The 232,318-nt window shown below is 34.2% G+C and overlaps 8 protein-coding genes, 4 long non-coding RNA genes and 3 pseudogenes across 15 annotated transcripts; 9 read left to right on the top strand and 6 right to left on the bottom strand.

The window, feature by feature from the left end:
• Positions 1 to 29,250: 29,250 nt before the first annotated feature.
• On the top strand, positions 29,251 to 31,008 carry LOC145965769 (uncharacterized). The gene is made up of 2 exons (XR_014436793.1): positions 29,251 to 29,759; positions 30,415 to 31,008. It is a non-coding gene; the product is annotated as an uncharacterized LOC145965769 (long non-coding RNA).
• A 1,978-nt stretch (positions 31,009 to 32,986) lies between these two features.
• Positions 32,987 to 36,133, top strand: LOC145965759 (uncharacterized). The gene is made up of 7 exons (XM_083089447.1): positions 32,987 to 33,249; positions 33,331 to 33,987; positions 34,078 to 34,247; positions 34,383 to 34,533; positions 34,887 to 35,120; positions 35,303 to 35,517; positions 36,021 to 36,133. Exons 4-7 carry the CDS (start codon positions 34,464 to 34,466, stop codon positions 36,042 to 36,044), a joined length of 543 nt encoding a protein of 180 aa, XP_082945573.1. The 5' UTR covers positions 32,987 to 33,249; positions 33,331 to 33,987; positions 34,078 to 34,247; positions 34,383 to 34,463; the 3' UTR covers positions 36,045 to 36,133.
• A 668-nt stretch (positions 36,134 to 36,801) lies between these two features.
• Positions 36,802 to 38,135, top strand: LOC145965768 (uncharacterized). Its single transcript, XR_014436792.1, has 2 exons — positions 36,802 to 37,278; positions 37,541 to 38,135. It is a non-coding gene; the product is annotated as an uncharacterized LOC145965768 (long non-coding RNA).
• Positions 38,136 to 39,600: 1,465 nt separating this feature from the next.
• On the top strand, positions 39,601 to 45,697 carry LOC145965042 (sterol O-acyltransferase 1-like). The gene is made up of 4 exons (XM_083088306.1): positions 39,601 to 39,753; positions 44,327 to 44,490; positions 44,830 to 45,103; positions 45,193 to 45,697. Exons 2-4 carry the CDS (start codon positions 44,339 to 44,341, stop codon positions 45,619 to 45,621), a joined length of 855 nt encoding a protein of 284 aa, XP_082944432.1. The 5' UTR covers positions 39,601 to 39,753; positions 44,327 to 44,338; the 3' UTR covers positions 45,622 to 45,697.
• A 17,472-nt stretch (positions 45,698 to 63,169) lies between these two features.
• LOC145965737 (proto-oncogene tyrosine-protein kinase ROS-like) lies at positions 63,170 to 174,335 on the top strand (annotated as a pseudogene).
• On the top strand, positions 66,910 to 70,487 carry LOC145965580 (uncharacterized). The gene is made up of 3 exons (XM_083089251.1): positions 66,910 to 69,266; positions 69,416 to 69,522; positions 69,737 to 70,487. Exons 1-3 carry the CDS (start codon positions 67,517 to 67,519, stop codon positions 70,460 to 70,462), a joined length of 2,583 nt encoding a protein of 860 aa, XP_082945377.1. The 5' UTR covers positions 66,910 to 67,516; the 3' UTR covers positions 70,463 to 70,487.
• Positions 75,367 to 80,988, bottom strand: LOC145965462 (insulin-like growth factor 1 receptor). Of its 2 annotated transcripts, none has more exons than XM_083089021.1 (5): positions 80,031 to 80,988; positions 78,021 to 78,098; positions 77,626 to 77,837; positions 76,892 to 77,365; positions 75,367 to 75,771 (listed from the first exon to the last, which is right to left on the bottom strand). In XM_083089021.1, the coding sequence occupies exons 1-5, from the start codon at positions 80,566 to 80,568 to the stop codon at positions 75,424 to 75,426; spliced, it is 1,650 nt and encodes a 549-aa protein (XP_082945147.1). In that variant the 5' UTR covers positions 80,569 to 80,988; the 3' UTR covers positions 75,367 to 75,423. The 2 variants fall into 2 exon arrangements, with proteins under 2 accessions (XP_082945147.1, XP_082945148.1); XM_083089022.1 differs by having other exon boundaries at positions 78,021 to 78,053.
• On the bottom strand, positions 82,307 to 86,008 carry LOC145965754 (uncharacterized; annotated as a pseudogene). The gene is made up of 4 exons (XR_014436790.1): positions 85,801 to 86,008; positions 83,360 to 83,501; positions 82,687 to 82,780; positions 82,307 to 82,543 (listed from the first exon to the last, which is right to left on the bottom strand). The product of XR_014436790.1 is annotated as an uncharacterized LOC145965754 (transcript).
• On the top strand, positions 84,736 to 91,172 carry LOC145965770 (uncharacterized). The gene is made up of 4 exons (XR_014436794.1): positions 84,736 to 84,953; positions 89,784 to 89,929; positions 90,110 to 90,293; positions 90,439 to 91,172. It is a non-coding gene; the product is annotated as an uncharacterized LOC145965770 (long non-coding RNA).
• LOC145965748 (proto-oncogene tyrosine-protein kinase ROS-like) lies at positions 92,151 to 120,601 on the bottom strand. The gene is made up of 7 exons (XM_083089422.1): positions 120,243 to 120,601; positions 96,555 to 96,713; positions 95,331 to 96,013; positions 93,961 to 94,069; positions 93,563 to 93,797; positions 92,824 to 93,297; positions 92,151 to 92,595 (listed from the first exon to the last, which is right to left on the bottom strand). The coding sequence occupies exons 1-7, from the start codon at positions 120,584 to 120,586 to the stop codon at positions 92,248 to 92,250; spliced, it is 2,352 nt and encodes a 783-aa protein (XP_082945548.1). The 5' UTR covers positions 120,587 to 120,601; the 3' UTR covers positions 92,151 to 92,247.
• On the bottom strand, positions 100,485 to 102,268 carry LOC145965761 (uncharacterized; annotated as a pseudogene).
• LOC145965775 (uncharacterized) lies at positions 102,272 to 103,489 on the bottom strand. The gene is made up of 3 exons (XR_014436798.1): positions 103,256 to 103,489; positions 102,972 to 103,165; positions 102,272 to 102,403 (listed from the first exon to the last, which is right to left on the bottom strand). It is a non-coding gene; the product is annotated as an uncharacterized LOC145965775 (long non-coding RNA).
• Positions 104,464 to 116,379, top strand: LOC145965753 (uncharacterized). Its single transcript, XM_083089429.1, has 6 exons — positions 104,464 to 104,575; positions 113,368 to 113,606; positions 113,697 to 113,890; positions 114,459 to 114,618; positions 115,653 to 115,798; positions 116,004 to 116,379. Exons 1-4 carry the CDS (start codon positions 104,541 to 104,543, stop codon positions 114,603 to 114,605), a joined length of 615 nt encoding a protein of 204 aa, XP_082945555.1. The 5' UTR covers positions 104,464 to 104,540; the 3' UTR covers positions 114,606 to 114,618; positions 115,653 to 115,798; positions 116,004 to 116,379.
• Positions 130,614 to 140,536, bottom strand: LOC145965482 (uncharacterized). Of its 2 annotated transcripts, none has more exons than XM_083089085.1 (3): positions 140,479 to 140,536; positions 140,116 to 140,215; positions 130,614 to 130,930 (listed from the first exon to the last, which is right to left on the bottom strand). In XM_083089085.1, the coding sequence occupies exons 1-3, from the start codon at positions 140,534 to 140,536 to the stop codon at positions 130,816 to 130,818; spliced, it is 273 nt and encodes a 90-aa protein (XP_082945211.1). In that variant the 3' UTR covers positions 130,614 to 130,815. The 2 variants fall into 2 exon arrangements, with proteins under 2 accessions (XP_082945211.1, XP_082945210.1); XM_083089084.1 differs by lacking the exons at positions 140,116 to 140,215; positions 140,479 to 140,536 and adding exons at positions 131,693 to 131,792; positions 131,965 to 132,058.
• Positions 174,336 to 206,429: 32,094 nt separating the features above from the next.
• On the top strand, positions 206,430 to 220,747 carry LOC145965733 (proto-oncogene tyrosine-protein kinase ROS-like). Its single transcript, XM_083089407.1, has 10 exons — positions 206,430 to 206,703; positions 214,034 to 214,175; positions 214,734 to 214,827; positions 214,968 to 215,294; positions 215,511 to 215,813; positions 216,037 to 217,484; positions 218,709 to 218,810; positions 219,016 to 219,233; positions 219,500 to 219,973; positions 220,201 to 220,747. Exons 1-10 carry the CDS (start codon positions 206,560 to 206,562, stop codon positions 220,546 to 220,548), a joined length of 3,600 nt encoding a protein of 1,199 aa, XP_082945533.1. The 5' UTR covers positions 206,430 to 206,559; the 3' UTR covers positions 220,549 to 220,747.
• Positions 220,748 to 232,318: the final 11,571 nt, after the last annotated feature.

Below are 232,318 nucleotides of genomic sequence, written 5' to 3'. Positions count from 1 at the left end.
ATTTTCCACAGTATTAAAATGACTTTTTCAGGAAGATTTCTATCATTTTTCTCACACCATCCTCTGTCACATAAAAAAGGAGTTATCATTGGATTGACTGATAGAATTTTTAAACTGTCACATCCACGGTTTCATAATGAGAATTTTTCTTTTATTATTTCGACTTTATTAGGCAATGGTTATCCTATTAAATTTATTTTTCACACTATTTCTCAAAGATTAAAGTTTTTAATCTCCGACGTGAACAATAACGAGACTGCTCTCACTCAATCCTCCTCCTCTCTTATTCCTTTCTTCACCATTCCTTTTTCCTCAAGTTTTCCAAGAGGTTTTGTTTCCAACATCAAGAGTTATGCGAACAGAAGATTGGCATATACAGTCAATAACAAATTAAAATCCCTTATTAGACTGTATAAGGATCCGGTATCTAAATTCCACCACGTGAATGTCATTTATAAAATTAGTTGTTTAGACTGTGATGCTTCATATGTGGGGCAAACTAAAAGGAAGTTACTGACCAGAATTAAAGAACATCGTTCTGATATTAATAAATCTTCTGGTTCTCTCTCAGTTGTGTCTCTTCATAGATTGAACGGACATGAGTTTGATTGGGAGAATGTTTCCATTTTGGAGGAGGAACCTAGATATAAAAAGAGGCTAATTGCTGAGATGTTACATATCTCTGGTCAGAACCATGGCCTTAACATTCAGAGCGATACCGAATTCTTGGATAAGATGTATTTGCCCATTATAAAAAAATGTTCGCAGTGATTATTTGAAATTTTTCCTTCTGTGACGTTTTGTTCCTCTCCTTCCTTTCCCTTCTCTCTCTCTTTTCCCCCCCCCCTTTTTTGATGTTTCGCGTTCTGTGCTATATGTGATCCCCATGTGCCTCAGTTCGGCTCTGTTGATTGGAACGTTAAGTTGTGCTTAACTTGCTCTCCCTTTGTGTTCGATTTTTTGATTTGAGATCACTTTCAAATTTAGAGACCGGTATGTAATTTTATTATATTAACTTTACTCTTGCTTTATATGAAGGATTCTCTTAAGTAGTTTCCGGATTGTTTGTTAAATTATTGCTCTGTCTTGTTTTTCTTTTTTAGAGTGTCAGTTTTTTAAGCTTTTACTCGCACATATTTGGACCATCAAGTTTCCAACTGGTCATCGATTTATGCATCGTTGACTGTTTTTTCTTTTGGAAATGGTCATGGACCTGTATGTGGGTTTTCCTTCCGGTTTTTTTGGAGAGGATCATCTCGTTTTTAACGGTATACTGGTGGTATGCGGTACGAGCTTTCGGGTTTTCTGTGGCGATACGTTAATGCGATGCGTTCTTTCCTTTTTTGTGATTGACGGTTTAAATTTTCCGTTATTGTACATATATTTGCTTCCGATTTTTTGACTTTGCGTTGTTCCGAAACTTATTTACATTTCTCCTATGACCGTTAATTTTAATCTTATCTTAATGTTTATTATTCACTTTGTTAGTCGACATTGAAAAGGATCCGAATTGGATTGAAACGCGGCGTTTGTCATGTTCAAATTAAATAAACATTTTCATATGGTTATTTTATTGTAATAACCGTTTTATTATTTTTTGCATATTTCCACCATTGCGTTGGTCCTTGTAGCCTTTTAACTAATTTTTATTGATTTTATCTAACGGACCTTTATTTCATTATAATAATTTTTATTATAATCTTTTATTAAGCAAGATAACTTTTATTATAAATTTGTATTATATTATATTAAAATAAAAAATAAAATAAATATTTATTTTTATCATCTTTGAAAAACTTAAAAGAAATAATCTTCGTTAAGCAAAATAATTATAAGTAATATCATAAAATAATTATACTTAATATCACACCAGTTTTGTACTTTTTTAAGTCTAAATAATAGTTTAATTCTAAATAATAATATAAAAATTGTATGATAACTACTTATACAAAAGAGATTGGTATCTATTCCGAAACACAATTATGGCATACGTAATAAGAATCGCCTTTGGTACAGTTATTATGGGACCAGCCCTTATACTTTAAGCATTGAAACGTGTTACTTTCGTCTACAGAGTGTCGTGTTACTTTTGTCCTCAAACACATTTTTTAGAATAAAAGCATTATAATCTAAATATGATGCAAGACTTAGCCAAATCAACTATAAAAACTTATGAATACATTTTAGAAGAATACACCGGCAAATAATTACGTCAATATATAAACTTTAATTAGGCATAGATACAGAAAAACTAAAACAAGAAATACTTAGGTGAAAAATGCAAATACACTAATTTCACTCCTGCATGTGCAATCGGCGTGATCGTTCTACAATAATTAGCTGAAAAGGGAGAGAATCGGGGCGTACGCGTTTGGCTATATAGTACAAATTATTCAACATATTGTGTAGTTTATTACGAAGCTTGTTACTTTCATGATATTGTTACTTTTGTTCCCGGTCTCCCCTATTTAGAAAGTTATATTCCAAATTAAAAAAGGTACTATTAAAAAAATTCTACTACTAAAAAAATAAGAAGATAGAAATTTATCCATAGAAAATTTCATTAAAAAGAAAAGAAAGAAGAAATTTTTTTTCATGAACTTTTGTTCTTTGTATTTGTGTAATAAAATCATTAAAAATGGCGTGCGTTTCATTAAAGATATTTGCATATTAATAAGCGATAGAGAAAAAATCGAAGTAGCTAGGGAAAAATGAGAATCTCCGAAGACGGATAATCTGGATTAAATTGGATGAATGAAGATGTGGGCAGAATCAGAAAGAAATTTCTCTACGTTTGCCCTCACCGTATCTCTTCTTTGATTCACGCTTTGATCGATTTGCTAGAATTCTCGAAAGAAAAAAAAGATCATCCGATATATTCTTGTAATTAGAACTTGACAAATTATACAAAAATAGATTTACATCGGACAAATCATCGAACGATCCGATTACGATTACATAACTAAGAATTTTTCTGCATTGATATAACGAAATTCGATTCGTTTTCCCTCTCACATGGACTATTATTTTCTAAACACGTGATATGTACAAATTAATTTAAAATTTAGCGAACTACAATGGTCATCGTGCTACTGTTTTACTTTGTTCCATTTAACGAGGATTTATTGAAGGAAAATTATAATTGCCAGAGGAAAAGTACAATCAGTCCCGCAAGAGAATTATATGTATTATGTAATAAATCTAACATAAGCTTTTTCTCAAAACATGGTCTGTGAAATTTCTATTCCTCAACTGTTATCTGTCAACTTCGAGAGAATGGAAGGCAAGTAGGAAAAATGTAAATAATGTAAAAGTCGATGTACTCTCCTACTGATTTGAATTAAAAAGACGAGAATTTATCTATATAAATAAATATGAATATCTCTTTTATCCGAGATTTTTAGAATTTTAATTTATTTTTTAAAAAATTTTTTATTTTATTTTTAAAAAGCGCTGTAGCTTCTCATTAATTTCGCGAAATTTTACGAGCGAACGAGAATTCGGACAATGGTTTATTTGCATTAAAGCTAATGTTTTTTATTTATATTTGCGGAATTTACAAGTAAATAAAGAGAGGAAGGTCTTTTTGCATTACTCGTCGCGCGAAGGAATTGTAAAGAATCGTCAACTGACGAAATACGATGATGATGCAAACTAAAAATAGTATAAATGACGAGAGGTACTAGCATGAAAGTAGATAAATTCAGTTTTAACAGTATTGTGCATGCGCAACTCATCGCATCGATTTTTCTTCAATTTCGATAAATAACAGCCAAGCAAGGAAAGAGGCGATCTTTTTATGTTCAGACGAAAGCTATATTTTTATTTTGCGAAAATATTTGATATAAAAAAGGTCTTAAATATATTATATTATATTATATTATATTATATTATATTATATTATATTATATTATATTATATTATATTATATTATATTATATTATATTATATTATATTATATTATATTATATTAATATTAATATTATATTATATTATATTATATTATATTATATTATATTAATATTAATATTATATTATATATAGGAATTCCATTAGGATTCCGCACAAATCGGTCCGGGCAACACTCTGGGTAAGGCTTGCTGAGATCCACTTCGCGATAACCCATTTGCTTCCCTTCCGGACATATGTCTAAAGGACATCTGGAAAGAAACATAACAATAATTGAATTGTCGAAATTCAACGGAATCAGAAAATAAATAAAGTAAAATTCAAAAAGGATAAATAATTTTGTAGAGAAAATTTTATTTATTATTAAATAAACAGAAATATCAGCGTTATCAGAAATAATAGCGTTATTATATCTATTGCCACATGGAAGAGAATGATATGAAATTTGTAAATGTTAAGTAATACACAAGATATCTCTCTTTTCATAGAGTATCGTCTTGTTGCAATATAACTAAAATAAACCGTATAAATTCTTTGATTTATTGGCAAGTAAATCATGTTTTATAAATCATACTTTCTCTGCATCGCAATCTCAAGTAGACTCCTCTCGATTGTTCCTTTTTTTTAATTTTTTTGAATTAGATGATCAATCGTATCAATTATCATTGTCGCACATTTCGTGAAAATCGATTTGCAATCAATTGCAAAGTCCAAGGTCGGGATAACTGGTTATTCAAACGCTCGTTAATAACTGATTTCTTGAATAGAGAATTAATAAACGATCGAAAGCGTCAATTAAAAGCGACGCGATATTTTTCTTTCAGGATATCACAAAGTCTCTACATCAGGAATAATGAAGACATTTTAAAAAGGGTTAATTTGAGAAATAAAACGAACTTACGACTCCATTCTCATTTTATTATCACCAAAACAATTGATCCACGAGCATTGACGAATGTGTACACCAACACTTAAAGTCTCATTTTCAAACACACAGTCACCTATGTAAATAAAATTCTAGAATAAATAAAATCATATCATCAGATATCAATCGGCATCAATCGGCATCATTCACTCATACGCTGGAAGCGTCATTAGCCCTATAACATTCGTTTTCGGAAGATTTATTTAAAGGACAGAATCTCCCTTCTTCAAATCGTTCGCGAAATCTTAAGCAGCTCCACCACGATATATTTTTAATTTCGCGGCATCCGGATTTGCATCTCTTCTTCAATATATTTGGTAAATGTTTACTTTAGGTTACACAGCTCGAAAAATTTGTATTTTCACATATGTTGTAGAGGATACATTCCTAAGTAATACACCGTTTGAATTTTGCGGCGGTCTCTTTTCGTTTCTGAAATATGCACTTTTGAAGTTTCACTTCTTTCAGTACTTTTATGTCATCTTTTCGTTATATCCTATTTATATATTTACATTTTTTGTTTACATTTGTTCATCACGGTTTCATATTATGTTTTACTTGTTTATATTTTTTTGTTTACGTTTGCTATCTCTAATTAATATTCTAATATAAATATTCTAATAAAAAAAAGGTAAACAATTTAAATTTATATAGAATTTAACACAATTTAATATAATTAAAAAATATTACAAATGTATGTGTACACACACACACGCGCGCGCGCGCGGGGGGTGCAAGGGGGGCCTTAGGCAAGGTGGACCTCGCTTTACAACTTACAGCATATATCCATTGTGATTGAACTCTTCGCAATGCGTCCCCTACCGGTGGGGTGTTTGCGGGAGGGGGGGCCGAAGGCCCCCCTTGCATCCCCCCGCGCGCGCGCGCGTGCGCGTGTGTGTGTACACATACATTTGATATTTTTTAATTGTATTAAATTGTATTAAATTCTATATAAATTTAAATTGTTGGGACCATTTTATACATAATTACCTATATTCTCTCTTCTTAAACATACATGATGTGGTAAAATTATATTCTATTCATGAAACTTATTTTGTTAATAACTATTTAATAAATAACAAACGGCTAAAACCTTTTGAAAGCTATTCAGAAAGATGACCTCGGTAAATGTAAACAGAAAAATATAAACATATTTAGAATGTAACGAAAAGATGATACAAGTAAGTATAAAATTTTAAAATCGCATATCTCAGGAACGAAGAGAGACCGCCGCAAAATTCAAACGGTGTATTACTTAGGAATGTATCCTCTACAATATATGTGAAAATAAAAATTTTTCGAGCTGTGTAACCCAAAGTAAACATTTACCATATATTTTTTTAATCACCAAGTTATCGTAAACTTAGCTAGTGTAGCGTGAATGAACGCGCATACTAGCAACAAGATCACCAAATGGATCTTCATCGTCTTTTCTCTTGCTTCGAAAAATATCAGGAAGCGAAGGCGACAATCAGACAAATTGTAAATTATCTCTTCAGCTCTTATATATCGTTCCTTCCCTCTAGTACCGTAGAAATAAGATGCAATATATACAGTGGGTGTAAAAAGTATTCGTACACTAGGAATTTTCACAAAAAATGGTTTATTTCTATGTAACAATAAATAATAAACAAATAATTATTTGTTTATATTATAAATTCTTCTTTTCTTAATAACATTTCAAAAAAAACTCATAAATTATAACATTTTATATTTCAAAACAATAAAATAACAAAATATAGCGATTTTCGAAAGTACAAAAAGTATTCGTACACTCTAATTGTTGAATAATAGAAACAAAATTAATACTTTGTCGGGTATTCCTTAGAGTCGATCAGCTGCAGTCTTGGCATCGAATCAACAAGATTTTTTGTAACGGCAGGTGAAATTTCATCCCATTCTTGTTATAAAATTTAATAAACTCTGCACGATTCGATGCTTGTCTTTTTCTCATTGCATTTTCAAGAATACTCCACAAATGTTCAATGGGATTCAAGTCCGGTGATTGTGGGGGAGTATGTAATTGTTGGGGTACATTATATAACAGCCAATTTTTGGTATTATAGGCTGTATGCTTCGGGTCGTTGTCCTGTTAAAAGATGAATTTATTTTCGAGTCCAAGTTTTTCCGCACTGACGGCTAGATTATTTTTCAAAATGTCAATATACATTTTGTGATTCATTGTACCTTCAATAAAATGTAATTTTCCAATCCCTTCAGTACTCATACAGCCCCACACCATCACTGAACCATCGCCGTGTTTCACAGTGAGTAACAAATTATTCGAATTTAATTCACAATTTTTTTTTCGCCACACTGTGCGTCTTCCATTTAAATCAAAAATATTAAATTTACTCTCATCTGAGAATATGACTTTATTCCAAAAATCACTATCCTTATTGACGTATTTTTTCGAATTGAAGTCGTTTTTTCCGATTAGTCTCATTGACCCAAAATTTCTTTCTTATTACTCGACCGTGATAACCGTTCTTGCGCAACATATTATGAACAGTACTGATTGAAACATATATACCTCGTTTTTCCATTGTAGTCACAATCGTCGGAGCCGAAATTTTGGAATCATTTTTGATAAGACGCACGATAAATCTTTCATCGGTCTTTGAAAGAATGTGTGGTCGACCACTTCTGGGCGCATTTTTTACGGTTTTCTGTGTACAAAATCGATCAATAATAAATTGAATCGTTGAGCGGGCTCGACCAACAGTCCTCGAAATTTGCGCGAGACTTTTACATTGATTGTGCAGCCTAATAATAATTTTTCATTCTTCCTCGCTTCCTTTTCGACCCATTTTTATAAAACAGAGAACAACGACTGAATGAAACTATAAAATTTTACGTCAATACATAAGGGGGAGGTCAATGAAAAATATGTAAACAAACATACAAACTATGTTTCCTACCTAAGATCAGTTGTTGTCATTGATATCATAATTGTCACGTTCTGGTAACTTCGATTAGTTGGTTCCGTGAGACAGGATCTTCCAACAGTTTTACGAGTTCGGCAGAATGTCTTAGTTGTAGGTTCTTCTTGCGGTTAAGGGGGTAAAACCCCAGGATAATTAATTGCTTTAAGTTGGGTTTTCTGCACTGATGATGATTAAAGAAGTATACTCTTGTTTAAAATTTGAATTCTTTATTCTGAATTGACTTGATCTAGCGTTTTACAGTGCGAGTAAGAATCTGAGTGAGTCTAAGTCTAGAGTGAATCTATGAGAATGCCCCGCTCTTCCGTTGTTGGAAGTATTTTTATACATTTTTGAAATTGAGTGGTAGGGCTAATTTATGACAGAGTTTTAAGAACAAATTTCTTCGCTTATTCTATGAAAGAGATTTTTGCGAACTTCTTGGGTGGTCTTTAAGAGAAAGTTTTCTAGGAATACGTATTAACTGATTCTCTGAATGCATTGCTTGCAAGGTTGTGTCCTACATACATTATAGTAGTTATAATAAATTACGATAAATGACCTTTTTCAAAGATTTACAATAATTGATTATTTAAAATATTGGTCATTTATCATGATTTTTACATAAATAAATTCTCCTTAATCTTTTAGACATATTTTACATTATTTTTATATATTTTGTATAATAAAAGGAGTTCATATTTAAAAGGATTTCCTTATATCGGTCCTTGTCTTTCCCAAGTATTACATATAAGTCTATCTCGCTCGTATAGATGATTCATATATGTCTCTCTCTCTCAAATTCGCATTTTATTATAGGTGACATATAAGTGTGTCTCTCTTAGTTTCATGTTAGTTTGTGCTTGTAGCTTATTGGATGGAAGATAGTGAGAAAAGAAAAAATTCCTGCTAAATCTAGGGGTCGCCAGACGTGACATCTCCCCCGTTGGAGAAATTCGGTCCCCGAATTTAAAATACGACTTCTTATAAGAAATGCTTTTAAATAATGAATAATTCATTAGTTGAAGAAATGCTAGTAATTTTATTAATATAAGATATGTATGTTAGATAAGGAGACCAGAAAAGGGATTGATAATGAGAACAATAATAATAATTGTTAGTTAATATGAATAATGGATGTATTTGAGTTTTGTATATATATATGGTGCTTCCTGTTAAATATAGGAAACAGAGGCATGTTAAATTTTAGATGCTTAATATTATTTTTATTACTTTTTTTTTCTTTTCTTTTTGACCATTCTATATAGTAAATGTAATATATCTTATATATTAAAAATTTTCTTTTCCCCTTTTCTTTTATTTTTAAAGGAATGAGAGAGAGATATAATAATTGTATATTTATTACTACATAATTTTTCCTAAAACAAAAGTTGAAACGAAAACTCGTTATTCCTAAATTACGATTATTTAGTTCGTTCAAATGCTTGAATTACGATACAATTTGCCAATATAAAACGCAAATACATTAGTGTAGTCGGTATTGAAATATATATTTTTACGCATATGTGAAGGATGTTGAATTTTATAATATTCAGCGCAATATTATTTATTAAAAATTCTATAAGTATTGCTTCCTCTTATATATATATATATATATATATATATATATATATATATATTTTGTATTACGCTTATGAGCTATATCGTCTGTCGCAGGTACGGGACAAGGAGTTGGCCTTGGACGATCGTAGATAGGCTCCCTTTACATAGGTGGTTGCTCGGATCTATTATAAACTTCAGGATCCGTCGGCTCGGTAGTGACTGAGTCTGAATTTATGAGGAAGATCTTAATTATAAGATATATTAAAGATATTGCATACCTCATAAATACTTTCTGCCATGTCCATTGAGGCTTGTATGAGTCGTATAAGTCTTTGCCGGGATTGATATTCACCCAAAAAACAAAATGCTTTTAATTCTTACTGTTGTCTGCCAGAACTACTTTCATAGACACTGGTCGCATTTGACTGAACGTGGGGCGATTCTTCGCTAATATTTATAGAGTGCATATCTCTCTGTCCTAGATTCCTCATGGGTGAGCTATTCTCTTGTCTTTTGCTTAACTGTTCTATGATGCGCGTCCACCAAGGACTTAGCAGGAAAAAATAAGCGATAGTGAAGAGAGTACTCCGGTGAAGAGAGAAGTCCGGTAACATAAAATAAAGTATAATGAACAGTAGTTCTCCATTGTTGCATCTTTCTATTTTTTATTTGTTCAGCTTTCTTAATGATGTCATCGAATGTAGCTTCTATTTGGCTATGATTCAATTGCCATAATTCATGTGCAGCTTCTTTCAATTCGACATTATATTTTTCATATGTAGGTTGATATAAATTTAATATACTGAGATTGCTGATAGGCGTATAATATTGCAAGACTTTTGTTTCTTGTACAGATGGATGAGTTATAGCAGTGGTCCTCGTATTAATTTTACAGCCACGTTGTATTGTAATGATTCCAGAATTACTGATCATAACTTGCTTCACATTATTCGGACATTCTATTGATATAGTTTCTTCCGTCGGGGTCGAATAAATCCAAGTTCCGGTGGTTGTAAGAGTTTTCCAATAAATACTTTTTAATTCTTTCATTATTATTTTACAATAATTTGGCTTTATTCGGTGGTTTAAAAGAAGTTCGACGTTGCAATTAGGCGTTTCTCGCAATTTATTTAAAGGGAAGGTCGTTGGGCAGATAAAAGTTGCATCATGTGCAATACATTCTTCTAGCTCTTTTCCTTGAAATAGATAAAAATTATCAGCGTTTTCATTCAGCCCGATATATTTTACGTTAGGTTCAATGATGGCGAATTTTGTTGCATCGAATTCTTGCTTTACTGGTAATGGTATCGGTCTGTATAAAGTATATTTTCCTGATGTAAGCAATGGTATGTGTAAAATATAAATTAAACGATTGTGAGCATAGGCGACTTGTAAATGTGATATTTTTATTAATTTATCTATTTCTCCTTCGTTAATTGAAATAAGAAATTCTGCGTATGGTATTTGTTCTCTTATGAGTTTGAGATTTTGAATTAAATGTTGTGGGGATATCATTCTTGGATGTATCAGTCCTTGCTTTCCAAAAAGGATGCCATCTATTAAAATATTTAAATCTATTTCGTGTTCTATTAAAGCATGGTCAATACTTTCGATTATTTCCTCGAATTGCCAGTGAATATTGTTTCGAATGAGTTGTTCTTTTATTTTGCTGATATTGTCCCTTACATGTTGATTAAGATTAGATAATCTCATTTGTATCTTCGAACTAGCTTCGTATAATTCTCCGAAATGAATTCGTGTTACAGACGTATGATTAATCAACAACGAGGCAAGGTCATTGGTTTTATTTTCTACATGCTGTATGGCAGAGTTGATATGATAAGCGTCTTCGGTTATCATTGTCCCGAATAATACTTTACTGATTTGTCCAATAAATTCAAAAGGTGCTCTTTTTATTCGATGGTCTCCGATAAGCTCGCGAATGTGTTTTTGATATTGGACGATTTTATGTAATTTTGCAAGTAATAGGACGAGTTATTTTTGTGCTATGCATATTTCTGAAATATTATCGCATTGTTGTATGGTTAATTCTATTTTCTTCTGAATTTTTCCTAGGATGTTAAAAATATCGGTTATATCTATATAGGTAATCATTTTCCAATAGATTTTAGTCGTGCGTAATTTACCGATGGTTTCGTAGAATATCTCAGGGTTATCTCTTAACGGCGTTATAGTGTATTCGTTCTTGGTCATCCCGGGTCTGTAATTTGAGCAGGTTTTATACGATTTATGTGTTATTTTCGTCTTATTTTGCGCAATTAAAATTTTTATATTATTATTGTCTAATAATTCTATGATTTCGTATGGTCCGGTATACTCGTCGTCAAACTTGTGTTTCTTAGTCATTTTTAATAAATAAACAAAGTCGCCGATTTTGTAATCTTGTATTTTTAATTTCTTATCGTAATAGTATTTATACCGATCTTTCGCGTTTATAAGATTTCAAACGGCTAGTTTTCTTAATTCTGTTAGTTTGTCAACGAGTTCGGTTACATAATCGTTGTATGTTTCTAAAGAATCGTTTGATTCTAATTGCGAAGGTAACCGAGCTATTCTACCATATACTAGTTCGAAAGAAGTAAATTTTCTTCCTTCGTATACGCTAGTATTATATGAAAACATGGCATGCTCGAGCCAATTGTCCCAGTCGCATTCATTTGTAACATAATGTTTTAAATATTCGGTTAATACATGATGACTTCTTTCTAAAGAACCATTGGATTGAGGATGGAAAGCCGTTGTACGATATTGTTTTATTTTAAAATATTTTGCAAATCTTTTCATTACAATACTAGTGAAGTTTGTCCCTTGATCTGTTAAGATTGCTTTAGGACTTCCAAATTGACATATGAATCGTCGGGTAAATGCCTTTGCGGTCTCTTCTGAATTTGCTTGGATTAGCGGTACTGCAACTGAATATTTTGTTAACTAGTCTTGTATTGTTAGTATATATTTGTTATCAGAATTTGTCACAGGTAATGGTCCAAAAATATCCATAGAAACTTTGTCAAATGCATCAAGTAGTGTATCGGTGATAACCATAGGCTGTTTTGTTTTTATTCGAACTAATTTTTTCTTTTGGCAATTACTGCATGTATGAATAAAATTTTCGATTTGTGTTTTCATATTATTCCAATAATATTTATGACGTACACGTGTCATGGTTTTAGTTATACCTTTATGTCCTCCTATACTTGATTCATGATGTTCGCGAATAATTCGTAGTCTATCTTCGTGCTTAGGTATGCATACTCGGTCTTGACGTATAGTTATCTGTAGATTAGTTCTCAGAAATGCAAGGCATATCATATTGCGGATTTTAAACCAGGATATATTTATATTACTTTTGTTTTCAGATATGTTAGCATGTAGTATATTGAATCGTCTCATTTTATTTTTCAATTCTTTGAATCCTCATATTATGATTTCTTCAGATATTTCTTGTTTTAATTCTTCTTTAATAATTATGCCGAAAGTTCTTTTATTAGGTTTGCCTGCGGTAAATACATGTCCTAGAGTACCCTTAAAATTTTCAGGTATTTGACAGATATTTCTACACATCAATTCTTTTCCAATTTCGTCTACTGGATTGCCTTTTGTGTCTATAAAATATATTATATGATCTTTCTTCATCCAAATATGATCGCGTGTATATAAAATATTAGTGGGAATTTTTCTTTCTTTTTCAATTCTCGGCACTTGCAAAAATGAACTACTCCTTTTCATTAGTTTTTTAGTTTGTTTTTTAGGAGATTTAGGTTTTATGTTTGTTTGTTTTTCCGTTTTCTATTAGTAAGGGGAGTTTTTATTTTTGTTTTACTTTTAGTCATTTCTATTAATTTGGGATTTATTCCATGAAAGGGTGAAGAAGCAGTTTCGGTGCTGCTTCCAATTGAGGTACTTTCAGGTTTTTTCTGTTCACGATATTTTAAAGGACTGTAATTTATTTCATAATCCATTTTTTCTTCTTGATTTATTTTCATAGCTTCCATCTCTTCCTTTTTTAATAGAATATCCTTTTCTATGATTTGAATTGTATCTACGTTATCAGGGATTTTTTGTGATGTTTGTATATTTTCTAGGTTTTGCGGTGTTCTCACAGAACCATAAGGTACGTGAATTTGTGCTTCCACATTAATATTAGTTTCAGCTTTAAAACTATCGTCAGATAAATCTATTTCCATCGGCTTTTGTTCCATATTATGTAATTCTATATGCTGATAATTTTGTTCGCTTTCGAAATCTTCATTTCCTATTTTCTTATGTGGATGTTCAACAGGGGATGCTATTTCTATAGGCGATGTTCCAGGTGTAGTATCGAGATTAACGCATTCTTCGGTTGATGAATTTGATTTTTCGACGTTTTTATGCATTTTCCTTCGATTTTTTCGTTTTACGCGTCGCCCTTGACCAGATGAGCTGCTTTCGTGTTTTCTTTTTTGTTTTTTGGAATTTATCTCAGAATTATCGTCGCTATCAATATCGGTGTCATAATAATAAAATACGGTACTGCTATCACTGTCTAACAATGCTTCATGCAACTCGACTTGCTCTTCCTTGTTCGAATCGTTGTAAGTTGGTACATCATCAGTTCTTATCTTTTTATATGGTGCCGGGTTACCAGATCCGTAGCTATCCGTCGTTAACTGTCTTTTGGAAATAGGATGTGACGTTTTGATCTTCTTATGATCTTTTTCTGCTGACGTATCACTAGATGTGGAGAATGCGCGTTTAGCATGTAGTGGATATATATTTTTTATATCCTCGATAGGATTTCGAGATAAAGCATCCGCATTTTTATTTTTCTTTCCAGGTTTATATTTTATTTCATACTCATATTCCGCGAGTTTTAATCGCCATCTCATTAATCGCGATGTAGGATGTGATACTGAGTTTAACCATTCTAAAGGTTTATGATCCATAATAAGTGTAAATTTACGACCATAAATGTAAGGACGAAAATGTTTGACTGCATACACAAGAGCCAATAATTCTCTTTCGGTAGGTGAATATCTAGTTTCGGCGTTATTTAATACTCGAGATGCGTAAGCTATAGGGAGATCAAATCCTATTTTTCCTTGACTCAAAATTGCTCCGATTGCATATCCGAATGCATTTGTCGTTATAATAAACGGCATTAAAATTTAGATATTGTAATATGAGTTCTGAACACAAAACTTCTCGCAGTTTATCAAAAGCCTCTTGTTGTTCTTCCTTCCATTCAAACGTATTTGATTGTTTGGTTAAATTTGATAATGGCTTGGCTATTTTAGAAAAGTTTTCTTTAAATCTACGGTAGTATCCGGCAAGTCCAAGAAATTGCTTAATATTTTTCCTGGTTTTTGGTGTTGGAAAATTTTTTACGGCCATTATTTTTTTTGGATCTGGTCGTACTCCATTTTCGGTTATTATATGTCCAAGATATGCTACTTCTCTTTTCAAAAATTCACATTTATCTGGTTGTAGGAATAGATTTGCTTCTGATAGACGTTTCATTAATCGTTGAAATTTTATTTCATGCTCCTCAAGCGATCGTGCGTATATAACAATGTCGTCTACATAAACAAATAATTCGATTCCCTGCAATCCCGTTAGTACTTGATCTATTAATCTTTGAAACGTAGCAGGGGCATTCTTTAATCCGAATGGCATGCGATTATATTCAAAATGTCCGTAAGGCGTCGAAAAAGCTGTTTTATGTTTGTCATTTTTATCCATTAAAATTTGATGAAATCCAGATGCTAAATCAAATATTGAAAAATATTTTGCACTTCCCAATTGATCGAGTATATCTACAATATTTGGTAATGGATATGCATCACCGACTGCTTTTTCATTTAAGGCACGAAAATCTATGACTAAACGCCATTTTTTATTGCCTAACGAATCATCTTTCTTTGGAACAATCCACAAAGGAGAATTATAAGGTGAACTTGATGGTTCTATAACACTTTTTTCTAACATTTCCCCAATCTGTCGTTGTATCTCTTCCTTATGCACTTGAGGATATCGATACTGTTTGACATTAATTGGACAGTCGTCGTTAGTAAATATACGGTGTTTTAACACGTTAGTCGCTCCTAAAGCTTCTCCTGGTAAACGGAATCTTTCCGCATTTTTCGTTACCAAGTTAATGACATTTATCCTTTCTTCTTTGTTTAAATGATCGAGACATAGTAACTGCAATATCTTATTGACTCGTGATTCTAAATTCCTTGACTCAGATTCGTTGATTTTATTTATTTCATTGTTATTCTTTGTTTCTTCAAACGGATATAATTTTACTGTAGGGATCGCTAACTTTATATCCTCATCTGATGAATTTATAGCATATAGATATGCAATTCCGTGATGATTGGATACGACGGCGTTACCTAAGTACACCTGCGGCCCTGCATTTAATTTCGGAACATATCCGCTTTTTATTTCGGGATTAACTACTCGTATGAAAATTTGTTTTCGTGTTCACGCTGGGATTATGATAGTTTCATCATTATGAAAATAATATGGGATTCCGTTTACAACTAGACTAGCCCTCGGGTAGTCGATAGTTGCTCGTTGATTTTTGAAGAATTCTGTGCCCAGAATTCCGTTCTGTTGAATCGGAAAGCCGTCTGGAACTACATGAAATAACGTGTCGGTGCCAAAAATGCATATTTTAACTACGCCTAACGTGCGAATTCGACCTTTTGTTATTCCGCTTAATTCAAATACGACATTATTATCAATAAGCACTTTCTCATGAAGAGAATTCTTCTTTATCAAATTTATATCGGAACCAGTATCTATCATAAAATTAGCACGTTCCTCTATCAAATCTTTGCTGGGTAGAATGACGGAAGGTGGTTTACCGATTTTGTTACACGCGAGGTTTATTCTTGCGCTTCTTCGTGAGTTTGTTCGGGAGTCACTAGGCGCACTCGCGGGTGTTCGTTCAGCGCTGCGCCATTTCGCTGCACCCGCTCCCTGTTTCCCTGACTTTCTCTGATTCGAGTTTCTTGATTGTTAGATCGGGTTAGTTGATTTCGTGGATCGTTATTATATTGTCTTTTCCTGCATTGTTCAATGCTATGTCCTGGTATTTTACAATAACGACATACTAAATTAAAATTTCTGGAAGCTGTATGATTTTGTCGATTTACTTGATTATAATTCATATTTCGATTCATATTGTTTATCGAGGTGTTTCGATAATTTAGGCCTCTTAATTGAAGGGTTCTGCATTCTGCACGTGTATGTCCCGGATTTTTACATAATGTACAAACTTTAGGTTGCCACTGGACATGAGTTACTTGAGCCAGTGGATTAATGGTGCTACATGAATAAGCATTGTGTCCATATCCCAGACAATTATTACAGCGTATTGATTGCATAAGTCCCTCAGTAATTTTCATTCGTTGTGCATGTTCATTATATTCAGCTTCGACTTTTATAGCAGATTCAATAGCGTGATTTAAACTGACAGGATCACGCGGATAAAGTCTAGTATATATGTCAGTTTTTAATCCCGTTAAGAAATTTTTGATGGCATTAGCTTCTGCAGAATTAGTAAATTGGATCGCTTGATTTGGATTTTCGGTCTGATAACAGGATTTCAATTGTTGCAATATCATTGATACGCGGCTACCATAATCCACCACAGATTCATCTGGATGCTGTGTCACTTTAGAAAGCTCTCCGTGTAGTTGTGATGAAGAATAAACGGGTGCAAATCTAGTTTTTATGACAGCTAATAAAGATTCTATATCGTTATATTCTCCGCTCAAAGCCACTCTTAAAGCAGGTCCGACTAATTTGTTTTTAATCATTTGTACCAAACCATATTCTGCTACGGGAGAGACCATATTTTTTGCATGTAAACAACTATCAGCGAATTGTGATACTGGCATACTTTTTCCATCGAATGAGAGAATTGTCTCGGCTGCGTCACGCAAGCTTACATATGGTACAGTGTTACTAGTTCTACGATTGGCGCTTGTATCGTCGGCTACACTCATGTTTCCTATTTGTCTAGTCAACGCATCTACTTCTCCAGTATGAGACATATTTGTAGAATATTCTTAATAAATATCGCACCAAAGAAATTGAAATATGATGCTCGTAGCACTTACATATAGCACGCAGTGAAGAAAAGTATGAGAATACGCAAATCCATGAAGACTTGATTCCTTGTTTGCAGTCTTATCCTCGCTGTCGCGTTCCTTCTGGACAAGGTATTCCTCTTCTCTTCGAGTGTAGACAGGATCCAGGCCTCAGTCCGGATGATTTGAAGGAATCAGCGTATCCCACCGCTGCCACCAAATTTTTGTTGTCACGTTCTGGTAACTTCGATTAGTTGGTTCCGTGAGACAGGATCTTCCAACAATTTTACGAGTTCGGCAGAACGTCTTAGTTGTGGGTTCTTCTTGCGGTTAAGGGGGTAAAACCCCAAAATAATTAAATGCTTTGAGTTGGGTTTTCTGCACTGATGATGATTAAAGAAGTATACTCTTGTTTAAAATTTGAATTCTTTATTCTGAATTGACTTGATCTAGCGTTTTACAGTGCGAGTAAGAATCTGAGTGAGTCTAAGTCTAGAGTGAATCTATGAGAATGCCCCGCTCTTCCGTTGTTGGAAGTATTTTTATACATTTTTGAAATTGAGTGGTAGGGCTAATTTATGACAGAGTTTTAAGAACAAATTTCTTCGCTTATTCTATGAAAGAGATTTTTGCGAACTTCTTGGGTGGTCTTTAAGAGAAAGTTTTCTAGGAATACGTATTAACTGATTCTCTGAATGCATTGCTTGCAAGGTTGTGTCCTACATACATTATAGTAGTTATAATAAATTACGATAAATGACCTTTTTCAAAGATTTACAATAATTGATTATTTAAAATATTGGTCATTTATCATGATTTTTACATAAATAAATTCTCCTTAATCTTTTACAGACATATTTTACATTATTTTTATATATTTTGTATAATAAAAGGAGTTCATATTTAAAAGGATTTCCTTATATCGGTCCTTGTCTTTCCCAAGTATTACATATAAGTCTATCTCGCTCGTATAGATGATTCATATATGTCTCTCTCTCTCTCAGATTCGCATTTTATTATAGGTGACATATAAATGTGTCTCTCTTAGTTTCATGTTAGTTTGTGCTTGTAGCTTATTGGATGGAAGATAGTGAGAAAAGAAAAAATTCCTGCTAGATCTAGGGGTCGCCGGACGTGACATAATGTACGAATACTTTTTATATTTTCGAAAATCGTTATATTTTGTTATTTTATTGTTTTGAAATATAAAATGTTATAATTAAGGAGTTTTTTTTTTAAATATTATTAAGAAAAGAAGAATTTATAATATAAACAAATAATTATTTGTTTATTATTTATTGTTACACAGAAATAATCCATTTTTTGTGAAAATTCCTAGTGTACGAATACTTTTTACACCCACTGTATATTGTTATCTTATTTCTACGGTAAAAAAAAACAATCACCAACATTGCAAGGTCTGGGTCAATATAAAGGTTTTACGAAAGTAAAACATATACAAATACAAATATATATATATATACAAAAAATTAAAAAGTACTAAGATCCGCAAGAAACTTACTTTAAAATATAGAATTAAATTGTATAAACCATTCATTATATGCAAGCTCTTTATCAAATATTTGCAACGTGGGTATCGAGCTTATTATTCTTAATATCAAATAGTATTTACATATATAGGTCATAAGTCATCGAAGAATTGAAGACGAATATGACGATGATCGCGCCGAGTTCGGCCATGAATAAGCCATGAATAAATAAGTCACTAGGAAACTGAAAAAAAAATCATCGAGGATCACTAAATCTCCTTCAAGATGACTAAATCTATTTATTCTACATAAATAACCGTCAGATTTTTTATAAGCTCATCCACAAAATATGTATACATATCTAAAAACTAAAAAGAATTAATAAAGTACGCGGATTATAATATAAATCAATGTAAAAAGCTTGCAAGTCTCTCGTTTTGATTGGCCTTTATGAATCTTAGAACGCTTTGTTATAATCTTATTATAATCAACTATATTTTAGAAATAAACTTTAAGTGTATTTCTTCAAAGCAATTATCTTACATAATTACTTGTCACGTATTTGATTGAACACTTTATATATTTATATGATATTAATTCATTTAATACACATTAAAATTTTTCAGTACTCAGTATGACATAATATTCTAAGATTATATTGAGAAAAACTCTTGAAATTAGATAAGCATATGTGTAAGATAACGGCAAATACTTTATATATTCAAATTATTTTATTCGCTTTAATGGGTGAAACGCACATGCATAATGTTTTAATATACTAAATAAACTTCTGTGGCTTTTAGTATGCACGTAGATATATATTTTTATTTATTTTGTCATATCAAAGTTATTCTATATAACACGAAAAACATATTGGTAAGATAAGTAGTGTGCATAAGTTGATGAGAAATGAAAATTACTTTTCGCTCTCGACTATATTTATTATTTTCCTAGTTAGATCTGAATTATTCTTTTTTTATGTGCCACACTGTAGATCATCTTATCTTATTCGAAGATGAAAATTTCAATAAAATGTGTAAGTATTTCAATCCTTAACGTTTATTCGATACAACAAACATCAATTTACACTCCTTATAAAGTGAGAGTCTGTCCTTATTCGTGAAATAGATATATATCTTTCTTACCATCGTGCCCGTATATCATATCGATAAGTCATACGTTGATACAAAAAAATATTAAATAATAAAATTTATTCGATAATCTTTTGTATAATTCAATGATGGATAATCTAGTCCTTCGTGATCCTTCTTATCCTAGATAATACTGATCCTAAATATTGTATATAACTCAAAAACGTCCATAATATAAATTTTAAGAACAATTGAATAAAATAAATAATATAATTTTTATCTATTAAAATAAATAAGAGAAATAAATTTTTTACATAAAAGTTATACTGTGGAACTCAAGGTATATAATAGGTATAATAATTAATTGGAAAAGTAATAAATCACTGTATGCATTATGTGCGAAACAGAATATTTATATAGCATATTCGATTTATTAGGTGTCGATAAATACATTATATATATATAAAACATACGAGAGTCGTTTGATAAGTTTGGTAAAAAAAGCAAGTAAAACACATTTTTTTGGAAAAAATCTACGTTATTTCTCAACATAGTCTCCATTGAAGTCTATACACTTGGTCCAACGAGTTTCCAATTTTTTAATACCGTCGGAAAAATAGGCTGTCTCAAAGCCTGCAAAATACTCGTTGACGGCGACAACCTCCTCGTTCAATGAGAATTTCTTTCCACCGAGCTAGATTTTTAAATTTGGAAACAGAAAGAATTCGCGCGGAACCAAATCCGGAGAATAGGATGGATGAGGAATTAATTCGAAACCCAATTCGTGTAATTTTGCCAATTCTCTTTTTCTTTTTTTTCTTTTTTTCATTTTTGTAACAACAGCCAAACCACTCACTTCAAATGACTATCGAACGTAAACAATGCGTTACTTTTGCCTGACATTTTTTTTGGAGGGGTACGAAAAAGGGAACTTTACAAGCAATAAGTCACTAAATGGATTGTGGCGCAATTTCACGGAAATTTACCAAACTTATCAAACGACCCACGTATTTCGTTGCGAGATTAAGATGTAAACGTATATTATGTTTGCTAACGCCATTATACGTTTATTACTTGTAAAAATCAGTTCTCTGAAAATTAATTATTAGTATATATTATTCTATAAATTACCGGATATTAATAATAATGTTTTCTCTGCTGGAATCGCGATCTAGAAGCTACATTAATACTCCGACTCGGTCCGAAGTGACTTTATCGACAACAATTTTTGCAAGTTTTTTCGGAAAATATCGGTCTACGAAATTTCTATTCCTCGACTGTTATCTGTCAACTTCGAGAGAATGGAAGGCAAGTAGAGGAAATGTAAATAATGTAAAAGTCGATGTACTCTCCAATTGATTTGAATTAAAAAGACGAGAATTTATCTATAAATAAATTTAAATATCTCTTTCATCCGAGATTTTTAGAATTTTAATTTATTTTTTTTTAATTTTTTATTTTATTTTTGAAAAACGCTGTAACTTCTCATTAATTTCGCGAAATTTCACGAGCAAACGAGAATTCAGACAATGATTTATTTGCATTAAAGCTAATGTTTTTTATTTATATTTGCGGAATTTACGATTAAATAAAGAGAGGAAGGTCCTTTTACGTTACTCATCGTCGCGCGAAGGCATCGCAAAGAATCGTATAAATAGTATAATAGTATAAGCGGAAATAGTATAAGCGACGAGAGGCGCCAGGATGCAAATAGATAAATTCGATTTTAGCGTTATTGTGCGAGTTATCGCGATATTTCTTGATTTCGATAAATAACAGGCAAGCAAGGAAAAAGGCGATCTTTTTAAGTGCAGACGAAAACGATATTTTTATTTTGCAAAAATATTTGATATAAAAGAGGCTCTTATATATTATATTATATATAGGAGTTCCATTAGGACTTTTACTCCGCACAAATCGGACCTGCGCAGCACTCTGGGTAAGGCTTGCTGAGATCTACTTCGCGATAACCGATTTCCTTCCCTACCGGACATTGGTATAAAGGACACCTGGAAAGAAACAATAATAATAATAATAATAATAATATAAATATTAGAATAATAGTAGTAATAATAATAATAATAATAATAATAATAATTTTAATAATAATAATAATAATAATAATAATAATAATAATAATAATAATAATAGAAATAATAATAATTGAAATTGTCGAAATTCAATGAGATTAGAAAATAGATAAAGTATTGGAAATAGATAAATAATTTTGTAAAGAAAACTTTATTTATTATTAAATATAGAGATATCATTAGTGTTATTATATTTGTTAGAAGAGAAAGATGTAAAATTTGCAAATGTTAAGTAATATATAAGATATCTCTCTTATTTCACAGAGTATCATCTTGTTACAGTATAACTAAAATAAACCATAGTCTCTTTAATTTATTGACAAATAAATCGTGCTCTAAAAATCATATACTTTCTCTGCGTCGCAATCTCAAGTAGACTCTTCTCGATTATTTTTTTTAATTTTTTTAAATTGGATGATCAATCGTGTATCAATTATCGTTGTCGCGCATTTCATGGAAATCTATTGCAATCAATTGCAAAGTGGAAGGTCGGGATAACCGGTTATCAAAAGTTCGTTATATAAGAACCGGTTTTCTTGAATAGAGAAATAAACGCTCGAAAACATCAATTAAAAGCAACGCGATTTTTTCTTTCAGGATATCACAAAGTCTTGATGTAACGAGGAGAGATATTTTAAGAAGAATTAATTTGACAGATAAAGCTAGGACTTACGCGAGTATTAATATTATGCCCTGCGCGGTGCATGTGATTCGTAAGCATCGACGAATGTGTTTACCCACACTTAGAGTCTCGTTCTCAATCAGACAGTTACCTATGTAAATAAAATCTTATCGTAGAAAGTTATCGTCCACTCGTGCAACATATTAATTAGAAATTAGAAATTAGAATTATAAATTAACTTATAAATTAGAATTTCGCCGCATCCGGAGATCAGTATCTCTTCTTCATTATATCTTTCTATCACCAAATTATCGCAAACTTATCCAGCACGGTATAAGCGAACACGCATACGAGCAACAAGATTGCGAAACGGTTCTTCATCATCTTTTTTTTCTTACTTAGAAAAACATCAGGAAGCGGAGGCGACAGTCAGACTAATTGTAAAAAATATCTCTTCAGCTCTTATATATTGTCCCTCCCCTCCATATATACAGGGTGTTTCATAATAAGTGTGAAAAGTTTTAGGAGATGATTCTTTGTCGAAAATTAAGGGGGATTTTTCATATAAACATATACTCCTACATCCCTCCCTGTCGAGTTACACTCCTCCAAAAATGGGGGTAAAAATTAAGTTTTTATTTTTTAGGTTTTTAGGTTTTTATTATAATTTTGTTTTTGTTCCAATTTTCCCAACATTTATTCTAATTTTATTTTTATTTTAAAATTTAACCTCGTAATTCGAAACCTATGTTATTTAGCATCGTGCTGTGCACGATAAAGTACTTTATTTTTTTTCTTGAAAACTATTCATTTTATGAAAAAAATAAAAGAAATAGAAAAGTTTCTAAACAAATCAAACTTTTTAATGCATATTTTTAGATGATCGTATTCTGGTCCATTAAAAAGTTCTAATAAAAAATTGAATAGGAGTTTCTAGTTTCATCACCTTATAACAATACGGGAGGCTGAAAAAATATTAATAAATAATCTTTTTATTAATAGAAAATATCCACCTAATTTCATTTCTTTAATTTGTTCCAAATTTGAGAAGAAAATAAAAATCTAATTTTCACCCCCATTTTTGGAGGAGTATAACTCCACAGCAAGGAATGTAGGAGTATATGCGCAGGCATTGCACGGTTTGGGTAAGGAATACATACGGAAATTATGCTTAATTGAAAAACAGCTATAATTATCTATATTTATGAGATGACTTCTCTAGCAAAAATTTATTAAGATTGAGAAGCCATTAATATTTACATAAGCGTATTTTTATCTCTTTAATTTTGTCGAACAAGAAATGGAAATGTACATGTACAAAACATCAAGAAAATATGAAGATCCGCAAAGAATTTTGCTTTATAAATGTGGAATTTAATTATCCCAATAGAATCACTATATCATTATATGCTTTTTATCAACTATTTGCAACGTGTGCATACTTTATATATATATATATATATATATATATATATATATATATATACAGGGTGACCCATTTTAACTTAGGCAGCCAAATAACTCGAAAAATAAGCACACTACGAAAAAATGTTTAGAATCAAAATTTTGTCATTTCGAGGGGGACGTACAATGACGTTAAAATGAGCCCCCCCACCCCTCCCCCTGGGCGGTGAGGGGGGGCAAGTTTGAAATCTTAAATGGGAACCCCTATTTTTTATTGCATATTCGGAATCTTTGGCTAAAAACACATACAATTTGTCTGAAACATTTTTCTCGATTCATGATAGATGGCGCTGTAATCGACGAAATTCAATTTCTTCGATTTCTCTTACTGAGAACCCATGCTTACGATTCTGCAATAAATTAACAATAAAAATACCACGTTTTCATTGTTAATACTCGAAATTAGTCTTAAAACAAACTTCTCATTATTTTTTATTACTCATTAATTACTTCTCAAGAAACTGCTTTTAGCGTAACCTGCCCTTTAGGCAACTTGAATGGTCCAAAGTACCGAGACATTTTGGACTTTCCATCTGATGGAGTTCCTCTAAGTATCCCTCCAAAATTTTGTCCATTTAGTGCCAAAGTCACAAGTGTTTATGTATTTTTTTAACATTTGTACTCTGATAAAATTCTGGTAAAATGGCAAATTATACGCCTACAGAAGTAGTCGATATTCTTATAACCTTTGGCGAATGTGGTAGAAATTACAGACTTACTGCCCGTACTTATGCGGAGCGATTCCCAAATCGCCGCCATCCTACTGATCAACAAATTATAAACATTGAAAGGAGATCTCGTAATAATCCACTTCATCGCGAAAGGCGAAGGAATAGACTTCATAATAATAATGACCCTAGATTGCTCGCAGTTTTGGCTATGGTTCATCAAAATCCCCATATTAGTACCCGTCAAATAGAACGAGAACTGGGAATCCCTCAAACTACGGCACATAGATTGTTACGATCAGTCAATTACCATCCGTATCATATTACTCTGGTACAGGAATTAAGTGAGGCCGATTACGTACTCAGAGTACAATTTTGTAGATGGGCTCTTGAGATGTTAGATCAGAATCCAGATTTTTTTAGTAATGTTTGTTTCAGTGATGAAACAACATTCATCAGCAATGGTAGTCTCAATAGGCATAATTGCCACTATTGGTCACCAGAAAATCCACATTGGTATCGTGAGGTGCTTAATCAACATCGTTGGAGTTTATATGTATGGGTAGGCATTTGCAATGGCCAAGTCATTGGACCTCATTTTTTTGAACGTCCAATTAATAGTCCAATGTATTTAGAATTCCTCGAAAATGATTTGCCAGCATACCTAGAGAATGTTCCCCTTGCAGTTAGACTAAATTTATGGTATCAACAAGATGGTGCTCCTGCTCATTATGCTCGTATTGTACGGATGTTTTTGAATCAAAGGTTCCCAAATCGGTGGATAGGGCGGGGTGGACCAGTTCTGTGGCCTCCGAGATCACCGGATTTGAACCCCCTTGATTTCTTTTTATGGGGATACGTTAAAGATGCAGTGTATAGTAAAGCTCCAACGACAAGATTGAATATGATGGAAAGAATAAGAAGAGCTTGTGAAGCTATAACTCCTTTAATGCTAGAAAATGTACAACGTAACTTTCGCTGTCGATTACTGTTATCCTTAGAAAATAATGGTGCACACTTTGAGCATCTCCTCCATGCGGAGAGAGCTGATAACAATGCAATCTTGCCTTAACTGGTTGGGTCACCACACGACCTTGCCTTCACTGGCTGGGTCACTACTTGACCTTGCCTTAACTGGTTGGGTCACCACACGACCTTGCCTTCACTGGCTGGATCACCACACGACCTTGCCTTCACTGGCTGGGTCACTACTTGACCTTGCCTTAACTGGTTGGGTCACCACACGACCTTGCCTTCACTGGCTGGATCACCACACGACCTTGCCTTCACTGGCTGGGTCACTACTTGACCTTGCCTTAACTGGTTGGGTCACCACACGAGCTTGCCTTCACTGGCTGGATCACCACACGACCTTGCCTTCACTGGCTGGGTCACTACTTGACCTTGCCTTAACTGGTTGGGTCACCACACGACCTTGCCTTCACTGGCTGGATCACCACACGACCTTGCCTTCACTGGCTGGGTTACCACACGTTCAAGCACCCCGAATTGTGAGAGGCGAGGGGACTCACGTTAATCAAGCACCCCGAAGGGAACAGAAAACTGCTACGTCCACGACGTTGTTCCTGGGTTACGCTAAAAGCAGTTTCTTGAGAAGTAATTAATGAGTAATAAAAAATAATGAGAAGTTTGTTTTAAGACTAATTTCGAGTATTAACAATGAAAACGTGGTATTTTTATTGTTAATTTATTGCAGAATCGTAAGCATGGGTTCTCAGTAAGAGAAATCGAAGAAATTGAATTTCGTCGATTACAGCGCCATCTATCATGAATCGAGAAAAATGTTTCAGACAAATTGTATGTGTTTTTAGCCAAAGATTCCGAATATGCAATAAAAAATAGGGGTTCCCATTTAAGATTTCAAACTTGCCCCCCCTCATCGCCCAGGGGGAGGGGTGGGGGGGCTCATTTTAACGTCATTGTACGTCCTCCTCGAAATGACAAAATTTTGATTCTAAACATTTTTTCGTAATGTGCTTATTTTTCGAGTTATTTGGCTGCCTAAGTTAAAATGGGTCACCCTGTATATACAGGGTGACCCATTTTAACTTAGGCAGCCAAATAACTCGAAAAATAAGCAAGATAGAGAAAAATGTTTTAGACAAAAGTTGTATGGTTTCGAGGGGGCCATAAGATGGTATCATTGGTTTGACCTTGAAGAGTCATTTGAAGGTCACGTGAAGGTCACTTCAATTTTTTTAAATGGAATACCCTATATATTTTTGTACATTCTTGTAGCTTATTTCGAGAGCTTTCCAAAACACTATAATTAAGTACCTTTCCGTTAAGTACTTTTTGAGTTATGATGCTTGAAATAATTTCTTAATTTTACATAAACCGTAAAATATCTTGTAAAATATTCATTTTTCGATTATCTTACCTTAATACTTTTATGTACAAAATAATGAGAGGAATCAATTGGTGTAAAGAAAACACATAGTTGTTTTTAAGAAAAAATATGGAATTGTTAATTGCAAATTACATATTTTTTCTTCGAAACAACTATGTGTTTTCTTTACACCAATTGATTCCTCTCATTATTTTGTACATAAAACTATTAAGGTAAGGTAATCGAAAAATGAATATTTTACAAGATATTTTACGGTTTATGTAAAATTAAGAAATTATTTCAAGCCTCATAACTCAAAAAGTACTTAACGAAAATGTACTTAATTATAGTGTTTTGGAAAGCTCTCGAGATGAGCTACAAGAATGTACAAAAATATATAGGATGTTCCATTTAAAAAAATTGAAGTGACCTTCACGTGACCTTCAAATGACTCTTCAAGGTCAAACCAATGATACCATCTTATGGCCCCCTCGAAACCATACAACTTTTGTCTAAAACATTTTTCTCTATCTTGCTTATTATTCGAGTTATTTGGCTGCCTAAGTTAAAATGGGTCACCCTGTATATATATATATACAGGGCGATCCTGAAAAACGTTATGTCTTTAAAATGACGTATTCCTGACACCATTCTAAGACAATTTTTCCTTTACCAAAATTTGATTTGAAGCGTAGTTTTTGAATTATGAGCAAAAATAGTTAGTAAATCACGCGTCGGGTACAGAAGGCAGGCAGGAGCGGCGCGGCGTGCCGCGAGCGCGGGCGCAGCTGACCGCCCGACGGGTGATTATCACCGCATGAGTCGCTAACTATTTTATCTTATAACATAAAATTATGCTTTAAATAAAATTTTGGTAAAGAAGAAAATGTCTTAGAATTACGTCAGAAATACATGTTCCTTAAAATAACGTTATTTTAATAATGAAAAGTTGTTTCGGATCGCCGGCCGTCCGACGTTGCAATCAGCTGATTGCTACACGCGATGTGTGTATGGCGGAGTGTGTGCGTAAGAGAGAGAGAGAAAGAGAGAGAGAGAGGGAGGGTAGGAGGGACAGACATTCATACACACGCACGCACTTTTTTCTCGCTCTCTTTCTCTCTTTTACGCAACACTCATACACTCTCTCATTCGGTCTCTCACTCACACTCTCTCGGTCACTCACTCACTCACTCACCTGCTTACTCACTTGCTCACTCACCTTGTAGCAGCGTAGCGAATCTTCATGCTATGTATTGTTGTTATCTGCTGCACGGTTATGATTGCTAGAGATGCGCGACACATCGAAATTTTTTCGATTATTAGTCTCACACTCGATTGACACAATACAGATTACACGATAACGAGTTTACTGTTTATTCACTCACTATTGATTTATCGATACCAAAAATTACTTTCAAAGAAACGCGAATGCAAACAACACATGACTCGACGCGAAGCGACGGACCGCGGAGACTGCGCGACCACAAGAGTTATGTTGCCAGAAACGCGACACGCGACATCTAACAAACGACTTGCGCGTGGCGCGTGATTGACGCGAGATAAGACGAACGATCGGCTAAAACCTTCGCATTGCGAATTGCATTGGGAATTTAAATAATTTAAATAATAATTATTTATTATAATTAGAAATAGTTATTATTTATAATAAATAATTAATTTTTTAAGTATGTCATTATACGTTTCATGTTTTCTACCGCATTCGCAATGCGAAGGTTTTAGCTGATCGTTCGTCTTATCTCGCGTCAATCACGCGCCACGCGCAAGTCGTTTGTTAGATGTCGCGTGTCGCGTTTCTGGCAACATAACTCTTGTGGTCGCGCAGTCTCCGCGGTCCGTCGCTTCGCGTCGAGTCATGTGTTGTTTGCATTCGCGTTTCTTTGAAAGTAATTTTTGGTATCGATAAATCAATAATGAGTGAATAAACAGTAAACTCGTTATCGTGTAATCTGTATTGTGTCAATCGAGTGTGAGACTAATAATCGAAAAAATTTCGATGTGTCGCGCATCTCTAGCAATCATAACCGTCCCACACAACATGCATGTCTTGAAGACGTCTTAAACATGTCTTTCTTATGACGCCTTTAAGACTTGTCCAATTGACGTCTTTCTGATGTTTTTAAGACATTCAATTTAAGACGTATTTTTTTAAACGTCTTAAAGATGCCTTTCTTATGACGCCTTTAAGACTTGACCAATTGACGTCTTTCTGATGTTTTTAAGACATTCAATTTAAGACGTATTTTTTTAAACGTCTTAAACATGCCTTTCTTATGACGCCTTTAAGACCTGACCAATAGACGTCTTTCTAACGTCTGTAAGACATTCAATTTAAGACGTATTTTTTTAAACGTCTTAAACATGCCTTTCTTATGACGTCTTTAAGACCTGACCAATAGACGTCTTTCTGATGTTTTTAAGAACATTTACTTTAAGACGCCATTTTTAAGATGGCCGCGGTGCCAGGCCAGCCAGGCATTAGACGGGGTCGAGTTGGAAAATAAATTATTCCATTTACCAAAGTTGAGCAGTGCTTTGCACAGGTAAGAATTAATGATATTTAAAGCCGGGTCTGCAATGGCCATAGCATAAGGTTGTAAGATGTAAGCGAAATAACCAAATCCATTTCCTATGGATTTCGTGCGTTCTACGGTGGTCTCGCATACGCAGTCACGGAAGAATTCTGCGTTCTTAATTCTTATTGCGCGTCCGCCGTAGAACATACATAGAGCCCATTCTACAATGGCAGTAACAAGACTGTAGGAGTAGAGATTAAATCGTTTTTAGTGAAGTAAAGAAGAAGAAGTAATGAAATAGACAATTCTCATTTTGTACTACTATTACCTTAGAGTACTAATGAGAATTTCTATTTCGTTACTTCTTGTCTTTACTTCATTAGAAACAGTTTATTCTTTACTCCTACAGCCTTGTTATTGCCATTGTAGAATGGGCTTAGGGCGTGTTCCAAAATTCACTGCCAGCGCTGAAAATCTTTAGTTCACGTTACGTATATTATATATTTTCAGCGCTGGCAGTGAATTTTGGAACATGGCCATAGTAGGAAATGGATTTGGTTCATTTCGCTTACAACTTTATGCTACGTTATATATATATATGTATATGTATGTATGTGTAAAAAAATTAAACTCTATATTGTAAAAAAATATATTAATTATCTTTTGTATATTTTTTTTGCAGCATTATGACAACATATGAAGATTTTATTCAACAAAATTTTATTCAACAAGATTGTGACGGTGTGCGTTCCATAAATGGAATGCTTGGCCATCATCCCGTATTGATACTACTAGACTAGTTGTACTATTGAAAACTTTGTATCAACCAATTAAGGAACAAGTAGATCTTCCGCCAATTCAATATGATCCAGTTTTATGTACAAGATCTACATGCAGAGCTATTTTAAATCCATTATATCAAATAGACTATCGTGGTAAGTAATAAGGTATTATAAATGAATAGAACAAAAATCATTTTTTATTTATCACAAGAAACATTTTGAAAAATATTAAAGTAGTTTATTTCTATTAGAAATTAAAGTATATTTTAATGTGTTTCTTTATTACGATGTATTTACATTCATATTCTTTATTATTCTTTATACTTCATTTAAATTCGTATTTTATTTAATGCATAATTCTCTTGTAATTTTCTGTCTATATCATATAAGATAATTTAAAAAATCAAATTATTTATTAGGAGCATATAGTATTCATAAAAATATTGTAAAGATATTTTTATATTTCAATAAATTCTAAATTTGTGTTATCATTATATATTATTTTTTTTAAGTTACATTATAATACACATATTGTGAGTTATATTAATAATTATGAGAAAAAAACTTTGCAAAAAGAATTTATGAGGAAATTCTTCGAAATAAGAAACAAAAAGGAAATATATTTAAATGATCAAAATGTATGCATTTATTTGAATAATAGTGTTATATATGTGTTATACAGGGCGATCCTGAAAAACGTTATGTCTTTAAAATGACGTATTCCTGACACCATTCTAAGACTATTTTTCCTTTACCAAAATTTGATTTGAAGCATAGTTTTTGAATTATGAGCAAAAATAGTTAGTAAATCACGCGTCGGGTACAGAAGGCAGGCAGGAGCGGCGCGGCGTGCCGCGAGCGCGGGCGCAGCTGACCGCCCGACGGGTGATTATCACCGCATGAGTCGCTAACTATTTTATCTTATAACATAAAATTATGCTTTAAATAAAATTTTGGTAAAGAAGAAAATGTCTTAGAATTACGTCAGAAATACGTGTTCCTTAAAATAACGTTATTTTAATAATGAAAAGTTGTTCCGGATCGCCGGCCGTCCGACGTTGCAATCAGCTGATTGCTACACGCGATGTGTGTATGGCGGAGTGTGTGCGTAAGAGAGAGAGAGAAAGAGAGAGAGAGAGGGAGGGTAGGAGGGACAGACATTCATACACACGCACGCACTTTTTTCTCGCTCTCTTTCTCTCTTTTACGCAACACTCATACACTCTCTCATTCGGTCTCTCACTCACACTCTCTCGGTCACTCACTCACTCACTCACCTGCTTACTTGCTCACTAACCTTGTAGCAGCGTAGCGAATCTTCATGCTATGTATTGTTGTTATCTGCTGCACGGTTATGATTGCTAGAGATGCGCGACACATCGAAATTTTTTCGATTATTAATCTCACACTCGATTGACACAATATAGATTACACGATAACGAGTTTACTGTTTATTCACTCACTATTGATTTATCGATACCAAAAATTACTTTCAAAGAAACGCGAATGCAAACAACACATGACTCGACGCGAAGCGACGGACCGCGGAGACTGCGCGACCACAAGAGTTATGTTGCCAGAAACGCGACACGCGACATCTAACAAACGACTTGCGCGTGGCGCGTGATTGACGCGAGATAAGACGAACGATCGGCTAAAACCTTCGCATTGCGAATGCGGTAGAAAACATGAAACGTATAATGACATACTTAAAAAATTAATTATTTATTATAAATAATAACTATTTCTAATTATAATAAATAATAATTATTTATCCGACGCGTGATTTACTAACTATTTTTGCTCATAATTCAAAAACTACGCTTCAAATCAAATTTTGGTAAAGGAAAAATTGTCTTAGAATGGTGTCAGGAATACGTCATTTTAAAGACATAACGTTTTTCAGGATCGCCCTGTATATGTTGAATAGTTATATTATGAAACAAATATTTTTGATTTTACTTTTTTTAAGATTTAATTCTTTTCGAACATTTTTTTTATTATCATTTATTGACATTACATGATTTATTATAGTTTTTATTATATATAAATTTATGATATATATATATATATATATTTATATATATATATATATATATATGTTACTTATATATTACTTTAAATATTATTGTATCTCAGTCCAATTGTATGTATTTATATGTATTATTTAGCGTGCCCAATGTTTGCCATCAATATTTTTACTTTTTGCGGATACATATGTCTGGATGATGAAGAATTAGAGGCACTTAAAGATTCATTACAAATGTCATTGTCTCTGCTTTCACTCAATGCTCTTATTGGTCTTATCACATTTGGCAAAATGATTCAAGTTCATGAATTAGAAGCACAAAGGATCTTCAACCAAAACAAGTTCAAGATATGTTAGGTACGAATAGAATAAGTCTCAAGTTATATTTACTATATTAGTCATTGTTCTTCATGATTACTTTATTGCATTTTATTCACATTACATTTTGATAGGTATAGATAGACTAATTCCTGGACAAAATCCAAATCAACCAAGAGGACCTGGTGCGTAACTATTGCCAGCTGCTAATCGCTTTTTGTAACCAGTACATAAGTGTGATATGAGACAGTTCGACAGATCTTTTAGGAGAACTGCAACGTGATCCATGGTCTGTTGGGCCAGAGAAACGTTCATTGCGATCTACAAGTGTGGCATTAGCAGTCGCCACGGGTCTCTTAGAAGCTAGTTATGCAAATACTGATGCTAGGTATTTATATGTTGTAATATGATGTATATATGTTATGTTTTTCATTGTAATCCTACATATAATGCTATCAATGTATTTAAGGATTATGCTATTTGTTGGCGGACCATGTTCTCAAGGACCTGGCCAAGTTGTAACTGATGATTTATGACAACCAATCAGATCACATCATAATATTCAAAAAGATAATGCTAAGTATAAAAAGGCAATTAAGCATTATGATACACTTGCATCACGTGCTGCAACTAATGGCCATAATAGATATTTATAATAGATATTTATTTTTGTGCTCTTGACACCAAACTGGTTTATTAGAAAGGCGACAATATTGCAACTCTACTGGTGGTCATATGATGATGGGGGATTCATTTAATTCTTCATTATTCAAACAAACTTTTCAACGAATATTTGCTACAGATGCCAAGGGTGATTTGAAAATAGCATTCAATGCAATCTTAGAAGTAAAAACATCTCAGAAAATTAAAGTTCCTGGAGCAATTGGATCTTTTGTATGTCAGTGGGAGAAAGGATCAAGTGTTGGAGTACTACAAGAAGTAGGCTTACTTGTCAGTGGAAATTTTGTTCATTGACACCATCTACAACAACAGCATTATTCTTTGAAGTTGCAAATTAACATACAGCCCCAATTCCGCAAAGTGGAAGAGGCTGTATTCAATTCATTATCCAATATTAACATAGTAATGGACAAAGGCGAATTAGAGTTACTACTATTGCAAGAAAGTAAATATATTTTTTATTATACATTATATGTATATCATAAATATTTATATCATAAATAATAATATATCATAAATATTTATGATGTTATAGGGATATCTTTAATTATTAGTTGGGCAGATGAATCATCATCTTTGCATCATGTAAGCATAGAATTTGAGGAAGCAACAGCTGTTTTTATGTCACGTTTAACTGTATTTCGAGCAGAAAGTGATGATGGTCCAAATGTTTGAAGATGGGTTGATCATATTCTGATTAGACTTGTTAGTAGTTTCTATCATTAAAATTGTGCCCAATTACACTTAATATAAAGCTTAAACTTAATATATTTATACATATAGATTTACACATAAATATATATTTTATCTATTTTGAGGTGTAAAATCTTATTATTGCAGTATCAAAAATTCGGAGAATATGCAAAAGATGATCCAACTAGCTTTAGATTGGCAGAAAATTTTTCCTTGTATCCACAATTTATGTATCATTTACGCAGATCACAATTCTTCAAGTATTCAATAATTCCCCAAATAAAACTAGTTTTTATAGGTAAGTTGTTATTTGTATAAAACACATGATATATTTAAAACTTATTGATACTTTTAGGTCTCATATTTCATATATCAATATATATTTTTTGACATTCTTTTTAACTGAAAGAAGAAAGGAGCATCTCAGATAAAGTTTTCATTTATCTTATGATAGCAGTCATTTGTCATAAGTTGCTAGTGTATTCGCAATATGAGATGCTCCTTTCTTCCCATCTTTCATCGAGTGCGATTGTGATTGTGGTTGTGCGTTAAGTGAAAATTATATAAAATAGTTTACAATGAATGAAATTTAATAACACTGTGATGAACAGTATAACTAACAAAATGAACTCACAGACTTTATATTTACAGATGTTGACATTACTGATGAGGAATGGTTGAACGAAAGTTTAGTAGGTGATTACGTGTCTTGCGGTAATGCTAATGTGCGTGATGATGGTAATAGGCTTAATAATGACAATATGCCTGATGATAATAATGATGATGATGATATTGGTGACAATATGATTAGCCCCGATAATGTGCTTGACGGTGATGACATGACAACTTTCAATGCCAACGGCAATCAGTTGGAAAAATGCTATGGTATGTATTAAACTTTATTCTTTATTCTTCCTTCTTAATTATATCGTTATATTGTACTTATAATAGCAATATGTTATATGTACTTAATTTCGTATGTATGTACTTGTGTAAAATAACTAAACAGATAATTTTAATGATACTTATAAAGAGAAATAAATATTTTTCTTTTTTATCTTATACAGATGCGTGTCGTATCGAACAAAAAATTATTAAAAATCTCATACAAAAGAATACGAGACAGTTGGAGATAATAATAAATTTAATAAATAACGCAGGACCAGCTAATACAATATATAATAATGACGAAGTCCAATTATTGCCGGAATTTCCGCTATGTGACGAATTTTTCAAATTTGACACGGATCTCCAAAAGGACAGAGAGATTCGGAAACAATTAGTGAGTACTTTTCTGTTTTTGCGTCCATTTCTTTTTTCTTCTCTCTATTTTTAAATGTGAAATAAATGTATATTTCTATAATTCAATCAACAACAAAAATTCTTTTGTAGAGATAAAAGTAGAAGACAAAATCTAGATATTGAATATACTGGGTGTCACACTAATTAATTCCTCTCATTATTTTGTACATAAAAGTATTAAGATAAGATAATTGGTATAAAAAAAACACATAGTTGTTTCGAAAAAAAAATATGTAATTTGCAATTAACAATTACAATTTTTTCTTAAAAATAACTATGTTTTCTTTACACCAATTGATTCCTCTCATTATTTTGTACATAAAAGTATTAAGGTGAGGTAATCGAAAAATGAATATTTTACGATTACCTCACCTTAATACTTTTATGTACAAAATAAGATATTTTACGGTTTATATAAAATTAAGAAACGATTTCAAGCCTCATAACTCTGCAAGTACTTAATGAAAACTAACTTAATTATAGTGTTTTGGAAAGCTCTCGAGATAAGCTACAAGAATAATAACGCAATGAAAAATAAATGGTTCCATTTAAGAAATTGAAGGTGACCTTCACATGATCTTGACAACGCTATTCAAGGTCGTACTAATATTACTGTGCATTATTTGAAACCCTATAACTTTTATAGGAAACATTTTTGTCTGCCGTTCTCGGTTTTCGAAATATTCGGCTGATACGGGTGGTCTGACACACCCTGTATGTATATATATATATATATATATATATATATATATTTATTTATTTATTTATTCATATAATAAAAACAATTTTGAAAAATAAAATAATGAAAATAATAGGCTCAACATAATAATAAATTACTAAGGGGTAAAAAGGCAAATAAAAATCAAAAGACACGCGGTTATTAGTGCGCAAATTTAGATATATAGTATAAAATATTTACTTAAATTTACTTAAAGCGTAATATATAACATTCTTTTAAATTTTATCACAATTTTTGCTGCCTTTTGTCGCTTAGTAATTTTGAAAGAAGCTCTTAAAATATATTAAATTCATGTTTCCTTTTTCTTCAAGCGGCTTAAATTGAAAATATTATTAAACATTTTTGTAACATTCTGTTATAGAAAAGGAAAATTGCAAAAATTGGAGGAAACACTTTCGTTCACAAGACAAGGAATATTATAAAATACACATTATCGGATGAATTGTGCCGCAAATTATCATGGACAGGCCAAAAAGGATCAACGGCAATTAAGGACACAAGTTTTGTCATAGTTATTATGGGTAATTATTATTTCTTTAAGATATATTTTTATTTCTCCTTTTTATGTAATATTGTTTAAAAATAGTTGCACCTTTAATGTATTCGAACATCAGTATTCGAGATAGTATCTAACATATGCTTAGATGTAACGTGCACTTTTAACTTTAAATTTTTCTTCAGAATTATTAATAAGATCTTACTTCAAATTTCGTTCAAATATTCTTCTACACTTTATACTCTTTCCAATTTTTTACGGATCAAAATTTTTATATTCTTTCCAAAAGTTGCAAACGTTTATAGCTATACTTTACTTCATGACTACCCTATTCTAACTATTGGAATTAAAGCACAAAATATTTTAATAATTATGTAACAAATCGTTTTTCAGCATACGTTTCGGACGACGAAAAAAGTAATATGCACGATATTAAAAAGACCATCCAAGAATGGTTACGACATGCGGGAGATCGCCTCAACTATTTAAGAAACAAGGAGAAAAAGGTTGGTAAATTATTGAAAATTCCATACGATATTATTTAAAAAACAATAGGGCTGTATAATGTTGCTGCATAACATTTTTAGTGTTGAAAATGAGAAAACATTGAAATTAATATATGTTTTTTAATATATGTAAATGTATATCTTAAATCATATTTCATTTATATATTTAATTGTGTGTGTGTGTGTGTGTGTGTGTGTAAAAAATTCAATTCTATATTGTAAAAAAAAATATATTAATTATCTTTTGTATATTTTTTTACAGCACTATGACATATGAAGATTTTATTCAACAAAATGAAGATTGTGACGATGTGCGCAATGGAATGCTTGGTCATCATCGCGTATTGATGCTACTAGACTAGTTGTACCATTGAAAACTTTGTATCAACCAATTAAGGAACGAGTAGATCTTCCGCCAATTCAATATGATCCAGTTTTATGTACAAGATTTACATGCAGAGCTATTTTAAATCCATTATATCAAGTAGACTATCGTGCAAAATTATGGATCTGCAATTTTTGCTCTCAGAGAAATTCTGTAAGAAAAAATTCTATCCATTTTCTTTTAAGCTAAATCATTTTAGCTAGACTAGAGTTTAACTTAATTAGATTTAAGCTAGCAATTGTTCAATTTTGGAAGTAAATTCAGCAGAATAGTAAGCTATAGGTCCTTGATAAAAATGACTAAAATAATATGATTTAGATTGTACAGATCATAAGATTTCAATCTTGTATTATAGTATGTATGTATATACACAGCATATATATGCTATAAATGAATAGAGTAAAAATCATTTTTTATTTATCACAAACATTTTGAAAAATATTAAAGTAGTTTATTTCTATTAGAAATTAAAGTATATTTTTATGTATTTCTTTATTATGATATATTTACATTCATATTCTATTCTTTATTACTTCATTTAAATTCGTATTTTATTTAATACATAATTCTCTTGTAATATTCTCCTCTCTATATCATATAAGATATAATTTAAAAAGTAATCGTAAATTATTTATTAGGAGCATATAGTGTTCATAAAAATATGTATAAATATTCAAAATATAATAAAGAAATGAACTTAAGATGAGTTTTGTTATTTATTATAGAATAAATCAATAAATCAATGCAGCTATTTTACCGACCGAATTACGCACGTCTAAAATTCGTCTTAATTGAAATGTCTGAGACGTCTTTATAACATCCTGAGTGAGACATTTAATTATATCTTGATTGGGACGTCTTGAGTGAGACGTCTTAAAACAATGCCCGACAGATATCTTAAATCGGGACATAAGACGTCTTAAAGACGTCATAAAGATGTAATTCTGATAACTTCTTAAGACGTCTTTAGAAATTTCATGACGTCTTTAAGACATCTTTAAGACGACATAATGTTGTGTGGGATGCATATTGGCCTACTTTTACATCAAACGAAAAATTTAGAAAAGCTGTGCAAAAATGTATTTCAAAGATGGACGATTGGCCGCAACATGAAATAAAAAGGATTTTAGCAACTGCAAGTAAGTACATACAAAAAGTAAATTAAATAATTACATTAATATACATAAATAATACGTTAATATAAATAATTAATTGTATTCTTATTTTATTGCTCATTCAATATTCTTCAATATTAAAATAGTATTAAATATAGTATATGTTTGTAGCATAACTTATAGACAATTTTTCAAAAAATATTTTTACAAACTTATAATACTTACACTTTAGAGTATAATTGTTAATTTTAATTATTCATTAAATTGCAGAATGTTTATTTCATTAAAAAGAATTTTGTTTTTATATGTTTCAACAAATTATATATGTGCATACGGAAAATATGCTCTTATATATACGTATATATGTGCGAAAATAAAATTAAAATTAGTTAAACAGAATTCATGTATGTGTAAGTCTAAATTTATCCTTAAATTATCCTATAAAGTACCTCAATAACATATTCAGGATGTATTATGGACGTTTAAAAAATTACAACGTCTTATGGATATCTTATGGACATTCGTAGGACTTTGAAGTAGGATGTCCTGAGGATATTTTTAGGCATAGCATGAGGCGCTCATTTGCTATTCCTTAGGACATCCTGAAAAAGTATGAGGAATATAACAGGATATCCTCTGCACATCCCGCAAAGAAAAGAGGATGTCCTTAGGATATCCAGAAGATATCCATGTGCTGTCTGGGGAACTTTGATGTCCATGATTGAAGTCCAATTATTAACCGATCATTATCTCGGGAAATCAACAAGTTCATCCTCAGAGTCCCTCCTTATCGCGAATATTAAAACCTCTCTCGTCTTAAACGATAACTAATGCTCCGTTTACCTATTCAGATGATTCAACGAATTTCGCTGTTTTTTACTCTACTATAAGTCTACTACTATAAGCAGTAATTAGTATCTCTTCGCACTTATAGTTAGTGTTACTCTGACATTCCTTGGAGCATAAGTAGTAAAAGTACTGTGTTTAAATCACTTCAAAATATCATTTAAATATTTTTGTTTTGTTTTTTTAATTAATATTTTACATCTAAGTGTTAAGTTAAAATTAAAATTCGGGTTTTTCTTGCCACTTGCCTCACTAATATAAACTAATATATGCATTTTTATTGGTAATACATAGTCTATTGTACATTATTTAGTTTATTATATTGTTATAGCAATGCTTGTTTATAGTAGTAGTAGTAGTAGTAAGAAGGACGGGTAGGGCTAGATCAGTCCCTGATGTCACCTAGATCTAAAAGATCTTCTGTAACCCCGTGGTTGTCTGAGGTTATATGTGGCGATCCAATTTGGCCCTTACAAGGTTATATAGATCGCCCACTCTCACGTTTTGTAATGCACTGGGTTCAGCAAACATATGACTCCAAAGTGTGTATCTCCTAAGAGCAGGTGCGGGACACAGAATGTGAATGCTGTCCTCTTTTTCTTCGCCGCATAACCGGCAGTCTTTCCGCTCGGCCAAGCCGAGATTGAATAAGTGAGCCCTGAGGGCCACATGGCCCGTGAGCAGGCCAATGGAGAAATTGAGCTTTTTTCTGCATGGTTAGGAGTTCATCCGTCCTTTTAGAAAGGGGTCAGTTCAGCAATAACTTGACTTGACGGCAGCCCTGAACCTGGCCCCACGAAACTAGATGTTCCCGTTTTAAAGACTCTTTGATGAGTCTTTTACCTATGGTAAAGGGGACGCCGACGACCTGTCTAGCCGGGACCTCGAGGGTGCCTAGCTTTGCCAGGCCGTCCGCCACTTCATTGCCATGAATTCCCTGATGACCGGGAACCCAGACTAAGGTGATCCTATTGGATTCGCCTAGTCTGTTGAGCGCTAGCATGCAGTCCCAAACCATCGAGGACTCAGTGGTGGTCTTGGCTAGAGCGTTAATAGCTGCCCTACTATCGGAGCAGATGAGTATATTTCTGTTGGTGGCTTTAACTAAGGTTAAGGTGTTTGCACACTCAAGGATTGCTAGAACTTCAGCTTGAAAAACCGTGGCCAGCTCCCCTAGGGAGTAAGATTCCCTGTGGTTAGTCCTTGAGCCGTAGACTCCAGCTCCAAATCGTCCTTCCGCCCCCGAGCCATCCGTGTACCAGATGTCCCAGTTTGGCCGGCAGATTCGCTCTGGTTTACTCTAATCTTCCCTAGAAGGTATCTGGGTTTTGAAGAACTTAAAGATCTGGGATTTCCTAGGTATTCTATTCTGCAGCAGAGAGAATGGGTGTTCATGGAGGAGCGATAACCTGGTATGACCAAGATGCTGTCCTCTCCACTCACTCTGACACTTTAATCTATAGGCAGAAAGTTTGACTGTGCTGATAATAAAGCGGTTCAGGGGTGGAAGACAGAGTGCAATCTCAAGCGCCTTTGTAGGGGTGGTTCTCATGGCCCCCATCGCCGCCCTGAGGTAACAACCCTGAAGGCTTCTGAGTAGGTTCCTGGCCCCCATTTTCTCTACTCTGGGTCACCGCAGCATATGTGAGACGGGGCAGTAGAATGGCTTTGTAGATCCAGAGGGCAATATTGAGTATAATGCCCCACGTTTTAGCTACAGCCAATCGGTTTACACTATCGAATGTCTTTTTGGAAATAAATTCCGCTAAATAATGATTAAAGTGATCCTCCAAGTGATGATTTAAAATAATTATTTTTTTATATAACAGCTAAAATAGTAGGTTTATGAAAACAAAGGATATAACCTTTTTTGTAGAGCTTTTCAGCGGCTTTATTTTTTGCTTAAAATTTTTTTTCTCAAATCAATATTTTCGGAGATAAAAAGCATTAAAATTGTGAAATTCTTTTGTCAATAACTTTTAAATAAACAACGAGCGCTGGCTAAAACCTTTTGAATGTTACTCAGGACAGTGAACTTGACAACATATATCAAGGTCAAGGTTATCCGAGGTGGCTCCCCTAAGCTAAATAATTACCAATTTTAGTTAGTATTCTTATAAGTGTTTTGTTCAATTATTGTGTTACGTAAAAACTGAAAACGATTTTCTCAGGTAGATTCTTCGAGGAAATTAACATCAGTCTTGTGAATGAGTATCGTAAAAAATTCGCATCTTAAGATATATCTTAATGCAAATTGGATCTATTGCATTTGATAGAATGCGAATAAAAGTAACAAAGTTAAATTTGAATCGCAAAATTGTCTTTGTTAAAAGCAGTAATCTTGAATCAGCACGTTTATAGAAAATTTGATCCTCATAACATACGATATATTCGCTTGTGTATGATAAACGCGCTTTTCCAGTCAATTATTTTTCTAAAACTGTCTATCCGAATTTTTCAAAAATTAAAGAAAGATGTTAATGAATGCGTTAGCGATCACATCATGTCTGATATTATATTCAATATCACAGACGACAGAAATGTCTTTGTCAAAACAAAGGAACTTCTCATATAATCCAGATATATATCGCGGTAAACGATGAGAGAGTTTGATATATTCTTCAAGTTTAACTCAACTAGTATCTATTAATATCCGAAACCATAAATATTAGCATTGCCTTTCCCACATAGCATACATATCCAAAAGATATCCAGAAGATATCCCGAAGACATCTTTGGGCGATTGGACATTTTTAGGATGTCCTCTGAATGTTTTTTAAACAGATTGCATTGTGCAATCTAATATTATGTAATATTAAGCGCATATTGTGAAGCATAAAAGGCATAACAAAATTTACAAACACATTAATTATTCGCATCTTTGTCTCAGACAACAAGTCAACATGGAACGTGTGTTACCGGAGAAGAAATTTTTAGAAAGAAATTCGCTGCTAACTGATCTCTTCGAGATCACGCACATTCGCACGGTTTACAATATATTTATGATGACTTTTATACTGCTTTTTCTCGACACCGCTGTGCATGACATCATAGAGTCTGGAACGTAAGCAAAATTATTTTCGATGTCTTAAATTAATTTCGATGTCTAGAACGAAAAATTAATGCTCCATAAAATCCGTATTTGAAATAATAAATTTTTGTCTCATATTTTACAATTTCTTATATTCACAATATTAAACTTTTTATATGCGTATTATAATGCCGTCTAAAAGCTTGGCGTGAGTTTAACTTAATGATTCAATTAAAACCGGTTCTTTTATTTTTAACGAAAAAATTAAAAAATTAAAGAAAAGAACTATTGTTTATCAAAAATTCAATTTTCAATTTTCAACACACACAGTACATATCATTTAACTGAATTTACAAATAAAATCTTATCAAATTTTAAAACATTTTTTTCATTTAATTTTTAAGAAAAAAAGAAAAAATAAAAAAATAAAAGTGTATTTAATTGTGATTAAAATACCAATAAAAAATTAAATTGATTAAAAAAGAATTTTATTCTTTATTTTCCACTATAAAATTTAATTTACTTTTTAATTGCTTGCAATTTAATTAAGACAGAGACATTAATTCTAAATTTAGACCGAGATATTAATTCTAAATTTATTTAGAAAATGTAAAAATTTGACTCGCGATAAGTTATATAAATATATGATGACGTTAAATACATAATTTTACACATTTTTGACAAAGAATTACGGCTTATCTGAAAAACAAAGTAATCGCTTTAAATAAATGACACAAAGGCAAACCATTATTACCATCTAAAAGGCTATTCGCGTGTTAAGACGATAATTAAGATATTTCTAGTTTATTACAAAATTGCACAAAATTTCTTATTTATATTTATTTTATTACTGATTTATATTTATTTAGGTTGTTCCTGGGAACCATCACGATATGTAATGGTTTCGCGAAATTACCGACTTGTCTGTACATTTGGTCGCTCATGCTAATCTCGACATTCAGTGTCTACGTTGCTTTCAATTTTTGGTCTTACCAACGACTACGGTATTCGCCAAAATGTAATGATTTCTTTAATCTGCTTTCTGTTATTGTTATAATAAAATTAGAAAAACTTGTTTCAAAGAATAAAATAATTTGGAAAGAATTAAACGAGAAAAAAATTAGATATACAAATTGCTTATTACATGTAAAAAGTAATAAAATTATTGACTGGTTGTTTTACCATGTAACGTAATATTAATAATAGTATAGTATAAAAGTGTAATATAATTAATACAATCCAATATAACCATAAGGATTATCAAATAATTTCGATTAAAATAATATTTATAATTCAACAAGTAATATATTCTATTCTTATAGCTCTGGCCCGAAAACTATGGGATTACAGTTGGCTGACAATCTTCATAATTTATCAAGTTCTTCTTATAATTATTCCAAATAGAGCGATGGTCAGAGAGAATTTAGGCATAGCTTGCAATATCATCATAACTATGGAACAAGTATATAAAATTTTAGTTCTATTCAGTTTTTTCGACATAAAATATTTTTGACACTAAAAGGACTCTATAATAATATTAGAGAAATAATATTAATATATAATAATATTAGAAAAATTGAATATCTTATGCATAATATTAAAAATTAAAATATGTAAATAAATGTAACAATGACTTTTTTTTCACTTAAAAATGGATGTTTCTTCTTTCAGTTACGTCTGGTAATGAAGAATCATGCTTTCGTTAGAAGTGTGACACCTAGATTTCTCTCATACAAACCCCATAAAGACGTTTCGCCACCGAACGTACCCCGATTTTCCCATTATTTATATTTCCTGTTCGCGCCGACTCTTATATACCGGGATGAATATCCGAGGTAAGAAATCTGTCGGCATTTCCGAAAAAAAGGAAATGTCTTGGAAGCTTTTTTAAGAATCCTTTTAATAATCTAAATTATTAATTCTGAAACTAAATTTTTCGTATACACTCAATAATATTGCTTTTAATAGAGTTGTATATTAATATAAAATAAAAATTTTCGAAGCATTTTGAAATATATTTAAAAAAGTATTTAGAAAAAAAAATTCTTAATCTTTTCTAATAATTTTTGAACTTTTAAATCAATTACAATAAACGATATCTCGATAATGTGTTGCCATTTCGGCTTAATGTTAATTGAAGAATTCAAGAAAGATTTGCGGGTTCCATTTTTCAGGACGAAAAAAATCAGATGGATGTTTGTCGTTCACCATTTCGCCGAAGTCGTCCTGGTGATATTCTATTACACCTTCATTCTGGAGCGCTTAGTGGCGCCGGTCTTTCGAACCTTCGACACATGGCCTCTGGAACCGACGTGGTTCATCAAGATTATTATCGAAGCGAGCATTCCTGGGATTCTCATATTCATCAGCACAAACTATCTCCTGCTGCACGCGTGGATGAACGCCTGGGCCGAAATGCTGCGATTCGCCGACAGATTGTTTTATAAGGCAAGTCTCAATCATACGATCGTCAAATTGTCTCTAACGAAAATGTCCTGCGAGGTAAAAAAATTGTATAAACTATTCGTCGGTTGCAGGATTGGTGGAATTCCACGTCCTCTCTTATGTGGAATCGTACGTGGAACGTGGTAGTACACGACTGGCTCTACACATATCTTTACAAGGACATGTATGAGGTCGTGGTACCACGTAACAAGCCGTTGGCAATCTTCATTGTGTTCTTCGTATCTGCAGGTTGTCACGAATACATCGCAGTGTTTGCGTTACGTTCTTTTTATCCAGTGATGTTGATCCTATTCGGCGGCTTCAACTTCGTTCTGGTGCTTAGCAACATAAGCTTCAACAACATTTTCTCGTGGATGATCTGCTGTTTCAGCAATGGCATCCTAGTGAGCGCTTACGCGATGATATTTTATACCAGTTATAACTGTTTGTCTTATTCCAATTATTATGCGGACTTTCTTTTACCGCAAAATTGGAATTGTCACCAGCAACTTGTCGCGTAAAAGTTCGTCTGCCAGCACTTTCTTTTCATCGGGTCTATTTACTGTGCTTCATTATCAGAAATATCATTAACAAGAGGAGACAATCTCAACGTGTAAAGCAACTCTTTGGTATTACTATAAATATGATTAATTGATTATCATGCATAATTATTGGCAAATATAATAATCAACAATTTTGATATATTTAACAAAGTTCATGTATATCAATATATATAAAAATATATTTACAGTATAATAATTAGGTAATTATTTAGCTTAGGGGAGTCACCTCGGATAACCTTGACTTTGACATATATTGTCAAGGTGATGCCTGAGTAACCCTAAGTGACCCTGAGTAACATTCAAAAGATTTCAGTCGACGTTCATTGTTTATTTAAAAGTTATAAACAAAAGATGTTTTATAAATAGAACATATTTTTCGGATACCATGTACATATATTATACCCAATTCATAGGTATTTTTACCTCCTGAACACGAATATGAAATTTAAAATTTAATTTTTCATTAGCACATTATTCAACGTAGCAGCGCTAAGTTTTTTAACTAAAATTTTTTTATATGTATTAATTTTTAATTTTTATATAAATTTTTATTTTTTTTTTATTAATTTCTAATTTTTAATTTTTTTAATAATTTTTAATTTTGTATTTTGTATTATCATTTCCTTTTTTTTTTTTTTCAATTAAACTTTTCAGGATATATGCATATGATTATTGCAATGTATATGATTGTTCATATTTTCAACGATTTTTTATAATAGATATATTACAATTCATTAAATATCATTTTTCTTTTAATATTGGAAATAAAAAAGAAATGTATATTTTATAGTGAAAATTTTTATTCAGTTGGCGCAACTTTTTAATATTATTTGTAGGAAATTAAAACAATTATTTTGTACAATTTTTTTTAGTTAAAATATTTTAAGTTTTTATTTTCAATTAGCGTAATTTTTGGATATCATCATTTTTCTAGGATATAATATTATTGCATGCGCGCTGAACAGAAAACTTGACGTCACCTTGTGGCGCGAATTCTCTCGTCCAGTTGATCCACCGTAGGTTTCAAGAGACTCATAAGACCTTCCGTTAATGCATCCCGCGTCGGATTTTCGCAAAAGTCATCTATCTTGTCGTCGATAGATGTATTGTCACTCGCTGTGTCCACGTCCATGTTATAGCTGTAGTGAAGTAGACACTACCGTGTCTCTTGATATATATATATATATATATATATATATATATATATATATATATATATATATATATATATATATACAGGGTGATTCTAAATAACTTTATGCTTTTGCAAAAACATAATCTTGACCGAATTCTAAGACGATTTTTCCTTTGGCAAAATTTCGTCCGAAGCTTAGTTTTTGAATTATTAAAGGAAGTAGTTAACGTATGACGGGTCGAATACAAGAAGCAGGCAAGGGTGACGCGATTCACCATCAGACGCGGGTACTTACGCGGGGCGCCTGCTGCGATCAGCTGGTCGCTATACACATACATACACACATGCGAACACATACATTCTCTCTCTGTCTGTCTGTCTGTCTGTCTGTCTGTCTCTCTCTCTCTCTCTCTCTCTCTCTCTCTCTCTCTCTCTCTCTCTCTCTCTCTCTCTCTCTCCCCCCTCTCTCGCTCATTCGCTCACTTACCTGTTTTTTTTTTTTTTTTTTTTTTACGAGAGAGGGGAAAATGCATTTTATGCATTATAATATATAAAATATTAATATTAAATATTTATTTAAGATAATAGTAAAAGTAATAAATATTTTAAAAACACTTATTTAATCTAATTAATTTTTAAATAGATATCATACGATGTATAGATATCACACACATTCATGATAATAATAATATTAATATGTTAAATGTTTATTATGTTTACCGCATTCTTCAATCGAACACATGATCGCGTTCGATAGCGCCAGTAGTACATTAACCTACCGCAACCTACCATGACAAAAAACTGCTTGCAGTCGCCGAATAATTACCGTCGCATTGTCGCGTCGTCGCGTCGTGTAGTAACGTGTCCGAGCGTGTTTCTTTCATCGAGTGATTTTTAATCGCCAACAGTTATTATTCGACAGTGATTAATAGTGATTAGTGATAGAGTCATTAGTAAATTTCTCGTCTCATCGAGTGAGTAAATAAATGTGATTACGTTAAAGTTTATAAAAGAATACAGTTCATGAAAGAAGAAAAACTTTCAGTTAATAATTTAGTGTGGATATCTTGTCTTTTGCAACGTGATATCTACGTTAAATTTGAGAACGTACGATCTATCGGAAAATTCATTTCTCCTTCAAGCAATTACAGCAATACATCAAAAGTCATCGAACAAGGTAATAATAACTATTTTTTAACGTTATGTGAAAACAGATCTCGGGAAGTCAGAGGGACAGTGTGTCAAAGGAAATTCGTGAAAAGAGAGGGGTTTTTAGTGGGTAGGGAGTACCGAGTTGATAATTCGACTTGGTACTCGAGTCCCACATAACTCACCGGACCGACCGGTGAGTATGCATAAAATGCATTTTCCCCTCGTAAAAAAAAAAAAAAAAAAAAAACCACGGGTAAGTGAGCGAATGAGAGAGAGAGAGAGAGAGAGTGAGAGAGAATGTATGTATTCGCATGTATGTCCGTGCATAGTATAGCGACCAGCTGATCGCCGAAGGCGCCCCGCGTGAGCGCCCGCGTCTGACGGTGAATCACGCCACCCTTGCCTGCCTCTTGTATTCGACCCGTCATACGTTAACTACTTCCTTTAATAATTCAAAAACTATGCTTTGCACGAAATTTTGCCAAAAGAAAAATCGTCTTAGAATTCGGTCAAGATTATGTTTTTGCAAAAACATAAAGTTATTCAGAATCACCCTGTATAATCTGAAATAATAATATAGATACAATCTAATCTAAATATATAAATATTATATGTATATTATTATTTTATATAATTACCTGAAGTGACACACTTAACCTTTTACAACATATTTATAAGCACCGTTAACGCCGCAGAGCGCTACTAACGCTGTGTCGCGTGAATCACTGCTAGCGCATTCTTGTGGCAGACGTTGGAAACGTATTTCTGTATATTCTTTGTTACGTTAAGAGGAGTTGACGATGACCATGACGACGTTTCTTAATCGAAATTTTCACATTTCAGATTTTGCATCATGATATCTCCGTTTACAGAGCACGTAGCGCAAAAATAAAAACACTTTTATTATTTAATTTAAACCCAAGCTATCGATTAATTCTACTAAGAACTCGATCCGTTGAGCGGTTATATGAGAAATAAAAATATCGAGTTATACTCTCAATCCGACTCGCGTAATAATACACGGAGTGCATTTTGCTTACGCTGGGACTTAGCAAAGACACTACCGTGTCTCTTGATGTGCGCGTGTCTTTCTTTAATCGAGTGGTTTTTAATTGCCAACAGTGATTATTTAACAGTGATTGATAGTGATTAGTGATAGAGTCATTGGTAAATTTCTCGTCTTATCGAGTGAGTGAATGAATGTGATTATGTTGAAGTTTATAAAAGAATACAGTTTATAAAAGAAAAAAGAACTTTCGATTAGTTATTTAGTGTGGATCCTTTAGAACGTGATATCTACGTTCAATTTGAGTGAAAGTACGATCTATCCGAAAATTCATTTCTCAAGGAATTACAGCAATACATCGAACAAGGTAATAATAACTATTCTTTAGTGTTGTGTGAAAACAGATTTCGGGATGTCAAATAAATAGTGTTAGAGAAAATTCGCGAAAGAGAGGGGTTTTTAGTGGGTAGGGAGTACCGAGTTGGTAATTCGACTTGGTACTCGAGTCCCACATAACTCACCGGACCGTCCGGTGAGTATGCATAAAATGCATTTTCCCCTCTCTCGTAAAAAAAAAAACCAGTACAATTTAAAATAATAATAATAATTAAAGCGAAAATGTATAATAATAAAAAGTAAATAATAATTTAAGTAAGAATAATAATGACTTAAAGTGAGTAAGCAAATGAGAGAGAGAGAGAGAGTGAGGGAGGGAGAGAGAGAGGCAGAGAGAGAGAGAGAATGGGAATGTATGTATTCGCATGTGTATGTCTGTAGCGATCAGGTGATCGCAACAGGCGCCCCGCGTAAGCACCCGCGTCTGACGTTGAATCGCGCCACCCTTGCCTGCCTCTTGTATCCGACCCGTCATAAGTTAATTACTTCTTTTAATAATTCAAAAACTAAGCGTCGGACGAAATTTTGCCAAAGGAAAAATCGTCTTAGAATTGACTCAAAAATGTGTCATTTTAAGGACAATTAGGTTATTTTGAATCACCCTGTATATATACATATATATATATATATATATATATATCAGTATATATATATATACTGAAGGAGAGTGAGTCCGTAGGGCTGCCCAAGTGCTTGAGTATTTTCCTAGAAATAAACAGATAGACCACCCGAGCACTTGAGTTAGGTATAAACAGATAGGTCGCTCGAGCATTTTTCGGTCCGCGATACGAGTAGTCTCTGTGTCGTTGCGAGAGCGCGAAGACGTACGTTAGACGAGCGTATCTCTTTGTTCATATTAATCTTGTAATCCAACAAATAAATATCTCAGTCATTTGCCCTAAAAAGTATTCTATTCCATTTTATATCCTTACACCAAAATATCCTACAATTAGCCTACTTTGCCAAAATAGCCTACTTTGGGGGCTCGTCCGGGATGATAACGGATAATAACGGGATAATAACGGTGCATAACGGGATAATAACGAGTCAATGGAATATTTGAACATTTAATCAGGCATTTTCGAGAAGTTTCCGCGAGCAGTGTTGTGAGTTGTGCGAAAGAGAGAGACAGAGGACGAGAGATCTTCGAGTGGTGTGCGAGAGAGAAGAGAGAGATTTCGAGCAAGGATATTCGAGCATTCGATCGTCTTCAAGAAGGTTCCGCAGTGTGTCCGCGGGATATCGCATTGTGTTGTGTAGAAGAGAGAGATATAGAGGACGAGAAAGTGTTCGAGTAGTGTAGAGATGAGAGATCTGAATAAACTCACGGTAGCTGTCTTAAAAGAGTTGCTGTCAGCACGTGGTTTGTCCAGTTTCGGCACGAAAACCGAATTAATCTCGCGCATAATGGAAGCTGATCCATCGGGAGCGTGGTTGGACGATAGACGAGAAGATGATGAAGATGTCGGGGATTCTTTACAAGGAGCTGGCACGTCAAATGCGCAGCCAACGATTAATCCACAGCAACGAGAGATCGATTTATATAGAAGAGAGAGAGAGTTGTTAGAGCGTGAGTTAGCATTGGCACGTCTTGAAATAGAAGCAATGCGACGAGGAGTATATACCGAGCCAGTTGCAGAAGACGAAGGTCGACAACAACCGACGCATAGCATTGCTGCCACGAACAACAATGTTTTGGCCGGTCAACCGCGAGCAAATATTACGGCAATAGCGGATTTGCTCAGTAATTTCAGCGGTCAATCTAGCGATTATGAGATTTGGGAAAAGCAAGTCAAGCTACTCAAAGCGACATACAAATTGGAAGACGATACTGCGAAAATACTTGTGGGCATGCGACTTAAAGGAAAAGCACTCGAGAGGCTACATTCCAAACCGGAATACATTGCGATGACATTTGATCGTCTTCTGGACGAGCTGAGAGCTATGTTTCATCGTCGACAGAGCAAGGTGGCAATTCGGAAAAAATTTGAAGAACGTATGTGGAAGAATGACGAGACTTTCCATGAATATTTCCATGAGAAAATCATTATGGGCAACCGAGTACCGATCGACGACAGCGAGATACTTGAGTACGTGATTGAAGGCATTCCAGACGAGGCACTTCAAAACCAGGCGCGTATACAACGATTTACGACAACAGATGGATTGCTAGAAGCATTTGAGAAGGTAACTCTTCGAACAGGTACATCAGGATCATCGACATCGAACAAACGAAATGGTAATCAAAACAAAAGCGAGCGAAAAGAGACTGTTAACGGTGGAGGAAACAAAAAACATTCGACTAAAGTTGTACGTTGTTTTAATTGCGGCGAGCGCGATCATGTAAGTACAAACTGTCCGACAAAAGAGCGAGGTGCTAAATGCTTTAAATGTGGCGAGCGTGGCATATCGCGTCGAAATGCTCCGAGAAGACGAACGCGAATAACGAAAGTTGCGCGGTGACGGGGATTTTGCCTTGTAAATATTTTAAAAATGTTCTGTTTAACGGTTGCGAGATTGAGGCGGTGATAGATTCGGCAAGCGATGTTACCTTAATTCGCGCGGATGAACATGTTAAGCTTGGATCTCCTCGATTAAGTTTAGGCGAAATATATTTCGACGGCGTGGGTTCGAGCAATAATGTGACGTTAGGAGGGTTTCAAACAGAAATCATTGTAGACGGGCATTCATATCCGATTTGCGTACGTGTAGTTTCAAATAATCTGCTCCTATAAGCTATTGATAGGAACGAGCTTTTTAAACATGACTAATGTTAATCTTAAAGGCGTCGAAGAAGTAACTATTAGTCCGTTATCGGAAGCGACGTATGCATACGCGGGATGCAAAGATAGCGTACCCGAGGTATTAAAGATTGACGTAGCTAACAACGAGGTGCATCGAGCGGATCTCATAGACGTTTCGCACGTTAAAAATTCCGATCAATGTTTAGCGATAGAAAATCTCGTAAGTAATTACAGGCCGAATAAGACGCGTGAGCCGGACATAACGATGAAACTTGTACTTAAAGATGAAGAACCCGTATATCAATCCGCGAGACGTTTATCCGCATCTGAAAAAGAGATAGTTAATACGCAAATTGATCAATGGATTACGGATGGAATTGTTCAGCCATCTACCTCTGACTATGCTAGTCCAGTGGTACTCGTTCGAAAAAAAGATGACTCTTATAGATTATGCGTTGACTGTCGGATGGTGAATAAGAAAATTGTTAAAGATAGATATCCGTTGCCGTTGATCGAGGACCAGTTAGATTTATTGCAGGACGCTCGTGTCTTTAGTACACTCGACCTCAAAAATGGATTTTTCCATGTGCGGATGGACAAGTCGAGTCAAAAATATACTGCGTTTATTGTACCGGACGGTCATTACGAATTCTTGCGAGATCCTTTCGGTCTTTGCAATTCGCCGGCAGTATTTCAGCGATTCGTTAACACGATATTTAGAGATCTTATACGAGAAAAAATAGTTTTAGCTTATATGGATGACTTAATTGTTCCGTCTGATGACATTGAGAGCGGCATAAAGAATCTTAAAAAAGTTTTAGCGACAGCTAGTGAAGCGGGTCTTATAATTAATTGGAAAAAATGTTGCTTCATGCAAACTACAGTCGAGTTTTTGGGCCACGTAATTAGCAACGGTTGCGTCCGTCCTTCAGATCGTAAAACAGAAGCGGTTCGGCGATTTCCGAATCTTACGAATGCCAAGCAGGTACAGAGTTTTCTTGGGTTAAGTGGGTACTTTCGTAAATTTATCCCTGGGTATTCTACTATTGCGCGACCCTTGACGAATCTGCTGCGAGCAAACACTAAATTTTATTTTGGAGAGGCTGAGAAAAACGCGTTCGTGCGGCTTAAAAATATAATGAGTGAAAAACCGGTGTTATATTTGTATCGAAGTGGAGCGGAGACGGAGTTGCACACGGATGCTTCTGCGCTAGGGTACGGTGCAATTTTACTGCAACGAAGTAGTGAAGATCAGAACTTTCATCCCGTTTATTACTCTAGCGGTAAAACTACTCCTGCGGAGTCGAAATATGCTAGTTACGAACTTGAAGTTTTAGCAATAATAAAGGCGTTGAAGAAATTTCGCGTTTACTTATTAGGTATCGCTTTTACGATTGTTACTGATTGTCGCGCGTTCGCTCTCACTATGAATAAGAAAGATCTTTGCGTGCGTGTTGCTCGATGGGCGTTACTTTTGGAGGAATTTAATTATCGTATAGAGTATCGGCCAGGAAAAAGGAATGATACACGTCGACGCACTCAGTCGGAATCCACTTCCGGTCTGCTTTGTGATCGATGAGTCGGAAGCTGGTATGACGGCTCGTTTGCGAAAGGCTCAAGAGGAGGACGACAGCGTGAGAAAGCTCCGAGATCTAATAATGCAGAACAAAACGAAAGATTACATAATACGAGGTGATCTAATTTATAGAGAATCCGGCGGTGATGTCCAACTTGTAGTACCGAAGAGAATGCAGACACAACTCATACGACGAGCTCACGAGCGCGGACATTTTTCAACTGGAAAGACTGAAGCCCTTGTGCGCACTGATTCTTGGATCTCGAATTTGCGACAACGAGTTGAAAAGGTTATACGAAATTGCATCGCATGCATTCTGGCGGAGAGAAAACATGGAAAACAAGAAGGCTTGTTAAATCCGATCGAGAAAGGAATTGTTCCTTTAGATACGTTGCATATCGATCACTTAGGACCTCTACCCTCGACTAAGAAGTCATATCAATATACACTATTCAAAAGAATCTAGGGAACACTTTTCATACCCTAAAAATTGGGCTATTTTCAAACCGCTGAAACTCGTCGAAAAATCATCGTAGAAAAAAAATTAAAAAAGCATTTTGAAACATGAAGTTTCAACTTTTACGCGCTATCGGTGGTTTTTTAAAAATCTTTTATCTTCCTTATTCTGCACTTTAAAAAGGAACACACTGTTTAGTTCCTTAAAATTATGTATTTTTAACACGCTGCAACTTGATGAAAGAAATTTTTTTCGAGAAATTCAACTCAAACTCTATAAATTACAACATTTTCTCTGTAAAATGCTTTTTCAAAAATCTTTCTACGATTTTTTTTGACCGAGTAATGCGATTTTGAAAATAAACCAGTATTTTTTAGATATGATATCGATACTCGGTGAAAAATCATCGTAGATGAAAAATAAGAAAAGCATTTTGAAGCTTGAAACTTCAACTTTAACGCGCTATCGTTAGATTTTTAAAATTTTTTTCTTCTTTTTTCTGCGCTTTAGAAAAGAACATTGTGTTTTTCCTTAAAATTACGTTTTTTTGACACTCTGCAGTTCGATAAAAAAATTTTTCTCAAAAAATTCAACTCAAGATCCATAAACTACAACATTTTACCTACAAAACGCTTTTTTAAAAACTTTCCTACGATTTTTTTTGACCGAGCTACATAACTTCGAAACCAATATGTAAAATGATGTATACCGCCGGCATTAGCGTTATCCAATGTGCACCACGTGGAGGTTGCCGATCGGATTTTGCACATCATGTGTAGTGTGTGTGTGTGTGTGTGTGTGTGTGTGTGTGTGTGTGTGTGTGTGTGTGTGTGTGTGTGTGTGTGTGTGTGTGTGTGTGTTACATAGCAGAGATAAGGACCCCGCAGTTCGTCACTTCTGCAGTATTTAATGACTCCAAACACTCTCTGCTCTCTGTGTGCCAGCACGCGTGCGCGCGTGAGTGCATATGTGTTTAATAGCGTGTGTTACCTCCTCTCTAATCAATTACCGCTTGCAGACGCTCTCGCATGTTTATGCATCTTCGTATTAGTTCTTGCGGAATTTGGTGCCAAATTTGCCTAAGTGTTTCTTCTAATTCTTCAAAGTTGTGCGGCTGTTCCTCGCGATGTCTTAATCGTCGTCCCATCTCATCCCACATATGCTCAATCGGATTTAAGTCCGAACTATTAGGGGGATGGTCGAGCAATGTGATGTTGTGTCGTTCAAAAAAACGTCAAGTTACGTTCGCCGTATGAGGACGAGCGTTGTCTTGCATAAAAATAAAATTTCTATGTAGTCGACGCAGAGGCAAAACGTGAGGTCGAAGAACATTATTCACATAACGTGTACATGTCATTGCAGGAGGTGGCAGTATCACTAAGTCAGTTCTTCCTCTCATTGAAATCGCACCCCATACCATCACGGAACCACCGTTATAAGCACGCACTGGCATAACGCAACGCCGATCATAACGTTCATTTCGTCGACGCCAAGTACGTATGCGAGCATCATTGCCATAAAGACAAAAACGCGATTCGTCGGAAAAGTACACGTTTCTCCATTGTCTTGCGCTCCAATTGACGTGATCGAGCGCAAATTGTAAACGAGTCTGGCGATGCACGGATGTAAGTCTTGGCACTTGTGCACGAGAACGCGAACGAAGACCGGCTTCTCTCAAACGATTACGAATCGTTTGTTCACTTATGTGATGCAAATGATTCACGTTGTTGCGAACTTCTCTTGCGGTAATTGTCCGTATTTGCGAAACGTAGCGAACAATTTCTCGATCTTGTCGAACAGTAGTTATTCGATGACGACCATTACCTTGACGTCTCGCATAATGTCCGGTTTCTTGATATCGTAACCAAGCTCTACTCACTACGGACACGGATACATTAATACTTTGCGCTACATAACGCATGTGAAAGCCTTCTTCAAGAAGTGCGATTATCCGTGCAACTTCTGTTGCCGCCAAATGTCTACGCGACATTTTGAAAATTTCGTGTCGCTTATTACACTGAGAGAATCGCGTCTGTATTGAATGTTTGTAGTATGTGTAGTACGCGTAATGTTTATGTACTAATGTATTAAAAAATGTTTTAAAAAACAAACATTTTTTAATAAACAAACATTTTTAAGAAACAAACATTTTTTAATACATTAGTACATAAACATTACGCGTACTACACATACTACAAACATTCAATACAGACGCGATTCTCGCAGTGTAATAAGCGACACGAAATTTTCAAAATGTCGCGTAGACATTTGGCGGCAACAGAAGTTGCACGGATAATCGCACTTCTTGAAGAAGGCTTTCACATGCGTTATGTAGCGCAAAGTATTAATGTATCCGTGTCCGTAGTGAGTAGAGCTTGGTTACGATATCAAGAAACCGGACATTATGCGAGACGTCAAGGTAATGGTCGTCATCGAATAACTACTGTTCGACAAGATCGAGAAATTGTTCGCTACGTTTCGCAAATACGGACAATTACCGCAAGAGAAGTTCGCAACAACGTGAATCATTTGCATCACATAAGTGAACAAACGATTCGTAATCGTTTGAGAGAAGCCGGTCTTCGTTCGCGTTCTCGTGCACAAGTGCCAAGACTTACATCCGTGCATCGCCAGACTCGTTTACAATTTGCGCTCGATCACGTCAATTGGAGCGCAAGACAATGGAGAAACGTGTACTTTTCCGACGAATCGCGTTTTTGTCTTTATGGCAATGATGCTCGCATACGTACTTGGCGTCGACGAAATGAACGTTATGATCGGCGTTGCGTTATGCCAGTGCGTGCTTATAACGGTGGTTCCGTGATGGTATGGGGTGCGATTTCAATGAGAGGAAGAACTGACTTAGTGATACTGCCACCTCCTGCAATGACATGTACACGTTATGTGAATAATGTTCTTCGACCTCACGTTTTGCCTCTGCGTCGACTACATAGAAATTTTATTTTTATGCAAGACAACGCTCGTCCTCATACGGCGAACGTAACTTGACGTTTTTTTGAACGACACATCACATTGCTCGACCATCCCCCTAATAGTCCGGACTTAAATCCGATTGAGCATATGTGGGATGAGATGGGACGACGATTAAGACATCGCGAGGAACAGCCGCACAACTTTGAAGAATTAGAAGAAACACTTAGGCAAATTTGGCACCAAATTCCGCAAGAACTAATACGAAGATGCATAAACATGCGAGAGCGTCTGCAAGCGGTAATTGATTAGAGAGGAGGTAACACACGCTATTAAACACATATGTATGCACTCACGCGCGCACGCGTGCTGGCACACAGAGAGCAGAGAGTGTTTGGAGTCATTAAATACTGCAGAAGTGACGAACTGCGGGGTCCTTATCTCTGCTATGTAACACACACACACACACACACACACACACACACACACACACACACACACACACACACACTACACATGATGTGCAAAATCCGATCGGCAACCTCCACGTGGTGCACATTGGATAACGCTAATGCCGGCGGTATACATCATTTTACATATTGGTTTCGAAGTTATGTAGCTCGGTCAAAAAAAATCGTAGGAAAGTTTTTAAAAAAGCGTTTTGTAGGTAAAATGTTGTAGTTTATGGATCTTGAATTGAATTTTTTGAGAAAAATTTTTTTATCGAACTGCAGAGTGTCAAAAAAACGTAATTTTAAGGAAAAACACAATGTTCTTTTCTAAAGCGCAGAAAAAAGAAGATAAAAAATTTTAAAAATCTAACGATAGCGCGTTAAAGTTGAAGTTTCAAGCTTCAAAATGCTTTTTTTATTTTTCATCTACGATGATTTTTCACCGAGTATCGATATCATATCTAAAAAATACTGGTTTATTTTCAAAATCGCATTACTCGGTCAAAAAAAATCGTAGAAAGATTTTTGAAAAAGCATTTTACAGAGAAAATGTTGTAATTTATAGAGTTTGAGTTGAATTTCTCGAAAAAAATTTCTTTCATCAAGTTGCAGCGTGTTAAAAATACATAATTTTAAGGAACTAAACAGTGTGTTCCTTTTTAAAGTGCAGAATAAGGAAGATAAAAGATTTTTAAAAAACCACCGATAGCGCGTTAAAGTTGAAACTTCATGTTTCAAAATGCTTTTTTAATTTTTTTTCTACGATGATTTTTCGACGAGTTTCAGCGGTTTGAAAATAGCCCAATTTTTAGGGTATGAAAAGTGTTCCCTAGATTCTTTTGAGTAGTGTATATTTGCTGTGATTGACGCTTTTTCAAAATTCACATGGCTGTATGCTATCAGATCTACAGGCACAGCTGAAGTTATTGTACGCCTTAAAAAACAAGCTGCAATTTTCTGCAATTCACGACGGATTATTTCCGACAAAGGTACAGCGTTCACGTCGAATGAATTTAGAGAGTATTATCGTGACGAAAATATAGAGCATTCTTTAATAACGCGGGAGTTCCCAGAGCTAACGGACAAGTTGAGCGCCTCAACCGGACGCTCATACCATTATTGACAAAATTAGCTGCACCAAAATCTGATGAGTGGTATAAATATTTGGATGCTGCTCAGCAATGTCTAAACGCAACTATACATCGAAGCATCGGCATGTCGCCGTTCAAATTTCTTTTGGGAATACGTCCACGGGTTAAAGATTTTCCAAATATCAAAGAGTGGCTCGAAAAGGAATGGGTTGAGTAATTCCAAGACAAGCGTGACGAACTGCGAGCCCAAGCGAGCGAGAATATAGCAAAAATCCAGCGTGAGAATAAACACACTTATAACAAGAAAAGGCGACAGGCTTCAAGTTATCGTGAAGGAGATTTGGTCGCCATCAAACGCACTCAACAAGGTCCGAGATTAAAAGTCGCTCACAAATATCTTGGCCCTTACGAGATCATTCGAGTTCTACGTAATCAACGATTTGTGGTACAGAGAGTCGGCGATCGAGAAGGTCCCCAACGAACGTCAACATCGGCCGACAATATAAAGCTATGGGTCAACACTAATTCATCGGAAAGTGAAGACAGTGATGACGGAGACATTCGGGACGAATGTATGAGCAGGACGGCCGAGTGAAGGAGAGTGAGTCCGTAGGGCTGCCCAAGTGCTTGGGTATTTTTCTGAAAATAAGCAGATGGACCGCCCGGGCGCTTGGGTTAGGTACAAACAAATGGGTTACCCGAGCATTTTCCGGTCCGCGATGCGAGTAGTCTCTGTGTCGTTGCGAGAACGCGAAGACGTACGTTAAACGAGCGTATCTCTTTGTTCGTATTAATCTTGTAATCCAACAAATAAATATCTCAGTCATTTGCCCTAAAAAGTATTCTATTCCATTTTACATCCTTACACCAAAATATCCTACAGTAGTAGTACCTTTCTAATTTGAAATATAACTTTCTAAATAGGGGAGACCGGGGACAAAAGTAACAACGTCATGAAAGTAACAAGCCTCGTAATAAACTACACAATATGTTGAATAATTTGTACTATATAATCAAACGCGTACGCCCCAATTCTCTTCCTTTTCAGTTAATTGTTGTAGAACGATCGCGCCTGTTGCACATGCAGTAGTGAAATTAATGTATTTGCATTATTCACCTAAGTAGTTCTTGTTTTAGTTTTTTTGTATCTATGCCGAATTAAAGTGTATATATTGACGTAATTATTTGCCGGTGTATTCTTCTAAAATATATTCATAAGTTTTTATAGTTGATTTGGTTGATGGCTAAGTCTTGCATCATATTTAGGTTATAATGCTTTTATTCTAAAAAATGTGTTTGAGGACAAAAGTAACACGACACTCTGTGGACGAAAGTAACACGTTTCAATGCTTAAAGTATAAGGACTGGTCCCATAATAACTGTACCAAAGGCGATTCTTATTACGTATGCCATAATTTTGATTCGGTATAGATACCAATCTCTTTTATATAAGTAGTTATCATACAATTTTTATATTATTATTTAGAATTAAACTATTATTTAGACTTAAAAAAGTACAAAACTGGTGTGATATTAAGTATAATTATTTTATGATATATTATAACTTATAATTATTTTGCTTAACGAAGATTATTTCTTTTAAGTTTTTCAAAGATGATAAAAATAAATATTTATTTTATTTTTTATTTTAATATAATATAATACAAAAAAAAATTTATAATAAAAGTTATCTTGCTTAATAAAAGATTATAATAAAAGCTGCCTTAAATTGAAAAAAGTCATATTTAAGTTATTTTCCCGAAAATAAGAACTGGTACTTTTATCCCCAGATTATGTTACTTTCGTCCCAAGCCCCCAGGATAAAAGTAATATCTTGCAAGAAACAACGAACTTGCGAAAAGCTATAGTAGCTCTTTAAATATCTATCATTTGAGATTGAAACATAGGTATAATAATAGAGCAATAAATGGAGTTTTTTAACATATAATCTTTTTTTTATATCTCTAACGATAATTAATTAGTGACCTATAATACAAGAAATGTTACATTTGTCCCCGGTCTCCCCTATATGTTTATATATATGTATGTATATGTATATGTATGTATATATGTATATATAATTTGATTAATAGAAATTAGTTTTTATTTTGTCTATATTAGAAACGTGAAAAATATGTTTCCTTAACTATGGTTTTAAAAACGTTTTTATAGAAACGTTTCATATTAATGTTTTACGATTAAAAAATATTGGATACGTGTAAGAAACGTATATAAAACGAATATGTGCTACCTCGGGCATCATAGCATATCTTAAGTTATTTATTGACGACAGCCACGTGTCATAAAACGTTGTGTTACGTCATCTATTGACAATTGATAATTAAAGGTTAACTGTCCATTTGATATCAATGCTGTCTTGTTGCAATGCAGCGGAAATTAAATCAAACTTCAAATTTTATCTCGAAAATATTATAGTTCTAAGAAGTGACGTAGAAGAGATGATATATTGAATCCAATAAATATTATTGTTATATATATTATCTAACTGATATAAATAACTTATTGTTAGTTAATGAAGAAAAAATTATACATGGATATGCATGTACTAATACTTGAATGTTTGTTTTCCTACGATACTTATTAGATATTCAACATGTGTATTTTTGTATTTTATATATTATATAAGATCTGCACACTTTTTAATGTAATATTAACTATTTTGTAAATTTATAAATGTTAACACACAATTGTAATTTTCTTTTCAAGCTTTTTATATTATGTTTTGGAGCTTTCTCCTATTTCAAACTGTACATATAAATCTTTGTACATAAATATATCATTGCTATGGAGGGAATAAATTTTTATAAATTTATGAAATATTTGAAAATACGTCTATTATTATACATGAATTTAAAAAGAGACCATTATATAAATACTTGTTTAATTATTCTTAGTTATTCTTAACACACAGAATTATTCTTAATTATTCTTAGCAGAATGTTTCTTTAATAATATAAAAATATTTTTGAAAATAAAAATGTTGTATATCATTTAATATATGAATGGACTGAATAAGTCACAAAAGGAGACCGGAGCATTACAAAATTATTTTCAATTATATTTCACGTAATTAAAGTGTTCATCACTTTTTTAGAAAAAGTAATTAATTTATAGCGGGAGAAAGAGAGAATTTGACTGGATGCACTAATGCACACTGGCGCATATAAAAATTGTCGTATATAAAATTACAATAGTATAATTAAAATAATAAAGGAATTAATATTATATAAGTTTTTTATTTTATATAATATTATATATTATATTAAGTATATTATGTTAAGTTAATATTAAGTAAAGTTATATTATATACGCTATTATATTATAAGGTTATTCGATGCAAATAACGATAATAATAACTCGTACAATTATTTTATTTATTTTAGTTATTTATTTGCTATTGGGGAAATTTGTATTTATTTATACTAGAACTAATAGATTTATACTAAAAACGCTAAGTATTGATTCAAATTGCATTATATGAATGTCACAGAAAACGTATAAATCACTTTTTTAAATCCATTATTACTTTTCTTATAATCAGAATATCTTTTTACATAGTAAACGTGCCTCTTATGTCAAAGAGAAGATACTCAGAAATAAATTAATATAAAAAGTTTAATAAAATTCATTAAACAATTATATATACATATAATTATTTTTATTTATACATAGAACTTATACATAGAAACATATTTTTGTTTTATACATATATAACTTTATTGTCAAACAGTTTTTAAAGATTTTAATTCTTTTTGAAATAACGCGAGTATCTCCGTGAAGAAAAATAAATTATAAACGGAATGCAGCTAATAAGACGTCATGGCAACATATGATCAGATTGAACATTCGAAGTCAGTTAGTATTGTGATCGCTAGCCAAACACACTACCGCGTTACTTATCGTTTGATTCAAACTGCATCATATGAATATCACAAAAAATTGTGTACAAATAGTGGATTTTTAAAAGCATACGTAGTAACACAATCGTACGAATGAATTGTCATAATTACATATTTAATAAAACCCAAGATATAATAAATATTTAAGTGAATTCGATTACACGCTGCGTGTGCTTGAATATGGCTGAAAATGTTACAAGATCTATAATTCTATAACTTCTTTGATAGTTTGTAATTTGATTGTGGTTATCTTTTATCAACGTTTTTCTACAATAATATTAATGAAAAAGGAAAGCTGATAATAATTATATTCCTCTGTTCGCTATACAATCAAATGATCATTTTGTATCACTTTGCATTGTCATTTGTTCTCCTAAAAAAAATAGAAATTATTTATTTACTAAGAATTCCCTAATTTAATCTTAAGGTATATATTGTGATCGCGACCATAAAGAGAAATCTAAAAGCATAATATTAGAAGATAATAACTTGCGACTTTTTAAAACTGAGTTTTAAGAAATTTATCGAAAATATATGTATATATATGAATTAATATCAATTCGATTAACACATCAGAATTAGTAGAGTGAGAAAAAGCTAATTGAGGATTCAACGGAAACCGATTGAGTGCAAATATTTACTAAAAATGCGAATTATGTTTGGAACAATTTTATGTGTTTTATTGAACGGTTTAGTACTGACACACACAAAGAAACTATCACTTTTATACCGAAGGATTATACCCCTTCAAACAGCCTCCAGGAAGAAAGTGTTTCCATGTGTTCGGATTTAAATTTCACGCAGGTAAGAGATATTTTTCGCTTGATTGAGAAACAATTGAATGTTATTGCAGTAGTGTAACTAAAAATGAATGATAATAAATTATATATTCTACCTATAATAAGATAAGATAAAACAAAACAATTCAATACGAAAGAAAAAAGTATGTACGATGTTGTAAAAAATAGATAAAGTTTCGAAATTTTGTTTACAAAAAAAAAAGATGTTATATAATATATTAAATTTAATTAAAACGGTATTTTAAAATTTGACTGTATTATTTTGTCTCTCTCTCTCTCTTTCTATATATATATATATATATATATATATATATATATATATATATATATATATATATATATATATATACAGGGTGTCATAGAGATTTTAGCCCATACGAAGTAAGGAGGTAGATTGGCTCAAATGAAGAAGGAAGGACTTGTACTGTTTTGTGATATTCGCAATAATTAACGAAAAATTAAATAAAGAATATCGGCCAATCTGCGTGAGTAGAAGCGCGCGGCGACGAGAGTCGTCCCACTGTAATCCTATACTAGGCGCGCGGCGAAGCGATAGGCGGATCGCTCTCCGAGACATGATGGTGGCGTGCGATATATCGCAATACCGCGCTGAAAAATGACCCGTCCTTTTAGTGGCGAGAAAATGATGCGCTATCATTTCCACACCACCTTGCGGTAGATAGCATGGTGCGCTTTTTTTATAGTGGTTTCCCCCATAGGCCTATTCCACTCTCAATTTAAATATTTGTGAAAATTGTTCAAAATTTTACTGTACGCTGAATGTATCGTAAATGTAAAAAATTGATGATGACAGTACCTTCACAAAAATTGATCCGTGGTTGAAAATCCCTCGATAAAATGTGTTGCACACGTTGGTAATGATACGGACGTAATCCATTACACGTAAAGCGTGATGTACTGCGTATCGCGAAAAATCAAATTCGTGTGCCACATGACGCACGCTAGTTCCAGGATTTTCATAAAATGCTTCCAGAATCCTTTCTTCATTTCGTACACGAAGACGCACTGCTGGACCGGTTATCCCGATATTATGCACGATACTCAGTTTCACATAATTATTGCACAACTCGTAAAACTGTACGTTCACTTGGCTCTCGTGCACGCCCGGAAAATCATTCCACGTAAATTACGGCCGCGCGATAAGTATTTTCTCCCGCTAGCCGTATATTCCTGCAGAATACACTTCATTTTCACTATTAATTTACTACGCGAACATAAGATTTTTACTAAAACCGTCTGAGCTCTCGCAGGCTGTTGCCAGAGTGCATACGCCAGCAGCACGCAACTACAGCTGAGCGGACATGCGAGTGTAAGCGTACGTGTGAGCTCGGCGCCTGCGCATTATGATTACACTCACATGTCCGCTCAGCTGTAGTTGCATGCTGCTGGCGTATGCACTCTGGCAACAGCCTGCGAGAGCTGAGACAGTTTTAGTAAAAATCATGTGTTCGCGTAGTAAATTAACAGTGAAAATGAAATGTACTCTGCAGGAATATACGGATATGATTGTGGCATACTGGCTAGCGGGAGAAAATACTTATCGCGGCCGCAATTTACGTGGAATGATTTCCCGGGCGTGCACGAAAATTAAGTGGACATACAATATTACGTGTTGTGCAATAATTATGTGAAACTGGGTGTCGTGCATAATATCGGGATAACCGGTCCAGCAGTGCGTCTTCGTGTACGAGATGAAGAAAGGATTCTGGAAGCATTTTATGAAAATCCTGGAACTAGCGTGCGTCATGTGGCACACGAATTTGGTTTTTCGCGATACGCAGTACACCACGCTTTACGTGTAATGGATTACGTCCGTATCATTACCAACGTATGCAACACATTTTATCGAGGGATTTTCAACCACGGATCAATTTTTGTGAAGGTACTGTCATCATCAATTTTTTACATTTACGATACATTCAGCGTACAGTAAAATTTTGAACAATTTTCACAAATATTTAAATTGAGAGTGGAATAGGCTTATGGGGGAAACCACTATAAAAAAAGCGCACCATGCTATCTACCGCAAGGTGGTGTGGAAATGATAGCGCATCATTTTCTCGCCACTAAAAGGACGGGTCATTTTTCAGCGCGGTATTGCGATATATCGCACGCCACCATCATGTCTCGGAGAGCGATCCGCCCATCGCTTCGCCGCGCGTCTAGTATAGGATTACAGTGGGACGACTCTCGTCGCCGCGCGCTTCTACTCACGCAGATTGGCCGATATTCTTTGTTTAATTTTTCGTTAATTATTGCGAATATCACAAAGCAGTACAAGTTCTTCCTTCTTAATTTGAGCCATTCTACCTCCTTACTTCGTATGGGCTAAAATCTCCATAACACCCTGTATATATTGTATAATGTATTTATCGAAAACACCTCTAATAAATCGATTATAATAAATATAAATATGCTATATAAATATTCTGTTTCGCACATAATGCATAGAGTGATTGATATTTTCCAATTAATTATTATACCTTGAGCTCCAAAGCATACTTTTATGCAAAAAATTTGCTTCTCTTATTAATTTTAATAGATAAAATTTATATTATTTATTTTATTAAATTGTTCTTACAAAATTTATATCATGGAGGTTTTCGAATTGTATACAAGATTTAGGATCAGTATTATTTAGGATTAAAAGGATCACAAAGGACTAGATTGTTCATCATTGAATTATACGAAAGATCATCGAATAAATTTTATTGTATCAACGTATGATTTATCTCGGTACGATATATGCATGCGATGTAAACAAACCACAAGCGCGCGCGAAACGAATTTATTCACGGGATGAAAAATGAAGATGATAAGAAAAATATATAATACATCTATTGCGCGAATAAGGTGAAACTCTTCCTAATTATGATACGAATGTAAACTGATTATATTCATTGTATATCGAATAAATGTTAAGGACTAAAATACTTGAACATTTTATTGGAATCTTCATCGTCGAATAAGATAAGATGACCTACAGTGTGGCACATAAAAAAAAAATAATTCAGATCTAGCTAGAAAAATAATAAATACAGTCGAGAGCGAAAAGCAATTTTCATTTCTCACCAATTTATGCACACTATTTATCTTATCAATATGTTTTTCATGTTATATAGAATAACTTTGATATGACAAAATAAATAAAAATATATATTTACGTGCATAATACAAGCCACAAAAGTTTATTTAGTGTATTAAAATATTATGCATGGTGCGTTTCACCCATTAAAGCGAATAAAATAATTCGAAGATATAAAGTATTTGCCGTTATTGTACACATATGCTTATCTAATTTCAAGAGTTTTTCTCAATATAATCTTAGAATATTATACTGAGTACTGAAAAATTTTAATGTGTTAAATGAATTAATGTGGGAGGTTGGTTCGGATGCCGCGGGTCCTTCCGAGGGCGCCCGCAGCGAGGAGGAACAAAAAAAGAAGGAAGAAGAGCGCGCGCCAGTGTGGGGAGAACGTCTAAGAGCACGAAAGAAGACATGTCGCGGGATATAATCCGAGTTTGCTTTAACCATACGTATTTTCGTTAAATACACGGTCATTTATTAACTAAGAAAGAGTTCCTAGATTACCCGATCCCATATAATTTGGTGTCAGAAGTGGGATAGAGGGCGACTTCGAAAAAACAGAGGGTACGGCGGAAAGTTGGCAAAAGGCCTCGCGTGGCGAAAACGACGGACCAGACGTAGACCTCGGAAGAGAAACGACGAGCGGCACATAGTGACGTGAGCGTGGCTGCTGCAAAAAGACGAATAACTGAATCGAACTGGGAGAGAAGACGAGAACGACGATAGGACGCGGACAAGGCCGACGCGTATTAAACAAAGACGAGAACGACGATAGGACACGGGCAAGGCCGACGTGTATTAAACAAAGACGAGAACGACGACAGGGTACGTGCAGAGCTGACGTGCATTAGGACGCTCGACGCATAGCGTGGAAGTCAAAGAGAAATACGAAAGCGGTGAGTGAGGATTAGTCGCCATATTATTGATGTGGAGGTAAGGAATAGCCGCCATATTGGTATCGCTGTGGTACAAAACGCGAGCAACGATTGACCGATGTATCGGTAAGGAAGAAGGTCGGTAAAGGTTATCAGCCATATCATAAGTAAAACTCGCTTCTGTCGGTAAGCCTAATATTAGACCGAAAATGGCAACACTTGGAAGTATCGACAGAGTAGAGCAGAACATTACGAAAGCTCCTGTCAAGGCCGTAAGAGTTTTGCATCGCATGGTCTATGGTCGAGAAGGAGATCGGCAAAATCGCAAACGACTAAGGCAGTTTCAAGGTTTTGCGTTCGAAGCCGATACAGACGATTATAGAAACAAAATATTAGAGCTAGAGAACTTTCAAGATAATGATCTGGTAACTGTGTGCACTTTGCTATGTCTTGATTATACAGGAACGAAGGCAGATCTTATTACTAGGATAATGGATGGATTACGCGATTTGAGAATAATCAAGGAAGCCGCTCGAAAAGAGGAAGATGACGAGGAGGAAGTAAGCGATGGCGATGACGAATTCGGAGATGACGACGACGATAGTGAGACCGGAAACAGCGGACAGGATGGTAACCCTGAAAGACAGCCTGCAATGAGGAAGACCGAAAGCCAATTTTCATTTCATTTTCGTGACATCGAAAACACTGTCCGGCCATTTGAAGGCAGTACAGGATTATCTGTTCGCAGGTGGATCGACGAATTTGAAGAGACAGCGACGCTTTTTAAGTGGAATGAAATGCAAAAACTCATCTTTGGAAAGAAATCTCTAACGGGCATAGCTAAACTATATGTACAAAGCGAGACGGATATTACTACGTGGAAGAAATTGAAGACAGCATTAATAGAGGAATTCGATGTTAGAATTACAGATGCGGATATTCACCGCCAACTGGCCAAAAGAAGACGCCAGAAAGAGGAAACCATGCAGCAATATTTCCTCATAATGAAGGAAATTGCGAGTAGAGGAAATATCGCCGACGATTCGCTTATGGAATATATTATCGACGGGATAGATGACGATGGCAGCGATAAGACGATATTATATGGCGCAGAAACGATCAAAGAATTCAAAGTCAAGTTACGTCATTTTGAAAAGATGCGTGGAAAAATAATTAGCAAGACGGCGAAGGACAAGGAAAGAAAAAAATTACCCGACAAAGACGCTCAGAATAGATCCAAGGATAAAGGTAAGTGCTATAATTGTGGCAAACCTAATCATAAATCAGCTGATTGCAGGAATAAAACCAAAGGCCGGAAATGCTTTAAATGCAACAAGTTCGGTCACATTGCTTCCGAATGTGGAAAGACGAAAGGCGTGGAGAAAGATTCAGCCTCCACGAACGCCACCGTGAATAACGTGACAACGCAATTAAGTCGGATGCGAATAGCTGTCTCCATGGAGAATAAAGATTTCGAAGCGTTAGTCGATACGGGATTACATTTAAATCTGCTGCGAGAAGATGTTCACCAGAGCATCGGGGAGCCGAATCTCAAAAAGACCGACGTGAGATTGTTAGGCTTTGATCGAAGCTGCATTTTGCCGAGAGGGTACTTTACTACTCGTCTTATAATCGACAAGGACGATTTCGAAACCGACTTCTATGTGGTCTCCAATGATGTGATGAAATTCCCGATCATGCTGGGCAATGATTTGCTGGAACAAGCGGAACTGATCGTCAATCGAAGCGGTGTGCAGATACTGAAATCTAAACCGGACTCCGATCCGCCTATAGCTGCTATTAATTATATCGGAAAAGCGGAACTGGATATCGGAGAGAACGTCAACGAGGCTGAAAGACGAAAAATTGAGAGGTTAGTCGATGATTACATACCAAATAAAACCAAAGATACCAGCGTCGAAACAGTTATAGTCGTAAAGGACGATGAGCCGATTTCCTGTACGCCGAGACGTCACCCTCCCGCGGAGAGAAAGATTATCATTCAAGATTTCTACTTGTAATTTTAATATATTTTGTATTTTGAATATTTATTAAATTAATTAAAAGATTGAATTTTGAAATAATTTGAGAAATTATTTTTACAGAAGGTAGCATCTACAAAGAATTTTCTTATTCAATCTCTACTACTAGTAACGTGGAAGTTGCTATAAATTTCGACGATCTAGTAGAAATATTGTCTACTACCGCATCCAAGGTATTTATTAAATTGAAACATAAACAAATTTTTATATTTTATTAAATGGTGCATAATATTTTACGAAAGTTTTTTAAAATAAAAGGAGATGAGTAGCTTTTAATGTTTAACAAAATTTTAAAGTATATTATGTTCTAACACATCTTTAACACTAATTAAGACATCTATTTATTATGAGATATTATGAATAATTCGTATTTTTATTTTTTTTTAGAGCCGAGTAAGAATTCAAGCAAAACGCCGTCCTCAGAGCCGACATGCCCGAAAGTCCGCACTGCGACACAGCGGCATTGATTTCGATACGGTTGACAGCGCAGACAACGATAATTCTTTGGACGAAGGCCACACTAACACCTTTTCGTCCACCAAAGATTTTTCTTCCGCTCCGTCCATCAGCTGCGCTGATCGTTTGACTGCCAATAATGTTCAACGCTCGACAGTCGATCCTTCGTCCACGGACGACAAGTCCGAGTTGGGTAGCATCAGCAAGGAGAGGTCGATGAGTGTGAACAAGAACACTCTATTGTCGCCATCGACCGACGAAGAAGATCTGTTCGACGTACCGCCAGATTTGCCGGAGGATCCGCAAAGAGAGGATACATTGTTCGGTAGGGCACCGATACTTTCACCGATTGGCGATGGGCAGTCCGACAGAACACCCATTGTTGTCAAACCTCTAATCGATACTGTGATCAGAAAGATGGACGATATCGATATCGATAGTGCAGCGAATAACAAAAGTTTTAAACAAGATTCTTCTGAATTAACGCGATCAGGTGTCGATACTAAGGACACTTCGGATACTTTGAAGGACGCCAAGAAGAAGGACGATAAGCGTTTAGTCAACGAAGAGCGAAATGGGATGACTGGAAAGTCTAACGAAGAGCCGAGCGATCCTCTGCGTGACACTGCGGAGCCACGATCCGCTAAAGGATCCTAGTCAGTTGTTTGCATTCGTCACAAAGACGCCACATCGCCAGAGAAAAACAAAGGACTGCTGTTTTCCGAATCGGATGATAGTCTGTTGTCTAGTGGTTCGGCAAAGAAGTTGAGTGAGCCGAAGAAAAAGGTCTTGGGTCTATTCGCGGACGATGAAGAAAACGGTGAAGAAACCGCTGCGAGACATTCAGCAAAACGAAGCAGGACAGTCAAAAGTCGAATTCTGTTCAAGTTGGACGAAAGAGGAACAACATTTTCGACGATGACGACGACGAAGATTCCAGTCTGTTCGTCGAATCGTCCGGCCAGTCGCAGAAATCGGATAGCAAGTCGTTTCCAGAGTCCAAACACGAGCCCGATTCCCAAGCCAAGAATTCGAACTTGAAGGATATCTTCGGCGTGACGTAGCAAGCAATACCTTTCTTGCTGGCGGGAAGATTGACAACGATGACGACGATATCGATCTTATCGCCACGAGGAAAGTTGTTCCCAAATCAAGTCCCTGTTTGCGTCGGATGATGAGAACGACGACGACGATGATTGTATCTTCGGCAAGCAACCGTCTGTGTCGATAGACTCGAAGACGAATACGACAACAATCGCGTCGAATTCAAAACCGGCCGTGAAGAAATCGGTCACTAGGGATCTGAAGAAAACGGCCGAGAAGATCTAGGGATCCACTCAGTCTTCTTCAAGATGACTAAAATATATTTCTTCGATATAAATACCTGTGAGATTTTCTATATGCTCAGCCACAAAAGTATATATATATGTAAAAAAACTGAAGAAAAGGTTAATAAAATACGGATTAATATATCAATTGTACAAAAAGCTTGCAAATCTCTTGTCTTGATTAGCCTTTACGCATCTTGGTACGCTTTGTATTTAATGAATTATATTTTAGGCATATACTTTAAGTGCATTTCTTCGAAGCAATCATTATCACATGTAATTACTTGCCATGTATTTGATTAAACACTTAATTTATATACTTATAATTTATATTAATTCATATGATACATCTGAAATTTTTTTCACTCCTCAACATCTCACATAATGTTCTAAGATTATATTAGGAAATACTTGAAATTAGGCAAACATATATACAGGGTTAAGAAAAAGTCTGGATACCCCCGAAAATTTTGGAAACTAAGGGTTATGGAGGAAAACTTCAAATACAAAAGTTGTAGGATATCCAACGGAGCATCTCATAGTAACCTTGACTTTGACCTTGACAGCGACCTTGAGGGTTGTTTCAAGGTCAAGTTGTTTTTTTCAAATGGAATCCCCCATTTTTTATTATATATTCTTCTAGCTCATCTCGAGAGCTTTCCAAAACACTATAATTAAGTTAGTTTTCATTAAGTACTTTCCGAGTTATGAAGCTTGAAATAATTTCTTAATTTTACATAAACCGTAAAATATCTTGTAAAATATTCATTTTTCGATTATCTTACCTTAATACTTTTATGTACAAAATAATGAGAGGAATCAATTGGTGTAAAAAAAACACATAATTGTTTCGAAAAAAAAAAATGTAATTGTTAATTGCAAATTACATTTTTTTTTTCGAAACAATTATGTGTTTTCTTATATGTATAGTAAATACTTTATATCGAAATTATTTTATTCGCTTTCTTAGGGGATTGAACACATGCATAATATTTTAATACAAATACAAATGATGCATAATATTTTAATACAAATACAAATAAACTTTTGTGGCTTAGACATGTACGTATATATATATTTTATTTATATTTTGTTACATCAAAGTTGCTCTATATAACATAAAGAATCTTATATTGATAAGATAAATAGTGTGCAATTGGGGAGAAATGGAGAATTTTTGCTTCTCGCTCTCGGCTGTATTTATTATTTTGCTAGCCAAATCTGAATTACTCTTTTCTTTCTTTAACGTGCCACACTATATACCATTTTATCCTACTCGTCGAATGAAGATTGCAATAAAATGTGCAAGTAATTCGATTCTTAACGTTTATTCGATACACAACGAACGTAATTAGTTTACTCTCGTAATCGTAATTAAGTGAGAGTCTCACCTTATTTGTGCAATAGATGTATATTTCTCTCTGTACTATCACTCTTTTTCATCCCGTCAATAAATCACCTCGAGCGCTTTACATCACATGTATATATCATCGCGATAAGTCATGCATTAGTACAATAAAATTTATTCGATGATCTATAATTCAATCCAGTCAATGATGGACCATCCAGTCCTTCGTGATTCTTTTGGTCCTAGATAATATCCTAAATATTGTAATTTTAAATATAATTCAAGAGCTTCCGAACAATTTTAAGAACAATTCAATAAAATAAATGACATAATCTTTATCTATTAAAATAAATGAGAAAAATAATTTTTTTTTATAAAAATATACTTTCAAGCTATCAAGGTTCAAGCTATCATTATTTAGTTGGAAAATATCAATTACTGTATACATTATGTGTGAAACAAAATATTTATCAGTGGTAAGAGCAGTCGCCCGGCAAGCGAAAGACTCGGGTTCGATTCCCGATTCAGCGACTTTCGGCCCGATATTTTTCTCGCCTACAACATTACAGGGGGGAAAGAGGGATAATAATTAAATAAATTCTCGAATTGAGAATTATTTAAATTTGCTTGGTATCGTACCAAGAAAATTTGTGCCCTGTGCACACAAATAAGTTTCAACGAAAAACTTATTTTCTCGTTGAACTTACGCACTATCATCCGCGTTTAGCTCTTATGGCCTGTTTAAATTTAAGTTTATGTTTTAATACACAGAGCCTAATTTCTTATAGTTATTTAAAATATTTATATAGCGTATTTATATTTATTATTTAGTGTTGTCGATTTATTAGATATTTTCGATAAATACATTATATATATAAAATCATATTTCGTCGTGACAATAATATGTAAACGTATATTACATTTACCAACGTCATTGCGTTTAAACCTCATTGCTAAAAAATTATTTTAATTTTGTATGACGTAATATTTGAGATAAACGAGTGTATTAATACTTTTGAAAAGTCATGTTTATATATTTCGTTTGACATTAAATATCAAATATAAAGAAGAATCATAGAATAAAAATCATATAAAGAAGAATCATACAATAAAAATATTAAATAAAAGATTACAATAATTTATTAATAACAATTATACAATTCGTATACAATATTTAATCGTATTTAATCAAAGTTACATTTTCAAATTAAGCCCTCATGCGAGAAAATAATAATTATTCTACAATCGTAACAACTGGAGAGTATCAAAATATCTTTGTGAATTTTGTGCACGTGTTTAAGAGAACTAACAACAAATTAACCATGCTAAGAACTTATATTCCAAATTAAAAAAGGTACTAAAAAAATCCTCTAAGTAAAAAGATGAAGATAGAAATTTATCCGTAGAAAATTTTAATAAAGATATCGAGAAGAGAAGGAGAGGAAGAATTTTTTTCGTCATATTTTGTTTTTGTAGTATTTGTATAATAAAATCATTAAAATGGCATGTGTTTCATTAAAGAGATTAATTTATTAATTAATTTATTATTAATTTATTAAAATTTCGGGAGAGAGAAAGATCATCTGATATATTCCTGTATCTTCATGAATCAAACTTGGTAAATTATATAAAATCTCTTATATTACGATTAATTCTACAATTCCACATGTTCAATGGGAGTTGTTGCATTATGCATCCAATGGATCCATTATATGATATATCGGTAAGCAATTTTTTATAAATAGCTTTTTTTACTAATTTTAATAAGAAATAAATTGATGAAGATAACGATCAATTATAACTCTTGTAAATAATACGTTAGTCAATGAGTCAATATTTTATAAGCAATAAGTAAAGTTCTTTTCATTTTCTTTTCTATAATTGAAATCTTGTTTATGTGTCTATCATTTTTCAGCAAATACAAAAGATGATATTCAAACTTCCGCGTTTCTGTGAATTGATAAATAATCATTGTAATATACTTCACAATTGGAAAGTCAATAACTTGATGAGTTTCTTATCACGATGTTTAAGAAGTGATATTGAAGATATAGATATCAATTATAAATATCGAAATATTACAAATTCAATAAAGGTAGTGTATACATATAATATATCATCATTGTATATAATATACTATAATATATATGTATATGTACATCTATATGTATATGTATATGTACATATAATCTCATATTTAATATTTTTTATAATGCAAAATATTATACATATCTATAAAACGTTGTCAGTATTTGGTAATCTTTCGAAATGATAGACCGTAATTGTGTGTAAATATTATACATTATTAGCTTTATTAAATATAGCTAGTGGAGATAGAGCAATAAGTATAGTTCGTTTTTACAACTGCATACTTTTGTAATCATCAATATAATTTAAATATAAAGTAAGTCATTAAATATAAAGATAAAATATATGTATATACTTATCCCGAATGATGTCGAAATTCATACATGATAACTGTTATAAATTCAAAAATAATTATATTATTATATTTATATATTCACAACTAATTAGGATATTATTCGCGTTTCGTCTTTCACTCATAAATTTTACAAGCGGTTTGTAATTATATATAATGTCGAAAATTAATTATATTTCCATGTTGAAAAAAATATTGTTTATACATATATATATAAATGCAATTATTAGATTTCGCTTAGATTACTCAAAAATACAAATTAGATATATCATTATATTACATTGTTTACAATTATGAAAACGGATGTGATATTTTTTAATAATCAAAATTTTATGGAAGGTAAGATTAAAAAATTTCTTTTATCTTCATTGATATATCTAATATTAAGATTAAACCTAAAAATAACAGAATCAATTTAGAAATATTCTCGAAATATTTTTTCTACATTAAGATTTATTGAATCGTTTGGAAAATAAGATAAACATTAATTTAATTATATCGGCTAAATAGTATCGACTGGACTCAGTAAGGCATCTTCTATGTTCTCTCTTAATGCTATAATATTTTTCAGACAAAATTTGAAATTTGGTCTAGCATCCGCTGCACTCCAGCAACGTAGCATCAACTGGTACAATGGTGACGGACAGTTAAGAGTCATCGGCAACCTGCCTCCAGCAAGTACATAAGTTATCACTCTTTCATCAGTCTTGGCAATATAAGGTTGTTCACCCAACGATGTAATTTCCCACATTAATACTCCAAATGACCAAACATCGCTTTGAGAAGTAAATATTCCAATCATCAAAGATTCGGGTGCCATCCAGCGAATAGGAAGCAAACCTTTTCCTTTCTATAACATGATTTAAATAAAAATTTAATTTTCTGATTCAATTTGTTCATTTTTAGAATATGTGCAAAATAAAAAACATTCATTTATCTCTTGCTATATATAAATGAAAACTATTTATATTCTATTAGGTGTATAACTAAGTTCCCGCCGCTCATAATTAAAGGCCATGGCACACAAAAAAACGTAAGCAATGAAACGTAGTCAGTAAAGAAATCAACCAATCGGAATTCTTACGTTTTCTTACGTTTTAATATGGCTGCCTTACTGCTCAATCGTGATTGGTCGATTTGCTTACTGACTACGTTTCACTGCTTACGTTTTTTTGTGTGCCATGGCCTTAAATGTCTCCAGCTGCAAATGTAGTGAAGTTAGTCATTTGTCAATAAAATTGAGTGCGCAAAGATTCATTTTTTGTGAAAGAGATATTTTTTGAATCGATTTAAAATGAAACGTGATGAGTTGTTTTTTCGACATATACTTCTTCACTGCTTTGATTTAAATAAAATTGCAGCTGAAGCTCATCGATTGATTTCTGAAACAGTCACGGCTGACCGCTACCAACAACAATTGTACAGATTGAATGGTGAATTGATGCGAAAAAGGCCAGTAATTGACGTAAAGTGATTCTTTTGCATGACAACGCGCGACTTCATGTTGCAAGAATCGTAAAAGACACACTATTGGAGCTCGAATGCCAAGTTCTCCCGCACCCGCCTATTCTCCAGACTTGGCCTCATCGGATTATCACCTTTTCCTATTAATGCAATACGTGCTCGCCGATACACATTTCTCTAATTACGAAGAAGTTCAAAAATGCATCATCGAACAATCAATGGATTGCTTAAAAAAACAAGTCGTTCTATCGTCGCGGAATCCAACTTTTGCAAAAAAGATGGGAAAAGTCATAGAAAACAAAGGATTACATTTTGATTAATATATTAGTTCATTTTCTTATTAAAATAAATGTATTTTTCAAGTAAAAAAACGGCGGGAACTTAGTTATACACCTAATATATTACTTAAAGAAACAATGCAGGATACTATTATGATAAAAAAATGGAAAGTATTTTCGAAAGAATTCATTTTTTAGTCATTAAATTTTTTTCATAATTATATTTACCACGCGATAATAATAAGTTTTGTAAATATCTCTAGATAATCCAAAATCTCCAATTTTGATGACACGATTCTCGCGATTTCTCGAAGATACTAAACAATTGCGACACGCTAGATCTCTATGTACGAAACGCTTCTCTTCCAAGTAGCAACAACCTCGCGCAACATCTTCGCACATGGCGAGCAAATCCTGCAAACGCAAAGCAGGCGAATCTGACGCTTGCAAATTTCGACAATCTCTCAAATATTTTAACAGATCACCAGTTTCCATCAATTCCATCACTAGTAAAGGAGAATCCCCATCTAAACAAACGGCCAACAATCTTAATATATGTTTGTGTCGAAAATGACTCATAAGCTTGGCTTCCTTTAACAAATTCTTTTTCTCATGGGGAGAAGCATCTTTCCGAAGCGTTTTTATTGCAACGGATATCTCTGTGCCCGATCTTTCTAAGTTCTTCACATATCCTTGAAACACCTGCGAAATATTTCACACAAATTTACATGCGTACTTCATTAGAAAATGTATATAGTTTAATGTCAAGTAATATTATATTTTACTTTATATTAAATAATTCAACAAAAATGTATAATAAGGTGTTTGTTGTCTCATCTAAATTTTATATTACTTATAATCTATTATAAAAATTTATGTAATTTATATCTTTAGAAAATACATATCTGTTTTGTTGATCCAGAAATAAATTTGAAACATTGCTTGAAAAAATTAATTTTTACCATTCCGAATGCACCGCTACCAAGACGTTTTGTAAATTTAATTTGTTTACGTGCGATTATAGTTATCGCACATTCATCCGGATTACAATGTAACTTAGGATTGTAAATCCTATTGAATTGTATGTTTCGGTAAGGTACTTCATGTAGAATCGCCAATTCTACATCGATCATTGTTGAAGACAAAAGTTGTTCATTATTACCTCTGCGATGCACTGTTATAAAATTTTGAGTTAATTATGTAATAATATGTATTATAAAATCTATTGCTTTTTAGTAAATTTATTCGTTTAGTTTTATGTAAGTAAATTACTATTTTCAGTAAGTCTCTAGATATTATATCAGATATATATGTATAATCTACAATTCAAGTCGATACTTAAATCAAATATACTTACAATAATAAAAGTAGCAGACGCAGCTTATAGTAACTATAACGATAAAACTTAACATCAATGGTAGATAATATTTTGTATCTGTAATTTCAGGAATATTCTAAATAACACCTATATTACGCAAAAATATAATTTTAATATCTTCGTGTGTGTGTTTAAAAATTTATTTTTATTTATTATAACTTTAATACAAAATTTAATTTTTTTAAATTTTAAGCCTATTCATATCTAAAAAAATTAGCACATAATATCTATGCAGCACAGAATGTTACAACTACTTTGCAGCAATGTTGCAATATTACAAATATATTTTCACTTCATGTACGAATACGATATTAATCTTCAAAGATAATATATCTTTTATTATATTAGGAATAGATACTACTATATCTATCATTATATTTTTCTATGCATTTTTATGTATTTTATGTATTTTTATGTATTTTTCACATGTAAATAAATATAATTATAACGGATTTTTTAAATTTTTAAATAAATAAAAAATATAATTAGTAATGCATAATTAATTCTATAACTAATATATATACAGGGTGACCCATTTTAATTAACGCACGCAATTATTTCGGAAACAAAGCATTTTAGAGAAAAATGTTTCAGACAAAAGTTGTTTGGTTCCGAGGGGGCCATAAGATGGTATCATTGGTTTGACCTTGAAGAGTTATTTGAAGGTCACATGAAGGTCACCTTCAATTTCTTAAATGGAACCTACTATTTGTCATTGCATATTCTTGTAGCTTATCTCGATAGCTTTCCAAAACACTATAATTAAGTACGTTTTCGTTAAGTACTTTTTGAGTTATGAGGCTTGAAATCATTTCTTAATTTTACATAAACCGTAAAATATCTTGTAAAATATTCATTTTTCGATTATTTTACCTTAATATTTTTACGTACAAAATAATGAGAGGAATCAACTGGTGTAAAAAAAACACATAGTTGTTTTGAAGAAAAAATATGTAATTTGCAATTAACAATTCCATATTTTTTCTTAAAAACAACTATGTGTTTTCTTTACACCAATTGATTCCTCTCATTATTTTGTACATAAAAGTATTAAGGTAAGATAATCGAAAAATGAATATTTTACAAGATATTTTACGGTTTATGTAAAATTAAGAAATTATTTCAAGCCTCATAACTCAAAAAGTACTTAACAAAAAAGTACTTAATTATAGTGTTTTGGAAAGCTATCGAGATAAGCTACAAGAATATGCAATGACAAATAGTAGGTTCCATTTAAGAAATTGAAGGTGACCTTCATGTGACCTTCAAATAACTCTTCAAGGTCAAACCAATAATACCATCTTATGGCCCCCTCGAAACCATAAAACTTTTGTCTGAAACATTTTTCTCTAAAATGCTTTGTTTCCGAAATAATTGCGTGCGTTAATTAAAATGGCTCACCCTGTATATATATATATATGTGTGTATATATATATATATTATTTGTGTGTGTGTGTGTGTGTGTGTGCGTGCGCGCGTGTGTGTGCGTGTGTGTGCGTGTGTGTGTAAAGTATTACCCATTATAAGAGTAAGTAGAACATTTAAAATAAAAAGTGATTCGTAAATAAGAGTTTAAAGTAATTTTGTATAAAAATATAACATTTTATGTTATATGATTATGTTTAAATATAATTTTGCAATATATTATCTTAGATATGATTATCTTAGACATTGGAAGCTCCTATTTATATCAAAATTTTAATTTAATTAAATGTTTCCAAGATATTCATCTATCGAGAACAAAAATATTTTATACGTAATATTATTAAATGGTTGCAATAACATTGCATACTTTCCAATATATTACACTGTAATATTGCTAAAATATTTCATTGCGAAAGGCGGACATCTTAACTTCATCACAATCTTATAACAATAACTCAGTAGAGTTTCACAATCGATTTGCAATATAGCAATGTTTCAATGAAATTATTCTGCAATATATCCATGCAATCTTATTGTACTGTATGAGTATCTTCATTTGCTTACCAGGTGTTGAAAAAATAAATCTTTCATCAGCCGGCCATGTCAAATTTTCCTCATATTCGGGATATCTCAATATTAAGCGAAACATGTATAAAGTTCCCGAATTTAAATTTCCGATATGGTATATTATTTCTTTGTTATAATTCATTTTATTATAATCCATTGTTAGCCACTTTTCTGCTGCAATATCTTTGTACTCTAGTGTAGGAGGGATCGTCAGATTAATGTTTGGGTTCCATGAAATGTCCATGCTATTTATGTTAACCCCGTTCAAAGTAATATTGTTTGGTTCTGAGTATTTGTAAACGATCTTGTTTAAACTCTCGTTGTAGAAAGGGGGCAAATTAATTGGAAACACACGCACGTATATCGAGTAATCTTGTACTGGTAGCGACAAGTTAATCTTTGTGAAAAGTCTGCCGTCTGCCATACGTTTCGGCTTATTGATATATTGTTTGTTCATTTGTCGGTTGCGTTTCACTAATGTACGTGAGTTCCAATGCACTTCGTAGGCTACGCAGTTCACCTTCTTGAGTGACATCCAATGAACTACTGCTATAGTAGGCGTCAAAGCTAGAACACTTATGTTTTCTGGTGCATTAAGCTTGCCCGAATTAGTTTTTATTGGTATCACATTCGAATCGAATGGATTTATTGATAATTGATCAAAGTAAAAATTGCTTAAAGTAAACTTCAACTTGTACTCTGTAAATGGTGTTAAGTTCTGAATCTCGTAATATCGCTCGGCCGTCAGTACATTGAATTTCTCAGACTTGTTGGGATTGTTGTCTAAACAGCTTACGGAGATAGTATATATAGTAGTTGGTAAATTATATTTTTTGCATCCACTCTTTACAACCGGTTCCGGAAGATTCACAACGATGCTGTTTGCCGTTGCATTCACATTTTCAAAATTATAAACTTTTCGTCAGGTGTCAGGCATTTCATTGGAGGATATGGTTGTAAAGATTTATCAAAAGCGTAAATTTCATTAAAATTTTTATCTGAGCTCATTATTATCTTTTCAACATATTCGGCTGCATTTGAGACGCTCTTGAAACTTGCATATTTCTTTTTCAAAACGTAGATATATTTAGTATATGGATAGATATATGGAGACACTTTAAATTCTGAAATGTAAATGTTTGTTTTGTCAATCGTCATAGATTTGAATGGACCGTTTTCACTTTTGTTTTCCTTGTGTAAAATCTCATTGCACATAGAAACGTTAATGTCTGTCATAAATATGTAACCACGATTTAACCAGTAAATTAACGGCTCCTCATTATTCATGTCATCAATTATTGTATCATAAATATTCGTCCTATAATGAAATAGGCAATAGGATAGTGAATTTATCTGAACAATTTGCTCATTTTTTCCATCGAGATCATATTGCATCATATAACGTATTTTATTTGTCGAATTGTATGATAGGGAATATAAAATTCTAAAAAATATATAATTATTTTATTATAAAACATTATTTTAACAAAAACTGAAACTTGTATGTAGTAAAAATTCAAAATTCTTATAATTATATAATAACTTATTCTTTTTTTTACTTATGATCTTAATTATAAAATCACGTAAAATTATAGATAGAAAATTACAAATTTGCATAAATCTTTAATGGAAAATTATTTTTTCAGGTGAACGGTAGTAAACGTACCCCATAGACGGTGATACATTTAAATTGGAAAAAATATTTTCTGACAATTTGACAATCTCATCAAATTTAATTATGCCATTTTCCCACATTGTTAAGTCGAACTTTACAATATGTGAGTCTAACCAGTAAGAGATGAAATATAGATTTCTTGCTACCCAGTCAATGCAGAGATTATGTACATCTTTATCAAAGGTAGCCATCTTTGTGATATTATTTTCATTAATCTTCAATGTCATTAGGTCTTTATCGTCACTCCAATAAATTCTATTGTCTTGTCGAATAAGCGGCATATGATACATATCTGAAAAAAAGGAGTTATATTCTATTACTGATCTGAAAGAAAGGAACTATAATTATATAGTAAAAAATTATAGTTGAGATTTCTAATTTTATAGTTATTACTACTATAATGTTGATAATAATAAACTTGTGCATAATAATAATAACTTTAACTTTATAGTTAGTGTTAAAAATAATTTATGATAATTATAACTATTTTTTTTATCACTATACGTACCCTATCATTAAGAAATTAGTAATGTTTAAATCCACGTCCAATATTTCCATACCTATATCCGTTGTGAGTAATAATTTAGGTATTGGATTTTCATGTGTAGTCGACACATTGATTAAATCCGTGTAAGGACCAGCAACAATTTTAGTATGAGCACGTACTCGAAAATAATATGTCGTGTTAGATGTTAGATTGTGCACCGTGTGCTCCAATTTTGTAATTGTGATATTTTCATCGTCGCAGGTTTGAATCTCTTTTAAGTCCTCGATGAAAAAGCATTGCATTGTATACCTTTGTATTATTTCATCGGTAAATTTAGGTTGGTTCCATCTGTAAAAAAATAAAATTTTAGTCATTTTATATTTAACAAAATTATTACGGAATTAACATTTTGATATATTTATGTCGTTGAATTTAAGAAAAAGGGAGAAAAATGAAAGAAAGAATACAAACTGAGAATTTAGATTCCTTACCTCAACGTCACAAAAATGTCGTTTACTTTTTCTGTGAATTGACTGTCGAATTGTACAAATGCTCTGAGAGATGTTGGCTTGCTCAATCTGCTTTCTAGAGATTTAAAGATCATACATATTAACATAATTATATATAAGATTAAGTGGATTATCTCAGTAAATCAGAAAAAAAACAATTTAATGTGAAAATAAAGGAAAGAGCAAAAATAAATGTGAACTACAAAATATGGAAATTAGCACAGTATTGACCTTTAAAAACATAATATAAGAATTTTTTGCGTCATTTAAGATTTAGAAAAGTAATCGTTAATTCATGGCAAAAACGAATAAATAATTTTTAATAAAGTGACAAGTACTTTTCGAAAAATTCCTATAGCTTAAGAAATTAGTATAATGTTTGAGAAAAGTATAATATTTGCGACTGCTTTAAAACAGAGTAGCAAATTAATAAAATTGACTTTACCTTAAATTATGACAATTTTTATATACAATGTTATGTTTATATTATGCTTTTCTATTTCTTTTATGAACGGAATTAGAATTTATATTCTTCTCACTACTGGAAGATATTTTTAGAATTGATTTCCACCTTCTCTTGAATTTAAATTATATTTATACTTTTTCGTCATAGATTTTGTTATTAATGTTTTATGCATTTTTTTTTGCAACTTACCGATAGATTCTGGGATGATGGAAATATTTGCAATTGTAACTTCATCGACTTTTCGCGCATTTCTCGCAGTACTATCAGAATGACTCCGGTCAGATTTGAGACTCAGTATATGATGATCACTTTTCTCGGACATTGAAATATCCTATAAAGTATAACATACGAAAAGAATTAGGTGAATATCGTTGAAGTGGTTGTTTCTGGTGCTTTTAATGTTAAATTATATAAATTATAAAATTAAACAAAAATTGCCATTCATTTTTTGTTTGCTTAATAATACCGGTTTGATATATACCATTCCTAAATGATATATATTAAATGCGATGTAGTTTTATTCATATTGTAAAATCTATTTTTATTTATTTTTTTTAAGACATCTTGTATATCAAACATAACTCATGTCAAAAATAAAATCAATCAATAGGTTAACGAGAGTCAATGAAGATTCATAACAGCTTTTAGCAAGCAGTACAAGTGAAAATGTAGCTCTTTACAATTATTAAAACAATTTTGTGTAACGATTTGATTCTTTCTCATGATAGGTTAGTTATCTCTTCTCAATTTTACCGCAACTCAAATTTCTTTTCAAAAATTTGCCGATATTACTAAAGTTTTATTAACGTTTGTACTTCAAGAATGAAAAGGTTAAAAATATTGTTTCTTTACAGTTATGAAATATTAGTCATAGAATTATATAAATTCTTTTATTTATAATCTTGCCAAGTTTCTTCTCGAAAGTGGTTATATTTTTAACACAAACAAATCCTGGAAATGATAGTATAAACCGGTATAAATCGATAATGCCTCGATAAAAATATGTGGATATAATTGTATATAAATGGATATATGTACAATGGAAATTAATATAAATTCTAGTGATTATTATTGAATATATTGTCGATCGAAATATTAGCGTTAATAGATACAACTTGAAGAATGTTTAATGAATGGTTTTTTATTAGACGGATTTTCTATCTCGATATTTAGTAGCTCTGTTCCATTATATAATTATCCTTAACACAAAGAAATGATGCTAACTTTCTAAATTAATTTCATAAAATAAAATCTACATTAGTATAAAGCTTACTATATATCAATATATAATATTATATATGTATATCTAGGAAAATAAAGAAATTTTAAAAATTGAAAGAAAATAACATAAAAATCTGTTGAAGAGAGTGCCATCGGCTGGATATATTAATGTAGCAGAGAGTAGACAGAAAACTTCATTAATTTTAAAATTGTTATTTTTAGAAATAATAATTAAATATATATATATATATATATATATATATATATATATATATACAGGGTGTCCCATGGGATTGTGTTGAAACTGTAGAGTTGGTACGCTCCTCCGTGACTTCAGATAGGGTCTTACAGTTAACGATCGCCTATTTGAAGATTCACAATTTTATTTTGGCTGTGGTAGAAGCAAGTTCGAGCACGTCAAATTGAATAATTTAACTACGGAAGAAAAGGTTTACCTCATCGAGTGCTTCTTTTCTAGAGGAAAAATATATAGCAGTGCTTTTAAGGGGTTTCGTTCTAAGTACGGAACGCATAAAGTTACAAGCGAAACGACACTTAAGAGGTTAGAATTGATCATTTATTTAAATTTATGCGTTACATTACTTCATTTTTCGGCAATAAATCTCCATTAAAATCAATTTTTGTGTTGTTTTTGAAAGAAATATCGATAATTTCATGCAATATGGAACAATTCAAGACCGTAGACATGATCTGCCAGGCCCGTCTGCATCTATTGCCGTAGAAAAAAATATTGACAAGGTTAAGAATTATTTCGAACAAAATCCAAATGCATCCATTCGGAAAGGTGCTCAAGCGCTTAAAATATCGAAAACAACGTTGCACAGGATTTTAAAACATTTCCTGAATATGCATCCGTATAAAATAACCTCGCATCAATTGCTAACCAAACGCGCTATGGCAAAACGAGTCGAATTTTGCAAAACAATAAATGGAATGTTTGAGGATGGAGAACTATGCAAACATTCTGTTCAATTCAATTTATACCCATTCAAAATTGCAGACTTTCCTTTTTTCAACGCAGCTTTAGCCATGTCAATAACTACATGCATTCGCAAATGATAGCTGATTGGTTTCAACACAATCCCATGGGACACCCTGTATATAGAAAGAGAGAGAGAGAGAGACAAAATAATACAGTCAAATTTTAAAATACCGTTTTAATTAAATTTAATATACTATATAACATCCATTTGTAAACAAAATTTCAAAACTTTATCCATCTTTTTTTTACAACATCGTACATACTTTTTTCTTTCATATTGAATTGTTTTATTTTATCTTATCTTATTATAAGTAGAATATATAATTTATTATCATTCATTTTTAGTTACACTACTAACTGCAATAACATTCAATTGTTTCTTAATCAAGCGAAAAATATCTCTTACCTGCGTGAAATTTAAATTCGGATACATGGAAACACTTTCTTTTTGGAGGTTGTTTGAAGTGGTATAATCCTTCGACGTGATAGTTGCCTTTGTCAATACTAAACTTTTCAATAAAACACATAAAATTGTTCCAAACATAATTTGCATTTTTCGTAAACGTTTGCACTCAATCGGTTTCCGTTGAATCCTCAATTAGTTGTTTTTTTCACTCTACTAATTCTGATGTGTTATTCGAATTGATATTAATTCATATATATACATATATTTTCGATAAATTCTTTAAAACTCAGTTTTAACGAATCGCAAGTTATTATCTTCTAATATTATGTTTTTAGATTTCTCTTTATGGTCACGATCACAATATATATCTTAAGATTAAATTAGGGAATTCTTAGTAAGTAAATAATTTGTATTTCTTTTTAGGAGAACAAATGACACATATTCATGCAAAATGATACATATTCATTGAATTGTATAAAGAACACAGGAATATAATTATTATCAGCTTTCCTTTTCCACTAATATTATAGTAGAAAAACGTCGATAAAAGATAACCACAATTAAATTACAAACGATCAAAGAAGTTATAGAATTATAGATCTTGTAACATTTTCAGCCATATTCAAGCACACGCAGCGTGTAATCGAATTCACTTCAATATTTGCTATATCTTTCATTAAATATGTAATTATGACAATTCGTTCGTACGATTGTGTTACTACGTATGCTTTTCAAAATCCACTATTTGTACACAATTTTTTGTGATATTCATATGATGCAGTTTGAATCAAACGATAAGTAACGCGGTAGTGTGTTCTGGCTAGCGATCACAATAGTAACTGACTTCGAATGATCAATTTGATCATGTGTTGCCATGACGTCTTATTAGCTGCATTCCATTTGTAATTTATTTTTCTCCATGGAGATACTCGCGTTATTTCAAAGATAATTAAAATCTTTAAAAATTGTTTGACAAAAAAGTTATATATGTATAAAACAAAAATAGTTCTATGTATAAATAAAAATAATTATATATGTATATATATAATTGTTTAATGAATTTTATTATAAACTTTTTATATTAATTTATTTCTGAGTATCTTCCTTTTGGCATAAGAGGCACGTTTACTATATAAAAAGATATTCTGATTATAAGAAAAGTAATAATAGATTTAAAATAGTGATTTATACGTTTTCTGTGACATTCATATAATGCAGTTTGAATCAATAGCGTAGCGTTTTTAGTATAAATCTAATAGTTCTAGTATAAATAAATACAAATTTTCAATAGCACAAAAAATAAATAACTAAAATAAATAAAATAATTGTACGAGTTATTATTATTGTTATTTGCATTGAATAACCATATAATATAATAACGTATATAATATAACTTTACTTAATATTAACATAATATACTTAATATGATATATAATATAATATGATATAAAAAACTTATAATATTAATAACTTTATTATTTTAATTATACTATTGTAATTTTATATACGACAATTTTTATATGCGCCAGTGTGCATTAGTGCATCCAATCAAATTCTCTCTTTCTTCCGCTATAAATCAATTACTTTTTCCAAAAAAGTGATAAACATTTTAATTACGTGAAATATAATTGAAAATAATTTTGTGATACTCCGGTCTCCTTTTGTGACTTATTCAGTCCATCCATATATTTAATGATATACAACATTTTTATTTTCAAAAATATTTTTATATTATTAAAGAAACATTCTGCTAAGAATAATTAAGAAGAATACTGTGTGTTAAGAATAACTAAGAATAATTAAACAAGTATTTGTATAATGGTCTTGTATAATCTCTTTTTAAATTCATGTATAATAATAGACATATTTTCAAATATTTTATAAATTTATAAAAATTTATTCCCTCCACAGCAATGATATATGTATGTACAAAGATTTATATGTACAGTTTGAAATAGGAAAAAGCTCCAAAACATAATATAAAAAAAGCTTAAAAAGAAAATTACAATTGTGTGTTAACATTTATGAATTTACAAAATAGTTAATATTACATTAAAAAATGTGCAGCTCTTATATAATATATAAAATACAAAAGTACACATGTTGAATATATCTAATAAATATCGTAAGAAAACAAACATTCAAGTATTAATACATGCATATCCATTTACGATTTTTTCTTCATTAACTAACAATAAGTTATTTATATCAGTTAGATAATACATATAACAATAATATTTAGTGGATTCAATATATCATCTCGTCTATGTCACTTCTTAGAACTATAATATTTTCGAGACAAAATTTGAAGTTTGATTTAATTTCCACTGCATTGCAACAAGACAGCATTAATATCAAATGGACAGTTAAGCTTTAATTACGCATTGTCAATAGATGACGAAACACAACGTTTTATGACACGTGGCTGTCGTCAATAAATAACTTAAGATATGCTATGATGCCTGAGGTAGCACACATTTGTTTTATATACGTTTTTTAAACGTATCCAATATTTTTTAATCGTAAAACATTAATAAGAAACGTTTCTATAAAAACGTTTTTAAAACCATATTTTTCACGTTTCTAATATAGACAAAATTAAATCTAATTTTTATTAATTTCAAATTATGTGTACATATATACATACATTACATATACATACATACATATAAATATATATATATATATATATATATATATATATATAATTATTACGAAAATATTATATATTAATTTCTATTTACAAATATATAAATAAGATCACTAAGAATCAGTATTTCATTGATCTCTAGTAGAAACGCTTCTTTTTTGTTACTTTATCTTATATCTCACTAATTATAGTCAGTGGAAGTAAAATTTCACTGTAAAATCAGTAATCGCTAGTTCATTCGTTTATACCGCTACGGTGCGCTATCTTTTTCGTACTTAAGTTTTAGTCATAAGAATTATAAAGCTTGCAAAGGGCGACAGATAAAATTAAAAGTATCACTTTGATTTAATTCCTGATACAATCTCAATAGAGGAACTTCAGATATTTTAAATCGATTTTATAAGTCGGACAAGTAGATGTCCGGCGAATAAACGAAAATGATCTGTTCATTGTATGTTAAAGATAAAATAAACTATCGTCTATTTAACATTCTTGTTCTAATACGCATGTAAATATAAATAAAATTTTTAATTTTATGCGAAGTAGATAAATTAATATTACTGATTAAAACAGTCAATATTACTAATTCTTTCAGTGAAATATTATTGATTTACAGTGCTATAATAACTTATAACTGCTGTAGCAGTGACTTTGTTTACTATTTTCAGTGATAATATACTGATTCATTTTTAGAGAGTGTGTATGAATGCATTATTTTATTAATTCCATAAAAAAAACAAAAAGCTTTCCGTTATGTTAATTATTTGATTTTGCTATTCGATTCGTTTTATTACGCGTTTTCAGCTTCCGCCTCCGAGCGATAATAAAGAAATAAAATAAAATCATCAGAAAATTATTTAATGTGTGCCGCTAATGATTGAAACTCTTTGTAAAATGGAAGACTATTGTTCAGACTATTAATTCATATTTTTATGTAAATATCTTAATATTTTACAAAATGTTTTACACACAATGATATAATTATTTAGATACTTAATTATTAATTTTTGAACGTTTTGTATATTTTATTACAGTTTTCATACAGTCCGAGTTGCATTCTTTCATTTTATAAGTTTCAATCATTAACAGAATTTTAATTAGCATTGTTAATTAACAGGAAAACTGTAATATAATAGATGATGCCTTCAACTTGCTTCCAACCAAGTGATCGTTAAATCATGAAAAAATTAATTAATATTGTAATATATTATTGATATTGTACAAAAACTGTAATAGAATATACAAAACGTTCGAAAATCAATAAACTATCTAAATAATTATGTATGTATACCTGTATATATATATATAATGGATATCTTTTTATTATTTTCAGTAATACAAAGACTGGGATATAATGCTGAGTACTTTTATATAAGAAAGGTATCGCGCGTGCTAAATTATCCGTTAAATGTTTTCGCAGGAAGATATCACAAATATTATTCACCGTATAAATTTGATGACAATTGTTGGCAATTCCAAGTAATATTTTATATTACATTTTATATCAATAAGTAACTTAATTATAAGTCAAAAATAATTATATCTTAATAATATATTAAGTTAATAAACTAATACATTTTATAATCAATGAATGAAAGTAAAACGTTATTTTTATTTTCTTGTCTGCGATTGAAATTTTGTTTATCTGTTTTTTTTTAGAACACACAGCATGATGATGATATATTTCAATCGTAAACTAGAATGTAATAAATGTATAAATTATAAATGGAAATTTAATATGATATCCCGCTTTCTGTTGCATTTATCTGATAAAGATATCGAATGGATATTGCAAAATCATCTAGATTAAAAGTGGCTACAACAAATTACAAAGATACTAGAGGTAAGTTATTACACATCATGTAATGTATTTTAATATTCATTTATCAATAAACCAAGAAATTATATTAATTATAATTATTTACAATTTAAATCATTATTTTACAAATCGACAAGATATTATTTGAATGTTGCTTTTACATTTTTAGATCTGATGATGCAATAGAAAAACAATAAAAAAAAAGGAAAGAAAAAATTATATATTCTGGGAACCATCGTAACGTGTCGGCCACGAGATTTGGATTTGTTTCACAATTCACGAAATTATGATGGGGTGATAATTGTTTGGCATAATAAATGTGATTAGACGTTTTTGAGAGCAAGTGGTATGTTACCATATTTATGTGAATATCAACTATTTTTTATATAAGAACCTTCAGATAATGTCCGCAATCAACCGCACTACATAATTCTCACCGAAAATAATACATTATGTTATGCGCAACAAGGTATGCGTAACAATATGCGACTCTAGAGCGATGTTGGTATCTTAAGATACAATATTCCAATATAATACAATATTTTTATAAATATTATCTTTCAAAACATCTCTACAAACAGAAAAATTTTTTATAATTATATACAAACGAAAAATCTAAAAAGAAAGTTGAAAATTTAAAATTATTATCTCTATCGCATCGATCTTAGGTATAAGAGAGATTTCTAACTTTTCAATTTTTCCTTCTAATTTTTAATTCTTTAATTTTTAATTTTTTGAAACAGTTATCAAGCCATTTAAACAAAATTACGTTGGAATAAATATAAGGTTATAAATCTCACACAAAACATATAATTAAATGTTCTATAAATATTTTAATAAGAAGCAGATTTTCTCTTTTCTAGTATATAATATGATTTCAGCAAATATAATATTAACAAATATATATACAGCTAAGAAAATTCAATTATGTTTTTTTATAATCTCATTCAAATTAAAAATATAAACTTTAAAAATAAAAATATAAACTTTAAAACAAGTTTTTATCCAAATTTTATATGATGTATAGATGTTAAATATAGATTAAAAATTTATCATATTATTTCTTCAACTTATATATATATATAATCTTGTATCATTAATCTTATATATTATATTCTTACCTTATACTATTTTTTTATCTTTTAATATGACTTTCTAATAAAATTTAAATTCATAAATTCATATAATTACAATATATTTATTAAAATTTCTTGAGACAGAGAGAGAGAGAGAGAACTTATTTTATAATATTATATATTGTATTATATTTCATATATAATATTATATTTCACATTCATTTTTAAATTATTACATTTTTTGCAAATATATTACTATTTAATTTTTTCGCTATTTAATATATTCTGCGATATAAAAAATTAGAATTTTAAAAAAAGTGTTATGCAAATCAGCATAAAAGGTCTTTAGATAGAAGTAAGATATGAAATTTTGGAGTACCCAAGTTGTTTATATCTCGAATAAAATAGCTGTAGCTGCTTACTGCAAATTACATTTTTCTTTCTTAAAAACAACTATGTTTTTATTCTACCAATTGATTCCTCTCATTGTTTTGTGCATAAAAATATTGAGGTAAGAACAGAAAAAGAATATTTTCTAGTTTATATAAAATTAAGAAATTATTTCACGTCTCATAACTCGAAAAGTAATTAAATTCCGCAAACAAATATAATCGCAACCATTAGATTTCGCTTCGATTACTCAAAAACACAAATTAGATATATCATTATATTATTTGATTTTGTACAATCATGAAAACGGATGTGATATTTTTTAATAATAATCAAAATTTTATGAAAAGTAAGATTACAAAATTTCTATTATTTTCATTGATACATCTAATATTAAGATTAAACCTAAAAATAACAGAATCAATTTAAAAATATTCTAGAAATATTTTTTCTACATTAAGATTTATTGAATCGTTTGGAAAATAAGATAAACATTAATTTAATTATATCGGCTAAATAGTATCGACTGGACTCAGTAAGACATCTTCCATGTTCTTTCTTAATGCTATAATATTTTTCAGACAAAATTTGAAATTTGGTCTAGCATCCGCTGTACTCCAGCAACGTAGCATCAACTGGTACAATGGTGACGGACAGTTAAGGCTCTTCGGCAACCTGCCTCCAGCACGTACATGATTTATCACTTCTTTATCAGTCTTGGCAATATAAGGTTTCTCACCCAACGATGTAATTTCCCACATTAATATCCCAAATGACCAAACATCGCTTTGAGAAGTAAATATTTCAATCATCAAAGATTCGAGTGCCATCCAGCGAATAGGAAACCAACATTCTCCTTTCTAAAACATGATTTAAACAAAAATTTAATTTTCTGATTCAAGTTGTTCATTTTTAGAATATGTGCAAATTGAAAAAACGTTCATTTATCTCTTGCTTTATATAAATAAAAACTATTTATATTCTATATTATTTAAAAAAAACAATGCACGATACTATTATGATAAAAAAATGGAAAGTTTCAAAAGAATTCATTTTTTAATCATTATTTTTTTTTAATAACTGTATACCATGCGATAATAATCATCCTTGTAGATATCTCTAGCTAGTCCAAAATTTCTAATTTTGATGACACGATTCTCGCGATTTCTCGAAGATACTAAACAATTGCGACACGCTAGATCTCTATGTACGAAACGCAACTCTTCCAAGTAGCAACAACCTCGCGCAACATCTTCGCACATGGCGAGCAAATCCTGCAAACGCAAACCAGGCGAATCTGACGCTTGCAAATTTCGACAATCGCTCAAATATTTTAACAGATCAGCAGTTTCCATCAATTCCAACACTAGTAACGGAGAATCCCCATCTAAACAAACGGCCAACAATCTTAATATATGTTTGTGTCGAAAATGATTCATAAGCTTGGCTTCCTCTAACAATTTCTTTTTCTCATGGGAAGAAGCATCTTTCCGAAGCGTTTTTACTGCAACGGATATCTCTGTGCTCGATCTTTCTAAGTTCTTCACATTTCCTTGAAACACCTGCGAAATATTTCACACAAATTTACATGCGTACTTCATTAGAAAATGTATATAGTTTAATGTCAAGTAATATTATATTTTACTTTATATTAAATAATTCAACAAAAATGTATAATAAAGTGCATGTTTGTTGTCTCATCTAAATTTTATATTACTTATAATCTATTATAAACATTTATGTAATTTATATCTTTATTAGAAAATACATCTGTTTTGTTGATCCAGAAATTAATTTGAAACATTGCTTGAAAAAATTAATTTTTACCATTCCGAATGCGCCGCTACCAAGAAGTTTTGTTAATGTAATTTGTTTACGTGCGATTTTAGTTATCGCACATTCATCCGGATTACAATGTAGCATAGGATTGTAAATCCTATTGAATTGAGCGTTTCGGTAAGGTACTTCATGTAGAATCGCCAATTCTACATCGGTCATTGTTGAAGATAAAAATTGTTCGTTATTACCTTTGCGTTGACGATACATTGTTATAAAATTTCCACTTAATTATGTAATAATATGTATTATAAAATCAACTGTCTTTTAGTTAATTTATTCGTTTAGTTTTATATAAGTAAATTACTATTTTCAGTAAATGTTTAGATATATCAGATATATACATATGTATAATCTACAATTCAAGTCGATACCTACATCAAATATACTTACAACGATAAAAGTAGCAGACGCAGATTATAGTAACTATAACGATAAAACTTAACATCAATAATAAGTAATATTTTTCTGCTATTATTCCAGGAGTGCTCGGAATATCTATATTAAGCAAAAATATAATTTTAATATCTTCGTGTGTGTACGTTTTTACAAATTTATTTTTACTTATAACTTTATTACAAAATTTAATTTTTTTAAATTTTTGTCCTATTTATATCTAAAAAAATTAGCGAATAATAATATAATATCTATGCAGCACAGAATGTTACAACTACTTTGCAACAATATTGCAATATTACAAATTGCAATGCAACATTACGGAAACATTGTAGAAATATAAATTAACAAAGTATGAATTAGACATTAGCAATATGATATTTATATTTTAGAAACATTTTAAAACTATAATACTCTTTAATTTATCTATAAAAATAATGTAATAATTTATTTTTTTATATTTGTATATATGCGATGAATTTTACTTTTTTGCAGAAGTCAAATGAAATAATGGCACATTAATAATATCAGTCGAGTAAATATAATTCTAAGATAAAGATAAGCATTGCTATTTTTTTATTAAAATATAGGTAACATCTTATATCAATGTTACAATATATTTTATGATATATTTTCACTTTATGTACGAATACGATATTAATCTTCAAAGACATATCTTTTTATTATATTAAGAATAGGTACTATTATAATATCTACTATTATTATATCTACTATTATTATATCATTATATTTTTCTATGCATTTTTATGTACTTTTCATATGCAAATATATATAATTATAACGGATCTTTAAAATTTTTAAATAAAAATACAATTAGTAATGTTCAATTAATTCTATAACTATAATGTTTATATATATATATATATATATATATATATATATATATATAAATCCCATTATAAGAGTATAAAAAACATTTAAAATAAAAAAAGTGATTCGTAAGTAAAAGTTTAAAATAATTTTGCATAAAAATATAAACATTTTATGTTATATGATAATTTTTTAAAAATATAATTTGGCAATATATTATGTTAGATATGATTATCTTAAGTATTGCAAACTTCTATTTATATCAAGCTTTTTAATTTAATTAAATGTTTCCAAGATATTCATCCATCAAAAACAAAAATATGGTTGCAATAACATTCTTTCCAATATATTACACTGTAATATTGCTACAATATTTCATTGCAAAAAGTGGACAGCTTAACTTCATCACAATCTTATAACAATAACTTAGCAGAGTTTCGCAATCGATTTGCAATATTGCAATGTTGCAATGAAATTATTCTTCAATATATCCGCACTTTATTGTGCTGTATGGGTATTTCCATTTGCTTACCACGTTTGCTACCAAGTGTTGAAAAATTAAATCTTTCATCAGCCGGCCATATAAAATTTTCCTCATATTCGAGGTATCTCAATATCAAGCGAACCTTGTATAAAGTTCCCGATTGTAAATTTTCGACATGGTATATTAATTCTTTGTTATAATTCATTTCAATATAATTCATTGTTTGCCACTTTTCTGCTGCAATATCTTTGTACTCTAGTGTAGGAGAGATCGGCAGATTATTGTTTGAGATCCATGAAATGTTCATGCTATTTATGTTGACACCGCTCAAAGTAATATTGTTTGGTTCTGAGTATATGTGAACGATCTTGCTTAAACTCTCGTTGTAGAAATCGCTGAAATTAATTGGATACACACGCACGTATATCAAGTAATCTTGTACTGGTAGCGACAAGTTCATCTTTGTGAAAAATCTGCCGTCTGCCATACGTTTCGGCACATTCATAAATTGTTTGTCCTCTTGTTGCGTGCCGTTCACTAATGTAACTGACTTCCAATGCACTTCGTAAGTCACAGCCACGCAGTTCATTTCCTTGGGTGGCATCCAATGAATTACTGCTATAGTAGGCGTCAAAGCTAGAACACTTATGTTTTCTGGTGCATTAAGCTTGCCCGAATTAGTTTCTATTGGTATCACATTCGAATCGAATGGATTTATTGATAACACAGGTCTACAAGGTTTTGTTGTTGGGCAGCTGGGGGTCGTTTCCCAAGTAATTTTCTGCGTAGAATCCGAATCTGAGGTCAGAATTGGCCCATCACGTCAGGATTTTGAGATTCTCCATCAAACCCATATATACAGTTTTCAGTCCAGGTTTTCGGGTTTATAGTTCAAAGTTTACAGGTTCAATGTGAATGCTCATGAGGTTGTTGGGCTATAACGGCGCAGGGTTTGGAATTCATCATGTCATCTTAAAATGGCCGTAACTTTGCAAGGAAAAATCGTAGATGACCATTCGACAGCTCATTTTGAAAGGAAAGAGTAGTACTAAATGATGCAATTAGAAGAAAAGAGCTAACAAATTTTGTGCGTCCTGTACATAACCTCAAAAGTAGCCCAAAAAGCCATTTTTCGAATATATAACCTCAAATATCTCAAAATCCTGACGTGATGGGCCAATTCTGACCTCGGATTCGGATTCTACGCAGAAAATTACTTCGGAAATGACCCCCAGCTGCCCAACAACAATCATGACCCCATTTTTTGTAGACCTGTGTAATTGATCAAAGTAAAAATTGCTTAAAGTAAACTTCAACTTGTACTTTGTAAATAGTGTTAAGTTCTGAATCTCGTAATATCGCTCGTACGTCTGCACATTGAATTTCTCAGACTTGTTGAGATTGTTGTCTAGACAGCTTACGGAGATAGTACACTGAAAAAACTGATTGGTAATAATTATCAAATATGTTTAGTTGTGAATTTTAATTGAATATTTGATAAATATTACCATATTTGATAATAATTACTAAATCTTTAATTGATCTAGTTGCAAACAAATTTTGTTTGCAATTGAATCAATTAAACAATTTAGAAACAATTATTAAATATTTGATATTTATCATAAAATCTTTGATGATTGTTATTAAATATGTATTAAACTGTTGTAAATATTACTAAATTATTCAATTTAAGATTATTAGATATTTGATAGCTATCATTAAATGATTTAGTTTAGCCAACATGTTTGATAAAGTAATTGGTAATTATTAACAAATTTTGGTAAGATAGTCGTGTAAAAGAGTTGGCAATTATTGCCAAAATTAGCAGTAATTATAACTAAATCATGATAACGAGAAATTAAAAAATCTGGTAATTGTAATTAAATGTTTGATAGTAAAAAATAATATATTTGATAAGTATTATCAGATATTTGGTAATTATAACTAAATCATCTTAAGGGGAAATTAAAACTGTGATAACTATTACTAAATGTTTAATTTAAAAGAATAAGCAATTTTATAATAGTTAATAAATATTTAATTACTAGAGCTACATATTTAGTTAAAACAAATGAGCAATTTATTTACTATCACTAAATATTTAATTGAAATAAATAAATGATTTGGTAATTATTAATAAATATTTAAATAAATAATATTTTTAATATTATGATAAAAAATGGTAAAATATGTGAAATAAATTTAAAGACAAGTCAATATTGAAATATTGAAAAAGATTTATTATAATATTTATATAAGAACCATTTTTTTAATATTAAAATACATATATTATTAAAATACATATATAATATATTTATATATATATTTTTTATAATTTATATTTTAGAACAAGTGCGTGCGTGTTTTATCAGAACATTAATATTAACGCTAAGATATTATTTCTTAAACATCGAACATTGAAATAAAATATCGACCTTCGCCTGAAATATGAAAATTGCATGTCCTCACATTACATTCTTTCGAAACATCAACTGTGTAAATTTCATATGTACTATTCTCACGTGGTAATTCGATTTCATAAGCTTTAAAATGAGTATCTAAACCTAAAGTAATACACTTTTTATATACAACATAAAAAAATTCTCTACTCTTCAAAATAATACATTGCATTATCCCGAATGACAAATTATTTTCATCAGCATTAGAAATGATCACATATTTAGGTCTAAAGACAACGCTGTTATATCGAATCCATGCAACTTCCATTAAAATGTTATCATCTACTTGGGATACATTCGTAAAAATTGAGTTGAAACAAGTTGCCAATGTCTTCCTACGAATGAGTGTTATTAAATGCGCATCCGAATCACTTGATACTAATCTTATTTCTGGACCTATTTCAATTATATCATGAAGCCCTCTTTTACAAAGAAATCTATAACAAGAATGCAATTGCAATTTGATCGCTAATGTTAATGTTATATTTTTCCTTGATGTTACGATAGACGCATAATTCTTCGAAATTTTATGAAATCCCTCATATCGAATAGAAGATAAACTTTTAAGAGATCCCATTCTTCGAATTATTTCTGGATAATGTACCATAAAATGAAATTTGGGTTTTAGATGATCATTGAATAGTCGTATATACATTTCATGATGAGAAATTATTAACCCTTTAAGGAAATTTATTTGAACGTTTGATATAATTGTATCTGTTACGATATTAATAATTTCACAAAGTATGAGATAGAAATCCCAAACTTCATTATCATAAGGAATTAGATCTCCTATAATAAAAGTTAAGTAACAAATCATCGCAGACATTTCAGATGCTGTCATTATTAGATATCCTTTTTTTAAGTGATCAATTTTTATCAATGGCATTTTGTTTCCCTTATCGAAATTTGATTGATGATTAAAGTATTTAATTCTTTCATTTAAATGTTCCATTGTGAAAAAATTCTCCATTAGGAAATACTGTATTATTTTCGCAAGATCATATCTGCAAACACCTTCGAAAAGATCATGCATTATATCGCAAGTTATATTTATCGAGCAATTAAAATGAGGGATTTCATTGAATATACACTCCTCGTTTACGCCATATGCCAATTTTGAAACATCTTCGCAATAATTTTGTGGGGTACGTAATAAACTTTCGTCTTCAAAAGTTGCAGAACGCGTATTTGATTTTACAGCACGACAAATTCTACAAAAATAATCACTGGAAAAACTCTCATTGAAACCTAAAAGACCATTAAGTCCCAAATTATCACCTAAAAGTGCTATCATGACAAAATAAAGAATATGTTCAGAACCATTTGTATCACGAATAACAATTCCTTCATTACTTAAATATTTCAATTCCTCTATTACATATCGAAAACATTTTGCGTTCCCGAAATACATACGATCTGATGAATTTATCAGTTGTACTAAAGAAATATTTTCTAATAATGAAGCATATTGCGAAGGCAAAATTGCGATTGAGCAATAAAGTCCTCCTACTTTATAAATCCCTGCTGCAGATCCTAAAGGATTATTCGTTTCGAAATCATCGTAGTATAAAAACAACGGTATAACCGTTTTATTTGGATAATGCTCTGTAATAGATTTCCAAATAGTACCATAGCAAACACTTGTATATGTCTTATCAATGTATATTGCAGCGATATTTGTTTTAAGAACGGATAATATTTTTTCATAGAAACTAGGTAATTCTAAAAGAGTCTTTAATGTTTCACGCATAGGTATGATTTGACCTTCACATTTTTGAACAGTGAGAATTGTGTTTTGCTCTTTTCTTTTATTACTGTAGTATTCTCCGATAAAGAATGATTGTGGAGAGATAAAATACTTTGATTTTCGGAGATACTGGAATCTTTTATATTCACTATCAATATTTTCCAATATAGATATCTTACAGTTATCAAAATTGTATAAATTAGAAGGCAATTGTGATTTTAATTGTTGAAGAAAATATTCAGAAAATATTCTGAATTGTATCTCGAAACTCTTCTATAATTTTTTGAACTATTAATCGGGCAATAGGTTTCTGATATAATTGAGCGACGAATTTTAGCACACAATTTTCAATATCGTTAGATGAAATATTTTTTTCAATTATAAAATTATTTGTATTAGTAATTGAATTATTTTCTGTTATGTTTTCCATTTTAAATATTACAGACGTCTGTAATGATGAATTATCATCTTTATTATCAGCGTCTTGTAATTGATGTATTTGAAATGAACATCTAGCATCTAAGTGTTTTTGTAATGAAAAAAAAGAAGAAAATATCCGATAACATTTAGGATTAATACATTTATATGTCATCTCAAATGGATGATATGATTTTAAATGTTTAATATATGCTCGAGTATCTCCGAAAATCTTTTTTAAACAAATTCGACAATCCATTTTTGGCTAAAGCAATCTTTTAAAATGCGATGTTAGTATTTGAAAAATTATTATTTTTAAGCGTATTGTTTTATGTTTCAAAAAAACGCAAGAAAATTAATTGTTACTTATGTCAAAAACAAATAATAAGAGCTAATACTAAATTAATAAAACCTAATACTAATGAGAAAATAAGTTCGGTGGCATATACTATATATATATATATATATATATATATATATATATATATATATATATACATTACAATAATTAGCAATAAATCAATATTACTAAATAAAAAATAATAGATTTTTAAAAAAGCAAATGATACAAACAAGTTGTGAAAACAAGTTTTCAGATTTATACACAATGAAGACTAACCTCTTTTTATTTTATTTAATGCGGTGCATAGAAAGGGAATGTTTTCGTCCCAAATTGTACGGATCTCATAAATTCCCCACTGAATTAAATACCACATATTTTCACATTCTTTCGGATAACACGCATTAAATGTTACAAAAATCTTGAAAAGTACATCCAATGCTTTTAATACCGTCGGCATAGAATACAATGTTGTATCGAGCCGAATGTATACATTTTCGATTGCAGTTATTTCTGGTCCAACGATGATTATAAAAGGTTGCATCGTAAGGTTCATTTGACGCATTTTATTTTGTTTGTCTTGACATATTTTTTCAATATCGCCAGGTACCTAAAGTAAATTACAAATCGTAAGAAACCTCTAATTATAAATGTTAGTTTAACTTTAACAAATCTTTTCAAAAAATTGAAAAAGCGCCCAGTAAAAATGTCTGTTGTAAAAAGCTTCTATAGACACATCAATGTCTCTTGATAAAGTATCAATTTCGATTTTTCTTTTTATTTCGGATCTGGAACAAGAATGGAATTTAACTTACTTTACAGTGTATTAGAATTCCTTCCTGACTTTCCGAGATTGTAGGTTTCCACATTCTTTTCTTGTTCCCAATTTTAAAAGTAATTTTACTTGATTTAGGAGCTACAACACTTATTAAAAGCCATATTTGAAGGGCTGTTTTCGAATCTACGAGGAAATCAATAGATATGTATTAATAAAAAAAATATTCATATACAGAGTGTCTAATAATGACCATATACAGGATGTTTCAGACCACCCGTACCACCCATTTAGAAACTAGAGAAGTGGTTATTTCAAAAAAGTAAAAACATTTTCTTTATAAATCGGGTGCGCTCTATCGAATGGTGATATTTTCAACTTCTGGTTCCGGCCGGCAATAGGCGATTCAGACCGGAAGTGCATTTTTTAAATGGAACCCCCTATTTTTCATTATATATTCTTGTAGCTCATCTCGAGAGCTTTCCGAAACACTATAATTAAGTTAGTTTTCATTAAGTACTTTCCGAGTTATAAGGCTTGAAATCATTTCTTAATTTTACATAAACCATAAAATATCTTGTAAAATATTCATTTTTCGATTATCTTACCTTAATACTTTTACGTACAAAATAATGAGAGGAATCAATTGGTGTAAAGAAAACACAGAGTTATTTAAAAAAAAAATATATGTAATTGTTAATTGTAAATTACATATTTTTTCTTCGAAACAACTATATGTTTTCTTTACACCAATTGATTCCTCTCATTATTTTGTACGTAAAAGTATTAGGTAAGATAATCGAAAAATTAATATTTTACAAGATATTTTACGGTTTATGTAAAATTAAGAAATGATTTCAAGCCTCATAACTCGGAAAGTACTTAATGAAAACTAACTTAATTATAATGTTTTGGAAAGCTCTCGAGATGAGCTACAAGAATATGTAATAAAAAATAGGGGGTTCCATTTAAAAAAATGTACTTCCGGTCTGAATCGCCTATTTCCGGCCGGAACCAGAAGTTGAAAATATCACCATTCGATAGAGCGCATCCGATTTATAAAGAAAATGTTTTTACTTTTTCGAAATAACCACTTCTCTAGTTTCTAAATGGGTGGTACGGGTGGTCTGAAACACCCTGTATATGAAACATATGTATGTGAATGTGTGTATCGTTCTTATTACAAATCAAAATAAAACTTTTAATGTACAAATATTTACCTAAGTTTAAATGCTATGCATTCATTAAACTTTCATAAATGTTCCCTCCTGCAGATAAATTTTTTTTAAAATAAGTGAAAAATTTTTCAAAATTTACGTTCCAAGATTTCAATAACTTTTCTTTATATTGAGGACATTTTCGATCAAAATCCCTTTCAATCTATAAGAATAAATACAAATTATCATACCTAAGACTGGTGAACTTAACACCTTAATAAATTATTAATAAAGATTTAATACTCAAATTTATAGTATTTTGTTTGTAGTTGTTAGTAGTAATAGTAAAATTTGCAGTTAAAAATATTTTTAAAAGAGCATTTTTATTGTTATAACAGTTTTTAATTAATTTAATCACTGCCTCGGCACTGTTTCAATTATTTTAATATCATTGTATCACATTATATCATTCAATTATTTTAATATCATTGTATCACATTATATCATTTCAAATTTTAATTAAAAGAGTTAATAAATTAATAGAGAGCTCATGGAATATATTGAGACGATGATGCAGAATTGAAACATCTTTTTATCACAATTGTGCTGAGGCCCAAAGGAAGGACCAAAATGTTCACTTCCTTTAATAAAGATTTTAAACGAAAAAATCATACGCTTCATTTCCGTGCTTGAGTCTTATTAGCTCATCCTCTGTTATTTATATTTAAATATAGTCTTATTTTATTATAAAGCCTTATTTTATTATATTATTTCAAAATAAAGACATTTACCAATATATAAGAAGAATCCAATTTCAATATAGGCCACTTTATGAATATGTCATTAACATTCTTGTATGTTTTACTAGCGCAATCTTCAACGCGTAATATATATGACGCATCCCATTTTTCATCAACTTCATTCTGTGGTTTTTGGTTATGGATCAACCAAATTCTATGTTCTTCTGCGATTTGTTGATCATCAGCTGAGAAGCATTAAAAAAATTAATATTTATTGGACCAGTTATATATTTTTCAAAAATTCCATGATAAATCTTAATACAAAATATTAATACCTTGGCTTACAATGACATTTTGTTCAATGTGGTTATTATTTTTCAACTTTTCAGCAGAACGGATAAATTTTAATGCGTTACGAAATTTATCGACTAATTTTCCTCTTGAGATACCAGCTTTATCAATTTTTGAATACTTTTTTCGTATAGGTGGCATATAGTAAGTTTCTTTACATTCTTTTGGAAATAACTCAATTATTTCTTCTGTAATTTTAGCAAAATCTTCGTTTTGAAGTGTTCTTTAAAAAAAGAAAATTTAACATGTAAATATCACGATATAGAGATATAGTAAATATAGATTATTGGATCTCAAATGAAAAAGATATTTTAGTAAATATTAAACAAGTTAAAATGATTTGTATTTATATTTGTATTAGTTAATCAATTTTATGAAAATTATTTGTTCATTTTAATATATTATTATATTATTATATATTACATATATATTTACATATATTACATACATAATACGTATATATATATATATATATATATATATATATATATATATATTGTGACGTGACGCCTGGCGGCACGTCACAAGGATCGCGAGATCCAACCGGGAGGAATTTTTGGGCCCTCGTCCTCCCCTGATTTAGGGAGAGAGAGCGGATTTTGGGGGCGGGAGTAGACCCGCCTCCCTTGCGTAAAAATTTATTTTTTATTATGGCGATAGTAATATTAAGATTAGACGCTACTGTAATGGGGGACGCTAGCGGAATCTCACCCGGTGACTCGACACGGCGCAGAGGACCAGACCAAGAGATACGGGACGAGCGGAGGCGCCGACCGGAAGGAGAACGCCGAGCTAAGTACCTCTCTTTCTACTTTCCTAAAATTGTAACGTCAATTTAAGACTTCGCTGCCGCCCCTGTAAACCTCCCTATACTCAGCAGGTACGAGGAACAATCGGGGAAGGTCGATCGAAAAAATGAGATCGAACTCCGGAACCCCGAAAACGGAGCCGTTGCGGCCGAATTAAGCGCTACCGAAGAACCATAATAGTTACGGCGGGCGGCTACCGTAAAAACCCCTCACACCGGGCTTCAACAGGAGGGCCAAGAAAAATAATCAGAGAAGAGACAGGGAGCGACAGGCGCGAATACGGCCCTGAAGGCCGCAGGATTAATTGAGACGCGTGACGATCCTGAGGGTAGCGGAAGCGCCACAAGTGGCCTAATTGCACATTAACTTGCCGGCGTGAATCCGACGGGCCTTCCGCTCGTCACTGTTCGGCGGACCGGCGAGGAGTACGACGGCCCAAATCCATCGATTTCTCACGCTGATGCCGAGGGCGCCGAGGACCTCACGGAGTCACCGGTGAGACGAGCGTCGACCCCATCAGGCCGTTTATCGTTTAGATTATCAGGTAGAAGTAGCTCGAACAGGATCGCTGCCGAATTGCTGCCGTCAAAAATTCTTTTCGTGAGACGAATTCATGCTTTCGGTAATTGCGCATTAACGTATGGCGGCCGGCCGACATGTCTTGTTCGAGCTCAAATAAAATTAAGTGCCCTCTCTCCCGAGTATGCGCCGACAGTCAAATTAATTGTCTTTCTTGTTGCGTTTATTGTGATTTTGTGAAAATCTTTGCCTGTTAAACTTTCGATACGACGAGCACACACACAAAGGCGATTGCGATATCCAATAACCGACAAATACGTCGCGGCATCGGCTCGCATATTTCCGAGGCTCGAATCATTTGATACTTTATTGTTATTGATGGTTTTTCATGTCTAGATTCAACCGTCTATGTTAGATACGTTAGTAGTCGCTCAATTCTTTCGTTAAAGCAGTAGATCTGAATAATCGACTCGCACCTATAATCGATTCTGTTAACTGTGCGTGCGGCGAGTAGATCTACTATTGTAATTAATTATTTTGTTTGCGACAGACAGATGTCATTAAAGGAGCCAAAACCGCGGTGTTCATTATTAAAAATTATTTGGGAATTCGTAGCTGCCGAAACTCTAACAAGTTTCGTTTAGCGCGGAATTCCGGGACTTTTCTTTTACGCTTTCTTCCTGCCGCGTGACACGTGATACCGCGGTGATCGCGCTCGAATGCCGGCCCGTCGCTGCCGGCTAATAATCTGATGATCAATATTATAAAATCGTTCTACATTTACGCGAGTCTGTCCGCCGTTGAAATTTATTCATATGTTAAATATATTAATTCTTGTTACTAAAATATTATGTTTTATTTGCAGCCACCTTGTATTCTCGATCCTTCCTTGTGAATTATTAAAACGGACCGCCCCTCTACCAATTTCGAGACGGGGCTAGCCGAGCGTCCGTCGCGGTTTTCTGAGAACTTTGCATTTTTTTTGTGTGTACTGCCGATACGTTAAATTTTATTAGAGTGGTGCGGATTCCCGCACCTGGCGCCCATATATTTTACTTTGGAGAAGAAACACTTTTCTTTGATATTAGAAGATCGCGCCGAAGGTGTGCCGTGGGCCAAAAACACCGGCCACATAACATCATTAGCCCTTAAAGAATTAACGGTCGCAATATATACACGTAATATGTATGTAATATATGTAAATATATATGTAATATATAATAATATATAATAATATATTAAAATGAAAAATAATTTTTATAAAATTTATATATATATATATATATATATATATATATATATATATATATATATATTAACAAAGAATGTAAAAATTGTTATCAATCCACATTTATTATATTTATTTACGTTTAAAATATATAAGATAAAGATTTTAACTATATGGATTGCACAAAAATGTATATAGTATATAATAGTTGGCGTCAATAAGTATTATGAAAATAATTATGTAATAAAAACATGTAAACAAATTTTTTGATAATATTATCAAAAGTATTAATAATTATTATAAAAATTACTTTGAAAATTATAGATATGTAATTGAGTTATAAAGTAATAAAGAGCATAAAACATACATAAATAATACATAAAAGATAAAATATTGTAAAATGAATAACACAATAAAAAATTATAGACAAAATAACATATAAATATACCTGATATTTAAATTCAAAAAGTATGATATAATTATATCACATAAAATGGATTGGCATTGAGACGTAATATTTCCTCCATGTTCATTTATTAGTATCAGAGAATTACCGAAAGCTGTTTTTGATAATATTTCCTTTAAATTAAATTCCACTGTTTTGATATTTAGTTTTGTTTTCTCTATAGGTGGTTCATATGGTAATATTTCTTTATTTTCGACTAAAGAATTATTCACATTTTGACAGTTACCGCTAATATCTTCTATGATAATAGCATTCTCAGGTTTTGTTGGAAGATTTATTAAATCAACAAGAATTGAATTATTTATATTATTATTCTCTGTACTAAAACTTGAACAATCAAAGTCGACTGTTTTATTGCGAATCTGTAAAAATAATTCAAATTTTTATTATTTTTTCATTTTATAATTACACTGATTAAAAATAGTAGCAAATAGAGTCAGTCTAATTACATAATAATTACTATAAAAAAATAGAGAAAAAATATTAGAAAACATACATTGTATTCATTGAAATGTCTGCGTAGTTTCAATCGATTTAAAACGTTGGGAATCAATTTATTGAAATCAGACGAATTACATTCGTTTAAAAGATCGCCCAAATCATCTACACTTTTAATATCATTCGCTACATAAAGAAAATATAAAATGTAAAATATAAGAAAGAAAATATAAAGAAAATATAAAATGTTAAATATAAGATAATGCCAAATGTAATTATAAATATATATCAAACTTCAGTGTAAATAAAATAAAAGAAAAAACGAATTATATATTTATATAATTATATTATAAAATATATTATATATTTTTATGTATTCTTTACATAAATTATAATTTATAAAAATGTATTAATTTATTGTGCACAACAAATAAGATTCAAAAGATACGCGTAAATCAAAAATATCCAAGGTTGGTTAAATAATAAATAAGATAATATTATAGTTACAAAGAAATTTTTATTTGAAAAGAAATAATAAATTAGAATTACCTTGAAAAATATCATAGAGATGAGGCAATCCCCAACTCTTTAAAAGAAAATCCATTTCCTCGAAATGTTTCGAAATATCCGATTTTGAACAGAATTAGTCTTCACATATAAATGCGTATAATAATCGATGCGATTACTTCGACAATGAGGAAAATGCTAGAATGTTACAGATGAGATCCAGTGATGCCAGAATGGATACGCTGGCAATAACAAATTATTTCACATAGAGTATAGCTCAACGTCCCTCGACGCCCCTCGATCTTCGACTGTTCCACAGGAACGCCGAGCTATACTCTATGCGAAATAATTTGCTGTTGCCGGCGTATCACTGATGAGATCGTGGCGACAAGACCATCTTTTGTTTCATAAAAAAAAGAAACAAAAGATGGTCTTGTCGCCACGATCTCATCTGTAACATTCTAGCATTTTCCTCATTGTCGAAGTAATCGCATCGATTATTATAATTTAATATATTGAAGGAGAGTGAATCCGTAGGACTGCCCAAGTGCTTGAGTATTTTCCTAGAAATAAACAGATAGACCACCCGAGCACTTGAGTTAGGTATAAACAGATAGGTCGCCCGAGCATTTTTCGGTCCGCGATACGAGTAGTCTCTGTGTCGTTGCGAGAGCGCGAAGACGTACGTTAGACGAGCGTATCTCTTTGTTCGTATTAATCCTGTAATCCAACGAATAAATAACAGTCATTTGCCCTAAAAAGTATTCTATTCCATTTTACATCTTTACACCAAAATATCCTACAATTTGGGGGCTCGTCCGGGATGATAACGGATAATAACGGGATAATAACGGTGCATAACGGGATAATAACGAGTCAATGGAATATTTGAACATTTAATCGGGCATTTTCGAGAAGTTTCCGCGAGCAGTGTTGTGAGTTGTGCGAAAGAGAGAGAGACAAAGGACGAGAGATCTTCGAATAGTGTGCGAGAGAGTTTTCGAACAAGAATATTCGAGCATTCGATCGTCTTCAAGAAGGTTCCGCAGTGTGTCCGCGGGATATCGCGTTGTATTGTGTGGAAGAGAGAAATATAGAGGACGAGAAAGTGTTCGAGTAGTGTAGAGATGAGAGATCTGAATAAACTCACGGTAGCTGCCTTAAAAGAGTTGCTGTCAGCGCGTGGTTTGTCCAGTTTCGGCACGAAAAAAGAATTAATCTCGCGCATAATGGAAGCTGATCCATCGGGAGCGTGGTTGGACGATAGACGAGAAGATGATGAAGATGTCGAGGATTCTTTACAAGGAGCTGGCACGTCAAATGCGCAGCTAACGATTAATCCACAGCAACGAGAGATCGATTTATATAGAAGAGAGAGAGAGTTGTTAGAGCGTGAGTTAGCATTGGCACGTCTTGAAATAGAAGCAATGCGACGAGGAGTATATACCGAGCCAGTTGCAGAAGACGAAAGTCGACAACAATCGACGCATAGCATTGCTGCCGCGAACAACAATGTTTTGGCCGGTCAGCCGCGAGCAAATATTACGGCAATAGCGGATTTGCTCAGTAATTTCAGCGGTCAATCTAGTGATTATGAGATTTGGGAAAAGCAAGTCAAGCTACTCAAAGCGACATATAAATTGGAAGACGATACTGCGAAAATACTTGTGGGCATGCGGCTTAAAGGAAAAGCACTCGAGTGGCTACATTCCAAACCGGAATACATTGCGATGACATTTGATCGTCTTCTGGACGAGCTGAGAGCTATGTTTCATCGTCGACAGAGCAAGGTGGTAATTCGGAGAAAATTTGAAGAACGTATGTGGAAGAAAGACGAGACTTTCCACGAATATTTCCATGAGAAAATCATTATGGGCAACCGAGTACCGATCGACGACAGCGAGATACTTGAGTACGTGATTGAAGGCATTCCAGACGAGGCACTTCAAAACCAGGCGCGTATACAACGATTTACGACAACAGATGGATTGCTAGAAGCATTTGAGAAGGTAACTCTTCGAGACCGAGCAGGCACACCAGGATCATCGACATCGAACAAAGGAAATGGTAATCAAAATAAAGGCGAGCGAAAAGAGACTGTTAACGGTGGAGGAAACAAAAAGCATTCGACTAAAGTGGTACGTTGTTTTAATTGCGGCGAGCGCGATCATGTAAGTGCAAGCTGTCCGACAAAAGAGCGAGGCGCTAAATGCTTTAAATGTGGCGAGCGTGGGCATATCGCGTCGAAATGCTCCGAGAAGACGAACGCGAATAAAGAAAGTTGCGCGGTGACGGGGGTTTCGCCTTGTAAATATTTTAAAAATGTTCTGCTTAACGGTTGCGAGATTGAGGCGGTGATAGATTCAGCAAGCGATGTTACCTTAATTCGCGCGGATGAACATGTTAAGCTTGGATCTCCTCGATTAAGTTTAGGCGAAATATATTTCGACGGCGTGGGTTCGAGCAATAATGTGACGTTAGGAGGGTTTCAAACAGAAATCATTGTAGACGGGCATTCATATCCGATTTGCGTACATGTAGTTTCAAATAATCTGCTCCGGTATAAGCTATTGATAGGAACGAGCTTTTTAAACATGACTAATGTTAATCTTAAAGGCGTCGAAGAAGTAACTATTAGTCCGTTATCGGAAGCGACGTATGCAGACGCGGGATGCGAAGATAGCGTACCCGAGGTATTAAAGATTGACGTAGCTAACAACGAGATGCATCGAGCGGATCTCATAGACGTTTCGCACGTTAAAAATTCCGATCAACGTTTAGCGATAGAAAATCTCGTAAGTAATTACAGGCCGAATAAGACGCGTGAGCCGGACATAACGATGAAACTTGTACTTAAAGATGAAGAACCCGTATATCAATCCGCGAGACGTTTATCCGCATCTGAAAAAGAGATAGTTAATACGCAGATTGATCAATGGATTACGGATGGAATTGTTCAGCCATCTACCTCTGACTATGCTAGTCCAGTGGTACTCGTTCGAAAAAAAGATGACTCTTATAGATTATGCGTTGACTATCGGATGGTGAATAAGAAAATTGTTAAAGATAGATATCCGTTGCCGTTGATCGAGGACCAGTTAGATTTATTGCAGGACGCTCGTGTCTTTAGTACACTCGACCTCAAAAATGGATTTTTCCATGTGCGGATGGACAAGTCGAGTCAAAAATATACTGCGTTTATTGTACCGGACGGTCATTACGAATTCTTGCGAGTTCCTTTCGGTCTTTGCAATTCGCCGGCAGTATTTCAGCGATTCGTTAACACGATATTTAGAGATCTTATACGAGAAAAAATAGTTTTAGCTTATATGGATGACTTAATTGTTCCGTCTGACGACATTGAGAGCGGCATAAAGAATCTTAAAAAAGTTTTAGCGACAGCTAGTGAAGCGGGTCTTATAATTAATTGGAAAAAATGTTGCTTCATGCAAACTACAGTCGAGTTTTTGGGCCACGTAATTAGCAACGGTTGCGTCCGTCCTTCAGATCGTAAAACAGAAGCGGTTCGGCGATTTCCGAATCTTACGAATGCCAAGCAGGTACAGAGTTTTCTTGGGTTAAGTGGGTACTTTCGTAAATTTATCCCTGGGTATTCTACTATTGCGCGACCCTTGACGAATCTGCTGCGAGCAAACACTAAATTTTATTTTGGAGAGGCTGAGAAAAATGCGTTCGTGCGGCTTTAAAATATAATGAGTGAAAAACCGGTGTTATATTTGTATCGAAGTGGAGCGGAGACGGAGTTGCACACGGATGCTTCTGCGCTAGGGTACGGTGCGATTTTACTGCAACGAAGTAGTGAAGATCAGAACTTTCACCCCGTTTATTACTCTAGCGGTAAAACTACTCCTGCGGAGTCGAAATATGCTAGTTACGAACTGGAAGTTTTAGCGATAATAAAGGCGTTGAAGAAGTTTCGCGTTTACTTATTAGGTATCGCTTTTACGATTGTTACTGATTGTCGCGCGTTCGCTCTCACTATGAATAAGAAAGATCTTTGCGTGCGTGTTGCTCGATGGGCGTTACTTTTGGAGGAGTTTAATTATTGTATAGAGCATCGGCCAGGAAAAAGAATGATACACGTCGACGCACTCAGTCGGAATCCACTTCCGGTCTGCTTTGTGATCGATGAGTCGGAAGCTGGTTTGACGGCTCGTTTGCGAAAGGCTCAAGAGGAGGACGACAGCGTGAGAAAGCTCCGAGATCTAATAATGCAGAACAAAACGAAAGATTACATAATACGAGGTGATCTAGTTTATAGAGAATCCGGCGGTGATGTCCAACTTGTAGTACCGAAGAGAATGCAGACACAGCTCATACGACGAGCTCACGAGCGCGGACATTTTTCAGCTGGAAAGACTGAAGCCCTTGTGCGTACTGATTACTGGATCCCGAATTTGCGACAACGAGTTGAAAAGGTTATACGAAATTGCGTTGCATGCATTCTGGCGGAGAGAAAACATGGAAAACAAGAAGGCTTGTTAAATCCGATCGAGAAAGGAATTGTTCCTTTAGATACGTTGCATATCGACCACTTAGGACCTCTACCCTCTACTAAGAAGTCATATCAATATATATTTGCTGTGATTGACGCTTTTTCAAAATTCACATGGCTGTATGCTACCAGATCTACAGGCACAGCTGAAGTTATTGTACGCCTTAAAAAGCAAGCTGCAATTTTCTGCAATCCACGACGGATTATTTCCGACAGAGGTACAGCATTCACGTCGAATGAATTTAGAGAGTATTGTCGTGACGAAAATATAGAGCATTCTTTAATAACGACGGGAGTTCCCAGAGCTAACGGACAAGTTGAGCGCCTCAACCGGACGCTCATACTATTATTGACAAAATTAGCTGCACCAAAATCTGATGAGTGGTATAAATATTTGGATGCTGCTCAGCAATGTCTAAACGCAACTATACATCGAAGCATCGGCATGTCGCCGTTCAAACTTCTTTTGGGAATACGTCCACGGCTTAAAGATTTTCCAGATATCAAAGAGTGGCTCGAAAAGGAATGGGTTGAGTCATTCCAAGACAAGCGTGACGAACTGCGAGCCCAAGCGAGCGAAAATATAGCAAAAATCCAGCGTGAGAATAAACACACTTATAACAAGAAAAGGCGACAGGCTTCAAGTTATCGCGAAGGAGATTTAGTCGCCATCAAACGCACTCAACAAGGTCCGAGATTAAAAGTCGCTCACAAATATCTTGGCCCTTACGAGATCATTCGAGTTCTGCGTAATCAACGATTTGTGGTACAGAGAGTCGGCGATGGAGAAGGTCCCCAACGAACGTCAACATCAGCCGACAATATAAAGCTATGGGTCAACACTAACTCATCGGAAAGTGAAGACAGTGATGACGGAGACATTCGGGACGAATGTATGAGCAGGACGGCCGAGTGAAGGAGAGTGAATCCGTAGGACTGCCCAAGTGCTTGAGTATTTTCCTAGAAATAAACAGATAGACCACCCGAGCACTTGAGTTAGGTATAAACAGATAGGTCGCCCGAGCATTTTTCGGTCCGCGATACGAGTAGTCTCTGTGTCGTTGCGAGAGCGCGAAGACGTACGTTAGACGAGCGTATCTCTTTGTTCGTATTAATCCTGTAATCCAACGAATAAATAACAGTCATTTGCCCTAAAAAGTATTCTATTCCATTTTACATCCTTACACCAAAATATCCTACAATATATATATATATATATATATATATATATATATATATATATATAAATTTTATAAAAATTATTTTTCATTTTAATATATTATTATATATTATTATATATTACATATATATTTACATATATTACATACATATTACGTGTGTATATATATATATATATATATATATATATATATATATATACGTATTATGTATGTAATATATGTAAATATATATGTAATATATAATAATATAATAATATATTAAAATGAACAAATAATTTTCATAAAATTGATTAACTAATACAAATATAAATACAAATCATTTTAACTTGTTTAATATTTACTAAAATATCTTTTTCATTTGAGATCCAATAATCTATATTTACTATATCTCTATATCGTGATATTTACATGTTAAATTTTCTTTTTTTAAAGAACACTTCAAAACGAAGATTTTGCTAAAATTACAGAAGAAATAATTGAGTTATTTCCAAAAGAATGTAAAGAAACTTACTATATGCCACCTATACGAAAAAAGTATTCAAAAATTGATAAAGCTGGTATCTCAAGAGGAAAATTAGTCGATAAATTTCGTAACGCATTAAAATTTATCCGTTCTGCTGAAAAGTTGAAAAATAATAACCACATTGAACAAAATGTCATTGTAAGCCAAGGTATTAATATTTTGTATTAAGATTTATCATGGAATTTTTGAAAAATATATAACTGGTCCAATAAATATTAATTTTTTTAATGCTTCTCAGCTGATGATCAACAAATCGCAGAAGAACATAGAATTTGGTTGATCCATAACCAAAAACCACAGAATGAAGTTGATGAAAAATGGGATGCGTCATATATATTACGCGTTGAAGATTGCGCTAGTAAAACATACAAGAATGTTAATGACATATTCATAAAGTGGCCTATATTGAAATTGGATTCTTCTTATATATTGGTAAATGTCTTTATTTTGAAATAATATAATAAAATAAGGCTTTATAATAAAATAAGACTATATTTAAATATAAATAACAGAGGATGAGCTAATAAGACTCAAGCACGGAAATGAAGCGTATGATTTTTTCGTTTAAAATCTTTATTAAAGGAAGTGAACATTTTGGTCCTTCCTTTGGGCCTCAGCACAATTGTGATAAAAAGATGTTTCAATTCTGCATCATCGTCTCAATATATTCCATGAGCTCTCTATTAATTTATTAACTCTTTTAATTAAAATTTGAAATGATATAATGTGATACAATGATATTAAAATAATTGAATGATATAATGTGATACAATGATATTAAAATAATTGAAACAGTGCCGAGGCAGTGATTAAATTAATTAAAAACTGTTATAACAATAAAAATGCTCTTTTAAAAATATTTTTAACTGCAAATTTTACTATTACTACTAACAACTACAAACAAAATACTATAAATTTGAGTATTAAATCTTTATTAATAATTTATTAAGGTGTTAAGTTCACCAGTCTTAGGTATGATAATTTGTATTTATTCTTATAGATTGAAAGGGATTTTGATCGAAAATGTCCTCAATATAAAGAAAAGTTATTGAAATCTTGGAACGTAAATTTTGAAAAATTTTTCACTTATTTTAAAAAAAATTTATCTGCAGGAGGGAACATTTATGAAAGTTTAATGAATGCATAGCATTTAAACTTAGGTAAATATTTGTACATTAAAAGTTTTATTTTGATTTGTAATAAGAACGATACACACATTCACATACATATGTTTCATATACAGGGTGTTTCAGACCACCCGTACCACCCATTTAGAAACTAGAGAAGTGGTTATTTCGAAAAAGTAAAAACATTTTCTTTATAAATCGGATGCGCTCTATCGAATGGTGATATTTTCAACTTCTGGTTCCGGCCGGAAATAGGCGATTCAGACCGGAAGTACATTTTTTTAAATGGAACCCCCTATTTTTTATTACATATTCTTGTAGCTCATCTCGAGAGCTTTCCAAAACATTATAATTAAGTTAGTTTTCATTAAGTACTTTCCGAGTTATGAGGCTTGAAATCATTTCTTAATTTTACATAAACCGTAAAATATCTTGTAAAATATTAATTTTTCGATTATCTTACCTAATACTTTTACGTACAAAATAATGAGAGGAATCAATTGGTGTAAAGAAAACATATAGTTGTTTCGAAGAAAAAATATGTAATTTACAATTAACAATTACATATATTTTTTTTTTAAATAACTCTGTGTTTTCTTTACACCAATTGATTCCTCTCATTATTTTGTACGTAAAAGTATTAAGGTAAGATAATCGAAAAATGAATATTTTACAAGATATTTTATGGTTTATGTAAAATTAAGAAATGATTTCAAGCCTTATAACTCGGAAAGTACTTAATGAAAACTAACTTAATTATAGTGTTTCGGAAAGCTCTCGAGATGAGCTACAAGAATATATAATGAAAAATAGGGGGTTCCATTTAAAAAATGCACTTCCGGTCTGAATCGCCTATTGCCGGCCGGAACCAGAAGTTGAAAATATCACCATTCGATAGAGCGCACCCGATTTATAAAGAAAATGTTTTTACTTTTTTGAAATAACCACTTCTCTAGTTTCTAAATGGGTGGTACGGGTGGTCTGAAACATCCTGTATATGGTCATTATTAGACACTCTGTATATGAATATTTTTTTTATTAATACATATCTATTGATTTCCTCGTAGATTCGAAAACAGCCCTTCAAATATGGCTTTTAATAAGTGTTGTAGCTCCTAAATCAAGTAAAATTACTTTTAAAATTGGGAACAAGAAAAGAATGTGGAAACCTACAATCTCGGAAAGTCAGGAAGGAATTCTAATACACTGTAAAGTAAGTTAAATTCCATTCTTGTTCCAGATCCGAAATAAAAAGAAAAATCGAAATTGATACTTTATCAAGAGACATTGATGTGTCTATAGAAGCTTTTTACAACAGACATTTTTACTGGGCGCTTTTTCAATTTTTTGAAAAGATTTGTTAAAGTTAAACTAACATTTATAATTAGAGGTTTCTTACGATTTGTAATTTACTTTAGGTACCTGGCGATATTGAAAAAATATGTCAAGACAAACAAAATAAAATGCGTCAAATGAACCTTACGATGCAACCTTTTATAATCATCGTTGGACCAGAAATAACTGCAATCGAAAATGTATACATTCGGCTCGATACAACATTGTATTCTATGCCGACGGTATTAAAAGCATTGGATGTACTTTTCAAGATTTTTGTAACATTTAATGCGTGTTATCCGAAAGAATGTGAAAATATGTGGTATTTAATTCAGTGGGGAATTTATGAGATCCGTACAATTTGGGACGAAAACATTCCCTTTCTATGCACCGCATTAAATAAAATAAAAAGAGGTTAGTCTTCATTGTGTATAAATCTGAAAACTTGTTTTCACAACTTGTTTGTATCATTTGCTTTTTTAAAAATCTATTATTTTTTATTTAGTAATATTGATTTATTGCTAATTATTGTAATGTATATATATATATATATATATATATATATATATATATATATATATATATATATATATGTACACACATACACACACTTACATACATATATATATATATATATATATATATATATATATATATATATATATATATATATATATATATATATATATATATATATATATAGTATATGCCACCGAACTTATTTTCTCATTAGTATTAGGTTTTATTAATTTAGTATTAGCTCTTATTATTTGTTTTTGACATAAGTAACAATTAATTTTCTTGCGTTTTTTTGAAACATAAAACAATACGCTTAAAAATAATAATTTTTCAAATACTAACATCGCATTTTAAAAGATTGCTTTAGCCAAAAATGGATTGTCGAATTTGTTTAAAAAAGATTTTCGGAGATACTCGAGCATATATTAAACATTTAAAATCATATCATCCATTTGAGATGACATATAAATGTATTAATCCTAAATGTTATCGGATATTTTCTTCTTTTTTTTCATTACAAAAACACTTAGATGCTAGATGTTCATTTCAAATACATCAATTACAAGACGCTGATAATAAAGATGATAATTCATCATTACAGACGTCTGTAATATTTAAAATGGAAAACATAACAGAAAATAATTCAATTACTAATACAAATAATTTTATAATTGAAAAAAATATTTCATCTAACGATATTGAAAATTGTGTGCTAAAATTCGTCGCTCAATTATATCAGAAACCTATTGCCCGATTAATAGTTCAAAAAATTATAGAAGAGTTTCGAGATACAATTCAGAATATTTTCTGAATATTTTCTTCAACAATTAAAATCACAATTGCCTTCTAATTTATACAATTTTGATAACTGTAAGATATCTATATTGGAAAATATTGATAGTGAATATAAAAGATTCCAGTATCTCCGAAAATCAAAGTATTTTATCTCTCCACAATCATTCTTTATCGGAGAATACTACAGTAATAAAAGAAAAGAGCAAAACACAATTCTCACTGTTCAAAAATGTGAAGGTCAAATCATACCTATGCGTGAAACATTAAAGACTCTTTTAGAATTACCTAGTTTCTATGAAAAAATATTATCCGTTCTTAAAACAAATATCGCTGCAATATACATTGATAAGACATATACAAGTGTTTGCTATGGTACTATTTGGAAATCTATTACAGAGCATTATCCAAATAAAACGGTTATACCGTTGTTTTTATACTACGATGATTTCGAAATGAATAATCCTTTAGGATCTGCAGCAGGGATTTATAAAGTAGGAGGACTTTATTGCTCAATCGCAATTTTGCCTTCGCAATATGCTTCATTATTAGAAAATATTTCTTTAGTACAACTGATAAATTCATCAGATCGTATGTATTTCGGGAACGCAAAATGTTTTCGATATGTAATAGAGGAATTGAAATATTTAAGTAATGAAGGAATTGTTATTCGTGATACAAATGGTTCTGAACATATTCTTTATTTTGTCATGATAGCACTTTTAGGTGATAATTTGGGACTTAATGGTCTGTTAGGTTTCAATGAGAGTTTTTCCAGTGATTATTTTTGTAGAATTTGTCGTGCTGTAAAATCAAATACGCGTTCTGCAACTTTTGAAGACGAAAGTTTATTACGTACCCCACAAAATTATTGCGAAGATGTTTCAAAATTGGCATATGGCGTAAACGAGGAGTGTATATTCAATGAAATCCCTCATTTTGATTGCTCGATAAATATAACTTGCGATATAATGCATGATCTTTTCGAAGGTGTTTGCAGATATGATCTTGCGAAAATAATACAGTATTTCCTAATGGAGAATTTTTTCACAATGGAACATTTAAATGAAAGAATTAAATACTTTAATCATCAATCAAATTTCGATAAGGGAAACAAAATGCCATTGATAAAAATTGATCACTTAAAAAAAGGATATCTAATAATGACAGCATCTGAAATGTCTGCGATGATTTGTTACTTAACTTTTATTATAGGAGATCTAATTCCTTATGATAATGAAGTTTGGGATTTCTATCTCATACTTTGTGAAATTATTAATATCGTAACAGATACAATTATATCAAACGTTCAAATAAATTTCCTTAAAGGGTTAATAATTTCTCATCATGAAATGTATATACGACTATTCAATGATCATCTAAAACCCAAATTTCATTTTATGGTACATTATCCAGAAATAATTCGAAGAATGGGATCTCTTAAAAGTTTATCTTCTATTCGATATGAGGGATTTCATAAAATTTCGAAGAATTATGCGTCTATCGTAACATCAAGGAAAAATATAACATTAACATTAGCGATCAAATTGCAATTGCATTCTTGTTATAGATTTCTTTGTAAAAGAGGGCTTAATGATATAATTGAAATAGGTCCAGAAATAAGATTAGTATCAAGTGATTCGGATGCGCATTTAATAACACTCATTCGTAGGAAGACATTGGCAACTTGTTTCAACTCAATTTTTACGAATGTATCCCAAGTAGATGATAACATTTTAATGGAAGTTGCATGGATTCGATATAACAGCGTTGTCTTTAGACCTAAATATGTGATCATTTCTAATGCTGATGAAAATAATTTGTCATTCGGGATAATGCAATGTATTATTTTAAAGAGTAGAGAATTTTTTTATGTTGTATATAAAAAGTGTATTACTTTAGGTTTAGATACTCATTTTAAAGCTTATGAAATCGAATTACCACGTGAGAATAGTACATATGAAATTTACACAGTTGATGTTTCGAAAGAATGTAATGTGAGGACATGCAATTTTCATATTTCAGGCGAAGGTCGATATTTTATTTCAATGTTCGATGTTTAAGAAATAATATCTTAGCGTTAATATTAATGTTCTGATAAAACACGCACGCACTTGTTCTAAAATATAAATTATAAAAAATATATATATAAATATATTATATATGTATTTTAATAATATATGTATTTTAATATTAAAAAAATGGTTCTTATATAAATATTATAATAAATCTTTTTCAATATTTCAATATTGACTTGTCTTTAAATTTATTTCACATATTTTACCATTTTTTATCATAATATTAAAAATATTATTTATTTAAATATTTATTAATAATTACCAAATCATTTATTTATTTCAATTAAATATTTAGTGATAGTAAATAAATTGCTCATTTGTTTTAACTAAATATGTAGCTCTAGTAATTAAATATTTATTAACTATTATAAAATTGCTTATTCTTTTAAATTAAACATTTAGTAATAGTTATCACAGTTTTAATTTCCCCTTAAGATGATTTAGTTATAATTACCAAATATCTGATAATACTTATCAAATATATTATTTTTTACTATCAAACATTTAATTACAATTACCAGATTTTTTAATTTCTCGTTATCTTGATTTAGTTATAATTACCAAATATCTGATAATACTTATCAAATAATACTTGTCAAATTACTTTTTGTTATCAAACATTTAATTATAATTACCACGTTTTTTAATTTCTAGTTATCATGATTTGGTTATAATTATCAAATATCTTATAATACTTATTAAATATATTATTTTCTGCTACCAAAATTTGATTACAGTTATTAAAGTTTTGTTAAACGAATCAAATTTGTAATTGAATGAATTAAATTTAAATAGTCTAAACTAAATATTTTATTTACTCAATTAATTTTTTTTGTAATTGTTACCACACATTTAATTAGCACTATTTACCCAAATCATTTAGTAATTGTTATTAAATTCTAGTGTTTACTACTAAATTCTTTTTTCAGTGTATATATAGTAGTTGGTAAATTATATTTTTTGCATCCACTCTTTACAACCGGCTTCGGAAGATTTACAATGATGCTGTTTGCCGTTGCATTCACATTCTCAAAATTATAAAATTTTTCGTCAGGTGTCAGACATCTCATTGGAAGATATGGTTGTAAAGATTTATCAAAAGCGTAAATTCTATTAAACATCCTTTTGTCTGAGCTTATTATTATCTTTTCAACATATTTGTATGCATTTGAGACGTTCTTGAGACTTGCATATTTCTTTTTCAAAACGCAGATATATTGAGTATATGGATGCGCTTTATATGCTGTAATGTAAATGTTTGTTTTGTCAATCGTCATAGTGTGGAAGTAAATGTTATCACTTTTGTTTTCCTTGAGTAAAATCTTATTGCACATAGAAACGTTAATGTCTGTCACAAATATGTTATCATCACTTAACCAGTAAATTGACGGCTCCTCATTATTCATATTATCAATTATCGCATCATAAAATGAATTTGTATAATGTAATAGGCAAAAGGATGCATTTATCGGGACAATTTGCTCGTTTTTTCCATCGAAATGATATTTCATTATATCATATTTTCCATTCCTCCTACCGTATGATATGCGATATAAAATTCTAAAAAATATATAATTATTTTACTCATTATAAAACATTATTTTAACAAAAACAGAAACTTATATGTAGTGAAAATTCGAAATTCTTATAATTATATAATTACTCATTATTTTTTTTTTACTTATAATCTTAATTATAAAACCACGTAAAATTATAGAAAAATTACAAATATGCATAAATCTTTAATGGAAAATTATTTCTTCAGGTGAACGGTAGTAAACGTACCCCATAGATGGTGATATATTTGTCCAGTAATAAGAAAATTCTGATTTGAAAATCTCATCAAATTTAATTATGCCATTTTCCTACATTGTTAAGTCGAACTTTACAATATGAGAGTAGCGTGAATTATCATAGATGAAATATAGATTTCTTGTTACCCAGTCAATGCAGAGATTATGTAAATAATTATCAAAGCTAGCCATCTTTGTGATATTATTTTCATTAATCTTCAATGTCATTAGATCTTTTTCGTCACTCCAATAAATTCTATTGTCTTGTATCGAATAAGCGACATTTCTTACTGATCTGAAAAAAGGAGCCAACTATAGTTGTATAGTAAAAAAGTTACAGTTGAGATTTTTAATTTTATAGTTATTACTGCTATAATGTTGATAATAATAAGCATGTGCATAATAATAATAACTTTAACTTTATAGTTAGTGTTAAAAATAATTTACGATAATTATAACTATTTTTTTATCAGTATACGTACCTTGATTTTACTCTGAAATTAATAATGTTTAAATCCACGTCCAATATTTCTATACCTAGATTCGTTGTGACTAATAATTTAGGTATTGGATTTTCATGTATAGTCGACACATTAATTAAATCCGTGTAAGGACCAGCAACAATTTTAGTATGCGCACGTACTCGAAAATAATATGTCGCGTTAGATATTAGATATTAGATTGCGTATCGTGTGCTCTAATTTTGTAGCTGTGATATTTCTATCGTCGCAGGTTTTTTTAAAGTCCTCGAAGAAAAAACACTGCACTTGATATCATAGTATTATTTCATCGGTAAATTCAGGTTGGTTCCATCTGTAAAAAAAATAAAATTTTAGCCATTTTATATTTGACAAAATTATAACAGAATTAACATTTTGACATATTTATGTCGTTGAATTTAAGAAAAAGAGAGAAAAATACAAACTGAAAATTTAGATTCCTTACCTCAACGTCACAAAAATGTCGTTTATATTTTCTGTGAATTGACTGTCGAATTGTACAAATGCTCTGAGAGATGTTGGCTTGCTCAAACTGCTTTCTAGAGATTTTAAGATCATACATCTTAACATAATTGTATATAAGATTAAGTGGATTGTCTCAGTAAATCAGAAAGAACAATTTAATGTGAAAATAAAGGAAAGAGCAAAAATAAATGTGAACTACAAAATATGGAAATTAGCACAGTATTGACCTTTAAAAAAATAATATAATATAAGAATTTCTTGCGTCATTTAAGATTTAGAAAAGTAATCATTAATTCATGGCAAAAACGAATGAATAACTTTTAATAAAGTGACAAGTACTTTTCGAAAAATTCTTATAGCTTAAGAAATCAAAAGTATAATATTTGCGACTGCTTTAAAACAGAGTAGCAAATTAATAAAATTGACTTTACCTTAAATTATGACAATTTTTACGTACAATGTTATGTTTATATTATGCTTTTCTATTTCTTTTTTGAACGGAATTAGAATTTATATTCTTCTCACTACTGGAAGATATTTTTAGATTTGATTTCCACTCTCTCTTGAATTTAAATTATATTTATACTTTTTCGTCATAGATTTTGTTATTAATGTTTTATGCATTTTTTGCAACTTACCGATAGATTCTGGGATGATAGAAATATTTGGAAGTGTAACTTCACCGATTTCTCGCTCATTTCTCACAGTATTATCAGAATGACTCCGGTCAGATTTAAAATTTAGTATCGATCACTTTTCTCGGACATTGAAATATCCTTCATAAAGTGTAACATACGAAAAGAATTAAATGAGTATCGTTGAAGCGGTTGTTTCTGATGCTTTTATTGTTAAATTATATAAATTATAAAATTAATCGAAAAATTGCCATTCGTTTTTTGTTTGCTTAATAATACCGGTTTGATATATATCATTCCTAAATGATATAAATTAAATGTAATGTAGTTTTATTCATATCGTAAAATCTATTTTTTACTTATTTTTTTAAAGACATCTTGTATATCAAACATAACTCATGTCAAAAATAAAATCAATCAATAGGTTAACGAGAGTCAATGAGGATTCATAACAGCTTTTAGCAAGTACAAGCGAAAGTGTAGCTCTTTGCAATTATTAAAACAATTTTGTCTAACGATTTGATTCTTTCTCACGATAAGTTAGTTAACTCTTCTCAATTTTACCATAACTCAAATTTCTTTTCAAAAATTTGCCGATATTACTAAAGTTTTATTAATGTTTGTACTTCAAGAATAAAAAGGTTAAAAATATTGTTTCTTTACAGTTATTAAATATTAGTCATAGAATTCTATAAATTCTTTTATTTATAATCTTGCCAAGTTCCTTCTCGAAAGTCGTTATATTTTTAACACAAACAAATCCTGGAAATGATAGTATAAACCAGTAGTATAAACCGATAATGCCGCGATAAAAATATGCGGATATAATTGTATATAAATGGATATATGTACAATGAAAATTAATATAAATTCTAGTGATTATTTTTGAATATATTGTCGATCGAAATATTAGCGTTAATAGATACAACTTGAAGAATGTTTGATGAATGGTTTTTTTATTAGACAGATTTTCTATCTCGATATTTAGTAGTTCTGTTCCGTTATATAATTATCCTTAACAGAAAGAAATGATGCTAACTTTCTAAATTAATTTCATAAAATAAAATCTACATTAGTATAAAGCTTACTATATATCAATAAATATTATTATATATATCTAGGAAAATAAAGAAATTTTAAAAATTGAAAAAAATAACATAAAAATCTGTTGAAGTGCCATCGTATGAATATATTAATGTAACAGAGAGTAGAGAGAAAACTTCATTAATTTTAAAAATTGTTATATTTAGAAATAATAATTATATATATATATATATATATATATAGATAGAAAATGGACAATAATAGGGGGTGACTTTAACGCGAGGACGGGGAGGTTGGGAGGAGGTATAGAAGAGGGAGAGGAGGAATGAATAGTAAGAAAATCAAAAGATGGGAAGGTTAATGAAGAAGGAAGGAAATTGATAGGGGGACTAGAAAAGAGGGGATGGGGAATCCTGAACGGAACGGTAGAAGGGGACGAAGAGCGGGAATTTACATATACGGGGGGAAGAGGAGAATCAGTGATTGATTATGTGGTAGGGGAGGAAAAGACAAGGAAAAGGGTGGTGAGGATGGAAGTGGGGGATAGCGTGGAGTCGGATCATCATCCATTGGTTGTATTTTTGGAAAAGAAAGGAGGAAGGACAAAGGAGAGAGAGTGGGGAAGTAAAGAAAGAAGGGGTGGGAGATGGACAATAAGAGGATGGGAAAAAATAAGAGAGGAGGTAGACTGGGAACTAATGGGTGACAAGGGTGTTGATGAAGAGTTGGAAAGGAAAATAGGGAAGATAGGAGAGAAATTGAAGGAGGGGGAAAGAGAAAGTGGGAGGAGGAAAAGAGCAGGATGGTGGGATGAAGAATGTAAGGGTAAAAGGAGAGAAGTGAGGAGAACATTAAGAGACTGGAGGAAAAGGGGTGGGGAGGGGGAAAGGTATAGGAAGGAGAGAGCGGAATACAAGTTGTTATGTAAAAGGAAAAGAGGGGAGGAAAACGAGAGATGGATTAAGGAGGCGCAGGAAGTAAGGACGAAAGGGGAGGTATGGGGGATAGTTAATAAGGAGAGGAAAATGAGAAAGGGGATCAACGAGGGGATAGAAGGGAAAGAATGGAGAGAGTACTTTATGAAGTTGTTAGGAGGGGTAGAAGGTAGGGTGTTAAGAGGAGGGAAGGGAAGGAGGGCAGAGGATGGAGAAGAGGATCTGAGGAGAGGTGAGGTAAGGTATGTTTTGGAGAAGTTGAAAAAGGGGAAGGCGGCGGGGGCGGATGGGGTGCCAAACGAGGTATGGAAGTGTGGGGGAGAAAGGATAGAGGAGTGGATCTGGGGTTTCTGTAACAGGGTCTGGAAGGGAGAAGGGTGGCCGGAGCAGTGGAAGGATGGAATAATTGTTCCTTTAGTGAAAAAGGGGGCAGGAGTGAAGGTAGAGGACTATAGAGGGGTAACGTTGATGCCAACGCTGTACAAAGTGTATGTGGGAGTGTTAACAGAGAGGTTGAAGGAAGAGATGGAGGAAAAAGACATGGTGCCACAGAATCAGACAGGTTTTAGAAAGGGGATGGGTGTAATAGACAACATTTATGTTTTGAATTTTCTGGTGAATAGGCAGTTAAAGCGGAAAGGTGGAATGGTGGTTGCGACGTTTGTGGATCTAAAGGCGGCGTTTGACTCGGTGGACAGGGAGGTGTTAATGGAAGCAATGAAGGGGAGAGGGGTTAGGGAAGGATTAAGGAGTAGGATAGAAGAGGTGTATAGGGAGACAAGGAGTAGAGTGAAGGTAGGAGAGAGAATAGGAGAGAATTTTTGGACGGCAAGAGGAGTGAGGCAGGGATGTCCAATGAGTCCGTATTTATTCAACCTAGTTTTAGCGGATGTGGAGGAGGTGTTGAGAAGGGGAGGATGGGGTGGGGTGAAACTAGGAGAGGAAAAAATATATTGTCTGGCATATGCGGATGACATGGTGCTGTTGTCAGAAAATGAAGAGGGGATGGCACACATGTTAGGGAAATTAGAGGGGTATATGGATAGGAAAAGGTTAGAGGTGAATGTGGGGAAAACGAAAGTTATGAGGTTTAGGAAAGGAGGAGAGAGGAGGAAGGCGGCAAAGTGGAGATGGAAGGGGAAAGAGATAGAGGAGGTGAAGGAATTCACATATTTAGGATATAAGATGCAAAGGACAGGAGGAGCACGTGAAAGACAGGGTAAGGAAGGCAGGGGCGGTGATAAGACAGGTGTGGGGGATAGGTAAAAGGAGGTTTACGGGAGATTGGAAAAGAAGAATTTGGCTGTGTGAGAGGTTAGTAGGAACGGTAATGGAGTTCGGTGCAGAAATATGGGGGTGGAGGGAATGGAAAGAGGGGGAGGCAATGCAGGAAAGATGGATTAGGTGGACGTTAGGGGTGGATTGGTGCACACCGGGGTATATGGTAAGGCAGGAGACTGGGAAGGAGAAGTTTAGGATAGGGACAGGGAAAAGGGCAGTAGGGTTTGAAAAGAAACTGGAAGAAGGGAGAGGCGGAGGCCTAGCGAGGAGATGTTTTGAGGAAATAAAGAGGAAGATACGAGAGGGAGGGGAAATGACAGGGTGGGAAGAGGAGAGGAGGAAATTTTTTGAGGACAGGGGAAAAGAAGTGAAAGGGATGGAGGAGAAAAGGGGGAGGGGAGAAGAAGTATATGATGGGTGGGAACAGAGGGACAGAAAGATGCAAAAGGAGGAAAGATGGGAAAAGATTAGAGATTCAAGGTACAATAGATGGTATGGGGAGGTGAAGGAAGAGGGAATACCACCATATCTGGAAAAGGGATGGGGGAGAGTAAATGGAGGAGGGTGATAAGATTTAGGTTGAATAACGAGATGAGAGGAGCGAGATATTGGGAATCGGAAGAAAGAAGGAAGTGTAGGCGGTGTGGAGGGGGTGAGGAGACATGGGAACATGTACTGGGAGAATGCAGAGGAGGAGGAAAAGAGGGGAATTGGTGGGAAAGAATGGAAGAGATCTTGAGTCAGGATGGGGAAGGGGAATGGTGGATGAGGGAGATAGAGAGTGAAAGAGAGAAGGAGAGGGGGGAGTGTGGAGGAGAGGTGAATGGAGGGGTGTGTGTGGAGTGAAGGAGAATATGCGGAGTATGTGGAATCGGAAGTCGAAAAGTTAGGGATAGATCTCTCTCTCTCTTGGTTAGGTTAGATAGGGTAGTTTGTAAGATAGAATGTGAGGCAGACATAAGCCGAGGGTAGTTATAAGCTAGTAATAAGAAAAGAGAGCGGTTGGTGGACAGGCGGTGTCTTCCCTGCGCGGCGAATCACAGCATAGGTGCTTGGTTGATGCTGTATGCTCGTGGTTATTTTTATTTTTATTTTTATTTTTAGTTTAATTTTGATTTATTTTTATTTTTCTCCGTTTTCCTTTATCTTTATTTTCACTTTGGCTTATTGTATTATATTGTATTTATTTTTATTTTTATTTTTACTGTTATTTTTATTTTATATTATATTTTCTTGTGATTTCTTTTCTGTTTATTTCTGTTTATTTTGGTTTGCGTGATTTTGTACTCTTTTGCTGCGAAAGGTGTGTAAGAGGTTCGGGTACGCTCCTCGAAAAAGCGCCTTCAATCCCCAAGGGGACGAATAAAGATATCAATCAATCAATCTTAAAATTAAATTAAGGAATTCTAGTAAGTAAATAATTTCTATTTTTTTTTTTAGGAGAACAAATGACAATTCAAAATGATACAAAATGATCAGTTGATTGTATAGCGAACACAGGAATATAATTATTATCAGCTTTCCTTTTTCACTAATATTATAGTAGGAAAACGTCGATAAAAAAATAACCACAATCAAATTACAAACGATCAAAGAAGTTATAGAATTATAGATCTTGTAACATTTTCAGCCATATTCAAACAAACGCAGCGTGTAATCGAATTCACTTGATTATTTGCTATATCTTTTATTAAATATGTAATTATGACAATTCATTCGTACGATTGTGTTACTACGTGTGCTTTTCAAAATCCACTATTTGTACACAATTTTTTATGATATTCATATAATGCAGTTTGAATCAAACGGTAAGTAACGCGGTAGTGCGTTTTGGCTAGCGATCACAATAGTAACTGACTTCGAATGATCAATCTGATCATATGTTGCCATGACGTTTTATTAGCTGCATTCCGTTGTAATTTATTTTTCTCCTAAGAGATACTCGCGTTATATTAAAAAGAATTAAGATCTTTAAAAATTGTTTGACAAAAAAGTTATATATGTATAAAACAAAAATAGTTCTATGTATAAATAAAAATAATTATACGTATACATAATAGTTTAATGAATTTAATTATAAACTTTTTATATTAATTTATTTCTGTGTATCTTCTCTTTGGCATAAGAGGCACGTTTACTATACATATAAAAGGATATTCTGATTATAAGAAAAGTAATAATGGATTTAAAAAAGTGATTTATACGTTTTCTGTGACATTTATATAATGCAGTTTGAATCAATACGTAGCGTTTTTAATATAAATCTAGTAGTTCTAGTATAAATATAATTTTTAGTATAAATTTAGTATTTCTAGTATAAATAAATACAAATTTCCAATAGCACGTAAATAACTAAAATAAATAAAATAATTGTACGAGTTTATCGTTATTATCGTTATTTGCATCGAATAACCTTATAATATAATAACGTATATAATATAACTTTACTTAATATTAACTTAACATAATATACTTAATATAATATATAATATAATATAAAATAGAAAACTTATAATATTAATTCCTTTATTATTTTAATTATATTAATGTAATTTTATATACGACAATTTTTATATGCGCCAATGTGCATTTGTGCGTCCAATCAAATTCTCTCTTTCTCCCGCTATAAATCAATTACTTTTTTCAAAAAAGTATAAACACTTTAATTACGTAAAATATAATTGAAAATAATTTTGTAATGCTCCAGTCTCCTTTTGTGACTTATTCAGTCCATTCATATATCAAATAATATACAACATTTTTATTTTTAAATATATTTTTATATTATTAAAGAAACATTCTGCTAAGAATAATTAAGAATAATTCTGTGTGTTAAGAATAACTAAGAATAATTAAACAAGTATTTATGTAATGGTCTTTCTTTTAAATTCATGCATAATAATAGACGTATTTTCAAATATTTTATAAATTTATAAAAATTTATTCCCTCCACAGCAATGATATATGTATGTACAAATATTTATATATACAGTTTGAAATGAAGGAAAAAGCTCCAAAACATAATATAAAAAAAGCTTGAAAAGAAAATTACAATTGTGTGTTAACATTTATGAATTTACAAAATAGTTAATATTACATTACAAAGTGCAGATCTTATATAATATATAAAATACAAAAGTACACATGTTAAGTATTTAATAAGTATCGTAAGAAAACAAACATTCAAGTATTAATACATGCATATCCATCTACAATTTTTTCTTCATTAACTAACAATAAGTTATTTATATCAGCTAGATAATACATATAACAATAATATTTATTGGATTCAATATATCATATCTCTTCTATGTCACTTCTTAGAACTATAATATTTTCGAGACAAAATTTGAAGTTTGATTTAATTTCCGCTGCATTGCAGCAAGACAGCATTGATATCAAATGGACAGTTAACCTTTAATTATCAATTGTCAATAGATGACGAAACACAACGTTTTATGACACGTGGCTGTCGTCAATAAATAAGTTTAAGATATGCTATGATGCCCGAGGTAGCACACATTCGTTTTATATACGTTTCTTAAACGTATCCAATATTTTGTAATCGTAAAATATTAATAAGAAACGTTTCTATAAAAACGTTTTTAAAACCATAGTTAAGGAAACATATTTTTCACGTTTCTAATATAGAGAAAATAAAAACTAATTTTTATTAATTTCAAATTATATATACATATATACATACACATACATACATACATATAAATATATATATATATATATATAAAACCTTACAAAGGTAAAAAAAATACGCCAAATACATAAAGAACATTCTACCTTGTATGCATCTTTAATAAAAAAATTCCTTAAAAATAATTTTTTACAGTAATTTTTCCTCAAAAAATCATTTTCCTAAAAAACAAAACTTCAACAAATAATTTTCATAAAAAAATATTAAAAAATAAAATATCAAAACTAAATATGAAATCAATAATTACTATTAGCCAAGTACTTAAGAGCAATTTGTAAATTTGATATAATATTTGCCGTGAAATATCAATTTTATTCAGTAGAAATATTATACATAAATTCTCTCTAAGAAATTAAAATGCATTTTATATTAACTTGGCGTGCCCGGATCGTAATCAAATACAGATTAAATATTTAATTACATAATGTCTAATATTTTACATTTTATTGGAGATATATTTGTTTATAATGTAAACAATCCGGGCACGCCAAGTTTTCATAACTTACTTCGATTTAAAGACTGTGCGATTTAAAACTTGCGTAAAACTTTTTTTTAAATTATATACATTATATAAAATGTGTTTTAAGAATTAAAAGAATCCTAATTCTCATTAAATATTTTAAAAATCAATTTTCTCTGAATAAATATAAAATGCGTTTTAATTTCTTAGGGAGAATTTATGTATAATACTTCTACTGAATAAAATTGATATTTCACGGCAAATATTATATCAAATTTACAAATTGCTCTTAAGTACTTGGCTAATAGTAATTATTGATTTAGTTTTATATTTTATTTTTAGTTTTGATATTTTATTTTTTAATATTTTTTTATGAAAATTATTTGTTGAGGTTTTGTTTTTTAGGAAAATGATTTTTTGAGGGAAAATTTCTGTAAAAAGTTATTTTTAAGGAATTTTTTTATTAAAGATGCATACAAAGTAGAATATTTTTTATGTACTTGGCGTATTTTTTTACCTTTGTAAGGTTTTTTTTAGAGTTTATCTATACGGAATTTGAAATTTCGATAAATAACAGAAAAGAGGCGATCTTATATCTTTTTAAGTTCAAACGAGAGCGATATTTTTATTTTGCGAAAATATTTGATATAAAAAAGGATCTTATCATGTATAAGAATTTCCTTAGGATCCTTCCTCTTTACAAATCGGTCCTTCGCAGCACTCTGGGAAAGGCTTGCTGGGATCCACATCGCGATAACCGATTTGCTTCCCTACCGGACATTGGTACAAAGGACACCTGGAAAGAAACAATAATAATAATAATATTAGAAATAATATTAGAAATAATAATAATAATAATAATAATAATATAAATATTAGAATAATAATAATAATAATATAAATATTAGAATAATAATAATAATAATATAAATATTAGAATAATAATAATAATAATAATAATTGAAATTGTCGAAATTCAACGAGATTAGGAAATAGATAAAGTAAAATTGGAAATAGATAAATAATTTTGTAGAGAAAACTTTATTTATTATTAAATAGAGATATCATTAGTGTTATTATATTTATTAGAAGGGAAAGATGTAAAATTTGCAAATGTTAAATAATATATAAGATATCTCTCTTATTTCATAGAGTATCATCTTGTTGCAGTGTAACTAAAATAAACCATAGTCTCTTTAATTTATTGACAAATAAATGCTCTATAAATCATGTACTTTTTCTGCAATTTCAAGTAGACTCTACTCGATTGTTTCTTTTTTTTAATTTTTTTAAATTAGATGATCAATCGTGTATGAATTATCATTGTCGCGCATTTCGTGGAAATCTGTTTTTGCAATCAATTGCAAAGTCGAAGGTCGGGATAACCGGTTATCAAAAGTTCGTTATACAAGAACCGGTTTTCCTGAATAGAGAATTAAACGCTCGAAAACATCAATTAAAAGCAACGCGATTTTTTCTTTCAGGATATCACAAAGTCTTGAAGTAACAAGGAGATATTTTAAAAAGAATTAATTTGACAGATAAAACTTGGACTTACGCGAGCACTGATATTTTACCCTCGGTGGTGCAAGTGATTCGTAAGCATCGACGAACGTGTTCACCCACACTTAGAGTCTCGTTCTCAAACAGACAATTACCTATATAAATAAAATCCTATCGTAGAAAGGTGTCGTACACTCGTACAACATATTAATTAGAAATTAGAAATTAGAATTATATATTAAATTATAAATTAGAATTTCGCCGCATCCGGAGATCAGCATCTCTCCTTCATTATATTTTTCTATCATCAAATTATCGCAAACTTACCCAGCACAGTATAAGCGAACACGCATACCAGTAACAAGATTGCGAAACGGTTCATCTTTTTTTTCTTACTTAGAAAGACGTCAGGAAGCGGAGGCGACAGTCAGACTAATTGTAAAATATCTGTTCAGCTCTTATATATATTGTCTCTCCTCTCTACATATACAGGGTGTTTCTTAATAAATGCGAAAAATTTTAGGAAATGATTCTTTGTCGAAAATTAAGGGGGTTTTTCATATAAACATATACTCCTACATCCTTCCCTGTGGAGTTTCACTCTTCCAAAAATGAGGGTAAAAATTAAGTTTTTATTTCTTAGGTTTTTAGATTTTTATAATAATTTTGCTTTTGTTCCAATTTTCTCAACATTAACTCTAATTTTATTTTTATTTTAAAATTTAACTTCTCGTAATTCGAAACCTATGTTATTTAGCATCGTGCTGCACGATAACGTACTTTATTTTTTTTCTTGAAAACTACTGATTTTATGAAAAAAATAAAAGAAATAAAAAAGTTTCTAAATAAATCAAACTTTTTAATGCATACTTTTAGATGATTATATTCCGGCCCATTAAAAAGTTCTAATAAAAAATTTAATAGGGGTTCCTAGTTTCATCCTCTTATAACAATACGGGAGGCTGAAAAAAATATTAACCCCTTCACTGTCAGGGACTCCTATAGGGGCCAAAAATATTAACCCCTTCACTGTCAGGGACCCCTATAGGGGCCAAAAAAATTCGTGCCACTTTTGCTTCATGGCCCCTATAGGGGCATCTTGAAAAAAACATGTTATTATTGTTACGATTTGATTGTCCTTGAGTATTTTAAGGTTTCTGAGGTCGCTGAATTCGAATCTGAAATCAGAATTTCGAACTTCAAAATGGCGGATCAAAATTCAAAATAATTTTGGGTTTGAATAAAAATGGGTTTCTTATCGTTTTTGGGGTCGCCGAATTCGAATCTAATATCAGATTTTCCAAATTAAAAATTGCAAATTTAATATGGCGGACCAGAACAAATAGTTGCCATACATAAAAGATGTACATTTTTTTCTTCAATTACTTATAAATCCCGCTATCTGCCGAATCCAGAGTAACGAATTATCAAATCAAGCTGTTTGCACAGAAGTGGAAACGTATACCAGTTTTTAAGAAATAAAAAAAATAAGCATAGCATCGTGCTGTGCACGATAACGTACTTTATTTTTTTCTTGAAAACTACTGATTTTATGAAAAAAATAAAAGAAATAAAAAGTTTCTAAATAAATCAAACTTTTTAATGTATATTTTTAGATGATTATATTCCGGTCCATTAAAAAGTTCTAATAAAAAATTTAATAGGGGTTTCTAGTTTCATCCTTTTATAACAATACGGGAGGCTGAAAAAAATATTAATAAATAACCTTTTTACTAGTAGAAAATATCCATCTAATTTTATTTCTTTAACTTGTTCCAAATTTGAGAAAGAAATAAAAATCTAATTTTTACCCCCATTTTTGGAGGAGTGTAACTCCACAGGGATGTAGGAGTATATGTTTATATGAAAACTCCTCTTTAATTTTCGACAAAGAATCATCTCCTAAAATTCTTCGCACTTAAGAAACACCCTGTACATACATATTGTATTTTATTTCTATGATAAAAAAAAACAAGCGCAGGCATTGCAAAGCTTGGGTGAAAAATACATACGGAAATTATGCTTAATTGAAAAACAGCTATAATTATCTATATTTATGAGATGACTTCTCCAGCAAAAATTTATTAAGATTGATATGCCAATAATATTTACATAAACGTATTTTTATCTCTTTAATCTTGTCGAACAAGAAATGGAAATGTACATATACAAAACATCAAGAAAACAGGAAGATCCGCAAAGAACTTTGCTTTATAAATGTGGAATTTAATTATCCCAATAGAATCACTCATTATATGCTCTTTATCAACTATTTGCAGCATGTGCATATTTTATATATATATATATATATATATATATATTATTTATATTTTATTATATCAAAGTTGTTCTACAAACCATAAAGAATCTTATATTGATAAGATAGGTAGTATGCAGTTGATGAGAAATGAAGAATTTTGCTTCTTGCTTTCGGTATTTATTATTTTACTGGATAGATTTGAATTATTCTTTTTTTATGTGCCATACTATATATCATTTTATCTTACTCATCGATGAAGGTTGCAATAAAATATTTTAAGTATTTTAATTCTCAACGTTTATTCGATACACAACGAACATAATTCGTTTATATTCGTACCATAATTAAGTGAGTCCCACCTAATTCATGCAATAGATATATTTTTTCTATATCGTTCATTTTCATCCTGTGAATAAATTGGATGAATGAAGATGTGGAGGGATGACAGAATTTCTAAGGAAGAAATTTCTCTTTGCTTGCCCTCATCATTTCTCTTCTTTAATTTATCCGATCGATTTAATAGAATTTCTCGAGAAAGAGAGATTTAATTAACGCAATATGAAATCTCATTTCAAGATTTCCATGTTAAAACTAAATATATTTTCAAAACAAAAATGTCCTTTTTTTCTGTATATAAACATATATATCATTCTTTCATACACGTATGTCCCAAAATATCTTCCAAAGATGTAAAAAAAAGTCCAAATTATGATGCACCATAAGTGACTGTGTGATGTAGCTTTTAAGAAATGATGTTTTCTCTCTTAAAATCGCTAGGAGCTACATTGATCATTATATGATCAATGAGATCAGCAGATTAGATTTGGTCCAAAGTGACTTTAACGGAAACAACATTTAGCTTTACTTTTTTGCAAAACAGTCGGTCTGCGAAATTTCTTTTGCTAGGGAAACTGTTATCTGTCAACTCCGAGAGAATGGAAGGCAAATAGAGAAAATACAGACGATGTAAAAGTCGATATTCTCCAATTGATTTGAATTAAAAAGCCGAACTTATCTATCTTTTAAATAAATATCCCTTCTTTATTCGAGATAAGACTTTCATTTTGTTTTATTCTATTTTTGGAAGACGCTATAGTTTCTCTTTAATTTTGTGAAAATGGTTTATTTGAATTAAAGCTAATGTTTTTTATTTAGTCACAAATTTAGAAATGTTTAAAAGGCTTAAGACCTACGCCAGTTATTAATGCGTGAAAATATTACAAAAACATAATAAATTACATAATATCAGAAAAATACAAAATACATTAAAACGAACATGACAAACGCTCGCGTTTCGACTCAATTCGAGTCCTTTTCAATGTCAAAATTAAATATAAATTAAAACCGTTGGAGAATAGACTCTGTGAATATAAAACCGTAACGCATGAAGGTCGGTAAATAAATATAAGCGCACGGAAATATGGAAAAACGCATGATAAATCGCTCGAAAATCACCAACACATATGAAAATCGCAAATCATGATCGACTAATTACAAACATTCGGCAAATGCAACGCAAATCCGCGAATCACTCGAAAATATATTATTATTTGTCCGCCTCCGGGCCACTCCATGAAAGAGCCGTTCACCTGTTATCACAGCCATCCAAAAAAGCCAGGAATAAAGCAATCCACAGCTAATACCATCCTTCTGTAGTCATCCCAACAATTAATAAATAGATCCAAAATTAAAAAGCTCCTGCAGTGCAAAAAATTCCATGATAGAGGATAAAAACCGCGATCAAGCGGTACGACGTACCAAGGAGGCCTGAAAGTTTTATAAAAAAGCACAGAGTATCTCTTTCAAGGAATAAACCAAGAGAACAACACAAAAGCAATCTAATTAAGAAATGCAAAATATGTAATAAATCACAACGTACTGTATTTTCGAAAATTCACAGACAACGAACCGCCAGGGTCAAACACTATATTATTTGAGACGATCCACACAGGAATACGAACGTTGACAGTATAGAAAGAGGTAACAACAAAGAAAAAACTATGGAAGGGAGAGATGACGCAGGATAAGCAACAAGGACAGAAATAAATCTCGCGGGAGCTTTAACACCTCACTTTTTACATTTCTTAATTAACGGTATATATGATTTATCCAACATATCCGTATCACTTTGATTAAGACCATTACGTTGTTGAGAGATATGAAGCATCTCTGAAATTAACCTTTTTTTATAAGAAGGTTCTTCGTCCAAAATTAAAATATTATCCCAGTCAAACTCATGTCCCTCTAATCTATGACCAGAAACCACAGAGAGTGGTTCAGATGGTTTATTAATATTCGCCTTATGTTCTTTAATCCGAGTGGATAATTTTCTACTAGTTTGACCCACATAAGATGAATCACATTCTTTACAGCAAATTTTGTAAATTACACTTGAATGGCTCAATCTGTCAATAGGATCTTTGTATAATTTTATAAAGAAATTTAACTTATTGTTGACCGTAAAAGCTAGTTTCTTATTATAAGAATTAATTAACTGTAGAAATTTGTAGGGAATAGTATTAATAAAAGGAACCACAAAAATGACTGAGAGGTAGACGGAGGTTGAGTGTGATCAGAAACCACAATGTGGTTGTTAGAAATTAAGGATCTAATTCTGTTCCCAATGTTCTTAAAAATGAAATCAATCGGATAATCATTGCTAATAAGAATCTCTATTACAAATTTTAAATTGTCTTCATGGAAGCGAGGGTGCGAAAGTTTAAAAACCCTATCCGTCAGACCTATAATAACACCCTTTTTATGTGATATCGGATGATATGAAAGAAAATTCAGAAACCTCCCTGAAAACGTGGGTTTTCGATACCAGTTAAATTCTAAGAAATTGTTTCTAATAGTAAGAGTCATGTCCAAGAAATTGAGTCCAAGAATAGAGCTGTCATTGGAATATTCGATGGTGAACTGTAATCTTTTGTGGACAGAGTTAAAAACTCGGAGAATATGAGGAATATGAAGAGAAGGAGCTGCCAACAAAATGTCATCAACATACCTAAAGTAGAACGACAAATGAAACGGGAAAGAGAGAATAGCCCTATTTTCAGATTGTCAGGTCTGAGGTCAGGTGTGAGGTCTGGATAGCTCAGTGGTCTAGAGCAGTTGCCCGGAAAGCGAAAGACTCGGGTTCGATTCCCGATCCAGCCACTTGCGCCTCACATATTTTTCTAGTCTGCAAATATTGTTTTCTAGCAATTATTCGTTAGACTGAAAAATGTGTGAATGCTCTCTCCACAGGATATGCGTCAATGCCGTTGCCACGGATGGATTCTGTCGCTCGTTGATCAAATGGGCGTAAAGACACGTCCGACCTCCTCCCACATACATCCCTATCTTTCTCTGGAGGCCTGTGTGGATCGTCTCAAATAATATAGTGTTTGACCCTGGCGGTTCGTTGTCTGTGAATTTTCGAAAATACAGTACGTTGTGATTTATTACATATTTTGCATCTCTTAATTAGGTTGCTTTTGTGTTGTTCTCTTGGTTTATTCCTTGAAAGAGATACTCTGTGCTTTTTTATAAAACTTTCAGGCCTCCTTGGTACGTCGTACCGCTTGATCGCGGTTTTTATCCTCTATCATGGAATTTTTTGCGCTGCAGGAGCTTTTTAATTTTGGATCTAATTATTAATTGTTTGGATGACTACAGAAGGATGGTATTAGCTGTGGATTGCTTTATTCCTGGCTTTTTTGGATGGCTGTGATAACAGGTGAACGGCTCTTTCATGGAGTGGCCCGGAGGCGGACAAATGATAATATATTTTCGAGTGATTCGCGGATTTGCGTTGCATTTGCCGAATGTTTGTAATTAGTCGATCATGATTTGCGATTTTCATATGTGTTGACGATCTTCGAGCGATTTATCATGCGTTTTTCCATATTTCCGTGCGCTTATATTTATTTACCGACCTTCATGCGTTACGGTTTTATATTCACAGAGTCTATTCTCCAACAGTTTTAATTTATATTTAATTTTGACATTGAAAAGGACTCGAATTGAGTCGAAACGCGAGCGTTTGTCATGTTCGTTTTAATGTATTTTGTATTTTTCTGATATTATGTAATTTATTATGTTTTTGTAATATTTTCACGCATTAATAACTGGCGTAGGTCTTAAGCCTTTTAAACGTTTCTAAATTTGTGATTTGATCATCAGGATCTTTTTTGTAGATTGTTTTCATTTTTTATTTAGATTTGCGAAATTTGCGAGTGAATAAAAAGAGGAAGGTCTTTTTGCGTTACTCGTCGTGCGGAGGAATTCCAAAGAATCTGAACTGCGATGATGATTCAAACTAAAAATAGTATAAGCGACGAGAGGCACTTTTCTTCAATTCCCATAAATAAGGCAAGCAAGGAAAGAGCGATCTTGTGTCTTTTTAGGTTTCAGACAAGAGCGATATTTTTATTTTGCGAGAATATTTGATATAAAAGAAGGTCTTATATTATACATCAGAGTTCCCTTGGGGCTCATCCTCCTAACAAATCGATTCTGCGCAACACTGGGTAAGGCTTGCTGCGATCCAATTCTTTCCAACCGATTTGTTCCCGACACGGACGTACGGAACACCTGGGAAAAACATAATAATAACACAGGCCCACAAAAAAAAAAAATTTGTTTGACTATGAATCAGAACATAGTATTCCCATGTATTTTTCGACGCTGAATCCGCATCCGATGTCCGTTTTATCGCATCACGTCAGGTTTAAGGGCAATTCAAGGTCATATCGTTGAAAAGCGCATTAATGAGGCCAAATATTGTATCTTCATGTTTTTGAGGTTGCTAAATCCAAATCCGGTGTCCATTTAACCATATCACGTCGAGTTCAAGAGTATATCAAAGTTGAATCACACCCTAACGCCCCCCTGCAGGGCAGCGCGCCTTCGCTGGCTTCGTTACTCCAGAGAATCGGAAAATGGATCATTCTACACATCCTTCATTGAGGCAGTTGTCACCATTTCCAGCATCCTCTGGGGCAGCAGGCATTCTATATGCACGCGCGCACACACACACACACACACACACACAAACACACACACACACACACACACACGAACACACGTACACACGCACGCACATACAGACCTCATGCACTCGCGCACTCATGCAAACGCCGGCGTTAGCGTACACACACAAAAGTGTGTGTCTGGTTAAAAAAGCTCAAACACGCTTATTTAATGATTTACTCACTGATTTTTTAAAGATATAAATCGTTACTGAACGTTCCAAAAAATTTATTCTCAGGCCTTTGGGTTGTTTGGGAGTAAAGTCGCTTGGGGTCTTAGAGCTCGATGTTAGACTCTCAGACCTTCAATCTGTCTGGGGGCGCTTTTCAACGATATGACCTTGAATTGCCCTTAAACCTGACGTGATACGATAAAACGGACATCGGATTCGGATTCAGCGTCGAAAAATACATGGGAATACTATGTTCTGATTCATAGTCAAACAAATTTTTTTTTTTGTGGGCCTGTGTAATTGAACACTGTCGAAATTTAATGTGATCAGAAAATAAATAAAGTAAGATTGAAAATAAACAAATAATTTTAGAGAAAATTTTATTTATTATTAAAGGAAAATTATTTATTATTTTATTTATTATTAAATTTATTAATATTATTAAATTTATTTATTATCAATATAATATTTATTAAAGATATAATTATTACTAAAGATATAATAGAGATATATATCATTAGTGTTATTATATCTATTGCCACACAGAAGAGAAACATGTGAAATTGCAAATATTAAGTAATACACAAAATATCTCTCTTATTTCGTAAATAACCGTCTTATTGCAGTATAGCTAAAATAAACTGTAATCTCTTTGATTTGTTGGCAAATAAATCATGTTCTGAAAATCATGTACTTTCTCTGCGTCACAAACACAAGTAGACTCTTCTCGATTGTTTTCTTTAAATTTTTTTTTAAATTAGATGATCAATCGTGTATCAATTATTATTGTCGCGCATTTGGAAATCGATTTGCAATAAATTGCAAAGTCAAAGGTCGGGATAACCGGTTATCAAAAGCTCGTTATGTAATAATCGGCTTGCTTGAATAGATAATTAAACGATCGAAAGCATCAATTAAAAGCGACGCGATTTTTTTCTTTCAGGATATTACAAAGTATCTCGTATCTCTACAGGTGTAACGAAGAGATATTTGAAAAAGAAATAATTTGAGAAATAAAACTTGGACTCACGGAATCATCATTATTGTAGTATCATTAAAACAAGTGACCATTAAGCATTCACGAATGTGTTTACTTACACTTAGAGTCTCGTTCCCAAACGGACAGTCACCTATGTAAATAAAATTGTAGAATAAATAAAATCGTATCATCAGGCATCAATCGGCATCATTCATCATACGCTGGAAGCATCATTAGCCCTATAACATTCGTTTTCGAATATTATTTAAAGGACAGAATCCCGCTTCTCCAAATCGTTCGCGAAATCTTAAGCAGCTCCATCACGTATAATACGATATATTTCTAATTTCGCAGCATCCGGATTTGCATTTCTTCTCCAATATCTCTCTAATCATCGAGTTATCGCAAACTTACCTAGTATAGCGTGAACGAACACGCCTACCAGCAACAAGATCACGAAGTGGATCTTCATTGTCTTTTCTCTTGCTTAGAAAAATATCAGGAAGCGAAGGCGACAATCAGACAAATTGTAAATTATCTCTTCAGCTCTTATACAGGGTGATTCTAAATAACTTTATGTTTTTGCAAAAACATAATCTTGACCAAATTCTAAGACGATTTTTCCTTTGGCAAAATTTCGTCCGAAGCTGAGTTTTTGAATTATTGAACGAAGTAGTTAACGTATGACGAGTCGAATACAAGAGGCAGGCAAGGGTGGCGCGATTCACCGTCAGACGCGGGTGCTTATGCGGGGCGCCTGCTGCGATCAGTTGGTCGATATATACATACAGACGCACATGCGAACACATACATTCTTTTTTTTTTTTTTTTGATACGCAGGGGAAATCCTCCTGGATACCCCCCCTCCCCGGGGAGGGAGAGAGGGTTATGCCGGACTCCTACCGGCTAAAACCTCTGCGGGTGTCCTCCACCGGTGTCACGGGGGAGCCACGGGTACGCCACAGGCGACTACCCCACCGCAATCCCTCGTTGTAGCCGGGAGGGAGGACACCCGTCCGCCTCCCGGCTCCGTCCAATGGGGTTCTGTCCCGGTGGGAGATCTCCCCGCTCCACACCGGGGCCCCCCTCGCCGCGGCCCCTGAACGGGGCCTCTTCTTATGTCGTGGTGGGGGGAAGGGAGGGGGGCCACCGAGGAGGGGCATAAGGAGGCCCTCACAGCCCCGGAACCTCCCTCTAGCCCCCCATCTGTCCACCTAGCCTGCAGTGAGGGGGGAGCGGGCTCCCAATAGCCCCTCCCCCACTCAATCAGTCCCGCGCTGGGGCCTGGGGCCCAGGCACGGGTCGCCTTCTCCTCCCTCGCCGCATCCTCCGGGCCGCGACATCCTGCGCTTCTGGGGGTGGCATCTGTCGACGGACCCTCTCCGCCTCCTCCTTGGTCATCATGACCTCCTCGCAAAAGGAGGCCACCGCCCTCCATTGCTCCTCCCCCCCGCACCATGGCCCGCATCACGGCGCGGAGGGAGAGATCTTCCCCCACCACCGCGGCCAAGGAACGGCGCTGCACCTCCCAGGCCGGACAGGCCTCGAGGGTGTGCTGCGCCGTGTCCCGGTCTCCCCTGCAGTGATGGCACCCGGGGGTCGCCTCCCTCCCGATGCGGCACAGATAGTAACCGAAGCAACCATGCCCGGTCACCACCTGCGCCACCCGGAAGGTGATGCGCCCCCAGGTCCTTCCCAGCCACTCCCTGAAAACAGGGAGAATGGCCCCCACTACTCTTTGGCCCTCGTGGGCCGGCCCGGCTAATTGCCGCTGCCAGTCAGCGAGGACCAATTCCACCGCTTGACGGCCAATGGCCCTCCTGGTCCCCGGCCCCACGATGGTTTCCCCCCCCACGGAGCTCCCTTACCCCCCAATATGCAGCCGACTGGCCACGCGCTAAGAGTTCCAGGGGGGGGGGGGAACCCGCCAGGATTGCCGCCGCCGCATACGCGGACAGTGCGGTATGCGCGCGCGGCCCTCAATACAATGGGGCGGAGTGTCCCCCGTAGCATGTTCCTGATCCTTCTGGACCCCGAGGCCGCATCCGCCCAAATCGGGGCCCCGTAGAGGGCCACCGATCCGACCGTGCCCACATACAACCTGCGGACCCGGTCGTCCGGTCCCCCCAGGTTGGGTAGCAGCCTCGCCAGTGAGGCCGCCACCCCACCTATCTTGGGGGCAAACTGGGCAAAATGCTCCTCAAATGTCCACATGCCATCCAGATGGAGACCCAGATATTTCATCCGGGTCCCCACCTGGACGTCATGTCCGTCCACCCTAAATGTGAGCCTGGGGGGGCCCCCCGGGAGCCGTCATGGAAGAAGACGGCTTCCGTTTTCTGGGGGGCCACCTCCAGGCCCAGCGCCTTTATGCCGCGGACTACCCCGGCCATCGCGATGATGCCAAGCGTAACCGCGTCCCTCCAGTTCTTCCCCCCGACTACCACCAGCGTGTCATCTGCATAGCAAATGACTTGGCAGCCGGGGGAAGTATCCTTCCCAGTACCTTATCGTACGCGATGTTCCACAGCAACGGGCCCAAGACGGACCCCTGCGGGACACCGCACACGATGGGCCTCCGTCTGTGCACCCCCCCCCCCCGGCATCGCGGTAGGCGATGCACCTCTCCTTGAAATAGTCCCGGATTACCCTGGTCAGGTAATCCGGGACCCCGTGCGACTACAGCCCCTCTCCTATCTTGTCCCACGGGAGGGTGTTGAACGCGTTGGCTATGTCCAAGGATACAGCCAACGCCACCCCCCGCGCTGGACCATCTGTTCCGAGTGGGCCCGCAGACAGTCGATTGCGTCGATCGTCGACCGGCCCGCCCGGAACCCAAATTGGCGCTCATTGAGCCCTGCCACTCGCTGCAGGTGCTCATTGAGACGCCCCACCAGCACGCGCTCCATCAGCTTACCGACCTCGTCCAACAGACAGAGAGGTCGGTAAGCCGATGGGTCATCGGGGTTCCTCCCTCCCTTCGGGAGGAGGACTAATCTCGCCTCCTTCCAGAGGGAGGGGAAGACCCCCTCCCTGAGGCACCTCGTGAAGAGGTACCTCAGGGACCCGCCAGCTTCACCCATGACCAGGGCCCAGATCTTGCCCGGGAGCCTTATTCGGCTTCATCCTCCGGACGGCCTCCCCCATCTCCTCCGCTGTCACCTCCCAGCCCTCCCTCCACTCGGGCATACGGCCCGAGAGGAGGAAGGGCACCGCACCCCCGGCTCCCCCGGGGAAGAGGGTCTCGACCACCTCCCCGAGGAAGCCGGGGGCGAGAGACTCCGTGGTCGGAGGCGCCCGTGGCCTCAACTTCTTGAGGACCATTCTATACGGGCGCCCCCACGGGTCCTCATTCAGGGAGGCGATCAGCTCCTCCCAGGCCCTGGTCTTAGACCTCTCGATGGCAGCGCAAAGGGAGTGCCGAGCCTCGCGATACTCCCCCCGCGCCTGCTCTATGCACGCCTCACTGCTACCCCTCCTTCGCAGGGTCCGTTGGAGCCGGCGCCTGGCCCGGACCGAGGCATCGCGAAGATTCGCGATTTCTTCGGTCCACCAGTACGCCGACCTCTTCCCGCATCCCTTTCTTACCCTTGGCATCGAGGCATCGCAAGCTCTCCAAAGAGCCTCGCGAAGCCTCGACGCCAATTCCTCCACTTCCATTCCTTCCCGCCCCTGACGATCTTCCCCTTACACCCATAGCGAGGCGTGCATCGAGGCCATCAGGAGGTCCGGGTTCAACCTGGTGAGGGACCACCTGCGCTCCTCCATCACGTCCGCCCCGGTGGGGGGCCGAGGGGCAGCCAAACCGAGCTCGATGTACCTGTGATCCGACAGGGTCTCAAGCTCGGCCGCCACCCTCCAGCCCCCCACCCAGCGCAGGGCCGCAGAGGATGCCCACGTCAGGTCGACGATGGACTCCCCCCGCGGCCTCACGCACGTGGGCACGGACCCCTCATTGAGCAGGGTCAATCCCAGTGACCCTGCCCAGTCCCGCAGCACCTCTCCGCGCCGGTCCCCGTACCGGCAGCCCCAACTCCTCTATTTGGAATTGAAGTCACCCATCACGAGGACCGGCCCGGGAAGGCCGCTCCTCACTGCCTCCTCCACCTTGCCGAGCTCGTCCTCAAACTGAGCCAGGCTCAGCGAGGGAGGAAGGTATATTCCAATGACGCAGATAGTCCCCCACCTCACCATCACAAAATGCCGGCCCCTGGCCCCCAACCCGCAGGGAGGCGACCTTTCGTCACCCCCCCGCACGATGGCCACCAGGGGTACGGCCCTCCCCAGGCACCCGCCCGGAAACCAGGACGGGTGCCCGGGGGGGCTCGCATACGGCTCCGACGCTACACCCAACCCACAACCACGCTCCGCCATTGTGTGCAAGAAAAGATCCTGCACACGGCGGGCGTGGTTGAGGTTGGCCTGCAAAATAGTTAGAGGAGCGGACTTGCCCCTAGCCATCTGCTTCCTCCGCGCCCATCTTCTCCGAGTCCCTCCTTACAGTCCTCTCCCTCGGGGGCCTCTGCTCCTTGGGCAGAGGTTTCGGTCGCGGTTGCTGCGGCGCTCCTCCCGTAATTGCTGCTGTTGCCCCTGCTGATGTTTTTGCTGCCGCTGCCTCTGCCGATGTTGGGGGGCAGACGAGACGGGTGGGGCTCGCCCCAGAAACCGCTCACAGCCAGCTCCTCCCATCCGATGGTCCGCCCTCTTCCCCGCCTCCGCGCACGGTAAGCAGCGAGGGGCCGCTCAGCACGAGGAGGTCGTGTGTCCCGCCGTTCCGCACCTATAGCAGGTGCGGGACCTGTCCTCGGCGTTGCTGCATCTGGCTGCGACATGCCCCTCTCCCCAGCACTTGAAACAGTGGGAGGGACGCGCCACAGCCAACTCCACTCTGGCCGACGTCCACCCTATCCTTAGGCGGGCAGCCGTGACCAAATCGTCCGCCGCCCTAACAGGACAACGGACCAAAGCCACGCCCATTCCATTAGCTGGCCTACTAATGGAGACCTTGATCTCCTCGTGTTTGGCAACGCCCCTATCTGCGATTGCCGCCACGACCTCCTCCGCTGTCACCGCTTCGTCTATCCCCCGGACACGAATCGCCGCCGATGGCCTATCTATTCGGACAGAGGGATCCTCGGCGAAAACCCCCCGCATTTCCGCGGCAAGGGCCTCCGCCTTGGACTCCCTGTCCTCCTTCGTGAGGCCTGGGATCTCGAGGACATACGAGCCCGTCAGTCCACGACGGGCCCGCATGTCCTCGATGCCCAAGCTTCTCAATTTGTCCGTACCTACGGCTCGTCTCGCTCTGCTCAGGACCTCCGCGTATGTACCATCGGGGGCCGTGATGGTGACCGCGGCCGTGGACGGGGTCCTCCCCCCCTTAGTGGGGGAGGAGGGACCCCCCCACCGCCGCCGCGACTCACCACAAGATCCCCGGCCGAGCCCGTTAGCGACCGAGGGCGGGGGGAGGGCCTATTCTGACCCCCCCCTCCTCCCGGCCACCATAGCCCATGTAGGTGCCTCGGGCTTCGGTTCCTCCACCTCCTTCCTTGGCTCCTCCCGGAGCTGCTCCTGTTCGCCCTCCGGTCGTCCAAAATACTCAAGGAGCCGCCGATCCCTTCTTCTTTTTCTTCTTCCTCCTCTCAGGCTCCCTCACGACGCCCGACGGCCCCGGTTTAGGGGCCTCCGGCGCCGGAAGGTGGTCGAACTCCACGAGGGGGTCGGCGGCCGGGGTCTGCGGGACAATCAACGATCCCCACGAACCCCGGACGCCGAGCCTCTCCATAACCTGCTCCACGATTCTGTTCACCACCCCCTCCATCTGTTGGAGGAGGCGGAGACTTGAATCAAACTCCCCCGTACCTCTCCCAACGCGGGGGGGGAGGCGCGGGACGGCCCCCGCTTTCGGCAGGGAACCCCCGCGCCCTCCCCTTCCCGACAGGGGAAGACAGACGTATGTGGGGAGGGGGTGAGCGGGCCGGGGCGGGCGACTCCCTGTCACCCACCTCCGCCCGCCAACTACCCCCATCCATCCCATCGACGAGCCTCTCCTTCACGTCCCTGAGCTCCTCCTCCATTCTTCCCATCTTCCGCTTCAGCTCCTCATTCTCTCTCACTATCTTTTCCGCCTCCTTCCTGTGGTGTGAGGCCTGCTCCACCTCCTTCTCCATCCTACACTTCTCCAGCTGTAGCCCCCTGATTTTCTTCCTAAGGCTAGCCACCTCCTCCCCCTCTCCATCTCGCTTCTGCTGTATTCTGTATGCGAGTATGTTAAGACTCGCATGGATCTTAAGGGCAGCCATTCTCAACAACCTGACGTATTTCCCTGTCAAGTTTTTCGAAGTCGTAGTCACCTTCTCGATCGTCCGCACCACCTGCATCAGCTCGGATGTGACGTCGGGAGTCGGTTGATTCTCTAGCTCCCCCATCACGTCCTCCAAGCCGGGCAGGTTGGCGGCCGGCGGGATGACAAGGTTTGGGTCCGCCATCCTTCTTTCCTCCCACTCTTCCCTTTCTCTCTTCCTCTCCTCCTCCCTCTCTCTCTCTTTCGCTCTAACCACGTCTATTATATTGGTGGTGCGTGGTCTCCCTCTCTTCCTCCTCTGTCTCGAGCCGGCACTCGTGGTGGAGCCCTAGTCCTCAGTCATTGAGGTCGAGCGCTCCGACCCGGACGACTCGGGGCCTCTGCTCCTCTTGACCGCCTTGGAGGGGGCCGAGGCGGACGAGGAAGCCTCATCCATCTCACCCCCCTCCCCGGTCAAGGTGGGCTCATCAACAAAAATAATAGAACCCGCCCCAGAGGTCATACCTTCATATGGCGTGGACGCCCGCCCTATCCTATCCAGAGTCGCCGCTTCCATCCTCTCGATGTTCATCACCGGCAGCAATCCTCCAATATTCGGAAGATCACCGGCGTTGAGGATGTTCGGCGACACTTCCGGGTTCTCCCTCCCGGCAGTTCCAGATCCGGTGTTAGGGAGGGAGCGCATTACCTTGCTGCTCCTCCTGAAAGGGTCCTCCTCCACCCCACCGCGTACTGCCTCCACGACCTCGGTCACCACCGCCTGTGGGATGTTCTCCGTCGCCGACGACCTCCCCATACACGGAGTATCCACGTACGTGGTGGCCCTCGGGTCACGAAGCCTCCCGTCAGGCGCTCCCTTGATCGGTGGCGATGCCACCACCTCCTTCCCCAATCCAAAGATGATGCAATAGTCTTCCATATTATACCTACAAAAAGATAACGACAGTTCGCCCATCATGGGAGCCCTACCGCAGTAGGGCTACTTCCCTGCCGAGTTAATAACCCTAATGGAAGTGAGCAACAACCGAGAAGCGGCTTTCGGGTGGCCAACCCTAGTCGCCCACAGTGACTCTACTGAAAAAAGGTTCCTGGAGAGGGCCAGGTCCACAAAATGATGCTATAGGTTTAATGTCACCCCTATCGAGTGAGCCCCGTGGCTCCGAGCCACGAGTAACCCATACCTCGGGCTACACAGTGCCGGGACTTACCCCGCCCGGCTCGGGTATGAGGAAATACTGGCCAGGTAATCCTCCACACACACGCCCAGTTACCCAACTTCGACCCCGGCATAGGCTCCGCCAGCGGAGAGGGAGCGGTCTTTCCACGTTAAACATAGCCCTTCAGGCCGACTTTGCCTGGACAAGTCCGGGACTTACGTTCCGACATCTTCCAGACCAGAGGTTAGGTACCGACGTCACCTCTCCACCGCGGTCGGGAGGCTACTACTCCCCCCTTGATTAGTCTGCCGGGAATATCCACCGGGGCCGACCGCGTCCCATACACACACACATGCTCACACCGACTCACACGTGCAATGGTGCGCTCTTAGACCCCTCCCCCAACGAGAAGGGGAGCTCCTCCACCACGACAAGGTGGCACACCACGGAGGAGAACACATACATTCTCTCTCTGTCTGTCTGTCTGTCTGTCTGTCTGTCTGTCTGTCTGTCTGTCTCTCTCTCTCTCTCATTCGCTCACTCACCTGTATTTTTTTTTTTTTTTTACGAGAGAGGGGAAAATGCATTTTATGCATACCCACCGGTCGATCCAGTGAGTTATGTGGGACTCGAGTACCAAGTCGAATTACCAACTCGGTACTCCCTACCCAATAAAAACCCCTCTCTTTTCACGAATTTCCTTTGACACATTGTCCCTCTGACTTCCCGAGATCTGTTTTCACATAACGTCAAAAAATAGTTATTATTACCTTGTTCGATGACTTTTGATGTATTGCTGTAATTGCTTGAAGGAGAAATGAATTTTCCGATAGATCATACGTTCTCAAATTTAACGTAGATATCACGTTGCAAAAGACAAGAAATCCACACTAAATTATTAACTGAAAGTTTTTCTTCTTTCATGAACTGTATTCTTTTATAAACTTTAACGTAATCACATTTATTTACTCACTCGATGAGACGAGAAATTTACTAATGACTATCACTAATCACTATTAATCACTGTCGAATAATAACTGTTGGCGATTAAAAATCACTCGATGAAAGAAACACGCGCGGACACGTTACTACACGACGTGACGACGCGACAATGCGACGATAATTACTCGGCGACTGCAAGCAGTTTTTTGTCATGGTAGGTTGCGGTAGGTTAAGGTACTACTGGCGCTATCCAACGCGATCATGTGTTCGATTGAAGAATGCGGTAAACATAATAAACATTTAACATATTAATATTATTATTATCATGAATGTGTGTGATATCCATACATCGTATGATATCTATTTAAAAATTAATTAGATTAAATGAGTGTTTTTAAAATATTTATTACTTTTACTATTATCATATAAAATATTAATATTAAATATTTATTTAAGATAATAGTAAAAGTAATAAATATTTTAAAAACACTTATTTAATCTAATTAATTTTTTGTCTCATTTTTTGTCTCGTTTGTTGTCTCATCTAAATTTTATATTACTTATAATCTATTGAAGGAGAGTGAGTCCGTAGGGCTGCCCAAGTGCTTGAATATTTTCCTAGAAATAAACAGATAGACCACCCGAGCACTTGAGTTAGGTATAAACAGATAGGTCGCCCGAGCATTTTTCGGTCCGCGATACGAGTAGTCTCTGTGTCGTTGCGAGAGCGCGAAGACGTACGTTAGACGAGCGTATCTCTTTGTTCGTATTAATCTTGTAATCCAACGAATAAATAACTGTCATTTGCCCTAAAAAGTATTCTATTCCATTTTATATCCTTACACCAAAATATCCTACAATTTGGGGGCCCCTCCGGGATGATAACGGATAATAACGGGATAATAACGGTGCATAACGGGATAATAACGAGTCAATGGAATATTTGAACATTTAATGGGGCATTTTCGAGAAGTTTCCGCGAGCAGTGTTGTGAATTGTGCGAAAGAGAGAGACAGACGACGAGAGATCTTCGAATAGTGTGCGAGAGAGAAGAGAGAGATTTTGAACAAGAATATTGGAGCATTCGATCGTCTTCAAGAAGGTTCCGCAGTGTGTCCGCGGGACATCGCATTGTGTTGTGTAGAAGAGAGAGATATAGATGACGAGAAGGTGTTCAAGTAGTGTAGAGATGAGAGATCTGAATAAACTCACGGTAGCTGCCTTAAAAGAGTTGCTGTCAGCGCGTGGTTTGTCCAATATCGGCACGAAAATCGAATTAATCTCGCGCATAATGGAAGTTGATCCATCGGGAGCGTGGTTGGACGATAGACGATGATGAAGAGAAGATGATGAAGATGTCGGGAATTCTTTACAAGGAGCTGGCACGTCAAATGCGAAGCCAACGATTAATCCATAGCAACGAGAGATCGATTTATATAGAAGAGAGAGAGAGTTGTTAGAGCATGAGTTAGCATTGGCACGTCTTGAAATAGAAGCAATGCGACGAGGAGTATATACCGAGCCAATTGCAGAAGACGAAGGTCGATAACAAACGACGCATAGCATTGCTGCCACGAACAACAATGTTTTGGCCGGTCAGCCGCGAGCAAATATTATTACGGCAATAGCGGATTTGCTCAGTAACTTCAGCGGTCAATCTAGCGATTATGAGATTTGGGAAAAGCAAGTCAAGCTACTCAAAGCGACATACAAATTGGAAGACGATACTGCGAAAATACTTGTGGGCATGCGGCTTAAAGGAAAAGCACTCGAGTGGCTACATTCCAAACCGGAATACATTGCGATGACATTTGATCGTCTTCTGGACGAGCTGAGAGCTATGTTTCATCGTCGACAGAGCAAGGTGGTAATTCGGAAAAAATTTGAAGAACGTATGTGGAAGAAAGACGAGACTTTCCACGAATATTTCCATGAGAAAATCATTATGGGCAACCGAGTACCGATCGACGACAGCGAGATACTTGAGTACGTGATTGAAGGCATTCCAGACGAGGCACTTCAAAACCAGGCGCGTATACAACGATTTACGACAACAGATGGATTGCTAGAAGCATTTGAGAAGGTAACTCTTCGAGACCGAGCAGGCATACCAGGATCATCGACATCGAACAAACGAAATGGTAATCAAAATAAAAGCGAGCGAAAAGAGATTGTTAACGGTGGAGGAAACAAAAAACATTCGACTAAAGTTGTACGTTGTTTTAATTGCGGCGAGCGCGATCATGTAAGTGCAAACTGTTCGACAAAAGAGCGAGGCGCTAAATGCTTTAAATGTGGCGAGCGTGGGCATATCGCGTCGAAATGCTCCGAGAAGACGAACACGAATAAAGAAAGTTGCGCGGTGACGGGGGTTTTGCCTTGTAAATATTTTAAAAATGTTCTGTTTAACGGTTGCGAGATTGAGACGGTGATAGATTCGGCAAGCGATGTTACCTTAATTCGCGCGAATGTTAAGCTTGGATCTCCTCGATTAAGTTTAGGCGAAATATATTTCGACGGCGTGGGTTCGAGCAATAATGTGACGTTAGGAGGGTTTCAAACAGAAATCATTGTAGACAGGCATTCATATCCGATTTGCGTACATGTAGTTTCAAATAATCTGCTCCAGTATAAGCTATTGATAGGAACGAGCTTTTTAAATATGACTAATGTTAATCTTAAAGGCGTCGAAGAAGTAACTATTAGTCCGTTATCGGAAGCGACGTATGCAGACGCGGGATGCGAAGATAGCATACCCGAGGTATTAAAGATTGACGTAGCTAACAACGAGGTGCATCGAGCGGATCTCATAGACGTTTCGCACGTTAAAAATTCCGATCAACGTTTAGCGATAGAAAATCTCGTAAGTAATTACAGGCCGAATAAGACGCGTGAGCCGGACATAACGATGAAACTTGTACTTAAAGATGAAGAACCCGTATATCAATCCGCGAGACGTTTATCCGCATCTGAAAAAGAGATAGTTAATACGCAGATTGATCAATGGATTACGGATGGAATTGTTTAGCCATCTACCTCTGACTATGCTAGTCCAGTGGTACTCGTTCGAAAAAAAGATGACTCTTATAGATTATGCGTTGACTATCGGATGGTGAATAAGAAAATTGTTAAAGATAGATATCCGTTGCTGTTGATCGAGGACCAGTTAGATTTATTGCAGGACGCTCATGTCTTTAGTACACTCGACCTCAAAAATGGATTTTTCCATGTGCGGATGGACAAGTCAAAAATATACTGCGTTTATTGTACCGAACGGTCATTACGAATTCTTGCGAGTTCCTTTCGGTCTTTGCAATTCGCCGGCAGTATTTCAGCGATTCGTTAACACGATATTTAGAGATCTTATACGAGAAAAAATAGTTTTAGCTTATATGGATGACTTAATTGTTCCGTCTGACGACATCGAGAGCAGCTAAAGAATCTTAAAAAAGTTTTAGCGACAGCTAGTGAAGCGGGTCTTATAATTAATTGGAAAAAATGTTGCTTCATGCAAACTACAGTCGAGTTTTTGGGCCACGTAATTAGCAACGGTTGCGTCCGTCCTTCAGATCGTAAAACAGAAGCGGTTCGGCGATTTCTGAATCTTACGAATGCCAAGCAGGTACAGAGTTTTCTTGGGTTAAGTGGGTACTTTCGTAAATTTATCCCTGGGTATTCTACTATTGCGCGACCCTTGACGAATCTGCTGCGAGCAAACACTAAATTTTATTTTGGAGAGGCTGAGAAAAATGCGTTCGTGCAGCTTAAAAATATAATAAGTGAAAAACCGGTGTTATATTTGTATCGAAGTGGAGCGGAGACGGAGTTGCACACGGATGCTTCTGCGCTAGGGTACGGTGCGATTTTACTGCAACGAAGTAGTGAAGATCAGAACTTTCACCCCGTTTATTACTCTAGCGGTAAAACTACTCCTGCGGAGTCGAAATATGCTAGTTACGAACTGGAAGTTTTAGCGATAATAAAGGCGTTGAAGAAGTTTCGCGTTTACTTATTAGGTATCGCTTTTACGATTGTTACTGATTGTCGCGCGTTCGCTCTCACTATGAATAAGAAAGATCTTTGCGTGCGTGTTGCTCGATGGGCGTTACTTTTGGATGAGTTTAATTATTGTATAGAGCATCGGCCAGGAAAAAGAATGATACACGTCGACGCACTCAGTCGGAATCCACTTCCGGTCTGCTTTGTGATCGATGAGTCGGAAGCTGATTTGACGGCTCGTTTGCGAAAGGCTCAAGAGGAGGACGACAGCGTGAGAAAGCTCCGAGATCTAATAATGCAGAACAAAACGAAAGATTACATAATACGAGGTGATCTAGTTTATAGAGAATCCGGCGGTGATGTCCAACTTGTAGTACCGAAGAGAATGCAGACACAGCTCATACGACGAGCTCACGAGCGCGGACATTTTTCAGCTGGAAAGACTGAAGCCCTTGTGCGTACTGATTACTGGATCCCGAATTTGCGACAACGAGTTGAAAAGGTTATACGAAATTGCGTTGCATGCATTCTGGCGGAGAGAAAACGTGGAAAACAAGAAGGCTTGTTAAATCCGATCGAGAAAGGAATTGTTCCTTTAGATACGTTGCATATCGACCACTTAGGACCTCTATCCTCTACTAAGAAGTCATATCAATATATATTTGCTGTGATTGACGCTTTTTCAAAATTCACATGGCTGTATGCTACCAGATCTACAGGCACAGCTGAAGTTATTGTACGCCTTAAAAAACAAGCTGCAATTTTCTGCAATCCACGACGGATTATTTCCGACAGAGGTACAGCATTCACGTCGAATGAATTTAGAGAGTATTGTCGTGACGAAAATATAGAGCATTCTTTAATAACGACGGGAGTTCCCAGAGCTAACGGACAAGTTGAGCGCCTCAACCGGACGCTCATACCATTATTGACAAAATTAGCTGCACCAAAATCTGATGAGTGGTATAAATATTTGGATGCTGCTCAGCAATGTCTAAACGCAACTATACATCGAAGCATCGGCATGTCGCCGTTCAAACTTCTTTTGGGAATACGTCCACGGCTTAAAGATTTTCCAGATATCAAAGAGTGGCTCGAAAAGGAATGGGTTGAGTCATTCCAAGACAAGCGTGACGAACTGCGAGCCCAAGCGAGCGAGAATATAGCAAAAATCCAGCGTGAGAATAAACACACTTATAACAAGAAAAGGCGACAGGCTTCAAGTTATCGTGAAGGAGATTTGGTCGCCATCAAACGCACTTAACAATGTCCGAGATTAAAAGTCGCTCACAAATATCTTGGCCCTTACGAGATCATTCGAGTTCTGCGTAATCAACGATTTGTGGTACAGAGAGTCGGCAATGGAGAAGGTCCCCAACGAACGTCAACATCGGCCGACAATATAAAGCTATGGGTCAACACTAATTCATCGGAAAGTGAAGACAGTGATGACGGAGACATTCGGGACGAATGTATGAGCAGGACGGCCGAGTGAAGGAGAGTGAATCCGTAGGGCTGCCCAAGTGCTTGAGTATTTTCCTAGAAATAAACAGATAGACCACCCGAGCACTTGAGTTAGGTATAAACAGATAGGTCGCCCGAGCATTTTTCGGTCCGCGATACGGGTAGTCTCTGTGTCGTTGCGAGAGCGCGAAGACGTACGTTAGACGAGCGTATCTCTTTGTTCGTATTAATCCTGTAATCCAATGAATAAATAACAGTCATTTGCCCTAAAAAGTATTCTATTCCATTTTACATCCTTACACCAAAATATCCTACACAATATATATATGAATATTTTATATCTTATTTCTACAATAAAAAATACAAGAACTAGCATTGCGAGGGTCAAGAATATATGCCGCATATATTATTGACCTTGCAATGTTGGCGATTGTTTTTTTTATCGTAGAAATAAGATAACAATATATATATTGCATCTTATTTCTACGGTACTAACCGTAGAAATAAGATGCAATATATATATTGTTATCTTATTTCTACGATAAAAGAAACAATCGCCAACATTGTAAGGTCAATAATATATGCGGCATGTATTCTCTAGTGAGGGGAGGAACGATATATAAGAGCTGAAGAGATAATTTACAATTTGTCTGATTGTCGCTTTCGCTTCCTGATATTTTGCTAAGCAAGAGAAAAGACGATGAAGCTCCACTTCGTGATCTTGTTGCTGATAGGCTTGTTCGTTCACGCTAGGTAAGTTTGCGATAATTTGGTGATTAAAAAAATATATTGAAGAAGAGATGCAAATCCGGATGCCATGAAATTAGAAATATATCGTATTATATGTACATGGTGGAGCAGCTTAAGAGTTCGCGAACGATTTGGAGAAACGAGGTTCTATCCTTTAAATAAATATTCCGAAAACGAATGTTATAAGGCTAATGATGTTTCTAGCGTATGAGTGAATCATGCGAATGATGATACGATTTTATTTACTCCAGGATTTTATTTACATAGGTGACTGTCTGTTTAAGAACGAGACTCTAAGTGTGGGTGAACACATTCGTCGATGCTTACGGATCAATTGTACTGGTGAGAATACAATGTCAATGCTCGCGTAAGTCCAAGTTTTATCTCTCAAATTAATCCTTCGTAAAATATATCCTCGTTACATCTGCTATAGAGATCCGAGACTTTGTGATATCCTGAAAGAAAAAAATCGCGTCGCTTTTAATTGACGCTTTCGATCGTTTAATTCTCTATTCAAGAAATCAGTTATTACATAACGAGCTTTTGATAACCAGTTATCCCGACCTTCGACTTTGCAATTTATTGCAAATCGATTTTCACGAAATGCGCGACAATAATAATTGATACACGATTGAGCATCTAATTTAAAAAAATTTAAAAAAAGAAACAATCGAGTAGAGTCTACTTGAGATTGCGATACCAAGAAAGTACATGATTTATATAACATGATTTATTTGCCAATAAATCAAAGAGACTACGGTTTATTTTAGTTATACTGCAAAAAGACGATTATTTACGAAATAAGAGAGATATCTTGTGTATTACTTAACATTTGCAAATTTCACATCTTTCTCTTCTGTGTAGCAATAGATATAATAACACTAATGACATATATCTCTATTTAATAATAAATAAAAATTTCTCTACAAAATTATTTATCTTTTTTGAATTTTACTTTATTTATTTTCTGATCTCGTTAAATTTCGACAATATTCAATTATTATTATAGTTTCTTTCCAGATGTCCTTTATACCAATGTCCGGTAGGGAAGCAAATTGGTTATCGCGAAGTGGATCTCAGCAAGCCTTACCCAGAGTGCTGCGCAGGTCCTATTTGTGCGGAGTATAACTCCTAATGGAACTCCTATATTTAATATAATACATAAGAGCTTCTTTTATATCAAATATTTACGCAAAATAAAAATATCGTTTTCGTCTGAACCTAAAAAGATCGCCTTTTTCCTTGCTTGCCTGTTATTTATCGAAACTGAAGAAATATCGCGATGACTCACACAATAACGCTAAAATCGAATTTATCTATTTGCATCCTGGCGCCTCTCGCCGCTTATACTATTTTTAGTTCGCGTCATCATCGCATTTCAGTTGACGATTTCTTGCGATTCTTTCCTTCGCGCGACGATGAGTAACACAAAAGGACCTTTTCTCTCTTTATTTAATCGTAAATTCGGCAAATATAAATAAAAAACATTAGCTTTAATGCAAATAAACCATTGTCCGAATTTTCGTTTGCTCGTGAAATTTCGCGAAATTAATGAGAAGCTACAGCGTTTTTCAAAATTAAAATAAAAAATTCTTTAAAAAATAAATTAAAATTCTAAAAATCTCGGATAAAAGAGATATTCATATTTATTTATATAGATAAATTCTTGTCTTTTTAATTCAAATCAATTGGAGAGTACATCGACTTTTACATTATTTACATTTCTTCTACTTGCCTTCCATTCTCTCGAAGTTGATAGATAACAGTCGAGAAATAGAAATTTCACAGACCGTGTTTTGCGATAAAGCTTACGTTAGATTTATTATATAATACATATATTCTCTCGCGGGACTGATTGTACTTTTTCTCTGGCAATTGTAATTCTCCTTAAATAAATTCTCGTTAAATGGAACAAAGTAAAACAGTAGCACGATCACCAATGTAGTTACATAAATTTAAAATTAATTTCTACATATCACGTGTTCATAAAATAATAGTCCATGTGAGAGGGAAAACCAATCGGATTTGGCTATATCAATGCAGAAAAATTCTTAGTTATGTAATCGTAATCGGATCGTTCGATAATTTGTCCGACGTGAGTCTATTTTTGTATAATTTGTCAAGTCCTAATTACAAGAATGTATCTTTTTTTTTCTTTCAAGAAATTCTAGCAAATCGATTGCGTGAATCAAAGAAGAGATACGATGAGGGCAAACGTAGAGAAATTAAAGTGTATATATTGACGTAATTATTTGCCGGTGTATTCTTCTAAAATGTATTCATAGCTTTTTATAGTTGATTTGGCTAAGTCTTGCATCATATTTAGGTTATAATGCTTTTATTCTAAAAAATGTGTTTGTGGACGAAAGTAACACGACACTCTGTGGACGAAAGTAACACGTCTCAATGCTTAAAGTATAAGGGCTGGACCCATAATAACTGTACCAAAGGCGATTCTTATTACGTATGCCATAATTGTGATTCGGAATAGATATCAATCTCTTTTGTATAAGTAGTTATCATGCAATTTTTAGACTATTATTTAAGAATTAAAATATTATTATTATTATTTAGACTTAAAAAGGTACTGATGGTGTGATATTGAGTATAATTATTTTATGATATCACTTATAATTATTTTGCTTAACGAAGATTATTTCTTTTAAGTTTTTCAAAGATGATAATAAAATAATATTTATTTTACTTTTTATTTTAATATAATATAATACAAAAAAAAATTTATAATGAAAGTTATCTTGCTGAATAAAAGATTATAATAAAAATTGCCTTAAATTGAAAAAAGTCATATTTATTTTATTTTCTCGAAAATAAGAACTGGTACTTTTATTCCCAGACTATGTTACTTTCGTCCTAGGCCCCCAGGATAAAAGTAACAATCAACGTACTTGCGAAAAGCTATAGTAGTTCTTTAAATATCTATCATTTGAAATTGAAACGTAGGTATAATAATAGAGCAATAAATGGAGTTTTTTAACATATAATTTTTTTTTTATGTCTCTAACGATAATTAATTAGTGACCAGTAATACAAAAAATGTTACTTTTGTCCCCGGTCTACCCTATATATTTATATGTATATATGTATATGTATATGTATGTATATATGTACATATATATAATTTGAAATTAATAAAAATTAGTTTTTATTTTGTCTATATTAGAACCGTGAAAAATATGTTTCCTTATGGTTTTAAAAACGTTTTTATTTTAAAAACGTTTTTATTTTAGAAACGTTTCTTATTAATGTTTTACGACTAAAAAATATTGGATACGTATAAGAAACGTATATAAAACAAATGTGTGCTATCTCGGGCATCATAGCATATCTTAAAGTTATTTATTGACGACAGCCATGTGTTAAAATAAAACGTTTCGTCATCTATTGACAATTGATAATTAAAGGTTGACTGTCCATTTGATATTAATGCTGTCTTGTTGCAATGCAGCGGAAATTAAATCAAACTTCAAATTTTGTCTCGAAAATATTATAGTTCTAAGAAGTGACGTAGAAGAAATGATATATTGAATCCAATAAATATTATTGTTATATGTATTATCTAACTGATATACATAACTTATTGTTAGTTAATGAAGAAAAAATTGTAGATGGATATGCATGTATTAATACTTGAATGTTTGTTTTCTTAAGATACTTATTAGATATTCAACATGTGTACTTTTGTATTTTATATATTATATAAGATCTGCACTTTGTAATGTAATATTAACTATTTTGTAAATTCATAAATGTCAACGCACAATTGTAATTTTCTTTTCAAGCTTTATTCATATTATATTTTGGAGCTTTTTCCTATTTCAAACTGTACTTATAAATCTTTGTACATACATATATCATTGCTGTGGAGGGAATAAATTTTTATAAATTTATAAAATATTTGAAAATACGTTTATTATTATGCATGAATTTAAAAAAGAGATCATTATATAAATACTTATTTAATTATCTTAGTTATTCTTAACACACAAAATTATTCTTAATTATTCTTAGCAGAATGTTTCTTTAATAATATAAAAATATTTTGGCAAATAAAAGTGTTATACAGGGTTTAGCAAAAGTGTGGAAACCCCTTAATATTTCGAAAAATACGCATTTAAAAAAAAATGTTTCATACAAAAGTTATAGGGTTTTATGTGGCGCATTACACAGCAACATTATTATGACCTCGAATAGCGTTGTCAAGGTTATGTGAAGGTCACCTCCAACTTTTTAAATGGGACACCCTATATGCTTTTGCATATTCTTGTAGCTTATCTCGAGAGCTTTCTAAAACACTATAATTAAGTTAGTTTTCATTAAGTACTTTCCGAGTTATGAGGCTTCAAATCATTTCTTAATTTTACATAAACCATAAAATATCTTGTAAAATATTCATTTTTCGATTATCTTACCTTAATACTTTTATGTACAAAATAATGAGAGGAATCAATTAGTATAAAGAAAACACACAGTTGTTTTTTCTTTACACCAATTGATTCCTTTCATTATTTTGTACATAAAAGTATTAAGGTAAGATAATCGAAAAATGAATATTTTACAAGATATTTTATGGTTTATGTAAAATTAAGAAATGATTTCAAGCCTCATAACTCGGAAAGTACTTAATGAAAACTAACTTAATTATAGTGTTTTGGAAAGCTCTCGAGATAAGCTACAAGAATATGCAAAAGCATATAGGGTGTCCCATTTAAAAAGTTGGAGGTGACCTTCACATAACCTTGACAACGCTATTCGAGGTCATAATAATGTTGCTGTGTAATGCGCCACATAAAACCCTATAACTTTTGTATGAAACATTTTTTTTTTAAATGCGTATTTTTCGAAATATTAAGGGGTTTCCACACTTTTGCTAAACCCTGTATATCATCTAATATATGAATGGACTGAATAAATCACAAAAATTATTTTCAATTATATTTCACGTAATTAAAGTGTTTATCACATTTTTTGGATATAAAGTAATTGATTTATAGCGGGAGAAAGATGGAATTTGATTGGATGCACTAATGCACACTGGTGCATAATAAAGACTGTCGTATATAAAATTATAATAGTAGAAATAAAATAATAAAGTAATTAATATTATAAATTTTTCTATTCTATTCTATTATATATTAAGTATATTATACTAAGTTAATATTAACTAAAGTTATATATAATATTAACTAAGTTAATATTAACTAAAGTTATATTATATAAGTTATTATATTATAAGGTTATTCAATGCAAATAATGATAATAATAGCTTGTACAATTAATTATATTATTTATTTTAGATATGTATGTGCTACTGTAAATTTGTACTTATTTATACTAGTTCAAAAACGGTGTTACGTACCGCTTGATTCAAACTACATTATGTGAATGTACAGAAAACGCATAAACCATTTTTTTTAAATCCATTCTTACTTTTCTTATAATCAGAATATCTTTTTATATAGTAAACATGCCCAACAAATATAAAAAGTTTAATATAAAATTCAAATTAAACAATTATATATACATATAATTATTTTTATTTATAGAACTATTTTTGTTTTATACATATATAATCTATTTGTCAAACATTTTTTAAAGATTTTAATTCTTTTTGAAATAACGCCAAGTAATTTCGTAGAGAAAAATAAATTACAACGGAATGCAGCTAATAAGACGTCATGGCCAGAGTCCGGATCTTGGTGTCGTTTTCCCCACTCCAAGTGCATGCTAGCGGCCGAACGCCGCGAAAAGCAGTACCGTCTATGCCGGTCTAATGATAGTAGCAAAGAGGGCACCGTCGCGTAGAAAACAAAATATATATATTAACATAGAATATATGTTTATTTAATATTATACATAATATATAAAATAATATAATAAAATAATATATATGTATATATTATATAAAATATAAAATAATATAATAAATTATTATATTTTCTTTTTCTACGCGACGGTGCCCTCTTTGCTACCATCATTAGACCGGCTTCGACGGTTACTGCTTTTCGGCCGCTAGCATGCCCATGGAGTGAAGAAAACGGCACCAAGATCCAGTTTCTGAGTCATGGCAACACATGATCAGATTGATTATTCGATGTCAGTTACTATTATGATCGCTAGCCAAAACACGCTACCTATAATTTGCAATTAACAATTCCATATTTTTTCTTAAAAACAACTATGTGTTTTCTTTACACCAATTGATTCCTCTCATTATTTTGTACATAAAAGTATTAAGATAAGATAATCGAAAAATGAATATTTTACAAGATATTTTACGGTTTATGTAAAATTAAGAAATTATTTCAAGCCTCATAACTCAAAAAGTACTTAACGAAAAGGTACTTAATTATAGTGTTTTGGAAAGCTCTCGAGATAAGCTACAAGAATATGCAATGACAAATAGTAGGTTCCATTTAAGAAATTGAAGGTGACCTTCAAATAACTCTTCAAGGTCAAATCAATGATACCATCTTATGGCCCCCTCGAAACCATAAAACTTTTATCTGAAACATTTTTCTCTAAAATGCTTTGTTTCCGAAATAATTGCGTGCGTTAATTAAAATGGCTCACCCTGTATATATATATATATATATATATATATATATATATATATAATTATTATTTCTAAATATAACAATTTTTAAAATTAATGAAATTATGTATTATTGTCTCTCTCTCTCTCTGTATATATATATATATATATATATATATATATATATATATATATATATATATATATATAATTATTATTTCTATATATAACAATTTTTAAAATTAATGAAATTTTCTGTCTACTCTATCTGCTACATTAATATATACATACGATGATACTCCAATAGATTTTTATGTCATTTTTCTTCAATTTCAAAAATTTCTTTATCTTTCTAGATATTCTTTATCTTTCTATTTATGATATATATAATATTTATTGATATATAGTAAGCTTTATACTAATGTAGATTTTATTTTATGTAATTAATTTAGAAAGTTAGCATTATTTCTTTGTGTTAAGGATAATTATATAACGGCACAGAGCTACTAAATATCGAGATAGAAAATCTGTCTAATAAAAAAACCATTTATCAAACATTCTTCAAGTAGTATCTATTAACTAATATTTCGATCGACAATATATTCAATAACAATCACTAGAATTTATATTAATTTTCATTGTACATATATCCATTTATATACAATTATATCCACATATTTTTATGGAGGCATTATCGGTTTATACTATCATTTCCAGGATTTGTTTGTGTTAAAAATATAACGATCCAGATTCCAGAAAAAACTTGACAAGGTTATAAATAAAGGAATTTATATAATTCTATGACTAATATTTAATAACTCTAAAGAAACAATATTTTTAACTTTTTTATTCTTGAAGTACAAACATTAATAAAACTTTAGTAATATCGGCAAATTTTTGAAAAGAAATTTGAGTTACGGTAAAATTGAGAGGAGTTAACTAACCTATCGTGAGAAAGAATCAAATCGTTCGACAAAATTGTTTTAATAATTGCAAAGGCTACACTTTCGTTGTACTACTTGCTAAAAGCTGTTATGAATCCTCACTGACTCTCGTTAACCTGTTGATTGATTTTATTTTTAATATGAGTTATGTTTGATATTCCATATGTCTTAAAAAAAATAAATAAAAAATGGATTTTACGATATGAATAAAACTACATCATAATTTATATCATTTATGAATGGTATATATCAAACCGGTATTATTAAGCAAACAAAAAACGAATGGCAATTTTTCGTTTAATTTTATAATTTATATAATTTATCATTAAAAGCATCAGAAACAACCGCTTCAACGATATTCACTTAATTCTTTTCGTATGTTACACTTTATGAAGGGTATTTCAATGTCCGAGAAAAGTGATCATCATATACTAAATTTCAAATCTGACCGGAGTCATTCTGATAGTGCTGCGAGAAATGAGCGAGAAGTCGATGAAGTTACACTTCTAAATATTTCTATTATCCCAGAATTTAACGGTAAGTTGCAAAAAATGCAAAAAACATTAATAACAAAATCTATGACGAAAAAGTGTAAATAATTTAAACTGTCATTTTATTAAAAGTTATTTGTTCGTTTTTGCTATGAATTAACGATTACTTTTCTAAATCTTGAATGACGCAAAAAATTCTTATATTACTTTTTTAAAGGTCAATATTGTACTAATTTCCATATTTTGTAGTTTACATTTATTTTTTCTCTTTTCTTTATTTTCACATTAAATTGTTCTTTCTGATTTACTGAGATAATCCACTTAATCTTATATATAATTATGTTAATATGTACGATCTTAAAATCTCTAGAAAGCAGTTTGAACAAGCCAACATCTCTCAGAGCATTTGTACAATTTGACAGTCAATTCGCAGAAAAAGTAAACGACATTTTTGTGACATTGAGGTAAGGAATCTAAATTCTCAGTTTGTATTCTTTCATTTTTCTCTGTTTTTCTTAAATTCAACGACATAAATATATCAAAATGTTAATTCTGTTCTAATTTTGTTAAATATAAAATGGCTAAAATTTTATTTTTTTACAGATGGAACCAACCTGAATTTACCGATGAAATAATACAAGGGTACACAGTGCAATGTTCTTTCATCGAGGACTTAAAAGAGATTCAAACCTGCGACGATAAAAATATCACAACTACAAAATTGGAGCACACGATGCACAATCTAATATCTAACACGACATATTATTTTCGAGTACGTGCGCATACTAAAATTGTTGCTGGTCCTTACACGGATTTTATCAATGTGTCGACTACACATGAAAATCCAATACCTAAATTATTAGTCACATCGAGAAAAGGTATGGAAATATTGGACGTGGATTTAAACATTACTAATTTCGTAATGTCAATGTACGTATACTGATAAAAGAAAAGTTATAATTATCATAAATTATTTTTAACACTAGCTATAAAGTTAAAGTTATTATTATTATGCACACGTTTATTATTATCAACATTATAGTAGTAATAACTATTATAGTAGTAATAACTATAAAATTAGAAATCTTAACTATAATTTTTTACTATACAATTATAGTTCCTTTTTTTCAGATCAGTAATAGAATATAGCTCCTTTTTTTCAGATCAGTAACATATGCCGCTTATTCGATACAGGAACATAGAATTTATTGGCTAACAGAAAGAAACCTAATGACATTGAAGATTAATGAAAATAATAATGTCACAAAAATAGCTAGCTTTGATAATTATCCATATAATCTCTGCATTGACTGGGTAGCAAGAAATCTATATATAACCTCTCAAGATTTAGACTACTTTTATATTGTAAACTTCGACTTAACAATGTGGGAAAATGGCATAATTAAATTTAATGAGATTTTCAAATCAAAAATTTATATTCTCCATTTAAGTGTATCACCGTCTATGGGGTACGTTTCCTACCGATCACCTGAAAAAATAATTTTCCATTAAAGATTTACGCAAATTTATAATTTTTCTATAATTTTACGTAGTTTTATAATTAAGATCATAAGTAAAAAGAAATAATAAGTTATTATATAATTATAATAATTTCGAAATATCACTACATATAAGTTTCTGTTTTTGTTAAAATAATGTTTTATAATGAGTAAAATAATTACATATTTTTTAGAACTTTATATCACGTATCATACAATTGGACGCATACAGAATATGATATAATGAAATATCATTTCGATGGAAAAATCGAGCAAATTGTTCGAATAAATGCATCCTTTTGCCTACTTCATTATTTAATAAATTCTTTTCGTGATATGATAATTGATAACATGAATAATGAGGAGCCGTTAATTTACTGGTTAAGTGACATTTACGTAATTGTAACAGACATTAACATTTCTATGTGCAATGCGATTTTACACAAGAAAAACATAAGTGTAAGTGATACCTTTTACTTCCAATCTATGACGATTGACAAAACAAACATTTACATTTTAGTAAATGATCCGTTTCCATATATACTCTACGTTTTGAAAAAGAAATATGCAAGTCTCACGAGCGTAAATGCAGCCGAATATGTTGAAAAGATAATAATAAGTTCAGATAATAATATGTCTTATAAAATTTACGCTTTTGATAAATCTTTACAACCATATCCTCCAATGAGATGTCTGACACCTGACGAAAAAGTTTATAATTTTGAGAATGTGGATGCAGCGGCAAACACCATCTTTGTGAGACCTCTTCCGGAGCCGGCTGTAAAGAGTGGATGCAAAAAATATAATTTACCAACTACTATATATAATATCTCCGTAAGCTGTTTAGACAACAATCTCAACAAATCTGAGAAATTCAATGTGCAGACGAAATGGGAACAATATTACAATATTAAGGGCTTAACACCATTTACAGAGTACAAGTTGAAGTTTACTTTAAGCAATTTTTACTTTGATCAATTATCAATAAATCCATTTGATTCGAATGTGATAGCAAGAAAAACTAATTGGAGCAAGTTTAATGCACCAGAAAACGTAAGTGTTCTAGCTTTGACGCCTACTATAGCAGTAGTTCATTGGATGCCACTCAAGAAAGTGAACTGCATGGCCGTGAACTACGAAGTGCGTTGGAAGTCAGTTACATTAGTGAACGGCACGCAACAAAAGAGCAAACAATTTATCAATATGCCGAAACGTATGGCAGACGGCAGATTTTTCACAAAGATTATCTTGTCGCTATCAGTACAATATTATTTGATATACGTGGGTCTGTATCCAATTAATAATAGAAATTACTACAAGAAGAGTTTAAGCAAGATCGTTCACATATACTCAGAACCAAACAATATTACTTTGAGCGAGGTCGACATAAATAGCATGGACATTTCATGGATCTCAAAAATCAATCTGACGGTCTCTCCCACACTAGAGTACAAAGAGAATGCAACAGTAAAGTGGCTAACAATGAATTATATTAAAATGAATTATAACAAAGAAATAATATACCATGTCGGAAATTTAAAATCGGGAACTTTATACAAGTTTCGCTTGATATTGACATATCCCGAATCTGAGGAAAATTTTACATGGCCGGCTGATGAAAGATTTATTTTTTCAACTTGGTAAGCAAACGAAGATACACATACAATACAATAAGATTGCATGGATATATTGAAGAATAATTTCATTGAAACATTGCAATATTGCAAATCAATTGCGAAACTCTGCTGAGTTATTGTTATAAGATTGTGATGAAGTTAAGAGGTCCGCTTTTTGCAATGAAATATTGTAGCAATATTACAGTGTAATATATTGGAAAGAATGCAATGTTATTGCAATCATTTAATAATATTACATATAAAATATTTTTGTTTTTGATGGATAAATATCTTGGAAACATTTAATTAAATTAAAAAGCTTGATATAAATAGAAGTTTGCAATATCTAAGATAATCATGTCTAAGATAATATATTGCAAAATTGTATTTAAACATAATCATATAAAATAAAATATTATATTTTTATACAAAATTACTTTAAACTTTTACTTACGAATCACTTTTTTTATTTTAAATGTTTTTTATACTCTTATAATGGGATATATATATATATATATATATATATATATATATACAGGGTGATTCTAAATAACTTTATGCTTTTGCAAAAACATAATCTTGACCGAATTCTAAGACGATTTTTCCTTTGGCAAAATTTCGTCCGAAGCTTAGTTTTTGAATTATTAAAGGAAGTAGTTAACGTATGACAGGTCGAATACAAGAGGCAGGCAAGGGTGGCGCGATTCACCGTCAGACGCGGGTGCTTACGCGGGGCGCCTGCTGCGATAAGCTGGTCGCTATACACATACAGACACACATGCGAACACATACATTCTCTCTCTCTCTCTCTCTCTCTCTCTCTCTCTCTCATTCGCTCACTCACCTGTAATTTTTTTTCTTTTTTTTTTTACGAGAGAGGGGAAAATGCATTTTATGCATACCCACCGGTCGATCCAGTGAGTTATGTGGGACTCGAGTACCAAGTCGAATTATCAACTCGGTACTCCCTACCCACTAAAAACCCCTCTCTTTTCACGAATTTCCTTTGACACACTGTCCCTCTGACTTCCCGAGATCTGTTTTCACATAACGTCAAAAAATAGTTATTATTACCTTGTTCGATGACTTTTGATGTATTGTTGTAATTGCTTGAAGGAGAAATGAATTTTCCAATAGATCGTACGTTCTCAAATTTAACGTAGATATCACGTTGCAAAAGACAAGAAATCCACACTAAATTATTAACTGAAAGTTTTTCTTCTTTCATGAACTGTATTCTTTTATAAACTTTAACGTAATCACATTTATTTACTCACTCGATGAGACGAGAAATTTACTAATGACTCTATCACTAATCACTATTAATCACTGTCGAATAATAACTGTTGGCGATTAAAAATCACTCGATGAAAGAAACACGCGCGGACACGTTACTACACGACGCGACGACGCGACAATGCGACGATAATTACTCGGCGACTGCAAGCAGTTTTTTGTCATGGTAGGTTGCGGTAGGTTAAGGTACTACTGGCGCTATCGAACGCGATCATGTGTTCGATTGAAGAATGCGGTAAACATAATAAACATTTAACATATTAATATTATTATTATCATGAATGTGTGTGATATCCATACATCGCATGATATCTATTTAAAAATTAATTAGATTAAATGTCTTTTTAAAATATTTATTACTTTTACTATTATCTTAAATAAATATTTAATATTAATATTTTATATGATAATAGTGAAAGTAATAAATATTTTAAAAACACTTATTTAATCTAATTAATTTTTAAATAGATATCATACGATGTATGGATATCACACACATTCATGATAATAATAATATTAATATGTTAAATGTTTATTATGTTTACCGCATTCTTCAATCGAACACATGATCGCGTTCGATAGCGCCAGTAGTACCTTAACCTACCGCAACCTACCATGACAAAAAACTGCTTGCAGTCGCCGAGTAATTATCGTCGCATTGTCGCGTCGTCGCGTCGTGTAGTAACGTGTCCGCGCGTGTTTCTTTCATCGAGTGATTTTTAATCGCCAACAGTTATTATTCGACAGTGATTAATAGTGATTAGTGATAGAGTCATTAGTTAATTTCTCGTCTCATCGAATGAGTAAATAAATGTTATTACGTTAAAGTTTATAAAAGAATACAGTTCATGAAAGAAGAAAAACTTTCAGTTAATAATTTAGTGTGGATTTCTTGTCTTTTGCAACGTGATATCTACGTTAAATTTGAGAACGTACGATCTATCGGAAAATTCATTTGTCCTTCAAGCAATTACAGCAATACATCAAAAGCAATACATCGAACAAGGTAATAATAACTATTTTTTGACGTTATGTGAAAACAGATCTCGGGAAATCAGAGGGACAGTGTGTCAAAGGAAATTCGTGAAAAGAGAGGGGTTTTTAGTGGGTAGGGAGTACCGAGTTGGTAATTCGACTTGGTACTCGAGTCCCACATAACTCACTGGATCGACCGGTGGGTATGCATAAAATGCATTTTCCCCTCTCTCGTAAAAAAAAAAGAAAAAAAATTACAGGTGAGTGAGCGAATGAGAGAGAGAGAGAGAGAGACAGACAGACAGACAGAGAGAGAGAGAATGTATGTGTTCGCATGTGTGTCTGTATGTGTATAGCGACCAGCTGATCGCAGCAGGCGCCCCGCGTAAGCACCCGCGTCAGACGGTGAATCGCGCCACCCTTGCCTGCCTCTTGTATTCGACCCGTCATACGTTAACTACTTCCTTTAATAATTCAAAAACTAAGCTTCGGACGAAATTTTGCCAAAGGAAAAATCGTCTTAGAATTCGGTCAAGATTATGTTTTTGCAAAAGCATAAAGTTATTTAGAATCACCCTGTATATATATATACAGGGTGTCAGGCAATTTTTGACCTTCACGAAGTAAGGAGGTAGATTGGCTCAAATTAAGAAGGAAGGTACTATACTATTTTGCGATATTCGCAATAATTAACGAAAAATTAATTAAAAATGATCGGCGTGGCTAAAAGCACACGACGGCGAAGGCGGTCTGACTGTAACATAATAACTGCGCGCGGTGAAGCGGTGATTGGGGAGGGGAGGAGCGATGAGAGTGTAAGCGCGTGGCGAAGGCTCCTCCCCTCCCCAATCACCGCTTCGCCGCGCGCCGCCATTATGTTACAGTCAGACCGCCTTCGCCGTCGTGTGCTTCGAGCTACGCGCATTGGTCGATCTTCTTTAATTAATTTTTCGTTAATTATTGCAAATATCGCAAAATAGTATAGTAGCTTCCTTCTTAATTTGAGCCAATCTACCTTCACACTTCGGGATTGTCAAAATTTCCCTGCCACCCTGTATATATATATAAACATTATAGTTATAGAAATAATTAAACATTACTAATTATATTTTTATTTAAAAGTTTTAAAGATCTGTTATAACTATATATACAGGGTGTCAGTGAAATTTTAGCCCATACGAAGTAAGGAGGTAGATTGGCTCAAATTAAGAAGGAAGGACTTGTACTGTTTTGTGATATTCGTAATAATTAACGAAAAATTAAGTAAAGAATATCGGCCAATCTGCGTGAGTAGAAGCGCGCGGCGACGAGAGTCGTCCCACTGTAATCTTATACTAGGCACGCGGCGAAGCGATGGGCGGATCGCTCTCCGAGACATGATGGTGGCGTGCGATATATCGCAATTCCGCGCCGAAAAATGACCCGTCCTTTTAGTGGCGAGAAAATGATGCGCTATCATTTCCACACCACCTTGCGGTAGATAGCATGATGCGCTTTTTTTATAGTGGTTTCCCCCATAGGCCTATTCCACTCTCAATTTAAATATTTGTGAAAATTTGTTCAAAATGCCGTTACTGTACGCTGAATGTATCGTAAATGTAAAAAATTGATTATGACAGTACCTTCACAAAAATTGATTCGTGGTTGAAAATCCCTCGATAAAATGTATTGCACACGTTGGTAATGATACGGGCGTAATGCGTTACACGTAAAGCGTGATGTACCGCGTATCGCGAAAAACCAAATTCATGTGCCACAGGACGCACGCTAGTTCCAGGATTTTCATAAAATGCTTCGAGAATCCTTTCTTCATCTCGTACACGAACACACACTGCTGGACCGGTTATCCCGATATTATGCACGATACCCAGTTTCACATAATTATTGCACAACACGTAAAACTGTACGTCCACTTGGTTTTCGTGCACGCCCTGAAAATCATTCCCCGTAAATTACGGCCGCGCGATAAGTATTTTCTCCCGCTAGCCCGTATGCCACAATCATATCCGTATATTCCTACAAAGTACACTTCATTTTCACTGTTGATTTACTACGCGAACACAAGTTTTTTACTAAAACCGTCTGAGCTCTCGCAGGCTGTTGCCAGAGTGCATACGCCAGCAGCACGCAACTACAGCTGAGCGGATATGCGAGTGTAAGCGTACGTGTGAGCTCGGCGCCTGCGCATTATGATTACACTCACATGTCCGCTCAGCTGTAGTTGCGTGCTGCTAGCGAATGCACTCTGGCAACAGCCTGCGAGAGCTAAGACGCTTTTAATAAAAATCTTGTGTTCGCGCAGTAAATTACCAGTAAAAATGAAGTACTCCGCAGGAATATACGGATATGATTGTGGCATACGGGCTAGCGGGAGAAAATACTTATCGCGCGGCCGTAATTTACGTGGAATGATTTTCCGGGCGTGCACGAAAACCAAGTGGACGTACAGTTTTACGTGTTGTGAAATAATTATGTGAAACTGGGTATTGTGCATAATATCGGGATAACCGGTCCAGCAGTGTGTGTTCGTGTACGAGATGAAGAAAGGATTCTCGAAGCATTTTATGAAAATCCTGGAACTAGCGTGCGTCCTGTGGCACATGAATTTGGTTTTTCGCGATACGCGGTACATCACGCTTTACGTGTAACGCATTACGCCCGTATCATTACCAACGTGTGCAATACATTTTATCGAGGGATTTTCAACCACGGATCAATTTTTGTGAAGGTACTGTCATAATCAATTTTTTACATTTACGATACATTCAGCGTACAGTAACGGCATTTTGGACAAATTTTCACAAATATTTAAATTGAGAGTGGAATAGGCCTATGGGGGAAACCACTATAAAAAAAAGCGCAACATGCTATCTACCGCAAGGTGGTGTGGAAATGATAGCGCATCATTTTCTCGCCACTAAAAGGACGAGTCATTTTTCGGCGCGGTATTGCGATATATCGCACGCCACCATCATGTCTCGGAGAGCGATCCGCCCATCGCTTCGCCGCGCGCCTAGTATAAGATTACAGTGAGACGACTCTCGTTGCCGCGCGCTTCTACTCACGCAGATTGGCCGATATTCTTTATTTAATTTTTCGTTAATTATTACGAATATCACAAAACAGTACAAGTCCTTCCTTCTTAATTTGAGCCAATCTACCTCCTTACTTCGTATGAGCTAAAATTTCACTGACACCCTGTATATAAAATAATGAGATACCGAAACATGTATCTTTACTTTAAACGGCACACTTTATAATTGACTCCTATAAAACCTATGTTATTTTTTATCATCACATTTGCGCTGAAGAGGGCCCAAAAATATGGTCGAAACGTTCGCAATCTTTTCATTGTAATTTGTTCGATACTTATTTATTTGTATAATAAATAACTGTGTTATAAGGTCGATACTTGACTCGTATTACCTTTAAAACTGATTGGTTTAATTTTATATTTCGAGTCTTATATTTTTAATAATTATAACTATATATATTTGCATGTGAAAAATACATAAAAATGCATAGAAAAATATAATGATAGATATAATAGTATCCATATACTTAATATAATAAAAAGATATATTATCTTTGAAGATTAATATCGTATTCGTATATGAAGTGAAAATATATCATAAAATATATTGTAACATTGATATAAAATGTTACCTATATTTTAATAAAAAAATAGCAATGCTTATCTTTAGCCTAGAATTATATTTACTCGACTGATATTATTTCTGTGTCATTATTTCATTTGACTTCTGCAAAAAAGTAAAATTCATCGCATATATACAAATATAAAAAAATATATTATTACATTATTTTTATAGATAAATTAAAGAGGGTTGTAATTTTAAAATGTTTCTAAAATATAAATATCATATTGCTAATGTTTAATTCATACTCTCTAAAAGTGAATCAGTGTATTATCACTGTAATCAGTGCTGTACTTATAACTGCTTGTAATCAGTGAGTTTATTGTTTTTCAGTGATAATACACTGATTCACTCTAGTGAAAGTAGTATATATATTACTTTCACTAGTGTGAATCAGTGTATTATCACTGAAAAACAATAAATACTCACTGATTACAAGCAGTTATAAGTACAGCACTGATTACAGTGATAATATACTGATTCATTTTTAGAGAGAACTTTGTTAATTTATATTTCTACAATGTTTCTGTAATGTTGCATTGCAATATTGTTGCAAAGTAGTTGTAACATTCTGTGCTGCGTAGATATTAAAATATTATATGCTAATTTCTTTAAATATGAATAGGCCTAAAATTTAAAAAAATTAAATTTTTGTAATAAAGTTATAAGTAAAAATAAATTTGTAAAAACATACACACACGAAGATATTAAAATTATATTTTTGCTTAATATAGATATTTTGAGCAATCCTGGAATAATAGCGAAAAAATATTACTTATTATTGATGTTAAGTTTTATCGTTATAGTTACTATAATCTGCGTCTGCTACCTTTATCGTTGTAAGTATATTTGATGTAGATATCGACTTGAATTGTAGATTATACATATATATCTGATATAATATCTACAAATTTACTGAAAATAGTAATTTACTTATATAAAACTAAACAAATAAATTAACTAAAAAGCAGTAGATTTTATAATACATATTATTATATAATTAAGTCGAAATTTTATAACAGTGTATCGTCAACGCAGAGGTAATAATGAACAATTTTTATCTACAACAATGACCGATGTAGAATTGGCGATTCTACGTGAAGTACCTTACCAAAACACTCAATTCAATATGACTTACAATCCTATGTTACATTGTAATCCGGATGAATGTGCGATAACTAAAATCGCACGTAAACAAATTACATTTACAAAACTTATTGGTAGCGGCGCATTCGGAATGGTAAAAATTAATTTTTTCAAGCAATGTTTCGAATTAATTTTTGGATCAACAAAACAGATATGTATTTTCTAATAAAGATATAAATTACATAAATTTTTATAATAGATTATAAGTAATATAAAATTTAGATGAGGCAACTAACATGCACTTTATTATACATTTTTCGTTGAATTATTTAATATAAAGTAAAATATAATATTTCTTGACATTAAACTATATACATTTTCTAATGAAGTACGCATGTAAATTTATGTGAAATATTTCGCAGGTGTTTCAAGGAAATGTGAAGAACTTAGAAAGATCGGGCACAGAGATATCCGTTGCAATAAAAACGCTTCGGAAAGATGCTTCTTCCCAGGAGAAAAAGAATTTGTTAAAGGAAGCCAAGCTTATGAATCATTTTCGACACAAACATATAATAAGATTGTTGGCCGTTTGTTTAGATGGGGATTCTCCTTTACTAGTGTTGGAATTGATGAAAACTGGTGATCTGTTAAAATATTTGAGAGATTGTCGAAATTTACAAGGGTCAGATTCGCCTGCTTTGCGTTTGCAGGATTTGCTCGCCATGTGCGAAGATGTTGCGCGAGGTTGTTGCTACTTGGAAGAGTTGCGTTTCGTACATAGAGATCTAGCGTGTCGCAATTGTTTAGTATCTTCGAGAAATCGCGAGAATCGTGTCATCAAAATTGGAGATTTTGGACTAGCTAGAGATATCTACAAGGATGATTATTATCGCGTGGTAATAAATACAATTATGAAAATACAATTATGAAAATACAATAATGAAAAAAAATTAATGATTAAAAAATGAATTCTTTTGAAAATACTTTCCATTTTTTTATCATAATAGTATCGTGCATTGTTTCTTTAAGTAATGTATATGGAATATAAATAGTTTTTATTTATACATAGTAAGAGATAAATGAACGTTTTTCATTTTTGCACATATTCTAAAAATGAACAACTTGAACCAGAAAATTAAATTTTTGTTAAAATCATGTTTTAGAAAGGACAAGGTTTGCTTCCCATTCGCTGGATGGCACCCGAATCTTTGATGATCCAAATATTTACTTCTCAAAGCGATGTTTGGTCATTTGGGGTATTAATGTGGGAAATTACATCGTTGGGTGAGCAACCTTATATTGCCAAGATTGATGAAGAAGTGATAAATTATGTACGTGCTGGAGGCAGGTTGCCGATGACTCTTAACTGTCCATCATCATTGTACCAATTGATGCTACGTTGTTGGAGTACAGCGGATGCTAGACCAAATTTCAAATTTTGTCTGAAAAATATTATAGCATTAAGAAAGAACATAGAAGATGCTTTACTGAATCCAGTCGATATTATTTAGCCGATATAATTAAATTAATGTTTATCTTCTTTTCCGTACGATTCAATAAATCTTAATGTAGAAAAAATATTTCTAGAATATTTCTAATTGATTCTGTTATTTTCAGATTTAATCTTAATATTAGATTTATCAGTGAAGATAAAAGAAATTTTTTAATCTTACCTACCATAAAATTTTGATTATTAAAAAATATCACATCCGTTTTCATAATTGTAAACAACGTAATATAATGATATATCTAATTTGTATTTTTGAGTAATCGAAGCGAAACCTAATAATTGCGATTATATATATATATATATATATATATATATATATATGTATAAACAATATTTTTTTCAACATGGAAATATAATTAATTTTCGACATTATATATAACCGATAATTACAAACTGATTGTAAAATTTAGTGAAAGGGGAAACGCGAATAATATCCTCTATAATTAGTTGTGAATATATAAATATAATAATATAATTATTTTTGAATTTATAACAGTTATCATGTATGAATTTTTACATCATTCGGGATAAGTATATACATATATTTTATCTTTATATTTAATGACTTACTTTATATTCAAATTATATTGATGATTACAAAAGTATGCAATTGTAAAAATGAACTATACTTATTGCTCTATCTCCACTAGCTATATTTAATAAAGCTAATAATGTATAATATTTACACACAATTACGGTTTATCGTTTCGCAAGATCACCAACTGACAACATTTTATAGATATGTATGATATTATGCATTGTAAAAAATATTAAATAACATATGAGATTATATATATAAATATACATATAGATGTACAAGTACATATATATTATAGTATATTAAATACAATGATGATATATTATATACACTACCTTTATTGAATTTGTAATATTTCGATATTCATAATCGATATCTATATCTTCAATATCACTTCTTAAACATCGTGATAAGAAACTCATCAAGTTATTGATTTTCCAATTGTGAAGTATATCACAATGATTATTTATCAATTCACAGAAACGCGGAAGCTTGAACATCATCTTTTGTATTTGCTGGAAAACGATAGACACATAAACAAGATTTCAATTATAGAATAGAAAATGAAAAGAATTTTACTTATTGCTTATAAAATATTGACTCGTTGACTAACGTATTATTTACAAGAATTATAATTGATCGTTATCTTCATCAATTATTTCTTATTAAAATTAGTAAAAAAAACTATATATAAAAAATTGCTTACCGATATATCATATAATAGATCCATTGGATGCATAATGCAACAACCCATTGAACATGTGCAATCGTAGAATTAATCGTAATATAAGAGATTTTATATAATTCATCAAGTTTGATTCATGAAGTTGAATTCATGAAGTTACAGGAATATATCAGATGATCTTTCTCTCTCCCGAAATTTTAATAAATTAATTAATAAATTAATCTCTTTAATGAAACACATACCATTTTAATGATTTTATTATACAAATACCACAAAAACAAAATATGACGAAAAAAATTCTCCCTCTCTTTCTGTTCTCGATATCTTTATTAAAATTTTCGACGGATAAATTTCTATCTTCATCTTTTTGCTTAGAGGATTTTTTTAGTAGTACCTTTTTTAATTTAGAATATAATATCCTAGACATGTTTAATTTGTTGTTAGTTCTCTTAAACACGTGCACAAAATTCACAAAGATATTTTGATACTCTCCAGTTGTCACGATTGTAGAATAATTATTATTTTCTCGCATAAGGGCTTAATTTGAAAATGTAACTTTGATTACGATTAAATATTGTATACGAATTGTATAATTGTTATTAATAAATTATTGTAATCTTTCATTTAATATTTTTATTGTATGATTCTTCTTTACATAATTTTTATTGTATGATCCTTCTTTACATTTGATATTTAATGTCGAACGAAATATATAAACATGTCTTTTCAAAAGTATTAATACACTCGTATATCTGAAATATTACATCATACAAAATTAAAATAATTTTTTAGCAATGAGGTTTAAACGCATAATGACGTTGGTAAACGTAATATACGTTTACCTATTATTGTCACGACGAAATATGGTTTTATATATATAATGTATTTATCGAAAATATTTAATAAATCGAAAATATCTAATAAATCAAAAATATCTAATAAATCGAAAATATCTAATAATTCGAAAATATCTAATAAATCGAAAATATTTAATAAATACTGTTGCCTTATAAAGTGTTTATTCAATACTGCACATATTACATGAGAGATTAGCAAAGATTACAACAAAAAATAGAGAGCACATGCTCGCGCAGTATAGCATGGAAACCGGATCTCGCACAGGTGAGTAAGAAGAAAAGTAAAACGGTAGCGCGCGCAGCTGTGACGTCACGTCCGTCTCAGACTTCAATGCCACCTATGTCGACCCAACCCGCGAGTATTCAAACATATATTTTTCTACACTCCCACTTTGGGTTGACATACTTCTTTCTTCGCGATTACTCCAAGTTTAGTGCGTAAATATTCAAAACGATCTCTGCTTAGAGGCTTCGTCAGAATGTCGGTGATTTGATTATTCGTATTTATATAATCCAAGTCAAAAACCTTTTCTTCGTGCGCATTTCTAACAAAATGGTATCTTACTTCTATATGTTTTGTCTTACGATGGAATTCCGGGTTCTTTACAAGTTTTATTGCGCTTTGGTTGTCGACTAGCATTATTGGTTTTTCGATTTTATCTTTGATTAGACCGCGAAAAAGCCTCAAAACCCAGATTAATTCTCTAACTGTTTCGCTAGCTGCTATAGATTCGGATTCCGTAGTAGACATCGACACCGACGTTTGTTTTTGCGAGCCCCATACAATCGGAATTTTGCCAAATTTAATTAAAAACCCGGTTGTTGACTTTCTCATAGTCTTATCTCTCGCAAAATCCGCGTCACTGTATGCCTCGAGTTTTATTTTATTTTTACTGTACGGAAACCAAAGCCCGTAGTCGCTTGTTCCCTTTATATATTTAAGGATACGTTTGATTGCGTGCCAGTGAACCTTTTTGGGCGATTCGCAATACTGGCTAACCGCGTGTACGGCGTACGCGATGTCTGGCCTTGTAACGGTTGCCAGATACAAGAGACTCCCCACAGCTTCTCTATAGGGCGCTTGAACTGGTTCTTCCTCGTCGTTGATGTTCTGCAGGCTCAGATCCTGGTGCTGGTCAGCCGGGATGGCAACCGTGTGTGCGTCTTCCATCCGAAAACGCCGCAGTATCTTCTGTGTGTACTTGCTCTGATTTGCAAACAAAGATCCATCAGGTAGTTGTTCGATTTCCATTCCGAGATACAGGTGTAACGGAGTGACTGTGATTTCGAGCTCAGTCTTCAGATAGTCCAGAAATTCTTCTGCCTTTTGTTTGCATGTCGTGGCCACCAAACCGTCATCAATGTAGATGGCGAGCATGAGTTTTTCTCCACCGTTTTCTGCAGTAAAGATGCATGGATCGGCTTCGCTAGGCTTTAGGTTCACTTTCTTCAAGCTGTGCACGAATTTTCGATTCCAGCATCGTGCAGACTGCTTGAGACCGTAAAGAGCTTTCTCGAGCTTGCAAACTCGTCCCGTTCCGTCATCAAAACCTTTAGGTTGAGCCATAAAAATGTTTTCTTCAAGGTCACCGTTGAGGAAAGCTGTTTTGATGTCAAACTGCACCAAATGCATTCCTGATGCTGCCGCCAATGATAGAACCGCTCTAATAGATGCATATTTGGCCACAGGGCTGAAAGTTTCCTCGAAATCGATGCCTGGCCTTTGACTGAAACCTTTGACGACTAGACGTGCTTTGTACCTTGTGTTTGAACCATCTAGCGTGGGTTTCTTTCTAAAAACCCATCGGTTTTGGAGTACTTTTGCGTCCGCCGGCGGTTTCACGAGCTGCCATGTCTTGTTTCCCATCAGCGAATCCATTTCTTCACTCATGGCGTTTTTCCAGAGGTCGTCATCGCTGGAGTGAACTGCTTTTTCATACGTCACGGGGTCCTGGCCTTCAGCGAAACAGATTTCAGCAATGTCTACTATATATTGGTCGAATCTTGCTGGTCTGTTAAGGTTAGCTCGATTACGAAGTCCGTACGCTTGTTCAGCTGGCTGGTGTTGCTCGTAGATCTGATTTTCGGCGCGTCCTGCGTCCGGTATTTGCGGCTCCTGTGCCGCATCCTCGCGTTCTTCGACGTGATTCTCTTGGACTTGCTCCAAACCATTGTTGTTGTCATTCTCAGCTTCCTCTTCATTTTCTTGAGTTTGTTGCATTTGTTGGACTTGAATTTCGGCTTCATCTTCGATTTCTTCTTGGGCTGACGATTCTCCGGAAATTTCTAGTGGGAAGGATACATCTCGATATATTTCTACCTTGTTTCCTTGCTGAAACCACATTCGGTATCCTTTCGTATTTTCGTCGTATCCAACAAAAAAACCTTTTTTTGCTTTTGAGCTCCACTTTCCCCTCTTCTGTTTTGGAACGTGGGTATAGACTTTTGTACCAAAGATTTTAAAATTTATGTTGTTCAGCGTTTTGCCGAACCATAGCTCGTAGGGTGTTTTTCCTGCTATACTGCTGGTGCCGGTCCGATTCAGCACGTAGACTGCGGTTGCTGTTGCCTCTGCCCACAGGTGTAGGCTGATGTTCTTCGCTTGAAGCATGGTTCTCGCTGCTTCCACCACAGTCCTATTCTCTCGTTCAACTGCACCGTTCTGTTCAGGAGAATAAGGAACAGTTTTTTCATGTTAATTCCATTTTTACGAGTTATTTCTTCCATCTATTTGTTTATGAATTCGAGTCCGTTGTCAGTCCTTAGCTTTTTGATTTTTACTCCTACTTCATTCTCGGCTCTTCTGAGAAAATCTTCAAAACGTCCCTTGACCTCAGACTTTGAATTCAAAAAATAAATGCTCCGGTAATGAGAATAATAATAATCATCCTTGAACAACAAGAAACATTTCGATTTGCCTATTGAGAAATGTTCCATGGGGCCACACAAATCAGCATGGATTAGTTCACCTGGTCCCGTCGACTGTGTCTGGCTTCTCGGAAACGGCTTGCGACACATTTTTCCAAGTGTACACGATTTGCAAAACCAATTCTTTTCGGTTTTGACCTTGATTCCCCAATGCTTTAGTGTCTTGGTGACGTGTGCGATGTTCTGGTGTGCGAGTCTCTCGTGCCACAGTCTCAGTTTCTCACTCTCTCCGATGTGTAAGTGTGCCTCTGCGTACTCTTCGATTTTGGTTTCCGGAGTACATGTTTTGATCCTCATCTTGTAAAGGTTACCATGCCTGTCTCCCACTGCAACCACACTGTCTTTTCTTTTCAGAAAACAGGTATGTTCGTTTGATGCCAGGTTCAATCCTTTATCTAATGCTGAAGATAGCGAAAAAAGATTATATTTCAATTTCTGTACAAACAGGACCTCCGACAGGTAATTTTTCATCCATTTGACTCCGTCATGAGCCAGAAAATCTATTTCTCCTTTTCCAGTTACAAAAATTACCTCTCCGGTGCCAACTCTTACAGGTTTCGGTGTGGATAATTCTTTAAAATTTACGAACCATTCTCTCCTTGGTGACATATGCTGGCTGGCACCTGAGTCAAGGTACCACTCTGCCGAAAGCTGCTGCGTCTCTGAATTTGTTGCAGCAAGAACTTCTCCTACGAAGGCTGCTCCTCGATGTTGTTTCTTCTCGCTGTCACTTGAGTTTTCAGGTCCTTTGCGACAGTTCCTCTTCCAGTGACCTGGCTTACCACACTTGAAACACTTGCTTTGCTTTTTTGGATTGCCGCTGGCTGAGTTCTTCTCTGGATTCTGCGAATTAGTTTTCATATAGAATGCACTGTTACCTTGTGTGCCGCTGGCTCCAATTCGCAGCTCTTCCATACTCAACCGAGCAACAAGATTTGACAGGGTGCGCTGATCAGTACTCGTTGACTCCCATGCAGTGTGGAAATGTGAGTACGCTTGAGGTAACGTCATGAGGATTTTTGTCATGATCATACTGTCCGTTGTTGGCTCTCCTAGAACTTTGAGACGATGGGCAAGATCCTTAATTTTTGCTATATGTGCGGCAATGTCATCTGCCGGATCTTTCCCTACAGAGTACCACTGCTGCTGAAGCATGTGCTTCGCAGTCTCACTCTGATTTTCGAAAATCTCGTGCAATTTTTGCCACATTTCCCTCGCAGACTGGCAATTTATGATATGGAGAAGAAGCTGGTCACTTACCGTTGTAACTATAATTTTCTGCGCCACTCCATCCAACTTCTTCCATGCTTTGAGTTTCCTCTCATGCTCAGCAACTGCAACGGCGTTCGCCCCGTCTGCTAACTCCGGTTTCAGACTTTCTCCGGTCGTGACTTCGAGCGCTTCGCTGGCGAGAATTAATATGCGGATCTGGAACTTCCAAGTTCCCCAATTCTCTAGCCCTTTAAGCTTAGTGATCCTCGCTAGTTCGTTGTCCATCTTGGTATTATTACACTTTTGCACGTGGCCGGTTAACCTCAATGTCAATTCACGAGTCGCCGATACGAAAACTCACGGAAAGTTATATATACTCAAAAAATATGCACAGGGGCACGCACCTAGGCCCATAACCTGTTGTCTTATAAAGTGTTTATTCAATATTGCACATATTACATGAGAGATTAGCAAAGATCACAACAAAAAATAGAGAACACATGCTCGCGCAGTATAGCATGGAAACTGGATCTCGCACAGGTAGTAAGAAGGGGTAAGAAGAAAAGTAAAACGGAAGCGCGCGCAGCTGTGACGTCACGTCCGTCTCAGACTTCAATGCCACCTATGTCGACCCAACCTGCGAGTATTCAAACATATATTTTTCTACAAATACAATACTATAATAAATAAAAATACGCTATATAAATATTTTGTTTCACACATAATGCATACAGTAATTGATATTTTCTAATTAAATAATGATAGCTTGAAAGTATATTTTTATACAAAAAATTTATTTTTCCCATCTATTTTAATAGATAAAAATTATATCATTTATTTTATTGAATTGTTCTTAAAATTGTACGGAAGTTCTTGAATTATATTTAAAATTACAATATTTAGGATCAGGATATTACCTAGGACTAAAAGGATCACGAAGGGCTGGATGGTCCACCATTGACGGGGTTGAATTATAGATCATCGAATAAATTTTATTGTACTAATGCATGACTTATCGCGATGATATATACATGTGATGTAAAGCGCGCGAGGTAATTTATTGACGGGATGAAAAAGAGTGATAGTACAGAGAAAAATATACATCTGCACAAATAAGATGAGACTCTCACTTAATTACGATTACGAGTGTAAACTAATTACGTTCGTTGAGTATCGAATAAACGTTAAGAATCGAAATAATTGCACATTTTATCGCAATCTTCATTCGACGAGTAGGATAAAATGATATATAGTGTGGCACGTTAAGGAAAGAAAAGAGTAATTCAGATCTGGCTAGCAAAATAATAAATACAACCGAGAGCGAGAAGCAAAATTCTCCATTTCTGACCAATTGCACACTATTTATCTTATCAATATAGGATTCTTTATATAGAACAACTTTGATGTAACAAAATATAAATAAAAAATATACAGGGTGTCCCATGGGATTGTGTTGAAACTGTAGAGTTGGTACGCTCCTCCGTGACTTAAGATAGGGTCTTACAGTTAACGATCGACTATTTGAACGTTCGCAATTTTATTTTGGCTGTGGTAGAAGCAAGTTCGAGCACGTCAAAATGAATAATTTAACTACGGAAGAAAAGGTTTACCTCATCGAGTGCTTCTTTTCTAGAGGAAAAATATATAGCAGTGCTTTTAAGGGTTTCGTTCTAAGTACGGAGCGCATAAAGTTACGAGCGAAACGACACTTAAGAGGTTAGAATTGATCATTTATTTAAATTTATGCGTTACATTACTTCATTTTTCGGCAATAAATCTCCATTAAAATCAATTTTTGTGTTGTTTTTGACAGAATTATCGATAATTTCATGCAATATGGAACAATTCAAGACCGTAGACATGATCTTCCAGGCCCGTCTGCATCTATTGCCGTAGAAAAAAATATTAACAAGGTTAAGAATTATTTCGAACAAAATCCAAATGCATCCATTCGGAAAGGTGCTCAAGCGCTTAAAATATCGAAAACAACGTTGCACAGGATTTTAAAACATTTTCTGAATATGCATCCGTATAAAATAACCTCGCATCAATTGCTAACCGAACGCGCTATGGCAAAACGAGTCGAATTTTGCAAAACAATAAATGGAATGTTTGAGGATGGAAAACTTGATGAAAAATTAATAATTTATACGGACAAGGCACATTTCTGGCTCAATGGTTATGTGAATAAGCAGAACTATCGATTTTGGGGGTCGGAAAATCCCAACGTTTCTCTCGCTAAACTATTGCATCCATTAAAAATAACGGTATGGGCTGCGATCTCGGTCAAAGGAATTTACCTGCAATTCTTCGAATCAACAGTCACTGGTGAAAGTTACAAGCAACTTCTCGAAAAAAAATTCTTCCCTCATGCAAAGAAAAGAGGCCTGATCAGAGGATATAATTTCATGCAGGATGGAGCGACACCACACAGAACCAAGGAGGTCTTCGAAACCATCCATAAAGTTTGTGGCAATCGAGTCATCAGCCTGGGATATCCGAAATTTGCCCAAGGCGATCTAGAATGGCCACCATATTCACCGGATTTGAATCCATGTGATTACTTTCTTTGGGGGTACATTAAAGACAATTGTTATTCTGGAAACCCGGAAACAGTTCCAGATTTAGTTGCAGCGATTAAAAAAGTTATCAACAACATAAAAGACGATATGTTAGAGAAAGTTTTTACGAGTTTTCGTAAAAGAATTGAATTCTGTACCGATTCAAATGGTACGCACTTCGAAAATATTTATCACTAGTTTACTCAACTTTACTTAAATATTGGCATATTTTTCATGAATAAATACACTGATATGCAAACATTCTGTTCAATTCAATTTATACCCATTCAAAATTGCAGACTTTCCTTTTTTCAACGCAGCTTTAGCCATGTCAATAACTACATGCTTTCGCAAATGACAGCTGATTGGTTTCAACACAATCCCATGGGACACTCTGTATATATATATATATACGTACATGCCTAAGCCACAAAAGTTATTTGTATTTGTATTAAAGTATTATGCATGTGTGCAATCCCCTAAGAAAGCGAATAAAGTAATTTCGATATAAAGTATTTACTATACATATATATGTTTGCCGAATTTCAAGTTTTTCCCAATATAATCTTAGAATATTATGTGAGATGTTAAGGAGTGGAGAAAAATTTAGATGTATCAAATGAATTAATATAAATTATAAGTATATAAATTAAGTGTTTAATCAAATACATGACAAGTAATTACACATGATAATGATTGCTTTGAAGAAATACACTTAAAGTATATTCCTAAAATATAATTCATTAAATACAAAGCGTACCAAGATGCATAAAGACTAATCAAGACAAGAGATTTGCAAGCTTTTTGTACAATTGATATATTAATCCGTATTTTATTAACCTTTCCTTCAGTTTTTTACATATATATATATATATATATATATATATATATATATATATATATATACTTTTGTGGCTTAGCATATAAGAAATCTCACAGGTATTTATATCGAAGAAATATATTTTAGTCATCTTGAAGAAGACTGAGTGGATCCTCGACGATCTTCTCGGCCGTTTTCTTCAGATCCCTAGTGACCGATTTCTTCACGGCCGGTTTTGAATTCGGCGCGATTGTTGTCGTATTCGTCTTCGAGTCTATCGACACAGACGGTTGCTTGCCGAAGATACGATCGTCGTCGTCGTCGTCCTCGTCATCCGACGCAAATAGGGACTTGACTTTCTTGGGAACAACTTTCCTCGTGGCGAAAAGATCGATATCGTCGTCAATCTTCCCGCCAGCAGAAAAGGTACTGCTTGTCACGTCACCGAAGATATCCTTCAAATTCTTTGTAGATGCTGCCTTCTGTAAAAGTAATTTCTTAAATTATTTCAAAATTCAATCTTTTAATTAATTTAATAAATATTCCAAATACAAAATATATTAAAGTTACAAGTAGAAATCTTGAATGATAATCACCCGACACACTAGGAGGCGAGATGCATCCATCGATGCCCTGATCTCCGTCCTTATCCATGATGTTTTCGTCATCGTCCGTCTTGTCCTCGCTCTTCCTCCATAACGGTGGTGCATCCATCGGTGAGAGTATCTTCAAGTCGTCCATTTTACTCATTAGATTTTTTATTTTACCAGACACCGATTTTCGGGGAACCTGCTGGCCGTTCTGTTCTTCAGATGGCGGCGAAGAAGTCGTCCGAATGCTCAGTGTCTTTGGCGGTGAGCTCTTCTTTGTCCTGCTATCTTCCTCAGCTTTGGAGACCGTTCCTGCGACTTCATCTTTATGCTTTTCTTCGTTTATATCACTATTTGCAATGACATTTTTGACTTCCGTAGTCGCCTTGATATCACGACTTAAGCTTGAAGATTCCAAATTTTTATTTTGCTCAGAAAGTTCCTGCATCTTCTTGATGATATCTTTTTTTATCTCTTCTTTGGATTTAGGTTTCGATCGATCGTCCTCGTGAGTCGGCCCTGAGTCCTTTTTGCCGAAGAGATCGTCGTAATCGTCGTTCTCAAACAGGAGGCTACGGGTTTTCGTCGCTTTCGAAAACAGCCCATCCATGTAATCCGAAGAATTGTCTTTGTTTTTCTTCTCAGTTTCCAGACTAGAAGTATTTTTAGAGACGTCGATCTTTGGTTCTGATGCGCCTTCCTCTACCGAGGAATGTTTCTTATTGCTCGACTTATTATTCGACGAAAACAAATCATTCTCGTTCTTGAAGAGGACATCAGTCTTACGGTCGCTCTTCGGTTTTGTCGATTTCGCGCTGGTGAACAAGTCGCCGTCGTCGCCGTCGTCGTCAAAAAGATTGAATCTCTTCGACTCCATCTTCGTGTCTTGTAAATTATCTAGCGATTTACATTAGATTAGAAAAAGAACAATGAAGTCTTGTCCAAATAAAACGCCATTCCAAGGATCAAAGAAATCATAATACGCTCTACTTACCGATGTTATTGCTCTTTGACGTTGCTGAATATTGTTTCCGGCCGCGACTATCGAACAAATCGTCCAAGGTGTCCCTCGATTTCGTTTTGTCGATACCGCGGCGAGATAGTCCGTGCTCTGTTGCGACTTGAAGCCGGGGCTCGCGGCGGAAAAGAGCCCGTCGCCGGAATCGGAATCGTCGAAGAGCAGCAAGATCTTCGATTTTGGAGCTCGCTTTGAGTCCGACTTGGTAGGCAACGGCGGTGGCCCGAAGAGGTCGTCGTTCTCGAACACGTCATCCTGCACGATGAGCTATCCTGCTGCTCCTGTCGTGGTTGCTGTTGCTGCTGGTTATTGCTGTTGCTGTTAACGCTCGCCGGGTTGGCAGAGCGTGTTTGCGCCGTGAAGAGGCTGTCACTGGTAACGCGCTCGCGATAGATCTCCTCGGATTTCAGCCTCGTCGAGGTTATCTCCGGCTGGAGGCTCATCCTGAGGAAAGAAGAAGCTTGAGTATTTTCAATTACTTTGCGAATTATTGAACGAAAGCGGTAAATATTGATATTTATCTTTCAACTAAAACCAGAAAAATAGATGTAAATAAGATATAAATAATAATAACGATAAAAATATAACTTAATAATGCTTGAAATTATTTTTTGGGGGAGGAAGACATAATATTTTGTCTTACATAAGACGTAATGCAATCTATTAATGCAGACTGTAATCAAGTCTCTCGTCATATATTGATAAAGCAAGATAAACTTATGACCTAAATAAATACTATTTGATATTAAGAATAATATGTGCGACAGCCACGTTGCAAACAGTTGATAAAGAACCTGTATATTTTTAAAAAAAGTTTTTTGCGGAGTTTTTCGTGTCTTTTCCTTACAATCTATCAAGTTATACAACAAAGTGGATCGGACCAATGATTTTCGCTGTCAAAGGAAAGACACAGCAATAGACGACACATGTCTGGACGTACACTTTTAATCAGAGTTTTAAAGAGCAACACGATTATATAGTATGCAAATGAAAATGATATGAACACATCGTAATGATAAGTAAAGCAAAGCAAACGTTAGATCGTATCAACAATTCTTGTTTACAATAAATTAGTCGAAAGTCAGAAGTTGTGCCATACATCAACTAGAATTAGGCAAATGCCATTTCTTACGATTTCTGATTAATTGACTTAATGATTCATGACAAGGACTTACTCATTTGCAACGATACAATGATTAATGTTGTAAAATACAATTAAATTTCGATTTTCGCAACTTATTTTATTATATTTAAAAAATTATCTTTCTGTGATCATTATCTATTTATATGAAATACTAAAGAATTATAAATTTGATTCTTAGATAATTATTCACGCGCAACTAAAAGACGTTCTAAAGATGCCACAAGACATCATTTTTATTTTTTAAGACATCATCTTTATTTTTTGTTTTAATCTTCTAAGATTTTGAGTTATTATTTTGCTGTAGAACTTGTAAGAACTTATTAAAGGACAGTAACGCGCATAACGCGGTCAAATAATGCGAACTAATGCAAAGTAATGTGTAAGTAATTTTAGAAAAAATGCATGTATTGCAACAATGGAAATTTCTCGGTTTAAAAAATTTTAAAAGATTTTTGCTGGAAATTATATAAATATGATATATCTCATAAATGTGGATAATATATTAAAGCTGTTTGTGTCGATTAGATATAATTTCCATAAGTATTCTTGACTCAAACCTTACAATGCTGGCGCTTGATTTTTTTATTCATTTCGTAGTAATAAGATACTCTCTGTTCTTATTTCGTAAAAATAAAATACAATATATGTGTATTATAAGAGCTGAACGGAAGCTATTTTAGCCTGATTATTGCCTCCGTTTCCTGGTGTCTTTTTAAGCAAAAAAAAAGACGAAGATGAAAGTCTGTTTTGCGATTTTGTTCCTAATATGCGTTTTCGCTCACACTGCGCATTTGCCAGGTAAGTTTGCGATAACTTGATAATTAGAAAGGTATATTGCTGAGAAGAAGATTTGCAGAGGCTGTGAAATTAGAAGTATATTGTATCATAAATAGTGGAGCGGCTTAAAATTTGAAGAAGCTTCTGTCCTTTAAATAATCATTCCAAAAATGTTGTGAAGGCTAATGATGCTTCCAGCGTACGATGCCTCTCTACGATAAGATCTTATTTACATAGGCAGCTGTTTGGTAGCGAGACTCTAATTTTGGGTTAATATACTCGTGGATGTTTACGCATTACTTGTTACCCGGAGAGTACAGTAACAATACTCGAGTGAGTCCTAATTTTATCTCTCAAATTAATCCTTCTTAAAGTATCTCCTCGTTACACCTGATGTAGAGATACGAGACTTTGTGATATCCTGAAAGAAAAAAAATCGTGTCGCTTTTAATTGATGCTTTCGATCGTTTAATTCTCTATTCAAGAAAACCGGTTCTTATATAACAAACTTTTGATAACCGGTTATCCCGACCTTCCACTTTACAATTGATTGCAAAAATAGATTTCCACGAAATGCGCGACAACGATAATTGATACAAGATTGATCATTTAATTTAAAAAAATTAAAAAAAAATAATCGAGAAGAGTCTACTTGAGATTGCGACGTAGAAAAAGTATATGATTTCTAGAGCACGATTTATTTGTCAATAAATTAAAGAAACTGGTTTATTTTAGTTATACTGCAACAAGATGATACTCTGTGAAATAAGAGAGATAGCTTTTGTATTATTTAACATTTGCAAATTTTACATTTTTCTCTTCTAATAAATATAATAACACTAATGATATCTCTGTTTAATATTAAATAAAGTTCTCTCTATAAAATTATTTATTTCCAATTTTATTTATTTTCTAATCTCGTTGAATTTCAACAATTTCAATTATTATTATTTCTATTATTATTATTATTATTATTGTTATTGTTATTGTTATTGTTATTGCTATTGCTATTGCTATTGCTATTGCTATTGCTATTGCTATTGCTATTGCTATTGCTATTGCTATTGCTATTGCTATTGCTATTGCTATTGCTATTGCTATTGCTATTGCTATTGCTATTGCTATTGCTATTGCTATTGCTATTGCTATTGCTATTGCTATTGCTATTGCTATTGCTATTGCTATTGCTATTGCTATTGTTATTGTTATTATTATTATTATTATTATTATTATTATTATTTTTTTTTTTTTTTTTAAGACAGGAAATGCTTTGCGCACTTAGCAATCAGACCCGAGGGAGGTCTGATTGCCGTCGTGGGGGACTCCCGGTTTACCCCAACCCACGTGGGTTGGGCCGGTTTATCACCCAGTACTGACCCGAAGTGTCAGCACCGGACCCTAAAACCTGTCTATAGTCCCTGGCCATTAATAGGGATTTACGTCCACCGGGAACCGCTCGCGCATAACATCCAGTGGACAACCCTATAGCCTGGTCCGTGAGGACCCTTCCCGAAGGGAGTTGTCCCCCTTGCATACATCCCTGACTCAAAGAGTCTGTAGGGAGAACGGCCGAGCTATTAGCCATTCTCCCCTCGTCCCCAGGGAGACGTGCAATGCGAGTGGGAGCCCTCACTCCCACCCGCTGCTCCCCGGAACGGAAGGCAACCAGCACCTTCCCCACACATAAACGCCGAAGCGCAGAAACCACGAGGAAACAATAAGGAAAACGAGCAACGACAGACCCACCCGAGGGTGGGGAGCACATTTACACGTACTAAACGTAACACCTAACATGGGGCACAGATAATCACGCCAACATACGATAAAGGTACCAACACCAGACTATGGACAGAGGGCGTATCCGAACCAAACGATTCCGGATCTCTCCGGAGAGCATGGCCGCAGCCCCCATAGCTACATTAGACGTCACCAGACAACTCCATTCAAGGGGACGACGACATGGGCTCCGTAGAGCCCTGCGAGTCAGGAAGGGGGGGCCCGACAGCGTCCTCAGACGCAGCTCGAACCCCCTCCCGATCGCCCTCACCCAATACCGCTGAACTTCCAGGGGTCGACCCTCCATCCGGTCTACCCGGCACCTGACGTCTCCGCTCAGAGGCGTCCTCCCGATCGCCCGTATTCTTCTTAGGAGGAACGAATGGGCGAGCACAAAGCTTTGAGCCTGCTCTGTGGTTCGCAGGCCTGCCTTTATCAGCGCACGGCACACAGTGCGGAGGCGCCGTACAGCCAGAAGCGCTGTGGCCTTCCCTGCCACAACGGTAGCAGCAGTTGCTACGATCCGACGTCGATCCGCACCTCGCTGATGTATGGCCGAAGGCCAAACAGTGAAAACACTGGAGGGGGCGGCGACCCAACGGGATAACCGAAAGGGCCACCCAACCCACCCTCAGCTCACCAGCCCGAACGAGACTCCGCGCCACATGATCGGGGCAACGGAGCCACATCGTTCCCACATCCGATCCCGAAGGGAGCCTAATGGGACCCGCACGAAGGTCCTCCAGCTTACATCCTCCAGCAAACACCACAGCCGAAAGAATTTCCTCCCGCGAGAAGAAACTCATGAGACCACGAATTCGCACCTCACCTTTACGAATGGGACGACCCACTCGAACCTCCCCAACCGCAGAGAAGGTCTGCGAAAGGGAATCAGCCAAAGCCTTCGCCCTCTCGTCTGCCCGCTTCCCAGTTACGGACAGCAAAAGGCTTCCGGTAGCACCCCGGCGCATATGCAGCTGTTCGATGCCTAACTCGGACAAACTAACTTTGGACCTAGCCTCGGCCAGAACCGAGGCATAAATCCTATTCTCTCCACCCTTTTTCTTGTCGATGGTCAGCGACACCACCGACGTCGAGGGGGCAGGAACCACCAAATCACGCCTATTCTGGGCAGCAGTCCTCCTACGTGCCCCCTTAGGCTTGCGCCTTCTCCGGGAACCGCCTGTGACGACCATACCCGACACCGCCCCCGATCCCGGGGCATCCGCCAAAACCCCCGCGGAGGCGGGGGCGGCGGAGCCCCCAGACTCAGGGGCCACCTCGCGCCCAACAGCGCGAACCTCCGCACCCGATGGAAGGGACTCAGACTGAGAGGCCCCCCTCAAAAGAGAAGCCCCAGCACCCCTCTCAAGAGGCGACCGTAAGGTAGCCAAGACGATGGAAGCGATGTCTCCTTTCAGAGCTGCAAGTCGCCCATCCAAAAGGGACGATACCTCGGCCAACGAGACAGGTCGATCCCCCGCCCCAGCGACGGCAGGATCACCCGCAACAACAATCGACGGAGACCCCCCGGGCGAAACCGACCACGAGGTCTCTTCCTCCCTGGCTTCTCAAACATGGAGGCCTCTATAGTGGGGAGCGCCGCACGAAGGGCGGCCAAATCCCCAGAAACACGCTCAAGCTCTTGCTCGAGGGAGGATATGCGGCCCCTTAGCCCCTGGTTTTCACTCCGAAGAGCGTCCACCTGGGGATCCGCAGCCGCACCCACCCTCGCAGCGAACTCCTCAGCGATGCCCCCAAGTTTCATTGAGGACACGAGAAGCTCCCTGGAGAGGACCTCGTCCATCCCAGAGGCTCCCGCAACTCTCTCAACTTGGGAGCAGAATGTCCCAGTCAGCTTCCTGAGTTCCAGCGAAGTGATCCCCTTTAGGCTGGCTGAAAAAACTCCACGGGGAGGAAGATTCTTCCTCCCGACCGCAGTTAAGATTGGGCCCGATGCAGGGTCCAAAATCCGCTCGATGTCCTCCAAGAGGAGCTCCTCCCGCTTGGCCGCATTGAGGCGTTCTTTAGCCTCGGCAAGACCTATATAGTCGCCAGTCGTGGCGGGACGTCCACGCGTCTCCTTCTTCCCGGAGGAAGAAGGATCTTGGGGCTTACCTCTTTTGGGATATTGTTTTCTCCCAGTAAGCAGGCGTTTGTCCTTCGGGGTCCATTCCGGCGACACACGCTCCACGACCTCCGAAGAACTCGGCGAGGAGATAGTCATGAAGGAGGGATCCCTCTCCTCCTCCTCCCCGTCTCCACTGTCTCCGCGAACTACTTCGGGGGTGCGAGGACGCTCGATTGAGTCCTTCCTCGCCACATCAATACCACTCACGAGCTCGGAAAGTCTCGAGTGCTCCCAGTTCACGACCACACTATATCGCGGACACCCGCGATCACAACTGGTCGGTTCGTCCTTAATGAGCGACACAGTCCGAAAGTCCTGCGATCCCACACGCATCCGCACATGGCGTACGCAATAGCGCGTAGATCCAGCACACCCGGCAGTCCTCACCACAGCCCAAAGCGGTAGTCCATTCCTCTGGATTCCCCGCCGGCAAAAATCCAGATGGCCCGTCGTATGATGACGACGAGAGGGTGACCGGGACAGTACCACCCTCCCGCCGGCCCCTGGTATCCGAACCCAGGGAGTTCGTCTCCTTTGTAACGTCGTCCATGTCTGTAACAAAGAAAAATGGTTTTCTGTCGGGGTTTTCCTTCCCTTAGGAGGAGACCTTACCCGGCTAACGAAGCCTCCACTCCGGGTGTTACATGGTGTTTTCCTTCACCAAGCTCAGGTACCTCGGGTTCGCAAATGCCCGTACACCATAGAGACAAGCTCTATGATGCCCCTGAGGGAATTATTATTATTATTATTATTATTATTATTATTATTATTATTGTTATTATTGTTGTTGTTGTTATTATTGTTGTTGTTGTTATTATTATTGTTGTTGTTGTTATTGTTGTTGTTGTTGTTATTGTTGTTGTTGTTGTTATTGTTGTTGTTGTTGTTATTGTTGTTGTTGTTGTTATTGTTGTTGTTGTTGTTATTGTTGTTGTTGTTGTTATTGTTGTTGTTGTTATTATTGTTGTTGTTGTTATTATTGTTGTTGTTGTTATTATTGTTGTTATTATTATTATTATTATTATTATTATTCTAATAATTCATTCATTCATATCTTTATTCGTCCCCTTGGGGATTGAAGGCGCTTTTTCGAGGAGCGTACCCGAACCTCTTACACACCTTTCGCAGCAAAAAAGTACAAAATCACGCAACCAAAATAATATAAAACAAAAATAACAGTAAAAATAAAAATAAAAGTAAATACAATATAATACAATAAACCAAAGTGAAAATAAAGCTAAAGGAAAACGGAGAGAAATAAAAATAAGTCAAAATTAAACTAAAAATAAAAATAAAAATAAAAATAAAAATAAAAATAACCACGAGCATACAGCATCAACCAAGCACCTATGCTGTGATTCGCCGCGCAGGGAGGACACCGCCTGTCCAACAACCGCTCTCTTTTCTTACTACTAGCTTATAACTACCCTCGGCTTACGTCTGCCTCACATTCTATCTTACAAACTACCCTATCTAACCTAACCAAGAGAGAGAGAGATCTATCCCTAACCTTTCGACTTCCGATTCCACATACTCCGCATATTCTCCTTCACTCCACATACACCCCTCCATTCACCTCTCCTCCACACTCCCCCCTCTCCTTCTCTCTTTCACTCTCTATCTCCCTCATCCACCATTCCCCTTCCCCATCCTGACTCAAGATCTCTTCCATTCTTTCCCACCAATTCCCCTCTTTTCCTCCTCCTCTGCATTCTCCCAGTACATGTTCCCATGTCTCCTCACCCCCTCCACACCGCCTACACTTCCTTCTTTCTTCCGATTCCCAATATCTCGCTCCTCTCATCTCGTTATTCAACCTAAATCTTATCACCCTCCTCCATCTACTCTCCCACCATCCCTTTTCCAGATATGCTGGTATTCCCTCTTCCTTCACCTCCCCATACCATCTATTGTACCTTGAATCTCTAATCCTTTCCCATCTTTCCTCCTTTTGCATCTCTCTGTCCCTCTGTTCCCACCCATCATATACTTCTTCTCCCCTCCCTCTTTTCTCCTCCATCCCTTTCACTTCTTTTCCCCTGTCCTCAAAAAATTTCCTCCTCTCCTCTTCCCACCCCTTCTTTCTTTATTTCCCCACTCTCTCTCCTTTGCCCTTCCTCCTTTCTTTTCCAAAAATACTACCAATGGATGATGATCCGACTCCACGCTGTCCCCCACTTCCATCCTCACCACCCTTTTCCTTATCTTTTCCTCCCCTACCACATAATCAATCACTGATTCTCCTCTTCCCCCCGTATATGTAAATTCCCCCTCTTCGTCCCCTTCTACCGTCCCGTTCAGGATTCCCCATCCCCTCTTTTCTAGTCCCCCTATCAATTTCCTTCCTTCTTCATTGACCTTCCCATCTTTTGATTTTCTTACTATTCCTTCCTCCTCTCCCTCTTCTATATCTCCTCCCAACCTCCCCGTCCTCGCGTTAAAGTCACCCCCTATTATTGTCCATTTACTATCCTCTTGCTCCTCCAGCCATCCCTCCATCGCTTCTAGCTTTTCCTTCATATCTCCCTTCACATACACTCCTACTATCCTCCATCTTTCTTCGCCCACCCATGCCTCTACTGCCAACACCCCCTCCTCTTTTTCCTCTACTTCGATAACCGAGGCTACTCCCCCCTCCTCTTTTACTCCAATAATTATCCCCCCCATCGGTCTTCCTTTTTTACTCCTTCTCTTCGCTAATTGTCTCTCCCACCTATAACCCTTTGGTAACATCCGCTTTACCCTGTCCTAACCTTTCCCATCAACCCAAGTTTCCACCATCACAACTACCTCCCATCTCTTAATTTCTTTCCAAAACCTTTCCTCCTTATTCCTTACCCCCGCTACATTCCAGAAGCCTACTCTCCACCCCTCTTTTCCTCTACCCACTTTCCTCCCTCCCTCACCTTTTCTTTCCCCCTCCCCCCTCTCCTTTCCCCTCTCTTTCTTCTTCGTTTTCCTTCCCCCTCCATCTCTATCCTCCCCCTCATATCCTATTCTTACATCTTCATCTCCCCATTCACTGCCTCTCCTTTCCCCTTATCCATTTCTTCTCCTCTTAACTCCCCCTTCCAGTTTCTAAGCCTCCCCTCCTCTTCGTCCCATCTCCACCAACACTCATTAATTCTGATTTTTCCGTACCCTGTCCATACTCTATTGCCTTTTTTCCTTTCTTCCTCCGCTATTTCCCCAATTCTCCATTTCATCCTTCTCTCACCCCATGTTAGATCATCTTCTATTCTGATCTTTTTCCCCTTTAGTTCCTTCTTTTTTTCCATCACCTGCCTCTTCTGCTCCCTGCTCCCTAGTCTTACCACTACCATTTCCCCCTCCCCGCCCCCCCTTCCCCCTAATCCTCCTAATCCACTTAATCTCTACCTCCGCCCCTATTGCCTCAAACACTTTCATCACTCTCACCTCCAGATCTCCTGTTCCCCCCTCCAGTCTACGAATCACTATGTTGTTCCTCCTTTCCTCTCTTTCCTTTAGTTCTATCTTCCTACCAATTCCCTTCATCTTATCTACTGTCACTTCATCCAGGCCTACGCATTCTCTTATCCTCCCCACCCCCACTCCCTCTGCTATTTTCTCCCTTTCCCCCAATCTGGTTTCTAACTTTTTTATTTTTCTTTCCATGGTCTCAATTTTATGCCCTATCTCCTTCTTTTCCTCTCTCCACTCCTTATCCCTTTGTAATATCTCTAGCCTCAAATTCCTAAACTCCTCACAAAATCTCTCCATCATTTTTTCTCCCATCTCATTTATCATTTTACCTATTTCCTGCTTCTCCAACCACATCCCCTCTTCCCGCAATCTCTCCGACCTTCTACTCCTCCTAAACGTCCACTCATCTTCCTCCTTTTCCTCCTGACCCCTCCCTTTTCCTCTTCAAGAAGTCCTCAATACATCCTGTACTACCTCTCCTTTCCTTGCCCAGCTCCTCTATCTTCTTTGGCCTTCCTACTTTTTTCTTTCCCTCTTCCCCTGCCGACCTTCTCTCCTCACCCTCTTTTAACTTTCCCTCTCTACTGTCGTTCTCCATCTCTTTTCCGTTCCTCACTATTCAAATCCTATTACTACCTAGAACTATCTTCCGCTATCCTACCTTGCTTCTTACAGACTCTATGGCCCGAGCGCGCTGTCCCCGCCGACAGCACCTTCCCTAGTGTCTTTCCTAGTAACTCTACACCTTCCTTCTACTCTCTGCACCCTTGTTCTACACTCCCGTCGCCACGTGCCACCCTAACTCCTAACCTCACTGCCTCTTTCCATCTATATTTTCTCTTCAACTTTCACTCCCCTTCCCTCCACTTTCTCCTTCGCCACTCCTCTCTTTCTTCCTCGCAGCCTACGCCACACTCTCAGATTCTCCTCTCACTCTAACCGCTACTCTCTCGCAATTCACTGACCGCACACTCTCATACCTGTCACTCACACACTCTCCGGAACCGGAAGCCTATTATTATTCTAATATTTATATTATTATTATTTATATTATTATTATTTCTAATATTATTATTATTATTGTTCCTTTCTAGATATCTTTTATACCAATGTCCGGTAGGGAAGCAAATCGGTTATCGCGATGTGGATCTCAACAAGCCTTTCCCAGAGTGCTGCGAAGGACCGATTTGTAAAGAGGAAGGATCCTAAGGAAATTCTTATACATGATAAGATCCTCTTTTATATCAAATATTTTCGTAAAATAAAAATATCGCTCTCGTTTGAACTTAAAAAGATACAAGATCGCCTCTTTCTTGTTATTTATCGAAATTTCGCATAGATAAATAAAAAACATTAGCATTAACTCAACTAAAGCATTGTCCGAATTCTCGTTTGCTCGTGAAATTTCGCGAAATTGACGAGAAGTTATAGCGATTTTCAAAAATAAAAAGTAAAATAAAATAAAATAAAATTCTTATCTCGAAAAAAAGAGATATTTATTTATAAATTCTGGTTTTTAATCAACTCAATTGGAGAGTGCTCGACTTTTACATCGTTTACATTTTTTCTAATTGTCTTCTATAATCTTTTTGTAATATGTAAAATATAAAATGAGTAAGTTTGTATTGAAATTAATTATTATTAATTTTCGATAATTTATAAAATAATATATATAGTAATATATGTTGTATAGTAATAATTAATTTCCAGAGAATCGTTTTTTACAAAAATAATATGCATACTAGTTAATAATAATAATTTAATCAGTAATTAATTATTAAATAATTATAATAATTATTAATAATAATAATTAATAATATATACATAAAATAGATTATAATGTCTTTTTAAAATCTGTCTTGTGATTTTCTCGATTCTGCAGAATGCTGAATACAATTGATCATCCTCGCGCTAGCATAGATTTTATGACTTTCTCATTGAGGAACAATTATTTTGATCTGGTAATTAAAGACATTCTTTTCAAGAATAATTCAAAATGCTAATAAATGCAATACGTATGTATTGTAGTATGTATAGTACGACAACGATTGTGATACGTTAAAGCCGAGTTTGAAGGAATTTATCGAAAATATGTACATATATACAGGGTGGGCCATTTTAATCTATGCACCCAAATTTCTTTGTACCTAAGACAGATACGGAAAAATGATTCAGACAAAAGTTTTATGGTTTCGAGGGGGCCATAAGATGGTATCATTGGTTTGACCTTGAAGAGTTATTTGAAGGTCACATGAAGGTCACCTTTAATTTCTTAAATGGAACCTACTATTTGTCATTGCACATTCTTGTAGCTTATCTCTAGAGCTTTCCAAAACACTATAATTAAGTACTTTTTCGTTAAGTACTTTTTGAGTTATGAGGCTTGAAATAATTTCTTAATTTTACATAAACCGCAAAATATCTTGTAAAATATTCATTTTTCGATTATCTTACCTTAATACTTTTACGTACAAAATAATGAGAGGAATCAATTGGTGTAAAGAAAACACATAACTGTTTCGAAAGAAAAAATGTAATTTGCAATTAACAATTACATTTCTTTCAGAATGAAAATAAATGGCCTTTATCAAAAATCACAAACAATTTTTAAGTAAATCGGGTCGCTCTATCAAATGGTGATATTTTGAACTTTTAATTCCGACCGGAAATACACCATCCGGATCGGAAGTTTAATTTTTTTAGGGGAACATGGTACTTCTTATTACAGATTCGAATTGTACGTGAAAAAATAAGAACAAAAGTTTTTTCTCAAAGTGCCTCTGTCAATCTTAAAATTGACCTTGAAAGTAATTGTGATGACATATCAATTTGTCAATTTATTATATATTTATTATATATATATATATATATATATATATATATATATATATGTGTATATATAGTGTTACGTCCCTGATGTTCGTGATCGTCAAGTCGGCATTGCAAACGATGAACATCTGGTTGTCAAGGGTTGTTAATAGGAGAAGAACAGCCGAGTCGAGAGATAGCTGTCAAGCTATCCGGACGCGTTTTCATATACGAGCCATTATTGTGTTATTAATCTGTTGTTCGTGTGTGTTCTGTGTTCGCATTAAACTTTCTGTGTGTTTTCTAAAAGTGTTTATTTATTTAACGCGATCCGCGACAGCCGTTCTCTTTGGTGCGCGTCTTCGATATATCTCGAAGTCCTCGCCCTGGGCGTAACAATATATATATATATATATATATATATATATATATATGTATGTATATCTGATATTAATTCATATATATATATATATATATATATATATATATATATATATATATATATAAATAAATGAATTAATATCAGTTCGCGATTAGCACATCAGAATTAGTAGAGTGAGAAAAACAACCAACTGAGGATTCAACGGGAACCGATTGAGTGCAAACATTTACGATAAATGCAAATTATGTTTGGAACAATTTTATGTGTATTATTGAAAGGTTTAGTACTGACACACACACACACACACACACACACACACAAATGCAACCATCACTCTTATACCGAAGGATTATATCCCTTTAAACAGCCTCCAGGAAGAAAGTGTTTCCATATGTCCGGATTTAAAATTCACGCAGGTAAGAGATATTTTACGCTTGATTAAAAAACAATTGAATGTTATTGCAGTTAGTAATGTAACTAAAAATGAATGATAATAAATTATATATTCTACCTACAATAAGATAAGATAAAACAAAACAATTCAATATGAAAGAAAAAAGTATGTACGATTGTAAAAAAAAAATGGATAAAGTTTCGAAATTTTGTTTACAAAAAAAATGGATGTTATATAGTATATTAAATTTAATTAAAACGGTATTTTATAATTTGACTGTATCATTTTGTCTCTCTCTCTCTTCCCCCTTCTCTCTCTCTCTCTCTCTCTCTCTCTCTGTATATATATATATATATATATATATATATATATATATACAGGGTGTCCGATTCGTGAGGGTGTCCGATTCGTGAGGGACCAAACAAAAAGTGATGATAGATTGAGTCAAACTAAGAAGAAAAGTCCTTTACCATTTTGCAAAATTCGCAATAATTATTAAGTAATAAGCAAAAATGTCACATGAAGGTTTAATTTTTTAAATGGAACCCCCTATTTTTTATTATGTATTCTTATAGCTTATCTCGAGAGCTTTCCAAAACACTATAATAAAGTATTTCTTCATTGAGTACTTTTCGAGTTATGAGGCTTGAAATAATTTCTTAATTTTATATAAACCATAAAATATCTAGTAAAATATTCATTTTTCGATTATCTTACCTTCATACTTTTATATGCAAAATAATGAGAGGAATCAATTGGTGTAAAAAAAAAACAGTTGTTTTTAAGAAAAAATATGTAATTGAAAATCGGTCATTGATAATAAATAGTTAAAAATAAATAGGTGAAATAGATAAATAAATAAATAAATAGATAAAATAGTTAAATAAATATTTAATATTAATATTTTACATGATAATAGTAAAAGTAATAAATATTTTAAAAACACTTATTTAATCTAATTAATTTTTAAATAGATATCATACGATGTATGGATATCACACACATTCATGATAATAATAATATTAATATGTTAAATGTTTGTTATGTTTACCGCATTCTTCAATCGAACACATGATCGCGTTCGATAGCGCCAGTAGTACATTAACCTACCGCAACCTACCATGACAAAAAACTGCTTGCAGTCGCCGAATAATTACCGTCGCATTGTCGCGTCGTCGCGTCGTGTAGTAACGTGTCCGCGCGTGTTTCTTTCATCGAGTGATTTTTAATCGCCAACAGTTATTATTCGACAGTGATTAATAGTGATTAGTGATAGAGTCATTAGTAAATTTCTCGTCTCATCGAGTGAGTAAATAAATGTGATTACGTTAAAGTTTATAAAAAAATACAGTTCATGAAAGAAGAAAAACTTTCAGTTAATAATTTAGTGTGGATTTCTTGTCTTTTGCAACGTGATATCTACGTTAAATTTGAGAACGTACGATCTATCGGAAAATTCATTTCTCCTTCAAGCAATTACAGCAATACATCAAAAGTCATCGAACAAGGTAATGATAACTATTTTTTGACGTTATGTGAAAACAGATCTCGGGAAGTCAGAGGGACAGTGTGTCAAAGGAAATTCGTGAAAAGAGAGGGGTTTTTAGTGGGTAGGGAGTACCGAGTTGGTAATTCGACTTGGTACTCGAGTCCCACATAACTCACTGAATCGACCGGTGGGTATGCATAAAATGCATTTTCCCCTCTCTCGTAAAAAAAAAAAAAAAAAAAATTACAGGTGAGTGAGCGAATGAGAGAGAGAGAGAGAGAGAGAGAGAGAGAGAGAGAGAGAGACAGACAGACAGACAGAGAGAGAATGTATGTGTTCGCATGTGTGTCTGTATGTGTATAGCGACCAGCTGATCGCAGCAGGCGCCCCGCGTAAGCACCCGCGTCTGACGGTGAATCGCGCCACCCTTGCCTGCCTCTTGTATTCGACCCGTCATACGTTAACTACTTCCTTTAATAATTCAAAAACTACGCTTCAAATCAAATTTTGATAAAGGAAAAATTGTCTTAGAATGGTGTCAGGAATACGTCATTTTATAGACGGATCGTTTTTCGGGATCGCCCTGTATACTAAATTTTACTATAATACTGGTAATATAAATTATATAGGCATGGTACCAAGAAACAATGAAACTTTTTACTATAATTTATAATAATTTCAAATATCATATAAGTAAAAAATGAAAGAAAGGAATGATACATATAATTTTACTATTCATATAGTCATTATAACATTAATAATAGTAAATATTACTATATTATTATCTTTTGTTTAGATATTAATATAGTAGTAATAAATGAAAAAAGTTATAATAACAGCTATATCTAAATAGTACGTGGAACTTGATGAATAGCACATTTAACAACATAAAACTTATTATTTGGAATGATTATATGTGGCACATGTTTCTTCGCTTGCCGTTACGCGGCGCACTACTCTTAACTTTTCTCGTATTCAGTATTTAGCTTAAAATGTATATAAAGGACTAGTATTAAACACGTAAGATCTAAAATATATTTTTTTCCTCTTAGCAGTAGTGCGAGAAAGAGGATGCTACTCACACGCAGGTTCTCGGATTGTATGCATGTGAGCATCCTCTTTCTGACATATCACTGTTTATCAGTTTAATTTCAGACAAACTGAATTTAAAATAATTTATTTAATAATTTGGATTCCTTGTTTGGATTCAGAATATTGAACAGATTATTTGAAATTATAAACGGAAAAAAACTTTTAAACAACTTGTTGCTGCGTATATTAAAAATCTGTAATATACGTAATATGTATTACAGATTTTCAGTACTAATAGTGAATTTCGGAACACTACGTATACCATAATCATATGGTTACATGAAATGGATATTATGATTTTACGAACTATATTTTCATGTTATATCAACTATATTTTTTATAGTAAAATGCACTATTATATATGCTTGGCGCTTTAAGATACTATAAATTATAGTGAAATTATGATAATTTCAACTATAATTTTTTATCAGTGCAGTTTATGTAAAATTAAGAAATGATTTCAAGCCTCATAACGAGATGTACCTAACGAAAAAGTACTTAATTATAGTGTTTTGGAAAGCTCTCGAGATGAGCTACAAGAATATGCAAATATGTTTTACTTTATTTTCTGATCCCGTTAAATTTCGACAATATTCAATTATTATTATTGTTTCTTTCCAGATGTCCTTTATACCAATGTCCAAGAGGAAAGAAAATCGGTTATCGCGAAATGGATATCAGCAAGCCTTACTCAGAGTGCTGGCCAATGCCGATTTGTGCGGAATCTTAATGTGTGGAACTTCTATATATAATATAATAATAATATTAATATATTATAATATAATATAATATAATATAATATAATATATTATAATATAAAAGACCCTCTTTTTTATATCAAATATTTTCGCAAAATAAAAATATAGCTTTCGCCTGAATTTAAAAAGATCGCCTCTTTCCTTGCTTACCTGTTATTTATCGAAACTGAAGAAAAATCGCGATGACTCGCACAATAACGCTAAAATCGAATTTATCTATTTGCATTCTGGTATATCATCATCGTATTTCAGTTGACTATTCTTTATGATTTCTTCGCTCGACGAGTAATGCAAAGAGACCTTTCTCTCTTTATTTACTCGTAAATTCCGCAAATATAAATAAAAAAACATTAGCTTTAATTCAAATAAATACCATTATTCGAATTGTCATTTGCTTGTGAAATTTCGCGAAATTAATGAGAAGCTACAGCGTTTTTCGAAAATAAAATAAAAAATTCTTTAAAAAATAAATTACAATTCTAAAAATCTCGGATAAAAGAGATATTCATATTTATTTATATAGATAAATTCTCGTCTTTTTAATTCAAATCAATTGGAGAGTACATCGACTTTTACATTATTTACATTTCCTCTACTTACCTTCCATTCTCTCGAAGTTGACAGATAACAGTTGAAGAATAGAAATATCACAGACTGCGTTTTGCGAAAAAGCTCACGTTAGATTTATTATATAATACATATATTTCTTTCACGGGACGATTGTACTTTTCCTCTGGCAATTGTAATTTTCCTCGAATAAATCCTCGTTAAATGAAACAAAGTAAAACAGTAGCACGATGACCATTGTAGTTACATAAATTTAAAATTAATTTCTACATATCACATGTTTAGAAAATAATAGTCCATGTGAGAGGGAAAACCAATCGGATTTGGGATATCAATGCAGAAAAATTCTTAGTTATGTAATCGTAATCGGATCGTTCGATGATTTGTCCGATGTAAATCTATTTTTGTATAATTTGTCAAGTTCTAATTACAAGAATATATCAGATGATCCTTTTTTTCTTTCGAGAATTCTAGCAAATCGATCAAAGCGTAAATCAAAGAAGAGATACGGTGAGGGCAAACGTAGAGAAATTTCTTTCTGATTCTGCCCACATCTTCATTCATCCAATTTAATCCAGATTATCCGTCTTCGGAGATTCTCATTTTTCCCTAGCTACCTCGATTTTTTCTCTATCGCTTATTAATATGCAAATATCTTTAATGAAACGCACGCCATTTTTAATGATTTTATTACACAAATACAAAGAACAAAAGTTCATGAAAAAAAAATTACTTCTTTCTTTTCTCTTTAATGAAATTTTCTATGGATAAATTTCTATCTATTTATTTTCTTAGTAGTAGAATTCTTTTAGTAGTACCTTATTTAATTTGAAATATAACTTTCTAAATAGGGGAGACCGGGGATAAAAGTAACAACGTCATGAAAGTAACAAGCCTCGTAATAAACTACACAATATGTTGAATAATTTGTACTATGTATATAGCCAAACGCGTATGCCCCGATTCTCTTCCTTTTCAGCTAATTGTTGTAGAACGATCGCGCCAGTTGCACATGCAGGAGTGAAATTAGTGTATTTGCATTATTCACCTAAGTATTTCTTGTTTTAGTTTTTTCGTATCTATGCCTAATTAAAGTGTATATATTGACGTAATTATTTGCCGGTATATTCTTCTAAAATGTATTCATAAGTTTTATAGTTGATTTGGCTAAGTCTTGCATCATATTTAGGTTATAATGCTTTTATTCTAAAAAATGTGTTTGTGGACGAAAGTAACACGACACTCTGTGGACGAAAGTAACACGTTTCAATGCTTAAAGTATAAGGGCTGCACCCACAATAACTGTACCAAAGGCGATTCTTATTACGTATGCCATAATTGTGATTCGGAATAGATACCAATCTCTTTTGTATAAGTAGTTATGCAATTTTTAGACTATTATTTAGAATTAAACTATTATTTAGACTTAAAAAGGTACAAAACTGGTGTGATATTAAGTATAATTATTTTATGATATTACTTATAATTATTTTGCTTAACAAAGATTATTTCTTTTAAGTTTTTCAAATATGATAAAAATAATATTTATTTTACTTTTTATTTTAATATAATATAATACAAAAAAAATTTTATAATAAAAATTATCTTGCTTAATAAAAGATTATAAAAAAAATTGCCTTAAATTGAAAAAAGTCATATTTATTTTATTTTCTCGAAAATAAGAACTGATACTTTTATTCCCAGACTATGTTACTTTCGTCCTAGGCCCCCAGGATAAAAGTAACAATCAACGTACTTGCGAAAAGCTATAGTAGCTCTTTAAATATCTATCATTTGAAATTGAAATAGGTATAATAATAGAGCAATAAATGGAGTTTTTTAATATATAATCTTTTTTTTTATATCTCTAACGATAATTAATTAGTGACCTGTAATACAAAAAATGTTACTTTTGTCCCCGGTCTCCCCTATATATTTATATATATGTATGTATATGTATATGTATGTATATACGTATATATAATTTGAAATTAATAAAAATTAGTTTTTATTTTGTCTATATTAGAAACGTGAAAAATATGTTTCCTTAACTATGGATTTAAAAACGTTTTTATAGAAACGTTTCTTATTAATGTTTTACGATTAAAAAATATTGGATACGTTTAAGAAACGTATATAAAACGAATGTGTGCTACCTCGGGCATCATAGCATATCTTAAAGTTATTTATTGACGACAGCCATGTGTTAAAATAAAACGTTTCGTCATCTATTGACAATTGATAATTAAAGGTTAACTGTCCATTTGATATTAATGCTGTCTTGTTGCAATGCAGCGTAAATTAAATCAAACTTTAAATTTTGTCTCGAAAATATTATAGTTCTAAAAAGTGACGTAGAAGAGATGATATATTGAATCCAATAAATATTATTGTTATATGTATTATCTAACTGATATAAATAACTTATTGTTAGTTAATAAAGAAAATATTGTAGATGGATATGTATGTATTAATACTTGAATGTTTGTTTTCTTAAGATACTTATTAGATATTCAACATGTGTACTTTTGTATTTTATATATTATATAAGATCTGCACTTTGTAATGTAATATTAACTATTTTGTAAATTCATAAATGTTAACGCACAATTGTAATTTTCTTTTCAAACTTTTTTCATATTATGTTTTGGAGCTTTTTCCTATTTCAAACTGTACATATAAATCTTTGTACATACATATATCATTGCTGTGGAGGGAATAAATTTTTATAAATTTATAAAATATTAGAAAATACGTTTATTATTATGCATAAATTTAAAAAAGAGACCATTATATAAATACTTGTTTAATTATCTTAGTTATTCTTAACACACAGAATTATTCTTAATTATTCTTAGCAGAATGTTTCTTTAATAATATAAAAATATTTTGGCAAATAAAAATGTTGTATATCATCTAATATATGAATAAATCACAAAAATTATTTTCAATTATATTTCACGTAATTAAAGTGTTTATCACATTTTTTGGATATAAAGTAATTGATTTATAGCGGGAGAAAGATGGAATTTGATTGGATGCACTAATGCACACTGGTGCATAATAAAGACTGTCGTATATAAAATTACAATAATAGAATTAAAATAATAAAGTAATTAATATTATAAATTTTTCTATTCTATTCTATTATATATATTAAGTATATTATACTAAGTTAATATTAACTAAAGTTATATTATATAAGTTATTATATTATAAGGTTATTCAATGCAAATAATGATAATAATAGCTCGTACAATTAATTATATTATTTATTTTAGTTATGTATGTGCTACTGTAAATTTGTACTTATTTATACTAGTTCAAAAACGGTGTTACGTATCGATTCAAACTGCATTATGTGAATGTACAGAAAACGCATAAACCATTTCTTTTAAATCCATTCTTACTTTTCTTATAATCAGAATATCTTTTTATATAGTAAACGTGCCCCTAGGCCAAAGAGAAGATACTCGGAAATAAATTAATGTAAAAAGTTTAATATAAAATTCAAATTAAACAATTATATATACATAAAATTATTTTTATTTATAGAATTATTTTTGTTTTATACATATATAATCTTTTTGTTAAACATTTTTTAAAGATTTTAATTCTTTTTGGAATAACGCCAAGTAATTCCGTAGAGAAAAATAAATTACAACGGAATGCAGCTAATAAGACGTCATGGCCAGAATCCGGATCTTGGTGTCGTTTTCCCCACTCCAAGTGCATGCTAGCGGCCGAACGCCGCGAAAAGCAGTACTGTCTATGCCGGTCTAATGATGGTAGCAAAGAGGGCATCGTCGCGTGGAAAAAAAATATATATATATTAATATAGAATATATGTTTATTTAATATTATACATAATATATAAAATAATATAATAAAATTATATATATATATATATATATATATATATATATATTATATAAAATATAAAATAATATAATAAATTATTATATTTTCTTTTTCTACGCGACGGTGCCCTCTTTGCTACCATCACTAGACCGGCTTAGACGGTTACTGCTTTTCGCGACGTTCGGCCGCTAGCATGCCCATGGAGTGAGGAAAACGGCACCAAGATCCGGTTTCTGGTCATGGCAACACATGATCCGATTGATTATTCGAAGTCAGTTACTATTATGATCGCTAGCCAAAACACGCTACCGCGTTACTTATCGTTTGATTCAAACTGCATTATATGAATATCACAAAAAATTATGATAACAACTAATTGAGGATTCATCGGAAACCGATTGAGTGCAAACGTTTACGAAAAATGCAAATTATGTTTGGGACAATTTTATGTGTTTTATTGAAAGGTTTAGTACTGACAAAGGCAACTATCACGCCGGAGAATTATACCACTTCAAACAACCTCCAGAAAGAAAGTGTTTCCATGTGTCCAAATTTAAACACGCAGGTAAGAGATATTTTTCGCTTGATTAAGAGACAATTGAATGTTATTGCTGTTATATATATATAGTAGTGTAACTAAAAATGAATGATAATAAATTACATATTCTATCTATATAATAAGATAAGATAAAATAAAACATTTCAATATAAAAGAAAAAAGTATGTACGATGATGTAAAAAAATGATGAATAAAGTTTCGAAATTTTCTTTACAAATGAATGTTATATACTATATTAAATTTAATTAAAACGGTATTTTATAAAATTTGATTGTATTATTTTGTCTCTCTCTCTCTCTCTCTCTCTATATATATATATATATATATATATATATATATATATATATATATGTATATATACAGGGTGGTATCCTCGTAACGGTCGCCACGATTTTTAAGGCACTTACAATAATCTAACAAAAAAATATTTCCAACAAAAGTTATATGGCTTGAAGGGAGCAATCAGATGGTGGCAATGATTTAACCTTTGAGAGTCATTTGAAGGTCATGTAAAGGTCACCGTCAATTTCTTAAATGGAACTCCCTACTTTTCATCGCATATTCTTGTAGCTTATCTCGAGGGCTTTCCAAAACACTATAATAAAATATTTTTTCCTTAAGTACTATTTAAGTTATAAGGCTTGAAATCATTTCTTAATTTTACATAAACCGTAAAATATCTTGTAAAATATTCAATTTTCGATTATCTTACCTTAATACTTTTATGTAAAATTATTAAGGTAAGATAATCGAAAAATGAATATTTTACAAGATATTTTACGGTTTATGTAAAATTAAGAAATTATTTCAAGCCTCATAACTCAAAAAGTGCTTAACGAAAAGGTACTTAATTATAGTGTTTTGGAAAGCTCTCGATATAAGCTACAAGAATATGCAATGACAAATAGTAGGTTCCATTTAAGAAATTGAAGGTGACCTTCATGTGACCTTCAAATGACTTTTCAAGGTCAAACCAATGGTACCATCTTATGGCTCCCTCGAAACCAAACAACTTTTGTCTGAAACATTTTTCTCTCCCGGGCTTGGTTTTCGAGATATTCGACTGGATGGATTAAAATAGGCCACCCTGTATATATATATATATATATATATATATATATATATATATACATATATATATATAATTATTATTTTTAATAATATTTCTATAAATATAACAATTTTTAAAATTAATGAAATTTTCTGTCTACTATCTGCTACAGTAATATATATGTACGATGATACTCCAATATATTTTAATGTCATTTTTCTTCAATTTCTAAAATTTCTTTATGTTTCTAGATATTCATTATCTTTCTATTTATGATATTTATAATATTTATTGATATATAGTAAGCTTTATACTAATGTAGATTTTATTTTATGTAATTAATTTAGAAAGTTAGCATTATTTCTTTGTGTTAAGGATAATTATATAACGGCACAGAGCTACTAAATATCGAGATAGAAAATCTAATAAAAAAACCATTTATCAAACATTCTTCAAGTTGTATCTATTAACGCTAATATTTCGATCGACAATATATTCAATAACAATCACTAGAATTTATATTAATTTTCATTGTACATATATCCGTTTACATGCAATTATATGCACATATTTTATCGAGGCATTATCGTTTATACTTTCGGTTTATACTATCATTTCCAGGATTTGTTTGTGTTAAAAATATAACGATATTCGAGAAAAAACTTGACAAGGTTATAAATAGAAGAATTTATATAATTCTATGACTAATATTTAATAACAATAATAAACTTTATTGTTCCCCTCAGGGTTACAATCTTTTACAAAAAGTCTTAAATCTACTTTTATCCTAAACTTAACCTATACTTATAAACTACTTGAGGGATCGCGAATTTCTCCCCCTCCCTCCTTTACACGCACACACACGCCCTCGACTTCCGCTTCCTCTTGCCTTTTATTCAACCTCTCTACTCTCCTCACTCTCTCTCTCTCTCTCTCTCTCTCTCTCTCTCTCTCTCTCTCTCTCTCTCTCTCTCTCTCTCTCTCTCTCTCTCTCTCTCTCTCTCTCTCACTGACTCACTCACTCACTCACTCACTCACTCACTCACTCACTTACTCACTCACTCACTCTCACTCTCTCTCTTCCTCCGCCCCCCTCTCTCTTCTCCCTCCTCTTTTCTTACTTCTCTTTCTCTCTCTATCTCTCATCCACCATTCTCCCTCCCCACCTCACCCCAACATCCACCCCGCCATTTCCTGTCAGCTTTCCCCCCAGTCCTCCACACTCTACACCCCTCCCATACGTGTTCCCAAGTCTCCGTCTCCCCCTCACATAACTTACATATCCTTTTATCTTCTTCTTCCCAATAATTACTCTCTCCTATCTCATTCCCCAATCTAAACCTCAATATCCTCCTCCACCTGCTCTCTCCCCATCCCTTCTTTAGATATTCTGGTGTTCTTTCCTCCTTTATCATCTTATATCACCTGTTATATCTTCAGTCTCTTATCCTTCCTTCTTTCTCCAACCTTTGCTCCTCTTTGTCCTTCTTAATCAATTCTCCAAACCACCCAATCCCTTCCTCTCTCTTCCTCTCTACCTCTCCAATCCTCCATCCCCTGCTTTCAAAGAACCTCTTTCTCTCCTCCTCCCACTCTGATCCTACCTTTCCCTCCCTCGCCCCCTCCCTCAATTCCTTCCAGCATAGTCTCGTCAACTCACTACCTTTCCCTTCCTTCAGCCTTTCCTCAAATCCCCAAGCTCTCTTTCCCGCTCTCTCTCTTAACTTTCCCCTCTTAATTTCTTCCCTTATCAAATATCCTGACGTTCTTCTCTCTAGGCCCAGTACACCTCATATATCTTTCCTCCAGTCTCTCTATTGCTTCCCTTTCTTTCCAACCCCATATCTCAACTCCATAGCTCAATATTGTCCATATTAGCCTGTCAAACAGCCATAGCCTTCTACTCCAATCCTTGCCAAACTTTCTCTTCCCTATTCCTCATACTTCCCCCATTACCGCCGCCGCCCTCTTAATCCTTTCCCTAATATGCGCTTCTTGTCCTCCATTCCTCTGCAACATATACCCCAGGTACCTAAATTCCTTTACCTCCTCCATCCTTTTTCCTCTCCACCTCCACTCTCTTTTCTTCATTCTACCTCCTCCCTTCTTAAACCTCATTATCTTCGTCTTACCTACATTCAACTCTAAACCTTTCCTCTCCATATATTCCTCCAATCTATCAATCATGCTCCTCATTTCATCTTCCTCCTCCGCCAATAGCACTATATCATCCGCATAAGCTAAGGTATATATCCTTCCTCCCCCACACATCTTTATCCCTCCCCACTTCACCTTTCCCATCTCCTCCTCCAAGTCCGCAATCATTATACTAAATAACATCGGACACAATGGACATCCCTGTCTTACCCCCCTTGCCGTCCAAAAACTCTCCCCCGTTTCCCCTCCTGCTCTTACCCTACTTTTCGTCTCTCTCAGTGCTTCTTTCACTCTCTCCACTAAACCCTCTCTTATCCCTCTCATCCTCATTGTCTCATAATATCTCTCTGTCCACCGTGTCAAATGCCATCTTCAAGTCCACAAATAATGCCACTACTCCCTTTCCCTTTCCCAATTGCCTATTTATTAGATAATTTACCACATATATATTATCTATTGTACCCATTCCCTTCCTAAACCCTGTCTGATTCTGCGGAATCACCCTTTTAGCCTCACATTCCTCCCTCAATCTTTCCACTAGCCCCATCATATACACCTTGTATAATACCGCCGTATAATCAGTGTCACCCCCCTATATTCCTCCACTGTCTTTCCTTCTCCTTTCTTCGCAATTGGTACAATTACCCCCTCCTTCCATCCCTCCAGCCACCCCTCTCCCTTCCACACCCCCTTGCAAAAGTTCCACCCCCAATCTACCAAATCTTCCCCTCCATATTTCCAAACCTCTCCTGGTATTCCATCGTACCCGGCTGCCTTCCCATCCTTTAACCTTCTGATCGCTCCCCTAATTTCCTCCTTGCTTATTTCCCCTTCTCCATCCTCCCTTCTCCTATCCCAATTTCCTCTCACTACTCTGTGCTCCACCCCTCCCAGTAGTCTCATAAAATAATCTTTCCATTCTCTCTCCTCTATATTCTCGTTCACTCTCCTCCTCTTTCTCCTACATCTATTCACAATCTCCCACACCTCCTTCTCTTTCTTTACCTGCTTCGCTTCTTTTTCCCATCTCTCACTTTTCTCCCTTTTCTTTTGCTCACATAACTCCCTATATTCTCTTTTCTTTTCCCTATACCCTTCTTTATCTTCTCCCTCCTTCCTCCATTTCCTCAATTCCTCTCTCACCTCTCTTTTCTTATCCTTACATTCTTCATCCCACCATCCCCTTCTTATTATCTTTTCTTTCCCCTGTTCTTCTTCTGTCACCTTCATCGCCTTTTTTATTCTCATTTCCATATCCCCCCATGCTTCTTCCAATCCATCTCCCATTGTTTTCTCTAATGCCATCTTTTTCCTAAACATTTCTCTACCCTCCTCATCCCATATCACTCTTCCGACTCCTTCTATCCTTTTCCCTCTCCTCTTTCTCTCCACTTTCCCTTCCACCCATACTTCCACCGGATGATGATCTGAGTCTATTTTATCTCCTATTCTCATTCTTTTGATTCTCCCTCTCACATCCTCATCTCCAATCACATAATCTATTACTATATATCCCTTACCCCCCGTAAACGTAAATTCGCCTTCCTCATCCCCTCTCATATTTCCATTAAAAATATTCCATCCTTTTTCTTCAACCAATTCCCCTAACTTTCTTCCATCTCTATTTATCTTTTCATTTTTTGATCTCCTTCCTTTCTCACCTCCTGATTCCCCCTCATCTTCCTCTCCCACCGCTCCTCCCTCTCTTCCTGTTCTCGCGTTAAAGTCCCCACCTATTAGTATTCCACTTCCCACTTCCATTTCTTCCATCCATCCCTCCATATCCTTTAACACTTCCTCTAAATTCCCCTTCACATATACTCCTATTATTTTCCAACTTCCCCCCCCACTCTCACTCTTCCTTCAATTATTCCCTCCCTTTCTGAATTTATTTCCTGTCCTTTCTCCATTACTTCTTTTCTTATCCCCATAGCCATTCCTCCCATTGCTCTCCCCTTCCTATTTCTCCTTTTTGCTATTTGTGTCCCCCGTTTGTATCCTTTCAGTAACTTTTCTTTTATCCTATCCCATCCCTTCTCATCCACCCATGTCTCTGACAACACAATTACGTCCCAATTTTCCAACTCCTTCCAAAAATCTCTGTTCTTATTCCTCAACCACGCTACATTCCAGAATGCCACCCTCCATTCTTCCCTACCAATCTCCCCTCTCTTCTCCTCCCCCATTATCCCCCCATTCTCTTCTCCACTTATCTTCCTTCCCTCTGTATTTCTCCTCTTATCTCACCCCTTTCATCTCTCAATACCTCTCCTTCGTCATCCCACCTCCACCATTGGTCCCCTATCCTTATTCTCCCTCCTCTTACCCAAACTCTTCTTCCCTTCGCCTCCTCCATTCTTGCTATCTCTCCCAACCTCCATCTAACCTTCCTCTTCCTCCATGACAAGTCCTCCAAAATTCTCTCCTTTCTACCTCTTAAATTCTTCTTTTTCTCCATCACCTCCCATTTTTGCTCCTCACTTCCTAACCTGACTAATAGCATCTCCCGCCCTTTTTCTTTCACTTCTCCTATCCTTTTAACTTCCCCTACTTCCACCTTCGCTCCCACTATCCCTAATATTTCCTCCACTGCCTTTCTTCTTTCTCCCTCCTTTACTTCTACATTTCTTATTACCACCATTCCTCCTCCTCTCCTCCCTCTCTCTGGTGTCTAGCCTTCTTTCTAACTCACCTACCTTGTCCATTATCTTATTCCCCCTGTTCTATTTTGTATCACGTTATCCTCCTTCCTCTCTCCCTCCTCCAATTTTTCTATTCTTTCCTTCATCTCCTCTAGCTTCCTCCTCAACTCCCCCCTCTCCTCCCTCCATTCCTTCTGTTGCTCTCTGAACTCCCTCCTCATTTCCTCCATCTCCTCGTTCAACCCCCTTCCCTGTTCTCTAAATTCCCTTCTTACTTCCTCCATCGCTCTCTCCGTTCTTTTTGCCATTCTCTCAAAGCCCTCTTTCATTTCCCTCATCCACTCTCCCAGCTCACTCATCTCTATTTTCTTCACCGGCGATCTTTCTATTATTTTACTTTTCTTAAATATCTCCTCCTCTCCCCCTCCACTCCTCTCCATTTCATCCCTCTTCCTTTTCCACAACTCGTCTAGACTCCCTATACTCCCCCCCTCTCCCTTCCCTTCCTTCCTAATACACCTACTCTCTCCTTTGACTCCGTCTCCATTTGAACCACGCGCGCTTCTCTGTTCCCCCTTCTATCCCTACTGTATACTCTATGCCACTCGTGTGCCTCGTTGTTTCCTACCTATCTACCCACTATCTATGCCTACCGCCCGTTTTCCTATGTCTCTATCTACTATCCCCCTATTCTATGCCTTTTATCCTGTCATCTCGCTTCCCTTTATTACCCGTTTTTTCCCTAACCCGGCCCTCCACTTATTCCCTTTATACTCTCTCACACTCTTTCTCACCTCCGCTCTCACACTCCACCACTCTCACTATCACCACCCTTCTGCAATTCTCACTAATTCTCACTATCACACTTTCCTACTTTCCACGTGTCAACCGTTATTGCACCGGAAGCGGAAGCTCGACTAATATTTAATAATTGTAAAGATAATTGGAACAATATTTTTAACCTTTTTATTCTTGAAGTACAAACATTAATAAAACTTTAGTAATATCGGCAAATTTTTGAAAAGAAATTTGAATTACGGTAAAATTGAGAGGAGTTAACTAACCTATCGTGAGAAAGAATCAAACCGTTAGACAAAATTGTTTTAATAATTGCAAAGGCTACACTTTCGCTTGTACTACTTGCTAAAAGCTGTTATGAATCCTCATTGACTCTTCTTAACCTGTTGATTGATTTTATTTTTAACATGAGTTATGTTTGATATACAAGATGTCTTAAAAAAATAAATAAAAAATAGATTTTACGATATGAATAAAACTATATCACATTCAATTTATATCATTTAGGAATGGTATATATCAAACCGGTATTATTAAGCAAACAAAAAACGAATGGTAATTTTTCGTTTAATTTTATATGGTAATTTTATAATTTTGTAATTTTATAATTTATCATTAAAAGCACTAAAAACAATCGCTTCAACGATATTCATTTTATAATTCTTTTCGTATGTTACACTTTATGCAGGATATTTCAATGTCCGAGAAAAGTGATCATCATATACTAAATTCCAAATCTGACCAGAGTCATTCTGATAGTACTGTGAGAAATGAGCGAGAAGTCGATGAAGTTACACTTGCAAATATTTCTATCATCCCAGAATCTATCGGTAAGTTACAAAAAAATGCATAAAACATTAATAACAAATTCTATGAAAAAGTGTAAATATAATTTAAATTCAAGAGAGAGTGGAAATCAAATCTAAAAATATCTTCCAGTAGTGAAAAAAATATAAATTCTATTTCGTCCAAAAAAGAAATAAAGAAGCATAATATAAACATAACATTGTACATAAAAATTGTCATGATTTAAGGTAAAGTCAATTTTATTAAATTGTTACTTTGTTTTAAAGCAGTCGCAAATATTATACTTCTGATTTCTTAAGCTATAAGAATTTATCGAAAAGTACTTGTCATTTTATTAAAAGTTATTTATTCGTTTTTGCTATGGATTAACGATTACTTTTCTAAATCTTAAATGACGCAAAAAATTCTTATATTATTTTTTTAAAGGTCAATACTGCGCTAATTTCCATTTATTTTATAGTTTACATTTATTTTTTCTCTTTCCTTTATTTTCACATTAAATTGTTCTTTCTGATTTACTGAGATAATCAACTTAATCTTATATATAATTATGATAATATGTACGTTCTTAAAATCTCTAGAAAGCAGTTTGAGCAAACCAACATCTCTCAGAGCATTTGTACAATTCGACAGTCAATTCGTAGAAAAAGTAAACGATATTTTTGTGACATTGAGGTAAGGAATCTAAATTCTCAGTTTGTATTCTTTCATTTTTCTCTCTTTTTCTTAAATTCAACGACATAAGTATATCAAAAATGTTAATTCTGTTATAATTTTGTTAAATATAAAATGGCTGAAATTTTATTTTTTTACAGATGGAACCAACCTGAATTTACCGATGAAATAATACAAGGGTATACAGTGCAATGTTCTTTCATCGATGACTTAAAAGAGATTCAAATTTGCGACGATAAAAATATCACAAATACAAAATTGGAGCACACGATGCACAATCTAATATCTAACGCGACATATTATTTTCGAGTACGTGCGCATACTAAAATTGTTGCTGGTCCTTATACGGATTTAATCAATGTGTCGACTACACATGAAAATCCAATACCTAAATTATTAGTGACATCGAGAAAAGGTATCCACATATTGGACGTGGATTTAAACATTACTAATTTCGTAATGTCAGAGTACGTATACTGATAAAAAAAATAGTTATAATTATCATAAATTATTTTTAACACTAGCTATAAAGTTAAAGTTATTATTATTATGCACAGGTTTATTATTATCAACATTATAGTAGTAATAACTATAAAATTAGAAATCTCAACTATAATTTTTTACTATAAAATTATAGTTCCTTTTTTTCAGATCAGTAATAGAATATAACTCCTTTTTTTCAGATCAGTAACATATGCCGCTTATTCGATACAGGAACATAGAATTTATTGGCTAACAGAAAGAGACCTAATGACATTGAAGATTAATGAAAATAATATCACAAAAATAGCCAGCTTTGATAATTATCCATATAATCTCTGCATTGACTGGGTAGCAAGAAATCTATATATAACCTCTCAAGACTTCGACTACTTTTATATTGTAAAGTTCGACTTAACAATGTGGGAAAATGGCATAATTGAATTTAATAAGATTTTCAAATCAGAAATTTATATTCTCGGTTTAAGTGTATCACCGTTTATGGGGTACGTTTATTACCGTTCACCTGAAAAAATAATTTTCCATTAAAGATTTATGCAAATTTGTAATTTTTCTATAATTTTACGTGGTTTTATAATTAAGATCATAAGTAAAAAAAAATAATAAGTTATTATATAATTATAATAATTTCGAATTTTCACTACATATAAGTTTCTGTTTTTGTTAAAAAATGTTTTATAATGAGTAAAATAATTATATATTTTTTAGAATTTTATATCACGTATCATACAATTGGATGAATACAAAATATGATATGATGCAATATCATCTCGATGGAAAAAACGAGCAAATTGTTCAGATAAATGCATCCTTTTGCCAATTTCATTATATAGATTCTATTCGCGATGTGATAATTGATGACATGAATAATGAGGAGCCGTTAATTTACTGGTTAAGTGACATTTACATAATTGTAACAGACATTAACATTTCTATGTGCAATGCGATTTTACACAAGAAAAACATAAGTGTAAGTGATACTTTTTACTTCCAATCTATGACGATTGACAAAACAAACATTTACATTTTAGTAAATGATCCGTTTCCATATATACTCTACGTTTTGAAAAAGAAATATGCAAGTCTCACGAGCGTAAATGCAGCCAAATATGTTGAAAAGATAATAATAAGTTCAGATAATAATATGTTTTATAAAATTTACGCTTTTGATAAATCTCTACAACCATATCCTCCAATGAGATGTCTGACACCTTACGAAAAAGTTTATAATTTTGAGAATGGAGCAGTGATGGATAGACTGGCAAACATCATCTATGTGAAGCCTCTTCCGGAGCCGGCTGTAAAGAGTGGATGCAAAAAATATAATTTACCATCTACTATGTATACTATCTCCCTAATCTGTTTAGACAACAATTTCAACAAGTCTGAGAAATTCAATATGCTAGGCGAGCGATATTACAGTCTTAAGGACTTAACACCATTTACAGAGTACAAGTTGAAGTTTACTTTAAGCAATTTTTACTTTGATCAATTATCAATAAATCCATTCGATTCGAATGTGATACCAATAAAAACTAATTCGGGCAAGCTTAATGCACCAGAAAACGTAAGTGTTCTAGCTTTGACGCCTACTATAGCAGCAGTTCATTGGATGCCACCCAAGGCATTGAACTGCGTGGTCGTGACCTACGAAGTGCATTGGAAGTCAGTTACATTAGTGAACGGCACGCAACAAAAGAGCAAACAATTTATCAATATGCCGAAACGTATGGTAGACGGCAGATTTTTCACAAAGATTAACTTGCCGCTATCAGTACAAGATTACTTGATATACGTGCGTGTGTATCCAATTAATTTTAGCGATTTCTACAACGAGAGTTTAAGCAAGATCGTTCACAAATACTCAAAACCAAACAATATTACTTTGAGCGAGGTCGACATAAATAGCATGGACATTTCATGGATCTCAAACATCAATCTGACGGTCTCTCCTACACTAGAGTACAAAGAGAATGCAACAGAAAAGTGGCAAACAACGAATTATATTAAAATTAATTATAACAAAGAAATAATATACCATATCGGAAATTTACAATCGGGAACTTTATACAAGTTTCGCTTGATATTGAGATATCCCGAATATGAGGAAAATTTTACATGGCCGGCTAATGGAAGATTTATTTTTTCAACACTTGGTAAGCAAACGAAGATACCCATACAGCACAATAAGAATGTATGGATATATTGAAGAATAATTTCATTGAAACATTGCAATATTGCAAATCGATTGTGAAACTCTGCTGAGTTATTGTTATAAGATTGTGATGAAGTTAAGCTGTCCGCTTTTTGCAATGAAATATTGTAGCAATATAACAGCGTAATATATTGGAAAGAATGCAATGTTATTGCAACCATATTTTTGTTTTTGATAGATGAATATCTTGGAAACATTTAATTCAATTAAAAACTTGATATAAATAGAAGTTTGCAATATCTAAGATAATCGTGTCTAAGATAATATATTGTAAAATTGTATTTAAACAATCATATAACATAAAATATTATATTTTTATACAAAATTACTTTAAACTTTTACTTACGAATCACTTTTTTATATTAAATGTTTTTTATATTCTTATAATGGAGTATATATATATATATATATATATATATATATATATATATATATAAACATTATAGTTATAAAATTAATTAAATATTACTAATTATATTTTTATTTAAAAATTTTAAAGATCCGTTATAATTATATATATTTGTATGTGAAAAATGCATAGAAAAATATAATAATAGATATAATAGTATCTACATACTTAATATAATAAAAAGATACATTATCTTTGAAGATTAATATCGTATTCGTACATGCAGTGAAAATATATCATAAAATATATTATAACGTTGATATAAAATGTTATCTATATTTTAATAAGAAAATAGCAATGCTTATCTTTAGCTTAGAATTATATTTACTCCACTGATATTATTTCTGTGTCATTATTTCATTTGACTTCTGCAAAAAAGTAAAATTCATGGCATATATACAAATATAAGAAAATATATTATTACATTATTTTTATAGATAAATTAAAGAGTGTTATAGTTAAAATGTTTCTAAAATATAAATATCATATTGCTAATGTTTAATACATACTTTGTTAATTTATATTTCTACTTTCCGTAATGTTGCATTGCAATTTGTAATATTGCAATATTGTTGCAAAGTAGTTGTAACATTCTGTGCTGCATAGATGTTATAATATTATCTGCTAATTTTTTTAAATATGAATAGCCCTAAAATTTAAAAAAATTAAATTTTGGTAATAAAGTTATAAGTAAAAATAAATTTGTAAACACATACACATACAAAGATATTAAAATTATATTTTTGCTTAATATAGATATTTCGAGCACTCCTGAAATAATAGCGAAGAAATATTACTTATTATTGATGTTAAGTTTTATTGTTATAGTTACTATAATCTGCGTCTACTATTTTTATCGTAAGTATATTATATTTTTATTGTAAGTATATTTGATGTAGGTATCGACTTGAATTGTAGATTATACATATATATCTGATATAATATCTAAAAATTTACTGAAAATAGTAATTTACTTATATTAAACTAAATGTATAAATTTAGTAAAATACAGTAGATTTTATAATACATATTATTACATAATTAAGTCGAAATTTTATAACAGTGTATCGTCAACGCAGAGGTAATAATGAACAATTTTTATCTTCAACAATGGACGATATAGAATTGGCGATTCTACATGAAGTACCTTGCCGAAACACTCAATTCAATATGATTTACAGTCCTATGTTACATTATAACCCGGATGAATGTGCGATAACTAAAGTCGCACTTAAACAAATTACATTTACAAAACTTCTTGGTAGCGGCGCATTCGGAAAGGTAAAAGTTAATTTTTTCAAGCAATGTTTTAAATTAATTTCTCGATCAACAAAACAGATATGTATTTTCTAATAAAGATATAAATTACATGAATTTTTATAATAGATTATAAGTAATGTAAAATTTAGATGAGACAACAAGCATGCACATTATTATATATTTTTCATTGAATTATTTAATATAAAGTAAAATATAATATTACTTGACATTAAACTATACATTTTCTAATGACGTACGCATGTAAATTTGTGTGAAATATTTCGCAGGTATTTCAAGGAAAGGTGAAGAACTTAGAAAAATCGGGCACAGAGATATCCGTTGCAATAAAAACGCTTCGAAAAGATGCTTCTTCCCATGAGAAAAAGAAACTGTTAAAGGAAGCCAAGCTTATGAATCATTTTCGACATAAACATATATTAAGATTGTTGGCCGTTTGTTTAGATGGAGATTCTCCGTTACTAGTGTTGGAATTGATGGAAACTGGTGATCTGTTAAAATATTTGAGAGATTGTCGAAATTTGCAAGCGTCAGATTCGCCTGCTCTGCGTTTACAGGATTTGCTCGCCATGTGCGAAGATGTTGCGCGAGGTTGTTGCTACTTGGAAGAGTTGCGTTTCGTACATAGAGATCTAGCGTGTCGCAATTGTTTAGTATCTTCGAGAAATCGCGAGAATCGTGTCATCAAAATTGGAGATTTTGGACTGGCCAGAGATATCTACAAGGATGATTATTATTGCGTGGTAAATACAATTATGAAAAAAAATTAATGATTAAAAAATGAATTCTTTCGAAAATACTTTCCATTTATCATAATAGTATTATGCATTGTTTCTTTAAGTAATATGGAATATAAGTAGTTTTTATTTATATATAGCAAGAGATAAATGAACGTTTTTTATTTTGCACATATTCTAAAAATGAACAACTTGAACCAGAAAATTAAATTTTTGTTAAAATCATGTTTTAGAAAGGACAAGGTTTGCTTCCCATTCGCTGGATGGCTCCCGAATCTTTGATGATCAAAATATTTACTTCTCAAAGCGATGTTTGGTCATTTGGGGTATTAATGTGGGAAATTACATCGTTGGGTGAGCAACCTTATATTGCCAAGACTGATGAAGAAGTGATAAATTATGTACGTGCTGGAGGCAGGTTGCCGATGACTCTTAACTGTCCATCATCATTGTACCAGTTGATGCTACGTTGTTGGAGTACAGCGGATGCTAGACCAAATTTCAAATTTTGTCTGAAAAATATTATAGCATTAAGAAAGAACATAGAAGATGCTTTACTGAATCCAGTCGATATTATTTAGCCGATATAATTAAATTAATGTTTATCTTCTTTTCCGAACGATTCAATAAATCTTAATGTAGGAAATATATTTCTAGAATATTTCTAAATTGATTCTGTTATTTTCAGATTTAATCTTAATATTAGATTTATCAATGAAGATAAAAGAAATTTTGTAATCTTACCTTCCATAAAATTTTGATTATTATTAAAAAATATTACATCCGTTTTCATGATTGTACAAAATCAAGTAATATAATGATATATCTAATTTGTGTTTTTGATTAATCGAAGCGAAATTTAATGATTGCGATTATATATATATATATATATATATATATATATATATATATATATATATATATATATATACACAGGGTGTCCCTGAGCATGTGCTCACGCACTTGTGAGGAGGTAGAGCGCAGTAAATTAAATAAAGAAATGGTGATATTTTCAACTTTTGTATTCCGACCGGAAATACGCCATCCGGATCGGAAGTTGAATTTTTTTAGGGGAATATGGTACTTTTTATTATAGATTTGAATTGTACGTGAAAAAGTAAGAAACTTTTGTATCAAACGTTTTTTCTGAAAGTGCCTCTATCAATCTTAAAATTGACCTTGAATGTAACTGTGATGAACTTTCAATAATTAATATTTCTATTATTATTACAAAAATCGTTACATGGTATAGGATTTTTTTATTTAATTTACTGCGCTCTACCTCCTCACAAGTGCGTGAGCACATGCTCAGGGACACCCTGTATATATGTATAAACGATATTTTTTTCAGCATGGGAATATAATTAATTTTCGACATTATATATGACCGATAATTACAAACTGATTGTAAAATTTATGAGGGAAAGAGGAACCGCGAATAATATCCTCTATAATTAGTTGTAAATATATAAATATAATAATATAATTATTTTTGAATTTATAACAGTTATCTGTATGAATTTTTTACATCATTCGAGAAAAGTATATATATATTTTATCTTTTTATTTAATGACTTACTATATATTCAAATTATTTTGATGATTACAAAAGTGCAGTTGTAAAAATGAACTATACTGATTGCTCTATCTCCACTAACTATATTTAATAAAGCTAATAATGTGTAATATTTACATACAATTACGGTCTATCATTTCGAAAGATCACCAAATACTGACAACGTTTTATAGATATGTATGATATTATGCATTATAAAAAATATTAAATAACATATGAGATTATATAAACTATTTCATAATCGATGCACAGATACAACGATGCAATAATCTGCCGAGCACATTTTCCCGAATAATTCTAATCTTTACACTACAATATACTAATAATCATATATCCACAAATTATAAATTTTAAGTAAAAATAAAGATAGAATTATTGCGCGGAAGTCACAAATATTTTAATATTTTAAATAATACTATATATTAAATGAAATAAGAGTACCGCTCACCAGATTCCGCGCCTTATTGGCTGTTATTTGTCAATTTTTAATTATCTTTAATTATAGAATTGTGTAACACATTGCACATGACGAGCGCTAAATCATCGAATCGAAATTGGAAATCGCTGTTGTGAGTACTGTTGTGGAAATTCAAGTTAGTTTATCAATAAAAAAGTTTGACTAGTTAAGATTAAGCTGCATTCACAGAAATTTATTGGCACATATATAAAAAGAGAATTCTACATATATTCTTCTATATTCTAATATATTTCATTCTTTCATAATACAATATTAACATTGCACTTTTAATCTTATAGTATCTACAATATCTACAATATGTACAATATCACAATATCCTCATAGAAAAAAAGTTAAAAAATTGTTTATGTATGATTTTAAAATACGTATATTATAAATCCTAAATTTTATTGCACACACTACCGATTAGAATGTACTTTGTGCATAATAGCGATATCAGTTGGATAATTTTTTGACAAGTTTTCAGTTGGTACGTAATGAGTGCCTTCGAAATGAGAATAGTATCGTCCTATCTCTACATTATTTATCCATTTTGGTGGACAACTTGATACAGTATCTAAAATAAAAAAATATATTTTATATATTTATGCGCATGCATAAAGAGATAAAAAATGGTATAAAATATATATAATTGTTTTAGCCGCTCTTGTAACAGCTATTACTAACGGGCCTCGAAGACCTTTAGTTTCTTTACGTGTAAAAAATGATACCTTTCTTTGTAATAATGCTTTAATATACAGAGAGAGCCTTTATATTACTTTAAGATACAGAGAGAGCCTTTATATTGCTCGAGCACACTGCCCAACCTACCCGATCATACCGATACGCTCTCAAACCACCTAATTCGAATCGCTCATTAACAGGGCTGGCGTTAGGGGCGTGCGAACGGTGCGTTGCACGCGGCCCCGCGATTTGACCGGCCCCGCGCTATCTAAGCAGTCAAATTCATTATAATGCTATATTACATGTGTCTCTATCCGACAGCTAATTGAAACAAGCTTATCGTATGACGCATGTATTAGGCCGATATTATATTTTTCATGCGACAAATGTGTAATAGCAAATAAATATAAAATAGATTTCAATGAAAGATAATATAGAAGTTTTAAGTCCAGCATTTTAAATCGCACCCGGCCCCGCTCAGGTTAGAACCGGCCCTACTCATTAACAATAATTTATATGATTTATAAGAGAGAATGCTACTAATATCTTATATTATACATACTTTGTGGTGCATAACATACTATATTATTTTCCGTAAGAATTATATAGTGCGGTTGATAGATAAATCTGGAATTGCCTGATTTGTAAGTATAACATTTGCAGAAGCATATGTGCCGAGTTTCACAGCATTCGCTGAGATGTGGAGCTACAGATTAATTGTTTTTTGTACGAACGCAGCTTTATATTTGTAATTCCACCCAATTACATCTAGAGAAATGATTTATTTAGAACTAATAAAATTTTGTTCAGATAAATAAATTCTCTTATTGATGGGCCTAATAGTACTTTATTAATTTCAAGCTTATTTACTTATTTGACTACATATTCCATGTCAACTAAGTGAATTTATTAGTATTCAATAAAATATTTATTTGAGATACATTAAAGGTTATTCTGGGTGCAGTAGCGAAAGACATGATAATATTAGAACGTCGGTCACATCTCACATATATATTTCGTGCAAAAAATAAAAATTTACAATGTACTTACGTATGAAGATATCCGTGTAGCTTCCCAAGCCCGAACTTTGTAAAGCTCACTATTTCGTTATCCATTTTCCTTTTACACTATATTGAACATTAACTGTTAAACACAAAAGCACTGTTGAAAAAAATTACACCGTGCACGTATAACCGGACGAGAAAAATTGAAGAAAATGAGCTTACTCGCTATATACGCAGTAATATGGAATGCCAGGCAGCACCGAATAACGCACAACGAATAAGTCGTACACGCGCTTCACATGTTCTCGCGGCGCGGCGCTCGTCACAACTTCGGACAATAGAAGAGCGCTGAAATCGTGGTTTCTGATTTCAATATAGCATCTATTTGACCAAAAGAAATCCTTACTTGGATTTTCAATTTAAATATCGCGTTTATTTCATATCTAAAAAATATGTCTTTACATGGCACAACTATACGTAAATAAAATTAATTAGTTGCACCAAGTAACTCTCATAGCCGCAATCTAATAAAAATTTTGTTTGCACAAATAAATGTATGTCGTATTCAAATAAATGGTATTCTAATGTACTAATTTATTTGAATATAATAAATCATTTCTCTGGGTGTATCACACCAGTAGGAGGATTACATTTCTCAGTCGAAGGCAAATATACACAGAAAAAAAGGACATTCTTATTTTGAAAATATATTTATTTTTAACATGGAAATCTTAAAATGAGGTTATATTGCGTTAATTAAAGAAAAATATAATTGCTTGAATAATTGCTTACTTGAATGAAGCTATTTTATATAGTTCAATCAAGAAAAATATATTCTTATGATTTAAGATTTAATTTCCTTGACTGGAAAAGAAACAATGTTAGATAGAAAATAACATTTTTAAATCAAGGATTATAATTTTCTTAAAGTAGAATTAAATAATTATATATTCTTGCGGTGACAATTACAATATTAAAATAAGATTATATTGTTGAAATATAAAATTATTGAATAGATAATATTGTTGAAATATAAAATTATTAAATTCTTCTAAGAAAATATTATAAATTGTTGCGTATATACGAAACAATAAACGCGTTAGTTTAAGTACCTATATAAATTTTGATTTGACAAAATTTTATTTTTTTTCTGTGTAACTAGACTACACTGATAAAAAAATTGATGATAAAATTGACTATAATTGCATGGTAAAAAAATTATAGTCAGGATACTCATTTTTATAGTAAATTTTACTATAATACTGGTAATATAAACTATATACGCATGGTACCGAGAAACAATGAAACTTTTTACTATAATTTATAATAATATCAAATATCATATAAGTAAAAAATAAAAGAAAGGAATAATACTATAATTTTACTATTCATATAGTCATTGTAACATTAATGATGGTAAATATTACTATATTATTATCTTCCGTTTAGATATTAATATAGTAGTAATAAATGAAAAAAATTATAATAACAGCTATATCTAAATAGTACGTGGAACCTGATGAATAGTACATTTAACAACATTTGTAAAATTTAAATTAATTTTACATATGTGGTATAAACAAAACCTTTTGTATGTACGTTGTAAGCATGTGTCTAATTCATCATGACTTATTGTAATTAATATCTCTTGTTAATATTGGGATTTTATGTATCAATTATTTCGTACATTTTATATCGTGATGTAAATATTAAGCAGTAAAATAGAAAGATAGAATGATAAATGCAAACATCGGCTATAACTCTTATATACAAATCGCAGAAATATTTGCCGTAGCGACAAGTATGTCCCGATATTCACTGCCAATACTAAAAATCTGTAATATACATAATATGTATTATAGGTTTTCAGTACTGATAGTGAATTTCGCAGGATCACGGGTGGCGTTCGTCCCGGCAAAGGGAGAAAGAACATCCTTAAAAACGGCTGTCTATATTATGGGCCCGGGATTACAGGCCCTGTGTCGACGCTACCCTTCGGAGACGGAGGCAAAAGATCGGCGGAAGAAGACCGTCGATAAAAAATCGCCACGAATTTGGAAGATTTAAATTCTCGGGGCCGTTTCGACTCCCGATACGGTGTTGTCGCGGGGCGCCGCGAAATCTATCGTGTAGCGGCGCGATTGGCCGCGTATCCGCGCACCCCTTGCGCGCAGGATTCACGCCGTTATCGACTCTGGATCGCGAGATCCAGGGACTCACTCTGATACGGGTGCTCGTGCGGTGTAGTTCTGTGGTTTGTGAAATTGTTGATAGTAGGTATACAAGGCGGGTTCTAACTCGGGGATCTCAGGGGGGTGAGGGGAGAGGGGAACCGGGGGAGGGGTAATGACGTCACGCGAGGAGGGGTAATGACGCCACGCGGGGGGTAATGACGTCACGCGGGGAGGGGTTGATGACGTCACGCGGGAGGGGGGTTGATGACGTCACGCGGGGGTTAATGACGTCACGCGGGGGGGGGAGGTAATGACGTCACGCGGGGAGGGGTAATGACGTCACGCGGGGGGGGGGTAATGACGTCACGCGGGGGAGAGGGACCTCCCCGGTACACCCCTCACCCCTCACCCCAATATAAGTAACAGCTCTCGCGGTAGCCCACCCCCTCACCCCTCACCCCCTCACCCCAAATCGCAAGTAATATTATATTACATGCCCGGTTATCGCAATGATAAGTAATTTTATCGCAATGATAAGTAATATTATATTACATACCCGGTTATATCGCAATGATAAATAATGTTATCGCAATGATAAGTAATATTATATTATATTACCCGGTTATCGCAATGATAAGTAATTTTATCGCAATGATAAGTAATATTATATTACATGCCCGGTTATCGCAAGTATAAGTAATATTATATTACATGCCCGGTTATCGCAATGATAAGTAATATTATATTACCCGGTTATCGCAATGATAAGTAATTTTATCGCAATGATAAGTAATATTATATTACATGCCCGGTTATCGCAATGATAAGTAATATTATATTACATACCCGGTTATCGCAAGTATAAGTAATATTATATTACATACCCGGTTATCGCAATGATAAGTAATTTTATCGCAATGATAAGTAATATTATATTACATACCCTAACGCGTCGGAACATGTTTTCGCAAACAAACGGCGACCCCCAGAATCATCTTCCACGATTTTTTCTCGGAAGGAATGCAACGCGTATCAGCGCCGATGTTCGGCTGCTTCGCGCCTTTGTTTCAAAGATAAGAAAGGATTAGATAAAATATGTATATAAGAAAAATTGGATGTTTTATCGCAATGATAAGTAATATTATATTACATACCCGGTTATCGCAGTGATAAGTAATATTATATTACATACCCTAACGCGTCGGGACATGTTTTCGCAAACAAAATAGCTCTCCCCGGTACACCCCCTCACCTCCTATAAACAATATAAACAGCGGTATTTCTTTGAAGAGGATTGGGCGGGTGGGAATACGTGCGAAGAAATTACATGATTTAGACTTATCTAATCTCTTTATTCTTCTTTTTATACATATTTTTTTTCTTACACACTATGTGGATTAAAAGCTAAAGCTGCCAGCTCGCAATCGACGAGTTGATCCTTGTTGAAGGTGTCGCTAGCGCGTATTACATTCGATACTTCTTTCGGATCCGTTACAGTGGACGCGATATTGGAGAATAGCGTAAATTTGACATCAACTGTCTCGGTCACTCTAACCAATCGATCAAAATTTACATCTATACATTGATCGAGATCGAACATACGGTGTAACGTCGATTCGATCATCATCATGCGTACGTATGAAGATTCGAGACTTATGAGTTTAATGTCGTTAATCGTATGAACTCGCACTGTTAGCAGTCCAACACTTATAAAATTGTAGATGTCTTGAGAGCCGTTCCGAAGGAGATTTAGAATGTTATGACGTTGCTCACAGAGTCTCTTCCACGTTTCGAAAGATAATATCAGTTCCTTTCCCCGATGATCTCTTATGGCAATCACCACGTAACTCGGCGGACCCACGTTGATACCAATTTCAAGGAATTTGAATTCCGTAGCAGTCAATGCGTATCGTCTACCTAGTATACGAACCGCACGACGCTCCAACGAAATGCTACGGGAAAAATTAAAATTAAATAATAGTAATAATAATAAAATTTGTAAAAATAGAAAAATAGAGAAAGAAGTTAAACGAAACTTACTCGTCACATTTCTTCTCAAACAATGGAGTTTTATCACGACTCGACACGTAATTATTCACGCGTCTTCCGATGCTGCCGCTGCTGCTGTTTCTTTCGACGTAGTACATTTCTCTGGGGGGTTATGAAAAGTGAACCACCAAGTGAACGGTTAACGCGACACTGATCGTACAGGAATTAACCGAGTATACGTGACGCTCATCTTCCAAAAGTATAATGTGGTGGGAGATCAATGCTTCTAACGCTTTGAAATTTAGGAGAAGGGGGAGACGGCGCTCGGACAAAAGAATTCTTAGAAACGCAAGGAAAGGATTAGGGTGGGGAAATAAGAGATAACACATATTAATGTTTACATATTTTATTTTCTTGCAATTCTTTCTGGCGTTGCGACCACCAGTTAAATATTTTGAATACATTTTGTAATGCGCAATTCTTAACATGTTTTCCACATCGCATACTATTGGTAATATCTAATTTATTTAGAGAATCAATATCTTCGTAATCTGCATCCAAGGTTTCAATGATATAGCCGTTTCCCGCATCGTCTAGTATATCGGTAAGCCATTCTCGCTTTTCAAGTCCTTTAACGTACACGACAGACGATTCTTCTTCTTCTTCTTCGTGTATCGTATCAACGACAGCTGTTGTAATTACACGCTGAGCCAAACCATACGGAACGTTTCCGTCTTCCCATTGTAATCCGTGATGATTTCTAATCAGCCATGAGACTTGACATCGCTCAGATTTTGTAAGCACTCTCCACGGTACGGGACTTGCGAAAAAGTAATGCGAGAGAACATATCCCTTTCTCAGGATTGCCGCTTCCTTCACGACAAAATTTCTCCCGACAATAAATCCTTGCAGATCCATAAACGTTGGTACGGACATGATGAGATCTCTCTCGTCGCGAGGAATGACGACACTCTAAAACCAACGCCTCGCAACACTTTGATTTATATATCCTGCTCCTCTTCCCCTCTCTCTCTTGTGTCGCGAACACTTAGGTGATTTTGCGTACAACGTTGGTCAACGGATTGTACTGGATCACGCGATCGTGTATGATGAGACAGTACGCAGTGGTATTCGTCGGCACGTTCTCCTTACACTCGAATTCCAATCTCACATCCACGGTTGCGCTCTTGACCGATTCGTTTTGTCGAGAACAATCGATAATCACGAACGGACCGTTACGTAGAAACATCGAGACGGTGAGACTCGGCTCGAGATACTCGTATCCGTAATAATTCTTGCAGAAGCGCGTGTACGTGTCGTACAGAATGGACCATCTGTTTTTATCGAAATCCAGGTTCATATCATCGTACGGATAACATTCCGAGTTCAGATAGAGTTTCACGTTGATCAATTTGCAGTCGTCGAATCGACTCGTATCCTCAGACATAACATTCTTCCGGCCTGTTTGCAGAGCGAAGACAACGTAGCGTGGTTTCTCCAGCTGAGTCGCGGTCTTAATGGCCCACGAATGCTTGGTTGTACGCTGCAATAGCGGATACTCGTATAGATCCCACGAGCGAAAACCCATGCTGAGATATCGTCCGTGCTTTCCAAAGCACGCAGCATCGACAGTTTTTCGATCTCGCTCAACAGCACGTGTGGCATTCGCCATTGTATCTTGAATATGTTGATCGCAGGCTCCAGCGTTGAATCTCCAAGCAGACAATTGTTGTCGTTGCGCGATCGTATTAAGATCAATTCGTGACGAGCGTTAATCACCACGCGTTTGTAATCCTCGCAAAATCCCAATAACATGTAGAGCGGTACGCAAAAATTAAAGTGACCATTCGCATTGGTCGACGCATCCCAGCCGGCGTTCCTCATAATAACACTTCTATCGGATGATATCGTTACATAGTTTTTGAGCGTAGTAGTTATTCCTACGTTTCTATTGCGATCAATCTCAACGCCATCGAGTTCGTATCGAATCTCATCGAACATGAATGCGACGCAATTATTTCCCAGTGCCACATCAACTCCTCCGTCAGCTGGTGGTCTGTTTTTCGTTAGTTCTCCCTCGATGTATAGGAAACTCTCATACGGCAACGTATACAGATCCTGTTGTTGTATGGGTATTCTTATCTCGTCACTGTATCCGAACGTTGTATTGGCGAACGGGTTGTACGTGTGAGTCTCGATCTTGACGATACGATCGTCGAAGATTGGCGCGTCACCGATGTTGAGGATGCCGGTCATCGTTCAGCTGTTTCGCACCGCGAATCCCAAAGATTGTAAAAACGCAACGTTCGATGCACTGAGTTTCTTTTTCTTGAATGATTGGATATTAGCAAACGTCGACGTTGTTGTTGTTGTAGCTGGCCTCGTAAAGATTGCGTTATCTCTCACGTCTTTCGATCCGTTCAACACGAGCATCTCATACGTCGCATACGTATGTTATCGCCGTAGCCGTCGTACGTGTAATCTTACGGTGATCTCTTCTCCTCGAAAATCGAGCAATCGTCCGTTCTGGTCGACAACGCGTAACGTTAAATCCGTAATGCTCCGCGCGATGATCGGTAGGTAAATGATCTGCGCCGGCGTTTCCGATATCTTATATCCCGGTGGTACCCTCGGTGAAAATTCATGTATCGTATGAACGAGTTTGCCGTTGTTGTACGCGCCCGCGGTCACGTTACACTCTACGCGGATAATATTCACGTTGATAATGTTAATCGGCATGTTCGATTTGTACCATTTTCGCGGCTCGAGAATACGATTCGAGAATCCTAGCAACGATCCAATGTTGTCGGGCTTGCTAAAGTTTATTCTGTATGCGCATTTGATCTCGCTCCTCATCGTATTGTAATTAGCGCGGAGCACTATCGGATATTCTCCATCTTCATAGTCACCGTCGTCAATGTGTTTCTTATCGCGATGTTTCCGTGAAATTGCATGTTTCAAAAATGCATGTATATCTCGCAACTCGTAGGATCCCTCGGGAATCGTAATTTCCGCGTCGTCTTTGCCAAAGTAAAATTTATTATTCGAGGAATTCACATTCGGTATCGTGTGATAAGTCTCAAAATCCGTTAGACCGAGCTCGTATGCATCGTCGCCCAAATCTACGGCGGGAAAGAAGTTTGCCGCGAGAACGCTACTCTTCCCAGTCAACGTGAATGTCATAGACATGTCGGTAAAACTGTTTAACGAATACTGAATTAAATAGCGCAATATCAGTCTTTAAATTCACACGCATCGACCGTTCGAAGAAACTGCAAGCACAATTGTCCGCAGATGCTCTGATCGTAAGTTTGAACAGATGTGTGATTGTACTGTATCTTCGTTACGTTTCGTCCGAAATATCGCACCAATTTATTCGGTGGTCGAAGATTGCCGAAACTGTCGAAATATACGACACGATCTCCCCTCTTTGCGTACGCTACCCAATGAGTACCCGGTCCTTCGACGCTATCCAAATTTACGATACCGCTCTCGTTTCGAAATATACCACCGATCGGTAAAGAGTCGCGCATAAAAACACCTCTAAAATATGGAATGCGCACACGTCTTGCCAGTTGTAGCAATTGTACGTTGGTAGTTGCGCCCTGCGGCATTTTTAGCGTCTCTTTGACATTTTTCTTTTTTTCTTCTCGTTGACACTCCTCGTCCGTATTTGTAAGGAGCGAGATATAATCCGCGACCTTCCATGGCGCGATTGTGACGTAGCATCTCTTGCAAGTGACGTTGCGCGGCTTTTCCGTTGTTCACCGCCTTCGCTACACCCGCCGCTCCACCGATCAGGGATCCGAGCGCACCCAACATTGGTAGAATCGGCAACACGCCGCCGCGTTTCGCTACCGGAAGTATTCGTTTCTTCGCCGTATTTTTCTTCGTCTTCGTCTTCGTCTTTGTCCTCTTCATACCCATACCGAGCTTCGTCTTGGCTTTCATCGCTGCCCAGACAGCTGTGGCGGCGGCTCTCTCACCGAGAGTCGAATCTCCCGCACCGATGCGATTTCGCGCTTTCTCGGCGAGTATCCTATCCGCCGCGTGTCTCTCGGTGAGATCGTTGCTCCGAGAGTATGCTATATCGTGTTCACGACACGCCGCGTCCAATGGATTGATACCACGATCGCCTCTGGCTAATCGCTTCTGCAACCGCGTGCCTGGACCGCAAAACTGATAGCCGGGAATATGAAATTCGATCGGAAACGCGTTTATTGCACGATTTAAGAGACCGCTGCCTCTCACAATTCTCGCTGACATACGTAGCAATCTTTTATTAACGGTGGCGGACCGTCGATGTGCGTTCGCTGCCACGGCTGATTGTAATGTCGCATGCACGAACGATATTGTTGAACCTCCGAATCAACCTTTATATATTCTGGAAGCTTGTCCCACAATCGTTCCACGTAATCACCAAAATTTTGCAGTAAAACAATCTTTGGGATATACTGCAGTTGCTCG

This window comes from Camponotus vicinus, unplaced genomic scaffold, assembly GCF_025532165.1.
Source record: "Camponotus vicinus isolate PSW18456_S1 unplaced genomic scaffold, iyCamVici1.0 SCAF_14, whole genome shotgun sequence".
NCBI classification, from domain to species: domain Eukaryota; kingdom Metazoa; phylum Arthropoda; class Insecta; order Hymenoptera; family Formicidae; genus Camponotus; species Camponotus vicinus.
The sequence above is the reverse complement of the archived record's forward strand: the minus strand, read 5'-3'. Positions and strand labels throughout refer to the sequence as shown.

Coding starts and splice junctions, on each gene's coding strand:
- LOC145965759 (XM_083089447.1), top strand. CDS start 34,464: ATGTATCATTTACGCAGATCACAATTCTTCAAGTATTCAATAATTCCC. Junction 34,534..34,886: donor AATAAAACTAGTTTTTATAG/GTAAGTTGTTAT, acceptor TTATATTTACAG/ATGTTGACATTACTGATGAG. Junction 35,518..36,020: donor GAGAGATTCGGAAACAATTA/GTGAGTACTTTT, acceptor ACTTAATTATAG/TGTTTTGGAAAGCTCTCGAG.
- LOC145965042 (XM_083088306.1), top strand. CDS start 44,339: ATGAAGAATCATGCTTTCGTTAGAAGTGTGACACCTAGATTTCTCTCA. Junction 44,491..44,829: donor TACCGGGATGAATATCCGAG/GTAAGAAATCTG, acceptor TCCATTTTTCAG/GACGAAAAAAATCAGATGGA. Junction 45,104..45,192: donor CCGACAGATTGTTTTATAAG/GCAAGTCTCAAT, acceptor CGTCGGTTGCAG/GATTGGTGGAATTCCACGTC.
- LOC145965580 (XM_083089251.1), top strand. CDS start 67,517: ATGGCAACACTTGGAAGTATCGACAGAGTAGAGCAGAACATTACGAAA. Junction 69,267..69,415: donor GGACGATGAGCCGATTTCCT/GTACGCCGAGAC, acceptor TTTTTACAGAAG/GTAGCATCTACAAAGAATTT. Junction 69,523..69,736: donor TGTCTACTACCGCATCCAAG/GTATTTATTAAA, acceptor ATTTTTTTTTAG/AGCCGAGTAAGAATTCAAGC.
- LOC145965462 (XM_083089021.1), bottom strand. CDS start 80,568: ATGTCACTCAAGAAGGTGAACTGCGTAGCCTACGAAGTGCATTGGAAC. Junction 78,099..80,030: donor ATTTATTTTTTCAACACCTG/GTAAGCAAATGA, acceptor CTGAAATTACAG/ATACAAAATATTATCTACCA. Junction 77,838..78,020: donor CGTCTGCTACTTTTATTATT/GTAAGTATATTT, acceptor ATTTTATAACAG/TGCATCGCAGAGGTAATAAT.
- LOC145965753 (XM_083089429.1), top strand. CDS start 104,541: ATGCCGAGGGCGCCGAGGACCTCACGGAGTCACCG. Junction 113,607..113,696: donor AAATGTCATTGTAAGCCAAG/GTATTAATATTT, acceptor AATGCTTCTCAG/CTGATGATCAACAAATCGCA. Junction 113,891..114,458: donor TGGATTCTTCTTATATATTG/GTAAATGTCTTT, acceptor TTATTCTTATAG/ATTGAAAGGGATTTTGATCG.
- LOC145965748 (XM_083089422.1), bottom strand. CDS start 120,586: ATGACGATTGACAAAACAAACATTTACATTACAGCATATAAAGCGCAT. Junction 94,070..95,330: donor AACACTTGGTAGCAAACGTG/GTAAGCAAATGG, acceptor TGCTTAATATAG/ATATTCCGAGCACTCCTGGA. Junction 93,798..93,960: donor TGCTACTTTTATCGTTGTAA/GTATATTTGATG, acceptor TACATAATTAAG/TGGAAATTTTATAACAATGT.
- LOC145965482 (XM_083089085.1), bottom strand. CDS start 140,536: ATGAAGATCCACTTCGTGATCTTGTTGCTGGTAGGCGTGTTCGTTCAC. Junction 140,216..140,478: donor GTTCGTTCACGCTATACTAG/GTAAGTTTGCGA, acceptor TTATTTACATAG/GTGACTGTCCGTTTGGGAAC. Junction 130,931..140,115: donor ACTACAATAATGATGATTCC/GTGAGTCCAAGT, acceptor GTTTCTTTCCAG/GTGTCCTTTGTACCAATGTC.
- LOC145965733 (XM_083089407.1), top strand. CDS start 206,560: ATGCAAATTATGTTTGGGACAATTTTATGTGTTTTATTGAAAGGTTTA. Junction 214,828..214,967: donor GATATTTTTGTGACATTGAG/GTAAGGAATCTA, acceptor ATTTTTTTACAG/ATGGAACCAACCTGAATTTA. Junction 219,974..220,200: donor AGGATGATTATTATTGCGTG/GTAAATACAATT, acceptor ATCATGTTTTAG/AAAGGACAAGGTTTGCTTCC.